The sequence below is a fragment of the Salvelinus fontinalis genome, chromosome 35, assembly GCF_029448725.1.
Source record: "Salvelinus fontinalis isolate EN_2023a chromosome 35, ASM2944872v1, whole genome shotgun sequence".
NCBI classification, from domain to species: Eukaryota; Metazoa; Chordata; class Actinopteri; order Salmoniformes; family Salmonidae; genus Salvelinus; species Salvelinus fontinalis.
In genome coordinates, this window is record NC_074699.1 from 28,639,891 (window position 1) to 28,928,248 (window position 288,358).

The 288,358-nt window shown below is 43.4% G+C and overlaps 1 protein-coding gene across 4 annotated transcripts; it reads right to left on the reverse strand.

The window, feature by feature from the left end:
• Positions 1 to 11,342: 11,342 nt before the first annotated feature.
• LOC129834678 (carbohydrate sulfotransferase 8-like) lies at positions 11,343 to 235,123 on the reverse strand. Of its 4 annotated transcripts, XM_055899889.1 has the most exons (6): positions 233,987 to 234,982; positions 189,861 to 189,920; positions 180,178 to 180,383; positions 16,708 to 16,745; positions 14,589 to 15,023; positions 11,343 to 14,395 (listed from the first exon to the last, which is right to left on the reverse strand). In XM_055899889.1, exons 3-6 carry the CDS (start codon positions 180,350 to 180,352, stop codon positions 13,709 to 13,711), a joined length of 1,335 nt encoding a protein of 444 aa, XP_055755864.1. In that variant the 5' UTR covers positions 180,353 to 180,383; positions 189,861 to 189,920; positions 233,987 to 234,982; the 3' UTR covers positions 11,343 to 13,708. The 4 variants fall into 4 exon arrangements, with proteins under 4 accessions (XP_055755864.1, XP_055755865.1, XP_055755863.1 ...); XM_055899890.1 differs by lacking the exon at positions 189,861 to 189,920 and having other exon boundaries at positions 233,987 to 234,983; XM_055899888.1 differs by lacking the exons at positions 11,343 to 14,395; positions 14,589 to 15,023; positions 16,708 to 16,745; positions 180,178 to 180,383; positions 189,861 to 189,920 and adding exons at positions 212,233 to 221,874; positions 221,939 to 226,874 and having other exon boundaries at positions 233,987 to 235,122.
• Positions 235,124 to 288,358: the final 53,235 nt, after the last annotated feature.

The window sequence follows — 288,358 nt, forward strand, 5'->3', positions numbered from 1 at the left end:
TGCTCATGCAATGAATCTGCTCCTCAAGGACATCATGGCACTGAAAACAATGGATACACTCTACAAGAGAGCCAAGGAAATGGTTAGTTATGTGAAGGGTCATCAAGTTACAGCAGCAATCTTCCTCACCAAGCAAAGTGAGAAGAATAAGAGCACCACATTGAAGCTGCCCAGCAACACCCATTGAGGTGGTGCTGTCATCATGTTTGACACTGTCCTGGAGGGGAAGGAGTCTCGCCAAGAAATGGCCATATCACAGTCTGCCGATATGGACAGCCCCATCAAGAGGATCCTCCTAGATGATATATTTTGGGAGAGAGTGGTAAGCATCTTGAAACTCCTGAAACCTATAGCAGTAGCCATTGCACAGATTGAGGGATACATTGCCATCCTGTCTGATGTTCAGACTCTGCTTGCAGTGTTAAGAGAAAAAATCCGTACTGCCCTGCCCACTTCACTGTTGCTCCAAGCAGAGGTAACTGCAGTTATGAAATACATCAAAAAGCGTGAAGACTTCTGCTTGAAGCCCACACACGCCACAGCGTACATGTTGGACCTGTCTGCATCCTGTCTGGTGTAGAGATCAACAAGGCCTATGGTGTCATCACTACCTTGTCTCGCCACCTTGGCCTGAATGCGGGCAAGGTTCTTGGCAGTCTGGCAAAGTACACTTCCAAGCAAGGGCTTTGGGATGGAGATGCAATATGGCAGTCGTACCAACTTATCTCATCAGCCACCTGGTGGAAGGGACTTTGTGGATCTGAGGCTCTTTCCCCCTGTTGCCTACCATCATCCTCCAAATCCCACCAACATCGGCTGCCTCAGAGCGCAACTGGTCCTTATTTGGGAACAAACACACCAAAGCACGCAACAGGCTGACCAATACAAGGGTTGAAAAATTGGTGGCCATCCGGGCAAATTTGAGGCTTTTTGAGCCTGACAACGAGCCATCCTCAACAAGGTTGGAAAATGACAGTGAAGATGAGTCTGATGATCAAGAGGTGCACATTGAGGAGGTCCAGGGAGAAGACATGGAAGCCTGAGAGGAAGACAACCAAAGCTTTAGTTTCTATACTTTTCACCGATGTATGTATCATTTTACCGATGTATGTTGAAAACGTTTTTGGGAGATTCGATGGATCATTGGGGATCATTCAATATTCCCTTTATTTTGTTTGTCAGTGAAATCATCCCACATGTCACATGAGTTGACGCTGGAGAAACGAAGCAGGCATGGGAAGTCAAACATTTAATAAAGAACGGACATGGAACGAGACAGCAACAGTGTCAGCAAACTCGTAATACAGACAAAAAACAATTAATGCATCAGCAGGGAACAGAGCATGGAAACTGACAAACATAGGAGAGGTAATAAACAAATGATAAGTAAGTCAAGGTGAGTCCAACATCGCTGAAGCGCGTGACGAGGGAAGGCAGGTGTGCGTAATTGATGGCAGGAGTGCGTGATGCAGGGCAGCCTGGCGCCCTCAAGAGCGGGAGCAGACGTGACAGTACCCCCCCCCCCGCGCCATGCGGCGTCCCACCTGGGCGAACCGGCCGAGACATGGGTGCTGGGCAAGCCAACTAACCGGCAGGAGCGTGAGAGCCTGGCGAGCCGGCTGAGGTATGGAAGCCAGACAATCCGACTTTAGGCAAGACGCCTGTCGATCCTGCTGCAGCGAGTGAGCCCGATGATCCGGTGGAGAGTGACGTGGGATGGGAAGCCGCCGAGCCAACCGAGGCAAGGAAACCTCTCGAGCCAGCCAGGTCGTAAAAGCCCGACGGGCTGGCTTAGGCACCCCCGGTTCCATTGGCGGCAGAATCCACCCCGACGTCACCAACAAAACAAAAAACAAACAAAATAAACTCCTGGACCGGCTGGGCGAACGAGAACTGACGATCCGGCTGAGGCCCGACGTGGGATGGGCGCCATCCAAGCCAACCAGGGCAAGGAAACCTCGAGCCAGCTAGGGCATGGAAGCCCAACAAGCTGGCTTGGCACCCGTTCCATCGGTGGCGACCCAGAGCCGATGCCACCATACCAACCGGAACGCCAGTACTCCCCGATGCTTCGTGTGATGGCTGATGCATTCTGTCACATGAGTTGAGGCTGGAGAGACGAAGCAGGTACGGGGAGTCAAACATTTAATAACGAACGGACAAAAACAATTAATGCATCAGCAGGGAACAGAGCAGGGAAACTGACAAACATAGGGGAGGTAAAAAAACAGATGATAAGTGAATCCAGGTGAGTCCAACTGTAACGGCCGTCGTCGGTGGAAGAAGGTGAGGACCAAGGTGCAGCGTGGTAAGTGTTCATGATATTTAATAATAACCAAAACTGAACACTGAATAACAAAACAACAAAGAAACAACCGAAACAGTTCTATCTGGTAGTCTGCAGACACACAAAGACTGAAAATAACCACCCACAAAACCCAACAGAAAACAGGCTACCTAAATATGGTTCCCAATCAGAGACAATGACTAACACCTGTCTCTGATTGAGAACCATATCAGGCCAAACGAGAAAACCAACACAGAAACACAAAACATAGATAACCCACCCAACTCACTCCCTGACCACACTAAAACAAAGAAAATACAAAAGAACTATGGTCAGAATGTGACACCAACATTGCTGAAGCGTGTGACGAGGGAAGGCAGGTGTGTGTAATTGATGGCAGGAGTGCGTAATGCAGGGCAGCCTGGCGCCCTCAAGCCCTAGGGGAGGGAAGAGTGGGAGCAGAAGTGACACCATGTGAAGAGTCAACTCATTTAATTAAAGTTCAATTCGTAACTAAATTGTATTTTTTATTTCTATTAGAAGGTTTTAATAATTTGCAATTATCTACTATGATAAGATAAAAGGTTTATGTTTCTGTCTCCATATGATATGGTAAATATATCCAGTGCAAAAAACATCTAAATTTAAATGGTGTTAATATTAATTTGCATGTATTTCCGTTTATTCCCATATATTCCCGTTAATCCCGTTAATTCCCAAGGAAAGTTTCCACCTCTGAATATTCCCCAAAATGTGCAACCCTAATCTACACACAATACCCCATAAAGACAAAGCAAAAACAGTTAAAAAAAATAAATTTAGGCAAATCTATCAACAAAAAAACAACTATTGCATAAACATACAGTTGAAGTCAGATGTTTACGTACACCTTAGCCAAATACATTTAAACTCAGTTTTTCACAATTTCTGACATTTAATCCTCGTAATAATTCCCTGTTTTAGGTCAGTTAGGATCACCACTTTATTTTAAGAATGTGAAATGTCAGAATAATAGTAGAGAGAATGATTTATTTAGTCTTTTATTTCTTTCATCACATTCTCAGTGGGTCAGAAGTTTACGTACACTCAATTAGTATTTGGTAGCATTGCCTTTAAATTCGTTTAACTTGGGTCAAACATTTTGGGTAGCCTTCCACAAGCTTCCCACAATAAGTTGGGTGAATTATGGCCCATTCCTCCTGACAGAGCTGGTGTACCTGAGTCAGGTTTGTAGGCCTCCTTGCTCGCACACGCCTTTTCAGTTCTGCCCACAAATTTTCTATAGGATTGAGGTCAGGGCTTTGTGATGGCCACTCCAATACCTTGACTTTGTTGTCCTTTAGCCATTATGCCACAGCTTTGGAAGTATGATTTGGGTCATTGTCCATTTGGAAGACCCATTTGCAACCAAGCTTTAAATTCCTGACTGATGTCTTGAGATGTTGCTTCAATATATCCACATAATTTTCCTTCCTCATGATTTCTCTACAGATCCTCTCAAGCTCTGTTAGGTTGGATTGGGAGCGTTTCTGCATAGCTATTTTCAGGTCTCTCCAGAGATGTTCGATTGAGATCAAGTCCGGGCTCTAGCTAAGCCACTCAAAGACATTCAGAGACTTCATTGTGTTGGCTGTGTGCTTAGGGTTGTTGTCCTATTGGAAGGTTAAACTTCGCCCCAGTCTAAGGTCCTGAGCTCTCTGGAGCAGGTTTTCATCAAGAATATCTCTGTACATTGCTCTGTTCATCTTTCCCTCGATCCTGACTAGTCTCCCAGTCCCTGCCGCTGAAAACATCCCCACCGCATTATGCTGCCACCACATGTGCCTTTTACTGAGGAGTGGCTTCCGTCTGGCCACTCTACCATAATGGCCTGATTGGTGGAGTGCTGCAGAGATGGTTGTCCTTCTGGAAGGTTCTCCCATCTCCACAGAGGAACTCTGGAACCCTGTCAGAGTGACCATTGGGTTCTTGGTCACCTCCCTGACCAAGGCCCTTCACCCACGATTGCTCAGTTTGGCTGGGCGGCCAGCTCTAGGAAGAGTCTAGGTTGTTCCGAACTGCTTCCATTTAAGAGTGATAGAGGCCACTGTTTTCTTGGGGACCTTCAGTGCTGCAGAAATGTTTTGGTACCCTTCCCCAGATCTCTGCCTTGACACAATCCTGTCTCGGAGCTCTACAGACAATTTCTTCAACCTCATGGCTTGGTTTCTGCTCTGACATGCACTGTCAACTGTGAGACTTTATATAGACAGGTGTGTGCCTTTCATATCATGTCCAATCAATTGATTTTACCACAGGTGACTCCAATCAAGTTGTAGAAACATCTCAAGGATGATCATTGGAAACAGGATACACCTGAGCTCAATTTTGAGTTTCATATCAAAGGGTCTGAATACTTATGTAAATAAGGTATTTAAAAAGAGAATAAATTCTACATTTGCATAACTTTCAAAAAAAATGTTTTTGCTTAGTCATTATGAGGTACTGTGTGTAGAAAAACAAATATTTAATCCATGTTAGAATAAGGCTGTAATGTAACAAAATGTGAAAAAAGTGAAGGGGTCTGAATACTTTCCGAATGCACTGTATGCTACTACTAATAGAGTAAAAATGTTCTCGTCTTCTAAGAGAACTATTCTCTTCAATTCCTAATTGTGGGACTTGATCAATAATTTTTCAGAAGTTGAAGGGACCAATATAAAACAAATACACTTTCCTTTGTTACTGGCTGGTGTCTACTATTTTATTTACAGTAACAATGTTAAGAGTGATGCTTCCTTTCATGTCTAATATACATCCCATGCAAGGTGCCTGGTTAATGTTGCCTAGGGGGAGAAAACCAGCATTAGGGAGACCCAGAATTGTCATTAGGATGCATGTGTTAAAATGACACCAACCCCCTAACCTCAATTTATGCTTTACATTTATGATAATCCATCACGCCACAGCCATCTTCTGAATATTCACCATGTATGGGATGTGTTTTGAGTTCATACAACAATCAGGGATCCTGTTTCGAACAGGGAATATTATATATTATGTCCCCTTGAGGGCCTTTCTGCTTTCTCTCTGTCTATGGGTGTGTAGTTCTGTTGTTGGGGCTAGTAATGGCCTAGGACTGAAACTTGGAGTCCTTTTATTGAGTGTTCAGCCCCTAAACGCAACCAGGGCCTGGGTTTGATGTGTCTTCTGAAGGCCAGCTGCTTTGTCAACACTCAGGCCTCCCTGACACTGTGGGAGCACAGGGCCCCGGGGCAGTGAGGGGGTCTCCGGGGCCTGGTGTGAGAGAGAGAGAGAGAGAGAGAGAGAGAGAGAGAGAGACAGGAGGGGGGAAGGGTGCGAGTGTGGCCGTTGCCTGAGGCGAGAAGGGAGAGAGCTCTGTGCTGTGCAGCAAGCTGGCTGATAGGGACTAGAGCTGCTAGCTGAGGACATTTGATGGTCACAACATGCAATCCCACCAACTTCACATGGAAAAAACAGTTTTGCACACTGAACGTGCAACAAATCATGTTTTTGTTTTTGTTTCATCCTCATATAGAATATTACATAGTACTACTGTATATCATCATAGTCTTTGAGTTTGCCTTTGTTACAAGGAGCAGGATAAGGCATTTTAGACCCTAAGTCATTAGTGAGTGGTTATTATTAGTCATATATTATCATTAGGAAATCCTCAATATCAATTTTGGTAAACAAAGACAATGGCTGCTCCAAAACAATCAGTAGCATTCCCAACACTACAGTAAACCTCAGTTACAATAGAATATGGTATGTGTTTTCATGAGCCTGTGAGCCTGTGATGTGTCTCCTGTGAGCAGTGAATCACACTGTGAATGTGTTTGCAGTGATACAGACACTTGGCCAGAGGCACTCTTCTCTCTCAGGGCAGCAAGGCAAGCCTCTCCACTGCGCCGCACTGGCCTGATGTCAGGCTGAAAGGAACGCTAGCCGGCCGGGGCGCATTCACTCTCTTCCCCACCCTGTGGTCATAGATTTCTTTCAGTAACACTTTGCGTTAAGTAGCCATTAGTTACGCCGGGTTTCCATTGTGAGCAACCATACAGTGTCTTCGCTTACACATTTTAACGACTCAGTCATGTATGGTCTCCGTGCTGCTATCCACTCTGTTTTATCCCTGACCTCATCCTGTCAGGTCCTAACTCAGAAATACATCAAGTTATTCTACTTCTGTGAGTTCACATTAGACTAGCAGAGGTTTCAGTAGCCAGTGGACTGGACTAGACTTTGATAGTGGGTATTAAAGTGAATATGTTTATCTTCAGTTTCACAGAAACCTAACCACATCATTTTGAGGCACATTTGAAATGTGAATACTTCTATAAGGGTCCTCAGATACCTCAATAAGTTACTTGTGGTGTATCAGTTTACTATCTAAGTTTACAGCCTGTAAAACTACCAACCTTTAATTGCCATTCGTGAATACATCAGAAACATTTAGTTATTCTATATTGTAAAGAGTCTGTATGTAGTGGTCTAAGACTGTACCATCGCGACCAAGAGGACGAGACAAGAGCTCCTATCTCCTGCCCTGGAATGAGTTCCTGTTTCTGTGGTGGTGCACCTGCTCTCTCTCTCCCAGGCAGCCCTGATACACAGAGCCCTAACCCCACAGGCACTCTCTGGTAACTCCTGTCTGATTAGCTCCTCAGGAGGACATTGTTCCAAAAGCAATTCACTAGACTAGACTCCCCAGTATTAATTTAGTCCCACCAGAAAGGCCCATCCATCCTGGGCGGGACGGGCTCTGCTCTGGGCCTATCCCCCGGCCTGCTAATAGAACGCCACCGCCTGCCCTGTCACTATAACTGATAGTCCCATGTAGTTTGTTGCCTCCGCGTGCGATTCTATCCCATCAGGCAGTGCGATGTGGGCCCCTCACTCTTCTTCCTCTCTTTCCCATCCTCTCTCTGTCAGCAGTCATTCACTTGTTCAGGGCCAGGTGTCTCTTTGTCACTCTCATTCCTCATTCTACTTGATGGAGGAGATAGACAGCTAGGAAGGAAGGTGTCAGAGAATGGAAATGATTCACTGAATGCTGTGCTCGGTATGTCTCTCTCTCTCCTTGAAAGGAGCAGTAGAGGAAGGCATAGAGGGAAATAGATGCAGGGCTTTTTAGGTGTGTGAGATAATGATGCTGTGAGCCACGGGCAAGGAAAATAGCCTGAGTGAAACAAAGTATTTCAACCTTGTTAGTGTGCTGTAGGTGTTATTCAGACTGCAGTTTGAGTACTTTAGAACACATAAGACAACTCTGATCTGCGATGATTAAAATCTAGGGAGATTTGTTTTCAATTGGTAACGGAACCCTGCGGATTTCTGCATTGTGCTATAGGATACCTACAGATGTCGGATCTTCATTTTTATCACTGAGAAATTGTTATTGAGAATTTTCTTGCACAAACTTAAAAAGGCTTCTAAAGATTGTAATTTCCACTTAAAAATGTATCAACCCCTACAAATGTTTCAACCCCGCCCAAAAATGTCCCTTAATTAAAATCCACATAATAATTCACATTTCCTGTGGCCGGATTATTTTCCTGCTGTAGCAAACTGGCTCAAATTAAGATTCTATATCTGTACCTGTTTGTTGGCTGTGCCTGGAGGTGAGGAGGTGTCGAATGGAGAACATTATACACCATAAACTAATTCTTTACTGAAGCTAGCCAACCTCTGCACCTGTAGACTAGGGCAATCCTGTCTGAGTAGTTCTATTAATTCGACCCTCATAAGCATCACATGATATTTGAAATAGACATTCAAATACATACATGCATGAAATAGGATTTCGTTTCATGAGACAAAAAGGAGACACCATTTTTTTATCATCAATGTGACAAGCATCACTAAACATGCCTTTATGAACTGAAGGGTTGTTAATGGAATGTATAAATTACAACCAAGGACTAGTGGTTATATGAGCCAATCCTAGTGTATGTCTGTCAGATATATAGAACGAGATACATGTGTCTGCCAACATAAAGGAAACACCAACATAAAGTGTCTTAATAAGGGGTTGGGTCAGCACGAGCCAGAACTGCTTCAATGTACCTTGATATAGATTCTACAAGTGTCTGGAACTCTATTGGAGGGATGCGACACCATTCTTCCACGAGAAATTCCATAATTTGGTGTTTTGTTGATGGTGGTGGAAAACGCTGTCTCAGGCACCGCTCCAGAATCTTCCATAAGTGTTCAATTGTGTTGAGATCTGGTGACTGAAACGACCATGGCATATGGTTTACATCGTTTTTATGCCCATCAAACCAGTCAGTGTCCACTCATGCCCTGTGGATGGGGCATTGTCATCATATGCCTGCTGATCCTACGGGGCCATAGCCATGGCAGCCAACATTATGGCCTGCCCAGAATTTTTATACATGACCCTAAGCATAATTAACTTAATTAACTCACGCCTGTGTGGAAGCACCTGCATTCAATATACTTTGCATCCCTCATTTACTTAAGTGTTTCCTTAATTTTGTCAGTTACCTGTACTAAACTTGTACTAACTGTCTACCAAGTGTCAATATATTATCTTTGTCCTTTCCCTATCTCTCCTCCCCACTCCTCTCCCTCTCTAAACCGTCTCATCAGAAAAGACTTACTCCTGTCCATCCTCATCACTGCACAGATGTTCCACACAGCCTAAATGTACTTCTACATTAAAAACATGTGCATAATGTCTTCATGAGGGGAATACTTCTGTTCCTTAGATAGTAACAGACACACAGGAGTATCTTTTATCACCCAAATGTTGCAGCGATCCAAACAAGCTTTATCGCCTCTGTAGAAGCTATAGCCTGAAGGTTAGAGAACGACTCTATGCCCACCCACCAGCTTGCGTGACCAGCTTAATTATAGATCCTATGTGTATTGATAGAAGTTCATTAAAGCTGTTGCATAATTCATGTCAATGGCAGCATATAGCTTAATTAAAAGTGTTGCAGACGATTTTATGGAAGTTTTCCTTTCAAATCTGAGCTCTGACAACAGCCGTGACAACTTTTGAATTATATGCTGAAACAAGTGGCAATTTTATTATACATGGCATGTGTATGAACTCACACTGTGGTTACATCATGTTCTATTGAAGCACTGGATACTACTGTCCAGTATGCAATATTTCTTTGTTCAATAGAATTATCACATCATGCCATTTGTTTCAGATCATGTGCTGCCACCTTGTGTTCATGTTGGATTTGTCCAATAACAGGGAATAGTGCAATAATGTGGCCGTTGGTGTATGTGCCATAGAAATTAACATAAAATTACACAGATTCATTTCAGAAATGCTTATGTACTTGTCATGAAAGTGTTTATGTATGGTTTTTGAATATGTTATGACGTCCTTCTGTAGGTGCCCTTCAATTAAAGTGTTACCAAAGATTTTAACCGTGGAATAAATATCTATTCAGACATTGGCCAGACACAGCCTTGCCATCCTGCCAAATGCTGAACCAGGCCTGTATCCAGGCTCAACAGCTTGTTGGTGGATGAGCCAGTTAACCAAATGAGATGACGTCTTAAAGCCGAGTGTTTAAGGATATGTCCACAATAATGATGTGTTCTGTGGATTTTCAATAGAAAAAGCTAAACATCTCTTATGTTTCGTTTTGCTTGGAATCAAACAGTTATTAATAGACCCCTAGCAAATCATTTTAATGAGCTTTTCTCCCAAATAGTTCAATGCAGAGGGTGCGTCTTGGGTGTGTTCCAGCACATTGTCAAAATAAACAAGAAATTCATGTGAAAGTGAGAAAATGACTCTGGCATGCATATGAATCAGATGAGCTCACCCACATCATCAACCTTTGATGAAATATTATTTAGATAGATGTCTCTGGAATAAAACCCGCTGAATTGAGAAGTGAAAGCAAAGCAGCAAATTTGTTATGGTAATGAATGGGAGAGTGGGCCAACCCGTTGATCTGATTCAGGTTGTCATGCCATCACAGTGTCAATCATTTATTTGTGTGTGTGTGTGCGTGCGAGCACATTTGTGTGTGTGTGTATGTGTGCGTGCAAAAGTGTTTACGCTCACCAACAGAGAGCTGTGTTATTTCTTCACAGCAGAAGCATTGCCACAATTATCTTCAGCCATGTTAAAGTTTACATCACAGGCAGAATTAGAATGTTTAGCTGTGGGCTTAAATGACTAGTAGAAAATATAATTATTATTGAAATTCAAATCATGATTATTTTTTATATCTAACACAGTACAATGTTTATGAGTTGAGAAGTTGTCTTCTGTTTTCACTTCACTTCACCTTGTTTTCTGTAGCCTGGAGCTGAAAGAACATAGAAGTTCACTCCACTGCATGTCAAGAGATTTCTCCCACTAATGAGGTAGATGGATGGCCTTTGTTTTCTGAATGGATTTAAACAGAATTTTAAACTTCCTGACTGTTCTCATGACTTATACAGAAGCCTGTTGTGGAAATCAGCCTACAGCGTTTATTCAAATTCTCTCTACTCTACATATTGATCAATTTGAGTTGACATATTCATCCACCACTCGGCTCCACTAAAAAACAAAGCTAAATGTGTAGAATTATAGGAAATTAGCTTTAAAACAGAAAAATGATATCTTAGCCTCATGGCAAAATGTGTAGAATAGCTTGAAATTTGCTTTGAAATGGAACATTTTCTCTCAGCCCTATGGCAGAATATGTAAAACTGCTAAAAAAGGAAGTCGATGGCCCAAGGGCCCAAAATGCAGTAGTCCGGCCCTGTTTATATTCACAGGAGCCATATACCTACTCCTTCAAAATAACATTTCTTGTGGACTGGGAAAGAGTATCTTGGCCATCTTTCCTCGCCTATGAATTGAGTATATTTCCAATGGATGTTGGAATAGGTATATTTTGGAAAGACAAAATAAAGAGTATACGTAAACCAGGGGTGCACAACTTTGGTTTGAGTGTGTCTTCTTACCTGAAAAAGTGTCTTATTGACTGTTTCCACATGCGGAATCTGTTGGAGACAATAACACTTTAATGGTTTGTTGAGTGTTAAGCATTAAAAAGAAGCAGCATTGTGAAAATGCCAAAGACAGTTTATTAGTAGACACTCAGCAGACAGAAACCAACCACCTGCAGAATGTCTTCCTGAAATACACCTTTTGATTGGCAGTGTAAAATAAGGCAAAGGGTTCCAGACCATGTACAGGTATTTATACACTTTTGCACCAACGATAAAACAGGTATACATTCACTTGTTACCATAAATAGTTTTGATATATCTGTGTTGTACCCATAGACCCACATACTTACATTTCCAAGAAACCCCATAGAACAGGGTTGGTGAGTGAGGGAGCATTTGTAGGTTAAAGTAATACCTATATTATGCTATTTAGCTTTGGAACAGAGTCTGGCTAACTACATAGAATCAGACCACCATCTTAATAACATATAGATTTTGGAACTGCAAAAGCCAACACACTACATTGACATAATCCTATAATATTTGCCATCATAAATATGTGATCTCTTTCTGTTTCTTCTTAAAAAATATATAAAATCTCAATATAGTGTCTATATATAATTCAAATAATCTGCATTTCTTTGTAATTGGTCACATAGAGAAAGGCATCTCCCCCTGTGCTGTATCCTTTTAGACACCCCCCTGGCTTGTCTGGGGTATTCATTCTGACTAGAGCTGCAGAGTAGAACACAACTGAATATGGGGATCATTCTACTTACTTATTAGAGGCCTATTTAGTTAAAAGCAGCAACCACGATTCAGGGACAAGTCGATAATATGACCTGTATACACTTCACAACACAACAGCATATGCAATTGAGTTTCTTTCTGTTACAGACGGATTTCACAAAGCCACTCAACCCAGCGTTCTAGTAGCCAGGAAAGAGTCATGTTTCTGACTTATCCAGGAAACTGTGTTTGATTGGCCCCAAGTGTGCTTGCCTCTCCCTGCCTTCCCACTGTGCAGAATAGCTGTGGTACTCTACTGTGGAGCTATAAATCAGTGTTGTTCATTGGAGGTAAAAGAGGATATTTTGAAATACTGCTCCAATTGCTGGCTTCTCTGAACACTAGCTTTCTCACACAGATCCTACAACCCATTGCCTGTACAGTTTGTGGGACAGTAGATGATGTGTTATTATGGGTTGTGTAAGTTGTTACCCTGTTGAGAGATCTCATCGTAAAGCTGCCCTCACAGTTGTCTGTCTTGTGTGGGACCTACGGTAGCAGGTCTGAGTGTGTCTGGGCTGTGGGCCAGGGCTTACTCCTCCTCAGAGCCATGAAAAGAGATCATAGCAGCAGCTCCAGTTGTTCTCTCTCACACGTCTCGCTCTCTGTCACGCGCGCGCACACACACAAATACACACACACACACAGACAGAGATGGGTAGGATAAGCTGCTTTGTGACTTTGTCAGTGTCAGTATAAGAGATGGTATCAGTGTTCTGCTCTCTCTAACACTGCTGGGGCTTATTGGGTAATTAGGGAAAGATTGGAGTGGAATTTCTACGTGTCCATGTGTTAACCAGCATGTTTTACAACAGGGGTGTCAAACTCATTCCATGGAGGGTCGACTGTATGCTGTTTTTTGTTATTTCCTTTATATTTGTGTCGAATTAAGACCTAGACAACCAGGTGAGGGGAGTTCCTAACTAATAAATTACCTTCATTGATCAGTCAAGTACAAGGGAGGAGCAAAAACCTGCAGACACTTGGCACTCATGGAATGAGTTTGACACGTGTTTTACAGGGTCTGATGTACAGGGGGACCTAAGAGGCCTAAATATATCCAGATATTCTCTGAACACACTCACCATATAATTACTGAAATAACAATCAGTGATATCAGAAATTAAAATCCCCACAAAGAAGCACTGAATATATCCATTATAGAAATACATAGAAAAATATATATAGTCATCTGAATGCCCTTTGTACAGTTTTTAAATATTAGTGTCAGAAAAAGCCTTGATGACAGTGATGAGGATGTGTATTCTAAAGGGTAGTGGGATGGTGTGGTAAAGTAGTACTTAGGGATACTTAAGGGGGATGCTCCCCTATAAGACCGTCCAGACACACTCTCCAGCAGTAGTCAATACATTTTTGGAGAATTTGAAAGAATTTGCTACACTAAGTGCAAAGAATGATAGGTGGGTACCACTTCACATAACACATTTTAAAGCATTGAACTGTCTTTTCACGTCACTGACTGTGCAGTGATAAATTGTTTGTGAGTTCGATGTTTTGCAGTTAGCCACCGGTATATAGTACAGGACCACATTGACATGCCTGACCGAGACATTGTTTTCATGTGATGATCTTCTAGTACTACGTGTAAAAGGAAGTCATTTTTATGGTGCGCTCCTCCACTTAAAGCCAGGAGAGATTTGAGGACTTAAACAGAGATTAGAGAGTCAATCAATACAAATCTTTAAAAGGTTTGGAGTAGTTAAACATAAGGTAGTCCATGTAATAAAAGTCATAAGCTCTCTGTCTCTCTGAAGTGCTGAGCTGTGCAAAGTAGCGATGGGTTAAATGAGTTGAAGTCCTCTCAGCCTTGGGGTTCCTGTCTTTAAACCTGGGGAAGGTGAGGTTATGCGGGGCACCAGTTCTACGTAGTAAGAAATTAGCCTCCTGCTCCATGGTCTCAAACTTGCCGATGAAGTTGTAGTCCAGCAGACAGGGGCTGCACAGCTGGCTGGTAGGCTCCCAGTGAATGTCCATGCCCACAGGCCTGTGCACATCCAACAGATACTGCATGAACTCCTGGAAGGTCACTCCGCTGCCTGTCCTGAGGGCCACCTTGGAGGCGTTTACCCTGTACTTGGAGATGATGGGCTTCCCGAATACAGGATGATAGTAGGTGTTGGGGTTCTCAAACTTGTCCCTGAATGCGGACACCAGCCTCTCCAGGGGTTCGCGGACAAACAGGACTTTGGTGTAGGTCTCCAGGCGCTGCGTGATGCCCTGGCGGTCGAAGCTGTCCAGCCTCTTGAGGTGGTTGCCGTAGTGGACGGCGTCGTGTTTGATCTCGTGGGTGGACGACGCCAGGCCAGACAGCACCATGAGGATCCTCTTCCAGTTGGAGCATCCCGCCTTGGGCACCTAAAGAAATAAGATTAGATTTAAAAAATACTTTATTAATTGGTTTGTTAAATCATTGCAGCCAGCATCACAGTCACAATGACAAAAATACACCAATAATCAATAAGTTGTAAAAATATAGATAGCAGTATATAACAGCAATATTCAAAAGTCCAATAATCAATATGCAATAATCAGATCATCAATAGGCCACCTCGCAGTACAGCAGCTTGTACTTGTCCTCCACATAGATCCGGGACACGTGGTGAGGTGTGATGGTCCTGGAGATGCTGCTCTTGTACTTGGCACAGACCTCCTTCATCAGCCTCCGCCGAGCTTCCTGGATGTGGGACAGTCTGTGCCACTGCCAGCTCTCCTCAGGAGAGTCCGGGGAACCCGAGGAGGACGAGGAGGAGTTGAGTGAGTTGTTAGAGACCACAGGGCTGGTTTTCAGTAGTTTCCTGTGGCGCTTGGTGACGCGCAGGGAGCCCATGTCCTGTTCCCTAGAGCCAGGGGTGGCTGAATGTCTAGTCCACTGGAAGGCAGGGAACTGCATGGGGGGGATGGTGCTGGTTAGGCCTTCCACAGCCAGTCTCTGGTCCTGGCCTGGGCTGACTCTCACACCCTCACTGTCCTGAGTACATAGCGCCTGATGGACAAAGATAACGCATCGACTTTACAAATGGCGCTGACAGATGTAAAATGTATGCAAGACTTCTACATCTGCATTGCTTGCTCTTTGGTGTTTAAGGCCGGGTTTCTGTAAAAGCACTTAGTGACATCTGCTTATGTAAAAAGGGCTTTATAAATACATTTTATTGATTTGGTGTTGATTATTATTTAAACTTCTCTGGCATTCAAAATAAAATGTGTTTATTCAGTGAAACACTCTTTATAGTGTTCTGTGAACTAATTCACCAACCCTCTTAAAAACCTTTGGTGGAATCTTTAAAAATCTATACGTTCCTGATTTATGTAGTGCTCAGACTCAACACTTAGTGGCGCTGTTTCTCTACATCTTGACCAACTCTCCAACCTTTCCAATTGAAATGACACACACTGTAAATGACTGGGTGAACTACCAATAAACAGAGCTCTAATGTCATATAAATGTCTTATAAACACTTATTGGGAAATCTAAATTTGAATCATCTACAGGCAGATTACCATGGTAAGATGGCCTGAGGCTATCATGCGCTTTGACATTTTATTTCAATTAAAAACCATTATGGCGCCATTAAGGCAATAGATTGCATGTATAATCCTAATTGTACGGATAACGTGATGGGAACACATCATGAATTTGTGCTCATCTCCTATCTGACATCCATTGGATCAGATGCCCAGTACTCCCACCTATATCCCCTGGGAAACCTCCAAAGGAGGAAGCAGTAGTAGGAATGGTTCCCTGACCGTTTCATTTTGGGAAGCAGAGCAGGATCAGCCACAGTGTAGCCAGCCCATATCAGACACCCACATGCAGGACTCACACTAATGGAAGTCTCTCATCTCTATTGAGAGCAGGACACCAGAGCAAACCGAGGTCAGTGGGAGGAAAGAGAGGAACCAGAAGGAGCGTTCCTGACATAGCAACCAGCTGCTCTCTCTCCTGCAGCCTCAAAGCCTCCTAGTCTCACACTGAAGCCCCTCGTCTCCTGGCTGGTATTACAGGAGGTGGTAGTTTAAGCCCTGGATGTGTCCCCTCTCTCTTTCTCTCTCTCTCCTACAGCTACACACTGACACAACCCCCTCATCTCCAGGCTGGTATTACAGTATCTAGTAGTCGGAGCCCTGGCTGTGCCCTCTCTCTCGCTTTCTAACTCGCTCCTGCATTCTCACACCAAGACCTCCACAGAGCCTTTATCCCCTGGCTCTCCCTGGGCTGGACCAACTCAGTGGCATTGTGGTTAGAGTGTCCGCCCTGAGACTGGAAGTTTGGGAGTTCGATCCCTGGTCGAGTCATACCAAAGACTGTAAAAATGCGCCTCAGTCTGTTTGGCACTCAGCATTAATGAGATAGATTGGGGGTAAGGCCCTGCAATAGACTAGCATCCTGTCCCGGGGTTGTACTTGTTCATCAAGCTGCCTCATGCTACAGAAACAGGCTTCTGCTCCTATGAGCCATTCCAGCTCACATAAACCAAGACTACTTTACTCTCCATGGGCTGCAGAGAGCTGGCCCACCCCTGGCACACTGGGGGAAGCCTCAGGTCAGCCTCTCTACACTGATGTTATCAGACACAGACACTGCACTGCCACTCAACACCATATTAGATAAAAAACATATACACTCTCTCTCTGTTTGAAAGGAGGAGGAGTAGAAAACAACGTACCTCTCTGGACTGCCGAGCTGTTCCTCTTAGCTTCACACCTGGGAAGAGAAGAGAAGAGAGAGAGAGAGAGAGAGAGAGAGAGAGAGAGAGAGGGAGGGAGGGAGGGAGGGAGGGAGAGAGCGAGAGTGAGCAAGTAAGTAAACGAGACAACATGTTTAGTTATTGCTTGTTGAGGAGGAGAGGTAGTCCTTTGATGCATCAGACCCAGGTAATGGAGTGAATTCCTCCTGCTGTAATATCAGGTAGAAGGCCTGATGCTGACTCTCCTCTCCTCCCCTCTCCTCCACACCAGCTGTTTTCCACAGAGGGTGACACAGAGACAGGTAGCTATCTAGATCCATTTAAGTAATGAACCTGCAGCACCATGAAACATTGGTAAATGAGTTGTGTTTTGATGGTCCTAGTTGTGGGGTGAGTAAGGAGTCTGTGAACTATTTGCTAGGTTGATTTCTTAGCAGGGTAGCTAGAAAAGATAGATTGGTTCTTTGACACAGAGAGGAATGTCTGAGCTGAGGGACAAACAGACAGACAGGTGGTGACGTGTCTATTGGCAGATGTGACTGAGCCAGTCAACCAGTGGGACAGGACAGACAGGCGTTGTGTTTAGTGTGTGTTCTCCAGCTGGACATCTCCTTTCCCGTGGTCCCCCATCCCCTCCCCCGTCCCCCTCTCTCGTTGATGTGTAATCAGGCTGGATGCTCGGCGGATGGCTGTGCAGCTGCTGATGGGAGAGGGGCTCAGACACTTTTGCCTGAATGGCCTGTCACTTCCAATCTACAGAGGTAAGTAACAGGAACCTGCAGAGTGAGGGGGCCCCAGATGTGGGTCACGGCCCACCACCCCCCTTAACTGGTGAGATTTGCAAGGCCCCTGTCTCCTCAAACACTTAGATACGTCTCAGAGGGGCTGGGAGAAAACCATACAACCATACAGCCAGATACAATGTTGTTTTAGATTAGTATGCACTGCAGAAGGGCTTGGGGGGTTGGTTGTTGTAGTGTCTGGGATTCTGTTTATTCCTCTGTAGCAGGTTTAGGGAGGTGATGGCACACAGTTTGACATTTTCTAATCTTGTTCAGCTGTCGGAGCCTTATTTGATCTCCTAACCCTAATAATGGCTCAGTGCATCTTGTATGTCAGTTGACGTTGTTGAATATAAAACACATGCATATCTAACAGGACACACCACACTATTACCAAGATAAAATGTTCACCACACACAGTACTGCTAGGCTCCAATGGCTCACACACACACACACACACAAACAAACACAAACACACACACACACACACACACACACACACACACACACACACACACACACACACACACACACACACACACACACACACACACACACACACACACACACACACACACACACACACACACACACACACTGTAGCATCTTTCTTAGACTATCTCATCTAGATACATGCCTCACCATTGATCAGGAACCCCATCAGGCCAGTAATTGAAATCTCCTGAGGTCTAATAACGGCTTCCTACTAAGTGCTGTTTTTGTCAGGAGCACTGTGTTGTCACATACTGCTCTGCTCACTAGCCTGGAACCAGATGTGTTTGTACTGTCTGGCCAACTCCTACTGTATAGTAATTGTCACGTTGTATGGGGTTGGCAAGACACCACAAACCGATCTGGGACCAGGCTTTTGTCAGTGATGTTGCTCACTGTCACAACCATAGCTTTATCCATAGAGAAACAATATAATAGTGTTCTATTTAATTATGTGGCTTTAATGTGCTGGATTATAGCCAGCTTTACCCCGTGCTGGATTCTCCTCAAATTAGTACAATCAGTAATTCCAGTGTTCTCCTTGTTGGGTTCAATGCAAGTTCACTTTCTGTCTGTTGAATTGAATGCAGTTGAGTACATTTCTTCTCTTGATTGCAATTCAATTCCTGAATTGCTTTGAATTTAGATGGAATTGACTTTGTGGATAGGTAATTGCATGTGCAATAGATAGCTGTAAAAATCTCAGTCTTTCACTGATTTTTCAATTTAAAAGGAAATGAATCTTTGCCTTTACTAATACATTTTCTCTCTCTTTCCCCTAGTTTATCTGGTTCCCAATGCAGTCTGGGTGCTAGGCAATGCCCTGAATAGCATCATAATGCCTTACTGTAAAAAGCTGTGTGTTTAGTTTCGTCAGCAACATTTATGTCTATACCATGAATTTGGTTGAAACTAATATATGTTGCTGTTTGATTGCAATTTGACCCTTAAAGAAGCTATTCTATTGATTTGCTCCAGGCTGTGAAACAATGATCAATTGTTCAAATTTGCTTCCTTATGAGGTTCAGCAAATTTGCTTCTACAAGTTAGGAATTCACAAACTCTGCTGAAGTGATGCAAGTAAACGTGTGTTCATTTGTCTTTTATTTCTGTCACAAATTGCAGCAATAGTACAAAACCCAGGTGAATCAAATGAGCATGCAAGTCCCCATTGACTTAACATATTCATTGTGATGGATAGCATAGCTGAAATATACTTCCTTTCATTCAATAACAATTTTCTCAGTTCTTTTTATATTCCATTACAGTAGCTGACATTGAGAGCAGATTGAAGGTGGATAATGGATATTAATGCATTGTTATGTGATGTCCTCAGATGCATTGTCTTCCTGCCTAACACCTTCAGAGAACAGTCTACATTCCCACACCCCGAACCTTCAGCTTCCCAAGGTTATCCTTTCAATACGGGCCCTGAATATCCATGCTTCAAGTCATAATTTTTTATTTGTCGTATATACGAGATACGCATGGTATACATCGTCCAACAAAATGCTTACTTGCAGGTTCCTTCTCGAAAATGCAACAACAATAAGAAATAATCAAATATAAAAATAGGAACATCAAGTAAATGGTTCAGTAGAATGGGAAAATTGCAATAAAAAAGGAAAGTGGAGCAGGAACCGGCAAGACGCGTGACCTCCTCAGCGTCGCCATGGTAATCATAATCTTAATCAATGTAGAACCAGGTCGGTGTTATTGTGGGAGTCATGAAAGCAAATGCCATATCATTAGTGGGATCCATTACCGCCTTTCCCTCTGAAAGACCTCTGTCTCTCTACGGCTCTCCTCCGATACCGACACACATCAAACGCTTCCTTCCTTCCCCCGATCGCTGCCACCACAGCCGCTCGCCTCATGCAAACGCAGTCGTGGCGGAGAGGAGCATGAAGGACAAAAACAAGGTGAAATAATGAGCTTGTTAAATGAAGGATCACTGCCATGGACACAGGGAGGAACTTTTTAAATGCCCTATTCTTAACCAGAGGAAACTCAGGAGAGAGCCTGATGGAAGACAGAGAGACTTAGTGTCCAGGCCCCCTCCAGGCCTGTGCCCACGGTGGGTAAAGAGCAGCACAGCCAGCAGCCACTAGCTTTTCATCAGTCATTCAGCTCACAGAGCCTGTAGTGTCTTAGCTCTTATGACTTCAGCAGTATAATAAGGAAGTCTCCGAATACAAGGAACTTGAGCTTCACATTTACTGAAGTAATTAGCAATACAAGATTAACGTGGCGCAGCACTGCGCATGACCCCCATAAATAACACATGGCTTGACTCATATGTCTCAGCTGTAAGAGTACAAGCTAAGCATATTGAACCAAATCAATATTCAGTTGAATACAACTGAAAGCAGTGGAAGCTGAAAGAAAGCTATTTAAAATAAAGTTGGAGATGCCTGCTGCCTCCACATGAACATCTTCAGTATATTGTTTTCAGAGTAGTTGACTTTCATGCTCTGAGATATTACAGCTGTTCTAGCCAAGGCATCAACACACTGCTGCTTATTAGTTTATAACAAGCTCAAGGTAAGGAAATGCAGACAGCCCCTTCATATAGCTGATTCCCATGGAAACTGCGCGTAACAGTGTTATGCTGTATGTAGTCGGATGAGAAGGGGCGGTTGTGTAAATATTACGCAGAGTCGTCAGAGGCATGGTTGGTTGGCAGCTCGTGAAAGCAGAGATGTGTAAACAAATGCTACCTGTCAGCAGCGATCCACGGGTTAAATTAATTATCTGTGCTGAAGCCGCAGCACCAGAAGGCTTTAATTGGCACATATCTTATTAGGATGCTTGAGAAGCTCTTGACCTATCAGCAGAGCACGCATGCCACAGCAGCACACGCCACAGAGCCCCTCCCCTCCCCTATCGATGACAGCTCAGACAGGGTGCTGGAGGTTGTTATAAAAGTTCAGAAGTGGAGTACTTTTTTCACGTAATGTTTTAAAAGTTGGCTGGTTCGCTGCCAGATATTAGGGGAGGGAAGGGAGGAAAGTCTGCAGGGAAAACGGCTGGCTGCTCTCTTGCCTGTGTCTGTGGTGGAGGCAACAGATGGAGAGGAGGACTGAAGAGTGGAAGGTGAAAGAAGAGAGAAAAGCTAGATGGAAGAGAGAGAAACAGATAAGAGGGGGGTATTGCCCTCAGTGTTTCCATGTGGTGTCTGTGTTCAGACTACACATTATCTCTGAGCCACTGGACCCTTTCTCCTCTCTGCCGTAGTTGAGATGCTCTGCTCTCTTCTCCTCCCTTTCCTCCTCTCCTTCTTCTCCTCCTCCCCTCCTCCTCCCTCTTCCTCTCCTTCTCCCCCTCCCTCCCTCCCTCCCTCCCTCCTCCTCTCATCCCTCTCCTCCTCTCCCCTCGTATCTTCATTAACCAGTGGTGATCTACCTGCTGAATTCTATTTGCTGTGAGATAGGTACATTGAATTGGCCCTGTCACTGTTTACCCTGGCCTCTCTTTTAAGTAAGCCCTGCTGTTTTCACTCACTCTGTGTTTTCCTGTCACCGGCCCCACTGATTACAGGCAGGCCTGATGAGGGCGGACATGTGAGTGGAGCTGTGGAACAGTGGGTGGAATGCTAAGTGAAATAGAATGCAGACGGGACAGCCCCGTCCTTGTATCTGTGGATAAGCTTCAATGCTTCTGCACTGACCACAGTTCAAGTCAGTAATCCCAGGAGGATGAGGAGTGGAGTGCCAAGGGTTACTATGGGTTATAAGGGGAAGATTGCTATCTCTCAAAACAGGAGTAACAACCCCGACTTTTGAAGGTGGAGGGGATTAGAGGAGATGCTGAAACAGCCTGATCGTATTGCTCCTTGACACTGACCTACACATGGGCATCGCTCAGATTGATTACCTGTCAACAGCAAACCTTGGAAGCTGTCTGTATGAGTTCAGCAGGAAGACAGGATAATGGCAACAGGAATGGTTGAGCTCGACACTTAGACTGCCTGACTTTTTCTGTGCTGTCGAAACCAAGCAAAACATTCATAACAAGCCCTGTAGACTCCGGGCTGCAACAATCACAACCTCCGCCTCCCCTTCAATAACACTCCAGGCCTCTATGGTAACTCCCCTTTAGCTTTAAGCCTCCCCTATGTTCTGCTATCTACCTTCCCTCCAGTCTCAGCCCTCTCCTATTTTCTCCTAGCTACCCTACAGACCCTTACTTTACCTCTCCATGCTTGTATTCTACCTCTCCCCAGAGTGCCTCATCTCTCAAGTACCCCACCTTTGGCCTCCAGCCTTCAACCTATAATTTCTTCTCGCTTCGTGCTACGTGCCCCTTGACTGCATCCGGTTCAATCCAAAAACAAAACAACAGCAGCAGAAATAACAACAAACAACAACATACAACAACACTAATAGCACCTCTACTACTACCACTACTACTACTATTACTACTACTGCTACTACCTCTACTACCTCCACTACTACTACCTCTACTACCTCTACTACTACTACCTCTACTACTACTACTACCACCTCTACTACCTCCACTACCTCTACTACCTCTACTACTATTACTACTACTACTACTACTACCTCTACTACCTCTACTACTACTCCCTCTACTACCGCTACTACTACTACTACCTCTACTAATACTACCTCTACTACCTCTACTACTACCTCTACTACTACTACTACCTCTACTACTACTACCTCTATTACCTCTACTACCTCTACTACTACTACCTCTACTACTACTACCTCTACTATCTCTACTACCTCTACTACTACCTCTACTACTACTACCTCTACTATCTCTACTACCTCTACTACTACCACTACTACCTCTACTACCTCCACTACTACCTCTACTACTACTACCTCTACTACTACTACTACCACTACTACCTCTACTACCTCCACTACTACTACCTCTACTATTACTACCTCTACTACGTCTACTACTACTACTACCTATATTACTACTACCTCTACTACTACCACTACTACCTCTACTACTACTACCTCTACTACTACCACTACTACCTCTACTACCTCTACTACTACTACCTCTACTACTACCACTACTACCTCTACTACTAATACCTCTACTACTACCACTACTACTACCTCCACTACCTATACTACCTCTACTACTATTACTACTACTACCTCTAGTACTACTACTACTATTACCTCTACTACTACCTCTACTACTATTACTACTACTACTACTACCACTACCTCCACTACCTCTACTACTATTACTACTACTTCTACCTCTAATACTACTACCTCTACTACCTTAACTACTACCTCTACTACTACTACTACCTCTACGACTACTAGCACTACTCCTACTATTACTACTACTACCACTACTACCTCTACTACTATTGCTACTACTACTACTACCTCTACTATTACAACTTCTACTACTACTACCTCTACTACTATTACTACTACCTCTACTACTACTACTACTACTATTACTACCTCTACTACTACCACTACTACCTCTACTACCTTTACTACCTATACTACTACCTCTACTACTACTACCTCTACTACCTCTACTACTACTACCTCTACTACTACTATTGACTCTACTACCTCTACTACTACTACCTCTACTATTACCACTACCACTACTACCTCTACTACTATTACTACTACCTCTACTACTACTACTTCTAATACATCTATTACCTCTACTACTACTACTACTGCTACCTCTACTACTACTACCTCTACTACTATCACCTCTCCTACTTTCTACCTCTACTACCTCTACTACTACTACTACTACTACTACTACCTCTACTACTATTACTACTACCTCTACTACTACTACTACTTCTACTACCTCTACTACTATTACTACTACTACTATTACCTCTCCTATTACTACCTCTACTACCTCCACTACTACCACTACTACCTCTACTACTACCACCACTACTACCACTACTACCTCTACTACTAGTACTACTACCTCTACTACTAGTACTACTACCTCTACTACTACTACCTCTACTACCACTACCTCTACTACTACTACCTCTACTACCACTACCTCTACTATTACTACTACTACTATTACCACTACTACCTCTACTACTATTACTACTACTACTACTACTACTTCTACTACATCTATTACCTCTACTACTACTACTACTACCTCTACTACTACTATCACCTCTACTACTTTCTACCTCTACTACCTCTACTACTACTACTACTATTACTACCTCTACTACTACTACTACCTCTACTACTATTACTACTACCTCTACTACCTCTACTATTACTACTACCTCTATTATCTCTACTACCTCTACTACTACCACCTCTACATCTACTACTATTGCCTCTACTACTACTACCTCCAATACTACTACTACTACCTCCAATACTACTATTACTGCTACTACTACCTATTCTACTACTACTAGTAGTATTACCACTACCACTACCACTACTACTACTACCTCTAATACTATTACTACCACTACCACTACTGCTGCTGCTACTACTACTACTACTACTACTACTACTACTACTACTACTACTACTACTACTACTACAACCTCTACTACTACTACTACTATTTCTACTACAACCTCTACTACTACTACTACTACTACTACTACTTCTACCACCTCTACTACCTCTACTACTACTACTACTACTACTTCTACTACCTCTATTACCTCTACCTCTACTACTACTACTACTACTACTATCACCTCTACTACTTTCTACCTCTACTACTACTACTACTACTACTACTACCTCTACTACTTTCTACCTCTACTACTATTACTACTACTACTACCTCTACTATTACTACTACTACTACTACTGTTACTACTACTATTACTACTACTACTACCTCTACTATTACTACTACCTCTATTATCTCTACTGCCTCTACTACTACTACCTCTACATCTACTACTATTGCCTCTACTACTACTACCTCCACTACTACTATTACTACTACTACTACCTATACTACTACTACTACTAGTATTACCACTACCACTACTACTACTACCTCTACTACTATTACTACCACTACTACCTCTACCACTATTACTACCACTACCACTACTACAGCTTCTACTACTACTACTATTTCTACTACAACCTCTACTACTACTACTACTTCTACTACAACCTCTACTACTACTACTACTACTTTTACTACCTCTACTACTATTATTACTACTACTACTTCTACTACTAAAATGATGATGATAATAATACATACTTTGTGTTTTTCACAAAAGCAGCTCTACCTTCCTGTCTGATATTGATTGAATGGCTATACCGTGTAGTGTTGTGTTGTGCTGTGCTGTGTCTGATACAGGCTGTAAGACAGGCTGGGCTGATCGTCACAGCACAGCAGCTATTTCTCAGCTTCCTCCAGAGCTTTGTACTAATGAGAGCAGGGTGTGTTATGCCGCGCCACTCTGCTCCACATCACGGTGTCTGTCTCTCTGTCTGACTGATGCTCTCAAATGCCTGAAATAACTCTCCCACACGTCAGGTGGCTCGTGCCCCTGGGACTCCAGAGCTGAGGTGTCAATGGGAGATGTGAAACACACACAGCTACTTGTGGATCCTGCTAGGGATGACATAGCCTTGCATACTGACTGCTACTGCCAGCACACCACAGTGCTGATGTACCTATGTAAGAGGAAACAAACCAGACACTAAGGCATATAGTGAGTTATCGTAAATATGAGGGGGAAACAGCCTTGTAGAATCTGTCTGATATGTCTGGGTCTGTCTGATCACTTGATCATTTAAAATGCTCAACCACCTTGTCTGCACACACATCCTGCTTAGCTCCACCCCTCTCCTCTCTCTCTTTGTGTCTCGCGTACCTTTCTGTCTGGAGGTGTGAGAAAGACGGGAGAGAGAGGTGCGGCTCGGCTCCCGGCGCTGGTAATTTGACAGCTAGCGGACTGGACACGCTCTAATTAGAATAACATTTACGTGTCACGTGTGACAGCTGAGGATTTCTCCAATTTCTCCCTCCAACTCCAACAGGTGAGAGAGTCGGTGTGTCAAGCAGTAGTAAGAAAACACAAATGTTAAAGACATGAATAGCGCAGATTTCACTAGATGCCTGGCCAAAGAGAACTGGGTTAATCAGACAAATGAGACATCTGGCCTTTTGTCAGATGTGTTTGTATCTGAGGCGGAGGGGGAATACTCTGTTGGATTGGGCTGCTGCTGCTGATATGACTGGGCCAGATTCTGGTGCTGCTGTGAAGAACATGCACAGTGCTGTTGGTTTCTGTTAGTTTAATGATTTCTGTTTAAAGGCCAGCCTCCGTACTGTAAAAAATGTGCACACCGTCCCCCCTTATTGAATGACTTATAACTCAAAATAATGTTTACAACCACTGAGCTCACTTTGCCTGCCTGTTTCATTACACTACGATCAGAACCGGCTGCAGACAATGATCAGCTAGGGGGAAATCAGATTTTCAACATTTTGATGCTATATTTACAATTCTACAAAATATATGCAATAGATTTTCCACCAACAGGTTTCTGTACCAATGCACCACACAACCAATAAGCAAAGCATACCGACTTTGGGGGCTTCAACATCATGGTTTGCGTTTGAAACACCACAATCAAATATACTATGCAAATCTCAACAGATAGATCCCTCCCTACCTTCTACCCAGTATAGAAGACTTGGCTTGACAATCTCCGAATGTCATTAAACTTGCTGGTGTTTTGTAACAGATGTCTCTTCCCATTCATCAAATGGCGTGGCTGGTGAACAGTTTTGATGCTGGAATGATATTTTAGATGAACGTGTGCAGGTAAAACATTGTGATGTTTTATGTGTTTATGGCACACATAAAAGGTAAAGCATTTGAAAAGTTAAATGACAAATATTTAGGCTATATTGAAGCGTTAGGTTCTAGGTGCGCGAGGAATAGCCGCTCAGATCGGGAGGAGGCAGAGCACAAGTTAAACTTTCCTGAATAACTGGGCCTGCTGGGAGCATATGTGGCCACATTATTATAGGACGACTTCATTTGGGAGAATGATGATCCATAACAGACAGCGCATCTCAGTATCAGAAGTAAAAATACAGCCAGACTGGTACTGTGCCTTTTTAGACCTTATAGACTGTTAAGAGTAGAGCCACAACTGATTCAAATTGAATGAATGGAATTAAACATTCAAATCACGTCATGACTTCCGCCGAGGTCGGTCCCTCTCCTTGTGCTGGCTGCGTTTGGCAATCGACACTGGCACTGGGTTGTCTGAGAATTTATAGCACGACTTCTGATGCGCCTTGGTTGGGGTCTGAGCCGATTATTTGTTGCGATTGCAAACGTAATAAAATGGTGGTCCGATAGTCCAGGGTTATGAGGAAAAACATTAAGATCCACAACATTTATTCCATGGGAAAAAACTAGGCACAGGGGCGGAGCTTTGGTGGCGCTAAGAGAGCATGGCTCCTATCCAGCCTCGGACGTGTCCACCTCCACTCGGGAGAGACAAAGGTCGAGGGCCATGCGTCCTCCGAAACAGAACCCAACTCAACCAAGCCGCACTGCTTCTTAACACAGCGAGTATCCAACCCGGAAGCAAGCCGCACCAATGTGTCGGAGGAAACACCTTACACCTAGCAACCTGGTCAGCATGCACTGCTCCCGGCCCGTCACAGTAGTAGCTAGTGCGCAATGAGACAAGGATATCCCTACCGGCCAAACCCTCCCTAACCGGGACGACGCTAGGCCAATCGACAGAGCCTGGGCTCGAATCCAGACTCTCTGGTGGCACAGCTAGCACTGCAATGCAGTGCCTTAGACCACTGTGCCACCAGGGAGGCTGCTTTTGTTACTTCTAGGTTAGACTACTGCAATGCTCTACTTTCCGGCTACCCGGATAAAGCACTAAATAAACTTCAGTTAGTGCTAAATACGGCTGCTAAAATCCTGACTAGAACCAACATTTTTTATCATATTACTCCAGTGCTAGCCTACCTACACTGGCTTCCTGTTAAGGCAAGGGCTGATTTCAAGGTTTTACTGCTAACCTACAAAGCATTACATGGGCTTGCTCCTACCTATCTTTCTGATTTGGTCCTGCCGTACATACCTACACGTACGCTACGGTCACAAGACGCAGGCCTCCTAATTGTCTCTAGAACTTCTAAGCAAACAGCTGGAGGCAGGGCTTTCTCCTGTAGAGCTCAATTTTTATGGAATGGTCTGCCTACCCATGTGAGAGACGCAGACTCGGTCTCAACCTTTAAGTTTTTACTGAAGACTCATCTCTTCAGTAGGTCACATGATTGAGTGTAGTCTGGCCCAGGAGTGTGAAGGTGAACGGAAAGGCTCTGGAGCAACGAACCGCCCTTGCTGTCTCTGCCTGGCCGGTTCCCCTCTCTCCACTGGGATTCTCTGCCTCTAACCCTATTGCAGGGGCTGATTCACTGGCTTACTGGTTCTCTTCCATGCCGTCCCTAGGAGGGGTGCGTCACTTGAGTGGGTTGAGTCACTGACATGGTCTTCCTGTCTGGGTTGGCACCCCCCTTGGGTTGTGCCGTGGCGGAGATCTTTGTGGGCTATACTCGGCCTTGTCTCAGGATGGTAAGTTGGTGGTTGAAGATATCCCTCTAGTGGTGTGGGGGCTGTGCTTTGGCAAAGTGGGTGGGGTTATATCCTGCCTGTTTGGCCCTGTCCGGGGGTATCATCGGATGGGGCCACAGTGTCTCCTGACCCCTCCTGTCTCAGCCTCCAGTATTTATGCTGCAGTAGTTTATGTGTCGGGGGGCTAGGGTCAGTCTGTTATATCTGGAGTATTTCTCCTGTCTTATCCGGTGTCCTGTGTGAATTTAAGTATGGTCGCTCTAATTCTTTCTTTCTTTCTTTCTTTCTCTCTCTCGGAGGATCTGAGCCCTAGGACCATGCCTCAGGACTACCTGGCATGATGACTCCTTACTGTCCCCAGTCCGCCGTGCTGTTGCTCCAGTTTCAACTGTTCTGCCTGCGGCTATGGAACCCGGACCTGTTCACCGGACGTGCTACTTGCAGACCTGCTGTTTTCAACTCTCTAGAGACAGCAGGAGCGGTAGAGACACTCTCAATGATTGGCTATGAAAAGCCAACTGACCCCTGAGGTGCTGACTTGTTGCACCCTCAACAACTACTGTGATTATTATTCTTTTTACCATGCTAGCCATTTATGAACATTTGAACATCTTGGCCATGTTCTGTTATAATCTCCACCCGGCACAGCCAGAAGAGGACTGGCCACCCCTCATAGCCTGGTTCCTCTCTAGGTTTCTTCCTAGGTTTTGGTCTTTCTAGGGAGTTTTTCCTAGCCACCGTGCTTCTACACCTGCATTGCTTGCTGTTTGGGGTTTTATGCTGGGTTTCTGTACAGCACTTTGACATATCAGCTGATGTAAGAAGGGCTATATAAATACATTTAATTTGATTTTATTTGATTCTTTTCGAAGAAGCTCAGCCCGGCGGAACAAAACTATGATGTGGGGCACCGGGAGTTGTTGGCTGTCGTCAAGGCTTTGAAGGCGTGGAGACATTGGCTTGAGGGGGCTAAACACCCTTTTCTCATCTGGACTGACCACCGCAATCTGGAGTACATCCGGGCGGCGAGGAGACTGAATTCTCACCAGGCAAGGTGGGCCATGTTTTTTACCCGTTTTGTTTTCACCCTATCCTACAGACCAGGTTCCCAGAACGCGAAGGCAGACGCACTGTCCCGGATGTATGACACAGAGGAGCGGCCCATGGATCCCACTCCCATACTCCCGGCCTCTTGCCTGGTGGCACTGGTAGTGTGGGAGCTGGACGCGGATATCGAGCGGGCGTTACGTACAGAGCCCACTCCCCCCCAATGTCCAGCTGGGCGTCTGTACGACCATCCTACTCGGTGTGCACCCAGTGCAAGGCCCCTAGGCACAGGTTACAACCCTTAACCATTCCACAACGGCTGTGGTCGCACCTGTCGGTGGATTTCCTAACAGATCTTCCTCCATCACAGGGTAACACCACGATCCTGGTTGTTGTGGATTGGTTTTCTAAGTCCTGTCGTCTCCTCCCTTTGCCCGGTCTCCCTAAGGCCCTACAGACTGCGGAGGCCCTGTTTACACACGTCTTCCGGCACTACGGGGTGCCTGAGGACATATTATCTGATCGAGGTCCCCAGTTCACGTCAAGGGTCTGGAGGGCATTCATGGAATGTCTGGGGGTCTCGCTCAGCCTTACCTCGGGTTTTCACCCCGAGAGTAACGGGCAGGTGGAGAGAGTGAACCAGGATGTGGGTAGGTTTCTGCGGTCCTATTGCCAGGACCGGCCGGGGGAGTGGGCAGCGTTCGTGCCGTGTGCAGAGATGGCCCAGAACTCGCTCCGCCCTCCACTAACCTCTCCCCCTTCCAGTGCGTACTGGGGTACCAGCCGGTCCTGGCGCCTTGGCATCAGAGCCAGATCGAGGCTCCTGCGGTGGATGACTGGTTTAGGCGCGCTGAGGAGACCTGGGACGCCGCTCATGTGCACCTTCAGTGGGCCGTGAGGCGCCAGAAAACCTGCGCAGATCGCCACCGCAGTGAGGCTGGGCAGGGACCGGGTCTGGCTCTTGACCCGAAACCTGCCCCTCCGCCTGCCCTGCCGGAAGCTGGGCCCGCGGTTTGTGGGGCCATTCAAAGTCCTGAGGAGACTGAACGAGGTATGTTACAGGTTACAGCTTCCCACTGATTATCGAATGAACCCCTCGTTCCATGTGTCTCTCCTCAGGCCGGTGGTGGCTGGCCCGCTCTAGGAGTCTGAGGTGCGGGAGGTTCCTCCGCCCCCTCTGGACATCGAGGGGGCCCCGGCGTATGCAGTTCGATCCATACTGGATTCGAGGCGTCGGGCGAGGGCCTTCAGTACCTCGTGGAGTGGGAGGGGTACGGTCCGGAGGAGAGATGCTGGGTGCTGGTGGAGGACGTGTTTGACCCATCAATGCTGTAGGAGTTCCACCGTCTCCATCCGGATCGCTCTGCGCCTCGCCCTCTGGGTCGGCCCGAGGCCGGTGTTGGCGCGTACTGTCACGACTTCCGCTGAGGTCGGTCCCTCTCCTTGTGCTGGCGGCGTTCGGCGGTCGACGTCACCGGTCTTCTAGCCATCGCTGATCCATCTTTCATTTTCCATTGGTTTCGTCTTTATTTTCTACACACCTGGTTTTCATTATCCAATTACATGTTCATGTATTTAACCCTCTGTTTCCCTCATGTTTGTTGTGCGTGATTATTTCTATGTTTGGTTTATGGCTGTTTTTTTCGACGGGTGCTGTGTTCACCCGTGCGTTATATATACCGTTGGTATTTTGGTCAAGTGTATTTGTTTACCTCCTGCCTTTATCTTTTGAGTAAAGTACGTTGCTCACTCATTTTGCTCTCCTGCGCCTGACTTCATGCACCAGCTACACTCACCTTCTGACATCACAAGGTTTTTGAGCCGTTATTCAAATGGCATTTTCACTGCAGTTTACAGCCTAGAGTAGAATTTTGTACTCGCTTGAAAACAATAATGCAATTCTTCATTGCATGATCTTGTTGTAGGCTAGTCTAGATCATTTGATTGTCCCTAAACAAGATCAATAGGGGAGCTTTTTGATTTGCGTGTCTCATGTCTTCGCTGTTCTTTCATGCGCAATATGCACCTGGCCTCTCCGCTGCCTATCAGCTATGTTCTTGTACATTTCTATTGAAAATTGGTGCAGCTTTGAATGATTTTCTGTGTGGTATGATTGCTAGTTAGCCTATTGCAGATCTGAACCAACGATCCACCTACCACTGTCGTCACTATGAATGGTGGATAGTGGGCAGGATAGACAGTTAAACCGGTAAATGTAAACACACAATGTAAACGCACAACATGGCAGTATCAGTAGGCTACAAAGATCATTGAGTACCAGACCGATAGTCAAGTCACAGGAGATAAAACAAACACATCTGTTTATCAAGCCCTTCCTGTGCTAACCAATACAGTCCAATCTCTCATTGGCAATTTAAGTCCAGATATAGACCCCATATAATGAAGCTGAATAGGGGCTATGAAGTATCAAAAGGAATTCAGTGAGCGGATGGTTATGCACACAGCAGCAGCCTGTCTTTTATTCATGGCGTGGTGATCTGAGCTGTGAGCCCAAAGTGTCTCAGGCCAGTCTCCTGCTGTCTGTCTGTCAGTACTGCCATCCTCCAATAGTGTTCCTTCCATTGAGATCCTATGAATTCTCTATATTTATGAGGATTCTATAGGTAATTATATGTCTCCTTCCTTCCCACCTAGCCAAGGTCCAGCTCAAGTACACAGGTTTTGTGATGTTCAGACCAGTCTATGGTGTAAGTTACAGATACATTAGTGTTCCTTTCTTCCTACACAGCCACGGTCCAGCTCACTCACCTCCTGATGTGTACAAGTGCTTTTGTGTTCACTCACATCAGTCTTGGTGTAATTTACAGATAGATGCATTAGTTTAAACAATTTCACTCAGCCCCCCCCCCCCCCAGTACTCCTGGTTGGGCACCACTGATGCGTATTTGATTAGAGCTCCATCAAAGGCTCCATTACGGGATTTCTATAAAAGGATGGCGTGGCTAGATGACTGGATGTGTGTTGTGCTCTTAGGGCTCTGTGTCTAAAGGCAGAGATAAGGCTAAAGGAGGCAGGAGGCTGAGGCACCTCTTTGCTCCGCTCCACTCCCTCGGGACAGACAGGCAACGGCCCAGAACAGCATCCCCCTCCTCTGCCTAGTTCAGCTACGGTAGGCTCCAGTAAGGTGTGTAGTGCAGGGCAGTCAGAGAGAACAGAGTTGTCCATAGGAAGGAATCATGTCATGCAGGCCCAGCAGACCTCGTGAGCACTTTCAGACCTTCTGTCATCTGTGAATGTTTACCTGAGGGTAAGACACTCTCTGACCATCTGTAGCTCCAGTACACTGCCCTGCCTGGCTATACACTATCTGGAGAATCTGAGGAGGGAACTCCTCTGTGGCACTTATATAAGGCACTTTACCAATGTTATACCGGGCATCCCAGCTCACGCAAGTCAGGTCAAATGCCATTTTAAATTTGATCTAGTTAGTATGTCATGCTTAGGCAGTCATACAGTACAACCTCAACATATGGTGTGTTTTGTGGACCGGTAATTGAATAGCAAAGATAGCCCTATCTTATATATGCAGAGTCTGATAGCAGGAAAACTCTTCAGCTATGCTCCATTAGCTAATTCAGTTTTAATGAAACTAATGATCAGACTTGAGATTATCCTACTGCGCCCAGACTGGGAACACTGTTGTTGTGTTGTTTGTTTATCCGTTTGTTTAAAAAATAAAGATTATGTCACAGATATACTTTTTTTATTGAGAGGGGATTGTTTGTTGCAGAAAGTTCAATTTACCAGGCCAAAGTTAAATTTCCTTTATTTTATTTTTGTACCTGGTGTATTTTTTATTTTATTTTTGTATATTACACACGACACACTCATCTACAGTGCTGTAGTGTTGTAGCTAGAGTTTGCAGTTGCCACAAGCGTCTTTATTCACTGCTACTTTACAACTTTTACCATCGTTTATAATCTATTCTGCCTGGTTTACATTTCCCTTCTGTGGAAGTCGCTATTACTGGCGCTTTACTGGACTTTCTAACTTTTAGATAGCTGTGCAAGCTGTGGCTAGCCTACCATGCTTTTAGCCAGATGGCTACCAATAGCTAACCATTGAATCTCCACTGCAGCCGCTATGAAATGTTCACTGAACGAAAGGACGAGTAGGAAGACTGAATGCACTCGGGGCAGGGATTTGTCTGTAAAAAGCTCCTCCTGTGTGACCAGATGATGGATTTATTTAACCAGCATAGTCAATTAAGAACAAATTCGAATTTACAATGACGGCCTGGCAAGAGGCAAAAGTCCTCCTATGGGGACGGGATAAAAAAAGAGATTTAAGACATAACGGACATCACAGACAGAAGACACTGGCAACAGAACAAATACAACCATTTTTATTTAACCTTTATTTAAGGTACAACAGGTGTTACCTTACAGTGAAATGCTTACTTACCTAAAAAAAGAAATAAAGTAACAAATAGTTAAAGAGCCGCAGTAAACTAACAATGGCGAAGCTATATACAGGGGGTACCGGTACAGAGTGAATGTGCGGGGGCACCGGTTAGTCGAGGAAATTGAGGTAATTTATACATGTGGGTAGAGTTATTAAAGTGACTTATGCATAGATAATAACAGCGAGTAGCAGCAGCGTAAAGGGGGGGGGGGGGCAATGCACATAGTCTGGGTAGCCATTTGATTAGATGTTAAGTAGTCTCATGGCTTGGGGGTAGAAGCTGTTTAGAAGCCTCTTGGACCTAGACTTGACTGCTTGCCGTGCGGTAGCAAAGAGAACAGTTTATGACTAGGGTGGCTGGATGGCAGGAAGCTTGGCCCCAGTGATGTACTGGGCCGTACGCACTACCCTCTGTCGTGCTTTGCGGTCGGAGGCTGAGCAGTTGCCATACCAGGCAGTGATGCAACCAGTCAGGATGCTCTTGATGGTGCAGCTGTAAAACCCATGCCACATCTTTTCAGTCTCCTGAGGGGTTTTGACGTGCCCTCTTCACGACTGTCTTGGTGTGCTTGGACCATGTTAGTTTGTTGGTGATGTGGACACCAAGGAACTTGAAGCTCTCAACCTGCTCCACTGCAGCCCCGTCGATGAGAATGGGGGTGTGCTCGATCCTCCTTTTCCTGTAGTCCACAATCATCACAATCAACAGTTTTAGGTTGACTGGGAGGCAATTCCAACACCAGGGGGCTGAGTAATCAAAGGACCTTTTTCCACGCTCTGTTAAAATGAGCATAAAACAAGATTGAGATCTGAGCTTGTATGTGTTGATGACATCGGGCGGCTTCAGAGAGAAGCTAAAGCAAAGGAGCTAAAGCAAAGGGAGAGCCTCATCAACAAGTTCACCGACGTTGCTATAGCCCAGACTAAGCACATCTCAATTCTAAATTTCTCTCTCACCAATAGGAGTGGTGAGATGGGCAATACGGACCTGTTCCACTCCTCGGAGCAGGTGGCTTGTTTGACTCCGCTACAAAGGACTGGGCCAGTGTTGTTAGGTGAAATGGCCGAAAGGAGCCACGACCTGGACGGCCCCCTCCTACCTTGGAAGATCTGCTATGCCTAACAAATAGCTTCCCACCACTGGAAGTGGACTGTCTGGCCCCAGGAACTAGCTTTGGCCCGGAGGACCCTCTATAAGCCGATACCAGGCCAGCAGTCACAACCTTCAAACAACCAGGTGATAACACCAGTCCCACCCATACACAACCATCTGAATCGCCTCCAGATGGCAGCCAGACAGCCCCCAACGGAGGTCCACCACACCACCGGACTACTGCAGCATCGGTCCACCAAGCCAATGGAGAACCTCATAGCCCCTCTCAACAGCGCCACTCTCCCAGGCAGCGGCCTGTCTCCAAAAGCCCCCCCCCCCCCCCCCCCCCCCCCCCCACACCACACCACCGGGCTACGGAGGCACCGGCACACCGAGCCAACGTAGGCCCTTGTTGCTCCCCGCGACAGCCCCCCTCTCAGGGACGCCACTTGCCACAATGTGCACCCCCCTCATCTGTCATTGTGGGTAGTTCCATGGTAAGACATGTTTCTATTAGTGTTGTCATTATACCAGAATTAGGACTTCGATACCGATACCAGGTTTAATATAAAATACTCTATATCATCATGATACTCAATAACAAAACATTAGCAAAACGATATCACGGAAAAAAGAGAAGGAATATTAGCTCAAGTCACAGAATGGCACTTGACCCAGACAGATAAGCTCAGCTACTTCTCTTCAATCGTTGTACATCTTTTGAGTTCAATGTCATTACATTAGAATGTGGGACTAATTTATGTAGGAGGGAGATTCCTAGATGTGAGAAGTGTGCAGGAGGGCATAAGACAAAGGAATGTGTACTGTAGTATCGCTGGTAAAAATTGTTGTGTGTTAACTGTAGGGTTACACATGGTGCTGGACATTCAGAAGTGTCCGGTGAGAGAAAGGCAGATTGAGGTTGCCAGGATCAGAGTAGTACAGAAAGTGTGGTATGCTGAGGCAGTGAAGAGATCAGTAGAGGAAGATGGGTCCAGTGCGAGGGATCCTAAGAGGCTCCCTGTGACTAGGCCGAGGCCAATAGAGAGAGATAGGAATAGCATGTGCTTCAGTCAGGTTGGTTTCTTAGCGTTCATAGCCATGGTCATCAACTGTACCGTAGAAATGGAAAGTAAATCACAGAAAATACTGTAGATGTTGTGGTGGCAGCTGCAGAGAAGTACTTGGTTGTATGAGATTTTACTGCAGAAGGTGTGTTGAACGGTAGTGTCCCGTCCTCCCAGGCTGCTGGCCTGGTGTAGGATCAGATAGGGCCAAGTAGTGGAATAGTGGGGAGGTTTTAATGGGTGCAAGGTTAGTTGGTAGGAAAATGTTCTTCCCTTTTCACTGTCCTTTTCCCTGCCCTTTTTGTGTGACAAAGTGCAATGAAATCACATTCCAGTACTGTAGGTGGCGATGTATGCACCTTTCAATTGGTTGCGATCTGCCAAAACTAATTTAAAGAAGTAGGAGAAGATAATACACTGCTCAAAAAAATAAAGGGAACACTTAAATAACACAATGTAACTCCAAGTCAATCACACTTCTGTGAAATCAAACTGTCCACTTAGGAAGCAACACTGATTGACAATAAATTTCACATGCTGTTGTGCAAATGGAATAGACAAAAGGTGGAAATTATAGGCAATTAGCAAGACACCCCCCAAAACAGGAGTGATTCTGCAGGTGGTGACCATCAAATCAAATCAAATCAAATCAAATTTATTAGTCACATACACATGGTTAGCAGATGTTAATGCGAGTGTAGCGAAATGCTTGTGCTTCTAGTTCCGACAATGCAGTAATAACAACAAGTAATCTAACCTAACAATTCCGCAACTACTACCTTATACACGCAAGTGTAAAGGGATAAAGAATATGTACATAAAGATATATGAATGAGTGATGGTACAGACGGCATAGGCAAGGTGCAGTAGATGGTATAGAGTACGGTATATACCTATGAGATGAGTACTGTAGGGTATGTAAACATAAAGTGGCATAGTTTAAAGTGGCTAGTGGTACATGTATTACATAAAGATGGCAAGATGCAGTAGATGATATAGAGTACAGTATATACATATACATAAGAGATGTGTAATGTAGGGTATGTAAACATTATATTAGGTGGCATTGTTTAAAGTGGCTGGTGGTACATTTTTACATAATTTCCATCAATTCCCATTTTTAAGGTGGCTGGAGCTGAGTCAGTTTGTTGGCAGCGGCCGCTAAATGTTAGTGGTGGCTGTTTAACAGTCTGATGGCCTTGAGATGGCCTTCCTGTGACATCGGGTGGTGTAGGTGTCCTGGAGGGCAGGTAGTTTGCCCCGGGTGATGCGTTCTGCCGACCTCACTACCCTCTGGAGAGCCTTACGGTTGTGTGCGGAGCAGTTGCCGTACCAGGCGGTGATACAGCCCGACAGGATGCTCTCGATTGTGCATCTGTAGAAGTTTGTGAGTGCTTTTGGTGACAAGCCGAATTTCTTCAGCCTCCTGAGGTTGAAGAGGCGCTGCTGCGCCTTCTTCACAACGCTGTCTGTGTGGGTGGACCAATTCAGTTTGTCCGTGATGTGTACACCGAGGAACTTAAAACTTTCCACCTTCTCCACTACTGACCCGTCGATGTGGATAGGGGGGAGCTCCCTCTGCTGTTTCCTGAAGTCCACAATCATCTCCTTTGTTTTGTTGACGTTGAGTGTGAGGTTATTTTCCTGACACCACACTCCGAGGGCCCTCACCTCCTCCCTGTAGGCCGTCTCGTCGTTGTTGGTAATCAAGCCTACCACTGTAGTGTCGTCCGCAAACTTGATGATTGAGTTGGAGGCGTGCATGGCCACGCAGTCGTGGGTGAACAGGGAGTACAGGAGAGGGCTCAGAACGCACCCTTGTGGGGCCCCAGTGTTGAGGATCAGCGGGGTGGAGATGTTGTTACCTACCCTCACCACCTGGGGGCGGCCCGTCAGGAAGTCCAGGACCCAGTTGCACAGGGCGGGGTCGAGGCCCAGGGTCTCGAGCTTGATGACGAGTTTGGAGGGTACTATGGTGTTAAATGCTGAGCTGTAGTCGATGAACAGCATTCTCACATAGGTATTCCTCTTGTCCAGATGGGTTAGGGCAGTGTGCAGTGTGGTTGCGATTGCGTCGTCTGTGGACCTATTGGGTCGGTAAGCAAATTGGAGTGGGTCTAGGGTGTCCGGTAGGGTGGAGGTGATATGGTCCTTGACTAGTCTCTCAAAGCACTTCATGATGACGAAAGTGAGTGCTACGGGGCGGTAGTCGTTTAGCTCAGTTACCTTAGCTTTCTTGGGAACAGGAACAATGGTGGCCCTCTTGAAGCATGTGGGAACAGCAGACTGGGCTAAGGATTGATTGAATATGTCCGTAAACACACCAGCCAGCTGGTCTGCGCATGCTCAGAGGACGCGGCTGGGAATGCCGTCTGGGCCTGCAGCCTTGCGAGGGTTAACACGTTTAAATGTTTTACTCACCTCGGCTGCAGTGAAGGAGAGCCCGCAGGTTTTGGTAGTGGGCCGTGTCAGTGGCACTGTATTATCCTCAAAGCGGGCAAAAAAGGTATTTAGCCTGTCTGGGAGCAAGACATCCTGATCCGCGACAGGGATGCTTTTCTTTTTGTAATCCGTGATAGACTGTAGACCCTGCCACATACCCCTTGTGTCTGAGCTGTTGAATTGCGATTCAATTTTGTCTCTGTACTGGGACTTAGCCGGTTTGATAGCCTTGCGGAGAGAATAGCTACACTGTGTGTATTCGGTCATGTTTCCGGTCACCTTGCCCTGGTTAAAAGCAGTGGTTCGCGCTTTCAGTTTCACGCGAATGCTGCCGTTAATCCACGGTTTCTGGTTTGGGAATGTTTTAATCGTTGCTCTGGGTACGACATCGTCAATGCACTTCCTAATGAACTCGCTCACCGAATCTGCATATTCATCATTGTTGTTGTTGGACGCCGTGCGGAACATATTCCAATCCGCGTGATCAAAGCAGTCTTGAAGCGTGGATTCAGATTGGTCGGACCAGCGTTGAACAGACCTGAGCGCGGGAGCTTGTAGTTTTAATTTCTGTTTGTAGGCTGGAATCAACAAAATGGAGTCGTGGTCAGCTTTTCCGAAAGGAGGGCGGGGGAGGGCCTTATATGCGTCGCGGAACCACAGACCACTTCTCAGTTCCTATGCTTCCTGGCTGATGTTTTGGTCACTTTTGAATGCTGGCGGTGCTCTCACTCTAGTGGTAGCATGAGACGGAGTCTACAACCCACACAAGTGGCTCAGGTAGTGCAGTTCATCCAGGATGGCACATCAATGTGAACTGTGGCAAAAAGGTTTGCTGTGTCTGTCAGCGTAGTGTCCAGAGCATGCAGGCGCTACCAGGAGACAGGCCAGTACATCAGGAGACGTGGAGGAGGCCGTAGGAGGGCAACAACCCAGCAGCAGGACCGCTACCTCCGCCTTTGTGCAAGGAGGTGCACTGCCAGCGCCCTGCAAAATGACCTCCAGCAGGCCACAAATGTGCATGTGTCTGCTCAAACGGTCAGAAACAGACTCCATGAGGATGGTATGAGGGCCCGACATCCACAGTTGGGGGTTGTTCTTACAGCCCAACACCGTGCAGGACGTTTGGCATTTGCCAGAGAACACCAAGATTGGCAAATTCGCCACTGGCGCCCTGTGCTCTTCACAGATGAAAGCAGGTTCACACTGAGCACATGAGCACATGTGACAGACGTGACAGAGTCTGGAGACGCCGTGGAGAACGTTCTGCTGCCTGCAACATCCTCCAGCATGACCGGTTTGGCGATGGGTCAGTCATGGTGTGGGGTGGCATTTCTCTGTGGGGCCGCACAGCCCTGCATGTGCTCGCCAGAGGTAGCCTGACTGCCATTAGGTACCGAGATGAGAGCCTCAGACCCCTTGTGAGACCATATGCTGACACATGCACATTTGTGGCCTGCTGGAGGTCATTTTGCAGGGCTCTGGCAGTGCACCTCCTTGCACTAAGGCGGAGGTACCGGTCCTGCTGCTGGGTTGTTGCCCTCCTACGGCCTCCTCTACGTCTCCTGATGTACTGGCCTGTCTCCTGGTAGCGCCTCCATGCTCTGGACACTACGCTGACAGACACAGGAAACCTTTTTGCCACAGTTCGCATTGATGTGCCATCCTGGATGAACTGCACTACCTGAGCCACTTGTGTGGGTTTTAGACTCCGTCTCATGCTACCACTAGAGTGAGAGCACCGCCAGCATTCAAAAGTGACCAAAACATCAGCCAGGAAGCATAGGAACTGAGAAGTGGTCTGTGGTCACCACCTGCAGAATCACTCCTGTTTTGGGGGTTGTCTTGCTAATTGCCCATAATTTCCACCTTTTGTCTATTCCATTTGCACAACAGCATGTGAAATTTATTGTCAATCAGTGTTGCTTCCTAAGTGGACAGTTTGATTTCACAGAAGTGTGATTGACTTGGAGTTACATTGCGTTGTTTAAGTGTTCCCTTTATTTTTTTGAGCAGTGTAGGATCATCTTTGGGAGAGATGTGAGAAAGAGACTGAATAAGTGAATGTATAAAGTTTTGTGTCAATCAGCTTTAAAATCAGCATATTTTGTGCTATTGTATCACAAACAAAGTACTAGGGTAGTGAATTGATGTTAGCTTTAGATGTCAGCTAGCAAGGAAAGACTGTTAACTTCTGTGCAGCATGAATGGGGAGCTAACATGATGCAGCTCAGACTCCCAGAGCAGGCTAGCAATGACTAAGTGGAGCAGGCCAAATGCACTATAATAATCAAATCAAATTTTATTTGTCACATACACATGGTTAGCAGATGTTAATGCGAGTGTAGCGAGATGCTTGTGCTTCTAGTTCTGACAATGCAGTAATAACCAACGAGTAATCTAACCTAACAATTCCACAACTACTACCTTATACACACAAGTGTAAAGGGATAAAGAATATGTACATAAAGATATATGAATGAGTGATGGTACAGAACGGCATAGGCAAGATGCAGTAGATGGTATTGAGTACAGTATATACATACGAGATGAGTCATGTAGGGTATGTAAACATAAAAGTGGCATAGTTTAAAGTGGCTAGTGATACATGTATTACATAAAGATGGCAAGATGCAGTAGATGATATAGAGTACAGTATATACATAAACATTATATTAAGTGGCATTGTTTAAAGTGGCTAGTGATACATTTTTGATAAATTCCCTTTAATTTCCATTATTAAAGTGAGCTGGAGTTGAGTCAATATGTTGGCAGCAGCCACTCAATGTTAGTGGTGGCTGTTTAACAGTCTGATGGCCTTGAGATAGAAGCTGTTTTTCAGTCTCTCGGTCCCTGCTTTGATGCACCTGTACTGACCTCGCCTTCTGGATGATAGCGGGGTGAACAGGCAGTGGCTTGGGTGGTTGTTGTCCTTGATGATCTGTATGGCCTTCCTGTGACATCGGGTGGTGTAGGTGTCCTGGACAAGGGGTCGGCTAATAAGGGGTCATCTGCGCTGATAGACAGGCTTGATTCACCCATTTGACAGAAGTACCGATAGTAACAGAAATTCTAATTTCTTTGTATTCTAGTGTCGAAAAAGTACCGAAGTTTCAGTACATCGTGCAACATTAGTTTCTATTGAGAATACCAGAACCCTGTGCTTCCCTGGAGTGAAAATCCATGACATTCTAGTGATGTTTCCCACAATCCAGAAGCAGCTACCTGACTCTCTGGTATTACATGTGGGTTCGAATGACATTAAGCAGGGTAGCTCCGAATGCCTGGAGCAAGACTTCATGGACCTGATATGAGCCTCAAAGTATGCAGGCAAGTGACTACTTACAGTATCCCAGGTCCACTTCTCTCAATAGGCCATGGGTCTGACACTTTCAGAAGACTCTGGCTGAAAACATACTGTAATATGCCACAGTGAAAGTGTCTTTCATTGACAATTTGGACCGGTTTTGGAAGCGGGTGGATGGTTTCAATGAAGATGGAATACACCCAAATGGCCGCGGAGCACACAGACTCTCTTTGAACATAGCACAGTCGCAAACTCAGTGACTCTCCGACAGCCCAAACCCCTAGGTAATTCCCGTTATTACTATTCATTGCTGTGTATGGTCTGCTAGAAATTCTCTCAGTTCTAGGGGTGCTAAAATCTGTAATCTAAATCCTGTTGAGATACTTCCCCAATTAGTACTGTTTTCTCTGCCAGTCTGGCCCCTCAGACTGTACACTCTCACAGACTTTAAAACGAGCCTGGAGATTGGGCTGATGCACATGAATGTATAAAGTATTATCTCCAAGATGGACATGTTGGACATTTGGGTCCGGGATACAAATCCCATAATTGCTCTGGAACATGGTTAAAAAGCTCTGTTGAAGATAATTCCATTGCGCTTCATGATTATAATGTTTATAGATAGGCCAAAGAAGGGTGGCGGTGTAGCTATTTATGTGAAAAACAACTTTAAGGCGAACCAACCTCTCAATGTCTCGCTTCCAAAGAGATTTGAGCTACTAGTTATAAATGTTAATTTCCATGTTAATTTCCATGTTGCAGGGATCTAACCCCCTCCACCACAGTAGGAGCAATCAATACTGTCTCTAAGCTGCTAGCCCAATTCATAGCCTCTGAAAGTGATATTGGGGGATCTGAATCTCGATGGGCTAACTCCATCTGATTGTCTTAAATCAGCATGTATTGATCTAAACTTAGTCTAACTGATTTCTGAGCCCACTTGCTTAAATGTAAAGAATCCTGCTAAATCAACTCTGATTGATCTCATACGTACAAATATTGCTCCTAAATACTTAACTAGTGGTATCTTTGCTATGAACCTCAGTGAACCCCATCTGTGTCAGAAACACAAAGTTGCCTAAAACTAAACCATGCCTTATCACTAAAAGATACTTTTAAACACATCCATGAGCAAGAGTCCTTAATAACCTTTACCATTCAGGTTTACTTAGTGTTAATGACACTCCGGAACTTGCTCATGAACACTTCTCTAGTATGTTTATCTCTGTATCTGACAAACATGCTCCTATAAATAGATTAAGAATTAAATATAGAGTCAACCAATGCTTCACACCTGAACTTGCTGAGTTAATTCAGCTAAGGAATAAAGCTTGGTCTGAAGCCAGCCACACTGGTAGTGTGGCAATAAGTCTCATACAAACTTGGACCCAGGCGCAGAGAAACACAGCAGGCAGAGGTGAGGATAAATGCAGAACATTTACTGAAGATTAAACAGCCAAAACAACAACACACTGGCACATGAATCACTGAACACAACAAGAGACCTGAGCAACGAGCCCAGTCCACAGAGGACCTAAATAGTCATACACCAGGTGAACCCAATAAGCCCAATCAGGCTCACCTGGACGCTAGAAAACATAAGGGTGCCCTCCAGTGGCACCCTCAGGGAGTACACTCAAAGGTGACCTCTGACCTGTGACAGGCAGCTCTACTGACTGGCTCACCTTCAGACAACTTAGAAATACATTTACTGCTTCCATAAAAAGGGCTAAATCACACTATTTCATTAATTCAATTTCTGACCTTCATGGCGATCCAGCTAAGTTTTGGAATGCTATTAAATCATTAAAAAAAAGCAGCCAGACCTCTCTGTCCAATGACGTTCTATTAAACTTCAATACTATAATGGGCAAACTGCCATTAATTTGAAAGGGGAAATAGCAGCAATAAGGACAACTGAAAAGACTGCTCATCTCTGACGCACCCATGTTTAATCACAGACTTGCCTGCTACTGTAAATTGTGACCCACTGTTCTTTCTTCGGCAAGTCACTACTAAGGAAGTTCTGGACGCTCTCTTAGTTATTGATGTAATAAAGTCCACTGGGGCAGACATGTTTGACCCGTGTCTTCTATGGCTTGCTGCACCTCTGATTGTGGAGCTGTTGACACATTTTATCTGTCTATTATCTTGGGTATTATTCCTAAGGTGTGGAAAGCGGCCCTTGTTCTCCTGCTGCACAGAGGTGGTGATCCTTGCGATCTTAATAATTATCGCCCAATTTGAAAACGTTCATGTCTAGTGAAAATGTTTGAACTCTTGGTAAATTCTCAGCTGCGATTCTTTGTAGATAGAAAATGTATTCTGAATGCTCAACAGTCAGACTTTAGGCCAGGACACAGCACCATCTCGGCTGCTTCTCGAATCATAAATTAAATAGTTAATGCACTAGACAGGAAACAGCACCACACTGCTCTTTATATTGATCTGTCGAAAGCATTTGATAAAGTAGATCATGCACTCCTGCTACGGAGGCTATCCGAAATTGCTCTAGACCAAGCGGCCTGCGGCTGGTTCAACAATGACCTGCACGACAGAAGTCAGTGTACATCTGCTGATGGAGTTCAGTCAAATTTTCTTAACATAACCAAAGGACTCCCACAAGGCTCAATACTACTGTAGACCCTTTATGGTTCACTATTTACATAAATAATGTTGGTCTGTCCCTGAATAACAATAACTGGGGCTTACATCTCTATGCGGATGACACAGTTATTTATTCCCACGCCCCCTCAGTGCAGCAGGCCATTCACCACCTTCAGCTTGGCTTTGATTCATTTCATGGCGTTCAAATACCTCTGAAGAAGTGACGTGCGACATACTATATGCAAGCTTTCTGAAACGGGTCATTTATATAGTTCTGGTAGTCAGAGACTTCCAGCCAACAGAAGGGCCCAACATTGGCAATTATTTGTATATAAAGCACATCTCCAGAAACTCCACATACTCACTTCTAAATTGAAAATCTAGTAACTATAAGACTCTCAAGACTGGTTGGTACTAGAGATTCCATGGGTCTCCTCTGACTTAGGGAAGACTGCTTTTAGTTACTATGGTCCTCCGTCCTGGAATGACCTACAGGTCACTCTAAAACTTGATTCTTTGGTCCCAAAAGGTGAATTTAGAGCTCTGATAAAAAATGTGACCAATGAAAACTGCACTTGATTTCATTGATTGTACATATTTGTTTATAATGCCCTTTTTAATGGAACATCATTTATTTGAGATGTTGTAACTGTAATTCTGTACTTAAATATGTTGCTCACTGCTTGAACTGTTATTCTCATGGCACCATTGGAAATGAGATCCTGGTCTTAATGGGTTCCCCTGGTTAAATAAAGGTTTATAAATTGAACCCATTGCAGGACTCTTAAGCAGTGAAAGCGTCTCTTCCCTGTGCTGGCTGACAGGTCTGATGCAGTATGAAAAGCAGGTTCAGTGAAGGCTCCCTAGTAAAGTGCAGCTTGTCGGTCGGTGCGATACAAGGGCACTGTCACAATAGGACACTTGTATTATTGAATGAGATTCCATTTGAAGGCAGGCCTCCTCAGTGGCTGACAATGGACTTCTGACAGTGTTCTGGAACACAAGTCAGAGAGAGGCTCCATGGCGTACACAATATGCTGCCACATCACAGAGAGAGATGGAGAGAAAGAGAAAGCGGTCAAGCTAAGTGTGAATTTAAAAATAAAAGTAAGAAACATACCGGCAGTTACAATAAAGAGGAGGTAGTGTTGACAAACTATTGTTGTAATATTGATTACAGCCTCAGAGGTGGTTGAAAGACCTTTTCAACATAGAAACCTGTGCATAGTAAGAGTCAGCAATGGTGTTACTTTCTGAGACTGCAACAAGGAGCATCTCTCCATGTCACCCCTGTCATTATTCTCTCCTCTTTCTGTCTGCCTGCTGGGAAAATATCTAGGCTACGCACCCTGCCGCCGCACAAAGTAAACAACAGGGAGACATTAAGGTCAGCTCTCAGGTGGAGGTGCTGTCAGTCTGGTGATTGACATGCTTGGTGTCGACTCAGAGAGGCTGCTTTAGATAATGTGGAGGAAGAGACCAATTTCTCTCCAAGAAAGTTGGCCAACTAATGACAGCAGTGGTTCACTAAATGACGCACGTACGGACACATACGCGCATGGACACACGCACACACACGCACACGCACACACACACACACACACACACACACACACACACACACACACACACACACACACACACACACACACACACACACACACACACACACACACACACACACACACACACACACACACACACACACAGCTGTCAGGATTGAGTTATTAATGACAGCCACCTAATGCCTTATAACACCTCCAGCTCATGAGCCCTCTCAGGTTCTCCCCTGCTCAGACACATGGCAGGGCTGCCCTGTATGGCTGAAGTAGTATCACTACATCTATTACCAACTGTGGGAGTTTATTCTTTTGAATGGTAGGTTTTAAATTCATCCACAGAACCTGTTCTTTCCATATGTAACAGTAGCCTATAAGTAAAATACAGGATTTTAGAGCCTCTAAATGAGCTATAAGAGTGAGCTATAAGAGTGTTGGAAATGTTATATAGAGCTATAAGAGTGTTATAGAGCTATAAGAGTGTTCTCTACTCTGATAGAGTAGTCCCACATCCACAGGTAAGCTCCCACAGCCTGTCAGCTTCAGTCAGCTGCAGATAGCTTATCATTAATTTCAGTAATTTAGATAAAAGAGAAAGTAGGACAGATTACTGTGACGATGAAGCTTTCAGGCAGTTAGAAGTAAAGGAGACTTGGGAGAGAAGGAGTGTTGTTGGGTTGCAGTACTTTAGGAGAATGATCCCCCACAGTGTTGTACAATAACTGCCTTGCCTGTCAGCATAAAATTAGGGCCTCCTATTGAGTGTTTTTCATCATGCTGAGCGTTATGGAACACTATCAGCTAAATTGGAACCTTTATTGTCATCTTATCGCCCTAAGGTTTGTCTCCGCTGACATCTGGATTGTCACATGACATTCTGAAATGGTAATGGTTCAAATTAATCAACAACTCACATCACTTGTCAGAGCACTAAGTCCACTTGTCAGAGCACTAAGTCCACTCGTCAGAGCACTAAGTCCACTTGTCAGAGCACTAAGTCCACTTGTCAGAGCACTAAGTCCACTTGTCAGAGCACTAAGTCCACATGTCAGAGCACTAAGACCACTTGTCAGAGCACTAAGTCCACTTGTCAGAGCACTAAGTCCACTTGTCAGAGCACTAAGTCCACTTGTCAGAGCACTAAGTCCGTGTTGATTTTCATAGTTGAACGAAAAGTCAATTCTCAATTAGTTTGTCTCTCAAACAAAGTGGATCAACTTTGTGATTCAGCAGTTCTATCAATGTTAGAATAATGTGATTCATTAGCACACTATGCTAAATAGAATAGTGGTAAAAATCGAACTCAAGGGGAGAACACCCACTCACAACAAAACACACCTAACACACGCACGCACACATTGCGAAGTTACATTTGTAGGTTAGCAATCTACCTGGATAACGATCTATACAACTCATCTTATAATAAATATGTAAAAACCTGTCTGCCGGGCTGTAGCCGAGTAAGTGAATGATAGGGAACATTTGGCCTCGCTAAACAAGGCAAGTCACAAAACATAAGCTAATTACTGCAGCCTCACCATTTGTTCACCCTGAATGTGTGTTCAGTGCTGGTCCATTGGGTGTCCTTCTGTCATACAGAGAAGCCTAATAACTCCACAGCCACACAAGATTAAAGGAGACTGTACATCTGCTAATTAACCTTAATTGCTAATTAAACCTGGGAGGCATCATTCATTCATAGCTGCTTCATCTAGTTCTACACTACTATGGCTCTATTGAAATGTGTAGGGCTGTAACTTTACAGCACTGTAGAGAGTTGGGAGGGCTTCTGATTTGTCCTGCTTTTCACATTTAGTTCCAATTTATTTCCCCTCACCAAAAGTTGTGTTGTGGAAAAAAAATATATGCCTGAAGAAATATTTTGACAGTAAATAGGCACCCAGGAATAAGGTGAGAATGCAAACATTGGGACATGTTGGTTGGCGTAATATACCCAAGTAATCCAGATAAGCAGAAAGATGATGGTTTTCATAATTGCCAATCTCCAACTTTGCATTATCTGCACTCACCTGGATGACTTCGCACCTCAGGGCTAATGAGCTGTTTTATAACGTTATTTGTTCCTGTTCTTTAACCAGAGTTATGCTACTTTATTACTATCGTTTCAGGTGGAATATGTTTCCCTTCCCTGTTTTATAACGTTACTTGTTCCTGTTCTTTAACCAGAGTTATGCTACTTCATTACTATCGTTTCAGGTGGAATATGTTTCCCTTCCCTGCATGAATCCAATGAAATTCCAAGACTGAGTCTCAAGTTTTGTTCAATAGTGCAAACATGGGAGTACCATCACTCCACCCTAGTCCAGGAAGTTAAACATGAGCAGATCCTGTCTGCATCAAAAGAAAAACAGTCTGTTGCTTGTTATTTCTGAAACCTTTTGTCTGGTGAACTGAGACTGATATAGGGGGAAGCATTAACATCACAATGACGGTTTGTGGTTTGTGGTTTAACACGATAGGACTGGTCTTTCACCATAACACAACGAAAAAAATTAAGTAATAAAAATCAATAAAGGAAAAGCTTTTACTGAAGATGCTCAACAGTGCAGCCTTTCAGATCTTATATCCTGCAGCCTTACCACGGGAATAGAAAAGGTCACCTGTGTTTTAAAATGAAGGAGAGGAGAAGACTGGAATGGCAATGAATCAACTTGTGTGGAAACTGTAAACGGCTCCACCACCCAGTCAAGCCAGCCACTTCTGGCCATTTCAAAACTGGATAGCACAACTAGCCACCACAGCCAGCCACTCCACCACAGCCAGCCTTCTTCAGCTACTCCTCCTCAACCAGTCTTCTCCAGTCACTCCACCACAGCCAGCCTTCTTCAGCTACTCCTCCTCAACCAGCCTTCTCCAATCACTCCACCACAGCCAGCCTTCTTCAGCTACTCCTCCTCAACCAGCCTTCTCCAGTCACTCCACCTCTGGTAGCCTTCACCTGCCACTCCACCTCAGCCAGCCTTCTCCAGCCACTCCACCACAGGACAGCCAAGCGAGCCCGTCCTATTCTGGACACTTCACACAAACACCTGAGGAGCTCTCCTCTACTCAGATCATCTACTCTCCACTTGGTCTGACCATCCACTGGCAAATGAACCACAGAGAGTCTAGAGAGTAATCATCACACTCTCCAGGATGGATCTCCTCCCTTAATGGACTCACTTCTAGATCCTTCTATTGAATGCACTCTTGGAACACAGTAATCATCAGCTCTCAGACATAGACCACACACACCAAATACAGATGTTACAGAGCAATAGGTTGACCTTCAAAATTTTTAGTAGGCTCCAGCCATGCTAGTCTGGTCATAGTCTTGTCTCCAGATTTCACGTTTCGTCTCGTACCAATAAAATATGCAGAAAATAATCTGAAATAGGGCAGATGTCAATACAAAATTGTCAATTGCGTAGGTTGACCTTTGCACACGATTTGTAGTCTCACGGCCATGCTAGTCTGCCGTGTTGTGGAGATTTAGGTGTGTTGATGAGAGACCCATAAGGTGTCTCCTGTGACTGGTGACTGTCTGATTTGGTGGGGGTGTAGCGGTGCCTTTGGGTGCCACTGACATTTCGCCACATAGGAGGGTGAATCTTCCGAACAGCAGCTTCCCATCCCAGACTCCTGCTCTAAAGGGCTTCTTGGGAGGGAGTGCAGTACATTGTACATGAGCGGGACAAATGCCACTCTTCACAAAGACACCCGTTTCCTTTCATGTTCAGCTGAAAGGGACCTTCAAATATTCATAACATTTCCATCAATAAAAAAATAACCTTTGGTTAGAATGGCAGACAGAGAGATACATAGAGAGACACACACAGAGAGAGAGAGAGAGAGAGAGAGAGAGAGAGAGAGAGGGTGAGAGAGAGCGAGAGAGAGAGAGAGAGAGGGTGAGAGAGAGAGAGGGCGAGAGAGAGAGAGAGAGAGGGCGAGAGAGAGAGAGAGAGAGGGTGAGAGAGAGAGAGAGAGAGGGAGAGGGTGAGAGAGACAGAGAGAGAGAGAGAGAGAGAGACAGATAGAGAGAGAGAGAGAGAGATAGAGAGAGAGAGAGAGAGAGAGAGAGAGAGAGAGAGAGAGAGAGAGAGAGAGAGAGAGAGAGAGAGACACTCACAAACAAGGTTGAAAGGCAGAAAGGTTGGGGAATGGACGTGGCACTCCCACCGCTCCTCCCCTCCTACACCATTGGAAATGGGGTTCTATAAGTTAGCTAGCTCAGTCATTGATTGTCAATGCCTTTGTGATCTATTCTCAGATGCACTGTGTAAATTGGCTTTGCAAATGCGTTCCAAGGTAGTGTGTTCCTGACTGCCTGTCTGTAGTCCCAGAGGACAGATCCTGTTCACTCTCCAGTCTGTTGGCGTTGGCTGTAAATCAGCGCATTGAGGAAGTGTGATTAATTGATTAAAGGAGAAAGTCAGGACTCTGCCCAATACCCCCCCAATCAATAGTTCTCATGGGTCAACAGAATGAAAGGATTTTCTAGCCATTTCATTTAAGGCCTCACCAGGTGGTGGTGGAGTTGATGTGTGAATGTGGAGGTAATAGCTAGTGAAATATCTTTGAGAGAGAGAATTCAATATTTCATTAGTTGTCAGACAGACACAATTTGTTTCGGGCTAAAGTTAACAGGGGAGAAAGTTGAACAATAAAAAATGTGTTGTGTTATTTGAGATATCATGTCATGTTATGTGAAATTGTAGTGTTTTCATACAAGTGTCCTATGGCTAGATGTTATTGAGCCTTCATGCATGCACTTGTAATTATGCATGAGATAATTGCTGCTCTAAATGTTTTCATTTCGAGGCTAAATATGAATTTGCAAGTGAACATGACTATGATGCAGAAAATTAGACATTAATACAAGGATATTAGAGCGGGATTGAATTTCATAGACAAGTAAAGTTTTATGCTCCGAATTATTTCTGTCAAACATAGTTGAAAAACCATGAAGTTAAAAGCTCCAGTTAAGACGATGTGCCATTACGATTGAAAATGATTGAATTATGCCATAGCACATACTGTATCTCTCCATATTCAATGATGTCATTATATTCCGGGTTAAAAGCAAATCATTAGAGTCTGCTAAATTAAATAAAAAGTGACTTGCTGGATGAAATTGTCGACAAATTTATTCTTTTTGACAGACAAACTGAACACATTCAACATCAGTATGTCAGGTTTACAAAAGGTCTAGCTGTGTGTGAGAGCATGTGTCTGCATATTTGTGTGTGTGTGTGTGTGTGTGTGTGTGTGTGTGTGTGTGTGTGTGTGTGTGTGTGTGTGTGTGTGTGTGTGTGTGTGTGTGTGTGTGTGTGTGTGTGTGTGTGTGTGTGTGTGTGTGTGTGTGTGTCTGTGTGCACACCTGTGTGTGTGTGAAGTCTGTGCTTACAAAGAGAAGACACACAGCAGTAGCCCCATGGAACAGAGGAAGAGAGGGAGGGAACCAAGCCCATGGAACAGAGGAACAGAGGGAGGGAACCAAGCCCATGGAACAGAGGAACAGAGGGAGGGAACCAAGCCCATGGAACAGAGGAACAGAGGGAGGGAACCAAGCCCATGGAACAGAGGAACAGAGGGAGGGAACCAAGCCCATAGAACAGAGGGAGGGAACCAAGCCCATGGAACAGAGGAACAGGGGGAGGGAACCAAGCCCATGGAACAGAGGAACAGAGGGAGGGAACCAAGCCCATAGAACAGAGGGAGGGAACCAAGCCCATGGAACAGAGAAACAGGGGGAGGGAACCAAGCCCATGGAACAGAGGAACAGAGGGAGGGAACCAAGCCCATAGAACAGAGGAACAGAGGGAGGGAACCAAGCCCATAGAACAGAGGAACAGGGGGAGGGAACCAAGCCCATGGAACAGAGGAACAGAGGGAGGGAACCAAGTCCATGGAACAGAGGGAGGGAACCAAGCCCATGGAACAGAGGAACAGAGGGAGGGAACCAAGTCCATGGAACAGAGGGAGGGAACCAAGCCCATGCAAAGCTCTGTCTCATTTATTCACCGTCATGCCCAAGCACAGCCAATCTGATGAAGAAGATATTGTTTTATAATGCCGGGGTTAACCCCATGGCATGCAATTCATTTGATACCGGAGATAATCTCAATGCTCCATCTTATTCCAGCGTGTCAGCTGTTACAGGCGCTACCGTGGTAGCGTCTGTCTGTCATTAACGGAGGCGGTGTGTTAATGCACAATGTGCAACAATAAATCACCTCCCCCACTATGCTGGAGATGGATTATACTACTTTACACCAGGGACAAAATCACCTATATTAGTGAAAAGGCCCCTGTTATTTACCCGGCCAGAGAAAAAGAGAAAGAAAAAGAAAATAGCTTATTCTGGAAGGATTTGAGAGGGAGCTGTGTTGTGTGCTGTGGACATGGGAGCTGTGTTGTGTGCTGTGGACATGGGAGCTGTGTTGTGTGCTGTGGACATGGGAGCTGTGTTGTGTGCTGTGGACATGGGAGCTGTGTTGTGTGCTGTGGACATGGGAGCTGTGTTGTGTGCTGTGGACAGGGGAGCTGTGGTGTGTGTTGTGGACTGTGGACAGGGGAACTGTGTTGTGTACTCTGGACAGGGGAGCTGTGTTGTGTGCTGTGGACAGGGGAGCTGTGGTGTGTGTTGTGTACTCTGGACAGGGGAGCTGTGTTGTGTGCTGTGGACAGGGGAGCTGTGTTGTGTGCTGTCGACAGGGGAGCTGTGTCGTGTGCTGTGGACAGGGGAGCTGTGTTGTGTGCTGTGGACAGGGGAGCTGTGTTGTGTGCTGTGGACAGGGGAGCTGTGTCGTGTGCTGTGGACAGGGGAGCTGTGTCGTGTGCTGTGGACATGGGAGCTGTGTTGTGTGCTGTGGACAGGGGAGCTGTGCTGTGTGCTGTGGACAGGGGAGCTGTGTTGTGTGCTGTGGACAGGGGAGCTGTGTCGTGTGCTGTGGACAGGGGAGCTGTGTTGTGTGTTGTGTACTCTGGACAGGGGAACTGTGTTGTGTGCTCTGCACAAAGGAGCTGTGGTGTGTGTTGTGGACTGTGGACAGGGGAACTGTGCTGTGTACTCTGGACAGGGGAGCTGTGTTGTGTGCTGTGGACAGGGGAGCTGTGTCGTGTGCTGTGGACGGGGGAGCTGTGTTGTGTGCTGTGGACAGGGGAGCTGTGCTGTCTGCTGTGGACAGGGGTGCTGTGCTGTCTGCTGTGGACGGGGGAGCTGTGTTGTGTGCTGTGGACAGGGGAGCTGTGCTGTCTGCTGTGGACAGGGGAGCTGTGTCGTGTGCTGTCGACAGGGGAGCTGTGTCGTGTGCTGTGGACAGGGGAACTGTGTTGTGTACTCTGGACAGGGGAGCTGTGTCGTGTGCTGTCGACAGAGGAGCTGTGTCGTGTGCTGTTTACAGGGGAGCTGTGCCGTGTGCTGTCGACAGAGGAGCTGTGTCGTGTGCTGTGGACAGGGGAGCAGTGTTGTGTGCTGTGGACGGGGGAACTGTGTCGTGTGCTGTGGACGGGGGAGCTGTGTCGTGTGCTGTCGACAGAGGAGCTGTGTCGTGTGCTGTTTACAGGGGAGCTGTGCCGTGTGCTGTCGACAGAGGAGCTGTGTCGTGTGCTGTGGACAGGGGAGCAGTGTTGTGTGCTGTGGACGGGGGAACTGTGTCGTGTGCTGTGGACGGGGGAGCTGTGTCGTGTGCTGTCGACAGAGGAGCTGTGTCGTGTGCTGTTTACAGGGGAGCTGTGACTGCAGGAGTGTGATGTGGGAATGAGCATTGCCATCATTGTGTGTGCCTTCTGAAATGTAAACCCACATTTATTCCCCTGGTCTCAGGCTATATAGGCATTGCTCAATGTATACTTATAACTGCAGGACAGGCAGAGATTGCAACCACCTGCGGCTCAGCTGTAAGAAGAGAGAGACAGCAGGCACGGTACTGAGAGAGAGGAGAGGCTGGCCATGGTGAGAGGTGAGATGAGAGAGAGGGACATAATTACATGGCAGAGCAGAGGCTCATCCCTCCCTCCCCCATCCCCCCCAGCCTCCCACCGTAGACGTCTCACTCGGAGAGAAAACTATCTATCAGTCAAAGGTCAGGCCCTGTACTTAAGAGGCACAAAAGGCTGTAATTGTAAAATTAATACAACAGTAATCTGAATGGTACAACACATCATGGTACAGTAGCTCTAATACTAATGAAAGTTGTCTAGCTAAGGTCAGATACATGTTCGGTAACTCTTTTGCTGTTTGGAGTTGTGACACCCAAAAAACATTGTCAATAATATCAGTAGCTACATGCAAACAGTTTGAATCCCATGAATATGTTAAAAGCTATGCACTGTAGGCCTATGTACAAAAGTGTGATATTTCCAACTATTTTTCACATGTAAATTGGTTGGGTACACTAACTCTCCCACCCTCATAATGAAGAGAAACTCACTTTCCAAATGTCACTTTATAGACATGAGATGCCACAGAAACCAATAAATAATTCTCAAAATGAATGAAACCCAGAGAAAAGATTATGCTGCTTTTATAATGAATGTCCAAAGCAATATTTTATTGATATTCAAATCTTCTGGCTCAAAGACAGTGTGTCATATTCCCCAGAGGAGGTGTTTTAATATCCTTCTAAATGAATATCCACAGCAGGTTTATATCTATCCTCTATCTCACATTCAGTGGCGGTTCAGATGCTTCCATATCTGTGGTGGGGTTGACTTTGATGGGACACTAGTGAATAATGATTTCAAACCACTGCTACTGTACGATGCTGTTTATATTTTGTATCAACAGGGGTTAGGTAATGATTCATATTTTCAGTTCAATTGCTGTTGAAAATTGCATGGGAGATGGAGAGTTGTATATAACAGTTCGAGTTTGCCTGCCGCCTGCATCATTTCTCCTAACAGAGGGAAGGTCAACAACATATTTGACTTAATGGGATTTTAATTCCCTCTCAACAGTATTTATATTTCCGTAACCTCCCCTAGTCGTGTCTGAAAACACCCCTCTTAACTGTAGCCGAGTGCTGTTTTGTGCGTTCAGTAGACAGGCCCTCAGATTCTTAGCTAGCCCATCGGTTGGCTGTAGTGTTTGAGCAGCCCCATGGGTATGTGAGGAGAACTAAGGACGGCAGAAGCTCAAACCCTCTCTGAGCTCTGTTTTGTCTCGTCCGGCTGGTCGGCTCTGCTCACCTCAGTGGCCTGAGACGGTAGATAGCCCCCCAGGGTGTGTGGGGCGTACGTGTGCTGCCGTTTATCTGAATGCAGTCTGACAACAGGCCCTCGGCTACACAGCACATCAATATTAAAGGCAGGCTGAGAGCTGAGAGCAGACACCTTCAGGAGCCCCCTGATGGCCCCTGCCACGTAAACACACGCACAAATGTGTGCACGAACATACGCACACACACACATCTGATGGCCCCCTGCAAGGTCATAGGAGGACACGGTTTTATCAGCTGCTGCTTTGTCTGAATGACAAAACCTAAAACACAGTGCTAAGGAGACACATACAACCCCTCCTCTGTTTTGAAAATATGGTTAACTTGGACAACGTTCATCATTTCCCTGTATAGTTTACATTACAAGTAAGGGGCACAGCACTCCACTCCCCTCCTCCACTAAGCCAATGGGCTTTTGTGCATGAAGAACCCAACATTTCAATGACACTCCATTTCCCTCACTGTGTACTTAAAGACTGCAGCACGCCATGTTGAAGAGATGTTTCGAGAAGGTCTCATCTATTACATTTCAATCACTGACAGGTACTTGACACAACTGAACTAATCGCCAACAACAGGGGGACTCATTGTGAGTGAGAAACCCTCCTCTGCAGCCTTGGAGCCGAGTCCTACTGCAGTACCTGTCTGCTCCATGCAGCCAGCCCTGGGCTGCAGGCACCACTGGTCTCCAGAGCGGATCATTAGGTGCTCAGCTCAGCATTCAGGAAGCGGCCCCTTTCTTCTCTCTCCCTCAGTGACTACATAACTAGGTGTCTCATTAAATCACGCAACAGAGCACTAAACAGGGCTCAGTACACCGTTGGGCCAATAAGGTGCTAAGTGAAGCAGTCTGCGGCGCCTTGCGAGATGCACCGAGCGAGACCACATCCAAAAACAAACATGCAGTCCCCACTCTGTCAGTCCATTAGCAGGAGACAACAACGTGCTTGGTGATTGGCCAGGGTAATGGGGAATGACTTCCTGTTTACTCCTGAGGGCTCTAGTGGGGACAAGTAGCTAGTCTCCAAGCACTAATCCAGTGTCTTTTCATGTTGGGGTGGATGGATAGATGTTGGGGTGTGGTGTGATGGTGTATTCCCTCATCAGGAGCTGCAGTTCGCCTGTAATCTTTCCCACTTGTGTGTGAAGGTGGGGAGATTGGAGGCACAGAGAGGCGGTATTAATTTCCTGCTTTTTGGCAGGGCGCCCCTGGTGGCTCCGCTGGGACTCTAGCTCTAAAGCCTGTATTATGCTGGAGCTGCTACTGCTTCTCACACAGCCCAGCTGCTAATGAAATGAGGAAGTCCTCTGAGCTTCAGCTGCCTAACAGTCCTTGTTGTACGAGGAGGAGGCAGCTCTCATCATGGCCATGCAGGGACAGTGTTCGATATCAGCGCATGTACACTCAGTGTACAAACCATTTAGAGCATGACATAGACTCTTTCTATGTCATAGACTGACCAGGTGATCCCTTATTGATGTCACTTGTTAAATCCACATTTAAATGAGTGTAGATGAAGGGGAGGAGACAGGTTAAAGAATGATTTTTAAGCCTTCAGACTATTGTGAAATGGATTGTGCATGTGTGTCGTTCAGAGGGTGAATGGGCAAAACAAAAGAGTGTGTCAGCAACTGTAACGCTGCTGGGTTGATATTTTTTACCCCTTTTTCTCCCCAATTTCGTGATATCCAATTGGTAGTTACAATCTTGTCCCATCGCCGTAACTCCCCTGCGGACTCGGGAGAGGTGAAGGTCGAGAGCCTTGCTTCCTCCGAAACACGATCCTGCCAAGCAGCACTGTTTCTTGACACACTGCTCACTTAACCCGGAAGCCAGCCGCACCAATGTGTCGGAGGAAACACCATCCAGCTGGCGCCCGGCCCGCCACAAGGAGTTGCTAGAGCGCGATTGGACAAGATAATCCCGGCCGGCTAAACCCTGCCCTAACCCGGACAAAGCTGGGCCAATTGTGCGCTGCCTCATGGGTCTCACGGTCACGGCCAGCTGTGACACAGCCTGGGATCGAACAGCGGTCTGTCGTGACGCCTTAGACCGTTGTGCCACTCGGGAGGCCGCTGCTGGGTTTTCACGCTCAACAGTTTCTCATGGGTATCAAGAATGGACCACCACCCAAAGGACATCCAGCCAACTTGACACAACTGTGGGAAGCGTTGGAGTCAACATGGGCCCTGTGGAATTCTTACAACACCTTGTATAGTCTATACCCCCAACGAATTGAAGCTGTTCTGAGGGCAACTCAATATTAGGAAGGTGTTTCTAAGGTTTTATACACTCAGTGTATACGGAACAAAGAGAACTGGGTGAGATGAAGTTTCACCCTCAAAAGCTTAGGGGGAGTTCTGGGGTTGACCCACGTCCCCTGACTGTCGGCGACGTTCCTCCCATAACAAGCTCTACACTTCACCATAGGGCAGGTAGAGGAGAGAGCTGCAGAAGACCAGGTACATCCAATATGTGATCATATGCAGCATATACCACATGGAAGTGTAGCAGAGTGTGATCAGGGTCAGAGGGGAATCTCCCCGACCCTGAATATTGGTCATTACCTATAGGGTCCATACACAGTCACTTATTATAACCATGTCCTGTCCCTCGTCCTATCCTAAACCTTCCTGAAGATACCTGTCCTCCCCATGAGCATCACTGTGGCAATTCTATTAGTTATTGCATCAAACCCAGCACAGGGAAATCCAAACTGTGATGTGTCAATAAACCTCCATTAGTTTCAATCACAACCTCTCTCTATGAGGGGAATGGGAGTGATACAGAGTAAGGAGAACGCTGTGCACTGAAACATGTCATCTGTCATGCCTGGACGCATGCCACCTCCCCTCACTCACTCTTACATGATGTCCCGGCTGAGCCAGAACTGTCAACACTATACTTCAACATAGCAACATACCATGCTATGGCCATGTGCCTTGTCAATGGTATAATTATTGGCTATCAACACAACAAACAAAAATCAACATGGCCAAATCACAAACACAAACTGCCGCTAACTGTGATCTGTCCTAACACCCTGATTCCACTTCCCTCCCATACTGTGTGCAGTCCTGTGGGATATCACACTCTTTCCCTTCCCCCAGTTAGAGTCCAGCTAGCTTCGGCCAAGAAAGCAGTGCAGCTCCAAGTCCTAGTGTCCACCCAGTCCAGCTGCTCTGTCTGTCTGTCCAGCCTGAGGACTGGCAGCCCCCTCATGGTCTGTGTTTATATAGGAATCCCAATTCGGATATTTTTGGTCTTTTGACCAATCACATAAAGTCTTTTCACATCAGATATTTTTCAGAGCTGATCTGATTGGTCAAAAGACCAATTAGTGAAAATAAATATAAGAATTGGGCTGCCTGTGTAAACGCAGCCATGGTGCCTCGCCTTCTGTTCACAAGTACTCTGTGTTTGCTCTTCATTACAGCACTCTGTGCCGCCAACTGGTCCCTCTCTCTCTCTCTCTCCTCCATCTCTTCCTTCCTTTACCGTGATGGACTGAGGCCAAGTCTTCCAGAACTTAACTAATGTGCAGCCTCCCCCCCTACTTCCATCTCTCCGAGGTAAGAGCAGTCTCCTCACCTGGAGACAGAGGGGTCTGTGTGCAGTCTGTTCATCTCAGCCCCCCCCCCTACTTCCATCTCTCTGACGTAAGAGCAGTCTCCTCACCTGGAGACAGAGGGTCTGTGTGCAGTCTGTTCATCTCAGCCTCTCCCCCCCCCTACTTCCATCTCTCCGAGGTAAGAGCAGTCTCCTCACCTGGAGACAGAGGGTCTGTGTGCAGTCTCCCCACTACTTCCATCTCTCCGAGGTAAGAGAAGTCTCCTCACCTGGAGACAGAGGGGTCTGTGTGCAGTCTCCCCACTACTTCCATCTCTCCGAGGTAAGAGCAGTCTCCTCACCTGGAGACAGAGGGGTCTGTGTGCAGTCTGTTCATCTCAGGCGCCCGCACCAACCCTGTTCTTTTATTTACCAGCATGTGCATTATTCATCACAATTTAGTCGTGCGCAAGTCAATGGAAGAAAATGACAAGCAATATTATAAGCAAGGTTGAGCTCCATCCTCAAAGAAAACATGATGAATAAAACACAGTGAAGGAATTCATCTGCTTAAATAAACATTTGTATGATTCATTGGTACAGCGCTGTGTTGGGCAGATAGATAAACAGGTTGAAGGCAGAACTGTCCTTTGTTTCCGCACAGCTGCTTCTGCTCAGAGGAAAACTGACTGAAAATTGAGAGCAGCACTACTGTCTGTCTGTCGGTCTTTAAGAGGAGAGGCACTTCGGTCTGTCTTTAAGAGGAGAGGCAGTACTGTCTGTCTGTAAGAGGAGAGACTACTGTCGGTCTTTAAGAGGAGAGGCACTTCGGTCTGTCTTTAAGAGGAGAGGCAGTACTGTCTGTCTGTCTTTGAGGAGAGGCAGTACTGTCTGTCTGTAAGAGGAGAGACTACTGTCTGTCTGTAAGAGGAGAGGCAGTACTGTCTGTCTGTAAGAGGAGAGACTACTGTCTGTCTGTAAGAGGAGAGACTACTGTCTGTCTGTAAGAGCAGAGACTACTGTCTGTCTGTAAGAGGAGAGACTACTGTCTGTCTGTAAGAGGAGAGACTACTGTCTGTCTGTAAGAGGAGAGACTACTGTCTGTCTGTAAGAGGAGAGACTACTGTCTGTCTGTAAGAGGAGAGACTACTGTCTGTCTGTAAGAGGAGAGACTACTGTCTGTCTGTAAGAGGAGAGACTACTGTCTGTCTGTAAGAGGAGAGGCAGTTCTGTCTGTAAGAGGAGAGGCAGTTCTGTCTGTAAGAGGAGAGACTACTGTCTGTCTGTAAGAGGAGAGACTACTGTCTGTCTGTAAGAGCAGAGACTACTGTCTGCCTGTAAGAGCAGAGACTCTACTGTCTGTCTGCCTGTAAGAGCAGAGACTCTACTGTCTGTCTGCCTGTAAGAGCAGAGACTCTACTGTCTGTCTGCCTGTAAGAGCAGAGACTCTACTGTCTGTCTGCCTGTAAGAGCAGAGACTCTACTGTCTGTCTGCCTATAAGAGGAGAGGCACTACTGTCTGTCTGTCTGCCTGTAAGAGGAGAGGCACTACTGTCTGTCTGTCTGCCTGTAAGAGGAGAGGCACTACTGTCTGTCTGTCTGCCTGTAAGAGGAGAGGCACTACTGTCTGTCTGTCTGCCTGTAAGAGGAGAGGCACTACTGTCTGTCTGTCTGCCTTTAAGAGGAGAGGCACTACTGTCTGTCTGTCTGCCTTTAAGAGGAGAGGCACTACTGTCTGTCTGTCTGCCTGTAAGAGGAGAGGCACTACTGTCTGTCTGTCTGCCTTTAAGAGGAGAGACTACTGTCTGTCTGTAAGAGGAGAGGCAGTTCTGTCTGTAAGAGGAGAGGCAGTTCTGTCTGTAAGAGGAGAGACTACTGTCTGTCTGTAAGAGGAGAGACTACTGTCTGTCTGTAAGAGCAGAGACTACTGTCTGCCTGTAAGAGCAGAGACTCTACTGTCTGTCTGCCTGTAAGAGCAGAGACTCTACTGTCTGTCTGCCTGTAAGAGCAGAGACTCTACTGTCTGTCTGCCTGTAAGAGCAGAGACTCTACTGTCTGTCTGCCTGTAAGAGCAGAGACTCTACTGTCTGTCTGCCTATAAGAGGAGAGGCACTACTGTCTGTCTGTCTGCCTGTAAGAGGAGAGGCACTACTGTCTGTCTGTCTGCCTGTAAGAGGAGAGGCACTACTGTCTGTCTGTCTGCCTGTAAGAGGAGAGGCACTACTGTCTGTCTGTCTGCCTTTAAGAGGAGAGGCACTACTGTCTGTCTGTCTGCCTTTAAGAGGAGAGGCACTACTGTCTGTCTGTCTGCCTGTAAGAGGAGAGGCACTACTGTCTGTCTGTCTGCCTGTAAGAGGAGAGGCACTACTGTCTGTCTGTCTGCCTTTAAGAGGAGAGGCACTACTGTCTGTCTGTCTGCCTTTAAGAGGAGAGGCACTACTGTCTGTCTGTCTGCCTTTCAGAGGAGAGGCACTACTGTCTGTCTGTCTGCCTTTAAGAGGAGAGGCACTACTGTCTGTCTGTCTGCCTTTAAGAGGAGAGGCACTACTGTCTGTCTGTCTGCCTTTAAGAGGAGAGGCACTACTGTCTGTCTGTCTGCCTTTAAGAGGAGAGGCACTACTGTCTGTCTGTCTGCCTTTAAGAGGAGAGGCACTACTGTCTGTCTGTCTGCCTTTAAGAGGAGAGGCACTACTGTCTGTCTGTCTGCCTTTAAGAGGAGAGGCACTACTGTCTGTCTGTCTGCCTTTAAGAGGAGAGGCACTACTGTCTGCCTTTAAGAGGAGAGGCACTACTGTCTGTCTGTCTGCCTTTAAGAGGAGAGGCACTACTGTCTGTCTGTCTGCCTTTAAGAGGAGAGGCACTACTGTCTGTCTGTCTGCCTTTAAGAGGAGAGGCACTACTGTCTGTCTGTCTGCCTTTAAGAGGAGAGGCACTACTGTCTGTCTGTCTGCCTTTAAGAGGAGAGGCACTACTGTCTGTCTGTCTGCCTTTAAGAGGAGAGGCACTACTGTCTGTCTGTCTGCCTTTAAGAGGAGAGGCACTACTGTCTGCCTTTAAGAGGAGAGGCACTACTGTCTGTCTGTCTGCCTTTAAGAGGAGAGGCACTACTGTCTGTCTGTCTGCCTTTAAGAGGAGAGGCACTACTGTCTGTCTGTCTGCCTTTAAGAGGAGAGGCACTACTGTCTGTCTGTCTGCCTTTAAGAGGAGAGGCACTACTGTCTGTCTGTCTGCCTTTAAGAGGAGAGGCACTACTGTCTGTCTGTCTGCCTTTAAGAGGAGAGGCACTACTGTCTGTCTGTCTGCCTTTAAGAGGAGAGGCACTACTGTCTGCCTTTAAGAGGAGAGGCACTACTGTCTGTCTGTCTGCCTTTAAGAGGAGAGGCACTACTGTCTGTATGTCTGCCTTTAAGAGGAGAGGCACTACTGTCTGTCTGTCTGCCTTTAAGAGGAGAGGCACTACTGTCTGTCTGTCTGCCTTTAAGAGGAGAGGCACTACTGTCTGTCTGTCTGCCTTTAAGAGGAGAGGCACTACTGTCTGTCTGTCTGCCTTTAAGAGGAGAGGCACTACTGTCTGTCTGTCTGCCTTTAAGAGGAGAGGCACTACTGTCTGTCTGCCTTTAAGAGGAGAGGCACTACTGTCTGTCTGCCTTTAAGAGGAGAGGCACTACTGTCTGCCTTTAAGAGGAGAGGCACTACTGTCTGTCTGTCTGTCTGTCTGTCTGTCTGTCTGTCTGTCTGTGTCTGTCTGTCAGAGAAGAGACAGTACTGTCTGTCTGTCTGTCTGTCAGAGAAGAGGCAGTACTGTCTGTCTGTCTGTCTGTCAGAGAAGAGGCAGTACTGTCTGTCTGTCTGTCTGTCAGAGAAGAGGCAGTACTGTCTGTCTGTCTGTCTGTCTGTCAGAGAAGAGGCAGTACTGTCTGATGTCTTCTCAAAGAGAAAGGTAATGTTTCTATTCAACACATAGATGAGAAGGGAGGTGTCAGTTAAAATATGAAAAATAAGACTCCTAATTTTGTATTGAAACGTGTCTCTGTTCATTAAGATTTGTTGTGGATAGCCCCCTGACTAATTAATATGGCGCAAGGTGGTCTTCTTGTACTCGCATTAAAAAGTATTTCTATGCATCATCAGGCTTTTTAATCCTGGCGACGATAGATATGTTAAGGGATCATACAGCACATGTATAATTTAACAGTGTTCTCTTTATTATTGCAGGTGAAAAATGAATTCTTTATCACGTCTCCCCGCTTTGAACCGAAACAGCTCCTCCCCAAACAGTTGAAAGGTAGCTACTGCATGATCCCATCTCTTTAAAACCATGTCTCAGTGGAATCCTAGATAAAAGTCATTCCTCTCCATCTGTCACTCATACCCAACCACAGGGTTGGAAGAGTATTCCTTGTTGGCAATGAATACTATGATGAGTATGTCATCAGCTGCACGTCCCATCTCTCCATCTCTCCCATCCCTCTCCCTCCCTCCATCCCTCTCCCTCCCTCCATCCCTCCCTCTCACCCTGCCCACCATCCAATTTATTGGACGTCTAATTGATTTATTCATTCTTCCGCTCAATGTGAGTGTACCATTCAAATGTGGTATTTTGTGGCGTTATCTCCGTGTGAAAACCTCTTCACTCTATCTGCGTTAGGTGAGATCAGCTGTGACTCATCATCAGGAGGAATCTCATTACAATCTCTTGGATGGAAGGTGTCTTTTCTCTGACCCCTTTTCTTCCACCCAGTACTCTGGTGCAAAGATTTACAACCCCAGTCCCCTGCAGTAAAGAACGGGTGGGCTGGGTCGCTCAGCTCCTGGTTGGCTCAGGTTCTAATCTCTATCTGGAACAAACTGTGAGTCTCAAAGAGACTGTGGGTCAAGGGAAGAGAACGGCAGGTTATGGAATGAACACACGCATGCGAGCACGCAAACATGCTCACGCATACAAACACATATTCTTACACTCAAGCACACACATACTCACACACACACACTCACACACACACACTCACACACACATACTCACACACACACACGAACATGCACATACACATACACTATAAATAGCTAGCTCTACCAACCTCCCAGCTTTGTGGGTCAGTGGCTGCTTGCTATTGATCTTTAGACATTACAGTGAATAAAAACACCTTTGCCCTGACAGCAACTTGGTTGTTTCTGTGCTCGCCCCGCGATGAGGCTGACCTTAAACTAATTCTGTGTGAACGAATGCAGTGGTGTGGAATAGGGCAACGCCGCTCGGCGCCATCCTTCCTGATTTATAACAGCTATCCTCCCTACAGATTGATTTATTCTACAGTTAGAGTATATTTTCCTCAGAGACACACTTTAGCAATCTCCTCTAAGAGGCTCTGGATGGCTACATGAGACTAGGTCTGCATCCTAAATGGCACCCTATCCCTTTATAATGCACTACGTTTGACCAGGGCCCATAGGGCTACATAGGGCTCTGGTCAAAAGTAGTGCACTATAGGGAATAGGGTGCAGTTTGGGACGCAGCTTCGGAGCTCCCAAGGGCGTGCTGATACCAGGGACTTAAGGGCAGGCATGAGAAAACATGTCCAATCAAGGTGTGAGTGTGTAAGGCACCAACACCAACACTACCTGACCTCTGTGGAAGCGTGGTGAATCATATTTCTCCTCTTAGTTGTAAAGTGCTGAGGTAGTGAAAAGCAGGGAGCGTAGGGTACAATGGGCCTTTGTGTCACCGGGTATTCTGGGTAATAGGATTGGTTGAGGAGTTGAATGTATCATGGTAATCTGGTGAACAGGGAAAGAGAAATGTGATTGGTACAATCTTCTTAGGGTCTTTTTTCCCTGGTTCAGTAGAAATGTTCTATTTTTATACTACAGGTCTAGGATGAGAGGTCTAGGATGAAAGGTCTAAGATGAAAGGTCTAGGATAAGAATTCTAGGATTAGTTTTTCTTCCTCATGTTTCTTATATTCATTTCCTCTTGCCACACAGTGAACTGTGTTCCTGTTGAGAATGACATACCCAAAAGCCTTTCATTTTCAGCCGTCTGATAACATGACGTGGTAGAACCAACTTTAGCATATCGTCCTTTGCAATCCTTTTGTCTACAGGACTTCTCTGATGTTTAGACTTCCGATGCTACTGGCCCATTCTGTAAATATTTCCATGGTGTGTCAATGTCATACAATTCTAGCAACTACTGTATGTACCAATAGCAATTGCATTACTGTACCTACTGTATCCTGGATTCAGTATTTCAACAGTATATCTAACATCTGTTCTACCAGTCTTGTTTGGAATCACAACTAATTGGTTGATCTGAAACATATAGTAGTTCTCAACAATTAGATTGTGCATTGTTGACAAACGGTCTTTAAACCGCTTAAGTATCGTACCCTTTTTTAAAAAAATGTTAATCTAAAATGACCCAGATCTAACTGCTTGTAGCTCAGGACCTGAAGCAAGGATATACATATTCTTGATACCATTTGAAAGGAAACACTTTGACGTTTGTGGAAATGTGAAATGAATGTATGAGAATATAACACATTAGATCTGGTTAAAGATAATACGAACAAAAAATTGTGTTTTTTTGTTATTTTTTTCTGCATCATCTTACTTTCTGAAAGGAGTCTAGGTGTAATTGAGATTTTGGCCACAAGATGGCAGCAGTGTGTGTGCAAAGTTTCAGACTGATCCAGTGAAGAATTAAATTACTGCACAATATTTTGTATCAAGTCTGACAGGAGTTTTCCCAAATGTGCCGAATTGGTCAATTGATACATTTTCAAGTACATAACTATAGAGAACACACAAAAATGCTATGGTAATACGAATGTTAAGTTTACACACTCCCAGAAATGTCATACATGATGGATCATTAGCTTATACACTAACTTTCACACATCTAGATGGCCGGGTGGAGTGGGTGTGGAGTCAGAGACAGCAGTGGGGTCAAACTGTAGACCCCAGTTCATACATTTGAACATAAACATTTATTTTATCAAACAAAACTATCCCAAAAAAACTATGCTACATTTTATCTCTGGTGCCCTCAGGATAACAAATCAGAGCAAGATTACTGAATGTAAGTACATTATTTACCTTCAGAGGTGAATGTATCAAACCAGTTGCCGTGATAAGTTTTTGTTCTTGTGCACTCTCCTCAAACAATAGCATGATATTTTTTCACTGTAATAGCTACTGTTAATTAAACACTGTTGTTAGATTAGCAAGAATTTAAGCTTTCTGCCCACATAAGACATGTCTATGTCCCGGAAAGTTGGCTGTTGTATACAACGTCATTCTAGTCACATTAGCGCACGTTAGCAACAACCGTCCCGGTTTAAGGACACCCATCCCGTAGAGGTTAAACTAGCACCCAAACAAGAAGAAGTTATTAGCGTGTCAGTCTGATTATAGTGTTTGTCTCAGTTAGACTGCTGCTATTGGATGTTTCTGTTGGGGTGTTTCTCACCTTCCCATCATGTTTTCTCTCGCCACAGCACACACTGCCGATGTGCACACTATAGAGAGTACGGGGCCATCTGCTTCAAAGCCTTCTCATGTTTCTCCCCTCTCTCCTTTTAGCAGGTATCTTTTATCCTCTTAACTGAATTAATGCAGTGGCTCTTTCTCTCAGTACAGCTGACGGCTGTAACATCTGCTCTACCAAGGCTGCCGGGCCAGTCAGTTCAAGAGGGAGAAGAAGCAGGAAGAAGCCCGAGCCAAAAAAGTTAGATCTGATAACATGGAGGTTTTGGATTTTGTTACTTTGGCCCTGAATTGATAGATTCCTCAAAGTGTTTATCTAAGAAAAGTGTTTACAAACAAAACAAAAAAATCTTCTTCCCTCCTTTGTGTTTTAACTTCTTATCCCTGGGGGCAGTATTGAGTAGCTTGTATGAATTAGGTGCTCAGAGTAAACTGCCTGCTACTCAGTCCCAGAGGCTAAGATATGCATATTATTTGGATAGAAAACACTCTGAAGTTTCTAAAACTGTTTGAATGATGTATGTGAGTATAACAGAACTCATATGGCAGACAAACACCTGAGAAAAAATCCAACCAGGAAATGGGAAATCTGAGGTTTGTAGGTTTGCCTATCCAATATACAGTGTCTATGTGGTCATATTGCACTTCCTAAGGCTTCCACTCGATGTCAACAGTTTAGAACCATGTTTGATGCTTCTACTGTGAAGGAGGGGGGAATATGAACTGATTGAGTCAGGGGTCTGGCAGAGTGCCACGAGCTCACTCAGGCGCACCCCCGTGAGAGTTAGCTGCGTTCCATCGCATTTCTACAGACAAAGGACTTCTCCGGTTGAAACACTATTGAATATTTATGTTAAAAACATCCTAAAGATTGATTCTATACATTGTTTGACATGTTTCTACGAACTGTAATGGAATTTCTTGACTTTTCGTCTGGCCTGCACGTCATCAATTTGGATTTTGGAACTAAACGCGTGAACAAAAAGGAGGTATTTGGACATAAATTATGGACGTTATTGAACAAAACATACATGTATTGTGTAACATGAAGTCCTATGAGTGTCATCTGATGAAGATCATCAAAGGTTAGTGATTCATTTTATCTCTATTTCTGCTTTTTGTGACTCCTCTCTTTGGCTGGAAAAATGTCTGTGTTTTTCTGTGACTAGGTACTGACCTAACATAATCAGATGGTGTGCTTTTGTCGTAAAGCCTTTTTGAAATCGGACACTGTGGTGGGATTAACAACAAGTTTATCTTTAAAATGGTGTAAAATACTTGTATGGTTGAGGATTTTTAATTATGAGATTTCTGTTGTTTGAATTTGGCGCCCTGTACTTTCATTGGCTGTTGTCAAGTCGATCCCGATTAACCATAACAAAAGAAAGACTCCTTTCAGATTACATATTTGGCAGTGATGCCACTGTCAGCTGGGCAATGCCAAAGACGTAATTCTAAAAAGCTATTCAAGAATGAATTCTGGGAATTAATTTCCTCTGTCATCACTAGTATGGATAACTCCTCTGATTTTGGTCTTGTATATCAACTATATGTGCTGTATTATTATGTGCTGTGATGGCTATTCAATGTCAGAGTCACCCAAAGGTCAAGAGCCAATTGTAGTGTGGATTGTTCAGGGCCTGTTTGGGATAAGAGGGTTGAAAGACCTGGAGGTTGAGATGGAGGGCAGGGTCCTCTGAGACTGCTGGTGGTTAGAATGAGAATGAGACAGAACAGGATAACCATTTGAAGAGATATATAAAGTTTCCCTATGCTTACTCTATGTATTCCATATCCATGTACACCACCGGTCAAAAGTTTTAGAACACCTATTCATTCAAGGGTTTTTCTTTATTTTTACTATTTTCTACATTGTAGAATAATAGTGAAGATATCAAAACTATGAAATAACACATAAGGAATCATCTAGTAACCAAGAAAGTGTTAAACAAATCAAAATATATTTTATATTTTGGATTCTTCAAAGTAGCCACCCTTTGATGACAGCTTTGCACACTCTTGGGATTCTCTCAACCAGCTTCACCTGGAATGCTTTTCCAACAGTTGAAGGAGTTCCCACATATGCTGAGCACTTGTTGGCTGCTTTTCCTTCACTCTACGGTCCGACTCATCCCAAACCATCTCAATTTGTTTGAGGTTGGGGAATTGTGGAGGCCAGGTCATCTGATGCAGCACTCCATCACTCTCATTCTTGGTCAAATAGCACTTACTCAGCCTGGAGGTGTGCTGGGTCATTGTCCTGTTTAAAAACACATGACAGTCCCACTAAGCCCAAACCAGAGGGGATGGCGTATCGCTGCAGAATGCTGTGGTAGCCATGCTGGATAAGTGTGCCTTGAATTCTAAATAAATCACAAACAGTGTCACCAGCAAAGCACCCCCACACCCCAACACCTCCTACTCCATGCTTTACGGTGGGAAATGCACATGCAGGGATCATCCGATGTCATAAGGTGAATGCACCAATTTGTAAGTCGCTCTGGATAAGAGCGTCTGCTAAATGACTTAAATGTAAATGTAAATGTAAATCCGTTCACCCACACCGCGTCTCACAAAGACACAGCGGTTGGAACCAAAAATCTCCAATTTGGACTCCAGACCAAAGGACACATTTCCACCGTTTTAAGCAAGTCTCTTCTTATTTTTGGTTTCCTTTAGTAGTGGTTTCTTTGCAGCAATTCGACTATGAAAGCCTGATTCATGCAGTCTCCTCTGAACAGTTGAACAATTTCTGATGCTGGTAACTAATGAACTTATCCTCTGCAGCGGAGGTAACTCTGGGTCTTCCATCCCTGTGGCGGTGCTCATGAGAGCCAGTTTCATCATACCGTGTGGCTCAGTTGGTAGAGCATGGCGCTTGCAACGCCAGGGTTGTGGGTTCAATTCCCACGGGGGGACCAGGATGAATATGTATGAACTTTCCAATTTGTAAGTCGCTCTGGATAAGAGCGTCTGCTAAATGACGTAAATGTAAATAGAGCTTGATGGCTTTTATGACTGCACTTGAAGAAACATTCAAAGTTCTTGAAATGTTCCGTATTGACTGACATTCATGTCTAAAAGTAATGATGGACAATCGTTTTCGCTTTGCTTATTTGAGCTGTTCTTGCAATAATATGGACTTGGTCTTTTACCAAATAGGGATGTCTTCTGTATACCCCCTACCTGTCACAACACAACTGATTGGCTAAAAACGCATTAAGAAGGAAAGAAATTCCACAAATTAACTTTTAACAAGGCACACTTGTTAATTGAAATGCATTCCAGGTGACTACCTCATGAAGCTGGTTGAGAGAATAACAAGAGTGTGCAAAGCTGTCATCAAGGCAATGGGTGGCTACTTTGAAGAATCTCAAATGTAAAATATATTTTGATTTGTTTAACACTTTTTTGATTACTACATGATTCCATGTGTTATTTCATAGTTTTGATGTCTTCACTATTATTCTACAATGTAGACAATAGTAAAATAAAGAAAAACCCTTGAATGAGTAGGTGTTCTCAAACTTTAGTTAGTAGTGTACATATTCCCAAAACTTTAAAAAACCATACCGAACCATCATTACTTTCTCTAGGTTAATTCTCCGGTACAAATTAAATCCCCCAAACTCACAGACACATCATTTTAGAGAGACAGGACCATTGCTTTGTTTCATCAACCATAATGTAGGCATCTGTCACAGATTATTTAAGTAAAGTCTTTCACACTCACTGCCCCCCCCCCCCCCCCCCAAAGCTAACAAAAACTCACAAGAAGGATGTCATCTAAAGTAGAAGAAGTACATTTACCCAGTAGAAAACAGTAGAAACGGCCTATTTCATTCAATACACATACATACTGTACAGTTTTAGGATCTTAAGTTGATCACCCTAATGTAAGGACATTTAAAAAGCCTTCTGAAGATTGTAATTTCCACTTTGACATGTCAGATTTGATTTTCCCTTACAGAAAATATATCAACCCCTACAAAAATGCCCATTAATTATAACCAACATGATAATTAACATTTCCTGTAGCTGTAGCAAACTGGCTCAAATTAAGATCCTACATCTGTAATGTTTCAACCATTTATTCCACATTTCCCACTGCAATATAAGAGGAATGGACAAGAACAAGGTTTAAGATATTAAAGCTGATGGACAAATGAAGTTGATATCCAGTCACTGGAGAGGAGGGTAGACTGTGTAGGAAGCCTCTGAACAGGGCGTCAGATCCAAACTGAAATGCATTCCTAGAATGTGGACTGTGTACTGTGCAGTGTAGAGATACAGGAGAGTGGGGATATCAAAGGACATTATGAAGGTTTCCTTCCTTATCATACTGTGTTTACAAGGGGAAAGGGAGACACAGGGGAGTGGGGATATCAAAGGACATTATGAAGGTTTCCTTCCTTATCATACTGTGTTTACAAGGGGAAAGGGAGACACAGGGGAGTGGGGATATCAAAGGACATTATGAAGGTTGCCTTCCTTATCATACTGTGTTTACAAGGGGAAAGGGAGACACAGGGGAGTGGGGATATCAAAGGACATTATGAAGGTTGCCTTCCTTATCATACTGTGTTTACAAGGGGAAAGGGAGTCTTCCTGTATGCTACAGATTGGCCTTCTCTATCACTGACAACAAGGGACCGGATAGACACAGAAGCATTCTTCTAGTCAGTTGGGCCTTGAGTTACAGTGAAAGAATTGACCATGAGACACTGGGAAGAAATAATAATAGATCTACACAGACAGACACTTCGATACATCTCAAAGCCTCGACTGGAGCAACAGAGTCTGAAAACAGCTATTTTTAGGACTCTATTGTTGAAAATTCTGCTTTGTTCCCAACAAACTAGCCCATTGAAATGTTTTTATTGTGTGTATCATGCATATTAATTGTTATGCTGTTTAATATTGTTATTGTGTTCTGAGAAGAAATCCTTTCAGAGAACCTCTTCCCAGCTGCCCTAATTTCAGTTGAGAGGAGAGTGTTGGCTGCCAGTCAGTCGCCTGCCCGCCAGTCTGCACGGTTTTGTGTCGCTGTATTACGAAAACATTAACAGCATTAGAGAGGCGAGAATTGAAAAGGGCAGCTTCGCCCTCAAGATGCAGCAGCCTGATAACAACACGCACAGATGATATGACATCAGAGAACGTGCTAAAGTGATTCATGGTCCAGATGTCTTGATCTGCCTGTATGACAACATACAGCCTAATACTTTTACACTGAGCATAGGCTATAGGCAATAGGCATTGTTAGCCACAGGCAGGAGTGTGGGATAGTAGAGGAGGAAGTAGATATTTGTAATGGAGTTTAGGGCTCATCATTATATTCACAGTAGGACAGTTATACAGTGCCATGCACTTTAGGAATGAGATGAACCTGGATATCCAAAGTGATTCCTGAGCTGAATATGTAAGAATATGTGGAACTAACTCCCTCCACCTTTGCCACTGCCCTGGATAAGAGTTTATACACATGCTTAAAGATGTAATGAGGTATTATTCACCCTAGTGTCATTATTAATGGTTACGCTCCTCACAGCCGGTAGCCATATTATCATCATAGACAAATGCATATTAGCATTGACAAGCACCAATGACCTTGGCAAAAAATTCAGATTAAGCTATCTCTCTGTTTTATGATTGTATGTTTTTCCTGTATGCAATCTAATGTAAGATTCTCAGGGCCAAACATCTACAGTATAGGCTTACAGCTGACTAGATATTGTTACACAATATAATTGGTTAAACATGTGTCAGAATCGTTCCATGTTAAAAAGAAAATAAACCATTGAAAGGCTATAATCCCACAGTCACAGTACATAAAGAGGCTGCTGTCTATTCTCTAGGATGATGCAAGTAAGCATTGTGCATGGAGGAGGAAGAGGGGGTCGCAGCTAAAGATGTATTATGCAGAGTGAGTTACATTAATAAGAAATTAATAACTAAATCTCATAGAAATGATGGTCCAAGCATCTGAGAAGAGACCGATTGGAATTACAGGTTCATAAGTGATTGGTAAAGTAAAACCATAGAGATATGCCATAGAGATATGCAACAGAGAAAACATTTGAATCCCTTTGTTTGTACAGAATAGTGAGACAATTCCTTACTGTTGAGACCAATCTGGCAGTGCCATACAAGGTATTTGTTAGGGTGACTGGAGGAACCACATAGGCATCTTAAATGTTTCAGTAGCTATTGCTTAGAGTTTTAAACAAAGGCCAAGCACAGAGATGTCTGCTGATTACCCTGCATTTACATAATCATAGAAACGTACCCTGCCAATGTGCTGTGCTGTGACTATTCCTTTGGATATTAAAAACAAAAAACTATGTTTTAAGTGAGAATAGGCATTGGTCTGAAGCCAAAAAAAAGAAAGGAAATTCACATGAGCACCACAATGCCTATCCCATGCTCTACCAAGGGTTTCCAGCACACAGCTTTGACCTACTACAGTAGCTATGTTGGTATTGCACTTTAAACTATGTGTAGGCAGGTTGCTTAGGATTCAAACCTTCTCAAACAGCCTAATTCATGCTCTTAGAGGATGTAGTTCCACAATAATGTGATTTGTACTGCACACAAGGTAAAGTATTGGATTCTTAACATACCACAGTAAAACATTATCACATTAAGCAACCTTTTCATGCTTTTTTTTATTAAATGAAAGCAAACTTTGCTTTTATAATTACAAGACCCTCAGGCTTGATTGAGCTGTTTTGTTTTGTAATAATGTGGTGCATGCATGTATTTCCTTAAACCCAGTGATTTAAAGTACTTATATAAAAATACTTCAAAGTGCTACTTAAGTCGTTTTTTGGGGTATCTGTACTTTACTTTTCTGTTATATTTTTTTTATCAACTTTCACATTTACTTCACTACATTCCTAAAGAAAATAATGTACTTTTTACTCCATACATTTTCCTTGACACCCAAAAGTACTTGTTACATTTTGAATGCTGAGCAGGACAGGAAAATGGTCAAATTCACACACTTATCAAGAGAACATCAATGGTCATCCCTACTGCCTCTGATCTGGCAGATTCACTAAACACACATGCTTTGTTTGTAAATGATGTCTGAGTGTTGGAGTGTGTTTTTATTTTTTTTAAAGTAATACAAGAGGGGCTCTCGAGTGGCGCAGTGGTCTATGGTACTGCATCGCAGTGCTAGGGGCATCACTACAGACCCTGGTTTGTTCCCGGGCTGTATCACAACCGGCCGTGATCGGGAGTGTCATAGGACGGCGTACAATTGGCCCAATATCGTCCAGGTTAGGGGAGGGTTTGGTCATTGCGCTCTAGCAACTTCTTGTGGCGGGCTGGGAGCCTGCAGGCTGACCTCAATCGTCAGGTGAACAGTGTTTCCTCTGACACGTTGGTGCGACTGGCTTCCGGATTAAGCAGGCAGGTGTTAAGAAGCGCGGTTTGGTGGGTCATGTTTTGGAGGATGCATGACTCGACCTTTGCCTCCCGAGCCCGTTGGGGAGTTGCAGCGATGAGGAAAGATCAAAATTGGGAAGAAAAATGGGGTAAAAAAGAAAATATATATATATAACAATACAAGAAAATGGTGCCGTTTGGTTTGCTTAATATAAGCAATTTGAAATGATTTATACTTTTGTATATTTCAGCAATTACATTTACTTTTGATACTTAACTATATTTAAAACCAAATACTTTTAGACTTTTACTCAAGTAGTATTTTACTGGGTGACTTTTCACTTTTTGAGAATTTTTTTTATTTTATGAAGGTATCTTTACCTTTACTCAAGTATGACAATTGGGTAGTTTTTCCACCACTGCTTAAACCTATATTTTAGCAATACATGTCATTGAAAAAAATAACCATAATAACATCCTTTTTTGGTCAACAGGTGAATGTATGTTGGACACAGTAGCCCAGATAGATAGAGCCTGTCTACGTTCCTGATCTCTGTAACTGTTAGCTTACCTGAGTAATATTGACGTAAGTTCAGAAGCACTTGTGTTTCAAACATGGTTGTGTTTTATCAATTGTTGTGCTGATCAATTCACAGTGCATTACCTTTGTCAAAATAATATGCCGCTTAAAGTTATGTTGGTACTTAAATGCATTTTTTCAATAAAGATGGTGACGCAACAATAATACACATTTAGAATAGGCCTATATCTAAAAATACATACAGCCAAATGATATACAGTTGAAGTCCGAAGTTTACATACACCTTAGCCAAATACGTTTAAACTCAGTTTTTCCAAATTCCCGACATTTAATCCTAGAAAAAATGCCCTGTCTTAGGTCAGTTAGGATCACCACTTTATTTTAAGAATGTGAAATGTCAGAACAGTAATAGAGAGAATTATTTTTTTCAGCTTTTATTTATTTCACCACATTCCCAGTGGGTCAGAAGTTTACATACACTCAATTAGTATTTGGTAGCATTGCCTTTAAATTGTTTAACTTGGGTCAAACATTTTGGGTAGCCTTCCACAAGCTTCCCACAATAAGTTGGGTGAAATTTGGCCCATTCCTCCTGACAGAGCTGGTGCAACTGAGTCAGGTTTTTAGGCCTCCTTGTTCGCAAATGCCTTTTCAGTTCTGCCCACAAATTGTCTATAGGATTGAGGTTAGGGCTTTGTGATTGCCACTCCAATACCTTGACTTTGTTGTCCTTAAGCCATTTTGCCACAACTTTGGAACTATGCTTGGGGTCATTGTCCATTTGGAAGACCCATTTGCAACCAAGCTTTAACTTCCTGACTGATGTCTTGAGATGTTGCTTCAAGATATCCACATCATTTTCCTGCCTCATGATGCCATCGATTTTGTGAAGTGCACCAGTCCCTCCTGCAGCAAAGCACCCCCACAACATGATGCTGCCACCCCCGTGCTTCACATTTGGGATGGTGTTCTTTGGCTTGCAAGTGTACCCCTTTTTCCTCTAAACATAATGATGGTCATTATGGCCAAACAGTTCTATTTTTGTTTCATCAGACCAGAGGACATTTTTTCAAAAAGTACAATCTTTGTCCCCATGTGCAGTTGCAAACCGTAGTCTGGGATTTTTATGGCGGTTTTGGAGCAGTGGCTTCTTCCTTGCTGAACGGCCTTTCAGGTTATGTCGATATAGGACTTGTTTTACTGTGGATAAAGATCATTTTGTATCCGTTTCTTCCAGCATCTTCACAAGGTCATTTGCTGTTGTTCTGGGATTGATTTGCACTTTTCACACCAAAGTACGTTCATCTCTAGGAGACAGAATGCGTCTCCTTCCTGAGTGGTATGACGGCTGCGTGGTCCCATGGTGTTTATACTTGCATACTATTGTTTGTACAGATGAACGTGGTACCTTCAGGCGTTTGGAAATTGCTCCCAAGGATGAACCCGACTTGTGGAGGTCTACAAATGTTTTTCTGAGGTCTTTGCTGATTTCTTTTGATTTTCCCATGATGTCAAGCAAAGAAGCGCTGAGTTTGAAGGTAGGCCTTGAAATACATCCACAGGTATACCTCCAATTGACTCAAATTATGTCAATTAGCTTAACAGAAGCTTCTAAAGCAATTACATAATTTCTGGAATTTTCCAAGTGTAACGGATGTGAAATGGCTAGCTAGTTAGCGGGTATGCGCTAATAGCGTTTCAATCAGTTACGTCACTTGCTCTGAAACCTAGAAGTAGTGTTTCCCCTTGCTCTGCAAGGGCCGCGGCTTTTGTGGAGCGATGGGTAACGATGCTTCGTGGGTGACTGTTGTTGAGTGCAGAGGGTCCCTGGTTCGCGCCCGAGGTCGGGGCGCGGGGACGTACTAAAGTTATACTGTTACACAAGTTGTTTGAAGGCACAGTCAACTTAGTGTATGACCCACTGGAATTGTGATACAGTGAATTATAAGTGAAATAATCTATCTGTTAACAATTGTTGGAAAAATTACTTGTGTCATGCACAAAGTAAACGTCCTAACCGACTTGCCAAAACTATAGTTTGTTAACAAGAAATTTGTGGAGTGGTTGAAAAAAGAGTTTTAATGACACCAACCTAAGTGTATGTAAACTTCCGACTTCAACTATACCTACTGTAGTATGTCAAAGCTATGTGCTGGAAAACCTTGGTAGAGTATGGGTGGCATGTAGCCTAGCAGTTAAGAGCATTAGCTCAGTTACTGAAAGGTCGCTGGTTAGAATTCCCAAGTCAACTAGGTGAAAAATGTGTTGATAATCCTTTCTTTTTCAGACCAATGCCTATTCTCACTTAAAACGTTTTCGTTTTTAATTTCCATGTTTTTTACACAGGTGATTATGCAACAATATTGTACAACATTATAATTAAGTAATAAGGGGGTGTGGTATATGCCCAATATACCACAGCTAAGGGCTGTTCTTATACACGACGCAATGCAGAGTATAGCCCTTAGCCGTGGATACAGCCCTTAGACTTGGTATATTGGCCATCTACCACAAACCCCAAAGGTCCCTTATTGCTATTATGAACTGGTTACCAACATAAATAGAACAGTAAAAATAAATGTTTTGTCATACTTGTGGTATACGGTCTGATATTTTCCAGAGGGAAGCGAAAAACCAGAAACCCATTTAAGCCAATATGGAGTAAACTGGAATTTTATCCCCTGATCTCTCTTAAGACAATTGAACAAGCTCCTGGAAAATACACAAAATATCAACATGTACCCATGAACTATTTACATGAAAATGTACCTTAAAGTTTACAGAAGGAATCCCTAGTACTACATTACCTGTATAAAAAGGTGAGTTATCACTAAATGTAAAATGTACAACCAAATGTACACTGACCAAAAATATAAACACAACATGTAAAGTGTTGGTGCCATGAGCTGAGAAAAAGTCCCAGAAAGGTTCCATATGCACAAAAAGCGTAATTCTCTAATTTGCACAAATTTGTTTACATCCCTGTTAGTGAGCATTTCTCATTTGCCAAGATAATCCATCCACCTGACAGGTGGCATATCAAGAAGCTAATTAAACAGCAGTATCATTACACAGGTGCACCTTGTGCTGGGAAAAATAAAAGGCCACATCAAAATATGTTGTTTTGTCACACAACACAATGCCACAGATGTCTCAAGCTTTGAGGGATTGTGCAATTGACATGCTGACTGCAGGAATGTCCACCACCAGAGCACCACCAGAGCTCTTGCCAAATAATTGAATGTTAATTTCTCTACCATAAGTTGCCTCCAACGTCGTTTTAGAGAATTTGGCCATACGACCAATCGGCCTCACAACCATAGACCACGTGTAACTACGCCAGGACAGGACCTCCACATCTGGCTTCTTCACCTGCGGGATTGTCTGAGAGGGGGTGGGGGGTGTGCTGAGGAGTATTTCTGTCTATACATTTTTGTTCATGCCCAGTTCTACCACTCCTGATTCTACTATCCATGGTCTCGACAAACAGCTAAGTAGTAGAATGAGGTGTGGTAGCACTGGGCTTGAACAAAAAAGCCTGCATAACCCTGTGGAACTCCTGATACAAACACTGTAACAAATGCTGACAAACTGCTGAAAAACACCTGCAAAATACAAAGTAATTAGAAAAGTACAAAACTCTCAAGAGAAATGATAGACATATTTACAAATATTAAATTGGATAGATGCTCTAAACCCTTGAATACAAAACTTCAGCCACAAATTTCGTTAAGTATTGCTGTGCACAGCTTTCCAACTCCAGTAAAAGAGCACATGTCCTCATTTATAAATGGCAGTATACATGTGAAAACAAGTGGGAGAACTCACAGTTTTGGAACAGAACATACTGTAATGACCTGACTAGATCATAAATGAACAATCGTCCAGACAGAGGATTGAGTTTGTGAATTGACGGTTTATTGAACCAACTTTACACAGGCTACTGTTTGGCCGTAGCCCCCGCCAAATAAATGACAGATAACCCACATGCCAATCGTGACCTTCTCTTGTGAAGGCCAGACGTAAGAGAGAGAACAATAGCTAAACCTGGTCTTAACTTCCAATGCTCCGTCTCCCTGCCCAACCCCCCTCCACGCCACTCCGCCAACCACCAGGATGCCCGGCATCAGAACATTCCAGGCATTCCCGTGATTGGCAGATAGCAGGTTGATTGACATGTCGGACCCCGCGAACACTGGGTACTGGTCAGTACAACACAACCACCTACTAGCTTAACACATAACAGATGTCTGTGCGGGTCGCTACAATACATTTTAAGTATTGATCGTGTACGAAGTACCATGTTTATGTATCCTCCAGGAGGCAAACCCACAATATTCAGATACACCGGCGGGACCTTTAACCATTACTACAAACGCTGTACTTAAAGCACTGATTTTGACAGACCATTTAAATGGACAGTCTTGAAGCGTTCATAAAAAATGAGTGTTCGTTTATTTGTCTTAATTTGTTAAAATACAATAGTCTAAAACAGTTGATTTGTTGAAAACAGACGAATTTAATCACGTAACTAACCAAGTTTGCAAACATGTCATCTTTTGACTGTACACAGCATGGCGCACAATTTAAGCAAGCAGAGAGGGGGCTCGATTAATCTGGCCCGAGTATGGCCCGTCACATCAGGCGAAATTGGGGAGGGAAGGCAGATAAAGCATTTTATCAAAAGCAATCACTTGCATGTGAAAACACAGAATCCTACTCATTACTGCACATGCTTATTTAAGTCACTTTTGTTTTGAGCCGACTTCGCCGTCGAACAGAGCGGGCACCTGGCTCACATCCGAGAGGTAGCCCGGTTCCAAATCGAATGCGATCAACACCTACACGGGCACTCGGGCGAGATTAATCTAATCCCCCCAATGATCCTGATGTTGTTTAACCTGGGTGCACCGTGTGCAGAATCCCCACACCCTGACTACTTTTTGCTTGCTGATGGCAACTTCAGTTTTTCTGGGAACACACTGAAAAGTAACTTGACACTGTTAATCAGTCAGCACAAATATGGATTATAATAATGGCAAGGCAGGTTGGAGCTGGAATGTGTTCTATATGTTTGAAACAGCGATGCTATCCATCGAGGATGGTAAATCTGATGCTAGCATGCATTTTCACGCTTGCAGTGCACAACTGAACTGAGGCTCTGTTTACATGTACGCTTGGGGTTCAACCATTCAACTATATGCGGTTCATAACTAGCTTACTGTCTTTACAAAGCAATTTGTTTCTCGGCTATGGTTTGTGTTGTGGTCTTGGTTGTTCTTAGTTGAGGAAAAGTAGCATAGCTAACTTAAGTGTTTTTCCTGTCTGAAATCTAGCTACCTTATTTTACCGTAGCTTGGTCTGTGCAATGCAAATGAACATGAGCAGCGTGGCAGTTTCCCAAAGTTTGGTTTTAAACTTAACGTAACTAACGTTAACTAGCTATGTTTTGTGTAAGAAAGTATGATATATTGTGGTGCATGAACTAGCCATACAAGTTGACTAACGTTACCTAGCTAGTTAACGTTAACTGGCTATCATAGCAGCCAGGGATGCTCTGTATATTTGTGCATGTTTGTGTTCCGATTACACGCAAGTGTCTAGATCAGCAATTTACACATGATGACTTCAGCCTTATATCAGAAACCTTACTTGGCAAGATATAGTTAGCTAGCTTTTATTATTTGTTGGTTAGCTACCTAGCCAATGTTAGTTCTCCTCTGACTGGTATAACATTACATTAGCTATAACATTACATTAGCTAACTAGTTTATTGGCTAGCTACCTTTATTTGCCTGTTAGCTAGCTACAAAGGCTAACTGCTTGACTTTGTACAGCAAGGTAACGTTAGCTACCTAGCTAATATAAATATCTGCTTGCATTTATTGATTAACCTCAGCTTGAATACCACCATATAGCTAGCTATATACAGTAGCCTAGATATATTTGCATATACTTATGACTGGCAACACTGTGCAAGCAGCTGTGTTGTTGCCGAGCAACCGACCCAGTGTTAGAACTGAGATTCGGTTGAAAAGATGTTAGCATTGTCCGAAATGCTACAAAAAGGTACAAATCTAGTATGTGGTTCTCGGTAACAGACGAACGGCTCATGACAAGAGGCGGAGTTTATTGTGTACCTCCAATCAAGTTGATTAGCGAATCGAGATTAGTGTCATATTGACTTAGATATGATGGTAGGGACATTTTAATTTAATACTGAGCTTCAACCAATGCCTATAATAGACGTGACTATAATAAATGGGCCACAGTCAAAAATCCTCAGATCAGATCCTGAATAGTGGTATTTATGCCAGCCAGACAGACCCCAATTCAGAACCTCTGCAGTGTTATGGAGAATACACCCACACTTTATTTTTACTGGGAGCTGAAGCAGAGAGCTGACATGAACACATCCTTTTAAGTTACTCGTAAGTAAACTAGGGCTGAGGAGACAAAGCATGGTGCTCTATGAATATGAATACAAATCCATGCCATGGGAGAGGTTCAGCGCCACATGTGTCTCGCCTCACAGAAAATAATAAATACAGGATATGTTTTGCTCCATGCACTCTTCAGAAGCTGTCTGTTGCTCAGATGTTTGATTGCACACACAGTATTTGTTATAAATTGAATGGACATCTGAGGGCAAACTAAGAGGGGTAGCAAGTGGGATTTTCAATTAGTGGCCTGTGCATCTCCCCAAGGAGACCTGAATGAAGGGAGAATGTCCACAGTAAAGTGGACTTTTATTTCCATTTCAATCTCTGTTCAACTCACTGCTCTCTCCTCATGTCTCTGCAGACACGTGGCCTGGTAATAATTGGCCATAAGATGTAAGGGAAAATTTATACACATGTTCTGCTCTGCAGAGATCAATTATGAAATGCTACAACAAAGCTCTGTGAAATAGGGGTTCCTACGGTTGTTGCCCCTACTCTTCACACTGAGCAGAGACGAGATCTACAGAGTCTTGTGTACCCTCACTAATATGAACCCAAATCAGAGATGTATCGGTGCACCTATTGCTGCTCTCTTGTTGCATGTTCTTAGATAGGACAATATTAACCCTTCTGTAGCCTCTGGTATACTGGTTATAGGGAAGGGCACGCAATGTTGCTTGTTCGTTGGTTAGGCTATTAGCTGGCCAAAAGTAGGCTATATTAAAAGTGCAATACATTTAATAAAAACCAAGTGTTAGGTTTTTCAGGGAATTTATGTAAATCACAAAGCTCATCTGCTTTTCTCAGCAACAAAAGAGTGATCAAATTAAGATCTTGCATCTGTAGTTGTGTCTTGGCTTGCGCTTCTCGAGACTGACTGTGAGAGGGTATGTTAAAACACGCTGTTTCACAGAGTACAATACCTGGGCTATGGATAGACAAATATTGTCAACTGCCCAAATGTAAATCGTGAGACTGTAGGACTGTCGTGAGACTCTAGGACTGCATTATCTCATTTGTTTGTTCATTTTCCATTTGATTCACCTATGAATACAGTTGTTAATCATCTCACCTACACTGCAAAACAGGAGGGACTACATTTTTCAATGTGATAATAAAAAATGACACGTAATGCTGATTTGACTATTACAACAAATCTTGCTCTGCTTCCAAACTAATTAAAAGCTTAGAGGCTAAAGACCCAGTGCAGTCAAAAACATGATTTCACTGTGTTTTATATATATTTCCACACTATGAGGTTGGAATAATACTGTGAAATTGTGAAAATGATGATAATGCCCTTTAGTTTAAGAGCTTTTTGAATAAATACCTGAAATTTCAGCCTGTTTTGGTGGGATGGAGTTTTAGCCTTCCTGATGACATCACCAGGCAGTAAATTAATTAATAGACTAATAAAAAAGAGAGTATTCCCCTCCTTACTCAGACTTTTCACAGAAAGCCCTATCAAAATTATTGCTTGAAAAATGTATCTTTGCTAAGAAGCTATTTTTGACCATTTTAATTGAGAACAATCACAGTAAGGTCCTTAACTGTTACCCAGAAATGATTTGATATTGAAAAACGGCTACATTGGACCTTTAATTCAAAGTCAAGAAAGTGTTCCAAGTATTTGCTTTCTGTGGGCTACTTTGTGAGTTGTTTAAAATATTGTTTTAGCTAAAGTTACAGACGGTAATCGCCATATTGAATGTCAGTGTGTTTGCCCTCCATCTGTACTGTGATGCAGTGCTGAGTCATGTGGTGTGAATTGGGAGACTATTTCAGCTGCTGCTTGATGAGATCTAGCACTGAAATGTGTTGCGTTTCTACCTCATTAGTATGCTGTACTGGGAAAGAAGCATTTAAAACAGCAGGAGGTCAGGACTGAGGGCTTTGCTGGTGGAAGGAGTGTAGGCTGCAAGGCACTGTTTACATTTTCTTGGTTTAGAGTTTAGACAGCAAAAATCTGAAATGTTTTACCAGAGGCACTAACATGATCTAGGCACTAAGCAAGGCAAGCCTCATCCTTTCCCCAATGGCTAAATATTGACTATGTTGGATAACGGCAGATGGCTTGGACCTGAGCAGAGTGTTGGTTGGATGTGAGCTGTGCTGTGATGGTGGAGGGAGTGAGTGTGAGTGTTGGAGCGACAGACATCTGGTCCCTGTGCCCAGCGGACATGGTTCCTACATCAACCTGCCTCATTAGGACAAGCCAGGGCATTAGGAACCATTCTGCTGTTGAAGCCACTGCTGCTCCAATGGTCCCGGTTCAAATCGTTTGTTTTTAACTCAGACAGGACCCTCACTGCCACGTCTGTTGTGCCTGCAAGTTCCACATCTGAGACTAATTTCTCTCTATTCTGCAAGGCTGGTACACCTGCCTCAAGGGTCCTACCTAGAGCACGTCCAGCTCAAGTATTCCGTTATTGTTTAACTGAGACAGGACCATAAAGACCATAGAGACACATTTTGTAGCTGTTGTGTCTGCAAGTTCCGCTTCTGAGACTAACTCTATATTCTGCCACGGTGGTACACCTGTCTCACGGCTAAAATATCTCATTTTCAACTGAGACGGACAGGACCCTTGTGTCAGCCACACTTTGTTGTTGTGTCTGCAAGTTCCATGACCATATCTGAGACTATCTTCTGCCAGAGTTGTACACCTGTCTCGAGGGTGATTATTTGTCCTAACGAAAACACGTCCCTCATCCTCCTCTCTGTCTGCAATAGAAGAATTACGACTGTCAGTTGTGGAAACGTCTCTGCATACAGAATCAACACACAGCTGAAAATCAGTAACCTTTGTTTTACCAAGGGGGGGAAGTAAGCCGTTAAGTAGAGGTGGTATGCTGTGGAGGTAAAACGTGAGCCTATCACAATAATGATCTCAAAATGGCATGAAAACTATCTGCTATTACACCATTATTTAACATTACCGCCAGTGGTGTAGTGGAGGGTAAACACAGTTTACCAACCTTTGTTTTTTTGCTGGACAGTTTACCTACTATTTGCAGAAAAATTCATTGAACGTATAGGGAGCGTTACTTTTTTCACCGCGACCGGCGAGTTTACCCACCAATTTTTTTGTCACTGATTACAGCATGTCAGCCGCATGAAAAATGTGTGAATTGACTCGAAACCGGGTGCTATATGCTCTAAATTGCATTGTGGTTCGATGAGAACACTTACATTTTGCCAAGGCGGAGATGAGTGGCGGAGACTGAGATGCGCGCAGACAGCAGTGGATGCATCAATTCAGGCTACAAGTGTAGGATTTATGACAATTGCAGAATGTCATTACAATACATGTAGGTGTTTTGTAACAGATGTCTCTTTTCATTCATCAAATTGCAGGTGCACAGTGCACTGTATGCATGCTGAAATTATTTTGTGAGTGGACGAACGTTCGCGGGAAGCCTACAGGAGCGCCTTTTTGAAGTGAAAACATCATGACTGGCTGTATTTATGCCACTTTAAAAGGTAATGCATGTTAGAAGTGATGTGACACATGTTTTACTAGGCCTTGGCTTCTAGGCCCACAGCGATCATATGAAATTAAAATGGATTCTAAACTGAGTATACCAAACATTAGGAACACCTTCATAATATTGACTTGCATCCCCCCTTTGCACTCAGAACAGACTCAATTCGTCAGGGCATGAAGTCTACAAGATGTCGAAATTGTTCCACAGGGACGCTGGCCCATGTTGACTCCAATGCTTCCCACAGTTGTTTCAAGTTGGCTGGATGTCCTTTGGGTGGTGGATAATTCTTGATACACACGGGGAACCGTTGAGTGTGAAAAACCCAGCAGCGTTGCAGTTTTTGACACGAACCAGTGCGCCTGGCACCTACTACCATTCCTTGCTTAAAGGCACTTAAATATTTTGTCTTGCCCATTCACCCTCTGAATGGTACACATACACAATCCATGTCTGAATTGTCTCAAGTCTTAAAAATCCTTATTTAACCTGTCTCTTCCCCTGTACCTACACTGATTGAAGTGAATTTAACAAGTGACATCAATAAGGGATCATAGCTTTCACCTGGATTCATCTGGTCAGTCTATGTCATGGAAAGAGCAGGTGTTCTTAATGTTTTGTATACTCAGTGTATATGTAATTCTATGACTACACCTAGGCTATTTAAAAAAAATGTCCGCGCTCTTGAGTATCCCTTACCGGTAATAACATCTACTTTCACCCCTGGTTTTACCAGTGAGATCTGGTCTGTATGACCATAGCATCAAACAAGAGAAGGATATACAGTAACTGGCACTATTTTCCCTATCTTAGACTGAAGTGTGCTGTCTGGTGAATCTTCAAGAGAAAATACACAGCACCTCCAAACCACAGTGCCCAGTGTTTCAAGGTTAGCAGTGAAACAAACAGGAAGCTGATTCTCTGATAGTCTTGAAGAGCCCTCTGGTGTTACAGTCGCCTGCCTCAACTACCGGTAGAGAGTTTACTCTCTGGTTCCAAGGCACAACTCCCATCTCTTCAGGGTCGCAATCATCTGAGGAACCCTTATGTACCATGGAGAGCCATTTGGATTACCACACCAGAGCTAATGGCAATCTGCCCATATAATGAATATCATAATCCACATCTCAAGATGGGATGAAACACCTCACCATAGTGGGTTCACCTCTGCCTCATGCCAGCCACACCGCTTCCTCCCATCTCCACATAATAAAGCTCTAAGGTATCTGAGAAAAACCATGCACATCACAAGCTGGGATGAAATGTTCTACATCACTCCATAGTGGCTTCTACCCAGCCTCATAACAACTGGTGCCACCCCCTTTTGTTCAAACTCCTCCATCTTGACATACTAAATCTCTAGGACCGGATTGTAGGCCTGTGAGTTAAAGGCATGCACATTATACTGTAGTGTAATACAATCCATTCTAAAATGCCATGCCCATTATACTGTAGTGTAATACAATCCATTCTAAAACGCCATGCACATTGTGCTGTAGTTTAGTACTAACCACCCTGTATTCTTACAGGCTGATGTGGATTCTGTCTACTGGCCTATAAAGAGCAGTGCTGATTTGCATTCTTTTACAGTGAGTAACATTCTTCCCTGTCAGTGCAAATGAATCAGCTTCTATGGGGGAGAAAAATCTATAACAATCAGCGGAGGTTTGTTTTATTTATTTGAACGATAAATACGGGTTTACACTGCTGTCACAGGAAAAAGATTCATGTTCTCATTCAATATCTTCCTTCCATTACTTCAGACTGAATTATTATTGTTGTGCTGCTGTTTTCTTGGTTCTTGACCTTTAAACTCAATAAGGGCTGTAGGTACAGTCTGCTGAAGGACAAGTTTGTATAATGAGCTCAGTGTCTGCTATAATCAATTTCCTTTTGTGGATAAACCCTCTGGTGGGTCATCGTAGAAAAATAAAATGTTTTTCTTGGAGAGCGACCAAATTATTAATAACAATTGTTAACTTAATTCCCTTTCATACAACAGCAATGAAAACAGCAATATAATTTCCTCCATCTCAGTCACTTTAGAGATGAATGCACGTGAACAGCCTCGCTTCTATAACCAAGAGGCAAGGCTCTTTCAAATGTGACAGAATCTCTATAGGAGAGGACACAGCGAATCCTCATACAAAATTATGAGAATAGAATGTAATCCATCACATAGTGCATTTCAATGTCCTTAACTTATGAAGATAACTCCTAATACGAATTACTTTATTAATTTTAAGGTATATGCCATTACATTAAAGATGGAATTCAGATTGAAACTTTGCACAATCTCTATGCATATAAAAATAACTTTGCTATCTTGCAGACCTTGATGGTTGTTGAGTAGGCCTAGACAACTTAAATGTACTGTATGTAATGTAAATTAACTTCTTGAGAATACAGGGGGTGCTGTTTTCGCATTAGCATAATTGCCTCTACAGATAAAACTGCCTCTTATTCAATTATTGCTGTTACTATATGCATATAACCATATACCATTGGATAGAAAACAAGCTATGGTTTCTAAAACCGTTCCAATTTTGTCTCTGAGTGAAACACAGGTCATTTCACAGCACTTTCCCTGAGCAGGAAGAAGATTGCAAGATGTGTATGCTCGCTTCAACGCTCTGCCTATATATGGTCACGCCACCTATGACCCGAAACACACTTCATTCGGCTTCCTCTGGGTGTCAGGAAGACGTCAGAGGAGAAATTTTTTGTTTATCTTGTACTGACGTGAAATAAGACCTATTTCTTTAGCGTGACCGACAACTTCCGGTTTTCTGAAACGCGCGTTTTAGAGGTGCAATTGTCGTTTGTTATGCTGACGTTACGGATGAAAACTATCTCCGTCTCGAAGTTTGTTTGATACATGTGACCATATCATCGTAATGTATGTTTTTTCAATATAGTTTAATCAGATTATTTGAATTTTTTCGGGAGTTTTGCCGTGTTCCGTTCTGTGAGTTTTTTAACTTTGGACAGGGACCGTGCCAGTCGACCAGTACCCAGGCTAAATGAAAAGGGAAAGTTGCCATTGTGAATGGATTGAACGACTCATCAGGACTAAGGACACCTTGATCAACATTCTGATGAAAGATCAGCAATAGTAAGACCCAATTTACGATGTTATTTCATATATCTGTCGTGCATGTGAACTGGTCGGGCGCGCCCAGCTGGTTCTGGCTGGCGTGGCTATGCTAATTTAGCGCTACATTTTGTTTTCGCTATAAAACATTTAATAAATCTGAAATATTGTTTGGATTCACCAGATGTTGGGCTTTCAATGTCTGTACGCTGTGTATTTTTTCTGAAATGTTTTAAGACAAGTAATTAGTTATATAACGTTGGTCTCTGTAATTGTTCTAGCTGCATCAGCACTATATCAGATTGCAGCTGCAATGTAGAACTGTGATTTATACCTGAAAAATGCACATTTAAAAAAAAAAACTATGCTATACCATAAATATGTTATCAGACTGTCATCTTATGAATTTGTTTGTTGGTTAGTGGCTATCAATATCTTAGTTTAGCCGAATTGGTGATAGCACCTGATGGAGTAAGAAACTGTTGGAGTAAGAAAATGGTATCTTTTGCTAACGTGTTTAGCTAATAGATTTACATATTGTGTCTTCCCTGTAAAACATTTAAAAAATCTGAAATGGTGGTTTTATTCACAAGATCTGTGTCTTTCATTGGGTGTCTTGGACTTGTGATTTAATGATATTTAGATGCTACTATTTAATTGTGACGCTATGCTAGCGATGCTAATCAGCGTGGGGGGGGTGGGGGGTGCTCCCGGATCCGGGTTAGGTACTCTGTAGAGGTTTTAACAGGAGAAACCTACTGTGATGGAATATTGATAAAATGCTTTTTTGTTTGGTGCACATTGCTCAAAGAGTTGATGGCTCGCTGCTCTAAATCATAAAGCACACTTGGGCGTACTTCTGAGTCAATAACCAGTCCTCTCTCTTCTATTCTGAGAAACATCTCCTGAGCACTTCCAGGTGACACAGTACTGTTCCTAGTTACCAACACATGATCTAGAGAGACAATGTACATTTTTAAGGACTTCTACTGGGCTTGTCGATGCTCTTTAAAATGCATTTTATGACTGCATGATCTGTCTAGTATAAGGTCCTAATGACAGTGCACAGGAGACCTACACGAGTCCCTCTTGTGCATATTCATCTTTTCAATAGGACACAAATACATGACATAATCATAAATCTGTACATTGTGTAGAAAGAAACTAGTGATCGGAAGTAATCCCAGGCAGAGACTTTGTTCAGTACAGATACTGAAGACAATGCCAATGTCTCTGAGAGCTGGTGACATGTCTTCAGTATGAATGAGATGTTTTCCCCTGCTACAGTAGTACAGTGCAGGATGTTAGCTGCAGCAGCAGCCTGTGTATCATAGAGACGGAGGTTACAAGCAGCTGCAGCTAGACAGTCATTCAGGCAGAGAGGCAGGCTGCCGGGGGAGGAGAGGATGCAGCCAAGTACTGTTGTATCATCCTTTTACCATGAATTATAGAACAGGGCATGAAATGTTAACTGCACGGTTTCCAACTGATTTAGACATCACCTTAGTGAGTCATACTGTATTGGTCACACTGATTTCAGCGGACACTGTTTCTTTCACAGGGATGTCTTCATTCGGGAAGTCATTTGGTACGATGCAGTGATATGATAAGGATCCTGGGGAAAGCCATGTAATCTTGATACTTAGTCTATACAGTAGCAGACAGTCTGTTCTTCATATTGCATTTGGCAAAACAAATTATTAGACACAGATTATATAAACCTTTGATATGTAACCAAAACAATAAAGTTATATTGCTTTTTATCTCAATATAGCTAGATGGAAAAACATTCTGGCTTTGTTACTAAAAACTTAAACAACAATTGTGAACAGCGCCATCTTTTAAAAATCCACATACAATAATATCCAATCCAATTATATGACTGTTTGAGTTTTTAACAGTAGCTACAATAATATATTACAGTTACTTATCATAATTCCTGTCATTATTACGTGAAGTTCTTTAGGTCATTAGATTAGAGATAATCATCATAGTCCCAAATCAAATACTTGTGTATCACACTACACTTCAACCAAATGCAGCATCAGATCGGTGTCAAGTGTTTGGCTGTGCACTGATTGCCTGCCTGGAAGCAGACACAGCATCTCAGGAGAGAGAGAGATGTGTTTATTTATAGAGAATAATGAGCCTAATTGGTAAATTGGTCCGATGATTGATCCAGTATTGAGTGTGGTGCTCGTCTGTCTGGGCTCCACAGTGAAGGATGCCATTAAATAGAAGAGACGACTAGCAGGAGGAACATGGATCTGTTATACTGCTGGTCCCAGGGAGCAGATATGTTTAATACTGTAGCTCTTAAAACTACTCTCTTCTCTTCAGAAGATTTCTTCCTGAAAACTCAGCTCACCCACAGTAGCCAATTAGCTAGGCACAAAACAATAGAGTGGAACTGTCACTGGGCTTAATACATTCCTATTTATGGAGTTTTATTTATGTTTCTTTTCTGTGTACAGTACAACTATAAATGCAGCTCACTGAGAAGTTTTTTTCTTCTTCTTTTTTTCTTCCTACAGCCCTGTGTCCTCCATCGACGCCCAGGGGTTGAAATGATAAAGGACTCTGACCCAGTCAGCGCTGCCTCTACACTGTAACACACATCGACAGAAATAACGGCACAAATAGCAGCTATTTACACCCAATCATCATAAATGCATGCGGGTATTAATAGCCCTGGGCTGGGCTCTGACGATCGCATTCTGTGTCGGAGGTGCAAACTAATCTGATATTTCAAAGCACCAACACCACTGTTCCATCGCTCTGGAAACTGAGCCCCCCCCCCCCTCTGTCTCTCTCTCATTCTCTCTCCTCTTTCCCTCTCCTCCCTCGCTCTCTCTCCTCCCACTCGCTCTCTCTCCTCCCACTCGCTCTCTCTCTCCTCCCACTCTCTCTCTCCTCCCGCTCTCTCTCTCTCCTCCCACTCTCTCTCTCTCCTCCCACTCTCTCTCTCTCCTCCCACTCTCTCTCCTCCCACTCTCTCTCCTCCCACTCTCTCTCTCTCCTCCCACTCTCTCATCCCTCTCTCTCCCTCTCCTCTCTCTCTCGCTCCCCCTCTCTCTCTCTCTTTCGGATTCTCTCCTAGCTAGTGCCATTAAATGTGTTTCCTCTATCCCCTTAACCTTTCAATCAGTAGCAGCCCCGGTGACGAGCTAAATATAGACCTTAATTCAATAATTGTTATTTATCCGTCAATCTATCCTCTACATATTATTTCCAATGTGGCAGTGTGTAGTTACAACAAATGAGCGTTACAGTTCTCCATGGTACAAAGCTCTCATTACCACTGCTTGAGAGGCGCCATAGATCAATTATTACTCAGTACATAACAATATTCCACCTTGCACAGAAGACTTAGCTCAGGGACCTATCCCTTCCTGGCTCCAGGTTTAAAATAAAATTACCCCGTTGCCCTGGGTTGCTGCTTGCTGGAAGCAAATCATGGATCTGAGGTAACATTTAATGGATTTGAAATATAATTTGGTTCTGGGTTGGATCCTAAGAGACAGGCCACCATTACCCCTAACCACATTACAGGTAATCAAAGATTCTCCTGAATTCGTTACCTAGACAGTAGACACAGAACATCATGCACTTTGAACATCTATGTGACTTCCATTTATTTTCCATTTAAAAGGCACAGAAGGGCAGATTATGAGAAAATATGGAACAATTCCATAAAAAAGACACCCTTGATTAGATATAATATCTTCTAGTTATATTATATTTCCCTAAATTGTATATCTAATCAAAATGTAGCTTATGTAGTGTAATAAGCAGACAATCTGTCATAGTTTAGAATCTTGAAGGTAGTTTGGGATCTTAGTTTGATGTGGTTTTTAGGTCTGAAATAGGAAAATATATTCTGTATTTGTTCAAACACAAACAGCCTACTATATGAAATGCTAAGCAAAGCCTATATTTATGTGAAATGCTCAACACAGCCTAGCGCTATGCCAGAATAGATCTATAAACCATGCGACCAAGCTGTATTTATGTGAAATGCTCAACACAGCCTAGCGCTATGCCACAATAGATCTATAAACCATGCGACCAAGCTGAGGTGACATAGTGAACATGCTACAGGCCAAGGTCTCAGACAGTCCTTTTTCATCTAATTGCAGATTTGAGGTTATTGCTTGCCCTGTCCTGTCCTCACAAGAAGCTGTGTGTGGTTTTCTGGGCTGGGAGGTGAGTCTACTTCCCCTTCCTTTAGACACCTGTTATTCATTCTCTCCTGTTTAATCAGAAAAACCTGGGAGGTATCAGCCAGGCTTCCGGCTGGGATGGGAGGATGACAAATGAATTGCCAGGTTAGAAAAATTTACTCAAATTCATTCTCTCCCAGAATTCTTGTTTCACATCCATGAGATGCATTGTTCCTCTCTTCCTCTCTCTGAATGGATGGTGCAGCGCATAGAAGCACAGTGCAGAATGTCAATAAATAGTTCATGATCTGAAAAGTCACCTTTTAGCTAGGCCTAGCTATCGCTGCAGCTCTGTGGCTCTGTACTCTTGGTATATGAGTAATTTACCTTGCAGCGAGGATACTTACGAAGGAAAAAGTCAAATGGGGGGAAAAAAGACTCCGGAAAAACAAACTTTTAGGTAAAACATTAGTTTGTGCTGCTTCTCATCTGAGAATAGATTAATAAAGAGGGGAGAACACAGAGGGAAACAGAAGCTCATTTATATAACTGACATGGTGCTCTTTTAAGGCCATTTAAAGCCCTCCTTTGCATATAAAGTGGTTTCATTATAATCAGTTTTTAAATCCTTTCGCCTTGCTGTCTATCCTCTGACGGTGAAGCTAGCTACCTGCAAATGTCGCTGATGCTGGTTCACATACAAATACAATCCTTTTGCCATTCCTTTGCTATGCATCAGAGTTCACAACGGAGGAGACTCGTTTTGAAATGTGTCCACAGAAAGAACACACATTGTAATAAAATCATTGTTTGGTCATTGGATATAACATGGAATTTCAGTTTGTCACTCTTGCTATGTTTCTCTGTAGCAATACAAATGAACAAAAGCTGTGGCTAGTTTGGATGGTTGAATCTATCTATTCTGTGGATGGGTGTTTCGCTAGTAGTCTGTACCATGCTGTAAATTCATGCATATTGCCATGCTTCACTGCCTTATACCCATTTGCTTGATAATACACACTATATTGCTTATTAACGTCACGGCAGATGGATGAATTCTCAGGGCTCCGTTAATAGTGAGGTGAAATACATTTTCAAAAAAAGAGAACAGTTCCAAAAGTATTTACCGAGAGTTGCATCACTTGCATCGCTAAAAAAGTCTGCTATATCTTTGAATGGTTTCTCTTTCAAGTATTTGAGAGAGGAATGGATGTTTTCTTGTCAACTGACATTTGATATAGAGCAGAAAGCAGGTCACGCTGGCCTGTCAGTCTGTTTTTCAGACGGTCTGACTGTGGTGTTTTTAGTGGTAGTCCATCTAGGGTTGTAGCTCTAGACAGGCGTTGGACAGTGGTGTTGGCTATATGGCATAAAACAGGGTTATATTCATTTTTCTTGTGACGAGATGTAAGCTTGCAGGTGGCTGTTTCTGTTGAAGATCACTGCATCATCTGTTTCTGTTGAGGATCACTGCATCATCTGTTTCTGTTGAGGATCACTGCATCATCTGTTTCTGTTGAGGATCACTGCATCATCTGTTTCTGTTGAGGATCACTGCATCATCTGTTTCTGTTGAGGATCACTGCATCATCTGTTTCTGTTGAGGATCACTGCAACATCTGTTTCTGTTGAGGATCACTGCATCATCTGTTTCTGTTGAGGATCACTGCAACATCTGTTTCTGTTGAGGATCACTGCAACATCTGTTTCTGTTGAGGATCACTGCAACATCTGTTTCTGTTGAGGATCACTGCAACATCTGTTTCTGTTGAGGATCACTGCAACATCTGTTTCTGTTGAGGATCACTGCATCATCTGTTTCTGTTGAGGATCACTGCAACATCTGTTTCTGTTGAGGATCACTGCAACATCTGTTTCTGTTGAGGATCACTGCAACATCTGTTTCTGTTGAGGATCACTGCAACATCTGTTTCTGTTGAGGATCACTGCAACATCTGTTTCTGTTGAGGATCACTGCATCATCTGTTTCTGTTGAGGATCACTGCATCATCTGTTTCTGTTGAGGATCACTGCATCATCTGTTTCTGTTGAGGATCACTGCATCATCTGTTTCTGTTGAGAATCACTGCATCATCTGTTTCTGTTGAGGATCACTGCATCATCTGTTTCTGTTGAGGATCACTGCATCATCTGTTTCTGTTGAGGATCACTGCATCATCTGTTTCTGTTGAAATTCACATTACAGTTGGATGATGATCTGTGACTATTATGGACAATCAATTGCACAATGACATAATTTAAAAAATATATTTTTTTGTACGTTTATTTTATGTTTATTTTGTACGTTTAATTAACGTTTATTTAGCAAGTCAGTTAAGAACAACTTCTTATTTACAATGACGGCCTACCCCGGCCAAACCCTAACCCGGACGACGCTGGGCCAACTGTGCTCCGCTCTATGGGATTCCCAGTCACGGGCTGTTGTTTTACAGCTTGGAATCGAACCAGGCTCTTTAGTGACACCTCTAGCACTGAGACGCAGTACCTTAGACCGCTGCACCACTCGGGAGCCCAAATGGGTAATTTACCAGAATAATTGAATTGATATAAAATGTATTATCATGCTTCAAAGGATATAGTAATAACCTGGTTTTGAAAAAAAATTCTCACAATGTGTGTGTGTGTGTGTGTGTAAGTGTTTGTGTTTTTAGGAAGTAGATCAGCTTTAATGATAGCAGATAAGATTGTAGTTTCCATTAATGTAGTTGTCTGCATCACTTCCAATCCCCCATATTTGCAAATATATATATATACATACATATACAGTATATACACATACACACATACATACAGTACATACACATACATATAAATACATACATATACACATCTTTAAAAATATATATATATTTCCTTTATTACCCTCCAACCCTATCACTCCTCCCCCAAGTGGAGCAAACTAGTGAACAACAACACTTAGGCCTGTATTTCCAGTTTATATATACTATATACATTTTATGGACACAGTCTATTTTACAATAGTTTTATTTTGTTTGTTTTTAACTCTTGTCCTTCCTCTGTAAGTGTTTGTTTATTAGTGAACAGATCTCCACATGTAACCATGAATAAAATAATGGCCATTTAAATGGATGAAACCAGGGACAATGTGTTCCAAATTCCACCCAGATTCTGCTGTCTTAATATGAAGACTCCTGTTCCCCAGGGAAACATTCCATTCTGTTTCATCTGACAGCTCACTAATGCACTGTCTTCTTATCTCCACACTATCTGATCAAATAATGCCAATATTATAGTAATGCCAATATTTCTGCTAAATACTCACTGAAATGTAATTTTTTATTTTAATGTTGTGTAACTTTGAATATATACGTTTTAAAGACATTGTTCGAGACAAAGACAGCAACCCACTATTTCAGTTCTTATGATGTACAGAACAAGCAATACAATCCTGAAAGTTGGTCTATTCCAAAAAAAGGCAATAGAAAAGGTATTGGTAGCATTGTCACTGACACTATTTTATCTCTTTGGAACATTGACCCTACAGTTATAATATGGTGATTTAGAAAGGTTTAGAAAGTAAAATAGTGATAGTCTCCAGCTGCTCTCAATTGAATTCAGAAAGAATCTGAACACTTTTTGTTGTCTTTGAAGTGACGTTCTGAAGCTATGAGAGCTAGTCAACTGATGAGAGAATGGACAGACATTCTCTGATCCTGAGAATCCAAACATCTCTACTGGCTACAACAGAAGTATTTTCATTGTGTATATGAATGTGTAGTTTCATGTATTTTGATGTGAATTGTGGTGCTATACAAGGCTCATCTGGAAAAGAGACCTTGGTCTGACTCCCTGTCAAAATAAAGGTTAAATAAATATAACACATGTGTAGCTCTGTGCTGCATAAATCCATTTTGCATTCCCTCATTGCAGACAACTAATACCATCATCTGAGTTCCTGAAGCTGAAGGAAAAATGAGGGGAATTAATTGAATTTTTTGAATGAGCCCACACGTTAAGTCACTTTGAAAGTCTGGCTCAAACAAGATAACATTCCATAATAGAAAGGAGTTTAACTTCCTTCTAAATGAGAGTAAAGGTCTAGAAACCTAATTTAACGGTGCTATATACAAGGGCAAATATTTGATCGAATGAGGGGGATGGCAAAAATGGAAACACAAATAGAATGCAGCCAGGATGCTTCTGCTGCAGTATAGCGTGGGCTTTTGGAGACAACTTGAAGACATCTTCAAAGCCAACGGGTGGCTGGCTGGCTGTATCAGGAACAGTCCATGTTCTACAGAACAAGCCCCCGGTCCAAAGTCCCGCCGAAGATAATCACGACGGAGAAAGAAAAACAAACCGTACAACAGGCTATAAGCTGCTAGTGTTGCTGGGCTGGCTGAGTAAGACCTTTGTAGTTCCCTGAAGCTACATACATATCTCTCACCACCGTGGGAGGAGAGCACTGAGGAAGAGCATGAAGAATAATCAATGTCATAAAAACTAGAAAAAGATAATTATATACTGTAAATGAAAAGCAGCCTTGAACTTTACTTCCCATTCCCCATGTAGGCGGTTAAATGCAATATCTTGATAAAAGAAGGAAGGGGGTGCTATCCAAGGACTCAGCGCTGGCACATACTGTACTATAAGGCTTTGTGATGGTACAGCAACCCTTCCTGTAGTCAGATACCATAGAGAAAGCGTTGACAGGAACTTAGATATACAGATTGTGTAGGTGACTTAAACGAAGGCGGCCGGGAGTGTACTTAAAGGGTATCTGTGTGTGTAGAGGGCGAGGTTGTTGATCAGTTCCTCTCTGCCTTAATGCATTTTGTGGTTTACAAAAAGGTTATCTTCTCCATGTAATTGACAAGCTGATGAAAGCATGTGGGGCGAAACCCTACTGAGTGACACATTAGAGATGCGGTAGCTTCTAATCCACTGAGCCTGCAAATGGAACATGGCCTTATGGAGTCTTTGGTTCAGGAGATGCTATATCTCCCTTTGAAGAATGACTGGAGGCTGCCTAAGAGCCTGAAACCTTTAATACAGTTTTAGAGGTCTGGCAGATTGAAGCAATTTTCCCCAGACGTTGTATTGTTTTATGAGGTCACGGTCAGCTCTTGGCTCCAGAATCCCTTGCCCTGGGTTTTGTTGAAGCATCACAGCGGCAAATAGCCACAAACGACACATCACATGGTCATGGCTGGAAATTACAAATGTTTTGAAAAATAAAAAATTCTCAAAACTATATTGAATATCTATGACTTAAAGGTTTATTTCACTATAGTGATGCTGAAGAGCTTTACATTTTTCCTTCTGAACAAATTTGCACTAAACTATGAGTTTGAATATGACTCTAGAATCCCTCCTCCAAAATCAATCTTGTTAAAAAATGTGTCAATGACTAAAATATGGCACAAAAAGATGTTATCATGACAGCACATTAATGTTTCATGATATATCTTATTGTGTTTCCTCATCAAAATCTATTAGCAGCCCTCTTGACTGCAGATGTGTCGATTTTAAAAGATTTCCTTTCATTTAAAACCTTATATGAAGATGCTGCTATCTCTGGCACCAGCCATTAATCCATTCCTGAATACAAAGAGGGAGACAGAGCACTGGCACTCTAGACTATGTGCCTCTCAACAACCCTAAACCCTTCAGTGTGTCCGCCGATCCCCCCGCCCTCCGCCCTCCAGCTCCCGCCCGTGGAGGTGAATGTCTCCGCCCGCCAATGAGTGCAGGATTATGTGAAGGTCTGGCTGGTTCTTCCTCCAAGCTGTGGGAGTCTGACCCTGATACATCTCCCCCGGCTGTGAGGCAGCACGACCACGTTTTGTAGCGACAAGCTCATGGTATGGGTCCCAATTAATGGAGGAGAAGCTTCTCTAGCTGCTGCTCTGGAAGTTTGAGACGGGGCAGAGCCAAGCAAGCGGAACAGAACAACGCAGAAATCCAGCTTGTCTTCTAAGAGGGGAGCAACAAACTAGCTTCTTCACTCTGACAGAAACTTTTACCTCTTAACAATACTCAACAAGAATGTGTACGGCGGAAGCACTCATTGCGAATACAATAAACAAGCTATTGGGTTGTGGGTAGTGTAATGGCCTAGAGAATGCAGGGAAGGAGTCACTGTGGTGGAGCACAGAGATGAGAGAGAGTGGGAGGGTCTGGTTCACAGCTTGCTGTATTAGGGTCATCCACCTACTTTAGTGTGTGGGTGATGTACAGTATGAAGACGGCATCAGTGGTATGAAAATCATATGGTACAATACCCAATAAACCTCTCTCTGTCGGTCTCTCTTTTTCTCTCTCTCTGTCAGTCTGTCTCTGTCTCTCTCTCTGTCTTGCTCTCTCTCTCTGTCTCGCTCTCTGTCAGTCTCTCTCTCATCTGTGAAGTTGAGTTGTACACCTTCAAACTGACAGTTTGTTTCGCAACTCAAGTCTTTGAAATGATGTCAGCTTTATTCACAAGGGTTACTTTTATCTTGGGGCTCATAAATGGATGCATTTCTACATCTTGAAGAAAACCCCACCTAAAATAGAATACAAGTACTGTCCTCCTAAGTATTTCTCTAGGGGACAAACAGTAATTGCCTTGATGTATTCAAACGAATGTAAGAATGCATCTTGCCTGATACATTTCTGCTACACTGTGTTGTGCACAGGGATGCATTTAGCATATGTATTATGCATTATTTCTGGTTTGTCTCTTTGGGAATCAACAGTCAAGCTTTGTGCTGTCTTTAACTGTGGACTCACTGTCAAATATTTACAAGCAACAAAAAACAAACATAATATTTGATGATTCAAGTCATGTTGCTACTTCAATAATAGCAAAGTGTTATTTACTATTTTCACTAACGACACCATTTCCTTATGAATGTGCATGCCAACATTGTAGCCTCTTTCACCCACTGCATGTACTGTATGTCTTATGACGGTGTGTCTGGTAAGCTTTTAAAGAAATAACCATGAAGCCCCCAAGCAATAACATGCACTTAAACATTTTTTGACTGACAGGCATCTAAACAACAAGACATTCCCAATGATGTATAGTTTTCTCTTAGGTGTGAATACAAATCACATTGCCCCAGGTTGAATTGACACCTCTGGAGCCCCACCACCCCTGTATGTGGTTGTGTGAATTGTCTTTAAAGCGACTGACACTGAGTGGGTTAACAGTTACTGTGGCTCCCTTTGGCGCTTTAGACCTTCTACCTTTTTTTAGACAGAGCGAATTATAGAAACCCGATTTCTTTGCCCCAAATACACCAATTGAAAGGAATGCTAATGTCATTATGTTTCCTGTGCCTTTCAGCAGCCTTGAAAAATAACCAAGGCTCCCTTAGAGGTTTTGTGTCATTGAAGGATGTTCAGGTGAGCTACAGCAATGATTAGTGGAGAGGTTTCTTTCTTTAGAGAAAGGAGACGGGGGTGTTCATCTTTTCTCTACGCTACCCTTTGTTCTCCCACATTGATATGGGGAACTAAATGGTCTGGGATAAGAAAAATGTAAGTTACATGTTGGATGCACACACAAAGAGAAGCATGAATGGCCACAGAGAGAGACAGAGAGAGAGAGAGAGAGAGAGAGAGAGAGAGACACTATGGGCTCTATTCAATCAGCTTTAGCCAACATCCGCTGTGTCTGGGGTGGAAATGCATTACAGCTGTCAAATCCACAAGTCTCTCCTGGCATTATACCTAAAGCAGACATTGCCATTGGCTGCACGGAGTCTCATTATGAGGAAATCCCATGCAGCATTGTTTACAAGTTGGAACACTGGAATGTGAGAAGTAATCTACACCTCGATTAGGCTGATAGAAATCCTCATTATTTCGTTGAATCATTTTAAATTTGATCACAATTATTTCCATATATCCTACACTTTCTCGTTCTAAACTTCTAACGTGAGTGGGACCGGTGGGGCTTCGTGACAATGATCAAGAGAAGCTGCTCACCGATTTGACAGCTCCAACGCAGTTACACCTCCTCCGACTTCGCCAAAACACTGTATCAGCTGTGTGGTTGTCGGTTGATCTGATTGAAGGCAGGTCTATATTAGTAAACACTTTCAACATTTTCACAGAACTATTTTACAGAACAGATGGTTGAGGTTCTCAATCAGCAACAACTGTGCAGGTGTGTGTGGTGCCAAGCTAATGTTGTTTCCACACGCAACTTACATTTATAGCACCATGCACTTTTCCACCATGCATTTTTCATACAGATCACATATTAGTCTAGAGACACTTTCATAGTGTGCGTGTTCCATTCCATTTCCACTCTTCTCATGGACACATCTGTCTGAGTAACTGAGCTATTCCTCATCATACGGCTAGAACTGAGAAGTCTTCTGAGTGCATTCAGGACAGAGAACTATCCCTGCAGACTTTCCTCCCTAAAAGCCATTTCCCCCCACAAGCTCTAATTAATGCAACACTGCTGCCCTCCAGCATCCATGCACCTCACTTCTCCTGCTCCCTCTCTACCTCTGCCTCGCCCACAGCCATCAGCCCCAGGGGGTGTGTGTGTGTGTGTGTGTGTGTGTGTGTGTGTGTGTGTGTGTGTGTGTGTGTGTGTGTGTGTGTGTGTGTGTGTGTGTGTGTGTGTGTGTGTGTGTGTGTGTGTGTGTGTGTGTGTGTGTGTGTGTGTGTGTGTGTGTGTGTGTGTACGTGTACGTGTGTGTGTACGTGTGTGTGTACGTGTGTGTGTACGTGCACACATATTTGTTGCTGGCCCTTTGCCTCCTCCTCATCATCCTCCTCCACCAAGGCAATCCAGCAACCAAGGCCTCGCCCACGGCAAACTACCCGTAAATCAATAAATGACCAGTGATGTTGACGTGTGTTTTGGAATTACCAGCAAAGTAGAGAGAAGATATGAATGGTTTAGTAGATCTTTGGTAGCAATTTATACCTTGTACGCGTATACGGGTTGAAAATGGCAGATTTGGGCACTAATAAGCACCTAGAACATAGTGGCTGTACTGTAACATTATAATAAATACCGCTTTGATGTCATTCAAGCATGCCAAACACCCGCGAGTCCAATTGTGCACTTCACATTTCCAAATCATATAATTCATGTCATACTGTGTCAATGTTTTTCCCATTATGTATACTCACCTTTGGTCTAATCATTTCCCCATTATCTCCAAACTGTTGCTGTTGCCTTTCAATTGCCACCATGGTCATGCAAATGATTTTCAATTTAGCCCTACACGTATAGGCCAATTCCCAATAGTGTAAAGGGTTCATATCTGAGATATCTTACTGTACAGTGATGGAACTTAAGGATTTTGGGCACTGGCCAGAATCTGCTACGCGATAATGGAAAAGACATTTTCACCCACATTTTCTACTTGACCTGTCTGAAAAGTACCATCCTCGGGTTAGCGGGCTAGCTTAATTTCCATGTTACTGTATCTTACCGTAAGCACATCAAGATTTAGCTGGAATATATGCACGTGTCATAACAGATGAATTCTAAAACTAAACTAAGTCAGTCATTTAGACAACTAAGACATTACTTTCTATCTATTTTGTCATACGGTATGTGACTGCAGACCTCTACTCAACATTCCCAGGAGCCTGGCAATGACATCATGCCATTAAACAGAGAAACCAGTTCTAGTCTCATAGCACCACACCCATCTAATTATCTCAAACCTCTGCTATATTAATACTGCGCTGTTACAGTCATTATGCATTAATAATGAATGAAACAGTATTTATGCAATTAATCCTTGATATTGACTGTGTATACCTTAAAAACAATGAAAGAAGAGGATAAAGTCTGAGGTAATGACTTTTTGTGTTTAAACACTAATAAAACCTATAGTCCTGTCAGTTTAGTGGCCAATAGTGGCATGTAATCTACAGTATCTACATCTAAGTCTGCGTTCCAAATGGAATCCTGTTCCCTATATAGTTTACTACTTTGACCAGGGCCCATAGGACTTGGCCATTGGTCAAAAGCAGTGCACTAAATACAGAGTAGGCTGCCATTTGAGACCAGCCCAGACCTCTATCTCTCTTTTATTATATCTGATGATAATGGCTACCTCTATTATTGGCAGACATGATTATCTTCCTGATCTGATAATCACACTGATAATCTATCCATCTTATTTCTCTAAGATAATAGAGACATATCATCTAGATGAATCATAGTTTCATATTAATGAAACATTACCTATGCATAGCGGTGCCTTCCTGCTATCCGGCCTGGAAGTAGATAGATAACTGGATCAGATTAGCCTCCTGTCAGATTAATGGTCCTTATAAGATCTGTGTTTAGCCAGCGATCACAGCATAACTACCTAGGCTATACTGTGTAAAACATTGCTGTTTGAACAAAGAAAGACACTCTGTAGTACAACATCACACAGAATCGCAGGTCTATGGAAGATGTCCACAATAAATAGGTTATTTCACTCAGCGCTAAGCCCCTGAGGTTGCTAACTAACAAGTCATTGTAGCATCAAAGACAAAGGATCGAAAGCTAGAAAATTGTTTGCTGATGCAGGGACTAAATAACCGTGACAAGCCATCTTGGATTGTTGGATTGTTGGATGGGAGAAAAAGAGAAAGATATGTACCAACTACAGGTGAATAACATCCTCATATTTACACTTCTCCTACAGTTCACAGCTTCCACAAGGCCACCAACCATCATTCAACTGAATTAAAACAGAACTGCAGATGTTGAACCATCAATCAAACGTATTTCAAAAGTATTTTTTACCTCCACACTCCCAAAGTGCTTCACAGAAACCCAACCTTGACCCCAAAGAGCAAGCAATAGCACATATATATCCTGTTTATATGTCACTCTTTTCTTTGTACCTCTTCATAGAGCGATGTGACATTCTCATAACCTTAACTCCCAAACTAAGCAATTAAAATAATGATTCAGATTTTCTATTAGACAGCATTGTGTGCCGGAGAAAAGGGACAGTCCTTTGAAAATGTTCCCCAGACAGACGTAGCAGCTCATTATGTGGACATTCTCCGAATCCCAGATCACCAGCATCGGCACGGCAACAGCTAGAATAATTAGGTGTCATATTACTGAGTGACATATCTTATAAGACATCGGAGCAAACTGATTGTCATCGGTTGCTTTAGTTTTAGTGTAGGAAGGGTAGAAGTAATGAACAGAAATATGCTTTTTGGTGCTTTTTTAAATGGAACTCACGTAGCATGACAGAATGACCTTAGTGTGCTCTCATGCAGAACCCCTCGCCAATTACCAGAAACCAAAGCCAGTTGTTTTTACTGTACCTCCTGTAATGGAAGACTGAATAATGTCCGCTGCGTCTTGTTTAGCATCATTGCACATCACTTATTCAACATTTCCACATTTAATGTCATGTCCATTAAAACATAAACAGGTCTGTGATGATGATCTCTCTCCCACCAGCACAAATTGCCACATAACAGTGGCTGGAGGCCCTGTGTGGTTCAATTGGGAGAGCATGGCGCTTGCAACGCCAGGTTTGTGGGTTTGATTTCCACGGGGGACCAGTGCTAAATGACTAAATTGTAAAATGTAAATGTGAGGCTATAATAAAAAGCTGGAGGGAGAGAGGATGGAAAGCATTGAGCATAATATGTTATCAGTCTGTTGTGATGCCCTGGTGATCATAGGCCTCCAGAAATACAACATGGAGAAATTGTAACTGCTCATGTCCTAATTGATTAAAGCAAGCCTGATTCCAACATCACAGTTTTATCAAGGCATATCATCCACACAGCATTTGATGCAGTCTTATCTGAAACAAGCAATAGCATGCATTTGCCGCTCTATCTTCTTCTGGTCTCTCTCTCCCCTATTTCTTTCTCTCTCTCTCCCCCCTCTTTCTCTCTCTCTCTCTCTCTCTTTCTCTCTCCCCTCTTTTCTCTCTCTCTCCCCTCTGTCTATTTCTCTCTTTCTCCAGACAAATGGTAAATCACTCTGGGCAGGTGTCCCAGCCTTCACTCACACAGCACTGCTACTGAGTGAAGAGAAGAGCAAAGAGGGTTCATACTATAGAGCTTTTCTTTCTCTCTCTCTCTCTCTCTCTCTCTCTCTCTCTCTCTCTCTCTCTCTCTCTCTCTCTCTCTCTCTCTCTCTCTCTCTCTCTCTCTCTCTCTCTCTCTCTCTCTCTCTCTCTCTCTCTCTCTCTCTCTCTCTCTCTCTCTCTCTCTCTCTCTCTCTCTCTCTCTCTCTCTCTCTCTCTCTCTCTCTCTCTCTCTCTCTCTCTCTCCCCTTTGCTCCAAGGGCCTCTAATTTTGCTTTAGTGCCATAAACACTTCCTATTTTCTATTGCCATGGTTATGAGCTGGTATCAAACAGCCTTTTAACACTAACACAAGGCTGCCAGAGTGAGCCTTTAACCCTCCTCCCACTAACTCAGATGGGCAGCAAGCTGAAAACATGTCAGGAACATGTTGATTTCTGAATATACTGAGGGTTCACTATTATCTCAGTATCCCGCCAAGCCCAGAGTTTGATGTGTATTGAATTAAAAGTCAGAGTGTAATTAATTAACTTTTCAATGGCTGAGTAATATCCATAACCATCTTATTTTAAATACATTGAATTCAATAGCATGATTCATTGGGAATATTAAAATAACTTGGGTTGAAATACACAATCTCACTACGCACAGTAAATCCAGCTAATGCATTTCAATGTGCTGTAGCTAAGTCCCCAAGTACTTTAGCTACTGAATGCCTAAATAAATAATTATTTTATTTTATTGCGGACAATACAGCATTTTCTCAACAGGGTAATTGTGGTTTAAAGTTCAGTATTGAATGACTAATATTGTAGGATACTTCTTGCAAACTAAGTCTTGTCTTATTTAGTGCTATTTTTTTCTGGGTTTAGAAACATAAAGCTTTGTGCAGTGCAATTCACTGTCACAGAGGAGATGGGCTGTTGAATGCCTTTTGTCACTCAAAGAATAGTTTCACGTCCAACCTATTTCCCTCTGAGAGGTTATTTCTTCATTATATGATGCCCTGTATCAGGTGTGAACAGCCACACTATAAAGCCTGACAGTTTGATGCCGGGAGGAAGAGAGGAAGATGTTTAGATGCCAGTGGATGAGTGTGTCAAGACCTCTCTTCTCCATGGCCTGTCCCACTGCAGTGTTCTCCAGACAAATGGTAAATCACTCTGGGCAGGTGTCCCAGCCTTCACTCACACAGCACTGCTACTGAGACAGAGTGATGAGAAGAGCAAAGAGGGTTCATACTATAGAGCTTTGTAGAGGTGGATGGCCAAAAGAGGATGAAGATAAGAAACCTACAGATTAGATTACTCACAAGGACCAGGACATGTTCGCTCAGGTCAGTCGGTTGTCTATGTTTACTATTGTTTGGTTTCTTCAAGGTGAACATACAGTACTGACCTGGACACAGTAAAGCACTGCTATGGCACAGGATGTGACGCAGAGAGAGGTTGACGGTTGTCCCAGGAGTTAAAACACAACCTTCACAACAGGTAATGAGGTGCTTTCACCTCTCTGTTGTTGTCTTGTACGATTCTGTTTCCTGTTCCAAGCTGATAGCTGAGGTCTCACCTCAGTGCCTTTAGATTAATTGGACTGTAGCATCAACTTCATCCACCCCCATCTGAGACTGACAGATATTCTCTTCACATCTGTGGTTCGCAGGTTTTGAGATGCCACCATCAGAAGCTTCAGCAGCAGTCAGATGCAACTAGTATAGCCACTATCGTGCTACAATCTGACAGATTCTGTTCCCATATGGGGTTTTGAGATGCCACCATTAGTAAATTCAGCGGCAACCAGATGCTCCCGAGTGGCGCAGCGGTCTAAGGCACTGCATCTCAGTGCTAGAGGCGTCACTACAGACCCTGGTTCGTTTCCAGGCTGTATCACAACCGGCCTTGATTGGGAGTCCCATAGGGCGGTGCACAATTGGCCCAGGGTCGTCCGGGTTAGGGTTTGGCCGGGGTAGGCCGTCATTGTAAATAAGAATTTGTTCTGACTTGCCGAGATAAAGAAAGGTTAAATAAAAAATATATATATTGCATAGCCTCGAGTTAGTGTAACATGTGAATGTAAAGGAGCAGCCTCCACACATGTCTGTTTGGTGTGAAGATGGTGTGATGGTGACATACGAGGGATCACATTGCTGATCGTGGTGAAATCCTCCACAGCAGACAAGGAAAACATCTCACAGCAGCGTAGCAAAATTAATGGTGTTGCACACGTTGTATATTATTTAATGTTGTCATAAAAATCAACATGGTCTTCTGGGCTGTATCTCATAAACCACCCCCACAGTGACTGCAGGCTTTTGACAGAAATGCCCAATCAAGGCGGTGAGGGGTCAGCCTCTATAAGACGCTGGAGGGGCGTGAGTTATGGCTCGGCTCAGAGTGTTATTTTAATGGGGCTCCAAGCTGCCGCTGTAAAACGCTGGCTGCTCTTTGGCACTGGTAATAGGCACCATAACAGGCAACAGGCACCATTCATGTGTGTATTTTTTCCACATGATATAAACCCCTACAGTATATGAGGTCTGTGGTTGTTAGGGGGATCTCAGCAGTACTGTATACTGACCAACCAAAGAGACGGATCTTCAATGCTACTGAAGCTAGCTAATGGCCTACTGCTAAGACAAGGTTGACGGAGGAGTCAATTGATTCCAAACAATTTGATTTTTAATGTGGCCTGTACCTTCTATGCTTCTGTGTAGGAATCATTAAGTCATTATGACGGTCTCATTGACATTAGATATACTTTGGTTAAATCTGTTTAAAGTGAGACAAATTATTCTATAGAACTTCAAGGCAGAGAGAGATCCAGAGAGATCCAAAGCAAGGTGTACAGCAAAACTATCATCTTGTCTTGTGTTTAGTAAGAGGAAGGTACTGACATATGGTTAGAATGAATTGTTATTCTATGGTTACTTTAGAGTTGATGGTCCGTTCCCCCTCCTCATCCCACACCCACCATATGTTCATATGAATTATGCTTGACACTTTTCCTTTCCATAGAATGCCTCTCCAGATGGCACATTGCCTGTTATTTTGCAAGCAAACCAAAAGACACCTGGCACATACATTTTACTTTTCAGCAAGCTGAGTGGAGTGGAACTGAATAGTTAACTTTTTGTATTATGAGTTATTGAAGTGAAATCCAGCAACTCTTGGACAGTGGAAGTTAACAACATGCTTCTTTATTGTTTAAGCCTGAAGGACATACAGAGTTATTGTAATGACTGTATGAGGAGTTATTGCAATGGCCTTATTGTAACTCATACAGTAGCTGTTTTTGTTTCAGACAGGTCAGGCTGTTTCTGTTTCAGACAGGTCAGGCTGTTTCTGTTTCAGACAGGTCAGGCTGAATCAGGCTGTTTCTGTTTCAGACAGGTCAGGCTGAATCAGGCTGTTTCTGTTACAGACAGGTCAGGCTGAATCAGGCTGTTTCTGTTACAGACAGGTCAGGCTGAATCAGGCTGTTTCTGTTTCAGACAGGTCAGGCTGAATCAGGCTGTTTCTGTTGCAGACAGGTCAGGCTGTTTCTGTTACAGACAGGTCAGGCTGTTTCTGTTACAGACAGGTCAGGCTGAATCAGGCTGTTTCTGTTTCAGACAGGTCAGGCTGAATCAGGCTGATTCGGCTCACAATGCCTCCTCTAGTTCTGGATGTACAGCTTTGTCACCAGGCTGTATTCACAACTACATTTCAGGAAGCACGTATCCATATTCATGGGAAGTAACAGTGTTGACTTCATCAGGAAACAATGTGCTCTATGTGTATTCTTCCCTGCACTAAATCCAGTTTGGAAATTAATCTGTCATTGTGGACGGTTCACATTGATTCTTCTGTGGACATCTCGTTCCATTATCCCATAGCTTGGGGTGAATCTCTGCTACTAGGTAAACACAACTCACTAGCCACACTACAGCCAGGATTACAGATGATACACACACATGCATGGATGCATGCCCACATACACACGTGCACACAAACATACACCATTCATTCATTTAGGTATAAGAGTTTAACATAAAAAATTGTTGTAGCCAATTTTTCATCTCCTTTCACCTTTTCAGTAATGATACATGTCTATCCTTTCACCTTCTCAGTAATGATACATGTCTATCCTTTCACCTTTTCAGTAATGATACATGTCTATCCTTTCACCTTCTCAGTAATGATACATGTCTATCCTTTCACCTTTTCAGTAATGATACATGTCTATCCTTTCACCTTTTCAGTAATGATACATGTCTATCCTTTCACCTTTTCAGTAATGATACATGTCTATCCTTTCACCTTTTCAGTAATGATACACGTCTATCCTTTCACCTTTTCAGTAATGATACACGTCTATCCTTTCACCTTCTCAGTAATGATACATGTCTATCCTTTCACCTTCTCAGTAATGATACACGTCTATCCTTTCACCTTTTCAGTAATGATACACGTCTATCCTTTCACCTTCTCAGTAATGATACATGTCTATCCTTTCACCTTTTCAGTAATGATACACGTCTATCCTTTCACCTTTTCAGTAATGGTACACGTCTATCCTTTCACCTTTTCAGTAATGGTACACGTCTATCCTTTCACCTTTACAGTAATGATACATGTCTATCCTTTGTTAATCTCATTTTCTTCACCCATGAGATCATTTTATATTTTGGATGGACTTCTCTGATTTGCCATTTCAATATTGTCTAAAAAAACAGTTCACAATACATACGGGGTTGTAGACATCAGTGAGGGTGGAGGGAGGGAGTGAATGGCATGGCTCAGTGCTCTGGCTGCTACAGTAATAGATGACGACCAAGAGAACCAGCTCCCTAGTCATTTTACATGCAAATTGATTAATAGCCAGCAATGAGGAAATCACCAGGGATCAGACGTCCCAGTTTTCACTCAGTCTGTAATAAGACAAAAAACCCTGAACGCAAACTCCTATTAGTCCTAAAGCTGGCTTGTAATCTAAAGTCATTTCCCACATGTAACAGCCTGTTGTATTTCCTAAATCAAGAAAATAAATCGGATGAATTGACGTCATGGGCTGTGTTCTGTCTGGAGACCCCATGTTCCCCACACCATAAGAGATGTGTGACTACTGTACATTACTGTTGGGCTCTTACAGGGCTTTACCCACCCCCCATCTCTCTTTCTTTCTCTGTGTGTCTCTCTCTCTCGCTCGCTCGCTCGCTCTCTGGCTCTCTCCCTATCTCTCTCTCTCCCCCTCGCTAATTCCCCTCCCTCTCTCTCTCTCTCTCTCGCTCACTCTCTCTTGATCTCTCGCGCTCTCTCTCTCTCTCTCAATCTCTCGCGCTCTCTCTCACTCTCTCCCTTTCCCTCTCTCTGTGGGGCTTTTCTCTGTTCTGTCTCAGTAAGGCCTCACAAGGGAGCTCCTTTCCTGCCTGGCCAACTTCAAACAGCAGAGCAGATAAAGTATGAGACAGCAGGATAAAACGCAGCACACTATTTAAGACATGGCTACAGGATTCATTGAAGCCCTGGATCATCAGATAAGACTGTTTTACACTGAGCTGGATGATATGGCACTCTGGTGTCATAGCCACTCTCACCTACAGTATCTATTCACACTGTATACATCTGACCAGCTGGGTTTACTGAAATACCATGTAATACATTTAAGTGAACCATGCATTATTGGACAGCAAACAGACAGTGTTTTTTCCACTGTCTTTTTTAGTGCACATTGAATAAGTACAGTGCCTTCAGAAAGTATTCATAACCCTTGATTAATTCCACATTTCTTTGAGTTACAGCCTGAATTAAAAAATTGATTAAATAAAATAAAAATGCTCACCCATCTACACACAATACACCATAATGACAAAGTGAAAATATGTTTTTAGAAATGTTGGCAAATGTATTGAAAGTGAAATACAGAACTATCTAATTTACATAAGTATTCAATCCCCTGAGTCAATACTTTGTAGAAGCACCTTTGGTGGCAATTACAACTGTAAGTCTTTTTGGGTAAGTCTCACACCTGGATTGAACTATATTTGCCCATTATTCTTAAGAAAAATCTTCAAGCTCTGTCAAGTTGATTATATATAGATCATTGCTAGACAGCCATTTTCAAGCTGATTTAAGCCAAAACTGTAACTAGGCCACCGAAGAACATTCAATGACATCTTGGTAAGCAACTCCAGTGTAACGTCCTGACCAGAGTTCGTATGTGTTTTGCTTGTTTAGTGTTGGTCAGGACGTGAGCTGGGTGGGAATTCTATGTTGTGTGTCTAGTTTGTCTGTTTCTATGTTGGGTTAAATGTGTTGCCTGATATGGTTCTCAATTAGAGGCAGGTGTTTGACGTTTCCTCTGCTTGAGAATCATATTAAGGTAGGCTGTTCTCACTGTTTGTTTGTGGGTGATTGTTCCTGTGTCAGTATTGGTGCTACACGGGACTGTGACGGTTAGTGTGTTTTGTCAGTTTGTATAGTGTCTTGTTTTGTTTAATTAAATTCATTATGTCTAATTACCACGCTGCACATTGGTCCTCTGATCCTTCTCGCCTCTCCTCGTCCGAGGAGGAGGAAGAGCTAGACTGCCGTTACAGAATCACCCACCAAACAAGGATCAAGCAGCGTGGCAACGGGCAGCAGCGACAGCAGCAGCGGTACCAGGAGGAATGGTCATGGGAGCAAATATTGAACGGAGAAGGACCCTGGGCTAAGGTTGGAGAATATCGCCGCTCTCGGGAAGAGATGGAGGCAGCTAAAGCCCAGGAGCGGTGAATTGAGGAGGCAGCACGGAAGCGTGGCTGGAAGCCCGTGAAGAAACCCCAAAAATGTATTGGGGGGGGGGGGGGGGGGGGGGGGGGGCTAAAGGGTAGTGTGGCGAAGGTAGGTAGGAAACCTGCGCCCACTTCCCATGCTTACCGTGGAGAGCGGGAGTACGGGCAGACACCGTGTTATGCGGAAGAGCGCACGGTGTCTCCTGTACGGGTGCATAGCCCGGTGCGGGTTATTCCACCTCCCCGCACTGGACGGGCTACGGGGAGCATGCAACCAGGTAAGGTTGGGCAGGCTCAGTGCTCAAGGGAGCCAGTACGCCTGCACGGTCCGGTATATCCGGCGCCACCTTCCCGCCCCAGCCCAGTACCACCAGTGCCAACACCACGCACCAGGCTTCCTGTGCGTCTCCAGAGCCCTGTTCCTCCTCCAAGCACTAGCCCTATGGTGCGTGTCTCCAGCCCGGTACCACCAGTTCCGGCACCACGCACCAAGCCTCCTGTGCGTCTCCAGAGCCCTGTACGCACTGTTCCTTCTCTCGCACTCGCCCTGAGGTGCGTGCCCTCAGCCCGGTACCACCAGTGCCGGTACCACGCACCAGGCCTATAGTGCGCTTTGAGAGTCCAGTGTGCCCTGTTCCTGCTCCCCGCACTAGCCTTGAGGTGCGTGTCTCCAGTCCGGTACCACCAGATCCGGCACCACGCACCAGGCCTACTGTGCGCCTCAGCAGGTCAGAGTCGGCCGTCTGCCCAAAGCCGCCTGCACTGCTCGTCTGTCCTGCGCCGTCTGAGCTGCCTGCCTGCCCAGCGCCGTCTGAACTCCCTGCACTGCTTGTCTGCTCAACGCTGCCTGCACTGCTCGTCTGCCCAGCGCCGTCTGAGCTGCCTGCCTGCCCAGCGCCGTCTGAGCTGCCTGCCTGCCCAGCGCCGTCTGAGCTGCCTGCCTGCCCAGCGCCATCTGAGCTGCCTGCCTGCCCAGCGCCGTCTGAGCAATCCGTCTGCCCAGCGCCGTCTGAGCCATCCGTCTGCCCAGCGCCGTCTGAGCCATCCATCTGCCCAGCGCCGTCTGAGCCATCCGTCTGCCCAGCGCCGTCTGAGCCATCCGTCTGCCCAGCGCCGTCTGAGCCATTCGTCTGCCCAGCGCCGTCTGAGCCATCCGTCTGCCCAGCGCCGTCTGAGCCATCCGTCTGCCCAGCGCCGTCTGAGCCATCCGTCTGCCCAGCGCCGTCTGAGCCATCCGTCTGCCCAGCGCCGTCTGAGCCATTCGTCTGCCCAGCGCCGTCTGAGCCATCCGTCTGCCCAGCGCCATCTGAGCCATCCGTCTGCCCAGCGCCATCTGAGCCATCCGTCTGCCCAGCGCCATCTGAGCCATCCGTCTGCCCAGCGCCATCTGAGCCATCCGTCTGCCCAGCGCCATCTGAGCCATCCGTCTGTCCCGAGCCATTAGAGCCGTCTGCCAGTCAGGAGCTGCCAGAGCCGCCAGCCAGTCAGGAGCTGCCAGAGCCGCCAGCCAGTCAGGAGCTGCCAGAGCCGCCAACCAGTCAGGAGCTGCCAGAGCCGCCAGCCAGTCAGGAGCTGCCAGAGCCGCCAGACAGTCATGAGCCGCCAGACAGTCATGAGCTGCCCTCCAGTCATGAGCTGCCCTCCAGTCATGAGCTGCACTCCAGTCATGAGCTGCCCTACAGTCATGAGCTGCCCTACAGTCATGAGCTGCCCCTCAGTCCGGAGCTGCCACTCAGTCCGGAGCTGCCACTCAGTCCGGAGCTGCCACTCAGTCCTGAGCTACCTCTCTGTCCTGAGCTACCTCTCTGTCCTGAGCTACCTCTCTGTCCTGAGCTACCTCTCTGTCCTGAGCTACCTCCTAAATCATGTGGGGGCCTTGGGGAGGATTCTTAGGCCAAGGTCGTGGGCGAGGGTCGCCACTCAAAGGACGCTAAGGAGGGGGACAAAGACAGTGGTGGAGTGGTGTCCTCGTCCACCGCCGGAGCCACCACCGCAGACAGATGCCCACCCAGACCCTCCCTTGAGTTTTAGGGGTGCGTTCGGAGTCCACACCTCAGGGGGGGGGGGGGGGGGGGGGGGGGGTACTGTAACGTCCTGACCAGAGTTCGTATGTGTTGTGCTTGTTTAGTGTTGGTCAGGACGTGAGCTGGGTGGGAATTCTATGTTTTGTGTCTAGTTTGTCTGTTTCTATGTTGGGTTAAATGTGTTGCCTGATATGGTTCTCAATTAGAGGCAGGTGTTTGACGTTTCCTCTGATTGAGAACCATATTAAGGTAGGCTGTTCTCACTGTTTGTTTGTGGGTGAATGTTCCTGTGTCAGTGTTGGTGTTACACGGGACTGTGACGGTTAGTGTGTTTTGTCAGTTTGTATAGTGTCTTGTTTTGTTTTATTAAATTCATTATGTCTAATTACCACGCTGCACATTGGTCCTCTGATCCTTCTCGCCTCTCCTCGTCCGAGGAGGAGGAAGAGCTAGACTGCCGTTACATCCAGTGTAGATTTGGCCTTGTCTTTTTGTCCTGCTGAAGGTGAATTTGTCTCCTAGCGTCTGTTGGAAAGCAGACTGAACCAGGTTTTCCTATATGATTTTACCTGTGCATATAGGGGCTCCCGAGAGGGCGCAGCAGTCTAAGGCACTGCATCTCAGTGCTTCAGGCGTCACTACAGCAACCCCTGGCTGTATCACAACCAGCCCTGATTGGGAGTCCCATAGGGCGCACACAATTGGCACAATACCGTCCGGCTTTGGCCGGTGTAGGCCGTCATTGTAAATAAGAATTTGTTCTTAACTGGCTTGCCTAGTTAAATAGAAATAAACAAATAAAATATTCTATTCTTCTAGATAGTATTGTGGAGTAACTACAATGTTGTTGATCCATCCTCAGTTTTCTCATATCACAACCACTAACTGTTTTAAAATCATCATGGTGAAATCCCTGAGCGGTTTCCTTCGTCTCCGGCAACTGAATTAGGAAGGATGCCTGTATCTTTGTAGTGACTTGATACACCATCCAAAGTGTAATTAATAACTAATCACCATGCTCAAAGGGATATTCAGTGCCTACCTTTCATTTTTTTTTTTACATATCTACCAATCGGTGCCCTCCTTTGCAAGGCATTGAAAACCTCCCTGGTCTTTGTGGTTGAATCTGTGTTTGAAATTCACTGCTCGACTGAGGGACCTTACAGATAATTGTATGTGTGGGGTACTGAGATAAGGTAGTCATTCAAAAATCATGTTAAACACTATTATTGAACATGGAATGAGTTCATGCAACTTATTATGTGATTTATTAAGCACATTTTTACTCCTGAACTAAACATTTTTTTTAATTTTACAAACAAAATTCCACTTTCACATAATGGGGTATTTTGTGAAAATCATTTTAATCAAGTTTAAATTCAGGCTGTAAGACAACAAAATGTGGGAAAAGTCAAGGGTGTGAATACTTTCTGAAGGCACTGTATGTATGTAAAGCTCTTTTCAGGCAATCGGTAATCATGCCCCCCACCACAGTCATGCTGTTAAGGTTTATTTGTACCATGCTTAGTCGGTTGTTTAGAAAATAATGTATTTGCTCATTTAAAATTACATTCTAATGTAATTGGAGTGACTGTGAACATATGATTGAATAAATAATGTACAGTACAGTACAGTTGGAGTCGGAAGTTTACATACACTTAGGTTGGAGACATTAAAACAAATTTTTCAACCACTCCACACATTTCTTGTTAACAAACTATAGTTTTGGCAAGTCGGTCAGGATATCTACCTTGTGCATGACACAAGTAATTTTTCCAACAATTGTTTAAAGACAGATTATTTAACGTATAATTCACTGTAACACAATTCCAGTGGGTCAGAAGTTTACATACACTAAGCTGACTGTGCCTTTAAACAGGTTGGAAAATTCCAGAAGATGATGTCATGGATTTGGAAGCTTCTGATAGACTAATTGACATCATTTGAGTCAATTGGAGGTGTACCTATGGATGTATTTCTAGGCCTACCTTCAAACTCAGTACCTATTTGATTGACATCATGGGAAAATCAAAAGTAATCAGGCAAGACCTGTAGACCTCCACAAGTCTGGTTCATCCTTGGGAGCAATTTCCAAACGCCTGCAGGTACCACGTTCGTCTGTACAAACAATAGTACGCTATTATAAACACCATGGGACCACGCAGCCGCTATACCGCTCAGGAAGGAGACGTATTCTGTCTCCTAGAGATTAACGTACTTTGGTGCGAAAAGTGCAAATCAATCCCAGAACAACAGGAAAGGACCTTGTGAAGATGCTGGAGGAAACAGGTACAAAAGTATCTATATCCACAGTAAAATGTGTCCCATATCGACATAACTGTCACGCCCTGGCCTTAGTATTCTTTGTTTTCTTTATTATTTTAGTTAGGTCAGGGTGTGACATGGGGAATGTTTATGTTTTGTTGGTTTTGGGTGTTTATGGTAAAGGGGTTGTGTATAGTATATGGGTTTGTGTGGAGTACATGTTTCTAGTGTTGTCTATGTATGTTTAGTTGTCTAGGAGAGTCTATGGTTGCCTGAATGAGTTCCCAATTAGAGACAGCTGATTTCGGTTGTCTCTGATTGGGAGCCTTATTTAGGGTAGCCATAGGCTCTCATTGGTTGTGGGTAATTGTCTATGTAGAACGTTTGTAGCCTGTATGTATGTGCACAACGTTTGTAGCTTCACGGTCGTTTTGTTGTTTTGTTAGTTTGTATAGAGTTTTGTGTCGTGTTCATCTTCGTGTTGTTAAATAAAAGAAGATGGCTTATTTTCCAACTGCTGCATTTTGGTCCGTCAATCCGCCACACGATCGTGACAGAATTACCCACCATAGGACCAAGCGGCATGGAAGGCGGCAACAGGACCTACCTACACAGGATTTCTGGAGATGGGAGGAAATTCTAGACGGGAGAGGACCCTGGTCACAGCCAGGGGAATATCACTGCCCCAAGGCAGAGATAGAGGCAGCACGGCGACACGGGAGGAAGCCCAAGAGACAGCACAACATTTTTTTGGGAGGGGGGCACTTGGAGCAGTCGGCGAAGTTGAGGGGTGAGTCTGAGTGTGTCGAGGAGTTATTGGACAGATTGGAGGAGAGTGAACGAAGGGGAGATTATGAGACATTCGAAGAGTTGTTGACGAAATTGGAGGAGAGGGAAGAGAGAGAGCTGTTGGTTTGGCAGAGTATGCAATGCATTCTTCCTGAGGAGCGTATTAGCTGTCCGATGCCACCTGTGTCAGTTCCTCGTACTCAGCCTGAAACTCGTGTTAAAGTTCCGGAAGATTTGATGCCGGCTATACACACCAGGTCTCCAGTACACCTTCACAACCCGGTGTGTCCTGTTCCTACTTTTTGCACTCATCCTGAGATGCATGTCCCCAGCCCTGTACCACTAGTTCCGGCACCAAGCACTAGGTCTAAGGTGCGTCTCCAGAGCCCTTTACGCACTGTTCCTGCTCCCCGCACTAGCTTTGAGGTGCGTGTTTCCAGCCCATTACCACCAGTGCCTACACCACGCATCAAGCTTCCTGGGTGTCTCCAGAGCCCTGTTGTTCCTCCACGTACTAGCCCTGTGGTGCGTGTCTACAGCACATTACCACCAGTGCCTACACCACGCACCAAGCCCTCTGTGTGTTTCCAGAGTCCTGTACGCACTGTTCCTTCTCCCCGTACTCGCCCTGATGTGCGGGTCCTCAGCCCGGTACCACCAGTACCGGTACCACGCACAAGGCCTATAGTACGCCTTGAGAGTCCAGTGTGCCCTGTTGCTGCTCCCCGCATTAGCCCTGAGATGCGTGTCCCCAGTCCGGTACCACCAGTTCCGGCCCCACGCACTAGGCCTAATGTGCGTCCCCAGGGTCCAGTATGCCCTGTTCCTGCTCCCCGCACTAGCCCTGAGATGCGTGTCCCCAGCCCGGTACCACCAGTTCCGGCACCACGCACTAGGCCTAATGTGCGCTCCCAGGGTCCAGTATGCCCTGTTCCTTCTCCCCGCACTAGCCCTGAGATGCGTGTTCCCAGCCCGGTGCCACCAGTCCCGGCACCACGCACCAGGCCTACAGTGCGCCTCAGCCGGCAGGAGTCTGCCGTCTGCACAGCGATGACTGAACTGCCCGTCTCCCCAGCGCCATCTGAGCCATCCGTCTCCCCAGCGCCATCTGAGCCATCCGTCTCCCCAGCGCCATCTGAGCCATCCGTCTCCCCAGCGCCATCTGAGCCATCCGTCTCCCCAGCGCCATCTGAGCCATCCGTCTGCCATGAGCCTGCAAAGCCGCCCGTCTGCCATGAGCCTGCAAAGCCGCCCGTCTGCCATGAGCCTACTGAGCCGTCCGCCAGACAGGAGCCGCTAGAGCCGCCAGCCAGACAGGAGCCGCTAGAGCCGTCCGTCAGACAGGATCTGCCAGAGCCGCCAACCAGACAGGATCTGCCAGAGCCGCCAACCAGACAGGATCTGCCAGAGCCGCCAACCAGACAGGATCTGCCAGAGCCGCCAACCAGACAGGAGCAGCCAGATCAGTCAGCTAGCCATGAGCAGCCAGATCCGTCAGCCAGCCATGAGCAGCCAGATCCGTCAGCTAGCCATGAGCAGCCAGATCCGTCAGCCAGCCATGAGCAGCCAGATCCGTCAGCTAGCCATGAGCAGCCAGATCCGTCAGCTAGCCATGAGCAGCCAGATCCGTCAGCTAGCCATGAGCAGCCAGATCCGTCAGCCAGCCATGAGCAGCCAGATCCGTTAGCCAGCCATGAGCAGCCAGATCCGTCAGCTAGCCATGAGCAGCCAGATCCGTCAGCTAGCCATGAGCAGCCAGATCCGTCAGCTAGCCATGAGCAGCCAGATCCGTCAGCCAGCCATGAGCAGCCAGATCCGTCAGCTAGCCATGAGCAGCCAGATCCGTCAGCTAGCCATGAGCAGCCAGATCCGTCAGCTAGCCATGAGCAGCCAGATCCGTCAGCTAGCCATGAGCAGCCAGATCCGTCAGCTAGCCATGAGCAGCCAGATCCGTCAGCTAGCCATGAGCAGCCAGATCCGTCAGCCAGCCATGGGCCATCCCTCAGTCCGGAGCTGCAGTCCCTCAGTCCGGAGCTGCAGTCCCTCAGTCCGGAGCTGCCATTCTTCAGTCCGGAGCTGCCCCTTATCCTGGTGCTGCCCCTTATCCTGGTGCTGCCCCTTACCCTGGTGCTGCCCCTTACCCTGGTACTGCCCCTGACCCTGGTACTGCCCCTTACCCTGGTACTGCCCCTTACCCTGGTACTGCCCCTTAGTCCGGAGCTGCCCCTTAGTCCAGAACTGCCCCTTAATGCAATGGGGTTAATGTGGAGAGGGGTCATTTTGAAGAAGCTAAGGAGGTGGTTAGGGACTGTGGTGAAGTGGGGACCACGACCAGAGCCGGAGCCGCCACCGTGGAGGGAAGCCCACCCAGACCCTCCCCTAGACTGTGTAAGGTGCGCCCGGAGTTCGCGCCTCAAGGGGGGGGTTATGTCACGCCCTGGCCTTAGTATTCTTTGTTTTCTTTATTATTTTAGTTAGGTCAGGGTGTGACATGGGGAATGTTTATGTTTTGTTGGTTTTGGGTGTTTATGGTAAAGGGGTTGTGTATAGTATATGGGTTTGTGTGGAGTACATGTTTCTAGTGTTGTCTATGTATGTTTAGTTGTCTAGGAGAGTCTATGGTTGCCTGAATGAGTTCCCAATTAGAGACAGCTGATTTCGGTTGTCTCTGATTGGGAGCCTTATTTAGGGTAGCCATAGGCTCTCATTGGTTGTGGGTAATTGTCTATGTAGAACGTTTGTAGCCTGTATGTATGTGCACAACGTTTGTAGCTTCACGGTCGTTTTGTTGTTTTGTTAGTTTGTATAGAGTTTTGTGTCGTGTTCATCTTCGTGTTGTTAAATAAAAGAAGATGGCTTATTTTCCAACTGCTGCATTTTGGTCCGTCAATCCGCCACACGATCGTGACAATAACCTGAAAGGCTGCTCAGCAAGGAAGAAGCCACTGCTCCAAAACCGCCATAAAAAAGCCAGACTACAGTTTGCAACTGCACATGGGGACAAAGATCGTACTTTTTGGAGAAATGTCCTCTGGTCTGTTGAAACAAAATAGATCTGCTTGGCCAAAATGACCATTGTTATGTTTGGAGGAAAAAGGGGGACGCTTGCAAGCCGAAGAACACCATCCCAACCGTGAAGAACGGGGGGTGGCAGCATCATGTTGTCAGGGTGCTTTGCTGCAGGAGGGACTGGTGCACTTCACAAAATAGATGGCATCATGATGCAGGAGGATTATGTGGAAATATTGATGCAACATCTCAAGACATCAGTCAGGATGTTGAAGCTTGGTCACAAATGGGTCTTCCAAATGGACAATGACCCCAAGCATACTTCCAAAGTTGTGGCAAAATGGCTTAAGGACAACAAAGTCAAGGTATTTGAGTGGCCATCACAAAGCCCTGACCTCAATCCCATAGGAAATTTGTGGGAAGAACTGAAAAAGCATGTGCGAGCAAGGAGGCCTACAAACCTGACTCAGTTGTTCCAGCTCTGTCAGGAGGAATGGGCCAAAATTCACCCAACTTATTGTGGCAAGCTTGTGGAAGGCTACCCGGAATGTTTGACCCAAGTTAAACAATTTAAAGGCAATGCTACCAAATACTAATTGAGTGTATGTAAACTTCTGATCCACTGGGAATGTGATGAAAGAAATAAAAGCTGAAATAAATCACTCTCTCTACTATTATTCTGACATTTCACATTCTTAAAATAAAGTGGTGATTCTAAGGGAATTAAAGGATTAAATGTCAGGAATTGCGAAAAACTGAGTTTAAACGTATTTGGCTAAGGTGTATGTAAACTTCTGACTTCAACTGTACATGTGGAGAGTTGTTCACAACATGTGCTGCATAAGAAGTGATCAAAGACTCAAGGGATTGAAATAATCAGGAGGGAATAATTGTGGTATAAACTGTCTGATCAATTTATTTAAAGCAGCCTCGCAAGTATTCACCCTGAGGTTACTGTATATCTGATGAGGCTCAGTCAATTCTCTGTGTACTGATTTGTAAATAGAAAACTGAAATAATTTAGTTGGATTCTCCAGTAATTAGATTAATGACCACCTCCCTGCTCCCATGATGCATGGCTGTCATCTCTCTGTGTGTGTGTGTGTGTGTGTGTGTGTGTGTGTGTGTGTGTGTGTGTGTGTGTGTGTGTGTGTGTGTGTGTGTGTGTGCGCGGTCTCTGGATGTTTAAAGAATGTGGGTGGCTGAGTGAAGGACTGATATTGACATTAGCCTACTAGAAAGGAACACTTACAGTGCCTATCTTATTCCCTCCCCCCACACATGTGGACAGTGGATGGCTCAGGCTGGGGCTGCCTGACACATGCGTTGCTGGTGAAGCCCAGAGATAATGAGCATAATGAATCTGTTCCACACATGGCACAGTTATAAAGGCATGTCGTGTCATTAATCAGGAGCATGGGGAAATGGGACAGTCTAAGGTGAGTGGTTTGATTGACAGGCTAATTTATTGCCAGGAACAGCAGCTTTTCATGGGATGAATATGAGCTTTGGCTAGCTTCGCCTAATTAAAGGTAGGTATAGAGAAGGGCCCAGGGAGATTCTGCATGGGGTCAGTGAGGCTGCCAGGTGTGTGGGCCACTGCATTCCCTCAGGAGAGGCTGGCTCTCTACTGTATGTCTCTCTAAGCAGCTCAGATAGATACTGGGTGACATTTAACATTTACATTTAAGTCATTTAGCAGACGCTCTTATCCAGAGCGACTTACAAATTGGTGCATTCACCTTAAGATATCCAGTTGAACAGCCACTTTACAATAGTGCATCTAAATCATGGGTGACTGGTTCTGGGTGGGGTTGTAAACTACGCATTGCATCTTCCAACATCAAACATACAAGTACGGGTAGGGGTTTGCAGGGGGGTGAGCTATGCACTCTATAATGATGCGACTCAGAGATGGTTGGGTTGGGTCTCTATGTCTCTGACATTTCTCAGTCATACTGGGTTGCTGCTGCTGGGTGATGGTGTTGACATATGCCTGTGCATCTGTAAACATCAAACATATTTTTTTATTTATTTATTTTACTGTTATTTTACCAGGTAAGTTGACTGAGAACACGTTCTCATTTGCAGCAACGACCTGGGGAATAGTTACAGGGGAGAGGAGGGGGATGAATGAGCCAATTGTAAACTGGGGATTATTAGGTGACCATGATGGTTTGAGGGCCAGATTGGGAATTTAGCCAGGACACCGGGGTTAACACCCCTACTCTTACGATAAGTGCCATGGGATCTTTAATGACCTCAGAGAGTCAGGACACCCGTTTAACGTCCCATCCGAAAGACGGCACCCTACACAGGGCAGTGTCCCCAATCACTGCCCTGGGGCATTGGGATATTTTTTTTTAGACTAGAGGAAAGAGTGCCTCCTACTGGCCCTCCAACACCACTTCCAGCAGCATCTGGTCTCCCATCCAGGGACTGACCAGGACCAAGCCTGCTTAGCTTCAGAAGCAAGCCAGCAGTGGTATGCAGGGTATAAACAAGGGTAGGGGTTTATAAGTAAAGCTACTTGCTACTCGGAGATGTGACTATCTTCCATGGGTGTGCCTGTGCCTTCTACAAGGTTCTGTGGTTCTGACTCCCTCTGAGGTTCTGATTCCCTCTGAGGTTCTGAGGTTCTGACTCCCTCTGATGGCAGTAGAGTTAGTACAAGTTCCATATAGGGAGAGACTATATACAGTGGGGCAAAAAAGTATTTAGTCAGCCACCAATTGTGCAAGTTCTCCCACTTAAAAAGATGAGAGAGGCTTGTCATTTTCATCATAGGTACACTTCAACTATGACAGACAAAATTATATTTTTTTCTCTCCAGAAAATCACATTGTAGGATTTTTTATGAATTTATTTGCAAATTATGGTGGAAAATAAGTATTTGGTCAATAACAAAAGTTTATCTCAATACTTTGTTATATACCCTTTGTTGGCAATGACAGAGCTCAAACGTATTCTGTAAGTCTTCACAAGTTTTTCACACACTGTTGCTGGTATTTTGGCCCATTCCTCCATGCAGATCTCCTCTAGAGCAGTGATGTTTTGGGAATGTTGCTGGGCAACACGGACTTTCAACTCCCTCCAAAGATTTTCTATGGGGTTGAGATCTGGAGACTAGCTAGGCCACTCCAGGACCTTGAAATGCTTCTTACGAAGCCACTCCTTCGTTGCCCGGGCGGGTGTGTTTGGGATCATTGTCATGCTGAAAGACCCAGCCACGTTTCATCTTCAATGCCCTTGCTGATGGTAGGCTTTGTTACTTTGGTCCCAGCTCTCTGCAGGTCATTCACTAGGTCCCCCCGTGTGGTTCTGAGATTTTTGCTCACCGTTCTTGTGATCATTTTGACCCCACGGGGTGAGATCTTGCATGGAGCCCCAGATCGAGGGAGATTATCAGTGGTCTTGTATGTCTTCCATTTCCTAATAATTGCTCCCACAGTTGATTTCTTCAAACCAAGCTGCTTACCTATTGCAGATTCAGTCTTCCCAGCCTGGTACAGGTCTACAATTTTGTTTCTGGTGTCCTTTGACAGCTCTTTGGTCTTGGCCATAGTGGAGTTTGGAGTGTGACTGTTTGAGGTTGTGGACAGGTGTCTTTTAAACTGATAACAAGTTCAAACAGGTGCCATTAATACATGTAACGAGTGGAGGACAGAGGAGCCTCTTAAAGAAGAAGTTACAGGTCTGTGAGAGCCAGAAATCTTGCTTGTTTGTAGGTGACCAAATACTTATTTTCCACCATAATTTGCAAATAAATTCATAAAAAATCCTACAATGTGATTTTCTGGATTTTTTTTCCTCATTTTGTCTGTCATAGTTGAAGTGTACCTATGATGAAAATTACAGGCCTCTCTCATCTTTTTAAGTGGGAGAACTTGCACAATTGGTGGCTGACTAAATACTTTTTTGCCCCACGGTATATACTGTATATATAGAGAGAGACTATATAGCTCTGATTAGAACAGCCACTGGATATTAAGCTTTGTTTTCGATATCAAAATATGTGTTATCCCCCCTCTGAATTTCTTCTGAAATTAGCATCTCATCTGGCCTTACACATTGAATTAGCTCACATTACAGTTGTGTGCCAAGCCCTGCTTCTGCTCCAATTGCAGAATAATCAAATCAGAGGAAGTATGCTCCATGCGGTCTCAAAACATCTAACCTCTATTGAAGACAGCATCTTAGTCATTTTTATTCTATTTTTTAAAAAGGGGATTCTGCTTCTATGTGTACATTGTGTATTATTTTCAATTTATATTGAGATATAAGATGATTTCAATGTTAAATAATTGCTTTTGAGATAACATTGTTGGAATAGCAATCTATCACCAAGCTAGACGTTAATTTGGGCGAGGGATGCTTTAATGATAGATCATTATACATGCTTTGCGATAGCCTAAGAAGATCGGCAAGGCTGCATCACATTGCACTGAAAAATATAAACGTTAGCTATATACTGTATGCTGCAGGCTGGAAATGAGTAATGAGCATCAACTCCAGGTAATGTTCACATACAGGTACTGTAGTCTGCTGTGCAGGGAAAATACATCTCCTTGGAAGAAGAGAGAGAGAGTATAGTAGAACATCACGGGGGGCTGTTGTTTGGGACCAGCATCGTGCAACCATACAATGGTACAGGTCATGCAGTTAAGCGGTGGGTGTCTCAGGTCTTTAAATCACATTATGCTTATGAAAATCCATGTGACTAATCCCAGTGACAACAGAATCCCAAAGAGATTTACTTTTGACTGGCTGGCTGGCGGTCAGGAAGGAACTTTCTCTGCACGCAAGAAGCAAACAACAACAACAACTAGACATGGGTTCAAATAGTATTTGATTTATCTCCATTACATTAGCTGTGCTTGATTGTAACCAATGGAGTGTCCTACAACAGCCAACCCTGCAATCTGGCACTTCCAGACAGGCTCAATCAAAACCTCAAAGTAGTTGAAAGAAAACAAATGCTATTTGAACCCAGGTTTGAAGAAGGACTAGAGAGATGTGGAGTTGCTGGGTTAATGACCCAGCCTCAACCCCCACAGAACTCCCAGGTCTAGCCTCAGTAACCTGTCATCTCCAACACAAGACTCACCAGCGAGGAGGAAATAGGAGAAAGAAAATCAAAGGCTAGCAGCGGCGATGCAGAGAGAGAGATGCGAGAAGGGAGTGGGAGATATTCTCAGCAGGCATCGTCACTAACATGTAGGAAGCCTTCCTCAAAACCATGATAGTGTCAGCAGCAGCCTCTTTCAAGGGCTTTTATTTATTTTACTGTAGGAAACGTAATGTGGAAGGCTGAATCTTTCATTAAATGAGAGGTTATTTCATTATTTAGAAGGTCTTATTTTCCACCTCAGTTCACATGCAACGTGAGACGCCAACTGGCGACTTGAAAACCTATTTAAATGAATCTGATTCTGGTCCCATCTGAGTTTGTGTCTCTGTCTCTGTCTCTGTCTCTGTCTCTGTCTCTGTCTCTGTCTCTCTCTCTCTCTCTCTCTCTCTCTCTCTCTCTCTCTCTCTCTCTCTCTCTCTCTCTCTCTCTCTCTCTCTCTCTCTCTCTCTCTCTCTCCTCTCTCCTCTCTTCTTTTCTCTCTCTTTCTCTCCTCTTAGAGCGGGTGTGCAGACTTGCTAATTCAATCAGCTCCATCAAGGCAGGATAGCTTCTCTCTGCCATGTCGTCTGGTCTGCCATGCCTCTCACTGTGCCGCTCACCTGTCCTCTAGCCATGACCTCATCAGGGAGGATAAAGAGCCACAGGTATCTTTCATATGCTCAGATCAGTCTGGCAGCTCTTACACACAAACACGCATGCACACACCACTAGCCAGGAGTTTGACTGACTGACTGGCATACTGCTTCCTTTCTGTGCCCTGCCATGTGGCCCTTATCAATGGTCTGGCTGGGACTAGGTACTGTAGAGGGGGTCGACAGCCTCAGTGCGGCATCTATTTAAAGGATTTCCTGGCTTAAAAGTGACTGTTTGATAAGCCATGCTGACAGACAGCCGGGTATATCTAGTCGATAGTTCTCTCTAAAATGACATGGGAACATGCATAATCATGTCATGTACAGTATTTTAGTATTTTTGCTCCTCTGTGAATGAAACAAATGGGTGTTGTGCTCACTGGGGTCTGACAGGGTACTGTATAGAGCAGGGGTGTCAAACTAATTTGCTCCACGGAACGCATTCGATCTTCACCGAGGTCCGGAAGCCCACACTTAAAATGTATTATATTTCCTCACCATCAAAATTTTCTTAAAATATTCCTCTATTCATCGCTTTTGGAATTTTTGATGCTCCATGAATGTCTAGCTTTCGTTTAGATTACCGTTAGCAAGCTGGACAGTGAAAAGACTATACATGTAGGTCCATTATCATTTCTATACAGTTTCAATTTGGTTCTAGTAATTTCAAAGTCGTTTTCCCTGGAAAAAATGTATTCTTAAAATAAATGTTATTTACTCAAACCTCCTGCGGGCCAGAACGAATGGGCTGGTTGCAGGACGTTTGTTTGACACCCCTGGTATAGACTATCAGATGACATGCTTGTAGCACTTCCCTCTGGTAAGATATAGATCGCTATTCTTTTGCAGTATGTCCTTCATTACTGGCAACATACTCTGTTGGCATTATTAGCTAAAGAATTCATCATGAGAATGCTGCAGTATGGAGACTCATGTCTAATGACGTGTAACTGGCATAATGTTTTATGTCGTCTCAATGGAGGAAGACATTTTCTGCTGCGCCGTTAGAGGGAACTGAAATCCTCTCTCCATAGGAACCATCCTTCAGCGTCTAAGCCAACACTATGAACAGGCTTTTTTTCTTTTCCTTAATTTTACAAATTAATCTCTGGAAACTAACAGAGCTGTGCATTCCACGTTATTTATTAGTGGATTTGTGTTGTACACATCAGAGTATGCAGAAAAGCCAAATGAAATGAAATAGTCAGCACAAGCCATAACAACTAAACTTCTGTTGACAACATCAGCAATAAGCAAAATATAGCCATAGATATGCATTTTCAATTTGAGTTGTTTCATTGTTCTTGATTTGCTCCATTTGATGAGCTCCAGAGCTGTTTTAAAGCTCTATGAAACATTGCTGAGTTAATTAGATGATTTGGCTGCTTCCACTGCTGTGTCCCCAGTGAACGATGTGCTCTCTTGTTACACTGATGCACAATATAATCTCCATACTTTGGCAGATGTCCTGTCAACTTCTAGTGTAAGTCTAATTATTCTGTACCAATACAATGCTGGGTAGCCCATTGCACATCTTCAGTCATACTACATAGGCCTAACACATACAAATGATATGATACATTATATGATACTAATATGATAATACCGTAAAAACTCAGAGCTGTTAAAACATTCTAGGCAGATCTTTGGAAGAAGTCATTTTTGGAAGAAATAAAGGAACTTTCCCCCTTAAATGAAGATATCTACCATCGATTTCATCTGAAAAGTTAGATGTGAAGTCAAAAGAAGACAAATTGCGTTGAGCATTCAAATCAGATCCTTGGTTTTAGAGAGAGAGCGAGAGAGCGAGACTTAAGAACAGACACATCTATGACCTCATTTTCTTTTAAATGTTTCTGTCACATCAGCAGAGACAATTCACTGCTCTTGGAAATGTTCAAGCTCTCTCTGCACTTACAACTCTCTGGGATGTTTAGTGACACACATAAAAGTACGACTTGGTCTCAAAGCCTCATTTCTAAATCTTATGTATACAGTTTGTATCCCACTGGCTCTTTCACAGGAAGTAATCAGAAACATAGTTAAGCAGATATAATAGAAGTGTAATGAGCAGTAATTAAGGAACCACAGGCCAAGCTGGGCTTGGGATGCTGCTGTCTAATACGAAACACAATCCCTGGGTGGTAATTACATGTATACACTACACCAAGCTGGGGATTACTTACTCATGTATACACTACACCAAGCTGGGGATTACTTACTCATGTATACACTACACCAAGCTGGGGATTACTTACTCATGTATACACTACACCAAGCTGGGGATTACTTACTCATGGATACACTACACCAAGCTGGGGATTACTTACTCATGTATACACTACACCAAGCTGGGGATTACTTACTCATGTATACACTACACCAAGCTGGGGATTACTTACTCATGTATACACTACACCAAGATGGGGATTACTTACTCATGTATACACTACACCAAGCTGGGGATTACTTACTCATGTATACACTACACTGGGGATTACTTACTCATGTATACACTACACCAAGCTGGGGATTACTTACTCATGTATACACTACACCAAGCTGGGGATTACTTACTCATGTATACACTACACCAAGCTGGGGATTACTTACTCATGTATACACTACACCAAGCTGGGGATTACTTACTCATGTATACACTACACCAAGCTGGGGATTACTTACTCATGTTTACACTACACCAAGCTGGGGATTACTTACTCATGTATACACTACACCAAGATGGGGATTACTTACTCATGTATACACTACACCAAGCTGGGGATTATTTACTCATGTATACACTACACCAAGCTGGGGATTACTTACTCATGTATACACTACACCAAGCTGGGGATTACTTACTCATGTATACACTACACCAAGCTGGGGATTACTTACTCATGTATACACTACACCAAGCTGGGGATTACTTACTCATGTATACACTACACCAAGCTGGGGATTACTTACTCATGTATACACTACACCAAGCTGGGGATTACTTACTCAGTCTATTACGTTTAGCTATTGTTGGAGATCCACTGTTTAGAAGTTGATCAAAGAGCAACGATAACCTATTTTTAATAAGGCAAAGGGATGATTAACGTGCTGGAGTTTTTTACTTGAACAATATGCCTTACCTAAAAGGTGAATAACTATGGTGATGAACAAAGTCACTATAACATGTACTCTTGTTGTTCAGTATTTATCCGTGTATGTAATGTATGTACAGTTGAAGTCAGAAGTTTACATACACTTAGGTTGGAGTCATTAAGACTTTTTTGAACCACTCCACAAATTTCTTGTTAACAAACTATAGTTTTGGCAAGTCGGGTAGAACATCTACTTTGTGCATGACACAAGTAATTTTTCCAACAATTGTTTACAGACATTTTATTTCACTTATAATTCACTGTATCACAATTCCAGTGGTTCAGAAGTTTTACATACACTAAGTTGACTGTGCCTTTAAACAGCTTGGAAAATTCCAGAAAATTATGTCATGGCTTTAGAGGCTTCTGATAGGCTAATTGCCATCACTTGAGTCAATTGGAGGTGTACCTGTGGATGTATTTCAAGGCCTACCTTCAAACTCAGTGCCTCTTTGCTTGACATTATGGGAAAATCAAAAGAAATCAGCCGAGACCTCCACAAGTCTGGTTCATCCTTGGGAGCAATTTCCAAATGCATGAAGGTACCACGTTTATCTGTTGTCACGGTTTTCTTCCTGGGGGACAACGATTGACAGCTGCCTCTGATTGAGAACCATATTAGGCTGGACACAGAAACAGACAAACTAGACACACAACATAGAATTCCCACCCAGCTCACGTCCTGACCAACGCTAAACAAGCAAAACACATAAGAACTCTGGTCAGGACATTACATCTGTACAAACAATAGTACACGAGTATAAATACCATGGGACCAGCAAAGAAGAAGCCAGTGCTCCAAAACTGCCATAAAAAAAGCTTGGTTATGGTTTGCAACTGCACATGGGGACAAAGATCGTACTTTTTGGAGAAATGTCCTTTGGTTTGATGAAACAAAAATAGAACTGTTTGGCCATAATGACCATCGTTATGTTTGGAGGAAAAAGGGGGAGGCTTGCAAGCCGAAGAACACCATCCCAACCGTGAAGCACGGGGGTGGCAGCATCATGTTGTGGGGGTGCTTTGCTGCAGGTGGGACTGGTGAACTTCACAAAATAGATGGCATCATGAGAAAATAAGACTATGTGGATATATTCAAGCAACATTTCAAGACATCAGCCAGCTTGGTCGCAAATGGGTCTTCCAAATGGACAATGACCCCAAGCATACTTCCAAAGATGTGGCAAAATGGTTTAAGGACAACAACGTCAAGATATTGGAGTGACCATCACAAAGCCCTGACCTCAATCCCATAGAAAATTTGTGGGCAGAATTGAAAAAGCGGGTGCGAGCAAGGAGGCCTACAAACCTGACTCAGTTACACTAGCTCTGTGTCACGTTCCTGACCTATTGTTCCTTTTTCTTTTATTTATTTAGTTGGTCAGGGCGTGAGTTGGGGTGGGTTGTCTTTGTGTGTTTTGTCTAGTTTAGGGTGTGTGTATTGTTTAAGGGGTTTTTAGTATGTATGGGGTTGTGTTCAGTGTAGGTGTTTAGGAAAGTCTATGGTTGCCTGATTTGGTTCTCAATCAGAGACAGCTGTTTATTGTTGTCTCTGATTGGGAGCCATATTTAAGGCAGCCATAGGCTTTAGGTGTTTGTGGGTAATTGTCTATGTTCTATGTTGCATGTGTGCACTTAGTTCTGTTTAGCTTCACGATCGTTTGTTTTGTTCATTTTGTAAGTTTTGTTTTTTCCTTCATTAAAGAAGATGTATTTTTCACGCGCTGCGCCTTGGTCCTCTCTTTATCAAGAAGACGATCGTGACACTCTGTCAGGAGGAATGGGCCAAAATTCATCCAACTTATTGTGGGAAGCTTGTGGAAGGCTACAAGAAACGTTTGACCCAAGTTAAACAATTTAAAGGCAATGCTACCAAATACCAAAGGAGTGTATGTAAACTTCTGACCCACTGGGAATGTGATGAAAGAAATAAAAGCTGAAATAAATCACTCTCTCTACTATTATTCTGACATTTCACATTATTAAAATAAAGTGGTGATCCTAACTGACCTAAAACAGGGAATTTTTACTAGGATTAAATGTCAGGAATTGTGAAAAACTGAGTTTAAATGTATTTGGCTAAGGTGTATGTAAACTTCCGACTTCAACTGTATGTAGGCTGATCAGCAACAAAAGCCATGAAGGCCATTGCTATTGTCTTGAATGAGATTACACTTCACTCTTCTCTTTTTCAGACAAGGGGGAGAGAGACTAACCATTTACTGTAATTCTAGTGATAGTAAAAGGTAACCATGTGCATCCCTGTCACATCACCTCAGCCAGTACTCCCCTCACTGTTAGGTTCATCTTGGTGGCAGCCAGGCTTATAGTACAGTAGAATAGTAGTGAGGCTGCCTCAGCCTACCTTCTGACCTGCCTGTGAACAGCTCCAATGAGGAAAGTAGTACTACTGTAGGTCCATATACGTATAGCGTGAGAGACCTGGCAGGACACATATACGTTTCCTAATATTTTCTCAGTCTTTGCACTGTGGTACTGTAGGTCTGTGCTTGTATACCTAAAGTGTCTCAGAATAGGGTTGTTGATCCAGGATCAGTTTAACTTTTTAGATTATAATGAATGGACAGGGGTTACCTGATCCTAGATCAGCACTCCTACTCTGAGATGCTTTGTGAATCAATCAATCAATCAATCAATTTTATTTTATATAGCCCTTCGTACATCAGATAATATCTCGAAGTGCTGTACAGAAACCCAGCCTAAAACCCCAAACAGCTAGAATGCAGGTGTAGAAGCACGGTGGCTAGGAAAAACTCCCTAGAAAGGCCAAAACCTAGGAAGAAACCTAGAGAGGAACCAGGCTATGAGGGGTGGCCAGTCCTCCAGTCCTCTTTGAATATGGTGCCTGGTCAGGGATAGGGCTGTGGAGGTCATTACATTTTGTCAGCCGGTTATTGTCATGCAAATTACTGCTGGTCGCACTGTAATTGACCATTCATTAACATAAACATGTTTAGCGTCTCTAGACCTCCATACATACAAGCTGCTGATGCACGCCTGAGATATTCTGTAGCTAAAGGTAATGTGTCAGTTGATTAATTATGAAAAGAAAGCCCTATAACTAGGCTATTCCAAATAAAATACAAATTCACTACAATTGTAGGCTAACTCTGTAAGCTGCCCTGCACAATCAATGAAGCAACAGCATTGCCTAGGCCTAGACGTTCTCTCCCAGACTCATGGATAGAAAGCTGCGAAGCATAAGGTAACCAGTCTATCCAATATGAATTATAATACAGTCCACACTCAAAGGTGATTACTAGAATTTGTTTAATTTTGGAGTATAGGCTAGACCAATTTTATACCAAAGACATCTTATCTATGTTTTTTGGAAATGTTTTTCTGCCATGCGTAATATGAGGTAGGCTTTGTATTGTATAACAGCAAAATCTTTATTTTAATTCAGTTTTTGGGGGGGTCTTGGGCTCATATATAGGCATATGTATATTTATGCCTAATATGCATATGAGTATCCTAAATGCAACATTTTGAATTAATCATCACCTTAGAAAGCGCTGTCCATTTCATTCTGTTTGGCTTTGAAACAACATCCACAACAACCATGTTTTCCACTCACTTTCAACCTGTTGTTGAACTTCTTTCTTCAAATTGATCATCACAGTGTGGTAAAAAAATGTAGCCTAACAGAGTTTTAAAAGCGTGATACTGTTTTGATGATAAGCGTTTGATGTGATGTTTGATTGCATTTGCATTGATTTCAGTGTGGTTGGAGGGACATTATAAACTGGGTGTTTCGAGCCCTGAATGCTGATTGGCTGACAGCAGTGGTATATCAGACAGTATACCACGGGTATGACAAAACATTTATTTTTACTGCTCTAATTTCGTTGTTAAATGGCAATAAGGCACCTCAATGGTTTGTAGTATATGGCCAATATACCATGGCTAAGGGCTGTATCCAGGCACTATATAAGAACAGCCCTTAGCCGTGGTATATTGGCCATATATCACACCTCCTCTGGCTTTATTGCTTAAATAGAGCACATAGTAGATCAGGGCATTACTGAGTTGGGTACTACCAATGCATGTCCAGAGTGCATAAGAGGAGATTACCGTGACTCAACGGTCACGTGGAATTTGACTACGGTCATGACTCATGATTGCCTTTGTGGCGGTAATACAGATACACAAAACTAACATGCCTTATTAGCTTTCAACATAATTTACCTTCTCTTCAGCCAGCCAGGGCTCCCTCATTGTGACCCATATATTATTTCCATAAAGGGAAATTATATATGGGTCCATTAAAATGGCTTTCTTTGCACTGCAAGTCAAACCAGCGGCATGAAACATCAAATTTAAGTGCAGCTTTCACAAAGTAAATGTCAGTTATGGTTGATGTGAAATATTGCAAATGGTTCCAGCGTCTTTTATTTTACTGTGATGGCTTTAAAAAGAGATAACAAGCCTGTTTTAACTTATATAGTACACTTTATATTGAAAGTGCTAGCTGACAAATGTGAAACTTGTACAGAGTTATGAAAAATAAAATGTTCCACAACATTTGTACGCCAACAATTTTTCAGTGTAAACCAGCCTGATTTGACTACCTGTCTCTTTCTGTCTAAACTCACATAGATGTCTGACTACTGCATATGAGTAGGCCTATTCATATACTCTACAGTAGTCCTATTACACTAGTATTTTCATCTGATAAGGCACAAGTGGGGGAATTACAGATTTATTGGTGTCCACACTCCACAAGATCACTCCACAAGATCACTCCACAAGGTAATGGCACACTATTAACTGAGGTATGCACTAGAGTTGGGCAATATGAACAAAAATATACAGTTAAAGTCGGAAGTTTACATACACCTTAGCCAAATAAATTTAAACTCAGTTTTTCACAATTCCTGACATTTAATCCTAGTAAAAATTCCCTGTTTTAGGTCATTTAGGATCACCCCTTTATTTTAAGAATGTGAAATGTCAAAATAATAGTAGAGAAAAAAATAATAATTCAGCTTTTATTTCTTTCATCACATTCCCAGTAGGTCAGAAGTTTACATACACTCAATTATAATTTGGTAGCATTGCCTTTAAATTGTTTAACTAGGGTCAAACGTTTCGGGTAGCCTTCCACAAGCTTCCCACAATAAGTTGGGTGAATTTTGGCCCATTCCTCCTGACAGAGCTGGTGTAACTGAGACAGGTTTGTAGGCCTCCTTGCTTGCACCCACTTATTTCAGTTCTGCCCACAAATTTTCTATGGGATTGAGGTCAGGGCTTTGTGGTGGCCACTCCAATACCTTGACTTTGTTGTCCTTAAGCCAATTTGCAACATCTTTGGAAGTATGCTTGGGGTCATTGTACTTTTGGAAGACCCATTTGCGACCAAGCTTCAACTTCCTGACCGATGTCTTGAGATGTTGCTTCAATATATCCACATAATTGTCCTACCTCATGATGCCATCTATTTTGTGAGGTTCACCAGTCCCTCCTGCAGCAAAGCACCCCCGAAACACGATGCTGCCACCCACGTGCTTCACGGTTGAGATGGTGTTCTTCAGCTTGCAAGCGTCCCCCTTTTTCCTCCAAACATAACGATGGTCATTTTGGCCAAACAGTTCTATTTGTGTTTCATCAGACCAGAGGATATTTCTCCAAAAAGTACGATCTTTTTTCCAATGTGCAGTTGCAAACTGTAGTCTGGCTTTTTTTATGGCGGTTTTGGAGCACTGGCTTCTTCCTTGCTGAGCGGCCTTTCAGGTTATGTCGATATAGGACACATTTTACTGTGGATATAGATACTTTTGTACCTGTTTCCTCCAGCATCTTCACAAGGTCCTTTGCTATTGTTCTGGGATTGATTTGCACTTTTCGCACCAAAGTACGTTAATCTCTAGGAGACAGAGCCCGTCTCCTTCCTGAGCGGTATGATGGCTGCGTGGTCCCATGGTGTTTATACTTGCGTACTATTATTTGTACAGATGAACATGGTACCTTCAGGTGTTTGGAAATTGCTCCCAAGGATGAACCAGACTTGTGGAAGTCGACAATTTTTTTCTGAGGTCTTGGCTGATTTCTTTTAATTTTCCCATGATGTCAAGCAGAGGCATTGAGTTTGAAGGTAGGCCTTGACATACAACCACAGGTACATCTCCAATTGACTCAAATTATGTCAATTAGCCTATCAGAAGCCTCTAAAGCCATGACATAATTTTCTGGAATTTTCCAAGCTGTTTAAAGACACAGTCAACTTAGTGTATGTAAACTTCTGATCCACTGGAATTGTGATACAGTGAATTATAAGTGAAATAATCTGTCTTTAAACAATTGTTGGAAAAATTACTTGTGTCATGCACAAAGTAGGTGTCCTTGCCAAAACTATAGTTTGTTAACAAGACATTTGTGGAATGGTATGTAAACTTCTGACTTCAACTTATACTGAAATAATGTGATAATGCTAAATAAAAAATAATGATACGTTTTTTTTACCAAAGTAAACTACTACTAGTTTAATTATTCTAGCCATCAATTGTCCCATTAACCTGTTGAGGCTAGGGGGTGCTGTTGTCACTATTTATGGAAATCATGTAATTTTTGAAACGGCTTCCTACTAAATTCTTGATCGTACAATATGCATATTATTATTATTATTGGATAGAAAACAGTCTCTAGTTTCTATAGCCGTTGAAATTTTGTCTCTGAGTGGAACAGAACTCATTCTACAGCAATTTCCCTGACATGGAGTCAGATTTCACACATTTTGGCCCCTGATCTGGAGTCAGTTAAAAGCCCACTGTTATTGCTATGAGTATACAGACACTGCTTACGTCTTCCCCTGGATGCCTTTACGTGATGACGATTTGAATGGTATCGATTGCGCAATCACAGCCCCTATAAAACAAAAACACGTGTAGGTAGGCACTCCTTTCCTGCTGCGTCGGACACACGGTGTACACCGACACGTTCTTTTTCCAAGCATTAGTGTAGCCAGTTATATTTCTCCGGTCATGTTTCCACTCGTTATAGGAGTTAAAAACATCATAAGGTAGTTAATTTAAAGCGTTTTATAGCAATTTATATCCGTTTATGTGGGATTTTGGGACATTTATTTCTGAGACACTGTGAATCTCTGGGCACGGTTCCAATTCATGCCGAACGCAATGGGCATTTCTACATGGCAAGAGGACAGCTTTCGACCAAAAGACGATTAGACCCAAGAAAGGATTCTTTGCCCAAGATTCTGATGGAAGAACAGCTCAAAGTAGGAACAATTTATTATGATACATCGTGTTTCTGTCGAGAAATGTTAATCGCTTATGACGCCATCTTGCTAGACGTAGCTTCGCTTGGCGCAAACTGTATTGAAAAGTAAGGATAATTAAAAAAATGTAAATCAGCGATTGTATTAAGAATTAAATTGTCTATCAATCGCTGTCCACCCTATATTTTTTAGTCACGTTTATGAGTATTTATGTATACGACTAGATCACTGTCTAATATGGCGCACGACATTGTCTGACCAGCTGGTCAACTTTTGTCATTGTCTAACCATGATTTTGGTGGCTAAATATGCACATTTTCGAACAAACTGTATATGTATGTTGTAATGTGATGTTACAGGAGTGTCATCTGAAGAATTCTGAGAAGGTTAGTGAAAAAATTAATATATTTTGGCGATGTTTACATTATCGCTCTCTTTGGCTAGAATCAATGCTCTGGTAACGTTTGCATATGTGGTATGCTAATATAACGATTTATTGTGTTTTCGCTGTAAGACACTTAGAAAATCTGAAATATTGTCTGTATTCACAGGATCTGTGTCTTTCGATTAGTGTATGCTGTGTATTTTTACGAAATGTTTGATGATTAGTAATTAGGTAAACACGTTGCTCTATATATTTATTCTAGTCCATTTGTGACGGTGGGTGCAATTGTAAACTATGACATCTACCTGAAATATGCACATTTTTCTAACAAAACCTATCCTATACCATAAATATGTTATCAGACTGTCATCTGATGAGTTTTTTTCTTGGTTAGTGGCTATCAATATCTTAGTTTAGCCGAATTGGTGATAGCTACTGGTGTTGGTGGACAAATAAAAGATGGTGTCTTATGCTAATGAGTTTAGCTAATAGATTTATATCTTTACATATTGTGTCTTGTAAATGAAATATGTCAGCTAATATTATTAGCAAACTTATTTCATTGAAAACTTCACATTTCTCTTGTATGGGCTACTTATCAAAATGAATGATATCAGCAAAATGCTTGCAATAAGTGGCCGTTATGGTTGGTGTCAATAATTTTCAGTTTATCATCTCGCTCTAGTATGTACTATGCTTGTGGATTTCTCATAATGATCTCTTCTTAGGATGATTACATGAATCAATGTCTCCCTGTTATTTGACAGTGAGTACTCAGAAAGACAGAAAGATCAAATACAAATACAGTGCGGAGAAGAAGTATTTGATACACTGCCGATTTTGCAGTTTTTCCTACTTACAAAGCATGTAGAGGTCTGAAATTTTATCATAGGTACACTTCAACTGTGAGAGACGGAATCTAAAACAAAAATCCAGAAAATCACATTGTATGATTTTTAAGTAATTAATTTGCATTTTATTGCATGACATAAGTATTTGATACATCAGAAAAGTAAAACTTGGTACAGAAACCTTTGTTTGCAATTACAGAGATCATACGTTTCCTGTAGTTCTTTTTATCCCCTTTTCTCCCCAATTTTTCGTGGTATCCAATCGCTAGTAATTACTATCTTGTCTCATCGCTACAACTCCCGTAAGGGCTCGGGAGAGATGAAGGTCGAAAGCCATGCGTCCTCCGAAGCACAACCCAACCAAGCCGCACTGCTTCTTTAACACAGCGCGCCTCCAACCCGGAAGCCAGCCGCACCAATGTGTCGGAGGAAACACCGTGCACTTGGCCCCCTTGGTTAGCAGCACTGCGCCCGGCCCGCCACGGGAGTCGCTGGAGCGCGATGAGACAAGGATATCCCTACCGGCCAAACCCTCCCTAACCCGGACGACGCTAGCCCAATTGTGCGTCGCCCCACGGACCTCCCGGTCGCGGCCGGCTGCGACAGAGCCTGGGCGCGAACCCAGACTCTGGTGGCGCAGTTAGCACTGCGATGCAGTGCCCTAGACCACTGCGCCACCCGGGAGGCCCCGTTTCCTGTAGTTCTTGACCAGGTTTGCACACACTGCAGCAGGGATTTTGGCCCACTCCTCCATACAGACCTTCTCCAGATCCTTTAGGTTTCGGGGCTGTCGCTGGGCAATACGGACTTTCAGCTCCCTCCAAAGATTTTCTATTGGGTTCAGGTCTGGAGACTGGCTAGGCCACTCCAGGACCTTGAGATGTTTCTTACGGAGCCACTCCTTAGTTGCCCTGGCTGTGTGTTTCGGGTCGTTGTCATGCTGGAAGACCCAGCCACGACCCATTTTCAATGCTCTTACTGAGGGAAGGAGGTTGTTGGCCAAGATCTCGCGATACATGGCCCCATCCATCCTCCCCTCAATACGGTGCAGCCGTCCTGTCCCCTTTTCAGAAAAGCATCCCCAAAGAATGATGTTTCCACCTCCACGCTTCATGGTTGGGATGGTGTTCTTGGGGTTGTACTCATCCTTCTTCTTCCTCCAAACACGGCGAGTGGAGTTTAGACCAAAAAGCTATATTTTTGTCTCATCAGACCACATGACCTTCTACCATTCCTCCTCTGGATCATCCAGATGGTCATTGGCAAACTTCAGACGGGCTTGGACATGTGCTGGCTTGAGCAGGGGGACCTTGCGTGCGCTGCATTATTTTAATCCATGGCGGCGTAGTGTGTTACTAATGGTTTTCTTTGAGACTGTGTTCCCAGCTCTCTTCAGGTCATTGACCAGGTCCTGCCGTGTAGTTCTGGGCTGATCACTCACCTTCCTCATGATCACTGATGCCCCACGAGGTGAGATCTTCCATGGAGCCCCAGACCGAGGGTGATTGACCGTCATCTTGAACTTCTTCCATTTTCTAATAATTGCGCCAACAGTTGTTGCCTTCTCACCAAGCTGCTTGCCTATTGTCCTGTAGCCCATCCCAGCCTTGTGCAGGTCTACAATTTTATCCCTGATGTCTTTACACAGCTCTCTGGTCTTGGCCATTGTGGAGAGGTTGGAGTCTGTTTGATTGAGTCTGTGGACAGGTGTCTTTTATACAGGTAACGAGTTCAAACAGGTGCAGTTAATACAGGTAATGAGTGGAGAACAGGAGGGCTTCTTAAAGACAAACTAACAGGTCTGTGAGAGCCGGAATTCTTACTGGTTGGTAGGTGATCAAATACTTATGTCATGCAATAAAATGCAAATTAATTACTTAAAAATCATACAATGTGATTTTCTGGATTTTTGTTTTAGATTCCGTCTCTCACAGTTGAAGTGTACCTATGATAAAAATTACAGACCTCTACATGCTCTGTAAGTAGGAAAACCGGGAAAATCTGCAGTGTATCAAATACTTGTTCTCCCCACTGTAGATGTGAATGTGATGCTAAAAAAAATATTGGTTGCCTGCCCAGGCAGGGTCCTGTCCATTGTGCTCCTCCTCAGAAAGTGAATATTTAGCTGTTTCAAGGTCAATGTCTTTGGTGCTGAAGTTCACAGAGTTTGTTTACATAACCCAGCATGCTCTTTGTCCTTTGTCCTTTGTGCCTCCAATTACTAGAAGGCATTACCAAGTGCAGTATAATGGACTAAGTAATGGCTATCGCAATCAAACTCAATCAAACTGAAGATTTGGTGCTTCTTTGAGTATAATGAGTTCTTATGGCTACACCATGTGTAATAGCAAAATTCCCATGTACTTTGTTCTTTAAACTTTACCTCAAGAAATCAAATTAATTCACACTGAAATACCATCACTCTCAATTTTGTTGTATACGGAGAAGACTCACAATAGCTAGCGTATTGACGACTATACACACACAGAGATAGTATCAATATATTTGCATTCTGACAGGTTCCTCATCTCCTGCGTAATTAATCATTTACATTCTCGGGAGTGTCACCTGATAGGTCATCCTGCTGCGCTCGTCTTTGGCCTGGTCATTAATATGCTAATCTATACCGCTGACCCATCCTGTCAGAGAGGAAGTCTCCTCATTATGAGCATCTCCGGTGGCCAATGAACCGCTCTCCAAGGAGACCCCTGCCCTTTCCCCTCTAGACACAAGTAACTGTACTGTTAACTGTAGGAGCCAGGAGACGCTAGAGGTTGAAGAATGGTGGGAAAAGATCTTGGATCTCACATAAAACAGAGATATTTAAACTAGATTTACTCAAACTGTGCGCCCACGAAGGTACTGAGGGAGTGAAGGCCTCATTAACCAAATGTGATTTATTTAAACAGCTCTTTTCCACAAGTACTTTATCCTTTTAGTCTATACAGTGTGTGTAGTTTCCAATGGCTGATGCCATGACCTTATCAAAGGTACAGTGCATTCAGAAAGTATTCCGACCCCTTGACTTTTTCCACATTTTGTTACGTTACAGCCTTATTCTAAAATTGATTAAATAGTTTTTTCCTCAATCTACACACAATACCCCATAATGACAAAGCAAAAAAGGTTTTTAGAATTTTTGCAAATTCATATAAAAAAACAACAACTGAAACATAACATTTACATAAGTTTTCAGACCCTTTACTCAGTACTTTGTTGAAGCACCTTTGGAAGCAATTACAGCATTGAGTCTTCTTGGGTATGGGGAGTTTCTCCCATTCCTCTCTGTAGATCCTCTCAATCTCTGTCAGGTTGGATGGGGAGCGTCGCTGTACAGCTATTTTCAGGTCTCTCCAGAGATGTTAGATCAGGTTCAAGTCCGGGCTCTGGCTGGGCCACTCAAGGACATTCAGAGAATTGTCCCGAAGCCACACCTGCGTTGTCTTGGTTGTGTGCTTAGGGTCGTTGTCCTGTTGGAAGGTTAACCTTCACCCCAGTCTGAGGTCCTGCGCGCTCTGGAGGAGGTTTTCATCAAGGTCTGTCATGGTTCCACCTATCACCAGAGGGCGGCAGAGACCATCCTAGAGACATTAACGACACTCAGGTGTGTCCTATTTACTCATTATGATTTCCCTGTTAAAAGAGATATGTTTTCTGTTGTCCTTTGCTGAAGCTTGAATTATGTGCCATGTGGGTTTGTCTCCTAAGTGATTTTTCAAGAGTTTGTTGTTTTCCAACTGTTACTGTGATCCTTCCGTTACCATTTCTCAGTAAAGTGTTATGCTTATCATTAACCGCTGATTCCTCATCTGGTCTCTTCTCTGCACCTGGGTCCAACCTCACTATGTCACAGGATCTCTCTGTACTTTGTTCCGTTCATCTTTCCCTAGATCCTGACTAGTCTCTCAGTCTCTACCCCTGCAAAAAAAAAAACACAGAATGATGCTGCCACCACCATGCTTCACTGTAGGGATGGTGCCAGGTTTCCTCCAGACGTGATGCTTGGCATTTAGGCGAAAGAGTTCAATCTTGGTTTCATCAGACCAGAGGATCATGTGGTCTGAGAGTCTTTAGGTGCCTTTTGGCAAACTCCAAGCGGGCTGTCATGTGCCTTTTACTGAGGGGTGGCTTCCATCTGGCCACTCTACCATAAAGGCCTGATTGGTGGAGTGCTGCAGAACTGGTTGTCCTTCTGAAAGATTCTCCCATCTCCACAGAGGAACTCTGGAGCTCTGTCAGAGAGACCATCAGGTTCTTGGTCACATCCCTGACCAAGGCTCTTCTCCCTCGATTGCAGCCTGCTCTAGGAAGAGTCTTGGTGGTTCCAAATTTCTTCCATTCAATAATGATGGAGGTCGCTGTGTTCTTGGGGACCTTCAATACTACAGACATTTTTTGTTACCCTTCCCCAGATCTGTGCCTCGACATAATCCTGTCTCTGGGCTCCACACACAATTCCTTCGACCTGGAGGCTTGGTTTTTGCTCTGAATTGCACTGTCAACTGTGTGACCTTATATACAGGTGTGTTTTTTTCCAAATCATGTCCAAACAATTGCATTTCCCACAGATTGACTCCAATTAAGTCGTAGAAACATCTCAAGGATGATCAATGGAAACAGGATGCACCTAAGCTCAATTTCGAGTCTCATAGCAAAGGGTCTGAATACTTATGTAGTAAGGTATTTATGTTTTTCTTTTTAGTAAATCTGCAAAAATTTCAAAAATTGTTTTTTCTTTATCATTATGGGGTATTTGTGTAGATTGATGAGAAAATATAAATGATGTAATCCATTTTAGAATAAGGCTGTAACGTAACAAAATGTGGAAAAAGTCAAAGGGTCTGAATACTTTCCGAATGCACTGTATAAAACTAAACTCATCTGTCAGTCACAGTGAGATGCTATAAGCTGCATGGCCGTCAGGTCCCATAGGTGTTAGAGCTGGTCTAATGTCTGGGAAGAAGCGTATTAATTGCGAGGCATTCACAACACGGTGATACCCCATCCTCAAAACACTGACGACCTATCTGTTAAACATGTAGCCATCAATTAGAAACATGACCCTGGGATGATTTGTTTACACTAGAGAGGGTTCCTGCTGTTTCTTACAGGTCTTCAAAGTAAGTGCTATTCAATAGCCAGTCAGAATTTTCCTCCACACATTTCAGTCCAGCTCAGCACTTGTTAAGTTACATTCACCCAGGCAGCAGCTACACTCAACGAGGTCTCCAACTGTGTTAACCCCACTGGGCATAGTTTGACCTGCAGACACATATGGTACAGACAAAATGTCCACTAGCTAGCAGCTAACATTATTTGTGTGTGCCATGTTTAAATGTCAGACTGTACACAGTAAAAGCAGGCTCTCTCTTCTCCCCCCGACGGGTGTGAATAAACGGCTGTGTAAAGTGGTGTGGTGGTTTGACTCAGCTCCCCCTGGTAAGCAGGGCATGTAAGCATGCACATGAATGGACAGCTGCACAGCTAACCATGCATGCCAGCATCACAGACTTGGCCAGCCCAGGCGAAGTCATCACACCACACCGCCTGGTGTGGCCATGGCTACTGCTTACCATCTACTGCTTACCATCACCATGGCAGGTGGGAAGTAGCCTTTAGTTTAGAGTGGGCCGGGAAATAGATTTGTTTCCATCTTGATTAGCAGCTCTCACTCCCCCTCCTCAGACTAACTCACACGCCCATGTCCACATGCACGCACGCACGCACACACACCCCTCCCCCCCTCTGTTGGCGGTCTGTTAGAGGCAGCAGCAGTGCTGTAGTCTATAGCCCGTCAGGGATCACAGATGATGACTGTTTTCTGTCTGGTTACTGAAGAAAACACTGGCAGCATGACAGTAATTACCAGTGAGTTCCCTCCAATTCACGTCTCATTGATATAGCTGCTGAAAAAACATGCAGAGTTGCACAAAACAAGACACAGAAACAAAATATTCCGTCAATAACAAAATAACAAAATCACTTTGAACAAAGACAGGGCAGGGCATAGCATTGTAAACTCAACCCAGTCGTAAGCTATCATTGAGCTAAGGGATGAGGCAACAGTATAAATATATTTTAAATTATTTTTATTTTTTTAACCTTTATTTAAGAATGTGAAATGTCAGAATAATAGTAGAGAGAATAATTTATTTCAGCTTTTATTTCTTTCATCACATGCCCAGTGGGTCAGAAGTTTACATACACTCAATGAGTACTTGGTAGCATTGCCTTTAAATTGTTTAACTTGGGTCAAACATTTGTGTCAAACTTGGGTCATTGTCCATTTGGAAGACCCATTTGCGACCAAGCTTTAACTTCCTGACTGATGTCTTGAGATGTTGCTTCAATATATCCACATTATTTTCCTACCTCATGATGCCATCTATGTTGTGAAGTGCACCAGTCCCTCCTGCAGCAAAGCATCCCCACAACATGATGCTGCCACCCCCGTGCTTCACGGTTGGGATGGTGTTCTTCGGCTTGCAAGCGTCCCCCTTTTTCCTCCAAACATAACGATGGTCATTATGGCCAAACAGTTCTATTTGTGTTTCATCAGACCAGAGGACATTTCTCCAAAAAGTACGATCTTTGTCCCCATGTGCAGTTGCAAACTGTAGTCTGGCTTTTTTATGGCGGTTTTGGAGCAGTGGCTTCTTCCTTCCTGAGCGGCCTTTCAGGTTATGTCGATATTGGACTAGTTTTATTGTGGATATAGATACTTTTGTACCTGTTTCCTCCAGCATCTTTACAAGGTCCATTGCTGTTGTTCTGGGATTGATTTGCACTTTTCTCACCAAAGCACATTAATCTCTAGGAGACAGAATGTGTCTCCTTCCTGAGCGGTATAACGGCTGCGTAGTCCCATGGTGTTTATAATAGCGTACTATTGTTTGTACAGAAGAACGTGGTACCTTCAGGCGTTTGGAAATTGCTCCCAAGGATGAACCAGGCTTGTGGAGGTCTACAAATTTTTTCTGAGGTCTTGGCTGATTTCTTTTGATTTTCCCATGATGTCAAGCAAAGAGGCACTGAGTTTGAAAGTAGGCCTTGAAATACATCCACAGGTACACCTCCAATTGACTCAAATGATGTCAATTAGCCTATCAGACGCTTCTAAAGCCATGACATCATCTTCTGGAATTTTCCAACCTGTTTAAAGGCACAGTCAACTTAATGTATGTAAACTTCTGGCTCACTGGAATTGCGATACAGTGAATTATAAGTTTTTAAAAATTACTTGTGTCATGCACAAAATAGATGTCCTGACCGACTTGCCAAAACTATAGTTTAACAAGAAATTTGTGGAGTGGTTGAAAAACGAGTTTTAATGACTCCAACCTAAGTGTATGTAAACTTCTGACTTCAACTGTAGCTACTGAGAAATTACTATAAAACTCATTAAATATTCATGTTAAAAGTCCTCTATGATCCACACAAAGCAGATGCTTTCAATTTATTTGTGCGAAGGAGAAAGCTCTTGCTTTGGCAGGGGTTTAAAAATAGACTTGCATTAATACTGTCTATGACAATATTAATCACGTGAAACCGCCAACGGAGCAGACTGGAGAGGATTTCAGCATTGCTCGCATTCAACAAACCGACTCCACCACATGTCCTCACGTCTTGAGGGACACCGTAGCAAACAAATGGCTGCCATAACTGAACACCTCAAACAGAATGAATGCTTTCTAAAGCAAAGGATGGGATAGATGGGACAAACTGGGCAGAAGTGATCTGTCACTGCATTAGATGGCACTACTGTACGTCATGTCTTTAAAGTGGATCAGGGTTTTTTATTTGGATAGTGTTGGCAGTTAAAAGGGTCTATGCTTTTCAAATGCTCTTATGTCACCATATCGTTTGGTAACATGACCTGGAAGAGGACTAAAATCAACCAAGAAATCATGAGGTCCACAACCAATTAAATACAATTCAGAGAATCTGTTGATGGTAATGACGCAAAAGCCCCAAAAAAGAACCACATTTGGGAGTGTAGCTAGCTACACGACCAGCGATAAAGAAATAATCAATAATCCAAATGTCAAGATTGGACTCAGTAGATCAGAAAATCCCCTGCTGCCTCCGAGTGTCTCCAGCTAGAAGGATGACTGGGGCTGTATTTATCATTGTCTTAGTGGCACCTTACTTATCGCCTACTTAACTTGGGTAGGAGTGATAATACAGCCATGATGTATCTGTGGTCAACAGCAAGGCTACTGATCCCTGAATACTCTCCATGCATTATTCAAGCCTTCTCTAATCAGTCTGGAAGGGATTGGAGAGGAGAAGTGCTTATGTTTTACTTTTCTGTAGAGACCAATAAGAGAGAAAAGAGAGTTCTTTCAATAGTTATTTGGCTGGCTTTAAACGTCAGGCACCTAAATCAGGTAAGTGGAAAATCGCTATTCCTTATGATACTACTGATGTACCTGAGGTAGAGTGGAACTACTGAAAATACCGACATTGTTTAACTTTTTGGATCTAAAATATATTGTTTGAAATTTTAACAAGAGGATATGACTGTACGCAACCCAAATAGATACGGCTGCTGTACATTATCAACAAACTGCACTGCTAGTGAGTTGCACATTCACTATAGAGGCTTAACCAGGAGACAGTAATGTGAGAGAAGTGTGTTATGGTTGAACCAGAAGACAGTAAGAGTGTGCAGTGTGGAGTGTGTTAATGAGGTAAGTAATTAAAGAAGGGGATATTGAGCCTGTTGACCCCTCTGGCCCTTCTGAGGACGGGACTATAGGAGAGCCGTGTGGGTGAGCAAGGGGCCAAATTACAATGAGAGGATTCATTAGTTGAGCTGGGTTACACAGAGGTTCCTAAAACAGTTAATGTTCCTCATATGCTGTAGGTACCCTGTACCCTCACTGTTCCTACTGAGACGTGTTGAAACGAGGTACCCTGTACCCTCACTGTTACTACTAAGACATGTTGAAACGAGGTACCCTGTACCCTCACTGTTCCTACTGAGACGTGTTGAAATGAGGTACCCTGTACCCTCACTGTTACTACTAAGACATGTTGAAACGAGGTACCCTGTACCCTCACTGTTACTACTGAGACATGTTGAAACGAGGTACCCTGTACACTCACTGTTACTACTGAGACATGTTGAAACGAGGTACCCTGTACCCTCACTGTTCCTACTGAGACATGTTGAAACGAGGTACCCTGTACCCTCACTGTCCCTACTGAGACATGTTGAAACGAGGTACCCTGTACCCTCACTGTTCCTATTGAGACATGTTGAAACGAGGGACCCTGTACCCTCACTGTTACTACTGAGACATGTTGAAATGAGGTACCCTGTACCCTCACTGTTCCCACTGAGACATGTTGAAATGAGGTACCCTGTACCCTCCCTGTTCCTACTGAGACATGTTGAAACAAGGTACCCTGTACCCTCACTGTTACTACTGAGACATGTTGAAACGAGGTACCCTGTACCCTCACTGTTCCTACTGAGACATGTTGAAACGAGGTACCCTGTACCCTCACTGTTACTACTGAGACGTGTTGAAATGAGGTTCCCTGTACCCTCACTGTTCCTACTGAGACGTGTTGAAGCGAGGTACCCTGTACCCTCACTGTTCCTACTGAGGCGTGTTGAAACGAGGTACCCTGTACCCTCACTGTTCCTACTGAGACATGTTGAAACGAGGTACCCTGTACCCTCACTGTTCCTACTGAGACATGTTGAAACAAGGTACCCTGTACCCTCACTGTTACTACTGAGACGTGTTGAAACAAGGTACCCTGTACCCTCACTGTTACTACTGAGACGTGTTGAAACAAGGTACCCTGTACCCTCACTGTTCCTACTGAGACATGTTGAAACGAGGTACCCTGTACCCTCACTGTTACTACTGAGACGTGTTGAAGCGAGGTACCCTGTACCCTCACTGTTCCCACTGAGACATGTTGAAACAAAGTACCCTGTACCCTCACTGTTACTACTGAGACGTGTTGAAACAAGGTACCCTGTACCCTCACTGTTATTACTGAGACGTGTTGAAGCGAGGTACCCTGTACCCTCACTGTTCCTACTGAGGCGTGTTGAAACGAGGTACCCTGTACCCTCACTGTTCCTACTGAGACATGTTGAAACGAGGTACCCTGTACCCTCACTGTTCCTACTGAGACATGTTGAAACGAGGTACCCTGTACCCTCAGTGTTCCTACTGAGACATGTTGAAACAAGGTACCCTGTACCCTCACGGTTACTACTGAGACGTGTTGAAACAAGGTACCCTGTACCCTCACTGTTACTACTGAGACGTGTTGAAACAAGGTACCCTGTACCCTCACTGTTCCTACTGAGACGTGTTGAAACGAGGTACCCTGTACCCTCACTGTTACTACTGAGACGTGTTGAAGCGAGGTACCCTGTACCCTCACTGTTACTACTGAGACATGTTGAAACAAAGTACCCTGTACCCTCACTGTTACTACTGAGACGTGTTGAAACAAGGTACCCTGTACCCTCACTGTTACTACTGAGACGTGTTGAAGCGAGGTACCCTGTACCCTCACTGTTCCTACTGAGACATGTTGAAACGAGGTACCCTGTACCCTCACTGTTCCTACTGAGACGTGTTGAAACGAGGTACCCTGTACTCTGTGCCTTCAATGCTCCTACTGAGACGTGTTGAAACGAGGTACCCTGTACCCTCACTGTTCCTACTGAGACGTGTTGAAATTAGGTACCCTGTACCCTCACTGTTACTACTGAGACGTGTTGAAATTAGGTACCCTGTACCCTCCCTGCTCCTACTGAGACGTGTTGAAACGAGGTACCCTGTACCCTCACTGTTCCTACTGAGACGTGTTGAAATTAGGTACCCTGTACCCTCACTGTTCCTACTGAGACGTGTTGAAATTAGGTACCCTGTACCCTCCCTGCTCCTACTGAGACGTGTTGAAACGAGGTACCCTGTACTCACACTGTTCCTGCTGAGACGTGTTGAAATGAAAGATCTAACTTTGTTTTTGGATACAGACCGGAAGAGAAAGGCCAAAGAACTGATTGATTCACTGACTGTTCATCTCACCTGGAAGGCTTTGTCTCTGTCCTCTGTCAGGATGGGGATCAACTGTTGGAGTGCATAATAATAATAATGACACTGAATGAGACGTGTTGAAATGATAATGACACTGGTTTGACCGTGATCTTGCAGAGTTACTCTACCTCAAGAATTGCATTTGGCGAAAGGCTCAGCAGACGCATACTCAGGCTGACTGGCTCTCGTTCAGGCAAATGAGAAATAAGTCCACTCAGGCTATCCGGAATGCCAAAGTTAGTTACTTTAAGAAGCAGTTCTCTCTCTTTGGGTCTAACCCCAAGAAGTTCTGGAAAACGATTAAAGACCTGGAGAATAAACGCTCCTCCTCACATCTGCCCATGTCCCTTAAAGTTGATGATGTGGTTGTTACTGACAAGAAGCACATGGCTGAGCTCCTTAATCATCACTTCATTAAGTCAGGATTCCTATTTGACTGAGCCATGCCTCCTTGCCCGTCCAACATTTCCTCATCTCCCACCCCTTCTAATGCGACTATCCCCAATGCTTCTCCCTCTTTTTCCCCTGTCCCGCTCCAAAGTTTCTCCCTCGGGCAGTCACTGAGTTCGAGGTGCTAGAGGAGCTCCTGAAACTTGAACCCAAAAAAACATCTGGGTCAGATGGTTTAGACCCTTTCTTCTTTAAGGTTGCTGCCCCTATCATCGCCAAGCCTATCTCCAAACTTTTTAACCTGTCTCTCCTTTCTGGGGAGGTTCCCATTGTTTGGAAGGTAGCCACGGTTTGTCCTTTATTTAAAGGGGGAGATCAAGCTGATCCTAACTGTTATAGGCCTATTTCTATTTTGCCCTGTCAAAAGTGTTGGAAAAACGTGTCAATAATCAACTGACTGGCTTTCTTGATGTCGATAGTATTCTCTCTGGTATGCAATCTGGTTTTTGCTCAGGTTATGGATGTGTCACTGCAACCTTAAAGGTCCTCAATGATGTCACCATTGCCCTTGACTCTAAGCAATGTTGTGCTGCTATTTTTATTGACTTGCCCAAAGCTTTTGATACGGTAGACCATTCCATTCTTGTGGGCCGGCTAAGGAATATTGGTGTCTCTGAGGGGTCTTTGGCCTGGTTTGCTAACTACCTCTTTCAAAGAGTGCAGTGTATAAAGTCAGAAAATCTGCTGTCTCAGCCACTGCCTGTCACCAAGGAAGTACCCCAAGGCTCAATCCTAGGCCCCACGCTCTTCTCAATTTACATCAACAACATAGCTCAGGCAGTAGGAAGCTCCCTCATCCATTTATATGCAGATGATACAATCTTATACTCAGCTGGCCCCTCCCTGGATTTTGTGTTAAATGCTCTAAAACAAAGTTTTCTTAGTGTCCAACAAGCTTCCTCTACTCTTAACCTTGTTCTGAACACCTCCAAACAAAGGTTGTGTGATTTGGTAAGAAGAATTCCCCTCTCCCCACAGGTGTGATTACTACCTCTCAGGGTTTAGAGCTTGAGGTAGTCACATCATACAAGTACTTGGGAGTATGGCTAGACGGTACTCTGTCCTTCTCTCAGCACATATCAAAGCTGCAGGCTAAAGTTAAATCGAGTTTCCTTTATCGTAATCGCTCCTCTTTCACTCCAGCTGCCAAACTAACCCTGATTCAGATGACCATCCTACCCATGCTAGATTACGGAGACATAATTTATAGATCAGCAGGTAAGGGACTCTCGAGCGGCTAGATGTTCTTCACCATTCGGCCATCAGATTTGCCACCAATGCTCCTTATAGGACACATCACTGCACTCTATACTCCTCTGTAAACTGGTCATCTCTGTATACCCGTCGCAAGACCCACTGGTTGATGCTTATTTATAAAACCCTCTTAGGCCTCACTCCCCCCTATCTGAGATATCTACTGCAGCCCATCCTCCACATACAACACCCGTTCTGCCAGTCACATTCTGTTAAAGGTCCCCAAAGCACACACATCCCTGGGTCGCTTGTCTTTTCAGTTCGCTGCAGCTAGCGACTGGAACGAGCTGCAGCAAACACTCAAACTGGACAGTTTTATCTCAATCTCATTCGAAGAATCAATCATGGACACTCTTACTGACAGTTGTGGCTGCTTTGAGTGATGTATTGCTGTCTCTACCTTCTTCCCTTTGTGCTGTTGTATGTGCCCAATAATGTTTGTACCATGTTGTTGTCATGTTGTGTGGCTACCATGCTGTGTTGTCATGTGTTGCTACCTTGCTTTGTTGTTGTCTTAGGTCTCTCTCTATGTAGTGTTGTGTTGTCTCTCTTGTCATGATGTGTTTTGTCCTATATTTATATGTTATTTATTTTTTGATCCCAGCCCCCTTCCCCGCAGGAGGTCTTTTGCCTTTTGGTAGGCCGTCATTGAAAATAAGAATCTATTCTTAACTGACTTGCCTAGTTAAATAAAGGTTTAATTAAACAATAAAATAATACTAGAACGAATACAAGAGACTGAATTCTGTTCCTGAAGTGACAACAGAGTGCATTGTGGGATTTAGAAGGCCTAATTGACCCAGTTCAGTTTATTCTAATGGGTCATTTTTACCAAGCCAGTTCTATGGTCAAGGCGGGTATGGACGGTTTTCTAATACAAGTACGTTCTTAACAGTAGAATCACTTATTTTGTTACATTCGGATTTGAATGAAAAAGAGACGCATTTACAGTTAGAAACAGACTGGGACAAAGATGAAGGGATAATTCAGAAAAATACTGGATTTATTTTAAAGACAAATCAGGCATGATGGGGATGCTGTAGAAAGTGCATCCATGAATGTGCTTTAATTGATGTGAAGGCTGGAAGGGAAAGTCATGGAGATCTAGCTATCTCTGCTCACAGTGTCGTACTGTGTGTACACAGTATTCTTCCGTCAGCAGACACAGTGGTGACCCTACCCATTAAGGAATGCTACCTCACTTCCCTATCCATTAAGGTGCAAACAGTGATGCCCAGCTAATCGACTGTTTAAATTTAGACATTCTAATCTCCTCACTGATGTGGTAATACATTGGTAATCCTTGTGGATATCCAAGCCATGTCAAACAAGACATGTCCACAAAGCAGCTGGGTAGGTACATCACTCTGCTTGAGGCCCATGCTAATTCATGGTGATACCGGACATAACGTTACAGTTTTTACTGTATACAAATTAGAGGATCTATATTGGTAGTTTGCACAACAATATGAGCTCTTCACAATGAACCGAGAAATGACGACCCTGAGAATCACAACAGCACAATGATTGGTTGCTTTTACCTTGAAACCAGGTAATTAGGAATTAATTTTCAGTCCCTGCTGAATACATTAGTGAAACCAGTCTGTGAATAACAATGTCTTGTCTGAATTCTTCTATTCTTCAGTTACCAACAAAATACATTAGCACCTCTGTGCTGACAATATGTAGAAATAAATACATACTGTATATGTTTTCTCTCCCCAAACTGTGATGTTTTTGCTTTCTATACGCAGACGTCAATAGAAAATGGGCAGAGTTCGAGTGAATGACCAAAATATCTAAATCAATTGGTCCAATTTTGTATTAACACAACAATACCCAAGGCTATATCTCGATGGTTAGGGCTGTGATATTTCCACAGACAATGGAGTGCATGTGTCATCCTCCCTCTCTACACACAGCATCGTGATGAGCCTGCTGTGCCACTCCCAGGGTGTTGTCGTGGAGACGGCAGAGAGCAAGCGCAGAGCGAGCAGAGCGCTGGGTTTCCAGATGGAGCAGCTGTCGGGTTTCTCCTGTGGAGTGGATCTGTTGCTGCTAGAGCTTGGAACTTTACACAGTCAACATGTCTTCTTCCTTTCCTAAAATGTCTCTTTTCCCTTCTCCCCTGTAACCCTGGCTCAGACAAATCTAACGGTGTCACTCCATCACGCCCCCCCCCCACACACACACACACACACGGGGAGGCGAGCTCAACCCTCCCTCTCACCCCCATCTCCATAGATCATGAGGCCTATGTGTTCACATCTGCAGAAGCAGCTCCATGGGGTCCCTCTCTGCAAACACGACACGCTCGTCGTCTCCAGGAGAGCGTGGCCCAAAACTGACACTCACACCCTGCGCCTCATTAATCTTCATACTATAAAAGAGTCAAGAGTTTCTCCTCATATTGTCTGTGTACAAGGTATCTCTGTGCCATTTTCCTCTTCCTAAGAACCGAATTCTGATAGGTAGAGGCCACGATAAGAACCTAGGGGTGCATCAAATATTCAAATTTGTTTTATTATTGTTACTTGCACGTATTTCATAGCACCTATTTTCATATGAACAGAATCCACCACCTTGAAGGATGAAGGCATGTTGCCACACTAAAAAGACTAGTGCATGGTGGGAATATAGATGAAAGGCAAATGCGTCCGGTATTTGACCTTTAAATGCCTTATGGTATTTACGGAATTAACGTCTTAAGCAGCTTGTGTAATCTTCTGTCTTTTATTGCCAATACCTGCATGACCCTGCATACGGCGGGAAAGCGCAGTGTATGTCTGCATTCTCTATGTCCGCAATTGTGTGGGAGCCAATGTATGAATTTATACATGCACACGTTTGATATATCAAGCCTTTCTCTTGTCAATAGCTTGATATCAAACACACAGTCATAATAACGAGCATGTATATTTGTGTTATCTCCTTGCAGTGAGATGTACCCTTGTTCCAAGGATATGAAGATATGAAGGACACTGAAAAGGTAGATGGGTATAATGGAGTTGGTGCCCCAATTCTGTCAGCTTGATCTCTCTGTGAGTCTTATCTCTCGTGTCTCTGTCTCTATGTAGTGCTCTGTCACCTGGCTTGGTTGTGTGAATCAATCAGTTCTTTATACACCTGGTTTAGGATGGCCCCTGCCCTTCTAGCTTCATTGACGTTCCTGATGCATCACAGAGGAAGAGAGAGGGTTCTCATCCAGTCCTGTTCCTTAATATGAAACTGACATACGACAAAAAAAATGAAATAAATTGGGATAATACTGATTGTCACTCAACAAGCCCTACACACCAGGTAATGTCAGTAAAACCTAACCCTAATAGGGTATCTATGTCCATCATCAGTAAAATCTTAAATTCCTGATATTTACAACTGTCTACTATTAAGACATCTCATTTACAGGACAGTGTTCACTGACACAGCCAAACAAACCACTGATGTAATGCACAGATGCACTAACAAAGAATTTCTATGACAGGGTTCCCCAACTGGCGGCCCGCGGGCATGGTTTTATTTGCCCCCCCAAGTTTTCTGATATTTATAAATATTTGTTTTCTTTGTTGGACATAAAAGATTGTACCAGGAAATCAGCTCCAAGTGATTTTAATTTTGGACATCTGTTCCCAAGTATTCCCACGCATAATAGAGAGACACGTGTGATCATATACAAATGTAAGCAAGGTTTGAAATTATTATGTTTCAGTTAAATATTATATCTGTTTGGGCTTCTTCCAGTCAATTTGCAGTTTACAAATTATTAGTAATTATGTTCCGGCCCCACGACCATCCGCTCAAGAAACACTTGTTGATGATCCCTGGTCTATGACATGATGTGGGCTGTAGCTGTCAGGTCTGTGATGTAAGGTTGTGAGATAATAAGACCCAGTCAAAATTAAGTTTTCACATTTACATTCTCACACCCTGGGTCAGGTATGTGTTACCACAGGAACAATTCAATGCCCCTGAAGCTGATCAACTGATTGTTCCCAAATGATGGGAAAATTTCCAATGGTGACACACACCACTCTGTGGCTTGCGAACCCCACGGACCACGCAGTCTGAAGGCAAATCACCATTAGTCCCAGACAGGCAGCATGAGCTGAATTTATATCGTCAGCTAAGGGTCAAGAGCTGTGACCTGACTCCTATCCGGGTGGCAGACCCAAACGTCTCCAGCAGGCAAAATGACAAAGATTAACTGTCGCTCTGAGCTCAACGTCTCATAATGAATGCTACCTCACTTCCCTGGGTGCCTCCGCTGGCAGGGGGATTGACACACAAATTGATAGATTTGCCATTTAGGGGTCAGCCATTTGACGATGGGACAAGACAGCCCAGCCACTGCTTCACACATAGCTACTGTAAGTCAGCTCTAAATCCACATTGATCTGTTGTTACCATTATATTATAATGTGCTCCTCTGAAAAAAAGAATAGTACATCTTAGGGAATCAATTATATTACATTCCTCATATGTAAGAAATACATTTTTATCTTTTTCTGGAACCAAGTGAATATGTGGAGTAAAGTGATGAAGAGACTAGCAATGGCTTTTCATGGGAATCAACCATATGGAACGAAACCCTCACATACAAGAACCTCAGTCAGAGGAGATAGTGAGAGATAAATACAACCTATATTTCTGTTTATTTATTTTCCATTTTGTACTTTAACCATTTGCACATCGTTACAACACCGTATATATAATACATAATATGACATTTGTCATTTCTTTATTCTTCTGGAACTTCTGTGAGTGTAATGTTTACTGTTCATTTCTTAATTTTTTCACTTGCTTTGGCAATGTTAACATATGTTTCCCATGCCAATAAAGACGCTTGAATTGAATTGAATACTGATAGAGAAGATAACCTACAGTATACTCCTTTGAGGAGGGGAAGAGATTTCCCCAAAAAAATTGTATGGGCGGCTGAATGCTGCAGGGATTGGGAAAAATACTTAAGAACCTCCCCACAAGCACGCACAAACACACACGCACGCACGTAAGCAAGCACATACGCACGCACGCACGCACGCACGCACGCACGCACGCACGCACACACACACACACACACACACACACACACACACACACACACACACACACACACTATTTAGAGCTGAAGGAGAATGTGTTGGTCGTGGGCTGAAGAAAACATGCTGAGTGGTTGGAGCCAGTCACAGTACTGTACAGTACACCACAGCCTTTGAATGGATGGGCTGAGGGAGGCTTTGAAAGGAAAAGGCTCCCTCCTCCCACCTCTGAGTGGGCTCTACAAATCCCTCCATTGAAGTGAGCTTATTTTGAAACGGTACTCTCTACCGTTCCTTATGGATCCTCCACAATCCTCTTTGCACATAAAACGTCCACAATGAAGTTCTCAAAAAATAAGTTCAGTCATTAAATATAGTATTTTGACTCATAATCAATAGACTGAGACAATATTTATATTCAGGGCTTAAAGGAGAACCTGCAGATAAACGTAAAAATATAGCCACAAATATCAAAAACACAATGTGGGTGTATTGAATATGCCACTATGACATAACTGCTGTCTGTCAGTAACTGCCTGGGAACATAGAACCAGACGTTCTTATACATGTCTATAAGTCCCTTAGCCTCAGCTCCTCTCATTGAATCCCCATGAAATACTAGCATTACAATTTTCTGTGGCATAGAGGCTGACAAAATGCCTCACAGACAGGCAGACACTTATCCACATATCACAAAGTTGTATTAAGGGGGATATGCTTTTCTATTCTGACTCATACCATCATCAGAGAAAATGTCAAATTGGTAGAAAACTACTCCATTTGTCTTCATGTAATTTAATGGTCTATATTCTCATATGGACTCACTTCGTCTAATTCGGTAAAAACCCCACTTGTAAAAAAAATGCCTTTGATTCATTACCGAGGATGTGTTTTTAGACAGCTGTTTGAAAGCTTTCCAGTGTACCCTGGAAGTGGTGTTAAAAGGGACAGGATATATACGCCTTTAAAACAACCACTCAGACACCACAGGCAAACGGCCCTATTCAAGCTCAAGGATGTCAGGCAGCCAGCGAAATACGTCCTGATAACAATGTCAATGGCAGATAGGATACAGAGTCGGAAATGAGGATTAAAATGGTTAGTAGCAGCCTCAGAGATGACATTAATGGCTTCTGGTGAAAAGCCCCTCAATCTCATCAGCCCAGAGTGAATATCCTTTGAAAACTGAGGCATTGTGGGAGGACAGGAGGCAGGAAGGAGTCCATATTGCTGGGGCTGGGATGGAGGAAGGGGAAGTACCCCCCTGTGTGTACTGTATGTGTGTGGGGAAAATAATTGATGTAAAACATGTGCTTGCTAATTGTGCAGTTGCACCTGAGTGAATTCATGGCAGACACCCCATACAATGTCTCTGTACCTCCTCCTTTTCAGAGAGAACGGACGAGAGGGGGATGGGGAGAGAGAGAAAGAAAGAAAGAAAGAAACTGAGAGACAAAGAGAGAGAGAGAAGAAGAGGGAGACTGGGTATGGAGTGTTTAGAAGTGATGGAAACAGAAGGAGAGAGGATGGAGAGAGGAGAGAGAAGAAGAGGGAGACGGGGTATGGAGTGTTTAGACGTGATGGAAACAGAGGGAGAGAGGAGAGAGAAGGAGAGAGAAGAAGAGAGAGATGGGGTATGGAGTGTTTAGACGTGATGGAAACAGAGGGAGAGAGGATGGAGAGAGAAGGAGAGAGAAGAAGAGAGAGACGGGGTATGGAGTGTTTAGACGTGATGGAAACAGAGGGAGAGAGGAGAGAGGAGAGAGAAGGAGAGAGAAGAAGAGAGAGACGGGGTATGGAGTGTTTAGACGTGATGGAAACAGAGGGAGAGAGGAGAGAGGAGAGAGAAGGAGAGAGAAGAAGAGAGAGACGGGGTATGGAGTGTTTAGACGTGATGGAAACAGAGGGAGAGAGGATGGAGAGAGAAGGAGAGAGAAGAAGAGGGAGACGGGGTACGGAGTGTTTAGACGTGATGGAAACAGAGGGAGAGAAGATGGAGAGAGAAGGAGAGAGAAGAAGAGAGAGATGGGGTATGGAGTGTTTAGACGTGATGGAAACAGAGGGAGAGAGGAGAGAGGAGAGAGAAGGAGAGAGAAGAAGAGAGAGGCGGGGTACGGAGTGTTTAGACGTGATGGAAACAGAGGGAGAGAGGAGAGAGGAGAGAGAAGGAGAGAGAAGAGGAGAGAGAAGGAGAGAGTAGAAGAGAGAGGCGGGGTACGGAGTGTTTAGACGTGATGGAAACAGAGGGAGAGAGGATGGAGAGAGAAGGAGAGAGAAGAAGAGAGAGATGGGGTATGGAGTGTTTAGAAATGATGGAAACAGAGGGAAAGAGGATGGAGAGAGCAAGAGGAGAGGATGGCTCCAAATCCGACACGGGCAATATCTAATTTCCACTCTTAACTATGGAGTCGTGCCTTATGGGGTGATGAGATTCATTTGATGTTCGGCCGCTGTTAGCCACGAGCCAGAGTGCTGGAACAACGACAGCAGCAGCAGCAGCAGCAGCTTCACTCTGCCTCAGTCACTCCAGTCAGAAACAGCCAGAGACCCACTCTGTGTCCTGTTAGCTTCACATGTAGTTCACACTCTGGGGCTCACAGTTAACACAGTACCTGATCAGAAACTGATCACTGCTACATCCCTGATGAGTTAACCTCCAGGGGGTATGACCATGTTATTCATCCCAATCAACCAATTAGAATGAGAGCAAGGTACAACAGAAGTCAATGCATGTCTGTACTGTCTTAAAACACCTCACACAACATCACTCTGCCGAACACTCACAAAATACCTTAACTACGGCATACCATCATTCAGCAAACAAGCTCGCTGCAAATCACACTACAAACATCTATTACTGTACCAAGCTAAGACATCCCAGCTCAACTCATTACAGTACAATCAATCACCAGCTCACTGTCACGCCCTGAACATAGTAAGCTGTTTTTCTCTGTGTTGGTTGTGGCGTGATGGTGACTTGGGTGGGTTATCTAGGTGTATTTGTATGTGTATGGTGGCCTGATATGGTTCCCAATCAGAGGCAGCTGTTTATCGTTATCTCTGATTGGGGATCATATTTAGGCAGCCATTTCCCTTTTGTGTTTGTGGGATCTTGTCTATGTTTAGTTGCCTGTCAGCACTAGTTGTATAGCTTCACGTTTCGTTCGTTGATTTTGTTGTTTTGTTCAGTGTTTCATTCATTAAAAGAGAATGTACGTATACCACGCTGTGCCTTGGTCTCACTCATACGACGATCGTGACACTCACACACTTTGTTGTACACAGGGTTGTCTTATTGGACTATACTATCACTCCACACTGTTTGGGCTCCATCCATTCAGGCCACTACACACCTGTCTGTCCTGTGTGTTCTCTGTGTGTGTTCTCTGTGTGTGTTCTCTGTGTGTGTTCTCTGTGTGTGTTCTCTGTGTGTGTTCTCTGTGTGTGTTCTCTGTGTTCTCTGTGTGTTCTCTCTCTCTGGCCTCTAGAACAACAACATGAACTAGTCATGACTCTTACACTGGGGCAGGGCGGAGAATGGCTAAACGTATCCATTTCATACCATATGACTGCTACTTATGGATCGATACTCCCCACTCCTCCAGAGAGAAGCCCTGGCTCCAGTCTGAAATAAAATTGTAAACACCACAGCCCCAAATGTTGCTCTCTATGACTAATTCATTCTCTGTGCCTCTCTCTCGCTGCCTCTGAGACCATAAGTGGCTTTTTTTGTGAGGGCCAAGAACATTGGATTTTTATCCAATTAGAGACATAAAGTAACTCCACCCACCACACACACACACACCCTACAGATTCAAAAAATGGCTTGTAGATGTTAATAGCTAAAACGATCAAATATGTCTCTGTACATTTTACTAGCTGGCTGACAGCTGCTTCACAGGGACAGGTCTTTCCCAAGCAATTGTATTATATTTAAGTTTATAATTTCAAAGAAACAAAAGGGACATGAGGTCAGTTGCTTGGAAAAGAGAGGTTGGACCAATTAACTGCATGACAATCCCTTTGTTAAAGTCCTGGCTAATTCCCATAGTAGATTGATTTACTAGATTCCACAGGTTCCTGACAATTCTCCAAATCACAGCTCTCTCTCTCTCCCCCCACATGAATAAATACTACAATTTACTATAGAATACTACAATACTATACACTGTAGTAGTCACGTGTATTACTTTCTATATAATGTTGTAGAATACTGTAGAATACTATAGTAAACACTATAGTATTATCCGTGGGGAAAAACACTGTAGTAAATACTACAGTAATGTCCGCAAAAACACTACAGTCTGCAAAAACACTTTTTTTACTATAGTAAATGCTACAGTATTTCATTTGAATATACCCTTCCCATTCCCCTCCCCATATCCCAATTTGTACCACCCATAAGTGAGAAACCTACATGCCAAATATAGATTATATTGTGTTCCACACTGGTTATAGAAAAGAGAAGAAGCGCTGAACTACCTACAGGTTATGGAAATGTTGTCCTTTTAGTATTTCTCCAGTAGGTTTACTCAAGGAAAAAGCCTCCACCTCTAAGTCAAAGGTAATACAATACTATAGTAAATACTACAGTAATGTCTGCAAAAACACTACAGTAAATATTACATCTCTCTCTCTCTCGCTCTGCCTGGCCATTGTGCATTAGGACCGCAACTTTGATTGGGCAGCAATATGACTTTTAGATGTCACAATCTGCAATCCTAATTCCAAGATGGAATTTGCTGAGAGCTGAGAGTCGACGCAGCAGTTTCGTTTAATAAAACTGAGAATCTCATCACTTGTCTGTATCGTCAAAGAGTAATGCCTATTATCCTCTGTCTATTGGCATATTTTCTTTCATTTATTATCAGATAGGTTTATCATCCTCCATTTGTAATCTGGCTCATCATAGGGCAGGGTGGTTTCAATAGATATGTGTGTGTTTTAAAAAGAGGGGAATGATGGATCCCTCTGCTTTGACTTAGCCTTTGTTGGATTCACTGGCTGGTTATTTCTGAGTATCTGGCAGGGCCGGTGCTGCCTCTCCTCTTTCTCTCCTCTCTCTCTCCTCTCTCTCCTCTCTCTTTCCTCTCTCTCTCTCCATCACGGCATGCCAGTTAGGAGATAAGCATCAGGCGGCCCACTCCAATGACACCGCCACTTCCTCCCAGAGTCAGCAGATTACATTTTAGAAGTTGACAGCCTGTTATCACTCTGGATGGCAGGAGGGCTTAATCTTTGGTCCTTCCAGGAGGGAAGAAAGGCTGAGGAGGAGTCGGAGGAGTAGGATGAGCTCGGAGGCTCAGGCCAGGGGGACTACTCCACTCCTTGTGGTCTGAGGAGTGACAGACATCTCCTGCGCCACATGGGGTGCTAAATCTCTGGAACACTTTTATTCTACTCACAGAAACCCTTGCCTTCCCTTCGGCAAATCAGACCTCGACTCTAGCCTCCTGCTTCCTGTTTACAAACAAAAGCTCAAACAGGAAGTACCAGTGACACGCTACAAGACTTTCATTCCCACAGTGACCATACACACGTATCCAAACCAAAAACCATGGATTACAGGCTGGGCTAAAGGCTAGAGCTACCACTTTACAAGGAACAGGACACAGACATGGATGCATACAAGAAATCCCACTACGAACCTCCGACTAACCATCAAACATGAAAAAGGACAATATAGGAGGAAGATGGAATCCTATTACACCGGCTCTGATGCTCGTCGGATGTGGCAGGGCTTGTAGACAATAATGGATTACAAAGGGAAATCCAGCTGTGATTTTCCCAGTGACGCAAAATTCCCAAATGAGCTAAATGCCTTTTATGCTCGCTTCAAGGAAAACAACATTGAGTCATTCATGAGAGCCCCAGCTGTTACGGACGACTGTGTGATCATGCTTTCCGTGGGTGATGTGATACGATTTTTTTAAAGGTTACCACTCGCAAGGCCGCCAGGCCAGACGGAATAACAGGGCACATTCTCAGAGCATGTATAGACCAGCTGGCAAGTGTCTTCACAGACATTTTAAATCTTACCTACTCCCAGTCTGTAATCCCAACATGTTTCAAGGTGAGCATCATTGTCCCTGTTCCCAAGAACTCCAAGGTAACCTGCCTAAATGACTATTGTCCCGTAGCACTCACATCTGTACCCACAGAAACGCATATAAGGCCCTACCCTGCCTTCCCTTCGGCAAATCAGACCACGACTCTAGCCTCCTGCTTCCTGTCTCGAACAGGAAGTACCAGTGACACGCTCAGTACAGAAGTGGTACGATGAAGCAGATGCGAGGTTACAAGGCTGTTTTGCTAGTACAGACTAGGATATGTTCCGGGATTCATCAGATACCATTGAGGACTTTACCACATTAGTCACCGACTTCATCAATAAGTGCATCGACGACGTCATACCCACAGTGACCATAAAAACGTATCCAAACCAAAAGTCATGCATGAGAGCGCCTGCTGTTACAAAACTGTGTGATCTTGCTTTCCGTGGCTGATGTGAGTAACAAGGGTCAGGTTTAACAGGTAGGCCTACATTATATTCAAAGTCCTTGATCCGTGGTTGGCTGAGTGCCAGTGGAACTTTTTTTCTGGGACATCCAAATCATCAATATGTTGCTAACTAGCAACACGATAGCCTAATGTTTAGACTTCAGAGTTTGTGATCTAGCTAATGATTATCCCAATGGGGTAAATGCTGATGGGCAACCCTGAGCCTATTTATTTATAGCCACTATGCTGCATCAGGTGAGCTTCATCAGGTGACAATGCTTATTGCTAAATAGCACACCTGCCTGATAATACGGACCAATATGTTATTGGGCTCGTTTTTGAAGGGAGAAATTATATTTTAGATGTCAACATAATTTTATTTTTATTCATTTTGGAGTAGAATGTCCTTTTAAAAAGCCACCAGAACTGACCTTCTCACAGTCAATCTATACCCCAAAATGATACGTCCCACCGCGACCTGTAGTATGCTGTGATATGTGCCTTTGTCAGTGTTATATTGTTTAGGCTAGTATGTTATATGGTACTGGTACTTCCTGTATATAACTTCATTATTGTGCATTTATACCTCTTGTGTTATTCTTTTTCTCTTTCTTATTTTTAACTCTGCAACATTGGGAAGGGGTTGTAAGTAAGCATTTCACGGTAAAGTCTACACCTGTTGTATTCGGCGCATGTGTCAAATATAATTTGATTTGATTTGACAGAAAGACAGATGGTAAATACCTATGTTCCTCTCCCACAGCCAGACTTCAACTTCCTCTTACTTTAAGAGAGACAAGGTGTTTGTGCGGAGGAATTACATTGACGGAACAGTGATATCCATGTTCTACATGTCCGCCCTCCTCCCAGCCCAACATTTTTTGGGTGATCGCAGAGGAAGACATATAGTGCCTTCAGAAAGTATTCACACCCGTTTACTTTTTCCACATGAATATACAATTGATGCAATTTAGATTTGTTTTCAGGGGCCTACACATAATACCCCATAATGTCAATGTGGAATTATGTTTTTAGAAATGTTTACATCCTAAATAAGTTCAAGAGTAGAAATGTGCAAATCACATAACAAGTTGCATGGACTCACTTGTGTGCAATAGTGTTTAACATGATTTTTGAATGACTATCTCATCTCTGTACCCCACACATACAACTATCTTTAAGGTCCCTCAACCGAGCAGTGAATTTCAAACACAGATTCAACCACAAACACCAGGGAGATTTTCCAATGCCTCGCAAAGGTCACCTATTGGTAGATGGGTAAAAAAAAGCAGACAATGAATATCCCTTTGACCATGGTGAAGTTATTAATTACACTTTAGATGGTGTGTCAATACACCCAGTCACTACAAAGATACAGGCGTCTTTCCTAACTCAGTTGCCGGAGAGGAAGGAAACCACTCAGGGATTTCACCATGAGGCCAATAGTGACTTTAAAACAGTTACAGAGTTTAATGGCTGTGATAGGAGAAAACTGAAGATGGATCAACAACATTGTAGTTACTTAACAATACTAACTTAATTGGCAGCGTGAAAAGAAGGAAGCCTGTCTAGAAAAAATATATACCAAAACACGCTTCCTGTTTGCAACAATGCACTAAAGTAATACTGTAAAAAATGTGGCAAAGCAATTAACATTTTGTCCTGACTACAAATTGTTATGTTTGGGGCAAATCCAATACAACACATTACTGAGTACCACTCTCCATATTTTCAAGTATAGTGGTGGCTGCATCATGTTATGGGTATGCTTGTAATCGTTAATGACTGGGGAGTTTTTCAGGATAAAACATTTATGGAATGGAGCTAAGCACAGGCAAAATCTGGTTCAGTTTTCTTTCCAACAGACACTGGGAGATGAATTCAGCTTTCAGCAGGACAATAACCTAAAACACAAGGCCAAATCTACACGGGAGTTGCTTACCTGAGTAACCGAGTTACAGTCTTTACTTACATCTGCTTGAAAATCTATGGCAAGACTTGGAAATTGTTGTCTAGCAATGATCAACAACCAATTTGACAGAGCTTTAATTTTTTTTAAAGAATAATGGGCATATATTTTACAATCCAGGTAGGCAAAGCTCTTAGAGACTTACCCAGAAAGACTCACAGCTGTAATCACTGCAAAAGGTGATTCTAACATGTATTTAGTCAGGGATGTGAACACTTATGTAAATTATATATTTCCGTTTTCTTTTCAAGAAATGTGCTATAAGGCCTGGGTGTCGGAGTGTGGAGTCAACACACAGGAAACAGCAGGTGCCAAATCCAAAATGTTCTTTAATGAACACGGACCATCTAGTCCACCCTATTAACACACTGGGTGTACTATATAACCAACCCCAGACACGGGGAAAAGGAACACAGTCCAGAAAACACGTAGCACACAATCAACACCACTACTTACAAGCAAACAATCCCGCACAAAGAAACGGCCGGCTGACTAATAAGCCCAACTAATTAACCCTAATACACCACAGGTGAACCCAATAACCACATAGGGAGGGGGAGAAAAAGATCAGTGGCAGCTAATAGGCCGGTGACGACGACCGCCGAACGCCACCCGCACGGGAAGGAGAGCCTGCCTCGGTCGAAGTCGTGACAGTACCCCCCCTCTGACGCGCGGCTCCCGCAGCGCACCGACACCGGCCTCGAGGTCGACCCGGAGGACGAGGTGCAGGGCGATCCGGATGGAGGCGATGGAAATCCCTCAGCATCGACGGATCCAAAATGTCCCCCACCGGTACCCAGCACCTCTCCTCCGGACCGTACCCCTCCCAGTCCACGAGGTACTGAAGGCCCCTCACCCGGCGTCTCGAGTCCAGAATGGCCCGTATCGTGTACGGCGGGGACCCCCCGATGTCCAGAGGGGGAGGAGGGACCTCCAGCACCTCACCGTGCTGTAGGGGACCAGCTACCACCGGCCTGAGGAGAGACACATGAAACGAGGGGTTAATACGATAATAGGAAGGGAGTTGTAATCGATAACACACCTCGTTTATTCTCCTCAGGACTTTGAAGGGCCCTACACACTGCGGACCCAGCTTCCGGCAGGGCAAGCGGAGGGGCAGGTTTCGGGTCGAGAGCCAGACCCTGTCCCCCGGTACAAACACGGGGGCCTCACTGCGGTGGCGGTCAGCGCTCCTCTTCTGCCGTCCACTGGCTTGTTGGAGAGATTCCTGGACGGCCCTCCATGTCTCCTTGGAACGCTGCACCCATTCCTCCACCGCAGGAGCCTCGGTCTGGCTCGGATGCCATGGTGCCAGGACCGGCTGGTACCCCAATACACACTGAAAGGGGGACACGTTAGTAGAGGAGTGGCGTAGTGAGTTCTGGGCCATTTCAGCCCAGGGAATGTATCTCGCCCACTCCCCTGGCCGGTCCTGGCAATACGACCGCAGAAACCTACCCACCTCCTGGTTCACTCTCTCCACCTGCCCATTACTCTCAGGGTGATACCCGGAGGTCAGGCTGACCGAGACCCCCAAATGCTCCATGAACGCCCTCCATACTCGGGACGTGAATTGGGGGCCCCGATCAGAAACGATGTCCTCCGGCACCCCGTAGTGCCGGAAGACGTGGGTGAATAATGCCTCCGCAGTCTGTAGGGCTGTAGGGATACCGGGCAACGGGAGGAGACGACAGGACTTAGAAAACCGATCCACAATCACCAGTACCGTAGTTTTCCCCTGAGACGGGGGAAGATCGGTCAGAAAATCTACGGACAGGTGCGACCAAGGCCGTTGTGGAATGGGGAGGGGTTGTAACTTCCCTCTAGGAAGGTGCCTATGAGCCTTACTCTGGGCGCATACCGAACAGGAGGAAACATAAACCCTAACGTCTCTCGCCAAGGTAGGCTACCAATACCTCCCCCGAAGACTCCCCACCGTCCTCTTCACCCCAGGGTGACCCGAGGAGGGTAGAACGTGAGCCCACCGAATCAATTTGTCCCGAACACCAAGCGGCACGTACTTCCGCCCCACCGGACACTGAGGAGGAGCGGGTTCCGCCCGTAACGCCCGCTCGATGTCCACTTCCCACACCACTGGTGCTATCAGCCTTGAGGCGGGAAGGATGGGAGTGGGTTCGGTGGGCCGATCGTCCGAGTCGTAAAAACGGGACAGTGCATCCGCCTTTACGTTCTGAGAGCCCGGTCTATATGTTAACGTAAACTGAAATCGGGTAAAGAACATGGCCCACCTTGCTTGACGTGGGTTCAGTCTCCTAGCTGCCCGAATATACTCCAGATTCTGGTGGTCGGTCCAGATGAGAAAAGGGTGCTTAGCCCCCTCAAGCCAGTGTGTCCACACCTTCAGGGCACTGACCACTGCTAACAACTCCCGGTCCACCACATCATAGTTACGCTCCGCTGAACTGAGCTTCTTCGAGAAGAAAGCACAGGGGTGGAGTTTTGGTGGCGTACCAGAGCGCTGTGATAGCACGGCACCTACCCCAGCCTCGGACGCGTCCACCTCCACTATGAATGCTAGAGAGGGATCCGGATGCGCCAACACGGGCGCATCCGTGAACAGCGCCTTCAACCTGTTGAAAGCTCCGTCCGCTTTTGCTGACCACTTCAGCCGCACCGGACCCCCCTTCAGCAGTGAGGTAATGGGAGCTGCTACCTGACCAAAACCCCGGATAAACCTCTGGTAGTAGTTGGCAAAACCCAAAAACCGCTGCACCTCTTTTACCGTGGTCGGAGTCGGCCAATTACGCACGGCCTTAATGCGGTCACTCCCTACCACCACGCCTGAGGTGGAAATGCGATAACCCAGAAAAGAGACGGCTCGTTTGGAGAAGACACACTTCTCAGCCTTGACATAAAGGTCATGCTCCAGCAGTCTACCAAGCACCTTGCGCACCAGAGACACATGTGCGGCGTGAGTGGCTGAATAGATCAGAATGTCATCGATATAAACAACCACTCCCTGCCCGTGCAGGTCCCTGAGAATATCGTCTACAAAGGATTGGAAAACGGCTGGAGCATTCTTTAACCCATATGGCATGACGCAGTACTCATAATGGCCCGATGTGGTACTAAATGCGGTTTTCCACTCGTCTCCTTTCCGAATACACACCAGACTATACGTGCTCCTGAGATCCAATTTTGTGAAGAACTGCGCTCCGTGAAATGATTCCATTGCCGTAGCAATGAGAGGTAGTGGGTAACTAAACCCTACGGTGATGGCATTTAGACCTCTATAATCAATACACGGACGCAAACCTCCCTCCTTTTTCTTCACAAAAAAGAAACTCGAGGAGGCGGGTGAGATGGAGGACCGAATGTACCCCTGAATGTACCCCTGTCCCAGAGACGTACCCGCACGGGAAGGAGAGCCTGCCTCGGTCGAAGTCGTGACATGTGCAAACATTTCTAAAAACATGTTTTCACTTTAACATTATGAGGTATTGTGTGTAGGTGCATAAGAAACCAAATCAATTTAATCCTTTTTGAATTCAGGCTGTAACATAACAAAATGTGGTATACGTCAAGCAGTATGAATACTTTCTGAAGGCACTGTACATCGACGTTCTCAAGAACTTTTCAAACGTCCAACCAGTCCAGGCCGACTCACGGGCACAAGTTCAAGACTGAATCCCCATCTGATTCTCCTGGATAACAGTGCTGTGAGAAGGATACAGTTCCCTAAACTGCCTCAGAGCTTTTGATACTGGAACAATCAACTGAACACACGTCTGAAGTCTTCACTGAAAATATCTCCCAAGAAGATAACAGAATTGTGAACACATCACCTTTGTAGCTGGTGCAGATATTGTCGGGAGTGTTCCTTTCACACTCTGGTCAGGGTAACTTCTGCCAATAGAAAATATGGTGGTATTTTTGTGGAGCCCACAATGTAATGGCATATTGTGCTGTATATGATTTATCAACTGTAAGTGTTTACCCTTACATGAAATGTAACGTGAAATCATGTGAAAAAGTGTTTTTGGAATACTTCACATGGTAAACATGTTTTCACGTGTAGTTTCATGTTATCACATGTTGCTTTACTTGTTGTCACGTTATCACATTAACTTCACCAAAGATCACTTGATCACACGAAAACGTGTTTTTGGAACACTTCACATGTGATCATGTGAAATTAATGTATTTTCAGTAAGGATAAACTGGCACTTGTCATTTGCAAGTATCATACCAAGTACATATGTACAGTACCAGTCAAAAGTTTGGACAAACCAACTCATTCCAAGGTTTTTCTTTATTTTTTATATTTTCTTACATTGCAGAATAATAGTGAAGACATCAAAACTATAAAATAACACATATGGAATCATGTAGTAACCAAAACAAGTGTTAAACAAATCAAAATATATTTTATATTTGAGATTCTTCAAAGTAGCCACTCTTTCACTGGATGACAGCTTTGCACACTCTTGACATTCTCTCAACCAGCTTCATAAGGTAGTCACCTGGAACGCATTTCAATTAACAGGTGTGCCTTGTTAAAAGTTAATTTGTGGAATTTCTTTCCTTCTTAACACTTTCTAGCAAATCAGTTGGGTTGTGACAAGGTAGGGGTGCTATACAGAAGATAGCCCTATTTGGTATAAGAACAGCTCAAATAAGCAAAGAGAAACAACAGTCCATCATTACTTTAAGACATAAAGTTCAGTCAATACGGAAAATTTCAAGAACTTTGAAAGTTTCTTCAAGTGCAATCGCAAAAACCATCAAGCCCTATGATGAAGCTTAAAAACCATAAAGAGCTATGATCAAACTGGCTCTCATGAGGACTGCCACAGGAAATGATGACACAGAGTTACCTCTGATGCAGAGGATACATTCATTAGAGTTACGAGCCTCAGATTGCAGCCCATATAAATGCTTCACAGTGTTCAAGTAACAGACACATCTCAACATCAACTGTTCCGAGGAGTGAATCAGGCCTTTGTGATCGAATTGCTGCAAAGAAACCACAAATAAGAAAACACCACATAATAAGAAGAGACTTGCTTGGGCCAAGAAACACAAGCAATGGACATTAGACTGGTGGTAATTTGTCCTTTGGTCTGATGAGTCCAAATTTGAGATTTTTGGTTCCAACCGTTATGTCTTTGTGAGACGCATAGTATGTGAACGGATTATCTCTGCATGTGTGGTTCCCACCGTGAAGCATTTTTTATTTATTTATTTTATTTATTTAACCTTTATTTAACCAGGTAGGCAAATTGAGAACACGTTCTCATTTACAATTGCGACCTGGCCAAGATAAAGCAAAGCAGTTCGACACATACAACAACACATAGTTACACATGGAGTAAAAACAAACATATAGTCAATAATACAGTGAAAAAAAATAAGTCTATATACAATGTGAGCAAGTGAGGTGAGATAAGGGAGGTGAAGGCAAACAGATATATGTATAAATAAATAAAATATAAAAAGGCCATGGAGGCGAAGTGAGTACAACACAGCAAGTAAAATAAAAACTAAAAAACACTGGAATGGTTGGTTTGCATTGGAAGAAAGTGCAAAGTAGAGACAGAAATAATGGGGTGCAAAGGAGCAAAATAAATTAATAAATAAATACAGTAGGTAAAGAGGTAGTTGTTTGGGCTAAATTGTAGATGGGTTATGTACAGGTGCAGTAATCTATGAGCTGCTCTGACAGCATGGAGGAGGAGGTGTCATGGTGTTGGGCTAATTTGCTGGTGACACTGTCAGTGATATATTTAGAATTCAAGGGACACTTAACCAGCATTCTACAGTGATACCCCATCCCATCTGGTTTGCCCTTAGTGGGACTATCATTTGTTTTTCAACAGGACAATGACCTAACACACCTCCAGGCAATTGAGATGGCTTGGGATGAGTTGGACCGCAGAGTGAAGGAAAAGCAGCCAACAAGTGCTCAGCATATGTGTGAACTCCTTCAAGACTGTTGGAAAAGCATTCCAGGTGAAGCTGGTTGAGAGAATGCCAAGAGTATGCAAAGATGTCATCAAGGCAAACGGTAGCTACTTTGAAGAATCCAAAAAATAAAATATGTTTTGATTTGTTTAACTCTTTTTTGGTTACACCATGATACCCTATGTGTTATTTCATAGTTTTGATGTCTTCACTATTATTCTACAATGTATTCTATTCTATAGTTATTCGATCTCTAATTCAAGATGGCGTAGCAGTCATGCGTCTTTTTCTTTGTCTTGTCTTGTCCCGCGTATATATATTTTTATATATTTTTTCTTTGCATATATTTAAAAACATTTTTTTTCTTAACCTCAACTTCAACATACTCTCCTGCAACCCGCCTCACCCAATGTGGTATGGATCTTCTATTTTCTTTACTTTAGAACTGGAACCCCATACAGAAGCTAGCCAGCTAACTAGCTACTAGCTAGTAGTCAGCTAACCTTTAGCCCGGACAACTCCTGACAGTCTGCACAGCGCGATTCAATCCAGAGCATATCGGACTTTTTCTTCTCCATATTCCTACCGCAAGCGCTGAACCTTTTCAGCTGGATCATCGCAGCTAGCTAGCTGCTACCCGAGTGGCTACTCCTGGCTAACGTCTCTGTTCAGAAGCAAACATCAATTAGCCTGGAGCTAGCCTATGCTAGGCCCATCTCCCGGCTAGCTGAAGAGGTCCATCAGCCACTCCTTGGGCAACAATACCTATTTTGCCAATTGGCCTGGACCCCTTTTACTGCCGATACGGAGCCCCGCCGATTCATCATGACTGGACTACCGACGTAATCCGTTGATGATGTCTGTCTGAATCGCCGTGTTTCCAGCCCGCCTAGCTACTCACTGGACCCTATGATCACGTGGCTACGCATGCCTCTCCCTAATGTCAATATGCTTGTCCATTGCTGTTTTGGTTAGTGATTATTGTCTTATTTCACTGTAGAGCATCCAGCCCTGCTCAATATGACTTAGCTAACCCTTTTGCTCCACCCTGACCTCATCTGATTTTAATGGTCTCTAGAGACAATACCTCTCTCATCATCACTCAATGCCTAGGTTTACCTCCACTGTATTCACATCCTACCATACCTTTGTCTGTGCATTATGCCTTGAATCTATTCCTACCGCGCCCAGAAACCTGCACCTTTTACTCTCTGTTGCGAACGTACTAGATGACCAGTTCTTATTGCCTTTAGCCGTACCCTTATCCTACTCCTCCTCTGTTCCTCTGGTGGTGTAGAGGTTAATCCAGGCCCTGCAGTGCCTAGCTCCACTCCCATTCCCCAGGCGCTCTCATTTGCTGACTTCTGTAACCATAAAAGCCTTGGTTTCATGCATGTTAACATTAGAAGTCTCCTACCTAAATTTGTTTTATTCAATGCTTTAGTACACTCTGCCAACCCGGATGTTCTAGCCGTGTCTGAATCCTGGCTTAGGAAGGCCAATAAAAACCCTGAAATTTCCATCCCTAACTATAACATTTCCCAACAAGATAGAACTGCCAAAGGGGGCGGAGTTGCAGTCTGTCTTTACTATCCAGATCTGTGCACAAACAATTTGAGCTTCTACTTTTAAAAATCCACCTTTCCAGAAACAAGTCTCTCACCGTTGCCGCTTGCTATAGACCACCTTCTGCCCCCAGCTGTGTATTGATTGCCCCCATCTATCTTCAGAGCTCGTGCTGTTAGGTGACCTAAACCGGGACATGCTTAACACCCCGGCCATCCTACAATCTAAGCTTGATGCCCTCAATCTCACACAAATTATCAATGAACCTACTAGGTACAACCCCAAATCCATAAACATGGGCACCCTCATAGTTACCATCCTAACAAACCTGCCCTCCAAATACATCTCTGCTGTCTTCAAAAAGGATCTCAGCAATCACTGCCTCATTGCCTGCGTCCGTAATGGGTCTGCGGTCAAACGACGACCCCTCATCACTGTCAAACACTTCAGCGAGCAGGCCTTTTTAATCGACCTGGCCCGGGTATCCTGGAAGGATATTGACCTCATTCCGTCAGTAGAGAATGCCTGGTTATCCTTTAAAAGTGCTTTCCTCACAATCTTAAATAAGCATGACCCATTCAAAAATATAGAACCAGGAACAGATATAGCCCTTGGTTCACTCCAGACCTGACTGCCCTTGATCGGCACAGAAACATCCTGTGGCGTACTGCATTAGCATCGAATAGCCCCTGCGATATGCAACTTTTCAGGGAAGTTAGGAACCAATATACACAGGCAGTTAGGAAAGCAGCATTTGCATTCTGTATCACAAACTCAAAAAAGTTCTGAGACACTGTAAAGACCATGGAGAATAAGAGCACCTCCTCCCAGCTGCCCACTGCACTGAGGCTAGGAAACACTGTCATCACCGATAAATAATAAAAAATAATTGAGAATTTCAATAAGAATTTTTCTACGGCTGGCCATGCTTTCCACCTGGCTACCCCTACCCCGGTCAACAGCCCTGCACCCCCCACAGCAACTTGCCCAAGCCTCCCCCATTTCTCCCATTTCTTCACCAAAATCCAGATAGCTAATGTTCTGAAAGAGCTGCAAAATCTCTACAAATCAGCCGGGCTAGACAATCTGGACCCTCTCTTTCTAAAATGATCCGCCGGAATTGTTGCAACCCCTATTACTAGCCTGTTCAAACTCTCTTTCGTATGGTTTGAGATCCCCAAAGATCGGAAAGCTGCCGCGGACACTCTAGACCAAAACTGTCTGGACACTGTGTTAACTAACCTCCAGACGAGCTTCAATGCCATACAACTCTCCTTCCGTGGCCTCCTACTGCTCTTAAATGCAAGTAAAACTAAACACATGCTCTTCAACCGATGGCTGCCCGCACCTGCCCGTCCGTCCAGCATCACTACTCTGGACGGTTCTGACTTAGATTATGTGGACAACACAAATACCTAGGTGTCTGGTGGGACTGTAAACTCTCCTTCCAGACTCACATTAAGCATCTCCAATCCAAAATTAAATCTAGAATCGGCTTCCTATTTCGCAACAAAGCATCCTTCACTCACTCTGCCAAACATACCCTCGTAAAACTGACTATCCTGCCGATCCTTGACCTCTGCGATGTAATTTACAAAATAGCCTCCAACACTCTACTCAGCAAATTGGATGCAGTCTATCACAGTGCCATCCGTTTTGTCACCAAAGCCCCATATACTACCCTCCACTGAGGCCTGTATGCTCTTGTTGGCTGGCCCTCGCTTCATATTCGTCGCCAAACCCACTGGCTCCAGGTCATCTATAAGTCTTTGCTAGGTAAAGCCCCACCTTATCTCAGCTCACTGGTCACCATATCAGCACCCACCCATAGCAGGCGCTCCAGCAGGTATATCTCACTGGTCACCCCCAAAGCCAATTCCTCCTTTGGAGACCCCGGACTGGGGACCGTCGCTGGAGACCCCGGACCGGAGACCGTCTCTGGAGACCCCGGACTGGGGACCGTTGCTGGAGGCCCCGGACTGGGACCATCGTTGGAGGCTCCGGACTGGGGATCGTCGCTGGAAGCTCCGGACTGGAGATCGCCGCTGGAGGCTCCGGACTGTGGACCGCCGCTGGAGGCTCCGGACTGTGGACCGTATTTGGAGGCTCCGGACTGGGGATCGCCGCTGGAGGCTCCGGACTGTGGACCATCGTTGGAGGCTCCGGACTGTGGACCGTAGTTGGAGGCTCTGGATTGGAGACCGCCGCTGGAGGCTCCGGACTGGGGACCGTCGTTGGAGGCTCCGGACTGGGGACCGTCGTTGGAGGCTCCGGACTGTGGACCGTCGTTGGAGGCTCTGGACTGGGGACCGTCGTTGGAGGCTCCGGACTGGGGACCGTCGTTGGAGGCTCCGGACTGGGGACCGTCATTGGAGGCTCCGGACTGTGAAACGTCGCCGGAAGCTCCGGACTGGGTACTGTCGCCGGAAGCTCCGGACTGGGTACTGTCGCCGGAAGCTCCGGACTGGGTACTGTCGCCGGAAGCTCCGGACTGGGTACTGTCGCCGGAAGCTCCGGACTGGGTACTGTCGCCGGAAGCTCCGGACTGGGTACTGTCGCCGGAAGCTCCGGACTGGGTACTGTCGCCGGAAGCTCCGGACTGGGTACTGTCGCCGGAAGCTCCGGACTGGGTACTGTCGCCGGAAGCTCCGGACTGGGTACTGTCGCCGGAAGCTCCGGACTGGGAACTGTCGCCGGAAGCTCTGGACTGGGAACTGTTGCCGGGAAGCTCTGGACTGTGGAAGCGCACTGGAAGCCTGATGCGTGGTGCCAGAACTGGTGGTACCGGGCAGAGGACACGCACCTCAGGGCGAGTGTGGGGAAGAGGCACAGGCCGTACTGGACTGTGGAAGCGCACTGGTAGCCTGATGCGTGGTGCCGGAACTGGTGGTACCAGGCTGAGGACACGCATCTCAGGGCGAATGCGGAGAGGAGGCACAGGACGTACTGGACTGTGGAGGCGCACTGGAGATCTGGAGCGTATAGCTGGCACACTGCGTCCTGGCTGGATGCTCACTTGAGCCCGGCAAGTGCGAAGAGCTGGAATAGAGCGTACCGGGCTATGAATGCGAACTGGAGACACCGTGCGCATCGCTGCGTAACACATGTCTGACCAGTCACACGCTCCCCAGCACGCCCGCTCTGCAGCGCTCTCAATGCTAGCACCTCTCTCCGGAATCTTGCGTCAAACTCCTCATCCGACTCCCTGACTGGCTCTGGTTCGCTCCTTGGCTCCACCGACTGCTCCATGTGCCCCCCCCCCCCCCACAATTTTTTTTTTTATTGGGGCTGCCTCTCGTGCTTGCCTCGTTTGTATTTCTCCTTGTAATATCGCCGTTCCGCTTTCGCTGCCTCTATTTCTTCCTTCGGAAGGCAATACTCCCCCGCCTACGTCCAGGGTCCTGCTCCATCAAGAATCTCTTCCCATGTCCATTCCTCCCGAACACGCTGCTTGGTCTTTTTGTGGTGGGTTCTTCTGTCACAGCCGTTGTAAGGAGGAGACCAAGGTGCAGCGTGGTATGCTTACATTCTTCTTTATTTAAGAATGAACACTGAACAAACGAACAAAATAACAAAACGAACCGTGAAGCTAATATGAGTAGTGCAGACAGGCAACTAAACATAGAACAAGAACCCACAAACACCAAAGGGAAAATGGCTCCCTAAATATGATCCCCAATCAGAGACAGCGATAAACAGCTGCCTCTGATTGGAAACCATATCAGGCCACCCTAGACATACAAAAAACCCTAGACAATACAAAAACTAACGACCCACCCTAGTCACACCCTGACCTAACAAAAATATAAAGAAACCAGAGATATCTCAGGTCAGGGCGTGACAGTGACAGGTCAGGGCGTGACTGCTTTGCTTTATCTTGGCCAGGTCGCAGTTGTAAATGAGAACTTGTTCTCAACTAGCCTACCTGGTTAAATGAAGGTGAAATAAAATAATAAATAAATAAAATAAATGAATATGGAAACTAGGCTTCAAGGTCATTTTAATGCTCCTCATGCATGTTTTGATAATATCGAACAAGATCTTCTTCATTTTAAAAACAGTAGGTTAGTATCAGTGTGGAAACATTTACACAACAAAAGCTTTTGTTTGCAAAGTGCAATATATGGGTCACATTTAGCAGCTACTTTTTTATGGTCCTCACTAACAACATGTTATTTAGTTCATGATTTCCCCTGTTCAGCAGAGAAAATAGGATATTCTAGGCAATGGTGTAGAGACCTTGAACACTGGAATTATTCATGTTTTCCATATACAGCTCTACTTTGCTTTCCCATGATGTCTCCTTGGTGAAAGCAGTGTCTATTATAAGGTCTATTCCTCTCCTCTCCTCCCTCTCTCTCCCTCTCTCTCTCGCTTTATGTGTCTGTCTGTCTGTGACTGGTTTTCACAGCCTGTCTCCAACCTGCTGGGAGATGCTAGCTGCAGAGAGCTCCTCTCACACGCTTTTGACTAGGAGGAACTCTGGAGACTATGCAGTGGTAAAGACAAGTGTTCTCACTGTGAGCTTTCTGAAGTGCGTGTTACGGTAAAGACAAGCTTTCTGACAGCAATTAAACTTTGAGGAGAACAACAGCCTCATAAGAAGAAGACAGTCCCGTCTGAGGAAAAATCAGGGTTGCTACGCAACTCAGGCCCTCCCTTCCAGTACTTATTAAATCTGCTCTGTGTGGTGCCTTCCTTGTGGCTGTCAGAACCTACTGCTTCCCAGTCCTACTTTACCTGCTGTTCTACCTTTGATTACTTTTTAATCAAACTCTCATGCAAAAAAACAAAACAAAACATAAGGGAAATTGTACTGAAAAAAATAAGTATTCTTTTTGAAATCGTTCTTGTATTCTGCTGTTGGTTTGGTGATGGGGAAAAAGGGATGTTCTTCAGTTGGTTAGGGAGAGGGAGTGCTGGGAATGGATGGCTGTTTTGGCTCGATATTAGACATGTATATTCATGTTGCTTCTCATTACCAGGCCTTTGATAACCAATCCCATCCTGATTATTTGGTGCTCCCATGACGAGAGGAGAGAGACTGCCTCTTTCCCGAGACGGAGAGCAGAGGAGAGGAAATGGAGGATTGGTGTCGGACAGATAAGGGAATGACTAGGGACACTGATGGCCAGGGCCTTGTCATATTGAATAAGTGGCAGAGTGCCGTCTTTAATCAGCGACTGCGGCGTCTAGACTCTGTATGTCTGTCTGTCGGTCTGTCGTCTGTGGCTCAGCCAACTCACCTGTTAATTCTAATTACCCCAAAAACATGATCTCATTATTATTTTTGTGCTGCAGTGGAGATGCCAAATATCTCCTTCTCTCCCTCCCAAAAAGCTCTGCATTGAATTTGCACTGCAGTGGATGAAGGTAGATCAATTGTGAGAGACTGTATTTTAATCGAGTACAAACTCTGAATTATATAATATTGACTTCTGTCCAAGGCCTCCACAACTGCAATGACAAGTTTGTAAACAGGAAATGCACCAGGATGCTCTGAAAAGAGTTCTAGAACAATTGGTGTTGTTAAGGGAGCTTTGTGAGGTGGACAGGCAAAGGATGGAGAGGAAATAATAAGGTCATATAATATACATTTTTTCCACAAACATCAATTGGAGTGGATTTGCATGGAAATATTGTTGCTCAGCCCCTCCCTCCACGCTAGGTCATCAGCACAATTTAATTACATTAAGAGACGGCTAAATTAGACTATGCAAACATAACGGCTTAAAGGATTACTGGACCTCTGGTGGGGAGAGATCAAATTCTAACTTCCAGCTTGAAACAATATGCACTGTTCCTTGCGGTCCCCATGTGAAGAGGGATTGATGGAGAGATGGAGGGAGGGATGGAGGGAGGGAGGGAGGGTTGTTGTGGTCCAGATGAGAGGATAGTTGTACATACATCCACAGTCAGTCCACCGGTACAGTGCCTTGCAAAATATTCATCCCCCTTGGCGTTTTTCCTATTTTTTTGCATTACAACCTGTAATTTAAATATATTTTTATTTGGATTTCATGTAATGGACATGCCCAAAATAGTCCAAATAGGTGAAGTGAAATGACAAAAATGACTTATTATAAAAAATAAAAAACAGAAAAGTGGTGCGTACATATGTATTCACCCCCTTTGCTATGAAGCCCCTAAACACTCCCAAACATATGGAAGAAGGTACTCTGGTCAGATGAGACTAAAATGTAGCTTTTTGGCCATCAAGGAAAACAATATGTATGTTGCAAACCCAACACCTCTCATCACCCCGAGAACACCATCCCCACAGTGAAGCATGCTGGTGGCAGCATCATGCTGTGGCGATGTTTTTCATTTTTTCAAATTCTTGAGGGAAACCTGTTTCAGTCTCCCAGAGATTTGATACTGGGATGGAGGTTCACCTTCCAGCAGGACAATGACCCTAAGCATACTGCTAAAGCAACACTCAAGTGGTTTAAGGGGAAACATTTAAATGTCTTGGAATGGCCTAGTCAAATCCCAGACCTCAATTCACTTGAGAATCTGTAGTATGACTTAAAGATTGCTGTACACCAGCGGAACCCATCCAACTTGGAGCTGGAGCAGTTTTGACTTGAAGAGTGGGCAAAAATCCCAGTGGCTAGATGTGCCAAGATGATAGAGACATACCCCAAGAGACTTGCAGCTGTAATTTCTGCAAAAGGTGGCTCTACAAAATATTGACTTTGGAGGGTTGAATAGTAATGCACCCTCAAGTTCTGTTTTTTTCCCTGTTTGTTACACAATAAAAAATATTTTGCATCTTCAAAGTGGTAGGCATGTTGTGTAAATCAAATGATACAAACCCCCCAAAAATCTATTTTAATTCCAGGTTGTAAGTCAACAAAATAGGAAAAATGCCAAGGGGGTGAATGCTTTCGTAAGCCACTGTAGATCATAGAGCAGTGGTATTCAAACTTTTTTAAAGGGGGACCCCATTTTCTCTAAAAATAATTTCTGGGCACCCCATTTTTGTTGCAAGAATTTATTGTGACCCCAACCCACCACATATTTAATGAAACTACCTTAAAATCTGTAAAATGTGATTTACATCAACAAATAACCTTAAATTCATTACATTTTCATCTCTTACCAAAATGAAAAGAAAACATACATTTTCAAATTGTCATTCTCAAAAAAACGTGTATATTGTTCCATCTGTACTCTTATTTTTTTGTTCCCCCCAAAAATACAATCTACACTACTGTTCAAAATTTTGGTGTCACTTAGAAATGTCCTTGTTTTTGAAAGAAAAGCAAATGTTTTGTCCATTAAAATAACATAAAATTGATCAGAAATACAGTGTAGACATTGTTAATGTTGTAAATTGCTATTGTTGCTGGAAACGGCTGATTTTTTATGAAATATCTACATAGGTGTACAGAGGCCCATTATCAGCAACCATCACTCCTGTGTTCCAATGGCACGTTGTGTTAGCTAATCAAAGTTTATCATTTTAAAAGGCTAATTGATCATTAGAAAACCCTTTTGTAATTATATTAGCACAGCTGAAAACTGTGTTCTGATTAAAGAAGCAATACGACTGGCCTTCTTTAGACTAGTTGAGTATCTGGAGCATCAGCATTTGTGGGTTCAATTACAGGCTCAAAATGGTCATAAAATAGTACCCACAAAACACCAGTCTCAACGTCAACAGTGAAGAGGCGACTCCGGGATGATGGCCTTCTAGGCAGAGTTGCAAAGAAAAAGCCATATCTCTGTCCAGTGTCTGTGTTCTTTTGCCCATCTTAATCTTTTCTTTTTATTGGCCAGTCTGAGATATGGCTTTTTCTTTGCAACTCTGCCTAGAAGGCCAGTATCCCGGACTCGCCTCTTCACTGTTGACGTTGAGACTGGTGTTTTGCGGGTACTATTTAATGAAGCTGCCAGTTGAAGACTTGTGAGGCGTCTGTTAGAGCCATGACTAAACCAGACTCAAAAAACAGATAAAAGAACACCAGCCATGAAGAAACACACAGACATTTTATGAAATTTGTATTGTATTTTGCATTGTATTATGTATGTGATACGTGGTTGGGGTATGACTGTAATATGTGGTTGTCTCGCCTGGCTATCTTAAGATGAATGCACTAGCTGTACGTTGCTCTGGATGGGAGCTTCTGCTGAATGGCTAAATTGTAATGTAAATGTAGTGCTGTGTATATGTATGTATATTATGTATTTTATTTGTGATGTTGTTTCCTGTTTGGACCACAGGAAGAGTAGCCCTGCCTCGGAAGCAGCTAACTGGGAATCCTAACAAATACTAAGTACTAAATATACTCTATATATACAGTATAAATCTTGGGCGACCTAACTACCGTTCCCCGACCCCAACTTTGAATACCACTGATATAGAGAAAGGTTTTATATTTCACCAACGAGACTAGGCTACATCTAAGGAAAAACACACACACACACACACACACACACACACACACACGCACACGCACACACGCACACAGGCTCTCGTACCTTAGTACATATTTTTCGTTCTCCATGTCATCACATCAGTGATGTGTGAAGTGTTCTTTGACTGCTTGGCGACATGCTGCATATAAAAGAGACAGTGACACTATCGTCTTCACCCCAAGCAGATGGCTTTTCAACCACGACTCCTCACTGTGGATGCCAAGCCATGGATCATTAAAGATGTCAAGGACGTTGGGTAGGATTTTCTTTGCATGGTAAGAGTGCAATTAGACTTTGCTTTGCCATAGGGTTTGTTCCAATGAGATGGCAATAATGTGTTATTGGTGTTTGAGTGAAGACACATGCCTTTACTGGAACATCACCATACATCTAGACCTTCCTCTCAGCCGTTGGCCCACACTGTGACAGCAAGGCTTTAAGTGCTGGAAAAACGCTCACTGGTCAAAATGTGTTTTAGCAATTTATCTCAGCTAGCTGCTAGGACTTTGAGCCATGTCTTTTCCCCAGGAGAATGGTAGCTAGTGGGTTTCCCCTCGATTGTCCCTTAAACAGTTATTGTGGTGATCAGGAGAGACTGTTGCCCAGCCTGTTAAACTGCTGGTTCCTGTTCGGCTATTGTGAGTGTTATCTTAACCATGGGGGACCAAAGCACTCCACTGACTATGACTACACTCCACAGCCAGACAAAGACGATGAGCAGTGGAGAGAGGAAGATAGATAGAAGCTGACATCCAATGTATTAAAACTCAACACTATTAGAGATGAGCTTCTGGCGAAGTGAGGCATCATAGCTTAAGGCATAGATACAGTTCAGCATTATCTTTCCAGCGGTGTAAGCTATACTGAAGTCACTGAATGTTCATTGTAACACTTCATGTGTCATACATCATTTGTGAAATTTGCATTGTTTGTTTCTAACTAAATCAGTGCCTGGATAGTGCTTGCATGCTTGCTTTTGCTGTGAAAATGGATACTCGTACAATACAATTACAGTACAGTATGTTAGCAGTTTAATTATTTCAAATTCATTAAGTACTTATCATAATAATATAATATATGCCATTTAGCAGACACTTTTATCCAAAGCAAATTACAGTCATGCGTGCATAAATGTAATGTATGGGTGGACCTGGGAATTGAACCCACTACTCTAGGTTACAAGCGCCATGCTCTACCAACTGAGCTACAAAGGACCACCCCACATAGACACAAATCCTCAATAAAAAAAGGCCATGCCACACACATTAAACTTGGCATGGTGCTCCTTCTGAATAAACAAGCCAAAACACCTTGCCATTTCTACAATGTGTGTGGCCCACTAGCACTGCAGTTTCCAGGTTAGACACACTCAACACTGTGTGTGTGTGTGTGTGTGTGTGTGTGTGTGTGTGTGTGTGTGTGTGTGTGTGTGTGTGTGTGTGTGTGTGTGTGTGTGTGTGTGTGTGTGTGTGTGTGTGTGTGTGTGTGTGTGTGATATTACCCGCACGAGCATCTAACAGTGGAATATTAGAGCCAGGAGAGTTCTCACTCTCTGTAAGTACCTCTTATTGATAGAGAGGCTGACACAGTACTCATCCTGTCTGATACTGATGATGACACACAGCACGGGTGACACATGATAGACCCACACACAGCGGTGCATAGAGCCTCCCCCATCTCTCCATCTCTCTTTGTGTAGTCTCTCTCTCTCTCCCTCCCTCTCTCCCTCTCCCTCCCTCTTATCTACATCCTAGCCCTCTCGCTCTCCCAGCTCTCTCCCCATCTCCCTCCATATCTCTCTATCTCTCAGTGTGTGACTCAGTCCTGTGGTGCTGTAGCAGGTGTTCACCACTGGTGCCCTCACAGTGCACCACCAAGGACATTGCCCTCATTTACGGTTGACATCCTGGCATTGTCTCATGATAACTCATAACCAGTTGCTTCACCTTTTCAGTATGCAAACTTGGTACGGTTCTTATGAAACTTTAATCCAATAGAGGAGCAGGTTGACAATAACAGTATGTATAGTACATGTGTACATGCATGTGAACAGATGTATATGGGTTTATTTGTATGTGTGTCACTCTTCTTTCACAACATACAGTACTGATGATAGTATCAACCCATTCCAGCTTCAGGTCAGTAGAAACTGACTGTAGAATAGGGTAGAATCTCCCACTGACCTGGAGCCTGTTGCTGGACCATCTCTGAGAGGTCCTGGAGGTGTATGAAGAGGACGAGGCCTCCGGCCCCGAACAGCAGAAGGAACCAGAAGGAGCAGGGCAGCTTGACGGCCGTGGCCCTCATCCGTCTTCTCCCACGCAGGGCGTCCACTATCCTACACTCCACCCACAGCATCCTGCTATCCTGCCTCAGCTCAGACTGCTGCCTGCGGAGAGAGAACAGGGACAGAGTCAACGCAGATAGGACAGGACATAAGATATAGGAGCACAATATAGGACATAGCATGACATAGGATTAAATAGGTTATAATGACATTAATATAGGTAGGCTAATCATGGTTCTTCAACAGTTTGTGTTCACCTTACTGAGCGACAACTATAGAAACAAACCATAAAAAGGAAAAAACCAAGGAGGCGGGATGCAAATATATACTTTATGTAATCAGTGCTCGAAATAATCCAAAAAGGTGAAAGTGCAAAGTGCTAAACATAAAAATGAGCATACGTTTCAGTTGCTATGCCTTCATCAGTGCTGTACAAACAAATTAAGTGGAGACACGCACGTAAGAAGATGACACCTGTGTGTAACAGGTGTAACAGGTAACAAGTTAACTAGATACTGGTGAATAGGGGGTCATCATCGGCGTCTATAAATATACAGAATGAGACTAGAAAAATATAAATAATGAACACATATAATTGAAAATAAGAAACAATTCATGAGCCCGTATGAGTTAATTGATGTCATAACTGTAATGGCTTTCCTCTTCCTCTTCATCAGAAGAGGAGGAGCAGGGATTGAACCAATATGCAGCGGAGTTTGAAGACATATTTTATTAAAGAAAACACGAACTCGACTATACACTAACAAAACAACAAACGACGTAGACGCACCTGAACATAAGAACTTACATATAACGAAGAACGCATGAAACAGGAAGACTACATAAACCGAAAAAACAAACAAACCGAAAACAGTCCCGTGTGGCGCAACGACATACACAGACACAGGAGACAACCACCCACAACGAACACTGTGAAAACACCTACCTAAATATGACTCTTAATTAGAGGAACGCCAAACACCTTCCTCTAATTAAGAGCCATACCAGGCAACCCATAAACCAACATAGAAACAGAAAACATAGAATGCCCACCCAAACTCACGTCCTGACCAACTAACACATACAACAAACTAACAGAAATAGGTCAGGAACGTGACATAACCCCCCCCATAAGGTGCGAACTCCGGGCGCACCAGCACAAAGTCTAGGGGAGGGTCTGGGTGGGCATCTGACCACGGTGGTGGCTCAGGCTCCGGGCGAGGTCCCCACCCCACCATAGTCAATCCCAGCTTCCATCTCCCCCTATGAATGCCCACCCTCATCTTACCCCCACTAAATCCTTTTGGTAACATCGACACCAGGGGCAGCACCGGGACAGAGGGATAGCTCAGGACAGAGGGATAGATCAGGATAGAGAGGTAGCTCAGGATAGAGAGGTAGCTCAGGATAGAGAGGTAGCTCAGGATAGAGGGGCAACTCCGGACTGAAAGGCAGCTCCGGACAGAGAGACAGCTCTGGACTGGGGGCAGTTCTGGGTAAATAGCCGCTCTGGGCTAAGGGACAGCTCATGACTGGCTGACGGCTCTGGACGCTCATGGCTGGCTGACGGCTCTCGACGCTCATGGCTGGCTGACGGCTCTCGACGCTCATGGCTGGCTGACGGCTCTGGCCGCTCATGGCTCGCTGACGGCTCAGGCAGATCCTGTCTGGTTGGCGGCTCTGGCAGATCCTGTCTGGTTGGCGGCTCTGGCAGATCCTGTCTGGTTGGCGGCTCTGGCAGATCCTGTCTGGTTGGCGGCTCTGGCAGATCCTGACTGGTTGGCGGCTCTGGCAGATCCTGACTGACGACTGGCTCTAGCGGCTCCTGGCTGACTCTCGGCTCTGACGGCTCGGGACAGACGGGCGGCTCTAATGGCTCGGGACAGACGGATGGCTCAGACGGCGCTGGGGAGACGGATGGCTCAGACGGCGCTGGGGAGACGGATGGCTCAGACGGCGCTGGGGAGACGGATGGCTCAGACGGCGCTGGGGAGACGGATGGCTCAGACGGCGCTGGGGAGACGGATGGCTCAGATGGCGTTGCGGAGACGGATGGCTCAGACTGCTCCTGTCTGGCGGAAGGCTCTGGCTGCTCCTGTCTGGCGGAAGGCTCTGTAGGCTCATGGCAGACGGGCAGCTTTGCAGGCTCATGGCAGACAGGCAGTTCATGCGCCGTTGGGCAGACGGCAGACTCTGGCCGGCTGAGACGCACTGTAGGCTTGGTGCGTGGTGCCGGAACTGGAGGCACCTGACTGAGGACACGCACTTCAAGCCTAGTGCGGGGAGCAGGGACAGGACACACTGACCTCTCGAAGCGCACTATATGCCTGGTGCGTGGTACCGGACTGAGGGCACGCACCTCAGGACCAGTGCGGGGAGAAACAACAGTGTGCACAGGACTTAGGAGACGCACAGGTGGCTTAGTGCGCGGTGCCGGAACTGGAGGCACCGGGCTGGAGACACGCACCATAGAGAGAGTGCGTGGAGGAGGAACAGGGCTCTGGAAACGCACTGGAAGCCTGGTGTGTAGTGTAGGCACTGGGGTTACTGGGCTGGGGCGGGAAGGTAGTGCCGGAAATACCGGACCGTGAAGGCGTACTGGCTCCACTGAGCACCGAGCCTGCCCAACCTTACCTGGTTGAATGGTCCCCGTCGCCAGACCAGTGCGGGAAGGTGGAATAACCCGCACCGGGCTATGTAGGCGAACCGGGAACACCATGCGTAAGGCTGGTGCCATGTAAGCCGGCCCGAGGAGACGCACTGGAGACCAGATGCGTTGAGCCGGCCTCATGACACCTGGCTCAATGCCCAATCTAGCTCTACCAGTGCGGGGAGGTGGAATAACCTGCACTGGGCTATGCACTCGTACAGGAGACACCGTGCGCTCTACTGCGTAACACGGCGCCTGCCCATACTCCCGCTCTCCACGGTAAGCCTGGGAAGTGGGTGCAGGTCTCCTACCTGCCCTCGGCCCACTACCTCTTAACCCCCCCCCCCCAAGAAATTTTTGGGGTCTCCTCTCGGACTTCCAGCCACGTCTCCTTGCTGCCTCCTCATACCACCGCTCTTGGGCTCTCGCTGCCTCCATCTCCTCACGAGCGCGGCGACATTCCCCAATGTGAGCCCAGTGTCCTTTACCTTCCAATACTTCCTCCCAAGTCCATGATTCCTGTGTAGTATCCTGCTCGACTTCGCGCCGCTTGGTTCTGGATCGGTGGGTGGTTCTGTAATGGCTTTCCTCTTCCTCTTCATCAGAAGAGGAGGAGCAGGGATTGAACCAATATGCAGCGGAGTTTGAAGACATATTTTATTAAAGAAAACACGAACTCGACTATACACTAACAAAACAACAAACGACGTAGACGCACCTGAACATAAGAACTTACATATAACGAAGAACGCATGAAACAGGAACAGACTACATAAACCGAAAAAACAAACAAACCGAAAACAGTCCCGTGTGGCGCAACGACATACACAGACACAGGAGACAACCACCCACAACGAACACTGTGAAAACACCTACCTAAATATGACTCTTAATTAGAGGAACGCCAAACACCTGCCTCTAATTAAGAGCCATACCAGGCAACCCATAAACCAACATAGAAACAGAAAACATAGAATGCTCACCCAAACTCACGTCCTGACCAACTAACACATACAACAAACTAACAGAAATAGGTCAGGAACGTGACAATAACCTTGGAGACCAATAGCAGTCAATCAGATATCAAACCACCTTGGCTGGCCTTCAGTCATGGATAAATCAGCCAGTACAATCAGATATCAAACCACTTTGGCTGGCCTTCAGTCATGGATAAATCAGCCAGTACAATCAGATATCAAACCACTTTGGCTGGCCTTCAGTCATGGATAAATCAGCCAGTACAATCAGATATCAAACCACTTTGGCTGGCCTTCAGTCATGGATAAATCAGCCAGTACAATCAGATATCAAACCACTTTGGCTGGCCTTCAGTCATGGATAAATCAGCCAGTACAATCAGATATCAAACCACTTTAGCTGGCCTTCAGTCATGGATAAATCAGACAGTACAATCAGATATCAGACCACTTTGGCTGGCCTTCAGTCATGGATAAATCAGCCAGTACAATCAGATATCAAACCACTTTAGCTGGCCTACAGTCATGGATAAATCAGCCAGTACAATCAGATATCAAACCACTTTAGCTGGCCTTCAGTCATGGATAAATCAGCCAGTACAATCAGATATCAAACCACTTTGGCTGGCCTTCAGTCATGGATAAATCAGCCAGTACAATCAGATATCAAACCACTTTGGCTGGCCTTCAGTCATGGATAAATCAGCCAGTACAATCAGATATCAAACCACTTTGGCTGGCCTTCAGTCATGGATAAATCAGCCAGTACAATCAGATATCAGACCACTTTGGCTGGCCTTCAGTCATGGATAAATCAGCCAGTACAATCAGATATCAAACCACTTTAGCTGGCCTTCAGTCATGGATAAATCGGCCAGTACAATCAGATATCAAACCACTTTGGCTGGCCTTCAGTCATGGATAAATCAGCCAGTACATTCAGATATCAAACCACTTTAGCTGGCCTTCAGTCATGGATAAATCAGCCAGTACAATCAGATATCAGACCACTTTGGCTGGCCTTCAGTCATGGATAAATCAGCCAGTACAATCAGATATCAAACCACTTTGGCTGGCCTTCAGTCATGGATAAATCAGCCAGTACAATCAGATATCAGACCACTTTGGCTGGCCTTCAGTCATGGATAAATCAGCCAGTACAATCAGATATCAGACCACTTTAGCTGGCCTTCAGTCATGGACAAATCAGCCAGTACAATCAGATATCAGACCACTTTAGCTGACCTTCAGTCATGGATAAATCAGTCAGTACAATCAGATATCAGACCACTTTGGCTGGCCTTCAGTCATGGATAAATCAGCCAGTACAATCAGATATCAGACCACTTTAGCTGGCCTTCAGTCATGGATAAATCAGCCAGTACAATCAGATATCAGACCACTTTAGCTGGCCTTCAGTCATGGATAAATCAGCCAGTACAATCAGCCAGGCATATCTCATTCTTATATGCATCTATTGTTTTGCTGGGAACACACAACCTCTGATCAACTGGATCAAACGCAGGGAAGTGTATGTATCCCTCTGCTGAATTCATTAAGCAAACACATAAGGATGTTTGTAAAATGTATTCTGATAATGTTTCATGTTTTTACCATATTCCCAATTCCCATTTATGGGATATAGCTATTAGTATTTAGTATGCACTGTGGTCTTTTAAAGTATGATTACAGGAAAAACACACAAAAACTGTATGTGGACTGAATGTAGCACAGCTTGCAATGACAAACGTGTATTCTGTTCTGTTCTGTATAACTTACTGCATATCTAACTTCCCTTGGCAATAATGAAACAGGTGGCCCAGAAACGATTTATGGTCAGAATGAAATGATTATCACCATAACAAAAGGACAAAGAAAGATTCAGTTGGTGGCCCTATTCCATTCACTATTCAATTACTACCTGAGCCCAGGGTTTGACAGGGGTAAAATGGGAGGCAAAATCCTGTTCACCGCAGAGCTAATTATTAGCTTATTTATGGCAGCTGGCTGATCTGTGGTCAGGAGTAATCCGTTCTGCTGCTGTGATGGAGATGACCCATCAGTAAATGAGATGAGCCACCAAACTGACTGCTATTCTGTTATGTAGAAAAGACCAGGGTTCAGATGGTATTTGTTTCTTTCAAATAATCTGAGCAACTGACTGAGGCTGCCTGATGCTGCCAGGTAGGAAATATTTGCACTTTTGGGACTATTATGTTGTTTCCATTGTGCTCGGCAAGTTCAATCAAGCACAGCTGAAGTATAGGTCTGTTTCTGCACTCCTTTGTTACGGTTATCCAATTGGCTACAGTTTTGATAGTGGCAATGTCTCGCTCTCTTTCTGTTCATATCGCTGACATACGTAACATCCCACACTTCCCCCATCTAGCATACAGTCAGCCCCACACCTCAGCCGGCAGCGGCCCCCAGCCACCTCACACATTCCCCTGCTCCCTGTGACAGTGACCTGGCTGCCCATGGCTGGCTCTGCAGGGGACACGTACACCCAGACACACTCAGACAAAGGGCTGATGACGGCTCAGACGCAAACAGACATGCTCAAACACCCTCACACATAACACCCAAACACCTTTAGAGTAGCTATTCTCTCTATGGTGCATAACAGCAAATGCTACAGATGAAGTCACAGGTAGGCTATTAACATACAGACAGCCCCTGCAGTAGTGTTCCCATGTTCAGGTGTAAAAAGACAGAATATATTACACAGCATGGCTGAGAGTGCCAATGTCCTAGCTACACTGCTATATGAAGCTTTGGACTTTGTGAATGCTTTTTAAACATCCTTAATTCAATAAATGAAAAGCCATAGTGTTATTGTGTCCAATCACTGGACTATTGTCAATGCTGTTACATATAATTACAAGTTCGGACCAGAGAGCTTCATATTCGGCTTCATAATAATGACTTGCCCATTTGACTTCCTGACCTCAACCTGCAGAACATCTACAGTGGGCTACATGCAAAAATGACACACACACAATATCTCGTTAAGACAATGGTAAAAAAAAATCTTAATCTGGGTTTACATACAGTATCGATATTGTGCAAAATGCACAATTATATTTAATGAGCACGTTTGAGTAATATTCCAGCTATAGCAGCCTGAAACCCAGCAGACCAGCTACTGGGAGCTCATTAAAGAGTACCACAGCATGAGGCTAGAGAGGGCAAAGGAGTTGCAGCTGGTATTGTGAAAGTCTCCAATGAAAGACATTCATAGAATTATTATGGGGATGCAGTGAAGAATAGTGAAGAGGGAAGTTTGTTGAGGAAACAGTTTCTCAGTACAGTATGTGTGTGTCCCAAATGGCATTCTATCCCCTATATAGTGCACTACTTTTAACCCTAGCCCTGTGGTCCCTGGTCAAAAGCAGGGTTCTTTCTGCATACAATAGTTTTGGGCGGGTCGCCCTAGTGTTTTTTCAGATGCTGTTTGAAAAAAAGTCTGAATACAAGTAAATAAGTACAGTATAAAACACTGAATAGTACCACAGTCGTGAACAGGGTGTATCAGTCACCCAAGTCTATGGAAGCCACAGAATTTAGATTTTGTAAAAACTATTATTATTACAACATTAACAACATCTACACTGTATTTCTGATCAATTTTATGTTATTTTAATGGACAAAAAATATGCTTTTTTTTCAAAAACAAGGACATTTCTAAGTGACCCCAAACTTTTGAACAGTAGTGTAATGTACCTGTTGATGTGTTGAGCGTGATGTCACTGAGGGAGGTGGTTACCAAGTAATTGTCCAGTGTTGGTCCTTAAAACTATAATAGCCAGGGCCTCCCGGGTGGCGCAGTGGTCTAAGGCACTGCATCGCAGTGCTAGCAGTGCCATCAGAGACTCTGTGTTCGAGCCCAGGATCTGTCGCAGCCGGCCGTGACCGGGAGGTCCATGGGGCGACGCACAATTGGCCTAGCGACGTTAGGGAGGGTTTGGCTGATAGGGATATCCTTGTCTCATCGCTCACTAGCCACTCCTGTGGCGGACTGGGCGCAGTGCACGCTGACCAGGTCGCTAGGTGTACGGTGTTTCCTCCGACACATTGGTGCGGCTGGCTTCCGGGTTGGATGCGCGCTGTGTTAAAGAAGCAGCAGCTTGGTTGGGTTATGTTTCGGAGGACGCATGGCTCTCGACCTTCATCTCTCCCGAGCCCGTACGGGAGTTGTATATATATATATATTTTTTTAAACTACACTGCTCAAAAAAATAAAGGGAACACTTAAACAACACAATGTAACTCCAAGTCAATCACACTTCTGTGAAATCAAACTGTCCACTTAGGAAGCAACACTGATTGACAATAAATGTCACATGCTGTTGTGCAAATGGAATAGACAAAAGGTGGAAATTATAGGCAATTAGCAAGACACCCCCCAAAACAGGAGTGATTCTGCAGGTGGTGACCACAGACCACTTCTCAGTTCCTATGCTTCCTGGCTGATGTTTTGGTCACTTTTGAATGCTGGCGGTGTTCTCACTCTAGTGGTAGCATGAGACGGAGTCTACAACCCAGACAAGTGGCTCAGGTAGTGCAGTTCATCCAGGATGGCACATCAATGCGAACTGTGGCAAAAAGGTTTGCTGTGTCTGTCAGCGTAGTGTCCAGAGCATGCAGGCGCTACCAGGAGACAGGCCAGTACATCAGGAGACGTGGAGGAGGCCGTAGGAGGGCAACAACCCAGCAGCAGGACCGCTACCTCCGCCTTAGTGCAAGGAGGTGCACTGCCAGAGCCCTGCAAAATGACCTCCAGCAGGCCACAAATGTGCATGTGTCAGCATATGGTCTCACAAGGGGTCTGAGGATCTCATCTCGGTACCTAATGGCAGTCAGGCTACCTCTGGCGAGCACATGCAGGGCTGTGCGGCCCCACAAAGAAATGCCACCCCACACCATGACTGACCCATCGCCAAACCGGTCATGCTGGAGGATGTTGCAGGCAGCAGAACGTTCTCCACGGCGTCTCCAGACTCTGTCACATGTGCTCATGTGCTCAGAGTGAACCTGCTTTCATCTGTGAAGAGCACAGGGCGCCAGTGGCGAATTTGCCAATCTTGGTGTTCTCTGGCAAATGCCAAACGTCCTGCACGGTGTTGGGCTGTAAGCACAACCCCCACCTGTGGACGTCGGGCCCTCATACCACCCTCATGGAGTCTGTTTCTGACCGTTTGAGCAGACACATGCACATTTGTGGCCTGCTGGAGGTCATTTTGCAGGGCGCTGGCAGTGCACCTCCTTGCACAAAGGCGGAGGTAGCGGTCCTGCTGCTGGGTTGTTGCCCTCCTACGGCCTCCTCCACGTCTCCTGATGTACTGGCCTGTCTCCTGGTAGCGCCTGCATGCTCTGGACACTACGCTGACAGACACAGCAAACCTTTTTGCCACAGTTCGCATTGATGTGCCATCCTGGATGAACTGCACTACCTGAGCCACTTGTGTGGGTTGTAGACTCCGCCTCATGCTACCACTAGAGTGAGAGCACCGCCAGCATTCAAAAGTGACCAAAACATCAGCCAGGAAGCATAGGAACTGAGAAGTGGTCTGTAGTCACCACCTGCAGAATCACTCCTGTTTTGGGGGGTGTCTTGCTAATTGCCTATAATTTCCACCTTTTGTCTATTCCATTTGCACAACAGCATGTGACATTTATTGTCAATCAGTGTTGCTTCCTAAGTGGACAGTTTGATTTCACAGAAGTGTGATTGACTTGGAGTTACATTGTGTTGTTTAAGTGTTCCCTTTATTTTTTTGAGCAGTGTATAATAGCCATCTGTTCTTTAGCAAACAGTTGTCTTTCAGTCATGATAACTGTTCGTGTGTAGAATCTACACTGTAGATGACGAGTTAATGATACTAGTATTAAATTGCATCATACCATACACATTGACAATGAGTTAATTTGACATTCAAACTTCAACTGTACCTGAAACCGTTGTTCCTGGTCTTCCTGGGTCCAATGTATACTCCCACAAAGTCTGTTTTCCTGCATGGGTAAACACACATACTGATCAATAGAGATGAGTCTGTACTGACCTCCCGTCCCTCCCCTTTAATCAATGCTTAATGTTTTACAGACAGACAAGGCAGGAACCATTTTAAATCCTTGAAAAATAAAGTTAGTTAAACCTAAACCAGGAAGTTGAATGGAGATCCAAGGGCAACATGGAAGTGTCTAAAATGTTGTTTAAGTATTAGGCTCTGGCAAATTTTTATGAAGGTATCAATAGGATCAAATTCATTCATTCACTGTCTGTGCTTTTAGAATGCATGAGATGGATAGGCCTACCACTGTTCTATTACTCAGATTTGAGATGTGGGTCTAAGGATTGTTTCTTTCCACTCTAACAAATTAGGTCTGACATAACATAGAATAACTAATTAACAACATAACAGAAGCTGCTTTAGCCATATTGTCCGTATTGTCTCTGCTCACTCAAGATACTAATTCAAATACAAAAGGTTAGGTTCATAGAGAGAGAGAGAAAGAGAGAGAGAAAGAAAGAAAGAAAGAGGAAGAGAGAGAGAGAGAGAGAAGAAAGAGAAAAAGAGAGGTATAACTCTATCACCTACCTGAAACCTAATGCAGAGGAGTCATCTAAGCTGTGCTCTTTTGTACTGTCCTTTACTGAATTACGCTCTTCACATTCAATCAAATAATTGCAGCGCCAAACACAATAATGCTAATTACAGTTTAATTAAACACTGCTTTTCCTTCACAGTTGTATTCAATCAGCAACCCATATTAAAGTGTATACATAATGCTATAATATGAAGCCACATCAGAATAGATCGTAGAAACTCATATTGCACTAAAGTCTGACTAAGACCTTGGAAGCTGTGCATGCATATATTACACAAAATATGTGTCTTTCATTAGCTGTGAAGGGGCTATATCTAAACCTCATTAATAAGCAAGGCCAAAAACAGGAAGTCCTGAGAGATACTAGCACTTTGTTTGATGTTGCATCAAATTTTGTTGGTTTGTCGGTTTGAATGAATTACATCAGCGTAATATGAGCGTAATATACAGAGTGGGCCAAAATTCCTCCACTGCGATATGAGAGACTGATCAACAACTACAGGAAGCATTTGGTTGCAATCATCACAGCTAAAGGTGGAAAACCAGGGGGCAATTACTTTTCACATAGGGGTATTGGGTGTTGCATAACTTTGTTAATTAAATAAATCAAATAAGTGTACATTTTTTGTTGTTATTTATTCACTCAGGTTCCCTTTATCTAATATTAGGTTTTGGTTGAAGATCTGATAACATTCAGTATCAAAAATACGCAAAAATCTGAAAGGGGGAAAAAAAGAATTCACGGCACTACATACTGGAGACACATTACATTGTAGCTCCAATATACCCAAAGTAACTAAACACAGTACAGATCTGTCTATCACGTTCGTCGTAAAGAGGAGACCAAGGCGCAGCGTGAGTAGAGTTCCACATCATTTTAATAAATCGAAACTCACCAAAAACAAAACAAATAAAGAACAAAAGAAACGTGAAGCTACTGGTATGCACTCAGGCAACAAAAAATAGTCTGCCATACACATGCTGCCAACCATGCTGGCAAAAAGATGCCTCCACAAGTTGAAATCCATGTGGGTGGATTTAGCAAATTTCGATGCAATTATATGAAATATGAAGAGGAGAATTACATGTTGTGTTGATACAGTTGGACAGTTGGAGAAGGACACAGGAAAAGACTAGTCCATTCCAGTTTCAGTGCTACATCTCAAGTCAGGTTATTTATCTGTACTTTTATATTTCAGCTTGCTTGGTACAGAGCTAGAATAGTAGTCAACAAGTCAAAAGCAACACTTTGAAAGTAAAACACTAGAATGCTTTTATTTTCCAGCCTCCAATTGGCAGAGAAAGATTGGTTGCAGAGAGGCAGACATGTTATTAGTTCGATGTGTGGCTTCTTGCTGGACACTCTGCACAATTTGAAAGGTGTATGTTAACAGGGTGAGTCAATATAATTCTGAGTGCACACAACTAGTCACGCAAACGCCAATGCCCACTGGGAGACACATCTCGTCAAGTCCTCTCCAACACCTGAGTGCATAGAGTGTAACTTACAAGTGCTCTTTAACAAGAAGATATTGTATATTTCTAATACTTAATGTTACCACGGACCCATTAATTAACTTCTTAAGGCTAGGGAGCAGTATTCGGAAGTTCGGATGACTGACGTGCCCAAAGTAAACTGCCTGTTACTCAGGCCCAGAAGCTAGGATATGCATATAATTGGTAGCATTGAATAGAACACACTCTGAGGTTTCCACAACTGTTACAATAATGTATATGAGTATAATAGAACTGATATGGCAGGCAAAAACCCGAGGAGAATCCATCCAGAAATGTTTTTGTTGTTGAGGTCACCACCCATTCAAATGCTTGTTTATGGGATATTCAAAGGAATTCCTCCCATATTGCAGTTCCTACGGCTTCCACTAGATGTCAACAGTCTTTATGAAACCGTCAGAGGTCACCAAGCGCAACATAGCTTCAGCGTGTAAATCAGCTAGAAAGATGTGTCGGCATCGAGTAATTGTCTCTGGCCCCCTCCCAGTTAGGGGGAGTGATGAGCTCTACAGCAGAGTCTCACTACTCAATCCCTGGTTGAAAACTGTTTTCTGCCCCTCCCAAAAGATAGAATTTGTAGATAATTGGCCCTCTTTCTGGGACTCACCCACAAACAGGGCCAAGCCTGGCCTGTTGAGGAGTGACGGACTCCATCCTAGCTGGAGGGGTGCTCTCATCTTATCTACGAACATAGACTAACTCCCCTAGCTCCACAATGAAATAGGGTTAGCCAGCATGTCAGCTTAGTGGAGTCTGCCACTAGCACAGTCAGTGTAGTCAGCTCAGCTATCCCCATTGAGACCATGTCTGTGCCTCGAGCTAGGTTGGGCAAAACTAAACATGGCGGTGTTCGCCTTAGCAATCTCACTAGAATAAAGACCTCCTCCATTCCTGCCATTATTGAAAGAGATCGTGATACCTCACATCTCAAAATAGGGTAGGTGGGTAGGCAGAGGGAGTCTGGAAGGGCATCAAGGAATCTTTGGGTTGTCTGAGGATTTATAGCACGACTTTTGATGCTCCTTGGTTGGGGTCTGAGCAGATTTATTTGTTGCGATTGCAAACGTAATAAAATGATGGTCCGATAGTCCAGGATTTTGAGGAAAAATATATTAAGATCCACAACATTTATTCCATGGGACAAAACTAGTTCCAGAGTCTGACTGTGGTAGTGAGTAGATCCGGAGACATGTTGGACAAAACCCACTGAGTCGATGATGGCTCCAAAAGCCTTTTGGAGTGGGTCTGTGGACTTTTCCATGTGAATATTAAAGTCACCAAAAATGTGAATATTATCTGCTATGACTACAACGTCCGATAGGAATTCAGGGAACTCAGTCAGGAACGCTGTATATGGCCCAGGAGGCCTGTAAACAGTAGCTATAAAAAGTGATTGAGTAGGCTGCATAGATTTCTCAAAAGACAAAAACGTTGGGGATTTTTTTGTAAACTGAAATTTGCTATTGTAAATGTTAGCAACCTCCGCCTTTGGGGATGCGCGGGGGAGATGGTCACTAGTGTAACCAGGAGGTGAGGCCTCATTTAACACAGTAAATTCATCAGGCTTAACTTCTCTGCGCTACGGATCCCTTTTAGGGGATCATTTTCCTAAACAACCGCTGAATTGCAGGGCGCAAAATATTACTAAAAATATTTATAATCATGCAATCACAAGTGAAATATACCAAAACACAGCTTAGCTTGTTATTAATCCACCTATCGTGTCAGATTTTGAAAATATGCTTTACAGCGAAAGAAATCCAAGCTTTTGTGAGTGTATCAATCAATGCTTGAACAGTTAGCCCCAAATTAGCATGGTCACGAAAGTCAGAAAAGCAATAAAATTAATCGCTTACCTTTGATAATCTTCGGATGTTTTCACTCACGAGACTCCCAGTTACGCAATACATTTTCTTTTTGTTTGATAAATATTACTTTTATAACAAAAAAACGCCATTTGGGTTGCGCGTTATGTTCAGAAAACTACAGCCTCGTTCCGGTCCTGAAAGGCAGAAGAAAATTCCCAAACGTCTCAGATTCAAAAATATGACTAAAAATATTTATAATCATGCAATCACAAGTGAAATATACCAAAACACAGTTTAGCTTGTTGTTAATCCACCTATCGTGTCAGATTGTGAAAATATGCTTTGCAGCGAAAGCAATCCAAGCTTTTGTGAGTGTATCATTGAATGCTAGAACAGTTAGCCTTATATAAGCTTCGTTAGCTTGGTCACGAAAGTCAGAAAAGCAATAAAATGAATCGCTTACCTTTGATAATCTTCGGATGTTTGCACTCACAAGACTCCCAGTTACACAACAAATGTTATTTTTGTTCGATAAATATTACTTAGATAACAAAAAAACGCCATTTGGGTTGCGCGTTATGTTCAGAAAACCAAAGCCTCGTTCCGTTTGACAAAAATTCCAAAAAGTATACGTAATGGTCGTAGAAACATGTCAAATGTTTTTTATAATCAATCCTCAGGTTGTTTTTAACAAACATAATCGATAATATTTCCACCGGACCGTAACCTATTCAATAAGAGAGAAAAAGAAAATGGAGCGCTACCTTTCGCACGCAGGAACTAATCAGAGGACACCTGACTAGTTTTGAAAAATCTCGCTAATTTTCAAAATAAAAGCCTGAAACTATGTCTAAAGCCTGGTCACAGCCTGAGGAAGCCATTGGAAAAGGAATCTGGTTGATACCCTTTTAAATGGAAGAAAGACGGGCCAGGAAACACAGATTTAAAAAATAAAAAATCCCTTCCGGGTTAGATTTTCTCAGGTTTTTGCCTGCAGAATCAGTTTTGTTATACTCACAGACAATATTCAAGAGGTTAATTCTTACGGATGAATTCCCGTTAACGGGATCGATTTGACAACAGCCAGTGAAAGTGCAGGGCGCCAAATTCAAACAACAGAAATCTCATAATTAAAATTCCTCAAACATACAAGTATTATACACCATTTTAAAGGTAATCTTGTTGTTAATCCCACCACAGTGTCCGATTTCAAAAAAGCTTTAAGACAAATGCATACCATGCGATTATGTTAGGTCAGCACCTAGTCACAGAAAAACACCGCCATTTTTCCAGCCAAAGAGAGGAGTCACAAAAAGCAGAAAAAGAGATAAAATGAATCACTAACCTTTGATGATCTTCATCAGATGATACTCATAGGACTTTATGTTACATAATACATGTATGTTTTGTTCAATAAAGTTCATATTTATATCCAAAAATCTCAGTTAACATTATCGAAGAGCCCTCACTGCTGCTCGATCATCCTATTTTTCGAACCTAATTGAGGAAAATAAGAACAATCCGAAATGTATTTTTGATACTGTCGCAAAGCTAACTAAGAAGCAGCATTCCCCAATAGAGGATGGCTTTCACTTCAGCAGTAATAAATTCATGAACTTCTTTGAGGAAAATATCATGATCATTAGAAAGCAAATTATGGACTCCTCTTTAAATCTGCTTATTCCTCCAAAGCTCAGTTGTCCTGAGTCTGCACAACTCTGCCAGGACCTAGGATCAAGGGAGACACTCAAGTGTTTTAGTACTATATCTCTTGACACAATGATGAAAATAATCATGGCCTCTAAACTTTCAAGCTGCATACTGGACCCTATTCCAACTAATCTACTGAAAGAGCTGCTTCCTGTGCTTGGCCCTCCTATGTTGAACATAATAAACGGCACTCTATCCACCGGATGTGTATCAAACTCACTAAAAGTGGCAGTAATAAAGCCTCTCTTGAAAAAGCCAAACCTTGACCCAGACAATATAAAAAAAACTATCAGCCTATATCGAATATCCCATTACTCACAAACTTTTTAGAAAAAGCTGTTGCGCAGCAACTCACTGCCTTCCTGAAGACAAACAATGTATACGAAATGCTTCAGTCTGGTTTTAGACCCCATCATAGCACTGAGACTGCACTTGTGAAAGTGGTAAATTACCTTTTAATGGTGTCAGACCGAGGCTCTGCATCTGTCCTCGTGCTCCTAGACCTTAGTGCTGCTTTTGATACCATCGATCACCACATTCTTTTGGAGAGATTGGAAACCCAAATTGGTCTTCACAGACAAGTTCTGGCCTGGTTTAGATCTTATCTGTCGGAAAGATATCAGTTTGTCTCTGTGAATGGTGTGTTCTCTGACAAATCAACTGTAAATGTCGGTGTTCTTCAAGGTTCCGTTTTAGGACCACTATTGTTTTCACTATATATTTTACCTCTTGGGGATGTCATTCGAAAACATAATGTTAATTTTCACTGCTATGCGGATGACACACAGCTGTACCTTTCAATGAAACATGGTGAAGCCCCAAAATTGCCCTCGCTGGAAGCCTGTGTTTCAGACATAAGGAAATGGATGGCTGCAAACTTTCTACTTCCAAACTCGGACAAAACAGAGATGCTTGTTCTAGGTCCCAAGAAACAAATCTGACAATTAATTTTGATGGTTGTTCAGTCGTCTCAAATAAAACTGTGAAGGACCTCGGCGTTACTCTGGACCCTGCTCTCTCTTTTGACAAACATATCAAGATTGTTTCAAGGACAGCTTTTTTTCCATCTGCGTAACATTGCAAAGATCAGAAATTTTCTGTCCAAAACTGATGCAGAAAAATTTCTCTATGCTTTTGTTACTTCTAGGTTAGACTACTGCAATGCTCTACTTTCCGGCTACCCGGATAGAGCACTAAGAAACTTCAGTTAGTGCTAAATACGGCTGCTAGAATCCTAACTAGAACCAAAAAATGTGATCATATTACTCCAGTGCTAGCCTTCCTACACTTGGCTTCCTGTTAAGGCAAGGGCTGATTTCAAGGTTTTACTAATAACCTACAAAGCATTACATGGGCTTGCTCCTACCTATCTTTCTGATTTGGTCCTGCCGTACATACCTACACGTACGCTACGGTCACAATACGCAGGCCTCCTAATTGTCCCTAGAATTTCTAAGCAAACAGCTGGAGGCAGGGCTTTCTCCTATAGAGCTCAATTTTTATGGAATGGTCTGCCTACCCATGTGAGCGACGCAGACTCGGTCTCAACCTTTAAGTCTTTATTGAAGACTCATCTCTTCAGTAGGTCATATCACTGAGTGTAGTCTGGCCCAGGAGTGTGAAGGTGAACGGAAAGGCACTGGAGCAACGAACCGCCCTTGCTGTCTCTGCCTAGCCGGTTCCCCTCTCTCCACTGGGATTCTCTGCCTCTAACCCTATTACAGTGGCCGAGTCACTGGCTTACTGGTGCTCTTCCAAGCCGTCCCTAGGAGGGGTGTGTCACTTGAGTGGGTTGAGTCACTGACGTGGTCTTCCTGTCTGGGTTGGCGCCCTCCCTTGGGTTGTGCCGTGGCAGAGATCTTTGTGGGCTATACTCGGCCTTGTCTCAGGATGGTAAGTTGGTGGTTGAAGATATCCCTCTAGTGGTGTGGGGGTTGTGCTTTGGCAAAGTGGGTGGGGTTATATCCTGCCTGTTTGGCCCTGTCCGGGGGTATCATCGGATGGGGCCACAGTGTCTCTTGACACCTCCTGTCTCAGCCTCCAGTATTTATGCTGCAGTAGTGTATATGTCGGGGGGCTAGGGTCAGTCATTTATATCTGGAGTATTTCTCCAGTGTCCTGTGTGAATTTAAGTATAATCTCTCTAATTCTTTATTTCTCTCTTTTTTTCTTTCTCTCTCTCAGGGGACCTGAGCCCGAGGACCATGCCTCAGGACTACCTGGCATGATGACTCCTTGCTGTCCCCAGTCCACCTGCCCGTGCTGCTGCTCCAGTTTCAACTGTTCTGCCTGCGGCTATGGAACCCTGACCTGTTCACCGGACGTGCTACCTGTCCCAGACCTGCTGTTTTCAACTCTCTAGAGACAGCAGGAGCGGTAGAGGTACTCTCAATGATCGGCTATGAAAAGCCAACTGACATTTAGTCCTGAGGTGCTGACCTGTTGCACCCTCGGCAACTGCTGTGATTATTATTATTTGAACATGCTGGTCATTTATCAACATTTGAACATCTTGGCCATGTTCTGTTATAATCTCCAACCGGCACAGCCAAAAGAGGACTGGCCACCCCTCATAGCCTGGTTCCTCTCTAGGTTTCTTCCTGGGTTTTTGCCTTTCTAGGGAGTTTTTCCTAGCCACTGTGCTTCTACACCTAAATTGCTTGCTGTTTGGGGTTTTAGGCTGGGTTTCTGTACAGCACTTTGAGATATCAGCTGATGTAAGAAGGGCTATATAAATACATTTGATTTGATTTTGATTTTGATTTGATCTTTAGAAAGAGTTTCAGGCTTGTTTTTTGAAAAATTTGTTAGTAATTGTAGTTTTTCAAGGTGGCTCTCATTTTTGACTGAAGTCTTGTGGTGCTTGTGGATGAGGGCGTGCACTTCGTTATTTATCTCCGGTATTGAACATACTATATTCCGTCTTAACTTCTTATGGCTGCAATTCCAGGAAATGGGATCGATATGACAACAGCCAGTGAAAGTGCAGGGCGCCAAATTCAAACAAAAGAAATCTCATAATTAAAATTCCTCAAACATACATGTGTCTTATACCATTTTAAAGGTAATCTTGTTGTTAATCCCACCAAAGTGTCCAATTTCAAATAGGCTTTTCAGCGAAAGCACCACAAACGATTATGTTAGGTCACCACTAACTCACAGAAGAATTCAGCCATTTTTCCAGCCAAAGAGAGGAGTCACAAAAAACACAAAGAGATAAAATTAATCACTAACCTTTGATGATCTTCATCAGATGACACTCATAGGACTTCATATTACACAATACATATATGTCTTGTTCGATTAAGATCATATTTATATCAAAAAACCTCCGTTTACATTGGCGCTATGTTCAGAAATGCTTCCAAAATATCCGGAGAAATTTCAGAGAGCCACGTCAAATAACAGAAATACTCATCAACTTTGATGAAAGATACATGTCTTACATAGAATTAAAGATACACTTGTTCTTAATGCAACCGCTGTGTCAAATTTCAAAAAGCTTTACAGCAAAACACAATATTCAATAATCTGAAAACAGCGTTCAGCCACAAAAGCAAGCCATACAGTTACCCGCCCAAATTGTGCAGTCAACAAAACTCATAAAAAGCATTATAAATCTTCACTTACCTTTGCTGATCTTTGTTGGAATGCACTCCCAGGACTCCCACAAGAAATGTTCGTTTTTTTCGGTAATGTCCATCATTTATGTCCAAATAGCTATTTTTGTTAGGTGTTTGGTATACAAATCCAACGTCACCGAAGCACGTTCACTAAAACCTGACAAAATGTAAAAAAGTTCCGTAACAGTCCGTAGAAACATGTCAAATGATGTATTGAATCAATCTTTAGAATGTTTTTAACAAAAATCTTGAATAACGTTCCAACCGGAGAATTACAGTGACTTCAGATGAGCGATGGAACGGAGTTCCCCCTCATGTGAACGCGCATGGTCAAAGAATGGTCACCTCGTGGCAGACCTGACTAATTCTCCTCTCATCCGCCACCCCTTCACAGTAGAGTCATCAGACACAGTTCTACAGACTGTTGACATCTAGTGGAAGCCATAGGAAGTGAAAACTCATCCATATCTCGCTGTGATTTGAATAGGAGCTTGGTTGAACTTCTACCAGCCTCAGAGTTTCCACTTCCTGTTTGGATTTTTTCTCAGGTTTTTGCCTGCCATATGAGTTCTGTTATACTCACAGACATAATTCAAACAGGTTTAGAAACTTCAGAGTGTTTTCTATCCAATACTAATAATAATATGCATATATTAGGAACTATGACTGAGGAGCAGGCCGTTTACTCTGGGCACCTCTGTGCACCTTTCATCCAAGCTACTCAATACTGCCCCTGCAGCCAGAAGAAGTTAAATTGTATTATTTATTTACATATTAGGGTACCTGAGGGTGATTAGAAACGTTGTTTGACTTGTTTGGACAAAGTTTATTGGTAACTTTTGGGATTCCTTTATATGCTGAATGTTGAATGAGTGGAACGGGTGGATTACTGAATCAAACGCGCCAACTAAACTGACGTTTTTGGGATATAATGAAGGACCTTATCGAACAAAACAACCATTTGTTGTGTAGCTGGGACCCTTGGGATTGCAAACAGAGGAAGATCTTCAAAGATACGTGATTTATTTTATCGCTATTTCTTACTTTTATGACGCCTCTGCTGGTTTGGAAAATGTTTTTAATGCTTTTGTATGCGGGGCGCTGTCCTTAGATAATCGCATGGTATGCTTTCGCCGTAAAGCCTTTTTGAAATCTGACAAAGGGGTTGGATTAACAAGAAGTTAAGCTTTTAAATGATGTATGACGCTTGTATTTTCATGAATGTTTAATATTACGATTTTTGTATTTTGTATTTCGTGCTCTGCAATTTCACTGGATATTGTCGAGGTGGGTCACTAGCGCCCCACCTAGCCCAAAGAGGACCATGGGAATTAGCTGGTAGTACTGTATCACCCCATAAGTGATATTGTTCCAATAAAGACGCACCTCTTATTCAGCCTTCCGAAAAGTTACACATCATGAAAGTAAAATCAACATACACATTAACAGTGTGGCGGCAGCAGCCACTGCAATGGGAGATATTTGTAAAGCTCTGGATTCCATGGCCATCCCCTTAAACAGTATGATTTACAGTCTTAAATAAAGCAGAGGCGACCTTTCATCAGATTTAGCTAGACAATATTTTGCTTGGGTGTCCAGCATTAATGTGGATTAGCATGACAGATGGGAGACATGCTGCAAAATCAATACCTCTGTCAACTCAACAAAGTCCCTCTCCAACAGAGAGGAAAAACAAACAAACAATGGCTGAACTGATTCTGACTGGTGGGCTAAAATATATGTCTCCCCGAACTGAGTCTGACTGGTGGGCTAAAATGCAGTAGATGACTCTCTCTCGTCTCTCGTGTCAATCAAAAGTAGTCAGCAGTCTGAAAACAACAATTATTGGTATCAAACCTGGCAGACAGAGTATTGAAAACCGTATGTTTCAAGTTCAACTGCAATATTCTGAATCACAAAAAAAGATCAATCAATTGTAATGAAAGTTATGTAAAAAGGGTGATGTACTTTCTCTGTTAAGCAGAATGCCTGTGCTCTGCTCAGCTCTGCTTTGTTAGCAGTGAGAGCTGTCAGTATGAGAAGTATAGCGCTACACCACACAAGCTCTATATTTAACTAATTTCAATGGCTAGAACACCAGACTAGCTTTGCCAGTAGTTGGAGTTGTCAGTCTATGAAATACTGGACATACAGGTACGACACAAGATCTGTATTTGACTTAATTAATTCTGTAAAACACAGACAAGCCAGATTACCTCTGTGTTATTTAGTATTAGCTCAATTGTTGATTTAAAGGTCTGGAACAGACAGAAACGCAATGTGGAAGAGAACCGGGGAACTGGACATATATTTTTTAAATTTTTATTTAACTAGGCAAATTCTTATTTACAATGACGGCCTACCCCAGCCAAACCCTAACCTGGACGACGCTGGGCCAATTGTGCACCGCCCTATGGGACTCCCAATCACGGCCAGTTGTGATACAGCTTGGAATTGAACCAGGGTCTGTAGTGACACCTCTAGCACTGAGTTTTATATATTTTTATTTTATAATTTTTTAAAACCTTTATTGCAGTACCTTATACCGCTGCGTAACTCAGGAGCCCAAATAGAGCTAGCACGGTGTGGTGTTTAACCAGACAGAATCCAGGGGGAATGCAGACGTTTGGAAATGTCAAGTTGCTGACATCAATAACAATGCAATGCACAGATTCGCCTGAACCTTATGCAACAGAGACGTGATGCCATTTTCATTCATGGTTTTCTGGAGCAATCTCCTACGCAGACTGTTTAGGCAAACAGACACTAAGGTGTATTATAGAGCACTGAGACAACAGTAGGAACCTGCAACCCTCAGGATAACTGTGGTGGATTGGGTGTCCTTAACCTGTTTGTCTGACAATGAGACCCTATCTGAGTCTGACTTTGTTCCACTGATTGTTTTTCCCTACAAATTGACTCCTTTACAAGTACAGTATGGCACTCTCGGGAATGTGACGGGTTTTCTCCGAAAATCTACCTAACAGGTATTGATGACACTGTGTATACCTAAACACCACAAACAATTACTCATTATGCACCTGTGTTACTGTCGTTATTTCCATAATCATTAGTGCTACTTTGGGGAATTAAACAATGGCCTTTATTACTAAACTAATGATTGGTTTAATCATGCCACGATTTACAGACTCAAGTTTATGTATCTAACTCATTATGTGTGAATGAAAAGGTCAGTGGAATTCAGTGTCACCTACAGATATAGGATCTTAATTTGAATTATATTGTCACAGCAAAATAATTCTGCAGAAACAGGATTTTTATGTTTAGTCCATAATCTTGCTTGAGTGAAGGTTAAGCCATTGCCTGGCTAAAAGTAGGCTACATGAAAAGTGCAATACTGTTAATATAAGTGTGTTAGTATGGATTTTCAGTGAATTTATGTAAATCACTAAGCTCATCTGCATTTCCTGTGGTACAGGAAAACCATCAGCAACAAAAGAGTGATCAAATTAAGATCCTACATCTGTACTACAACATGGCATCTAAGATAAGAACATTCCAACCAAGATTTTAACCATAGGTTTCCCACATGGTGGCGGTATGAACGTTTTGACAGAAAGCTCTGCTGTCTCTTCTGCCCCTGAGAAGGTAATTATCATCCTACAGAAGCTCCTATGCATCCATTTGACTTAAATTCACATGAAAGCCAGGTGAGACGGAAGGGACAGACTACTGAAAATTTGGTGAGGCCTGTGTGACCCAGATACAAAGGAACTCAGACAGACACAGTAATGTTCTTTCAGGACTTCATCAGAAAACCTCACAGTTAACTCTACTGAGAACCAGGACACAAATGTTGAGATGCACACATACAGTTGAAGTCGGAAGTTTACATACACCTTAGCCAAATACATTTAAACTCAGTTTTTCACAATTCCTGACATTTAATCCCAGTAAAAATTCCCTGTCTTAGGTCAGTTAGGATCACCACTTTATTTTAAGAATGTGAAATGTCAGAATAATAGTAGAGAGAATTATTTATTTCAGCTTTAATTTCTTTCATCACATTGCCAGTGGGTCAGAAGGTTACATGCACTCAATTAGTATTTGGTAGCATTGCCTTTAAATTGATTAACTTGGGTCAAACATTGTGGGTAGCTTTCCACAAGCTTCCCACAATAAGTTGGGTGAATTTTGGCCCATTTCTCCTTACAGAGCTCGTGTAACTGAGTCAGGTTTGTAGGCCTCCTTGCTTGTACACGCTTTTTCAATTCTGCCCACACATTTTCTAAGGGATTGAGGTCAGGGCTTTGTGATGGCCACTCCAATACCTCGACTTTGTTGTACTTTAGCCTTTTTGCCACAACTTTGAAAGTATGCTTGGGGTCATTGCTCATTTAGAATAGCCATTTGCTACTAAGTTTTAACTTCCTGACTGATGTCTTGATGTTGCTTCAATATATCCACATAATTGTCCTTCCTCATGATGCCATCTATTTTGTGAAGTACACCAGTCCCAGCAAAGCAACGCACCCCCACAACATGATGCTGCCGCCCCCGTGTTTCACGGTTGGGATGGTGTTATTTGGCATGCAAGCCTCCCCCTTTATCCTCCAAACATAACGCTGGTCATTATGGCCAAACAGTTATATTTTTGTTTCATCGGACCAGAGGACGTTTCTCCAAAAAGTACCATATTTGTCCCCATGTGCAGTTACAAACCGTAGTCTGGCTTTTTTATGGCGGTTTTGGAGCAGTGGCTTCTTCCTTGCTGAGCGGCCTTTCAGGTTATGTTGATATAGGATTCGTTCCACCGTGGATATAGATACTTTTGTACCTGTTTCCTCCAGTATCTTCACAAGGTCCTTTCTGTTGTTCTGGGATTGATTTGCACTTTTCGCACCAAAGTACGTTCATCTCTAGGAGACAGAACGCGTCTCCTTCCTGAGCGGTATGATGGCTGCGTGGTCCCATGGTGTTTAAACTTGCGTACTATTGTTTGTACAGGTGAACGTGGTACCTTCAGGCATTTGGAAATTGCTTCCAAGGATGAACCGGATTTGTGGAGGTCTATAATTTTTTTCTGAGGTCTTGGCTGATTTCTTTAGATTTTTTTCAAGCAAAGAGGCACTGAGTTTGAAGGTAGGCCTTGAAATACATCCACAGGTACACCTCCAATTGACTCAAATCATGCCAATTAGCCTATCAGAAGCTTCTAAAGCCATGACATCATTTTCTGGAGTTTTCCAAGCTGTTTAAAGGCACAGTCAACTTAGTGTATGTAAACGTCTGACCCACTGAAATTGTGATACAGTGAATTATAAGTGAAATAATCTGTCTGTAAACAATTGTTGGAATAATGACTTGTGTTATGCACAAAGTAGATGTCCTAACACGAATTGCCAAAACTTTAGTTTGTTTACAAGAAATTTGTGGAGCGGTTGAAAACGAGTTTTAATGATTCCAACCTAAGTGTATGTAAACTTCCAACTTCAACTGTACATACAGCAGGCCAAACCTTAATAATACTGTAAAAATACTGGTGAAAAGGGTTTACGGTTATCTTATGACGTTACCCTTTCAGTGGACAATTGGCTCTGTCCGTCTTCTCACAGACACATGCATTGTCTTTATGAATCCATTGTGTATTGTTTTGAGTCAAACCAAGTCTTCACCAACAATATGCAACACCTTGAATAATTCCCACAAAATATGTGCACGTTTTAGACTGGGCACGGCATACCTCAACTGACTGGCAAGTTGACGAACACAGTTTCATGACTAATTTTACATTTGAAATAACATTTTGTTTGCCGACAGACATTCTGGTGATGCATTACAGACAAACTGCGTCAGCTACCTTTTCTGACAACCAACCAAAGGGACAACAATAAGTCTAAGACCAGTAGGGTAAAGTACTTAAGTAAAAATACTTGAAAGTACTACTAAAGTCATTTTTGGGGGTATCTGTACAGTACTTAACTTTACTATTTATGTTTTTGACTACTTTTACTTTTACCTCACTACATTCCTAAAGAAAATACTTTACTTCTTAATCCATACATTTTCCCTGACACCCAAAAGTACTCGTTACATTTTGAATGCTTAGCAGGACAGGAAAATGATCCAATTCATGCACTTATCATGTCACGCCCTGGCCTTAGTATTATTTGTTTTCTTTATTATTTTAGTTAGGTCAGGGTGTGACATGGGGTATGTGTGTGTTTGGGGGTATTTATATGGTAGAGGGGGTGTTGGTGGTAGTGTATGGGTTTGTGTTGAGTGTATGTATCTAGCTGTGTCTATGGGTGTGTAGTTTTCTAGGAAAGTCTATGGTTGCCTGAATGGGTTCTCAATTAGAGACAGCTGGTTTCGGTTGTCTCTAATTGGGAACCATATTTAAGGCTGCCATAGGCTTTAGCTGTTTGTGGGTCATTGTATATGTATATGTCGACGTAAGTAGTTTGTGTGTGCACTTGCGTTTGAAGTTTCGTTAGTTTGAATAAGTGTTTCGTGTTCATCTTCGTAGTTGTAAATAAAGATGTATTCATATCGTGTTGCGCCTTGGTCCTCTCATTCATGTCAACACGATCGTGACATATCAAGAGAAAATCCCTGGTCATCCCTACTGCCTCTGATCTGACGGACTCGCTAAACACGTGCTTCATTTGTAAATGATGTCTGAGTGTTGGAGCATGCCCCTGGCTATCCGTAAAATAAAAAATACAAGAAAATGGTGCCGCCTGGTTTGTTTAATATAAGGAATTTGAAATGATTTATACTTTTACATTTGATACTTAAGTATATTTAAAACCAAATACTTTTATTCAAGTAGTACTTTTCTGGTTGACTTTCATTTTTACTTGAGTCATTTTCTATTAAGGTACTTTTTTCACCACTGTCCAAATGACAGAGATGAACCAATCCATCCTGATCAGCAAGGGGAATAATCTAGACTTGGACCTTGATGTTATCCAACACCCTGTTTATTGGCACATTCTCTCCCTGTAATGATATCAGGGAAGGAAGAGCTGATTTAAAACTAATTGCTCCTACTTCTATTCCATTTCACAGCCTGAATCTTTCCTCTAAGTTCTCCCCCCGAGGACTGGCAGATAAAATAGAGCATGTTGATGGTGATGGGAACCGGATTTGATGTTGCCCTTGATATACTAAACAGTTCTTTGTGCTTAGCATAATTGGGCCGCTTGGTTCTCAAACCAAACTTTGGAATTCCCACCTTACAAGGGTAAGTGAAACTCTTTTTACTCCATTCTACCATGCATTGGCGTTTTGATGAAGCATGTCCAACGGGTGTGTTATGCTGTGAATTGAGTTTTCACGGAGTAACTGGTGTCATTTGAAATAATGAGAGAGAGAGAGAGACAGACAGACAGAGATTTCCATAGCCAGGTGACAGGTCTCAAATTTGAGATTAATTAAACACTTGGGAATGAGAGATTTCCATTCAGCATTTGTATTTATTATGGACCTTCCTGGGGTCAGCAAAATTAAGGCAGTTTATACAATTTTAAAAACATTACAATATTTTCACAGATTTCACAACACACTGTGTACCTTCAGGCCCCTACTCCACCACTACCACATATCTACAGTAGTAAAACTGTGTGTGTGTGTGTGTGTGTGTGTGTGTGTGTGTGTGTGTGTATGTGTGTGTGCGTGTGCCAATGTTTGTGTTGCTTCACAGTCCCCGCTGTTCCATAAGGTGTTTTTTTATCTACGTGTTTGAGAGTGTGTTGGAAGCAGACGATACACCCATAGTCTGTTCTGGACATGGGGACTGTGAAGAGACCTCGTGGCATGTCTTGTGGGGTATGCATGGGTGTCCGAGCTGTGTGCCAGTAGTTTAAACAGACAGCTCGGTGCATTCAACATGTCAATACCTCTCAGAAATAAAAGTAGTGATGAAGTCAATCTCTCCTCCACTTTCAGCCAGGAGAGATTGACATGCATATTATTAATATTAGCTCTCTGCGTACATCCAAGGGCCAGCCATACCACCCTGTTCTGAGCCAAGTATTGAGCCGTGATGTATTGAAAAATATATTTGAGGAAAAATGCTTTTAAAAGCAATCTGAATCCTGGAAAAATGATCCCTGATACCTAAAATTCTCCTCCTAAATCTAAACACAACAATTGCCAAGGTATGGCTGCTATAATTCGGCGACCGGACCGAATTCAATTGAAATATGAGTTATAGATTTGTCATTCTCATTGAAAGCAAGTCTAAGAAGCGGTAGATATTTTCTATGTGCTCTATTTCTATGCTTCCCGTTAAGTTTAGTCTTTGCGTCTTTTACTTTCGGTTCTGTACACCAGCTTCAAACAGCAAAAAAATACAATATTTTTGGTTATGGAAAATACATTTCACAGGGGTTTAGATAGTACAATGATTCTCTACACAATGACTGCTTGTTGTCACAAACAGAAATTAGGCGTACTATTAGAACTTTAGCATACAGAAAATGGTGGATGGTTTTCTGCATATTGCACCGTTAAGAAAAAATATACAGATGTCAGACCTTAACTTGATCAGTCTTTTGTCGGGGAGAATTTTCCAGATTTTTTATTCTTTCCTTTTTCCATTATTATGCAGAAATACAGCCTACACTTCTTCTAAATTATATAATTTCTAGACAGACAGACATACACTATTTCCCAGGATGGGAGATCTCAAATGGCTAGTGGTACAATCTGCCAGCTGAGAGAATGATCCTTTGAAAAGGACAAACATCACAATATGACAATCTTGGATGAACATTAGAAGGTACTGTGTTATTTGGTATTTACCCTAGAGAGTCTTAGGAGGCTTAATCAGCCAATAATGAAGAAACCCATGCCACATATATTTAGATCCATCCCACAGATAGCAATGCAGCTGTTGATATTAAATGGAGAGAGAGGAAACATGAAATGAGGTACACATCAAAAATATTGAGACCATGTTACAGTAAAACACTTTGAATGAATCTTGTATTCTTCCATTCCATTCTCCCAGTGGAGCCTCGAAAAGGAACCTCATAGAAATGGAAATACAAAACTATGACAACCAACCATGGCATTCTGTATGAATCACGTGAATCATATAAATTCATATATATTTATGGCAGTCTAAATGTGCCAGATAGATTGCGCCAGTTTGGCACAACATTCATTTAAATTACTGGCAGCGTAAAGGAGCCAGTGATATTGTGCAGGTCTGGCACGGCAGCTCAATAGCTTTCCCTGGCTGATACTGTATAAATGACCAGTGGTAATGTAATGAGTGTCAAGGACTTAAGTTCAGTGATGGCACCCAGAAAGGGGGACCTCGAAATTAGAAATCACTGGACTGCAGCCAATCTTATCACAATATCTATTTAGACTCCCATTGCTCTGAGCAGAGTAGGAAAACACTGTTGCTCCTTTAGGACCGAATTTGAATAGCATCTATTAAAGAAACAGTTTCTCAGACTGGTTTGCCAGATTGGGTTGGTGCTTGTCTTTAAAAGAGAGAGAGACAGAAAGAAAGAGAAAGAGAGAGTGCGAGAGAAAAAAGAGAGCGAGAAATAGAGTGAGAGAGCACTCCATACCAAAAATGATGAAATCTCACTCAAATGCATAACAGCAGGAGAATGTCCCCAGCCTCAGACAATGATAACAGAATAATGCATTATGCAATGAAACCAATGGTCAAATAAAGCTGTAAGTAACCCAGTGGTCGTGCCTTTGGTTTTCGTTAAATCATAGGATAAACCAAACTGATGTCACATCTCTGATTGAAACCAGTCACAATAATCATGTTAGTACTATAACACCATGCAACAGACGGTATGCCTTTGTCAAATCATATTGAATTGGTTTGACATACACTAGTTGTTATTCATGTGAATTAACTCTCTTGGTGCTGATGTCATTACAACAGGATGTTGCCATGTGCAACCTCAGGGGAGTATGATACCTGTTGGGATTGTTTTTTTCTTCAGACTGTAACACTTTCTAATTACATTTCAGGCATGGAGATGAGAAACCTACAATATGTGAATATCCTGGTATAGTGTTAATAACATGTGTATTAGGCTCTCTGGATGGTGTGGAGTATATGACAACACAACAAGGAGAATGTAGAAGAGAACATAGAAAGGAGACTTCTCCTCTGCTCCAGGTGCTTTATGTGGAAATTAGAAACAAGCTATACAGTAGATATGCCAATCATGACAAAGTGGCTGAATACAACATTGGTAGTTTCCACACCTTTTAAAGAAAGATACTCATTTATTTGTGGAATTTCCGACATGTGAAGAGATCTGCAGAACATCTGTCATTCTTGTAAAAGTACAATTCACAATTTTAGTTAGCGTGACGCAACAACAGAAATCTCTGAGGCGTCATGCGAATCCAAATAAGTGAAGGTGCTCAACAAAAATAACTGGTGTGACAATCCTGAAGTACCAGCCCACTGCAAGCCTTGTTCTATTCCATGCTTTGGTATGTGAGATGTCACTGAAAAACACAGCCAGGTTATTTTTGACCGCAATCCGTCTTTACATTTCTGAATACATCAGGTATAAAATATACTTGACATCCCATTTCTTGGTGTCTGAAAATACTTACAGTAGCATTAAGAATGCAGTGTTTAGATACGCTAATTAAACATTACGTCTGATTTATCATACATATAATGCTTGTTTCAAATTAAAAAGCAACGCTGAGATGCTGACTAATGAGTGATGGGTGGGTTGTTCTCCGTTTGTCTGAAATGAGCCTGACTTCCCCTCAGCTAAATGGTGTTCAGCATTACCAAGCAGGTCCCAGCCAGCACTGAGCTGTTTGCTTTGATGGTGCCAGGACCAGCTGATTAAAACAGAGAGTAGGTTGGTAATTGCTGAAATTAGTGAGAGTGAAGCCCCACGTGGTGCAGCAGTCCCCCCCCCCCCACCACCACCTGCATTGTCCCTGCCCTTTGTTCCCAGTTGATTTATCCTTCAAACTGTCCACTGTAGGGTCAGATGAAAGGTGGTCCGATGTTGAGCTTCGGTGGGAAGACGGAGTCGTTTTCATCTTTTGCATTGCTTTGACAGCATTGTTAACCATCCTTCCCTATCACAGCTATTTTACAGTGGAAGCTACTGTACGGTACACTCTGTCCCCCTTACATTATCTCTCTAACAAAGGTGCCATTATTAGCACATGTCAAAGGAGAGATAAAATTGAAATATAATTGAATTTGGTCCAGACTCCTGTGAGGATTATGATTATTAGCAAAGCCATTCTGTAGCAGAGAAGGAATAGTACTGTCATACAGCACAAAGTATTTGCTCTCTAGTTCCACATGTTAGGTGTTCCAATCTGATTAGATCCAAATGAGCGAAATATTGAATATGTACACAGATAATGTATCAAAAGGATCTGAAAAAAAGATGCAGCAGCTTGATCATCAAATATTTTTTTATTTTTTTAATTGCTGCTCTACAAAAATGAAATATTCCCTAGAAAATATCAACTAGATCCACAGTAAACACTTGACCATCCATTATTTAACCTCACAGACTGTTTACAGCAACAATCTGAGAAATTAGACAAGGTCAACGTTTCTCGTACATTACCTAGAGAACCCAGGCTCCACACCAAATTCAATCCCCTGAGGTGTATTCACTAAATGGGAGAAACATCAACAATGTTTTAACTTCTTATGGCTGCAGGGGCAGTATTGAGTAGCTTGGATGAAAGGTGCACAGAGGTGCCCAGAGTAAACAGCCTGCTCCTCAGTCATAGTTGCTAATATATGCATATTATTATTAGTATTGGATAGAAAACACTCTGGAGTTTCTAAAACTGTTTGAATTATGTCTGTGAGTATAACAGAACTCATATGGCAGGCAAAAACCTGAGAACAAATCCAATCAGGAAGTGGAAATTCTGAGGCTGGTCGATTTTCAACCAAGATCCTATTGAAATCACAGCGAGATATGGATGAGTTTTCACTTCCTACGGCTTCCACTAGATGTCAACAGTCTGTAGAACCTTGTCTGATGCCTCTACTGTGAAGGAGGGCCGAATGAGAGGGGAATTAGTCAGGTCTGCCATGACCTGACCATGCTTTCACCATGCGCGTTCACATGAGAGGGAGCTCTGTTCCATCGCTCATCTGAAGTCAATGTAATTCTCGTTATTCAAGATTTATGTTAAAAACATTCTAAAGATTGATTCAATATGACATGTTTCTACGGACTGTTACGGAACTTTTGGACATTTCGTCAGCTTTTAGTGAACGCGCTTCCTGATGTTGGATTTGTTTACCAAACACGCTAACGAAAATAGCTATTTGGACATAAATGATGGACATTACCGAACCAAACTAACATTTCTTGTGGAAGTGGGAGTCCTGGGAGTGCATTCCGACGAAGATCAGCAAAGGTAAGTGAAGATTTATAATGCTTTTTATGAGTTTTGTTGACTGCATAATATGGCTTGCTTTTGTGGCTGAACGCTGTTTTCAGATGATTGAATATTGTGTTTTCCTGTAAAGCTTTTTGAAATCTGACACAGCGGTTGCATTAAGAACAAGTGTATCTTTAATTCTATGTAAAACATGTATCTTTCATCAAAGTTTATGATGAGTATTTCTGTTATTTGACGTGGCTCTCTGAAATTTCTCTGGATATTTTGGGGGCATTTCTGAACATGGCGCCAATGTAAACGGAGGTTTTTGGATATAAATATGAACTTAATCGAACAAGACATATATGTATTGTGTAACATGAAGTCCTATGAGTGTCATCTGATGAAGATCATCAAAGGTTAGTGATTCATTTTATCTCTATTTGTGATTTTTGTGACTCCTCTCTTTGGCTGGAAAAATGACAGAATTTTTCTGTGAGTTGGTGGTGACCTAACATAATCGTTTGTGGTGCTTTCGCTGAAAAGCCTATTTGAAATCGGACACTTTGGTGGGATTAACAACAAGATTACCTTTAAAATGGTATAAAATACATGTATGTTTGAGGAATTTTAATTATGAGATTTCTGTTGTTTGAATTTGGCGCCCTGCACTTTCACTGGCTGTTGTCATATCGATCCCGTTAACGGGATTGCAGCCATATGTAACGGGTGACGCTCTCCTCATCCTCGGAAGAGGTGAGGAGAGAAGGATCTTCAGACCAAAACGCAGGCTCAGGGAAATAAGCCATCTTTATTATAAATTACGATGGCACACGAAACAAAACACTTTCCAAACTACAAAATAAGAAAACGACGTTGACGCAACCTGAACATAAACTTACATAACTAAACATAAACTTACGTACAGGAAAACAGACGACATCGAAACGAAACGAAACAAACAAACGCTACAGTCCCATGTGGTACGAACAGACATACGGACACAGGAGACAATCACCCACAAACAAACAGTGAGAATGCCCTACCTAAATATGACTCTTAATTAGAGGCAAACGCAAACCACCTGCCTCTAATCAAGAGCCATACCAGGCAAACCAAAACCAACATAGAAACAGATAACATAGAATGCCCACCCAACCTCACGTCCTGACCAACTAACACACAAAACTAACATAAATAGGTCAGGAACGTGACAGTACCCCCCCCACAAGGTGCGAACTCCGGACGCACCAGCACAAAGTCTAGGGGAGGGTCTGGGTGGGCATCTAACCACGGTGGTGGCTCAGGCTCCGGGCGCGGTTCCCACCCCACCATAATCCATCCTAACTTCCTCCCTCCAAGAATGTCCACCCTCTTTTGACCCCCACAAAATCCCCTTAACAACATATCTAATAAGGACAACACCGGGACAGAGAGATAAATCAAGACAGAGGGATAGATAAGAATATAGAAGTAGATAAAGATAGAGAGGGAGATCAGGATAGAGGGGCAACTCCGGACTGAAAGGCAGCTCCGGACAGAGAGACAGCTCTGGACTGATGGGCAGTTCTGGGTATCTAGCCTTTTCAGGCTGAAGGTCAGCTCATGGCTGACTGACGAATCTCGACGCTCATGGCTGGCTGACGGCTCTCGACGCTCATGGCAGGCTGACGGCTCTCGACGCTCATGGCAGGCTGACGGCTCTCGACGCTCATGGCAGGCTGACGGCTCTCGACGCTCATGGCAGGCTGACGGCTCTCGACGCTCATGGCGCTCTGACGGCTCTGGCTGCTCATGGCGCTCTGACGGCTCTGGCTGCTCATGGCGCTCTGACGGCTCTGGCTGCTCATGGCTCGCTGGCGGCTCTGGCTGCTCATGGCTCGCTGGCGGCTCTGGCAGATCCTGTCTGGTTGGCGACTCTGGCAGATCCTGTCTGGTTGGCGACTCTGGCAGATCCTGTCTGGTTGGCGACTCTGGCAGATCCTGTCTGGTTGGCGACTCTGGCAGATCCTGTCTGGTTGACGGCTCTAGCGGCTCCTGTCTGGCCGATGGCTCTAGCGGCTCCTGTCTGGCTGACGGCTCTGTAGGCTCATGGCAGACGGGCGGCTTTGCAGGCTCATGGCAGACGGGCGGCTTTGCAGGCTCCTGGCAGACGGATGGCTCAGACGGCGCTGGGGAGACGGATGGCTCAGATGGCGCTGGGGAGACGGATGGCTCAGATGGCGCTGGGGAGACGGATGGCTCAGATGGCGCTGGGGAGACGGATGGCTCAGATGGCGCTGGTGAGACGGATGGCTCTGGCCGGATATGGCGCACTGTAGACCTGGTGCGTGGTGCCGGAACTGGAGGCACCGTGCTAATGATAAGCACCTTCCTACTAGTGCGGGGAGCAGGGACAGGGCACACTGTATTCTCAAAGCCTACTCTATCCCTGATGCGTGGTACCGGCACTGTTGACACCGGGCTGAGGACAAGCACATCAGGATTAGTAGGGGGAGAAGATACAGTGGGTTCAGGGCTCTGGAGACGCACAGGTAACTTAGTGCGTGGGCCCGGAACTGGAGGCACCGGGCTAGATACACGCACTACAGGGAGAGTGCGTGGAGGAGGAACAGGGCTCAGGATACGCACTGGTAGCCTAGTGCGTAGTGTAGACACTGTAGGTACTAGGCTGGGGCGGGGAGGTGGTGCCGGAAATACCGGACCGTGGAGGCGTACTGGCACTCTTGAGCATTGAGCTTGCCCAACCTTACCTGGTTGAATACTCCCGGTTGCCCGACCAGTGCGGGGAGGTGGAATAACCCACACCGGGCTATGTAGGCGAACCGGGGAAACCATGCGTAAGGCAGGTGCCATGTATGCCGGCCCGAGGAGACGCACTGGAGACCAGACGCGTTGAGCCGGCCTCATGACACCTGGCTCAATACTCAATCTAGCCCTACCAGTGCGGGGAGGTGGAATAACCCGCACTGGGCTATGCACTCGTACAGGAGACACCGTGCGCTCTACTGCGTAACACGGCGCCTGCCCGTACTCCCGCTCTCCACGGTAAGCCTGGGAAGTGGGCGCAGGTCTCCTACCTGCCCTTGGCCCACCACCTCCTAGCCCCCCCCCAAGAAATTTTTGGGAATTACTTACGGGCTTTTTCGGCTTCCGTGCCAGACGCGTTCCCTCATAGCTCCGGTTCCTCTCTCCGGTAGCCTCCGCTCTCCTCAGTGCCTCCAGCTGTTCCCATGGGAGGCGATCTCTACCAGCTAGGATCTCCTCCCAAGTGTAGCAACCCTTTCCATCCAAAACCTCGTCCCATGTCCATTGCTCCTTTCTCTCCTGTCCCTTACTCCGTTTCGTTTTCCCTTGCCGCTTGGTCTTAGCGTGGTGGGTGATTCTGTAACGGGTGACGCTCTCCTCATCCTCGGAAGAGGTGAGGAGAGAAGGATCTTCAAACCAAAACGCAGGCTCAGGGAAATAAGCCATCTTTATTATAAATTACGATGGCACACGAAACGAAACAAAACACTTTCCAAACTACAAAATAAGAAAACGACGTTGACGCAACCTGAACATAAACTTACATAACTAAACATAAACTTACGTACAGGAAAACAGACGACATCGAAACGAAACGAAACAAACAAACGCTACAGTCCCATGTGGTACGAACAGACATACGGACACAGGAGACAATCACCCACAAACAAACAGTGAGAATGCCCTACCTAAATATGACTCTTAATTAGAGGCAAACGCAAACCACCTGCCTCTAATCAAGAGCCATACCAGGCAAACCAAAACCAACATAGAAACAGATAACATAGAATGCCCACCCAACCTCACGTCCTGACCAACTAACACACAAAACTAACATAAATAGGTCAGGAACGTGACACCATAAGAAGTTTTAAAGATGATTATTATTACACAGTTTAGGTAACAGGCTGTGAATTAGTAACTTGGTTGACATTAAACTCTCATGGCCAGCTGGGATTACTTCATGGTTGATTAATGACATTAATATTCTTATTGGGAAAAAACAGCAGATATATCTGCCTCATCATGATTATGTATCGGCACATATTTTATGTTGTGGGATTAGATATACATTATTGAGATTTCTACTCTCCTTTCCTGGTTAACTGAGCCGTTGATAGGCCATTGCTGAAACACAGTGTGTAACGGGTGTCGTCGTCGGATGAGGAGGAATCGGACCAAAGCGTAGCGTGGTGAGTGTTCATGACTTTTATTGAAACTGAACACTTAAACAAAAATAACAAAGAGAATACACAAAACCGAAACAGTCCTGTCAGGTGCAGAAACACAAAACAGAAAATAACTACCCACAAAGCATCGGTGGGGAAAAGCTACCTAAGTATGGTTCCCACTCAGAGACAACGATAGTCAGCTGTCCCTGATTGAGAACCATACCCGGCCAAAACAAAGAAATACAAAACATAGAAAAAAGAACATAGAATGCCCACCCAAATCACACCCTGACCAAACCAAAATAGAGACATAAAAAGCTCTCTAAGGTCAGGGCGTGGCACAGTGTCAAGGTCAATATGCTAACAGCACCGGCATGAACTATGAACTATTGAGAATGGTGCTGAAGGTCAGGTGGGACAATGGGTTGGAAGTAGGTTTTAGCCAATAAGGTTTTCGCATGTTCATTGTTGACAATTAACTTCCTCTGTTTAAGCAAGATTCCATTGGAATTTCAGTTATTTAGATTTCTTTGGGAGTTGGGGGACTCATTCAAAATGTATGCTCTTCTATTTTCATTGACAATATATACAGTAGATGCAGGTACATCTATTGTATAAATAGCTATAATATTCATACTCCAAATAGAAAATGTGCTGCAATGGCACTGTGCCCAGTCATGAGCAGAGATGCTGGACTTAAATGACCATACATCACAGTCTAGGTAAATGCCACTGGCTGAGCAATATTCATACTACAAAGGTCAAGAGGAATAAAAGGGAAACTGTAGGTGATGCTAGAAGGTACAGAGCACAACCAATTACTTTCCTGTGATGGTCTTCAACACTTTCAAGACTAGACAGAGCAATAGCTTTCACAAAAGCCCCAACCCCCTTTTAGAAGGTGGTAATAGGTCCAGGTATAGGACAAACCTACCACAGCAGAGGCTATCTGTATTACAAGTTAACTTTCATAGACAAGAGTCCATTTGAACGGAATGAATGAAAATGTACATGGGAGCATTTTTCAGAAAGCAATTTCCTCTTGGTTGTTTGTAGAGAGTTTCTGTGGGACATATTCAACACAATATTGTCTGATAAAACATGTATTTAAAAATAACCTACTTCCTTCCTATCCCCAGTTCTGGAGAACAAAGGCAGCAACAGGTGACAATCAGTGGAACTGGTATCAGTACCAGCAGCACAAATGAATAACGATACTGCACCATATTTATGTTAAGTAGCACATTGTAGAACAATGTGGGACATACTATAAGAGAGTGCATTCACCTTGGTTACAAAACATGTTTGACTGCTCTTCATTCATTTGTCAGTGTTTTGGACTGTACTGTAATGTACTGTACTGTTATGGACTGTACTGTAATGTACTGTAATGTACTGTACTGTACTGTACTGTAAATTGGCTCTTGGATCATCACATTGTCGTCAGTCACTAATGTAAAGTAGACATTGTATAATCTGTGTTAATACTGAAGATGAAGATTTACTACATAGTAATAGGCAATCTGCTCTTCTGGAAGCCTAATCCTAATGGCAGATGTCAAGTCTTTGTATCTTTACCTGTTGTAGTCGCTCTTTGTCTCCAGAAACACTTCTACTAATAAAGACCCCATTTTTCTATCCATCGCTCATGCTTTCCAGGCCTGCCACTAATGGTGACTACTCACTCTGAACAAAACAGGCTCCATTTGAAAGCTGTCCGTTAGTATACGAAGTTGACCGGCTGTAGGTAGCTGAGAGCAAGTAACCTCGTAGAGCAGCGGAACCGAGTGCAGACTACCAAATCTTTCATTTACCAGCATTGTAGAAAAGAAAGGGGCTGACTAGGAGTCACTATTAAATATCTATATTCCCTGATACAAGTGAAGCTCCCAGATCTCATTCGATGTTGCAATGAATTATTTGTTGTAACATCGAGGTCTGTTCCTGCATGTTTTACAGATCGCACCAGCAACAACTACTATAGCTACATCCTTTGAATGCTGTATCTACCCAATGTATATGACCATGTATGGTAATGCTGGATGTGCTACTGTGTGATGGCGAGGTCAATGCTTCATTAACAAATGATGAGCTAAGCTGTGACTCAGAGTTGAGTGTAGGTGATACACATTAATAGAAAAATAAAATGCTGAACCCCAGTTTATATGAGTATAGAGTATGTCTTTCAACAGGTCCATCAATAAACATACCCGTTCAAGGGAACAAGGAAAATAAAGATAGATTTAGCATCTTAACTGAATATATTGATTTACAGCCTTAATAACATAGTCATTCATAGTCTTCCCTTGGTCATGAGCTTTACTGTATGTACTCATGGACCTGTTATCATTGATTTAGAAAATCTAAAGATTTCTGAACTTACACATTGTCAGTGAGACACTGTGCTATCTTTGAAATAGTTTCAAATATGTATACACAGGTGAAAATAAATGTGTAATTCTGTTTTTATTGAAGACCCAGTGAGATCTCTGAGTAAATGCAAAGGCTCTGGAGCAACGAACCGCCCTTGCTGTCTCTCCAGGGCCGGTTCCCCTCTCTCCACTGGGATTCTCTGCCTCTAACCCTGTTACTGGGGCTGAGTCACTGGCTTGCTGGTGCTCTTTCATGCCGTCCCTAGGAGGGGTGCGTCACTTGAGTGGGTTGAGTTACTGACGTGAACTTCCTGTCTGGGTTGGCGCCCCCCCTTGGTTGTGCTGTGGTGGAGACCTTTGTGGGCTATACTCGGCCTTGTCTCAGGATTGTAAGTTGGTGGTTGAGGATATCCCTCTAGTGGTGTGGGGGCTGTGCTTTGGCAGAGTGGGTGGGGTTATATCCTTCCTGTTTGGCCCTGTCCGGGGGTTTCTTCGGATGGGGCCACAGTGTCTCCTGACCGCTCCTGTCTCAGCCTCCAGTATTTATGCTGCAGTAGTTTATGTGTCGGGGGGCTAGGGTCAGTTGGTTATACCTGGAGTACTTCTCCTGTCTTATCCAGTGTCCTGTGTGAATTTAAGTATGCTCTCTCTAATTCTCTCGTTCTCTCTTTCTCTCTGAGAACCTGAGCCCTAGGACCATACGTCAGGACTACCGGGCATGCTGACACCTTGCTGTCCCCAGTCCGCCCGGCCTTGCTGCTATTCCAGTTTCAACTCTTCTGCCTGCGGTTATGGAACCCCTACCTGTCCCAGACCTGCTGTTTTCAACTCTTAATGATCGGCTATGAAAAGCCAACTGAGATTTATTCCTGATTATTATTTGACCATGCTTGTCATTTATGAACATTTTGAAAATCTTGGCTCTCTCTAATTTTCTCCTTCTCTCTTTCTTTCTCTCGGAGGACCTGAGCCCTAGGACCATACGTCGGGACTACCGGCCGTGGTGACTCCTTGCTGCCCTCAGTCCGCCTGGCCTTGCTGCTATTCCAGTTTCAACTCTTCTGCCTGCGGTTATGGAACCCCTACCTGTCCCAGACCTGCTGTTTTCAACTCTTAATGATCGGCTATGAAAAGCCAACTGAGATTTATTCCTGATTATTATTTGACCATGCTTGTCATTTATGAACATTTTGAAAATCTTGGCTCTCTCTAATTTTCTCCTTCTCTCTTTCTTTCTCTCGGAGGACCTGGGCCCTAGGACCATGCGTCGGGACTGCCGCCCGTGGTGACTCCTTGCTGTCCCCAGTCCGCCTGGCCTTGCTGCTATTCCAGTTTCAGCTGTTCTGCCTGCGGTTATGGAACCGCCACCTGTCCCAGACCTGTTGTTTTTCAACTCTTAATGATCAGCTATGAAAAGCCAACTGAAAATTATTCATGATTATTATTTGACCATGCTTGTCACTTATGAACATTTTTGAACATCTTGGCATAGTTCTGTTATAATCTCCACCCGGCACAGCCAGAAGAGGGCTGGCCACCCCTCATAGCCTGGTTCCTCTCTATGTTTCTTCCTAGGTTTTGGCCTTTCTAGGGAGTTTTTCCTAGCCACCGTGCTTCTACACCTGCATTCTAGCTGTTTGGGGTTTTAGGCTGGGTTTCTGTACAGCACTTCGAGATATTATCTGATGTACGAAGGGCTATATAAAATAAAATTGATTGATTGATTGATTAAATGTAGAATGGCATTGAGTTAAATTGTCAGAGGAAGCTGTATTTCAAGATGTTTTAACTTTAGACCTCTAACTCACAATAAAGTGTCAGTGGGCCAGATAGACAGACCATGGCACAAGTTAGGAGGCACGTGCCATGTCCACTTCAGTAGATGCAGTATTTAAGCCAATGGTTAAATGAATCCTCGACTGGGATAAAATGTTGTAGCTCAAATAGACATCACTGACTGTTACATATTCTGTCACCTGCAGTCAACCACTGCTGTTGGTATGAGAGGCAGATCTGTAAGGGGACAGTGAAGTGGAACTGTTCTAGCATAGCTACTGTTTCAGTTGTTCAGGTCACCCAACAATCCCTACACATACAGTCACAACTGCTTAAGTACAGTACGTGGTGGCCATTTTCAAGCACTAGGCTAACCCATGTTAGTCAAGTCAGATTAGCAACTGTTTTACACTGATTACACAATAATGTAATGAATGTTTAATAACGGCTCAAAAAAGGGATCATGGTGCAAATGGAATTGTGTGGGCTTTTTCAGACTGCAGCAACTCTGAAAGGCATCAACCTAAAGCTTGCTGTTGAACACTACTGCTTAATCTTAATGACAGTCCTTCATTAAATATGAATACAAGGCACCTATGCTTTGGGAATAATAGGTCCTGAGCATAATTAGTTTAACTGTGGTGGAGCCCTATCATAACCAGACACTCAGAGACAAGCTTTAACGGCTACTATAAAGCAGTGGTTCTCAACTGGTTTTGCCTCGGGACCCAAATTGAACCAGGTGTTTGTCTCAGTCGCGACCCAATATACGCACTGCGAAAAATAATCGCCAAAATACAATCTGGAAAACAATGCTATATTGATAGTAAATGTAGCAATTATAGGACAAGGGCACAACATTCCCACCACTTTCATTGTCAATAATATCATTTTGCCCATATTCTTGATGAAGAATGTTAATAAACTAAATTATGTAACTTTGTAAGTTCATTAGAATTTTACACATTTTCTACCTGGTTTAATATGTTCAAGTTCTGACTGGATAATTTTTTTCATTGTGTTTTTATTTATTTTAAAAAGTATTACTCAGACACCCACACTGGTAGGAAATGAACAATGTAAGGTAATAGACTGCTTCTTGGAAATGTTTTTCCCATTCCCAGTGTGTGGGAAAGGGCAGGGGAAAGCGCATTCATCAGTCATATCAGACCTCCTGCAGGGCCAAAGAGGGCAGTGATTGGTTGGTAATTAAACTATCTGGTAAATGAAATACTGATTGAATTAGCAGAGTGATCCCTTCACTGCCTCAAATTCTTGTTTATTAATTTAATAGTGCAGAAACGCTGGAGAATTTTGTAATTAATTCACAAGGTGTGTTTTTCTAATTCAGGCGTGCAGTAAATATTGATAATTTAATATATCTGTCCCATGTATTTGGTCTTTCCTAAGGCTTGGAATTAATGAATTTATGGGAAAACTACCCTCATAACCTCATAAAAATGTACCTTAGCCTTTTATTACTTGTTATTGATCAATGCACAGTATTATACAGAGCCATGATCACATTGAACTCCCTTCCAACTCAAGCAAACAGCAAAAGTACCTTTAAAAAACGTATTAAACAACATCTCCTGGAACAGCGAGGACTGTGAGGGGACACACACACACAAACACAAGCACACACAGACACACTTTAACACACATTTTGTAGTTGTATTATTTGTATATCATTGTATTTAAAATGTGTGTGACTGTCCTTGTCTATCAGTTTATCAGTGTTTTTGTCACGCCCTAATCTGTTTCACCTGTCTTTGTGATTGTCTCCACCCCCCTCCAGGTGTCACCCATCTTTCCCATTATTCCCTGTGTATTTATACTGGTGTTCTGTTTGTCTGTTGCCAGTTTGTTTAAGTCAACCAACCAAACCTCTCTTTTCTCGCCTTCCTGGTTTTGACCCTCGCCTGTCCTGACTCCGAGCCCGCCTGCCTGACCACTCCGCCTGCCCGAGCCTTCCTGCCGATCTGTAATTTGCCCCTCTCTGGATTACCGACCTCTGCCTTACCCTGAGCCTGAGCCTGCCGCCCAGTACCTTTGCCGCTACTCTGGATTATCGACCCCTGCCTACCTTGACCTGTTGTTTGCCTTCCCCTGTTGTTGCAATAAACATTGTTACTTCAACACAGTCTGCACTTGGGTCTTACCTGAAACCTGATAGTTTTATTACTTGTTATATTGTGTTTTTTGTGGACCCCAGAAAGAGCAGCTGATACTTCTGCTAAAGCAAAAATAATAATAAATAAATAATATCCAGTGAACCTCCCACCATCTGTAGAAAGAGGTTTGTATGGGCAGTAAGATGTTCTTTTAATCTAGCTTTCAGAGACAGACACGTTTACAACACAATATGTCAAATGTAGTATTCAAATGGAAAGCCAATCTATGCAGCAGCATTGTTAATGCATTTGAATAAAACCACAACTGTTAACCACCTGCCACACCTACACTTCCGCATGAACCTGGTCTTTTGTGTCACAATTCAACTGAATAACCTGTGACTACATTTTAATGTTTGCTGTTAAAGTAACATTTACTCTATTTTCACTCTGTTTTATAACACAGCTGATAGCTCTTTCAGAGAAAAAGTTCACTCAGGCTGCCCCGGCTACAGTGTACCGGTGTCTGTGTCTATCACAGAATGGCTGAAATTGCTTGAATACCGCTACACTGCCAGCTAATAACTTGACAGGCTTTAGTGCAGAATACATTTATGTAATTACCTTGGGCTGAAAAACAGTTGCCTAATTGATCAACACCCTGGTACCTGGGCGTTGGGTTCCACAGGAGTTAAGCAATGCTTTCAGAGCCCCTCAGAGGAGGGGTGGAGGGAGAGTCCCGAGTGGAGGGCAGGCTGAGCTCTGGCTCCCTGGCTCTGTTTTCTAGTCAGTACCATCCATCCACAAACTAACTCAGAGCACCTGGCCCTTGCCTGCTGCCTTTATCCTCCCTCGGCCCTCAGCCTCCGAACGGTGACCTTGTCTGCCTGGAGGAAGATGTTCATCCCTCTAAGCAGCAATATAGCAATACACATCCCTGGCTCCCTAGCTATACAGAGACACGCAGATCAAATCCGCTCCCCAGTTCATCCTCACCTTTATTTCAAGGCCAAGACAAACGAGCGTTGTCACTGGGTACCGTACAGCAACGTCAAACTCTGGGAATAAGGACATTATCTTCCTGAGAAATACTGACCGGCACAAAATCCACAATGATTTCTCAGAGCGTCCCCAGCAGTGAACCAAAATAATGTTTTAATTTCTCAATTGATCAGTTACATAACTAATACCTTACCTGGCAGCTAAAACTAATGAAACGTGTACAGGTACAGTACACTCTTAGAAAAAAGGGTTCCAAAAGTGTTCTTCAGCTGTCCCCATAGGATAACCCTTTTTGGTTCCATGTAGAACCCTCTGTGGAAAGGGTTCTACATGGCACCCAAAATGGTTACACTTGGAACTAAAATGGTTCTACCTGGAACCTAAAATGGTTCTTCAAAGGGTTATCCTATGAGGAAAGCCAAAGAACCCTTTTAGGTTCAAGATAGCATCTTTTTTTCAAAGAGTTTAGGTACTGTTCTTACGGAAGGTTCTTCAGATGAAGCCTAGTGCAAAGGCAAGAAAGCAATTACTGGTATTTTCATTAAAAAGTATTGTTTTAAAGCTCTGCATTACTCTGCAGGCAAGCACAAACAATCCACAGTTTGTGTCGGGTTGGTTTTCAATCTTACCTCAGTTCTAGCCAGTGCTTGACTTGGGCAGGGGCTCACCTCAAATGTTCTACTGCTTGAGCTCCTGTTCCTCTAGAATGAGCTCAAAAGTATTGTGGAGCTCTTGCACATAAATATAAACATTACCGGCAACCAAAATGAGTACCGGCACCTATTTCATTCCAAGTCAAGTACTGGTTCTAGCAGAAATTACATTAATAAGATGTGTTCTCTTGGTTGACAGACTGAGCTGAAGTATCCAGTAATGTAGCCATAAAAACTCATCCCTCATAAAGTACATTATTAATTATAGAAATGTATTGATCATTTGGTGTTCAATTAGGGCAACAAGGAGTAAAGAGATTTCCTGTGTCCCGGAAACTCACTGCTATGAACATTTTATTATTCCAATTACTAGATTGCCTTCCTATTAAATTTGATCTTAAAAATCCCCTGAGTATACCTTCCTAATATTGAGTTGCAACCCCCTTTTTGCACTCAGAACAGCCACAATTCGTCGGGGCATGGACTCTAGAAGGTGTCGAAAGCGTTCCACAGGGATAATGACCCATATTGACTCCAATGCTTCCCACAGTTGTGTCAAGTTAGCTGGATGTCCTTTGGGTGGTGGACCATTCTTGATACACACAGGAAACTGTTGAGTGAAACTGCAGCATTGCAGTTCTTGACACAAACCGGCACAAAACTACCATACCCCATTCAAAGGCATTTAAATGTTTTGTCTTGCCCATTCACTCGCTGAATGGCACACATACACAATGCATGTCTCAATTGTCTCAAGGCTGAAAAATCCTTCTTAAACCTGTCTCCTCCCCTTTCTCTACACTGATTGAAGTGGATTAAACAAGTGACATCAATAAGGGATCATAGCTTTCACCAGGATTCAACTGGTCAGTCTGTCATGGAAAGTGCAGCTGTTCTTAATGTTTTGTATACTCAGTGTAGGCATGTCTAATTTCCCAAATCAATGTGCTTCCACTGCCTCCATTCTGCAGCCTGAGAGTCTGTCACGCTGGTATAAAGGATTTGAAGACAGGCGCAGGAATACTTCATCTGGGTTTTTAATACACCCAAAACAAGCACGTATAAAAAACACAGGGATGTCCCCAAACAAAAGAGCGAGGGTAAACCTCGTAGAACGACACGGGACGAGACCCGTAATACTATAAAGGCACAAGGCGAGACCGACGCAGACACAAGAGGCAGATGGTTAGAGTCTTACAATGTTTATTAATCCAAAAGGGTAGGCAAGAGAATGGTCGTGGACAGGCAAAAAGGTCAAAACCAGATCAGAGTCCAGGAGGTACAGAGTGGTAGACAGGCTCGTGGTCAGGCAGGCGGGTACAGAAACAGGCAAGAGTCAAAACCGGGAGTACTAGAAAAACACGCTTGTTGACTTGACTAATCATACAAGACAAACTGGCACAGAGAGAAAGGAAACACAGGGAAAAATACACTGGGAAAAATAAGCGACACCTGGAGAGGGTGGAGACAATCACAGAAACAGATCAGGGCGTGACAAATACACAATGCACAAAACACGCAGCACAGGCTGAGACAACGCATAGGTACTCACAAGACCAACGGACATGGGAACAATAATCGACAGCCCAATGGGGAAACAAAGAGCACATTTATACAAACACAATCAGTGAGGAATTGGAACCAGGTGTGCGTAATGACACAGTTCAGTGCAGCCTTGAAGGCCGGTGACGTCGACCTCCAGAGCTGGTGAACAGAATGAGCAGCAGTACCGGGGGGATCCGTGACAGAGTCACGTATCTCTACATGTGCATCTCTGCATGTTCAGAGAACAGTCTGGAGGTGGTCTCTCTCTCTCTCTCTCCGTCTCCCTCTGTCATTCTCTCTCTCTTTTGCTCTCTTTCTCATTTCTCTGTGCCTCTCTTTTTCGCTCTCTATCTGCCTCTCTCTCCACCACCACCCCCCTCTCTCCCTGTTGCTCTCTCTCTGCTTCTCTTCTCTCTCTCTCTCTCTCATGCCCAACAAAGAGCACATTTGCAGACTCTCCCCCACACTCGTCTGAATCCTCTCTGCTTCCTCCCAGCTATTCTTCCCACGGTAGCGACTCACATTACACCATTCTTCACTTTAATATCTCCTTTTGCTCCTTGAGCTGCAATATACACCCCTTACATCTTAAAAAAGCTGCTTAAAAGCAATTGACAAGGGTAGTCTACCACAACAGATAGGGGGAGTGGGAAGACAACCATAATGATTCAGCTGTTTTAATGCATTATCGTTCTCCCCCTGCATGGAGCACTCTGTAAACAGGCACTAGAATATGTAGAAAAACAACACGAGTCAGATGTCACCTTCTAAGCCATCCCAAGTTTCACCAGAAGTGACAGTGAAGGTCGGGTCGGTCTAAAATGACAGGGGGCTCTAGCATAAAGATAAGGCTCTACTATAAAACATCCAAACCAACGAGTGTGGGTGCCTCTGGTTTTGGAGGAGGAAAGAGAATCCTCCCTCTGCATTATTCAATGGATCTCCTCCTCTAAATAACAGCGGCTGAGGATTGTTTGACATCCCAAATGAATAATTAAGGGATGACCTTTTGTTCCCATTAGAGGTGATGGACCAATATCACATTCATCCACTTCCTGTTTAAGGCTCAGGCTGCCATCAAATGGCACTCTATTCCCTTTATAGTGCACTTCTTTTGACAAGGGCTTTTGCATCCCAATATTACACTTTATATACATCACAGAAGACTGAAATATAACAAAACCATTTGTCATAGAAACACCAGATTTCTGCCTTAAAAATTATAATAATGTTTATTAATTATGAAATTATGAAAAATATGAATAACATTCCACCCATGAGGCCACTAGAGGGCGCTTTGGTCATTCGACTGCAGGAACTACCCAGTAAACTTAACTGGTGTCTCTGATTCTCCAGCTCCAAACCAGTCGACATGGCCATGGGTGTTGCCTGGTGATGCTGCGCTGTATGGAGTGTGAAGATTCCTGGCATTGAAAGAGGCTCAGTGTTCAAGGGAGCACATATTTATAGCCGGGTGAGGAATAATTCATTGTAATCAGAGTGCAGATCATGCTCTTATTCCTTCACGGAACAGATGTGTCGGAATGACAAGAGCAGGCTTCTTTTCTCTCTCTCTCCCGCTCTGCTCTCTAGCGGCCTGCCAACTGGAAACGGCGAAGGAAGGTTAGCTCTTTGAAGCCACTGTGTGTGTTTGTCGTCATGCGCTCCTGCTCCGCCTTGGGATCTCAGGTGGTTCTTCTTTAAAAAGAGAGAGATCTTGTAATGTTGCACAAGCCACTGCCTACGCACTGAATCACTGTCCTTAATCAGACTCAAGAGTGATCCAAACCCCCCTCCCCCAGTCCAGGGTCACCTAGCTACACAGTACCATGGGTTCAATACATCCCCATGGTAGTAACTAATAATCTAATAAGGATCTACTGTATATTATTCTAAATCCTATAGTAACAAAAACTGCAGATTCAGCTTGGAAACCAGAAGGTAAAGTAAGTGAATTACAGAAAAATTTCATGATTTCACATATATTGTTTATGTGAAATCATGTGAAAACATATGTTTTTGGAAAACTTCACATGTGATCACATGGTAACACATGTAGTTTCATGTAATGACATGTTGCTTTACATGATGTCACATGTTATCACATTAACTTCACATAAGATCACATGTGATCACATGGGGTAAAAAAGTGGAACACTTCACTTGTTCACATGTGAAATTCATATGTTTTTTCCGTAAGGGACTAACAGGTGTGATGAGTAATTGCTCTGACAAACACACACACATGCCCACACACGCACACACTCTCTCTTTCTATAACACACTCAAGCAGGGTGGATGGGCCTTGGATATCCATAGACGGGCACCTCCTGTGTGTGCACGCGCTTGTGCGTTCACCATTTTTTTATGGGTGTTATAGTAAAGCCCATAGGCAGCTCTTGAGTTTCAAGTTTGGGGATGCTTGCAATTTATCCTACTATTTCTATCCATCTTCGTGACAGTTATGATCCTTTTTATATGCGCATTTTCAAGAAACAGTTTCACTTCAATAATAACGTTTCAGTTTTTCAAAATCATTTTCACATGGTTAATCATCATTCTAAAATTCTAAGAGTAATAATGTAACTAAGGCGAGAGCATCAGCCTCTGCCATTTCACTCTGAGGCTTGGTGATTATCGAGGCCGGGAGTGTTGGAAAGATTTTTTTAAATACTGAGGAACTATCATTCGCAATGGATGTTAATAAAAAACAGACTTCTTTGACAATGTGTGAGGTGAAAACAATCACTGAGAAGCTCAGCGTATTACTGGTGGAAGTGGTGAGTTAAGACAATCAGACATTGCCTAATGGGCACTTTCTTATATTTACACGCAGCAGGTTAGGTAGGCCTATTTCTATGCGTGCTCAGGCGCTCCTGAGAAACCAGACTCATGCTCATTGCTCATGGAGCATTTCAAACAAAAGACAATGAAAAGATTGACAAACTTGTGATGGTTATGAAATAAACCAAAACGTGTTTATCACTAGTGTAGCAGGTTGTGAACTCTGCAAACAACGTTTCCACTCCGAGAATGAGACGGTAAATGACTGTAATTAATACATGCATTAACAGAAATTAATGTAACCAAATTAACGGTACATTTACTAGGCCTACTGGTGACAGATGTAATGGGGAATTAATTAAAAAAATAAGCAATTAAAGGGGAAACAATTCACAGAATGAAACAATGAATGCGCAAGAATTGATGAGAGACAGCTGAGTGCATTCTGGAGAGCTGAGTGTGTGCATTCTGAAGATAGACACAACAAATCTTCGCTGCACACCCCTCCCCTTCTTCTTTTGGCAACATATTAAATTATACTCAAGACACATTATCTTCACGCATATTTGAGATGTTTTTCACTGACAGCCGCAACTCAATCAGGTAGACATTATTGCAACACGCGCTGCCCAAATTGTGGGCTTCCCAAATAGGCATAGGGTTACACAGCTATGTTTTTAAAGAAACTAATGATCCTCTGTGGCTAAGTCATGCTATCTGGTGAAGTATTTTAAATGTTTTTATTTAGACAGGAGTAATTATATAATTTTGACAAAACATCAATTTACTTTAAGGGAAGCCAGTATCCTAACAGTGCAATGTGGACCCGCCAACTTGCCTTTTCAATTCACATGAGGCTGAAACCAGAGACCTGTATATTTTTTTTATTTTATTTCACCTTCATTTAACCAGGATGGCAAGTTGAGAACAAGTTCTCATTTACAATTGCGACCTGGCCAAGATAAAGCAAAGCAGTTCGACACATACAACAACACAGAGTTACACATGGAGTAAAACAAACATACAGTCAATAATATTGTAGAAAAATAAGTCTATATACAATGTGAGCAAATGAGGTGAGAAGGGAGGTAAAGGCAAAAAAAGGCCATGGTGGCGAAGTAAATACAATATAGCAAGTAAAACACTGGAATGGTAGATTTGCAGTGGAATAATGTGCAAAGTAGAAAAATAGAAATAATGGGGTGCAAAGGAGCAAAAATAAATAAATACAGTAGAGGAAGAGGTAGTTGTTTGGGCTAAATTATAGATGGGCTATGTACAGGTGCAGTAATCTGTAAACTGCTCTGACAGCTGGTGCTTAAAGCTAGTGAGGGAGATAAGTGTTTCCAGTTTCAGAGATTTTTGTAGTTCATTCCAGTCATTGGCAGCAGAAAACTGTAAGGAAAGGGGGCCGAAGGAGGAATTGGCTTTGGGGGTGACCAGAGAGATATACCTGCTGGAGCGCGTGCTACAGGTGGGTGCTGCTATGGTAACCAGCGAGCTGAGATAAGGAGGGACTTTACCTAGCAGGGTCTTGTAGATGACCTGGAGCCAGTGGGTTTGGCGACGAGTATGAAGCGAGGGCCAGCCAACGAGAGCGTACAGGTCGCAGTGGTGGGTAGTATATGGAGCTTTGGTGACAAAACGGATGGCACTGTGATAGACTGCATCCAATTTAATGAGTAGGGTATTGGAAGCTATTTTGTAGATGACATCGCCGAAGTCAAGAATCGGTAGGATGGTCAGTTTTACGAGGGTATGTTTGGCAGCATGAGTGAAGGATGCTTTGTTGTGAAATAGGAAGCCAATTCTATATTTAACTTTGGATTGGAGATGTTTGATGTGAGTCTGGAAGGAGAGTTTACAGTCTAACCAGACACCTAGGTATTTGTAGTTGTTCACATATTCTAAGTCAGAACCGTCCAGAGTAGTGATGCTGGACGGGCAGGCAGGTGCAGGCAGCGATCGGTTGAAAAGCGTGCATTTAGTTTTACTTGTATTTAAGAGCAGTTGGATCCCACAGAAGGAGAGTTGTATGGCATTGAAGCTCGTCTGGAGGGTTGTTAACACAGTGTCCAAAGAAAGGCCAGAAGTATACAGAATGGTGTCGTCTGCATAGAGGTGGATCAGAGAATCACCAGCAGCAAGAGCAACATCATTGATGTATACAGAGAAGAGAGTCGGCCCAAGAATTGAACCCTGTGGCACCCCCATAGAGACTGCCAGAGGCCCGGACAACAGGCCCTTCGATTTGACACACTGAACTCTATCAGAGAAATAGTTGGTGAACCAGGCGAGGCAATCATTTGAAAAACCAAGGCTATTAAGTCTGCCGATGAGGATGTGGTGATTGACAGAGTCGAAAGCCTTGGCCAGGTCAATGAATACAGCTGCACAGTATTGTTTCTTATCGATGGCGGTTAAGATATCGTTTAGGACCTTGAGCGTGGCTGAAGTGCACCCATGACCAGCTCTGAAACCAGATTGCATAGCGGAGGAGGTGCGGTGAGATTCGAAATGGTCGGTAATCTGTTTGTTGACTTGGCTTTCGAAGACCTTAGAAAGGCAGGGTAGGATTGATATAGGTCTGTTGGGAATCTCAGACGACACGAAAGAGAGGTTGAACAGGCTAGTAATAGGGGTTGCAATAATTTCGGCAGATAATTTTAGAAAGAAAGGGTCCAGATTGTCTAGCCCGGCTGATTTGTAGGGGTCCAAATTTTGCAGCTCTTTCAGAACATCAGCTGACTGGATTTGGGAGAAGGAGAAATGTCATTATCGTATATAATGACCCGATGCTCATCTCTCATCTCTCATGCCCTAACAACGGGAGTCATTGTCCCAAAGGCAGGAAGGCAGGCGACAAGCTTAGGTCTGCATATTATGCCCATAGAAATGCATTAAGCCTATTCTGGACAGATTTTGGAGAGTGTGAGCCCTCTCGCTTCGCCTCTCTGCTGAAACTCTCTGACCGAAGAAAGCATCTGAATGAGCAAAACAGCGCCCCTCTGTCTTACTATACTCAGCCCATATATCTGATGCTGTCTGGACAGAAATGGTATGACATTCCATACTCTTTTGGTCCAGACAGGATCAGATAATGTACATGGTCTACACATATTGAGACAGGGGGGCTCTGTTTCGCTCACTCAGATGCTTTATCTGAGATTGATGCATCTTTCTGTCAGTGTGTCTCGGTCAAATAAATCAATAAATATTTTATTTGGATGGGCAAGGAGATATGGTAGGGGGCCAGCCCATAACGCTGGCCATGCACACAAGTACACTCACTCACTCACACCCGCAGTAAGGCATCCCTAGCTTCCAGCTGGGCTTGGACTGCGCTCTTCCCTCCGTTCCGAGGAGCCGTTGGTCACTGCAGAGCCATCTGTGCTATGTCCCAGCTTCACTGGACCTCTGCCAGCCTCAGTATGAGCACAGCATCTTCAAGCACATTTTGTACATGTCAAAGCTCTGCTGTGTCCAATGACCCTGGCCGCTGACAGAAGCCATTGCATTCAGTCACATGGACACCACCTCAAAGGGGGCCTTATTCTCTAGTTGGACAGCACCTGCATTCTCTGGCACCAAGTGAAAAGGGGTTGGCGGCCATTTTAACATGATTGACATACTAATTTCCTGTTACAAAAAAACGAATTACACAATACTGCACAAATATACCACATAATGTCTCTATAATCAGCAAATGTACAAAGTGGCTTCACAGAGGCCTAAATCTTGATGCCCAATAGGACCCCAATGACGGCAGAAAGCTGAGGTCCTCAAAAAGCCATTGAATACACTGCATCTATCAGGGATCAGTAAGAGCTGGAGTAGTCTAACAGATCATTATAATAATTTAAAATGACATCTTCCACAATGTGTCATACCCATGCTTATAGACTGGGTCACTTTTTCAGAGCTAGTAAACACAGCAATCGTGTGTGTTCTTTTCCCCAAGATGTTTCTATTGTGTTCAGCAGAGCACCTAGCAGTAAAGTCATAGATTTGTAGGAGAAAAACATGAACTGGCCAAAGAACGGATCACTGACCTTCGTCATCAATTACCAAGAGCTTATTTTTTTGGTACAAAACGTAACATGTTTTTGGAAGCAAGGAGGGGAGAACAAATGGAACCCGGTATGCTGAACTCACTCACTCTTTGTCATAAAGTATAAAGTGATGTAGGCCTATTTAAGGGTTTGCAGTTTGCACTGCAGTTAATACTGACACCTGATCCTTGCGACCATCACCTTTATAATCCGACACACCCTCTGGGCCAGCTCCATAGGGCATCTCTGAGCCACATATACTGTAGGTCAGATACAAACTGCAATAGTAAATGAAGCCTACACAAAACGTTCTATAAGTCATCCACGTCTGTTATCCACACAGGCACTTTAACCTACACAAATCCACAATATGAAGCTGATCCTCTCAACTCTATTGTCCCTTGGATCCTGTAACGCAGGCCCATAACCACACCTTGCTGTCACTCACATTCTTGCCTTTACCATGCATGCAGCAGGTGCTGTTGGAGACTGGCTCATGTTTGTTATTAATGACAGTTTTTAGTTATGTTTAAAATGGTGGGGAGTGTATTTATTCTCAGATTTCTGTCTGCCTCAGTGCATCTGGTAATAATGAGAAATTGAACAGAATCATGGTTCATTTGAAAGTGGAGTTAAACACAGACATCAATGTAATATATGCCATTTCCCATCTCACAAAACAAGGTAAAAATAATATTCCAAACCAAATATGAATGCTCTGTCATTCATCACAGAAAATATTTGCAGTCAGTCTACCTAGTCCGCTCTAACCTGAGACTTGAAAAATGACAGAGCATTCTTGAATCACAGTATGAATAATGGGATACTTTCCCCATGTACTCAGTGTATAATTAGGATGAACACAATTTGAGTTCATTCACTGACCACTTAAATTGAATAATGCATGCTTGATATGGCAGTCTGCAAGGAGCAACTAGGCATGACTCCAAATGAGGGAAAGACAGTGGCAGCATTCATTATGTTCAAACTTTGGGAGAGGAGAACCGGGGCAAAGAGGAGCAGAAGAATACTATCTGCTTGACTAATGCCAATAATGGCAAGGTACAATATCAATATATGGTGCTATATGATGGATACCAGAGGAGAGAGCATGATCATTTCTTCAACAAACATATATCCACTGTAACTAGGCTATAGGTCTTATGGCACCTCTAAAATGTGCTGATGAAACCTATAGGTCATTGCAATCCACTGTTTGATTCCTATGAGCAAAGGCAACACCATAGAAATGTGTAGGAAAACGTTTCTCGCACAAAAGTAGGCTAGGAGATAGGTCTACTGTAGAGGCACAAAAACAATTGTATTAACAATATATATATATATATATATATATATATATATATATATATATATATATATATATATATATATATATATATATATACAGTATATATATATATACAGTATATATATACACAGTTGCCCAATTGTCACCTGTAGAGACGGTCATCACTAGTTAACATAGCCACAAGTCCTAACCCCCCATTTCTGCACTGTATCTTCTTAAAGTCTGATTTTAAACCTAACCCCAACCTTCACCACACTGCTAACCTTATGTCTAACATTAACCTTAAATTAAGAGCAAAAAGCACATTTTGGTTTTCATGAATTTTTATGATATTGCCAATTTTGACTTTATGGCTGTGGTATCTAGTGGAAACGGTATGAGACAGTGAGACAATAAACAAATCAATAAAAAACATGTGCTAATGAAGTTGTTATATTTCAATAATAACTAAATACGCTACATGTATCAATGTAGCCTATCAATATGATGTGTAACGAGGTTCTGTAACATTTTCAACATGAACAAGTACACAAAAACTTGACTGACTGAATACAGGTGAGATGTCAACCCAGACTATAGGATTGAAGACAGTTGGCCTAGTTATGTTTTATGACGTAACTCACATGACAAAAATATTATCTAGATACGTATGGGAATAAACGTACCTTAGCGAAAGCACCTGTTATCATAAAGCTGACAAGACCGGGCAGAAAAGTGTGGGTTCGTGTACTGATTCTCCTCACTCGTAGATCAGCCAAGTCCTCCTATCTTCAGCACCACCGAAAGGGCGTCCGCCTATTTCTTAAATAATAGGCTTTTCCGACTAAACAAACCCGAGACAAATGTTAGCCTACTGTCTCTACAAGTTAGATGTCTCGTGGTCGAGTCCTGGTTGCAATAGACCTGGTTAGAGCTTCGTCGGGTAATGTGAAAAGATGAAGCGATGGACGGTTCGCCAATCAGACAGCAGCAGTATTGCACTCCACTCTTGTGTCTTGCGCTTGAGTTTTGCATCCCGGGAAGTCTCCAAGGAGAGGTACCTCTTCTTTCCTCCAGGCAACCGCTACAATAACAGTAATGTCTGGTGATCCGTTGAAAAACTGATGAATAAACTACATTTCATATTTTGGATTTGAAGTGAGACAAAATATGAACATGACGACAGTAGCATACAGTAGCATAGTCACCGAACCAGTGCGCGCCCTTATTATAGTATTAGCTCAGTAACTGGGAGCGGTTGTTTCCTGCTTACCTGAACACGAGTCGATGCCGCAAATGCCAGGGAATCACCGTTTATAATACATTTGTATCTGTCTAGCCTAGCGCGAAGCGGCTATACTGTAACTGTCTGAGATCAAGGTGTCCGCCCGTGCTGTGAAATAAGTGAAATAAAACCGGCTACCACGCGACAGAGACAGGTGCGTCTGCTTGTCGTGCAATAAAGACAGAATAGTTAGAACGTTTAAAAAAATAAAAATGTATATGGTGTTTGCACTACATGTTTACGACCACGCACTGTGATAGTTTTTAAAATAACAACGTATACTTAATTAGAGTAAAAAACCCAAGTGACATATTTCCATTCCCAAGATAATTTGACAATCTACATAATTGTAGAAGGGAAATCAGTCCGGAATGGATAGAGACATGCAGCCTTCTACTGTAGCGTAACTCACATATAGTCCAATAGAAAAAGTGGTAATACAAGCCATAAGGGAAGTTGTATGGTTCTGAATGGAGACTTTGGTCCCACACCAAAAAGTGTATCAGCCCAGCCAGCTTTGCTGAAAATGTGATTATGTTGTCCCTAGGTGTCCATCATAGCCCTCATCCCGGGCAGGCACAAGACAGATGGTTCCAGCTACCAGGGGGATAGATGAGCTGACGTTTATTGATACATTGCCCTCCATGAATGATGTGATTTGAGAAGGGCACACTTTATTCAATAATGACCTCAAGACAATAACATTTTCTCTTATAATGTCCTGTGCATCAATGGCTGGCTTCTTGCCTGCTATGTTCAGAGAAAGAGGATACTTTTTAAAGAAATATTACAAATGCTGTATGACACGGAATGCGTATACTGTATATACTGCACAGTAACCTTGCTGACCTTAACTCATGCATATACAATAACTTACTCTGTATTCAGCAGCATGCCTGGGATGGATTCAAGACTCAAGGGCCCCCATGTATGGTCCTGTCAGTGGGGTGCGATCAAAGTGTAGGCCTTCATCTGTAACCCCCACCATGGAGCCCATGTAGAACAACTGAGTACCCACATCCATATCCACACATGCAGTCAGAGCCGGCACTAGCCCTTTGGGGGCCCTGAGCTAGATTTTGTTGCATGGCCCATGAGCTAGGAGAGCTAGTAGAACTTGCACAGTACTGTATGCAGAGCATGCTCTCCATTCTCAAACCAAAGACATTTGTACCTTCATTCTCTCAAAGGAACACACTGACAGAGAAAAAAAGGTTTAATCAAAAAATGGAAAGGAAAGCCCTGCAGGGTGAAAATCAAAAGCCACTAGATCTACATAATTCAATTCCAGGCTACTTCATGAAGCTCGGCTGGCAGAAAGGGGTTTTCTACCTGTTTTTAGTGCAGCTTCCAGAATGTAAACAATCCTGATAGTGTGGGCACTAGCTAAAGGGGGAAACCATCCTTATTAATAGGACTTCACAGGCAGTATGGTTTGCAGTGTTGCCTGCCAAAAGAAACAGGCACCTGATTAAACATTCATCCGCACACTAGAGAAACATTTACATTTTCTGGGTTTTGCTGTCATCGAGGAGAAACAGTATGTTGTGAATTTACAACAAAGTATCACAATATCTGTCATCTAGTATAGCTAAATACATCTAGTATGACTATTGTGTGTCACTGAATCAGATGAAATCCAATCAAAACAATTTTCCTTGAATGAGCCAGGAAGTGAGAATGAGTAAAATAAACAACACTTTATAATTTCATTGTTCATGTATCCAGTACGTTGCCTAAAGGAAACTATATCAAGGCTGAATCTCAGGATGTGGTAGAAACCATAGAGATTGTCAATAGAGCCGAGATCTTTATCCTTACAAGAGCAGCACACCCCCCTCTGCTGGTTCAAGACAGCATGCAAGACAGCACAGCTTCGTTGGCTGATTCCACAGTTTATTATGCCTAAGAAATGTGATCCAAAGCCATTATTTTGGCCAAACTAACAGTCTACTCTAAACCATGCCATCTAATTCACTGTACCACAAGCACATTGCAGTGTGTGTGTGTGTATGGAGACTACAGATCGAGACTACGGATCGCTTACTGGGGATATCAGCAGCACACTAATGATAATACCAATAATGCCCCTTTTTCACAATCAATGGGTCAGATAAGAGAAATATATTGATGAGGAGATCGGATCTGTGCTCTACATTTTTATGGCCGGGTATTTTGAAAAGATGAATGACATTCAAATGATACGATAGCCTAGCAGGTTTAGACTTATTTTTACTAGAAAATGACACTAACGAGTCCCATGTAAATTTAGCCAGCATTTGGTAATTTGCTGAAGTTGATGCACAGATTTACAGAAATTTTACAAAAGCCTAGTTGTTGAACAAAATAGATAATTTGTACCACATAGACTAATTTCAATATTTGCAGCTGAGTTGTAATTAGTATTGAAACTTACAAGAAGCTTCTCTCAATATCTTATCTCGAAGTCCATAGGATCATTGCACAGCACCTCAGCGGAGAGTCCTTGTCTGCTATAGCGCGTGTTAATGAACATGCAGTCTGCTGGTCAACTTGATTCTGATGGATGCTGGCATTTACTGTAGGAGCCTTGACACAATCCCCTGACCAAGAGACAGATAAGACCTTTATGGTGCGTTTATCAATACGCTCCTCTCTGCTCATCACTCCTCCTACTGAGGCATCTGGTATCAGTCAAAATCAATACTGTTAGGTCTGGGAGGAGGTGGGGGGTGGGGCTTTTAAATGATGACTGCCACTGCCAATACAATACAGTTACAATAACATGGCTGCTGCAAATATTATACATTTTCCTAACCTTGAACTTTTAAGATAAGTGTTCAAATAGTTGTTGTAATTTGAGGAGAGATACTTTACATAAGTTACATGACTATAGCAGGTCAGGGGTTGTGGGTTGGTCATAGTGTGCTCTACTATACTGTATACTGTACTGTACTCTATGTCTATGCGGTAACACAAATGTGACATTGTAGTGAAGACAAATACAAGTATCCCTCAGAGATTGTCCACATGAAACTACTGTATATAAAACGTATTGACTCATTAAACTTATTTTTAAAATGATGACTGCCACTATACTCTACTGTATACTGTACTGTAGCTTATACTGTACTCTACTGCACTGTACTGTACTGTAGTCTACCCTACTGTATACTGTACTCTACTCCACTTTACTCTACTGTACTATACTGTACTCTACTCCACTTTACTCTACTGTACTGTGTTCTACTCTACTCTACTGTACACTACTGTACTGTACTCTACTTTACTCTATCGTACTGTACTCTACTTTACTATACCGTACTGTAGTCTACTTTACTCTACCGTACTGTACTGTATTCTACTCTACTGTACTGTACTCTACTTTACTCTACCGTACTGTACTGTAGTCTACTTTACTCTACCGTACTGTACTGTAGTCTACTTTACTGTATTGTACTGTACTGTACTCTATGTCTATGCGGTGACACAAAAGTCACATTGTAGTGAAGACATAACCTCTGACAAAAACAATTGTCCACATGCAACTACTTTACATAAAAACTTATTTTCAGGATTCAAGCTGTGATTTCACTTATCCAGACAGAATTAACCTGTTGACCAATCATTGTACAAGTTCAGTATGGATCTATTCTAATGAATGATTAATTAAACTGACAGAACCTCTGGCCCTGGCTCAGGATCTAATATCACCTTACATAATCCTGCTCTAACTTATTACTGACTCAGCTACAGCATAACTCTTAGCTGTAAATTACCTCCGCTGGCCCAGCCGTCCTCCAATTGATTATGATAAATTGGGATGAGCAACAGTTTAATGAATAACACCGGCAAGAGTAAATCCAACATTTTCCATCTGAGCGGTCTGACACACTATATAATTCTGGGCTATTGACATCTACACCAGACACATTAGAAACAGGGGTGCTTGCATCTTCAATGTCACCTGGGGTCACAGCCCTCAGCTTGCTGCCCTGAGTGGTTTGAATCTGTAACAACGTCACAGCTCAGGGCGGTAAAATTAGAATTATGGGTAAGTGTATCCTGTGGAGCTGAAGCACCCTGGAAATAGGCCTACAGCAGAGATGACTCAAACCTAAATATGTAGCTAGCTACAGTACAGTGCTTCAAGGCCTCGTTTTTCATACAGGATATTTTGAATAATTTAGTTCATTATCAAAACTGTTTTATCTGCTCAGTTCTTTAATGATATACAGGAATTCTGACTCGCCATCATGTTGCTACAAATTATAATGGCCTAACCTTACGCCAAATCCTGACTCTGCCATCAGCATGACGCAACAGGAACTGGGATTCCACTCTTTAATTGTCCAGTGTTTGTGATCGCGTGCCCACTGAAACCGCTTCTTCTTGTTTTTAGCTGATAGGAGTGGAACCCGGTGTGGTCGTCTGCTGCAATAGCCCATCTGTGACAAGGATTGACGAGTTGTGCGTTCCGAGATGCCATTCTGCACACAACTGTTGTACTGCGCTGTTATTTGTCTCTTTGTGGCCCGCCTGTTAGCTTGCACCATTCTTGCCATTCTCCTTCGACCTCTCATCAACTTAATTTGAGTTTGCTCACAGGACTACCACTGACTGGATGTTTTTTGTTTGTTGCACCATTCTCAGTGAACCCTAGACACTGTCGTGCATGAAAAGCCCAGGAGGTCGGCCATTTCTGAGGTACTGGAGCCACACTCAAAGTTGATCAGGTCACTCGTTTTGCCCATTCTAACGTTCAATCGAGCAGTAACTGAATGCCTTGATGCCTGTCTGCCTGCTTTATGCCTGTCTGCCTGCTTTATATAGCAGGCCACGGTCACTGCTGACTTGCCACTGAGTGTATATTTAAGCAATAAGGCACAAGGGGATGTGATATATGGCCAATATACCATGGATAAGGGCTGTATCCAGGCACCCTGCGTTGATTTGTGCCTAAGAACAGCCCTTAGCTGCGGTATATTGGCCATATACTACAAATCCATGAGGTGCCTTATTGCTATTATAAACTGGTTATCAATGTAATTAGAGCAGTAAAAAAAAAAAATGTGTCATACCCGTGCTATACAGTCTGATGTACCACGGCTGTCAGCCAAGCAGCATTCAGGGCTCAAACCACCCTGTTTATAATAATGCAATTTGTGTGATATTGCTCCAGTCTGTGAAGTACTGTAGATAGGGGCAACTACAACAACTGAATCTACTGATTTCTCTGTATTACAAGGCTTCTCCTGAACCATCCAAATATGCTGCTGCACTCTGATGAAGATGAATGTATCTGTGTAGCGGCTCATTTGAGATTTCCAGTGAGGGCACACCACACAGTGCTACTAGCGGTGCAGGAGTCAGGTCCTGATCAATAGATGTGGGGGCAGACATGGCAGAGCCGAGCAGAGTGTGGGCTAACCAATCCCCTGGCTGAGTGCTCCAGTGCTCTGCAGTCTGGAGAACAGAGCAGTAAGGCGATAGTGAGAGCTGAGGGCATGTGGAGGCTGGGGAAGAATTAGATACACCTGACTGACTCACAATATTGGGTGGACAACCTCTAGCTAGGGTATCATCACTAGCAGCTATGCCAGGGGAATAGAAGGACAAATTCAATTACGTTTAATTAACTGAACTTCATGTGACGACGTTAGAGTGAAAATGTATATTTCCTGTGTCAACTGTAATATACTTGTTTTTGTTAGTCTTCTTGGTCTGGTTTCCCAGACCCAGAGTACACGTAGTCCTGGACTAAGATGTATTTTCAATGTCAAGTCTCCATTGAGAATGAATATTAGTCCAGGACTAGTCTTATTCTTGGGAAGTCTGAGAAACCAAAATGTATTTAATGTTTTGCAACGGCCTCTAAAAGAATGAAAAGTAGCAACAGTTGTTGTGGCGATTGGTATCTGGTTCAGATATTGCACCTTGCTTAAGAGTAGGCAGTCTGGTCTGCTTTAGATGGCTTAATTTGGCTCAGGAGGATTCATGTTTGTGTCAGGGCCATAGAATGATCTGTCTCTCCAGCTGAGAGGGAAAAGCATAAAGTGATGAGTTGTGACTTCACTTGTCCTCCAGCCATATATTTAGCTCCAATATCTGGCTGGGTCGGCAACCAATTTTCTATAGTTCCGAATCAGGACACACAGTGAAAATGAACATTAAATATTGATTTCAGGTTACATCACTTGCTGAAATACCCTTCCAGTTATGTACTGTATCTTTGGTCACGACTTCAGATACAAGTCAGAGTTGTTAAAAGTTAAGACACTACTTCTTAAGACTACTGTCATAGTATTGTACTTTTTGACTACAATGGGGGTCTGGTTGTACCATAACATTGGCCATTGATAGAAGTTAGGTCTATGCAGTCAGAAATGAACAGGGTGTTCGTTATTGCCGTTTCCTACAAAGTCTGGTGTTTGAAGTCAGGAAAGATAGTTTGATGAGAGATTCTTCCATTGAAGAGGTGGAATGGTGCAGTTCACTGCCTTAATCAGACCTAATGATGATGACTGTTAATACTAATGTACAATTTCCACTGAGGGTGGATTGAAATTAGTGGATTAAATCTTCAGGTTTTCAATCTATTTCCCATCTTATTTCATACACTGATGCACATCGTAATAATGTAACATTGTATAATTGCCTAAAATGAACCGTGGAGATTTTGATTCAAATCCTCCCAACAGAACATCAAACATCAAATTGTGAAGCACCCAGCAGTGTTTCCAATGATGTTAAAAATCCCTCAAGATCCAACCATAATTCATTATCCACGGCAGAAATAACTGCAAAAGTTAAGTAGGCATGTGTAGCAAATAGTTAATAACTGTCACGCCCTGATCTTAGAGTTCCTTATTATTTTCTATGTTTGGTTAGGTCAGCGTGTGACTCGGGTGGGAAAGTCTATGTTTTCTATTTCTTTGTTTTTGGCCGTGTGTGGTTCCCAATCAGAGGCAGCTGTCTATCATTGTCTCTGATTGGGGATCATACATAAGTTGTCATTTTCCTTTTGGGTTTTGTGGGATCTTGTTTTCTGTTTCGTGTTTTCTGCCTGACAGAACTGTGTACTTTCACGTTTGGGTGTTTTTGAAATAAAAATAATCATGAACACTTTCCACGCTGCGCTTTGGTCCACTCTTCCTACCACCAACGAGAGCCGTAACAATAACAGACTTCATACCACAAAACAACAACACACAACAGGGTCTCATCAAATTATGTGGAAATACCACAGTGAATGAGAAACAGCTGAAAGACTCTGCGTTGAGTGGAATTTTTAAATCCCAGCGTAGTTTAGGATTTTTAGAGGGACAGAGGATTATTATTATTATTTTTAGCAAAGACAAGGACTCTATTCTATTCATACATGATGGGGTGTACAGCCTACAACCAGAACTCTGCCTTGATTTGAAATACATTATCAACACTTCAGAAATAAATCAATTCCAACTGAAATTGAATGTTTGAACAGTATCAAAGTATCAAAGGAGTCCTGGAGACGTTTCTAGGCTAGGCCCATCTCTGGTGGGTGTGTATCTGTGTGGAGGCGGCTGGTGGAGCAACACGTGTATGGCGCCAAAGGGAAGACCTTCATACCGCACTGCAGCAGCTGCCGCCAGTGCTGATTCTCCCTGCCTGCCTGCTACAGATCTGGGCATCTGCATAATATCACCTTATATCACATTCCCTCTGATCAGGGGAAACTAACCCCCTGGGGAGGGATGGCGTGGGATTTAAAGGGGTGCACAGAGTTTACATAACAGAGCTTTGAGAGTTTAGAAAGTGTTAATCAGTTTAACTGTGTTTGATTTGTTTTTGTAAGCCTAATATGTGGTATATGAATGCAGTAGGGGAGAGTGGGGTAAGTTGAGCCATTTTTACATTCAGCATCCCTCCTTAATTGGAAATATAGTATTCTTTCAACAAAGATGTCTACATACACAACATCCTGAAATGTATCACTGGAAATAATCAGAATTAATGTAAACATTACAGTTTTGAAAACATAGCTTGTGTCACGTTCCTGACCTATTTATGTTAGTTGTTATGTGTGTTAGTTGGTCAGGACGTGAGGTTGGGTGGGCATTCTATGTTTTCTGTTTCTGTGTTGGTTTTGGGTTGCCTGGTATGGCTCTTAATTAGAGGCAGGTGTTTGGCGTTCCTCTAATTAAGAGTCATATTTAGGTAGGCGTTGTCACAGTGTTCGTTGTGGGTGATTGTCTTCCGTGTTTGTGTTATGTTTGCACCATACGGAACTGTATACGGTTTGTTCGGTTTATGTAGTCTGTTTCCTATTCGTGCGTTCTTCGTGTCTATGTAAGTTCTCATGTTTAGGTCAGTCTACGTCGTTTGTTATTTTGTATCATTTCAAGTGTAGTTCGTGTTCGTTTTTCGTCTTGTCATTAAATCCATTATGTATTCACAACCTGCTGCGCCTTGGCTCCCTCAATACACCTCCTCTTCTTATGAAGAGAGAGAGGACCGCCGTTACAGAATCACCCACCACTCCAGAGCCAAGCAGCGGAGGCAAGGGAAAGCTCGACAGGGCAACAAGGATTTCTGGACTTGGGAGGAAATATTGGACGGGAGAGGTCCATGGGCACAGCAGGGAGAATATCGCCGTCCCAAAGCTGAGCTGGAGGCACGGAGGAGAGCAGAGGCTACCGGAGAGAGGAACCGGAGCTATGAGGGAACGCGTCTGGCACGGAAGCCAAAAAAGCCCGTAAGTAATTCCCAAAAATTTCTTGGGGGGAGGCTAAGAGGTAGTGGGCCAAGGGCAGGTAGGAGACCTGCGCCCACTTCCCAGGCTTACCGTGGAGAGCGGGAGTACGGGCAGGCGCCGTGTTACGCAGTAGAGCGCACGGTGTCTCCTGTACGAGTGCATAGCCCAGTGCGGGTTATTCCACCTCCCCGCACTGGTAGGGCTAGATTGAGTATTGAGCCAGGTGTCATGAGGCCGGCTCAACGCGTCTGGTCTCCAGTGCGTCTCCTCGGGCCGGCATACATGGCACCGGCCTTACGCATGGTTTCCCCGGTTCGCCTACATAGGCCGGTGCGGGTTATTCCACCTCCCCGCACTGGTCGGGCGACCGGGAGCATTCAACCAGGTAAGGTTGGGCGGGTTCAATGCTCAAGAGTGCCAGTACGCCTCCACGGTCCGGTATTTCCGGCACCACCTCCCCGCCCCAGCCTAGTACCTACAGTGTCTACACTACGCACTAGGCTACCAGTGCGTATCCTGAGCCCTGTTCCTCCTCCACGCACTCTCCCTGTAGTGCGTGTATCTAGCCCGGTGCCTCCAGTTCCGGCACCACGCACTAAGCCACCTGTGCGTCTCCAGAGCCCTGAACACACTGTATCTTCTCCCCCTACTAATCCTGATGTGCTTGTCCTCAGCCCGGCGTCACCAGTGCCGGTACCACGCATCAGTTATAGAGTGGGCTTTGAGAATACAGTGTGCCCTGTCCCTGCTCCCCGCACTAGTAGGAAGGTGCTTATCATTAGCACGGTGCCTCCAGTTCCGGCACCACGCACCAGGTCTACAGTGCACCGTATCCGGCCAGAGCCATCCGTCTCCCCAGCGCCATCTGAGCCATCCGTCTCCCCAGCGCCATCTGAGCCATCCGTCTCCCCAGCGCCATCTGAGCCATCCGTCTCCCCAGCGCCGTCTGAGCCATCCGTCTGCCAGGAGCCTGCAAAGCCGCCCGTATGCCATGAGCCTGCAAAGCCGCCCGTCTGCCATGAGCCGCTAGAGCCGTCAGCCAGACAGGAGCCGCTAGAGCCGTCAGCCAGACAGGAGCCGCTAGAGCCGTCAGCCAGACAGGATCTGCCAGAGCCGCCAACCAGACAGGATCTGCCAGAGCCGCCAACCAGACAGGATCTGCCAGAGCCGCCAACCAGACAGGATCTGCCAGAGCCGCCAGCGAGCCATGAGTAGCCAGAGCCGTCAGAGAGCCATGAGCAGCCAGAGCCGTCAGAGAGCCATGAGCAGCCAGAGCCGTCAGCCTGCCATGAGCGTCGAGAGCCGTCAGCCTGCCATGAGCGTCGAGAGCCGTCAGCCTGCCATGAGCGTCGAGAGCCGTCAGCCTGCCATGAGCGTCGAGAGCCGTCAGCCTGCCATGAGCGTCGAGAGCCGTCAGCCTGCCATGAGCGTCGAGAGCCGTCAGCCTGCCATGAGCGTCGAGAGCCGTCAGCCTGCCATGAGCGTCGAGAGCCGTCAGCCAGCCATGAGCGTCGAGATTCGTCAGTCAGCCATGAGCTGCCCTTTAGCCTGAAACGGCTATATACCCAGAACTGCCCATCAGTCCAGAGCTGTCTCTCTGTCCGGAGCTGCCTTTCAGTCCGGAGTTGCCCCTCTATCCTGATCCCCCTCTCTATCTTGATCTACCTCTATATTCTTATCTATCCCTCTGTCTTGATTTATCTCTCTGTCCCGGTGCTGTCCTTATTAGTGAGGTTATTAAGAGGATTTTGTGGGGGTAAAAAGAGGGTGGACATTCTTAGAGGGAGGAAGCTAGGATGGATTATGGTGGGGTGGGGACCTCGCCCGGAGCCTGAGCCACCACCGTGGTTAGATGCCCACCCAGACCCTCCCCTAGACTTTGTGCTGGTGCGTCCGGAGTTCGCACCTTGTGGGGGGGGTAATGTCACGTTCCTGACCTATTTATGTTAGTTGTTATGTGTGTTAGTTGGTCAGGACGTGAGGTTGGGTGGGCATTCTATGTTTTCTGTTTCTGTGTTGGTTTTGGGTTGCCTGGTATGGCTCTTAATTAGAGGCAGGTGTTTGGCGTTCCTCTAATTAAGAGTCATATTTAGGTAGGCGTTGTCACAGTGTTCGTTGTGGTTGATTGTCTTCCGTGTTTGTGTTATGTTTGCACCATACGGAACTGTATACGGTTTGTTCGGTTTATGTAGTCTGTTTCCTATTCGTGCGTTCTTCGTGTCTATGTAAGTTCTCATGTTTAGGTCAGTCTACGTCGTTTGTTATTTTGTATCATTTCAAGTGTAGTTCGTGTTCGTTTTTCGTCTTGTCATTAAATCCATTATGTATTCACAACCTGCTGCGCCTTGGCTCCCTCAATACACCTCCTCTTCTTATGAAGAGAGAGAGGACCGCCGTTACAGCTTGTCCAAAAAAAGTGGACAGAGTAAGATAAGCCACCTATACATTTCTGTACTGAATGAAATATTACCACTACCTTTTTAAAACCATATTTCCCAAACACAATTACAATAATTTCTTTGTCTTTTGATAATTTTAAGCATATTTTAACCAGGCCCCAGTGTTCGGTCTGGAGCGTGAAATGACTAGCTCTGCTGGCAGCTCCTGCTAGCAACCTAGCGGTGCCAAAGCCCTTGTCTGCTCTAGAAAGCCTATGTAAATTATGATTTCCAGAACAGCAAAACAAAACATTTTAGACGGACGTTTTGGGCTCTAAAATTAGTTTATTATGATCAAGTTCGATTGAGTTATTTTAATGTTCGCTACAAATTGAGATATTTTCATTAAATAGTGATCCCTTCTTACTACTACATTTGTCATCAAACAGGACCACGTGCTGACACAGACCAATCACAGGCTGACAGGCTATGAGGAGGCTCCGTTTGACTCGCTCAGGCAGGACAAAAACGACTACATCGACCGTGATCCTTTGCTAGTTGCAGCCACTTCCACCATGATCTTTAGTGATTTTGGTGCCATTCAGCCCCATTCAGCAATATGGCACACTTTAAATAAAAAAGATCTGGCTTCATGCGCCGTCTGCAGTTTTTAATAGGAATAGGTGGATGACGTAAGCGCTATCACTATCTACTGGTTTTAATGTCTATGATTTTGACACAGGCTTAACACCTCACAAACACTTTGTACTGTTTTAAACATTTTTAACATAGGTCAGTCCCTGTTGTTATTGGATTGTACCCTGATGAAGACAGCTTGCCTGTCGAAACGTTGGTAATTAAATATTTTTGCATCTGAGCTCCTAGAGTGTGCGGCTCTCCTTTATTTTCTAGTTTTCTACTCCGCTAGCCAGCACCTCGCCTACATAGGTGTGCGTTTCTTTTTTCTTCTAGACAGTCCCTGTTGTTACCTCATATCCCAGCAATACTGCTTTGGATTACGCCTGGGAAGAAAACACTTCAATTTGCTCAACTTGCCATTGGCTCAACCATTGGCTCAATTTACCCCATGGCCATTGGCTCAATTTACCTCAAGGCAAACATTTTGACAATATTAGCCAAGACAGCTACAAGGATGCACTTTCATGCTAGGTTTAGGACCTCATATCTGAGTTCATAGAGAACCAGCTGACGTATAGAACAATCTTAAAAGTATCTACTTTGGTTTGGATACATGTATCATGAAACCTCTAACACAATAAATTAATTTGACTTGGTGGAAATCAGGTTTTTTTGGACCTAACTTGCTTACCACCTTACCACTTTTTCCATATGGTTTCTTTCTTCACAGACTCCATGAAAGACTCCAGACTCCTCTTCCTAAATATTTGGTCAAATGATGTAGCGTTTCCTAGAAACAAGGGTGGCTCAATTTCCAACACTGACTCTTTGTTATTATGCATGCCTGCATCCTGGGAGTAGGGGAGTGTGTACGTTTTGCCCTGCGTGCTCGTGCTCAAATCATTTTGATGTACTATGAGAGGTAGGCACGCTGTTTCTGTCGTTTTCAAAAAAGTTTGATTATTTTAAGCATAAAGTCATACACACAGTGTTTTGTTCATGAATAATGTTTTATGTTTAGAGGTTACTCATACGTGGATGGTATTGTAAAGATGCACTTGTAATTGTACTTTTTAGGATGATATTAACATTCTGAATTCAACATGTGGTTAATATCTAGCTACGGTATTAGCAGGCTATTGTATGTGTGAACGATGGCTAGCTCCTCGAATGATCCCAGTCCCTTGTATTGTGCATCTGTTGTAGAAAGAGGCGACGATTCGCAGAACGTATGTGCTCTACAAATGTTTTATTTTCTTTTGGATGCAGGTATGTGGCGTTATCTATGTAAAATAAATGTTATGTGTTGATGCATAATAAGGAGAGGCTGTACTCATTTTTGTACTTTAAAAAATCATTTTGATGCACTATGAGAGAGAGAGGCGAAAATTCACAGAACATAGGTGCTCTACAAATGTTTTATTTTCTTTTGGATGCAGAGTGGGAATTCTGATTAATTAAAACATCCTGATCTCCAAAGTCGACGTCTATAGTCTCAATCAACCACACACAACGAGTTACTGCGGTGCAGTACAGCACCGGTTACATGAATACATCTGGTCCTCTCTCCACCACCTCTATTAGTTTTTCCAGCATGCCACATCAGAAAGTACTCTGAAAGATGCTATGAATGAAGCTCTCCCTATAGTACCTAAGTTATGCTATGGTTAGGCTTTCATACCAACTAGCTTTCATAGTCTCACTTCAGAATTAGACGTTCATCCATGTTTCTCAAACGTCACATTTTGAAGTTGTTGCTTTTGTCAAATTTCAAAGTGTTTAATGTTAAGTTTAGGCATTAACTACACAATATTAAGGTTAGGCACTAACTCCGAATGGTTAAGGGTTACGGTTTGGGAAAGGCTTAAAACAAACTTACCCCAAGTTTGTGTTTTTTTTTTACCCATCTACACACAATACCCCATTATTGTGCTGTGGCGGAGATCTTTGTGGGCTATGCTCGGCCTTGTCTCAGGATGGTAAGTTGCTGGTTGAAGATATCACCCTAGTGGTGTGGGGGCTGTGCTTTGTGAAAGTGGATGGGGTTATAGCCTGCCTGTTTGGCCCTGTCCGGGGGTATCGTCGGACGGGGCCACAGTGTTTCCCGACCCCTCCTGTCTCAGCCTCCAGTATTTATGCTGCAGTGGTTTATGTGTCGGGGGGCTAGGGTCAGTCTGTTATATCTGGAGTATTTCCCCTGTCTTATCCGGTGTCCTGTGTGAATTTAAGTATGCTCTCTCTAATTCTTTCTTTCTCTCTCGGAGGACCTGAGCCCTAGGACCATGCCTCAGGACTACCTGGCATGATGACTCCTTGCTGTCCCCAGTCCACCTGGCCGTGCTGCTGCTCCAGTTTCAACTGTTTCGCCTGCGGCTATGGAACCCTGACCTGTTCACCGGACGTGCTACCTGTCCCATACCTGCTGTTTTCAACTCTCTAGAGACAGCAGGAGCGGTAGAGATACTCTGAATGATCGGCTATGAAAAGCCAGCTGACATTTACTCCTGAAGTGCTGACCTGTTGCACCCTCGACAACCACTGTGATTATTATTATTTGACCCTACTGGTCATCTATGAACATTTGAACATCTTGGCCATGTTCTGTTATAATCTCCACCTGGCACAGCCAGAAGAGGACTGGCCACCCCTCATAGGCTGGTTCCTCTCTAGGTTTCTTCCTAGGTTCTGGCCTTTCTAGGGAGTTTTTCCTAGCCACCGTGCTTCTACACCTGCATTGCTTGCTGTTTGTTTGGGGTTTTAGGCTGGGTTTCTGTACAGCACTTTGAGATATCAGCTGATGTAAGAAGGGCTTTATAAATAAATTTGATTTGATATAACAAAGTGAATGTATTTTTGTGCAAATTTTTGCTGAAATATCTCAGAATATCTTACATAAGTATTCACACCACTAAGTCAATAATTTGTAGAAGCACCTTTGGCAGCGATTACAGCTGTAAGTCTTTCTGGCTAAGTCTTTAAGAATTTTCCACACCTGGATTGGGCAACTTTTGCACATTTTTCTTTTGAAAATTCGTCAAGCTCTGTCAAATTGATTGTTGATCATTGCTGGACAACCATTTTCAGGTCTTGCCATAGATTTTCAATTAGATTTTAGTCAAAACTGTAACTTGGCCACTCAGGAACATTCACTGTCTTCTTGGTAAGCAGTTCCAGTGAAGATTTGGCCTTGTGCTTTAGGTTATTGTCCTGCTGAAAGGTGAATTAAACTCCCAGTGTCTGGAGAAAAGCACAATGAACCAGGTTTCCTCTAGGATTTTGCCTGTACTTAGCTCCATTCTGTTTATTTTTATCCCGAAAAACTCCCTGTCCTTAACGATTACAAGCATACCCATAACATGATGCAGCCACCACTATGCTTGAAAATATGGAGAGTGGTACTCAGTAATGTGTTCTATTGGATTTGCCCCAAACATAACACTTTGAATTCAGGACAAAAAGTGAATTGCCTTGCCACATTTTTTGCAGTATTACTTTAGTGTCTTGTTACAAACAGGATGCATGATTTTGAATATTTCTATTATGTACAGGCTTCCTTCTTTTCACTCTGTCAATCAGGTTGTTATGGTGGAGTAACTACAATGTTGTTGATCCATCCTCAGTTTTCTGCTATCACAGCCATTAAACTCTGTAACTGTTTTAAAGTCACCATTGGCTTCATGGTGAAATCCCTGAGTGGTTTCCTTCCTCTCCGGCAACTTAGTTAGGAAGGACACCTATATCTTTGTAGTGAATGGGTGTATTGATACACCATCCAAAGTGTATTTAATAACTTTACCATGCTCAAATGGATATTTAATGTCTACTTTTTATTTGTATATCAATAGGTGCTTGCAATGTATTATGTGACTGCCATAACAAAGGGTTTGAATACTTATTGACTAAAGACAATTCAGATATTCATTTTTTATCAATTTGTAAAATACAATTTAAAAACATAATTCCACTTTGACATTATTGGGTATTGTGTGTAGGCCAGAAACAAAGAATATCAATTTATTCCATTTTAAATTCAGGCTGTAATACAACTAAATGTGGAATAATTCAAGGGTTGTGAGTACTTTCTGAAGGCACTGTATGATGAGCTTGGTTAGTTGCAGGGTACAGAGGGCCTGCTTGTCAAAATTTAGAAATGAGATTAGCAGAATAGTTATCACCGGTGCATTGAATGGATCAGGGAAGTGGTGTAAAATGGAATTAAATGTATGAACATGGTTTTAAGTACACATTAAGCCATTTAGTTGCACTTAACAGTAGATTCATGCCACCTTCATCTTCAATTTTGGTTGGCTGAGTTAATTACCTGATTAAACCTCTCTGCCATATAAAGTAATAAGGCACTAACTGTACACTATACTAATACTGTAGCTACACCACAGCTCAATTACACATTTCAGTTGTGATACTGAACACAAGTTTTATTATATCTGTAAAAAAAAAAAATCATAGGCATCAAACATGTATTTGCTTAGCCATTATATAGAATGACAATATGGCTCTGGAAATAAGTCAGGTCAGTGTAAACTTTAAACTCACATGTTTATGCCAACTCCACACATCCACAATCTTGAGTAGGATAACAGTTTTCACAAGATGGCTTCCTGGTAGGAGTAAGTCTGTGAATTGTATCTGCTTTTGTCTAGAAACTGAGTTATTTCTGTTTTGTTTTAACCCTAATTTTTTGGTAGTCGAAGGTTTGTTAATAGTTTGAGCATCTAGAGTGTCTGTAGGGAACAATCAAAAAAAGTGGTGCCAATGTCTTTCCCATCCATGTCCAAGTTATGCACATTTAGAGAAACACAATGTCAAGAACAACACTTTTAGTCTGCTAAATATTGCAACAGAGAAATAGTTCCCCAATAAGGCAGGGGTCCCCAACTGGCGGCCCGCGAGTGATTTTATTTGGTTTTCTGAGCATAAAAATATTTACAAAGTTGTATTTTATTATTTTTATTGTTGGACATAAAAGACTTTAAAAACACCCGCAAATCAGCTCCAAGTGATTTTAATTTAGGAAATTTGTTCAAAAGTATTCCTTGGGATAATAAGAGAGAAAGATTTTTGAGCCTTGAGACAACTGAGACATGGATTGTGTATGTGTTCTATTCAGAGGGTGAATTGGCAAGACAAAATATTTAAGTATCTTTAAACGGGGTATGCTAGTTGGTGCCAGTGCACCAGTTTGAGTGTGTCAAGAACTGCAATGCTGCTGGGGTTTTCATGCTCATCAGTTTCCTGTGTGTATCAAGAATGGTCCACCACCTAAAGGACATCCGGCCAACTTGACACAACTGTGAGAAGCATTGGAGTCAACGTGGGCCAGCATCCCTGTGGAACGCTTGACACTAGTCCATGCCACGACGAATTGAGGCTGTTCTGAGGGAAAAAGGGGGGTTCAACTCAATATTAGGATGGTGTTTCTAATGTTTTGTACACTCAGTGTATGTGATCGTATACAAATGTAAGCAAGGTTTGAAATTATTATGTTTTAGTCAAATATTATATCTGTTTGGGATTCTTGCGGTCAATTTGCAGTTTACAAATGATTTGCTAATTATGTTCCGGATCCCTGACCATCCGCTCAAGAAAAATTGTCCCGCGGCTGAATCTAGTTCATGATCCCTGCTCTAAGGCAATATCTTCTCCCCCTTGATAACTAATCTGTCATGAGATATTCAACTGATTCAGATAAATCTAAACATTGCTGAGTTTGAGGGTTCCTGCCTGGCCTGCTGATAAGGGGAGGATTAAATACTTTTTGTACTAGCAGGCATTCTGTTGCGTTCACTCTGCACCACCAGCCTACTTGCCACCATTCTATTAGTTACCCTCCCTATAGGCAGAGTGGAATGACCATCTTCCAATCATCCATCTACGTGTCCTCTAGGTGTGGGTGGCTGAGTGCAGGAAAACGCTATGGGCAGGGATCCTATTGCCTCCAGTAGTGAGGTAAAGTAGAGCTTTAAGGGGAACTGCACCCACTGATTTGGCATAGTTTTTTGGCTTGCTCCCCAAGAAATGCTGGCGGCCATGACAGAACCCAAACATGAGTTGCCTAGGGAGTGTGGTTTGATGTGGGTGTTTCTTGGGTGTCCTTGCCAGCACCAACACACCCATCGGTCAGAACCTTGCCCGGAGCTGTTTCCCCCAATCAATCACAACAAACAACCCTTCTGCAGGTAATATGAGAAGAATGCAATTGCTGAATTTATGTAGATTTTCTAAACTAAGTGTTTCGATAACATTCAAATGTAGTAACAGGTCCATATAGAATATACTACCCTTTACATAATACCGTTCAAGCAGTGTTTCGCTAATATAACAATGTGCACCTTTCATCTTTCATTGTCATTCCCAGCCGATGCAGATTCTGTTCCTATCAGCAGTTTGTCTGGTGGTAATGGGGCCACCTTGGCAAACATGTCATGGTGGTCAAACCTTCCTGTGTGGTGTCCCAGGTAGTGGGAGGTAGCCTAGTGGTTAGAGCGTTGGGCTAGTAGCCAAAAGGTTGCAAGATCAAATCCACGAAATGACAAGGTAAAAATCTGTCATTCTGCCCCTGAACAAGGCAGTTAATCACCTGTCATTGTAAATAGGAATTTTTCTTAACTGACTTGCCTAGTTAAAAAAAATACAACAGGAGTTCACTGATCCTGGTGCAGAATACACAGGGTTTCTCCCTCCCCATATTGACTGATATACTTTTTTTTTTAAGGCAGTAAAAGTTGTGTCTCGTAACATTTTAATGCCGAGTGCCAGGTCATTCAGAGACACTTTTTTTTAAATGTATTTTTATTTAACCAGGTAGGCTAGTTGAGAACAAGTTCTCATTTACAACTGCGACCTGGCCAAGATAAAGCAAAGCAGTCCGACACAAACAACACAGTTACACATGGTATAAACAAGCGTACAGTCAATAACACAATAGAAAAAAAGAAAAAGAAAGTCTATATACAGTGTGTGCAAATGGCGAATAGGCCATAGTAGCGAAGTAATTACAATTTAGCAAATCAGCACTGGAGTGATAGATGTGCAAGTAGAAATACTGGTGTGCAAAAGTAAATAGCAGAAAAGTAAATAAAAACAATATCGGGATGAGGTAAGTAGATTGGATGAGCTATTTACAGATAGGCTATATACAGCTGCAGCGATCGGTTAGCTGCTCAGATAGCTGATGTTTAAAGTTAGTGAGGGATAACAAGTTTCCAGTATCTATTACAATTTCTTACAAATCACCACTTTATTTTAAGAATGTGAAATGTCAGAATAATAGTAGAGAGAATGATTCAATCAATCAATCAATTTTATTTTATATAGCCCTTCGTACATCAGATAATATCTCGAAGTGCTGTACAGAAACCCAGCCTAAAACCCCAAACAGCTAGAATGCAGGTGTAGAAGCACGGTGGCTAGGAAAAACTCCCTAGAAAGGCCAAAACCTAGGAAGAAACCTAGAGAGGAACCAGGCTATGAGGGGTGGCCAGTCCTCTTCTGGCTGTGCCGGGTGGAGATTATAACAGAACTATGCCAAGATGTTCAAAAATGTTCATAAGTGACAAGCATGGTCAAATAATAATCATGAATAATTTTCAGTTGGCTTTTCATAGCTGATCATTAAGAGTTGAAAAACAACAGGTCTGGGACAGGTGGCGGTTCCATAACCGCAGGCAGAACAGCTGAAACTGGAATAGCAGCAAGGCCAGGCGGACTGGGGACAGCAAGGAGTCACCACGGGCGGCAGTCCCGACGCATGGTCCTAGGGCCCAGGTCCTCCGAGAGAAAGAAAGAGAGAAGGAGAAAATTAGAGAGAGCCAAGATTTTCAAAATGTTCATAAATGACAAGCATGGTCAAATAATAATCAGGAATAAATCTCAGTTGGCTTTTCATAGCCGATCATTAAGAGTTGAAAACAGCAGGTCTGGGACAGGTAGGGGTTCCATAACCGCAGGCAGAAGAGTTGAAACTGGAATAGCAGCAAGGCCAGGCGGACTGGGGGCAGCAAGGAGTCACCACGGCCGGTAGTCCCGACGTATGGTCCTAGGGCTCAGGTCCTCCGAGAGAAAGAGAGAAGGAGAAAATTAGAGAGAGCCAAGATTTTCAAAATGTTCATAAATGACAAGCACGGTCAAATAATAATCAGGAATAAATCTCAGTTGGCTTTTCATAGCCGATCATTAAGAGTTGAAAACAGCAGGTCTGGGACAGGTAGGGGTTTCGTAACCGCAGGCAGAAACAGTTGAAACTGGAATAGCAGCAAGGCCGGGCGGACTGGGGACAGCAAGGTGTCAGCATGCCCGGTAGTCCTGACGTATGGTCCTAGGGCTCAGGTTCTCAGAGAGAAAGAGAGAACGAGAGAATTAGAGAGAGCATACTTAAATTCACACAGGACACTGGATAAGACAGGAGAAGTACTCCAGGTATAACCAACTGACCCTAGCCCCCCGACACATAAACTACTGCAGCATAAATACTGGAGGCTGAGACAGGAGCGGTCAGGAGACACTGTGGCCCCATCCGAAGAAACCCCCGGACAGGGCCAAACAGGAAGGGTATAACCCCACCCACTCTGCCAAAGCACAGCCCCCACACCACTAGAGGGATATCCTCAACCACCAACTTACAATCCTGAGACAAGGCCGAGTATAGCCCACAAAGGTCTCCACCACAGCACAACCAAGGTTGATTGATTTCAACTTTTATTTCTTTCATCACATTAGTCATTAGTCTTCCACAAGCTTCCCATAATAAATTGGGTGAATTTTGGCCCATTCCTCCTGACAGAGCTGGTGTAACTGAGTCAGGTTTGTAGGCCTACTTGCTCGCACACGCTTTTTCAGTTCTGCCCACAAACTTTCTATAGAATTGAGGTCCAGGCTTTGTGATGGCCACTCCAATACCTTGACTTTGTTGTCCTTATGCCATTTTGCCACAACTTTGTAATTATGCTTGGGGTCATTGTCCAATTGGAAGACCAATTTGCGACCAAGCTTTAACTTCCTGACTGATGTCTTGAGATGTTGCTTCAATATATCCACATAAATTTCCATCCTCATGATGCCATCTATTTTGTGAAGTGCACCAGTCCCTCCTGCAGCAACGCACCCCCACAACATGATGCTGCCACACCCGTGCTTCACGGTTGGGATGCTGTTCTTCGACTTGCAAGCATCCCACTTTTTCCTCCAAACATAACGATGGTCATTATGACCAAACAGTTCTATTTTTGTTTCATCAAACCAGAGGACATTTCTCCAAAAAGTACAATCTTTGTCCCGATGTGCAGTTGCAATCCATAGTCTGGCTTTTTTTAATGCCGGATTTGGAGCAGTAGCTTCTTCCTTACTGAGCGGCCTTTCAGGTTATGTCGATATAGGACTCGTTTTACTGTGGATATAGATACTTTTGTACCTGTTTCCTCCAGCATCTTCGCAAGGTCCTTTGCTGTTGTTCTGGGATTGATTTGCACTTTTCGCACCAAAGTACATTCATCTCTAGGAGACAGAAAGCGTCTCCTTCCTAAGCGATATGACGGCTGCCACCATTTTAAATGCCTTTCTATGGGGAAATCAATGGAATACCTCCCAGACTGCAGTTCCTCGGGCTTCCAGCAGATGTCAACAGTCTTTAGAAAGAGTTTCAGGCTTGTTTTTTGAAAAATGAGCTAGAATGTGTAGTTTTTCTAGGTGGCTCCCATTTTGGCTGTAGTATTGTGGCGCATGTCGGTGAGGGCGCGCACTTCGTTATTTATATCTGGTAATGAACATACTATTCTCCGTCTTAAATTTTATAGTTTATTTACATATTAGGGTACCTGAGGATTGATTAGAAACGTTGTTTGACTTGTTTGGATGAAGTTTATTGGTAACTTTTGGGATTCATTTGTATGCATTTTGATTGAGGGAAACCAGTGGATTACTGAGTCAAGTGTGCAAACTAGACTGACTTTTTTGGCATATAAAGAAGGACTTTATCGAACAAAAGGACCATTTGTTATGTAGCTGGGACCCTTGTGATTGCAAACAGAGGAAGATCTTCAAAGGTAAGTGATTTATTTTATCGCTATTTCTGACTTTCGTGACGCCTCTGCTTGTTTGGAAAATGTTTGTAATGCTTTTGTACATGGGGCGCTCTCCTCTGATAATCACATGGTGTGCTTTTGCCGAACTGATCCCGTTTTAACTGACTTGCCTAGTTAAATAAATAAGTATCCCAAGGTTGAAAGGGTAGATTGAAACTTAAACACTCCCCTTTCTTACCCCGTCCCTCTGTCCTCATTTGCTTATACCTGCCAAAGAAACCGGTGTGTGCATCTTAAAAGACCATTGGGTAAACGTCAGAACCACTGCATGCATACTTAATCTTAATGTGCCATATGCCTCAGTGACAGCTAGCATCAAGCTAATGACCATGCTGGTCTGCAGGAATAAAGAGTGTTTCCACAGTGTGAGCTCAAATCATTCTGAGCTTTACCATCTCCTCATACTGGCTAGCTGTTTTGTATGAGGAGAGAGGCAATAGTGTGTAACGCTTTGAAGAATGATCCCTTGTGGGAAAAATTACAGTTACTTGTCATAACAAAAGTCTTGACCCCTACATGCAAAGGACATTTGCTCCACTAGGACCTATAGGAAATAAGTCAAGTTCAGTCAAGTCGTGCAAAGGGCATGGGAGTTAATGACAGAGCGTACATAGAAGATTCCAATGGCCTGCTATAGCATGGGTGGTAAGTAGCCTGGAGGTTAGCGTTTTGGGCCAGTAACCCGAAATGTTGCTAGTTTGAATCCCCAAGCTGACAAGGTAAGAAATCTGTCGATATGACCTTGAGTGAGGCAATTAATTCTAATTGATCCAGGGTCACTGTTGATAATGGAAGACCCTGGTCATGACCCCACTCCCAGAAGATGTCTCAGGGAGAGAAAGATATGCAAGAAACACATTTCCAATTCCCACAATTGAAATAGGACACATGAGCACCCACCAAATTATTATGTTTTGTATCACACCATGAATGAATGAACCATCATTGTTTTTTCTTTACCTCTGCCCACGGATTCAGTTTCCAGTATGAAGCTCTGCACCCTGACCAGGCTTTCAACCTAAATACCATAAGATGCCTCTTCTGCGTTGTTACTCAAAAAACAGACTTAAAAAGAACACTAACTTGCATCACAGGTGTATTGCACCTCATCGACGGAGTATTTCTCCTTGAAGCATTCTCAGGGATGGATCCTGTCAACAGACACAAACACAATCTGTTTTAATGACTAGGCCTTAAGAAGCAGGATAACACACACACACACACACACACACACACACACACACACACACACACACACACACACACACACACACACACACACACACACACACACACACACACACACACACACAGTGCAGTACAAGAATACAGGATTCTTAGTGTCTTGAGTCCATATTGCTGAAAGTGGTGGGCTGTCTCCCGAGGCTGATCATATTCACATAGAATCTGAGTCACAGTGACAATGATGCCAAGGTCACCCAAATGAGTCAGATGCATCACTAACTTAGATACAACAAATAATTACTTTCCTCCACCTATCAGGTTCTGACAAAGGTTGGTTGAGTGAGGTGACAGGTGTTCACCCATCTGCCACCCCTGGTTTCATAACTGTCTAAAACATATACACATGGCACATGATTAAGAATAAAGTACAGTATTGTACAGCAAGTTGTTTTTTGTTAAATCCCCATATTTTACACTGTCAAAATATTAGCCACAGTGTGCTAATGGCAATGTTGTAAACACTCGATTTAACTGTCTAAAACATATACACATGGCACATGATTAAGAATAAAGTACAGTATTGTACAGCAAGTTGTTTTTTGTTAAATCCCCATATTTTACACTGTCAAAATATTAGCCACAGTGTGCTAATGGCAATGTTGTAAACACTCGATTTAAGAACAAATAAAGTGTTGAGAGAGAGAGAGAGACTAATTAGTCCGAGGCAAGGCTAGGAGCTGAATAAATACACATACATGTAAGTCAACAGTAAAGAAATATGGCAATCTAATATTCCATCCATTGTGTTTCAGAGACTTCAAACTGAAACAGTCTGCAGAAGCACTATTGTCTGAGAAGAGGGCCTTTAGATAAACTGAATGCATCTACTGAATTCGCTGATTAAAGCAATACTCCTGACTCTGTCTGCTGAGCTCGAGAGATAAAGGTATGTAGTCTACGGAATCCATTTAAAAATAATATCTTCTTTCGAGAAACAAAAGAGCGAGATATGCAATAAAAGGCAGCCAAACACATTCATTTTGAAAATGAGCTCATTTATAAATAAACCCTCTCTCTCCTCTTCGCTCTCTCCCTCTCTCTCCTGTGACTCTGCTGAAAGGCGTTGCCAGTGACGCAATCTCCCATCCAGGTTGCATAGCTCTCAGGCAGCTTTGGGACAAAGAGGATGGCTTTTCCTGTGTCCACATCGATGACTCCTAGCAGTCAGATTCAGTCACTCCAAAAGCCCAATGGAAAAAGGACTCCTACAGAACAGAACCACATGAGTAAAAAGAGTCAACCAGGGTCCTCAGTCACATCTCCATCCATCTCTGTAATTGACTTTTCATGTTCAGCCTCTGAACTGAAATGCACATTCTGGAGCCATTTCCCAGGTGCAGTATGGGACAGCCTCTCAACGATGCATTGAAGCAATATGGATTTATGCAAACCACAATCTCTCTCAACATGTGTGTAGGAATAAATGGGTGGTAAAAGTGAAACCGCAAACAGACACAAACAGTTTGATCAATAAAAGTATGATACTATCAGAAGGTGTAAACAGCATTTTCTAAGATGGCAGCGACAAAAAAGACAACATGACAGGAGTGAGGCAACTCTTTCAATGAGAGGGTCTGTTTTCTGTGGCTAGGCCTTCACAGACCACAGATCATTATTATAGATTTATTATAGATTATAGATCTGGAAATTTGATAAAGAAGGATTGCCATGTTTCCTGAAGTGGATCCTCTGTTCGGACCACCACCCAGGACAATGGATCTAATCCCAGTAGCCGACCCAAAACAATGGCGCCGCAGAAGGGGCAGACGGAGCGGCCTCTAGGTCAGGCTCCGTAGACGTGCACATCGCTCACCGCTCCCGAGTATACTACTAGCCAATGTCCAGTCTCTTGACAACAAGGTAGACGAAATTTGAGCAAGGGTTGCCTTCCAGAGAGACATCAGAGATTGTAACATTCTCTGTTTCACGGAAACATGGCTTTCTCAAAATATGTTGTCGGAATCGGTTCAGCCACGGGCTTCTCCATGCATCTCGCCAACAGAGATAAACACCTCTCTGGGAAGAGTAAGGGTGGGGGTGTATGCTTTATGATTAACGACTCATGGTGTAATCATACTGGAACAACATACAGCAACTCAAGTCCTTCTGCTCACCCGACCTAGAATTCCTTACAATCAAATGCCGGCCATTTTACCTACCAAGAGAATTCTCGTCAGTTACAGTCACAGCTGTGTACATTCCCCTTCAAGCGAACATCAAGACGGCCCTCAAGGAACTTCACTGGACTCTATGTAAACTGGAAACTATATATCCGGAGGCTGCATTTATTGTAGCTGGGGATTTTAACAAAGCAAATTTGAGAACAAGGCTACCTAAATTCTATCAGCATATTGATTGCACAACACGCAGGGCTAGTACTCTCGACCACTTCTACTCTTAACTTCCACGATGCATACAAAGTCCTCTCCCACCATCCCTTTGGCAAATCCAACCACGACGCCATCTTGCTTGTACCGTCTTATAGGTAGAAACTCAAACAGGATGTACCAGTGATGAGAACCATTCAACGCTGGTCTGACCAATTGGAAGCCATGCTTCAAGATTGTTTTGATCACGCAGACTGGAATATGTTCCGGTCAGCCTCAGAGAACAACATTGATCTATACGCTGACTCGGTGAGTGCGTTTATAAAGAAGTGCATTGGTGATGTTGTACCCACTGTGACTATTAAAACCTACCCTAACCAGAAACCGTGGATGGATGGTGGCATTTGCGCAAAACTGAAAGCGCGATACACTGCATTTAACCATGGAAAGAGGTTAAAGTTTTCTGTTCCTGGGCGTACACATCAAAGACAAACTGAAATGGTCCACCCACACAGACAGTGTGGTGAAGAAGACAAAACAGTGCCTCTTCAACCTCAGGAGGCTGAAGAAATTTGGCTTGTCACCCAAAACCCTGACAAACTTTTACAGATGCACAATCGAGAGCATCCTGTCGGGCTGTATCACAGCAACTGCACCACCCTCAACCGCAAGGCTCTCCAGAGGGTGGTGCGGTCTGCACAACGCATCACCGGAGGAAAACTACCTGCCCTCCATGACACCTACAGCACCCGATGTCACAGGAAGGCCAAAAATATCATCAAGGACAACAAACACCCGAGACACTGCATGTTCACACCGCTATCATCTAGAAGGCGAGGTCGGTACAGGTGCATCAAAGCTGGGACCAAGAGATTGAAAAATAGCTTCTATCTCAGACTGCTAAACAGTCATCACTAACTCAGATAGGCTGCTGCCTACAATGAGACCCAATCACTGGACACTTTAATAAATGGATCACTAGTCACTTTAAACAATGCCACTTTAAATAATGCCACTTTAATAATGTTTACATATCTTAAATTACTCATATCACATGTATATACTGTATTTTATACCCTCTATTGCATCTAGCCTATGCCGCTCGGCCATCGCTCATCCATATACTTATATGTACATATTCTCATCCACCCCTTTAGATTTGTGTGTATTAGGTAGTTGTTGGGGAATTGTTAGATATTACTGCACTGTCAGAACTAGAAGCACAAGCATTTCGCTACACTCCTATTAACACCTGCTAACCATCTGTATGTGACCAATCAAATTTGATTTGATTTGAGAAGCCCCATCTACTGTACTTTGAAGAATGAATCCCATATGTCATGGTGTACTCCCGTGCACATCTTTGAAGATGGAATTTGAATGTGTTTCATAGACTACTACCATATTAATCACCTCATAACATTGTACACATGATTTGATTTTCAAACCATTATTCCTTGTAGGTAGAAAATTACTTATCTTGTTTGGAGGATTGAGACAAATGCATGCTGATCCTGCACGGTTCATCATGTGTGAGGGTGACATACTGTCAGACTGACTGTCAGGATTATGGATGAGAGTGCTGCTGGCAGGGAAGGTGACTGACCAGCCCTGCCCAAGTGTAAACCCATTTCACTGTGTACTGTACCCTTGGACATCTGACGTACAGTAGAGTTGAGTAAGGGGTATTGGAAATTTGAATACAGAGTAGGCTGGTTGAGAACATAGAACCTTGAGGTAGCCTTAGTTTGTTAATATGCTGTTTTGATGTCTTTTAAAATCTACATTTAAATTAGAAATCGTATTTAAAATGCATGCCATTTGAATTTTAATCTCAATCATGATTCTTTTTCCAAAGGTCCTTCACCATAGATGTTGCTTGACATCATGTCTCTAAGTATGTAGACTCAGTGCTTCATGGCTACACACTGTGTCACGACTTCCGCCGAAGTCGGTCCCTCTACTTGTTCGGGCAGCGTTCGGCGGTCGACGTCACAGGCTTTCTAGCCACCACTGATCCACTTTTAATTTTCCATTTGTTCTGTCTTTGTCTTATCACACCTGGCTTCACTCACCATCTTGTATTTGTGAGTGATTGTTATTTGTTACGTGGATAATTGTCAAGCGTTGCACTTTTGTTTTGGACCGTGTTTTTGGCACATGTATGTGTTATGTGCTGTCATTTGGTAATCGGTATTAAAGTGCGCCTATTTATTATACTCCGCTCTCCTGCACTTGACTTCACCTCCCATATACACGCATTACATACTGGGCAAAAACTGGTTGAATCAACGTTGTTTCGACGTCATTTCAACCCCCAAAGATCTATGTGATGCCGTTGAATTAACTTGGAAAACTAATTGGATTTGCAAAAAGTCATCAAAGTAAGGGCATTTCATATTTTTTTCACCCAACAAATGTTTTGTTGATGTCACGTTGAATTCACGTTAGTTGACAACTCAACCAAATGTAAATCAAAACTAGACGTTGAACTGACATCTGTGCCCAGTGGGTACTGTTGTCCCTAAGGTGCAAAGTCCAGTAAACAAAAAGAGAGTGGGCGGCCCATCATGTCTAGGCATCAATAACAACGTTTAAATGAGATTGAGGTGAGGGAGGATCACTTGCTTCAATTCAAGCTTCCAGGAAGTGCAAACACATGTCTCTGGAAGCTGCTTTTAGCACTTCTCAAACAAATCATTTGAAGGAGCAAATAGTGAGGAAAAACATCAACAAGCTTGAGCTGGGTAGTCTTAAGAAACAACATAAATTGGAGAGTAAACACTGAAATATAATCCATTCTGCTAACAAGCTGATGTGATTTGGATTTTCCCCCTGCCCTCCAATATCAATAAAGCCTTGATAATTGTAGGTTCCAATCTCCGGCACCCCTCTCTCTCACTCACTCACTCACTCACTCACTCACTCACTCACTCACTCACTCACTCACACACACACTGCTTTCAGAAAGCATTTGCCAGTAGTCAAGGTGTAGTGCTGCGGTGCAAAGGGAATAGCTGTCATTACATAAACAGAAACAACCACAACAAACCAAAAGACAGAACATTCTGGTGGAATAGTTGGTAGACTGCAGGGAGATTGGATGTGACTGAGACCTCATTTGGAGAGTGGGATCCCTGACTGTTTGGTGCCCCTCTATCCCAATGTAATGCCACAGTGTTTATTTATTAGGCAGCCCCTTACATCCCATCCCCTTGGTCTGTCATTAAGGGGCCTTGTTTGAGTTCCTCCACATCCATTACATATATAGTGTGTCCTAAATCACACCCTATGTCCTATATAGTGCACCACCATATGGTCTGGTCAAAAGTAGTGCACTATATAGGGAATAGGATGCCATTTGGGGCGCATATTAATCACTATGGAAAGGCCCCTTGTGCCCAACTCGGTAATCAAATCGAATCATATTGTATTGGTCGCATACAAATCTTTTGCAGATGTTATTGCCGGTGTAGTGAAATGCTTGTAATTAAAGCTGCTTGACTTCCCCGCAATATGCAAACAAGCCAATCCTGATCGCCATAATGATCATAATTCCCTACTTTCCGAAAATTGTCATTGGCTCTGGATCCAATCACAAATTATAGATTACAGACTCGTCGCTAAATAGTGTGTTCTTATCATTGAAATCTGCTTACTGTAAATTGATCCAGGAAAATCTAACAAGACAAAGCCATATTCATCAGGGATGTTTGACATAGTAAACTCTCCATTCAACTCTGCAGTAAACAAAATATCTTGTTTGGAGAATTATACTGTTTGGAAAAAACACTGGGGTTGTATTCTCACATTAAACAATTGAACAAAATGTACAATTTGAACAGTCCCATTCCGGCTGCACAGCACTTTTGTGCTGGATATGAGAGTGGTCATGATGAGATGATGGGTTATGCTGGGCTTCCTCTGAGTTCTTTAATATTAATTAAATTATCATCAGTGCCCCCACACATCAGCTTAATAACACAGAATATTTTTTCAGCCAGTCGCTCAACATATTCACTCAACATAGTCTCTCAGCTTCATATTTGCACCTTTATCATTGCCAGTGAAATATTACACTGGCTACTTTTGTCAGTGTCTGTATTCATTATAGTATCGCAGCTGTTTTTCACATGAAACCGTGCGTGACCATATTATGTGCGAGCTTTTCCAGCTACTCGTCATGTGAATGTTAGCAGCAACACACTGCTCTGACACATTCTGTTTCTGCCCTCGGTCCTCGGTCTCAGTCTCCTAATGGGGCTGTTTTGAACAAGATCCGATCTATCTTGACCTTTTAGGCTCGCCATGACACTGTCTCTCTCTGTACATTGGGAGAGATAGAGACTTGTTATCATCTCCTATATCTTGTCAGATTGCCTGATAACAGTGATTGATCTTGATTCAGTGTGCATTCTGCTCAACCTTTTGCTTGTACTGTATATGTAACCTCAGAGAGCTTCCCATTCCTCAACCTGTTTCATAGCCATGCTGCAGCATGTATCACATCCAAGACCAGTTTTTACTCAAAATCTGACTTTCCTCTCTAGTGGTTTGCCAATGGGCACACACTGGTTGAATCAATATTGTTTCAAATGTAATTTGTCAACAGGTTGTTACATCAATGTAGTTTCAACATAATCATCAGAACTATGTGTACATTAAATTGTGTAGAATATTCCACATAGAAATGTAAAAAAATCTTTCCATGACATAAACTGACCAGGTGAATCCAGGTGAAAGCTATGATCCCTTATTGATATCCACTTCAATCAGTGTAGATGAAGGGGAGGAGACAGGTTAAAGAAGCCTTGAGATAATGGAGACATGGGTTGTGTAAGTGTGTCATTCAGAAGGATGAATGGGCAAGACAAAATATGTAAATGCCTTTGAATGGAGTATGGTAGTAGGTGCCAGGCGAACCAGTTTGTGTCAAGAACAGCAAAGCTGCTGGGTTTATCATGCTCAAGAATGATCCACCACCCAAAGGACATCCAACACATTGGTGTGGCTTGCTTCCGGGTTAAGTGAGCAGTGTGTCTAGAAGCAGTGCTGCTTGGCAGGGTTGTGTTTCGGAGAACGCATGGTTCTCGATCTTTCCCTCTCCCGAGTCCGTACAATAGTTGCAACGATGGGACAAGACTGTAACTACCAATTGGATTTTTAAAAACTCCCTAGTTGATGAGAAGCATACCCATAACACGATGCAACCTCCACCATGCTTGAAAATATGAAGTGTGGTACATAGTGATGTTTTGTGTTGGATTTAATCCCAAACATAATGCTATCTATTCAGGACGTAAAGTTAATTTCTCTGCAAAATTCTCTGCCAAATTAAATATTGGTTTCATCAGACCAGAGAATTGTGTTTCTCATGTTCTGAGGGTCTTTAGTTGTGCCTCCAAGCAGGCTGTGCTTTTTACTGAGGAGTGGCTTCCATCTGGTCGCTCTACCATAAAGGCCTGATTGGTGGAGTGCTGCAGAGATGGTTGTTCTTCTGGAAAGTTCTCCCATCTCCACGGAGGGAGAAGGACCTTGGTCACCTCCCTGAACAAGGCCCTTCTCCCCAGATTGCTCAGTTTGGCTGGGCGGCCAGCTCTAGGAAGAGTCTTTGTGGTTCCAAACTTCTTCCATTTAAAAATGATGGAGGCCATTGTGTTCTTGGGGACCTTCAATGCTACAGACATTTTTTGGTACGCCTCCCCAGATCTGTGCCTCGACAGCTCTACGGAGCTCTACAGACAATTCCTTCGACTTCGTGGCTTGGTTTCTGCTCTGACATGCACTGTCAACTGTGGAACCTTATATAGACAGGCGTGTGCCTTTCCAAATCATGTCCAATCAATTTAATTTACCACAGGTGGACTACAATCAAGTTGTAGAAACATCTCAATGTATATATTGTTCTGATGATTAGGTTGAAAGTAGATTGACGTAACAATCTGTTAGTTAGTTTAAGTCAACGTCTGTAAGTTGAAGTTTTACCCTAATTTCAATGTTTACAACAACGCTGGTTGAAATTAGATGAAAACAGTACTGGTTGATGACTTTTTTGAAATCCAATGTATTTTCCACGTTGATTCCATGTCACAATACGTTGAGAAATTATGTTGAAACAGCAACTGATTCAACCAGTGTGTGCCCATGTCTATGTCTTGGTCCCCAGGGAATCATTGATGTATGGAATAACAGTGCCCTCAGGGAGTTTGAGTCAACATGGTCTCATTAGACTTGATCAAAATGCTGACACATGGACATCTGTTTGAGTAGGGGTCAGGGTGAGATGTTTTTCCATAGTGAGCCTTGCAAACATTAAAGTAGTTCTCTCTAATCCATCATCCCTTAAAATTAGGGTTAAAGTTGTATGGTTTTTATATTGCTCACAGCATGTTTATAATTTGTTGGATGCGGAACATCATTCTCTGATTTTGTATCATTAATCAGAGTCTTCTTTCTGGGCTCATTAATTCCAAATATAAAGTTATGCTACATGTTTTTCTGCTGTATTTGCTACGGGTGTGTAGCATGATAAAGTAAATCCTTCAACTAAACTCAATAAACACTTCCCTCACTTACTGCTTGATTTCAGCTGTCACATCACTCAGATATACAGTATGGACATATGTATATTTACTAAACAAGCTTTTATAATATTTCGTTGGGTGGTAGATAAAAAAATACTCACTTACCCAGCTGGTAGCTTTGTTAAATGTTTTACTTTATCGCTTTACTTTATCACAGTATAGTGTCAGAGACATTACTGATGTTAAAACTAATAGTTCTCCAACTCAGTGGCTGCTTGTTATGTTTTCTTATGCTGTTGTGTATCCTCTGTGAAAATCAATGGTAGTTCTCTACATTTATTAATGTTCTCTATAAACATTATCAAGTCAGGGCCATGTTGCCTGGCATTTAAGCTGTTTGCAGAGGAGTAATACACTGTGTTAAGCTCGTTTGAGCTTTGCCATTTAATGTGTTTAGTACCAGGGGAGCCATAGTACCACATCACTGCTTATGAGAGAGACCTTCCTGTCAGCAGTTCATGATAATAAGAAAACATGAGCTTTTGTTTCTCCCAATTAGATGGTTGATCATCACAGTGATCCTTCATCAATGCTCCTCATATAGATTGCTGATAATATATGCCATTTAGATGCTTTTATCCAAAGTGACTTACAATAATGCATGCTTATATATTTTTTTTAAGTATGGGTGGTACCAGGAATCAAACCATCTATACAGTTATTGCAAGAGCCATGTTCTACCAACTGAGCTACAGAGGACCTTTGATGCCGTTTCCAAAATAAAGCTGGGAGTTCTACTAACTTTGGTAACACTCAATGCAACACTTGATACTTCACTTCTGTTGACACTGTGTTAGATATGTAAGGCGGCGATGCATAGCAGTAGTTAAATGATATGATTTTGGTTATTATACACACAGTCATTGTCATCATTTGCAACATAATATTATGCCTTGGTATGCCTCCACCATCAACTAATCGCTTTGTAGCATGTAGATGCTGTGAATTCAATCAATGTGGGTCTGTTAGATCAGAAACAGACACAGAGTTAACTGTCATCATGCTGTATCTCTTACCAACGTGCTGCACATGTTCACTTTTCAATATACTGGGTGTGTCATTCAGTATTAACATACAAATTGCTTTGTCTTAATGAACTGCAGGTCCAACATGTAAGACCCATATTTTGTTGTTTAAACACTTGTTCTCTACAATCTGCATCAATGTTGTTCTATTGGCGTTTCTCTCTAAGCTTGTTGTCATGATTTGGGATGAGTTCATTTTCCTTTTAGACCCAGACAGACAGTAATCGTTTACACAGTGTTCTACTTCTGCAATAGATTGAGACGTGAAAGTGGGCCTGATAAGTATATCATGTTTCTTCCAGCGTGGACAGAACACAGATAGTGGGAGTACCTGCCGCGAAGCCTCCTTTGAAGGAATCAGCCAGTACGTTTAATTGGCATCAATTATTCATTAGTGTAATTGTACATTGTTCAGCGAGGTCGACAGAGTTATATTACTGGCATGCAGTGAATGCTCCTGCATACAGATTGGTTGGTGATTAATTTAATTCTGGAACTAATTCGGTTGACACTGAGATCTTGCTCCTTGCTTGTGAGTTATTAATTCATGGCAGCAACATTCTTTTCTGTTCTGTTGGCCTTAATTTATTTCTTCTGTTCTTTTCATATTTGCAAAATGTCCTCTGTCTGTATATGCACACACACTTTTATCCACAACATAACCAATACACTCTTGACATCTTCATTAATGGAAGCCAAATAGAAGTGTGGCGCTTGAGTCAACTGTTAATGCTGTCAGCACAGTTGTGATAATATCTGCAAGTTTGGATAGAAGCCTCATTTTAGTGTAAGAGGCCTTTGGTGTTAACGTCTACATCCAAGAGGATTTTAAATACTCTAACTTTTACCCTTAAGCTATACATTCTTAAGATAATCTATATAATGCACAGTGAGCTATGTGAGCTTGGAAGCATATTCCTGCATGTCTCGAAATCTGTCTTAAAAACTTCAAAGGCATTTCTGTGGTATTTCTAATTGTAGTATCTTGGTTGTGTACCTTGATCAACAGCACAACCTTGCGTCTGATATTTCAGACCCCCGAGTGAACTACATTCTTCTGCATCCAGTCATTGTGGAATGGTAAGTTGCAACTTGTTTCTGTTTGCTGCACTTTCACTCTCTGAGATTCTGCAGTGTTAACTGTGATTGTTTTTTTTGCCAAATTGAAGATTGAAACACTTCTGAAATGACAGACATGCTCATTATCTCTGATCAATCAATTAAGGTCTGATTGTTTGACAAAAATTGAATTAAAAAATGGTCCATCAAACTCGAAACTAAGTAAAATCAAAATATTGCTTTCATGAAATACTGAAATGCTGCTTTGATAAAAGATTAAATGAACAATAATGAATTCTTGTTAATTGAAACTTCATAGAGAAGTTGAATCTCTTTGGACCCTCTGTGTAATTCTGGAAAGAGTGGGAGGTTCTGTAGTCTGATGTAATAAAGTATAATAGAGTAACTGCATCATTCAACTCTCTTTCAGCTTATATGTTACCTTTCTCACTGATTTGACATAATAATGTTTTGCAGAAGGTCGTTTTCCATCAGAACACATCCATCCTGTTATAGATCATATTTTATATTGGCTACCACTATTTAAAAAGTTTTCCTTGAAAAAAGTATTTGTGAAAGACATTCAAGACCTATTTCTGAACTGTTGGGGATCTATTGAAAAGCTTTCATCTCTCAGACTTCCAGATTCCAGACAATCAGGAGGAGCAGCTACATTTTAGAGACGGTTAGATTTTTTTTTGCTAAATTTGATCAGTAAAGTAGTTTGAATCTGCAGGCGCCCAGCACCCTTTCATGTTTATTTTCATGGCGTGTTAGATATAGTAGGTTGTGTGTGATCAAAGACCAGGCAAATTATAAGGAAGAGTTAATGGTCAAGCTATGAAACATCTCCATCCTCAATTTTCCTCTTAAGCCTCACTGCCATTTCAAATGACTTTCTACATCCCATTTGGTGCATATTCTTTTATTCCATATACTATAGAAAGATCTCAGTCCATACGCCTCTTGATTGCACCCCTTGAACTGTAAAAATGGGTTCCGGTCATTTGTGTTGGTGCTCCTTTTATGAATTTAGATGGCCCAAAACTGAAGCTCTGATTTTAAAGTGTCAGACTTTCTCCCCATTCCCTCTAAAACATGTTATTTGTTAAAACATGTTAAATGTTATCAATGCTTTGATATCTATGCATAGTCACTTTTACCCCTACCTACATGTACAAATTACCTCGACTAACCTGCACCCCTGTACATTGACTCGTTATTGTTATGTAATTTTATTGTGTTACTTTTAACTGAATGTTTTACTTTAGTTTATTTAGTAAGTCTTTTTTAAACTCTATTTCTTGAACTACTTCTTTGGTTAAGAGCTTGTAAGTACACATTTCACGGTAAGGTCTACACCTGTTGTGTTCGGCGCTGTCCCGACCCCCGCCGAACTTAGCTCCCCCGCCTGTCCGGGCGGTGCTCGGCGGTCATCGTCACCGGCCTACTAGCCGCCACCGATCCCACTAGCCGCCACTGATCCCTTTTCCCTTTTCTGTTAGTTTTGTCTTATTAGTTGCACCTGTTCTGATTTGTGTTTTTCTTGATTTGCTTCCCTATGTAAGCGTGTGGAACCCGCCCTTTGTTGTGCAGGATTATTGTTGTGTTCACGTTTGTGTCGTAGGTGTTGTTGTGCTCCGGACCGTGTTTACCCTGTGTTTGGGTTGGTCAGTGTTTTGCGGCCTGTGTTTTGGGCATTACCATTTTCGGTGTCGGAATAAAGTGCATTTTTCCCCTGGAACTCTCTGCTCTCTGCACCTGATTCCTACCAACACACCTAGTCAGCCGTGACAGGCGCATTTGACAAATACAATTTCATTTGATTTGGCAGTTTTACCAAAATGTCTCTCTGTTGTACAGGAAATTAACCGAAATGACATTTAAATGTCACCTTTTTTATAACCACTATAGTTTAAGTCAATAAAAACATAGTGTTAGTTCTAGAGCATCTTTGCTCTCAGACCCACCAGTGAGACAGCAGCTATTGCAGCATCAGCCTCCTGAGGTAATTGTGTTTATGCTGTCAGAAGCAGTGCTTTTCCCTGTGCTGTTTTTGGCCTCCCAGGCATAGCCCTAAGCCAGTTTTCTCAGCTGTAATAGTCTTCGTGCTTGTCTGGCTGCCCCTGGCATTAGGCTCAGACCTTTACCTCTATAAGAAGACGGTTCATTATGGCTACACTCCTCTCTGCTGCAAACTTTCCATTTCTTTCTCTCCTTGCTTATTACCAAAGATTTACCAAAGAGAGTTCAAGGGCCTTAACGTCCTGATTGCCTGACATTTTCTCAAATTAGCTAAATCACCATTCAGGCACGTCTCCTAGTGGGGAATGATAGAAATCATATTTTTAGGCATGAGAGTTTTGTAACCAGGCCTTTTTGAGGTAATGTATATTTACCAGTATGATGTGTGTTAGTTTGAGGGGTTGATTGAGGACATGAAATGTAACACCCCATTAGAATAGTTCTGTCACAGTGCTCTGTAGAATAACCACCCGTAACCATTGGTTACTACTTATTTTCTTATTTGGAACTATTTTTGTAAAATCTTATTAGTCTACTGTGGCTGTTTCACTCTGAGTCATCTGAGGTGGTGACTGCATCTATAATGTGAAGAGAATCATTAAGACATAAATGGTGGTAGAAACCATGACCAAGAATAGAATCAGAAAAACACCTCACTAACAAGATGGTAAGAAGCTGATTTCCCTGTGCGCATGTTTGTGTGTGTGTGTGTGTGTGTGTGTGTGTGTGTGTGTGTGTGTGTGTGTGTGTGTGTGTGTGTGTGTGTGTGTGTGTGTGTGTGTGTGTGTGTGTGTGTGTGTGTGTGTGTATCAGCAGTGAGGAAAGGATGAGTAATGTGAGTGTTAGCTGAATTCATTATACACCTGTTTATTGAAGTTTCACCTCAACATCGACATAGATTTACTTCCAATGATGTGAACAGATGGGCTTTCGTATCACTTTTTCTATCACATCCCCTCACTCTAACACACACACACACACACACACACACACACACACACACACACACACACACACACACACACACACACACACACACACACACACACACACACACACACACACACACACACACACACACACACACACACACACACACAGCTTTGGCTTTCTTGGTGGTACTGTTGCCTCTGGCTGGGTGCTATACTGTAAACCTAGATAATGTGTGTTTGTGCATGATAAAATATAGTAATCTACACCTGGCATGCTAACGTTACGCAGTTGATCTAATCTAATGAAGATAGAGAAGAGGCCCTTGACTCCTTGTTCCTTCTCTTCCTGCAGCCGGCTGACTAAGACTGACATGGAGCTGGAGGTCCTGCGATACACTAACCGGATTTCCAGTGAAGCCCATAAAGAGGTAAAATCCTGCAGGACAGACAGACATACCTGCCACAGGGGGAGAAGGAGCTCCAGATTCTGTCTGATCTCATTTTCAAAGGGAGGTGATCTGTGCATTTTGGAAATGGGATGTCAGGATCTTCTGAGGTGCAGCATTCAGCCTATGAATATGTTCTAAATGCAGAAGAAAGTTTACAGCCTGCTAGCAGTAAACAGACATGAACCCACTATTACATCTTGATGCTACTCTATACAGATTACATTTATTCTATGTACTAGGACTGTAAACACAAATCAAATCAAATGTATTTATATAGCCCTTCTTACATCAGCTGATATCTCAAAGTGCTGTACAGAAACCCAGCCTAAAACAAAGTACTGTAAACTACAAAGATAGCCTACATAGCTACAGATCTTAGGCATCAATTCCCACCTTGCAACTACTGGCAACACCAACCACCAGGCACTATAGTGTGGACCTAAAAGGCTTAGCAATCCCTTATCCATGCAACATGGCAGGATCATGGTATTATCTTCCATTCTGCACAGGCTCGTAGTGATAAAAGCAAACACTACGATGGGGACGATTCATACAGTCCCTCCTAACAGTCAAGCTGGGCAAACCCTGGTCCCATTAAGAAAAAGGAGCCTAGAATGGTTGGGGTTCAAAGCTCTACCCTCCATAAACTCTCTCGTGTTATCCAGGAGAGAGTGTATTCTCAGTTTTCTCAGAGAAGTGCAGGGCAGTCAAGGAGCAGAAGTGAAATGTGCCTTTGGAAGCTTTAGAGTAATTGACTAATCCAGGTTGATGGTCACATACTGTAATGGAAAGAAAATAATTGCTAGCAATGAATTAAAATATGAAAGGGGTTTCTTCTAGGAAATGCAGAATTAATGCAATTGCTGGCTTTTTATTGGCAAAATAAATGACGAATGTGATGACAAATAGATATTGAGTTGGGTTGTCATCTTGGGTCCAAAATAACAAATACAAATTCAGCCTGACGACTCCTCTTGATCAATGGAAAACAATTTGATGTTCAAATCTCTAGGTAGTATTTCCCACAATGGATGAAATACTTGAAGAATATTTCATTAATTATCTCAATTATATCAGAATACAATATCCATAGTATATTCTAAAAATAATAACAAGGGGGAAAAATTCCATATTTAGACAGTTAAAGTAACATTTTCTTCCAGTCTCCATGTCCTAATACGTGCTGGATATACCCCAAAAGTATTCCCCTGCACTGCAGGAAATGTTTCCACTGCCCCATCACGTGTAGGGGTGTCCTTGACAGACAAGGCCAATCGCTGCTCCAGGTTTGCCCGACCTTGAGCAGCCTGAGGCGCTGAACCTGCTTGTGGTCTCATTTTCTGCAATAAAGCCGTTGATGTACGTATATTAACCGACATTGGTCTTCATAAGTGCCAGTATCACGAAGGACTTATAAAGACAAATACCTCTGCTTTTCTGCAGGCCACTGTTCTCTCCTTTATTGCTGCATATCCTCTGAGAGAGGTACAGGAATCTGGAGGCAACAATGAAGTTAAAACAAATGGATCCTGAATGCAGAAATTAATTTAAAAATCCAATAGTGTTATGGGTTCAATACAGGGGCACGGCATACCGAGTGTCGGTGATATTAGGTTTGTATAATTTCAGCAGAACTGGTCATGCAAGAAAACTGCTCTAGAGAATTAGCACTAAATCCAGCAGGGGAAATCTGAGTGAAACTAAAAACCTGACAGAGCTTTGTTAAGATGTAGCATGCCGATGGGTAAAGGCCAGGTCTTAGGTATTAATTCATGCAGTCATATTAAGTCATTAACATCATACCTATTGGTCTCTCTCATTGCATCTTACTTACGTCTTACTTACATACATACTTGCATCTTACATACATACCGTTGAAGTCGGAAGTTTACATACACCTTAGAAAAATACATTTAAACTCAGTTTTTCACAATTCCTGACATTTAATCCTAGTAAAAATCCCCTGTCTTAGGTCAGTTAGGATCACCACTTTATTTTAAGAATGTGAAATGTCAGAATAATAGTAGAGAGAATGATTTATTTCAGCTTTTATTTCTTTCATCACATTCCCAGTGGGTCAGAAGTTAACGTACACTCAATCAGTATTTGGTAGCTTTGCCTTTAAATTGTTTAACTTGGGTCAAAGTTTTTGGGTATCTTCCACAAGCTTCTCACAATAAGTTAGGCCATTCCTCCTGATAGAGCTAGTGTAACTGAGTCAGGTTTGTAGGCCTCCTTACTCACACACGCTTTTTCAGTTCTGCCCACACATTTTCTATAGGATTGAGGTCAGGGCTTTGTGATGGCCACTCCAATACCTTGACTTTGTTGTCCTTATGCCATTTTGCCACAACTTTGGAAGTATGCTTGGGGTCATTGTCCATTTGGAAGACCCATTTGCGACCAAGCTTTAACTTCCTGACTGATGTCTTGAGATGTTGCTTCAATATATCCACATAATTGTCCTTCCTCATGATGCCATCTATTTTGTGAAGCGCACCAGTCCCTTTTGTGAAGTGCACCAGTCCCAGCAAAGCACCCCCACAACATGATGCTGCCCACCCCCGTGCTTCACGGTTGGGATGGTGTTCTTCGGCTTGCAAGCCTCCCACTTTTTCCTCCAAACATAATGATGGTCATTGTGACCAAACAGTTCTATTTTTGTTTCATCAGACCAGAGGACATTTCCATCGTACCAGAGTACGATCTTTGTCCCCATGTGCAGTTGCAAACCGTAGTCTGGCTTTTTTATGGCGGTTTTGGAGCAGTGGCTTCTTCCTTGCTGAGCGGCCCTTCAGGTTATGTCGATATAGGACTCGTTGTACTGTGGATATAGATACTTTTGTACCTGTTTCCTCCAGCATCTTCACAAGGTCATTTGCTGTTGTTCTGGGATTGATTTGCACTTTTCGCACCAAAGTACGTTCATCTCTAGGAGACAGAAAGCGTCTCCTTCCTGAGCGGTATGACGGCATCGTGGTCCCATGGTGTTTAAACTTGCGTACTATTGTTTGCACAGATGAACGTGGTACCTTCAGGTGTTTGGAAATTGCTCCCAAGGATGAACCAGACTTATGGAGGTCTACAATTTTATTCTGAGGTCTTGGCTGATTTCTTTTGATTTTCCAATGATGTCTAGCAAAGAGGCACTGAGTTTGAAGGTAGGCCTTGAAATACATCCACAGGTACACCTCCAATTGACTCAAGTAATGGAAATGAGCCAATCAGAAGCTTCTAAAGCCATGACATAATTTTCTGGAATTGTCCAAGCTGTTTAAAGGCACAGTCAACTTAGTGTATGTAAACTTCTGACCCACTGGAATTGTGATACAGTGAATTATAAGTGAAATAATCTGTCTGTAAACAATTGTTGGAAAAATTACTTGTGTCATGCACAAAGTAGATGTCCTAACCATCTTGCCAAAACAATAGTTTGTTAACAAGACATTTGTGGAGTGGTTGAAAAATGAGTTTTAATCACTCCAACCTAAGTGTATGTAAACTTCCGACTTGAACTGTATATATAAACACTTTTTTAAGAATATACCTTCATTATTCCCCGCAAACCCTACCTCCCTTCCCCCAATTGGAGTAAACTAATAAACAATAACACTTAGGCTTCTACCTTCAGTTTATACATATTATACACATTTTACAGACACAATCTATTTTACAATAGTTATATTTTGTTTGTTTTTAGTCCTTCCTCTATTTCTGATGTCCATCCAGTTTGATTTCTATTTGCAACTGTGCTATTTCTCAACATTTCTGAACCTACGGTATTACATTTTACAGACCCTGTATGTTTTACATTGGTTATCTTGTTGTTATTAGTCCCACCCTTCAGCTCCATTCAACCCCTCCCATCTATCTTTTAACATCATCCCTTTTGGATTTCTATTTGCCATATATTTTTCAACTGTGCTGTCATGTTTCACAAAAGTACTGAACCTTTATATTATCATAGTTTCTACAGATATTAAATTAAAGATAAACATTTTTGCTAAAATAATTACTATATTATTGATTGATTGACTATGGCTTATCAAATCACCTAGTATTGCTATCTGTAGCGTTAGTTCTAGGTAAATGTTGCAGTTCTTCAGCCATTCCTGGACCTGTGACCAAAAACAAGCTACATATGGACAGTACCAAAATAAATGATCCAATGACTCTGCCTCCTCACAGCAGAATCTGCAGAGCTGGGAAGATTGTATCCCCCATATATATAACATTCTATTGGTTGCAAGAATTTTGTATAATAATTTAAATTGAAAAATGTGAAGTTTTGAATCCGGCATTGTTTTGCGTATCAATTCAATTCAATTCAAAAAATCTTTTCCCAACTATTTTGCAATTTGTATGGCACAGCTGTCAATTGTTTGGTCCTTAAATTAAATTGGTAGATGTTTTTATTCATCACAATTTTCTTTAACCATTTATGTTCTTTAATATAGGGCCGACATACAAGTTCCTTACTTTTTCCCCCTTCTACTTGTCTCTTCCATTTTTGTGGTAATGCTGCAATTAGTTGGTTGTAATTCTGGATAGAGAAGACATTTCCATATGTCTGTGTTAGCTGCATGTGTGACATAATTCCACCAGTCCTACTAATCAACTAATCGAAAAATATGTTTTTTTTAATCAATTAGTATATTTGAGTTTAACCACAATATTTGTTAAGTGTGAGTGTGTATCTCTGTGCAGTCAGACCTTTGATTTTGTGCCACCAGGGCCACAATAATATGCCCCCTCTCTGAATTGGTCTCTCTTGTTGCATCTTACTTAATTAAATAACCATATTAGAAATGTGTAATATTTCCACTTAATTACTTAGTTAGCCTAAATCTGCCTGTCTGTTTAATTGAACATTAAGTTTCACAGAGAACAAACGCGATTGAGCATTCTGGGTGAACAACTAAATTTAACTAACTCGAAGCAGTTAATCAGCTTCCTTGCCCCTATACTGTAATATTAATTATACAGTTATAGTCTTGGAATGCAATGTGAATTATTGTATACTACTCTTCTAGTCATGAATGTTAAAACAATGTGTAACAGGGCAATATAATTTTTTTAAAGAAGGAACGGCACAGGTCTTCTTTTAATATTCACATGACATACAGCATTTGGACATTCAGTGTGTCTACCATGCAGGTTATTCAGGTGAAACCAAGATACAACTGTTGAAATTGAATAATGTAACAAAATGCACTGATATCCCAACTATTGGCCAACAGGGAGGATGTTTTACTCTGGAGACCCTATATTCTGTCTCCAGCTGAGGGATGAAGATGTGCGCTCTGTCACGAGGCCTCCCCAGTCTTATCAATCTGACTAGAGGAGGGCTGTGCAGCCGTTTGATCCTTGGTCCTGCTTGATGAGAAGGCGGTGTGCAGAAAGATGTTAAAGGCTCTGGGCTGGGGAATACTGACACTGTATTAACTTGATGTAGTGTATTATAACAGGATCCAGATGTGATGTCGTCCCACTTCCACTTGGAGCTCTTGCACTAAGTCAATATGGATGGAGCTAGGAGGATTCGGTGACATGTTTGGCTGCAGTGCCCTTCACTGTTGTTTTCCCATTCCACTGCTCGCTCTGATGATGTAATTTGTCATCATAGAAGAAGCTACTACAGCTCAATGATAAGAGCGCTGCCGCATGTCAACATCATTTTTAAAAATAAAGTTATAGTTTTCTTTGTGTAATCTTCCCTGTCTTTTATCCTTTTGGACACCTGAAGGCAGCCAAAATGTTTGTGCATAATTAAGCAATAAACTTCTTTCCTTTACTGGCATAACTGTTTAATGAGGCAAATTATTTACTGGGATGAAAATGTCAAAGTGTGAGTAGGGTGGAAGAATGTACTAGTATGCTGCTCTGCTCTGCCTGCTCTGCCAAGGTGACTGGCTTCAGTTGGACTTGACAGGGTCAGCCTTCCTGAGCACTGTCTTCCTCCTGGGACGTCATTAAATTTCTGTTCCCAGCACCTGAGCCTCTTTGACGCCTCCGGTCACGTCCCTCCCTGACTCCCTGTTCTATGATGTGATGTCTTCGTTCCGTGGCCCCGGCTCAAATTGAAATCAAAAGTTTCTCCAGAGGCTGGTCCGTCAGTGTTGTGGAGTCTATGGAGAGATCTGGCTGGCTGTGTCAGACGGCCAAATAAAACTGGCCCTTTCCAGATCATTGCAGTGCTTGCCCTAGATTATTATAGTACCGTATCACAGATAGGTTGTGTTCAGCACGACATGGAAGAAAACAGAGTGAAGCAGAGAGGTACTATCTGAAAATGTCCACTAAGAAACATATTGTAATGACCTGGCTAGATCATAAAGGAACAATTGTCCAGACAGAGGATTGAGTTTGTGAATTCATGGTTTATTAACCCAACTTCACACAGGCTACTGTTCGGCCGTAGCCCACGCCAAATAAATGAAGGATACCCCTATAAAACAACCATGACCTTCTCTTGTGAAGACCAGACGTAAAAGAGAGAGAACAATGGCTAAACATGGCATTCTGTGGTTGGCAGATAGCAGGTTGACTGGCATGTCGGACCCCGCGAACACTGGGTACTGGTAAGTACAACACAACCAACGAACAGCATAACACATAACACACAGCTGTCTGTGCGGATCGCTACAATGTGTTATAGTTTTCCAAAGCATAACCCTGAGTACGTGGACTGCAGATTTGTTCTCTTGTTCTGTGCATGTGCATGGCAAGTGTTTCTTTCTGCTACCCGACTGAGGCATTTAGTGAAACGTGTTTCTATTGAACTGAAACACTGTAACCTTTAAGCTGTGTTACACTGCAGACTATGTCAGAGGGGACAACACAACATTTCCAACTTTCAAATGAAACAAAACAATTGAGCTGATATTGAATTTCGTGTCTACTGAGACTACAAGTACACATCGGTAATTTGTGTTTGTCTTCATTCCTCATGATGTCTTGAGGGCTTGAGTTAGAGTGGCACACATAGTATTGGTCTTGACAGTCTCTACGGTACAGGCTTGTAGCATTTTGTCTAGTCCCTGGCAAATAGAGTATATGGAGTCACATTTATTTCTCCCATTTGGAAGGTAAAATGCCTGAGAACTAACTATACCAGTTGTACAGCAGTACACATTGCACTGCCACATCATACCAAGTGTTATCTTGACCCACAGTTCCTATTATAACTTGCTATTATCTTGGCTAAGATGCTTACTCCATGAGTTTGAATAAGTGGCTCTGAACTGTTCAAATCGCCTTCAATTGTGAATAATCCCCCTTGTCCCTGAAGCATAATTTTCCTTTCTGTCAGACAGTGAGTTTGTTTGGACTTGAGTAGATGACACTTATCTTATCACAAGGACTCAATAGCATGTCATTTGCAGGCTATTGCACCTCATTTTCCAATCCAGAATGAAACACTCCCACAACCACCCTCACCTCTCACAGTGTAGGATGGATGAATTACAACAGTGAATCCAAAATGTGCACGATTAGCCTTAAACCACAGCAGCAATTACTTTAAAGAGAACAACAAGTACAAGTGCTGTTGTAATTTCTCTTCAGATAATGAAGCATGTGAGACATGGACAGAAAGAATATGAAATGAAGAGGTGAGAATACATGTTGTCTGTATATGTCACTGTGTGTACAGTACCATGTACTGTGAAATACAATACTTGAAACACATCTTAGTGTGACAATACACTGTTAAGAAATTCTATTGTTTGACCAGAGGGTTTGGCCTTTGCACTGTACTGTACTGTCTGCCCTTAAAAGTGATGGTAAACCAGTATGTTCCTGATCTACCAAGGTGTGTTCCTCTGGCTGAATTACATTCACAGCACTGCTGATAAGACATCCTACTTCCCTCCCTACTGCCCATCCCTACACCAGTTCACTGAAATCTATTTGGCCCCTAAAAGCAAACTGAGATAAGCCGTGGTGCTTTGTGATCCATCTTGATGGGATTCTTCAGACTCTGGATGCTGTCAACGGAAAAGAGATAGAAATGCCAGGTCTGTGTCCAAAATGGCACCCTATTCCCTATATAGTGCTATGTACCCGTGTCAAATGTAGTACACTATATAAGGAACAATGTACCATTTTGGACGCAACCCTGGGCTGAGTTTGAGCTGCTGCAGAACACAAATTGGAATTTATAGTACATCGTTGTTTGTATAAGTATCCTGTCTGACTGCACTGCTGACCAGACCACTCAGTCTCATCTCACTGCTGTGAGACTGACCTGCTTTTCTTTCTGACATTATTCTTGGAGATTCCAGTCAGTCTGGGGAAAGGAAAGCTTGGGCAGTGTGTGTGGGTGTGTGTGCTGGAGTATGTAAAAATATGATTGTTCCTGTGACCAAATCACTTTCCTAGCACTATGCCCATCTACCTGTCCACTGTTTTGTCTGGCTGGGGACAGCAACAGCTTCTCCTGAGTACTTTGGCTTGAGGGTCTGTGATGTTTATATGAGACACTGGCTCTGCTGACGGTACTCCTAGCATCCTAGTCCTCTCATCAGTCTCACTCTCAGCCTCCATGACATCATCATATTCACTTTAGATGGGGGATGCTTCTCTAATGTCTGTGCACTAATCAGTACGGAGAGAGGATCTGACAGAACAGGTGCAGGTAGTGGAGAAGGAGGAGGTATTGTGTCTGAACACATTAAGGCAAGGCTGCTTTGGCTGCAGGGCTGGCAGAGAGGTCACGCAAGGCTCTATCACTGAGGAATGCTCAGTGACAGAGGGAAAGAGCCAGTGACCCAACACTCACAGAGTGTCCACACACCATCACCCACTCTCACATACCTCCTCCCCCACCCCATCTGGCCTCCACCTTCTACACAAAAACCTCTGGAGTTATTGCAGAGTCCACCGCTGCATTCACAGGCTACTGCAACAGAAGTAGCCTTTAGAATCCTCCACAAGGATAATGATTGCAATATTTCTGCATCATCGACAAACAAAGAGCATTCTCTGCAATTTTGAAAACCTTTTTATAGAGGCCTAGATACTGTAATTAATTCATTAACAAGATAATAAAGTATTCATTGTAAGTAATGAATGAATATGTTTTAATATAGTTTTTGCATGGTGGGGAGTGGCGGGAGGTGTATTATCCATTGGGATTTAATCTGTCAGGATTACTGAGCAATTTTATTAATTGAGTTTTGTTGCAGTGAGTGATCACAGCCAGAGGCTCTTAACAGCCAACAACACTGCAAATGTAATTGTTTTGAAAGTAATTATTTATTTCAGTACTGTTATGAAGGATGGTTTTGAATAACTATTACCCCTAAATTAGATTCCCCCTGTGCAGACAGTGCTGGTGTCCTTGCCTGAAGTTTGAGTTTGATTCGTGACATTTTATCCATCTTCAAATCAAACCCGCCTTCCAGTATCTATGCAGTGGCATTGTAATGGCTGGAATGGAATAAATGGAACGGTATAAAACACATCAAACATATGGAAAGCACATGTTTGACTCTGTTCCATTTATTCTATCCATTACAATGAGTTTGTACTCCTATTGTACTCCCACCAGCCTCCTCTGGTGTATTTATCTCTCCACAGAACAGTGATTTCGGAAGAGGTGAATGGCGTGCAGGGGACACAGTAATAGAGAACAGCTCCTCTGTGGTGTGTGTGGTGGCAGTAGGGTGATGATGCGTGTCAGGGTCTGGCTCAGGGAGGGATGTCATGAGGTTGGTGATCACGGTCAGGAGGCAGCCCGGGGGCGTAGGAAGAGATGCATGATGGGAGGTGAAGGGCAGAAGAGCTGGAGCTGAAAGACAATGAAGATAGGATAAGAGTTGAGCGCTCTCATTGCAGTACAAACTACGGGGAAGATTCTGTTGCTTTTTGTCAGCTAGCTAAGCAGTTTAGTTTTTACAAAGGATTAGTTAGTGATGTTGTCAGAAACTTTTTAATTGTGAGGTTGATTAACTTTTAAGATTACTTTATCTACTTTTTACATTTAATGAATTGTGTCATTCACTTTTTGTCAGGTACTCACAGTGCTAGCAGATGGTATGCAAAGCCAATAAGACGACTTGATTTACTGAATGTTGTCCATCAGAATATTTTCAAACTAAGAAAAGTTTCAGTTATATGTTTTGTATCATAGAACTATACTAACCTAAATACTGGTATACAGACACATATCTGGGTTTTAAGCTTAGAGTTGAAAAAACTAATATTTCAGGGTATTGATTCTCTCAGGGGAAAACAACCCTGCTATTCTGGGCTTTTATTACTAAAATCTACACTTAATAGATTTTGGTTTTGCTTTCACTGAGAAGCTAAACTGCAGCATAAGTATCCCTGTGCTTATTCATAGCAGTGATAAATACTTCTAGAATGAAAGAAAAAGGGGAGAATGAGGCAGAGCTTAAGTAGAATAGGTCTCTCTCTCATACTGCTGCTGTTAGACCACTTCTGTCTCAAAGAAAGGACAGGTGTCAGATCTCCAGTTAGGGAGGCAGCATGAGCCTGGAGGTAGAGAGAGAGAGAGAGAGAGGCTGACCTACCATAGAGCAATCCTCTCACCTTTCTCCATGCCTAAAGGTAGAGGCTAACCCACCATAGAGCTATCCTCTCTCCTTTCTCCATTCCTATGGGTAGAGAGGCTAACCCACCATAGAGCTATCCTCCCTCCTTTCTCCATTCCTACGGGTAGAGAGGCTAACCCACCATAGAGCTATCCTCTCTCCTTTCTCCATGCCTAAAGGTAGAGGCTAACTCACCATAGAGCTATCCTCTCTCCTTTCTCCATTCCTACGGGTAGAGAGGCTAACCCACCATAGAGCTATCCTCTCTCATTTCTCCATGCATAAGGGTAGAGAGGCTAACCCACCATAGAGCTATCCTCTCTCATTTCTCCATGCATAAGGGTAGAGAGGCTAACCCACCATAGAGCTATCCTCTCTCATTTCTCCATGCATAAGGGTAGAGAGGCTAACCCACCATAGAGCTATCCTCTCTCCTTTCTCCATGCCTAAAGGTAGAGGCTAACCCACCATAGAGCTATCCTCCCCCCTTTCTCCATTCCTAAGGGTAGAGAGGCTAACCCACCATAGAGCTATCCTCCCTCCTTTCTCCATTCCTAAGGGTAGAGAGGCTAACCCACCATAGAGCTATCCTCCCTCCTTTCTCCATTCCTAAGGGTAGAGAGACTAACCCACCATAGAGCTATCCTCCCTCCTTTCTCCATTCCTAAGGGTAGAGAGGCTAACCCACCATAGAGCTATCCTCTCTCCTCTTCCCCTCAGCTGGACAGCCCAGGTGGCCTTGAAGGGATTTTTGCTCTTATTAAATAAAGGCCTTGTGAATTTAGTGAAAGTTGTCCACTGCTGTTTAGATCACCAGGGAGATGGAAGGACAAAGCGTGTGTACGTTAATGAATAACTCACATTGGTCTCTCCTTCCCAGGCAATAGCTTTAGGAAATGCACAATACAAATAAATATTCATTTGACATTGCATGCTAGTTCATTATTAAGGAGGAAGACAGGATGTTTGGACACAAGACTCTGTAAGAGTACTTTTGAAATAGTCACACAACCTTGGAAAGCCATTGAAAGGGATTGGAAAGTTATTTTCAGGACATCATCCTCATGTCCTTCACTCTCAATGGACCATTATGCTCTACCATGTCTTTCTACTAAGCACTCGTATGTGACTCATCTCGTCATAATCTTTTAAGGCGCTCCAAATTGCATTTTAACAAGGTCAAGAGAAAATTAATAAATAATAGGATTCTGATAATCATTTTTAATCCCGCTCTGTTGTAACACAAAACAAATATATACTGTATTTGTTAATTTAGTTCTGATCAATCTCATTGGCTGGAGAATAAATTGTTTTGGTCCCTAAACTCCCCACAGAAGGATTATCACTCCTTCTGTGTTATCAGATCAAATATCAGATCAGAACCGTTGGAATGAGTTGGAATGAGGCTGTGTGACCATCTCTTGTGAAGACCAGACGTAAGAGAGAGAATAATGGCTAAACATGGCCTTAAACTTGCGATGCTTCACCCCCATGCCCCCCCCCCTCCTTTTTTTTTGACAGCACCCCATTCAATTTGAACAAAACCTTACATACATATTTGTCCATTGTAGAAATGCTCAGAAAGGGACTTTTTGGACCTGAATGCCAACACATTCAAAAGACAAAGGTGCTCAGTGTTGACCTATTCTGCATACTTCACCATACACTGAGACATCCATGTCTTCAATACTGGAACATATTAATGGTTGAGATTTATATAATTTAAAGCTTACAAACAGGGTTGTCAAACTATTTTAGAATTTCTTGAAATAAATGTTTTTTTTGTCAAAATTGAAGTGTTTTAACCTCAAACGTCAATTATCTAAAAACGTGTACTCAGATTATTTTCATATTCTCATATGTTATAGCTTAGACCCTGTTCTTCTGAGGTTTTTGTGTTTTGCCCACCATCGGTTGAGACACAACATGCTCTTGAACATTACGTATAAAGGTGTTTTTTATTTTGTTGTAATCTGTCCATGCAAACTACAAGGTTTAGATATCTAGTTAACTTACACATGTAGGATCTTAATTTGAGGCAGTTTGCTACAGAAGGAAAATAATCCTGGTGCAACAGGAAATGTGAATTATTATGTGGATAATAACTCATTGACATTTTTGTAGGCGTTGATACGTTCAAGTCTGAAATTTCAAAGTGGAAATTGCAAACTTCAGAAGCCTTTTTAAATATCAAATACACTACAAGTTTTACATTGATCAAATTAAGATCCTACATCTGTACTTACGTACCTAGCTAAAAAACGTTGGCTGACATACTAGGATAGTTGATCTACAGGAAATTGAATGAATGGTTATTAATAGCTCAAACTAAGGTACAGTATTTCAGTGGCTGACATAAGAAGAGTAAAACTGCACATGCACTACAAATGTAAAAATTTCAAATTGTGCATTCTACTATTATTTTCCCATCCACCCTATAGCCCTATCGTTTTATTCATCGTGCAGAATAAAAACCGTTCTACCGAAGGTTTGTACACGTGATTTCAGCCTCTTGATAACAAATATTACAATCTTCGAATCCTGCTAAGAGTTTATCTTGTATAAACGCTCTGTAAACATGTAACAAGGTGAGCTTGTTCCCCCCGGAACAAAAGACACATAGTGACAGGAATTCTCTCAGATTAACCAAGGAATACAGCAGTTGTTATGGTTACAAGTTATAAATAGAGTGGCTGGGAAACGGTGCAGGTGACAGGGGAACAGAGAGTTTCGGGATGAAAGGCTCTGCTCAGTTCCATCCCAGAATTCATTGCTGTAACTCATCAAACTTGATGGGAAGCATTCAGTCAGCCGTGGTTCTGACATCAGGCAAGTAAAATCACTCTCTTGCGTTAATTAGACAGACTACTGTGTGTATAGTGGCCCACCTAGCAGCAGTCATGAATATTAACTTGAATGGTCTGAAAAGCAATTTATGTAATCCAACCTTCAAGAATCTCCATGAGCTCTATAGCTATGAGATGCCAATTTTTCTAATGAAGGTTCATCATGCACTAAAGATGATCTTGTGAATTTGATTGAAATGTAGCACGTTCTATATCTTCTGTGGTCACTGGTCGGTGTGCCCATCTTCATGGTGTTTGGCAATTGTGTCATGCACATTGTTCTCTACCCAGCCAGGCGCTTCCATCACACTGAGTAATTAGAAGCAGCTCGAGGATTTAATGAAGAGGCACTCGCTTGATGGCAGCAGCGCTTGAGACATTGCCAGTGGCTCCGACTTCAAAGCGCAGGGAGATATGGCTCCAACAGCAAAGGCCGGAAAAAGCTGCAAGAAGATAACAAGTCGTGGCTTTTCTTTTGATTTGTGGCCTGCCACGGCACTTACTGATACAGATGTAGGACCTTTATTTGACCTAGGTATATATATATATATATATATATATATATATATATATATATATATATATATATATATATATATATGATACCCAGGATTATATATATATAATATATATAATCCTGCAGCAACATGATTTTAAGGTTTAGTCCATAATATAGTTTGATCGGTGGTTAGGCTATTATTAGCTAGCCAAATGTTGGCTACATAAAAAGTGCAATACTGTTATTTTTAACTGTGTTAGTGCAGGTTTTCAGTGAATTTATGTAAATCACGAAGCAACTAAAGTGATCAAATTAAGATCCTGCATCTGGAGGTCCGCAGGAAAGTAAAATCATGCCAGCCAGCAAGGGCATTCAAAAGGCTGATCAGTGTGGCATTGCGTTGCGCCCTTGGGTGGTGGGTGTCATCAGAAATGGAGCCTCTGTAATGATGGTGAGGGTGGGTGGTGAGATAAGACGGGCCACATGATTTCCCAATCAGAAGCCATACTACTCCCCTCACCCCTTCCTCCCCCGTTCTCTCGCTTTAAGTCTGCACTGCAGCCTTCGAGAAACAGGCTTGTTTGTGATCAGTGTGTTTCAAAGTGTTTTAGAAGTGTTTAAGTCATGTATTAGATTGCTGTAAACCTGAAAACATGTTTTTACAGGATAAGTTATGCACTCCATATGCACCCATGCATGGAAGTCACATTTTACTTTTTTGTAGGTTACAATGTTCTTCCTTACATGCAGGTGTGGACCATCACTAGAGTTGTTGGTTCATAGAAGTACTTGTTTTGTGGGGTCACATGGAGGGGTCCCTAACCCTAACCCTAACCCATAGCGAGCTAAAATCAGTGTGCCAGGCTTTGCCCAGAGGTTATATGCTCCTTTGAGATGGCAAGCTATAGTGTGTGCCTATGTGATGGTAGTGGAAATGTACCGTAAGCTCACGCCACAGCTAGCTTGAAATGTCGCGGATGGAGCCATCCAGTTGGTACCTTTTGGGTGGCTCAGCACGTTGGAACGTTGTCAAGGAAGGAGGTCAAATATGTTGCGAAGCAGAGGATCACTGGTTCCAGCCTAGTATGGGGCAGTCGGACAGTGGAGGAAGATTAGCTGTTAGCAGCACACTGATCTCGTTACACCTATACACTGAATACCTGTCATGCAGAGTCACATATGTGATAGGCTTCACTAAGAAGTTATCCTTTGAGAACTTGTCGTATGGGGCCTTATACTGTATTAGATAGCGAGCTGAACTGAGTGTGTTGGGCTTTGATGATTAATGGGAATGTCTGAGGGTTTCTGTTCTGTTCTGTGCTAGGCTGTAGTACTGAAGGGGTTCCGCCCCCACACTCATTCCACATTAACTACATCTATATTCCTCTGGCTTTACCCCTGAGAGAAGATTCTCCCTCTCTTCTGTTCACTTTGAGTTGCCCTCAAATTGTATTTAGCTGATTTATAATTAGTTGTATTACATAAGTTGTATAATAAGATCTCCTATCCGTGCTTGGGCTTTACTTTATGCAATACTGCAGAATGGAAATGGTTATGTAGAAATATTGAGCTCATAAAACTGCATTTTTTTAAACAATATTTGGAAGACAATACTTTTTTTTTTAGCTCTGTGTAAATGATCTATGAAACTGATAAGCCTTGTTTCTTAATCTGTAATTGAAAAGCAGAAAGAAATGACATAGTTTCGTGTTCTCCTCTGAAGTATAGCTCAAGGAGTCCTGGAGATGCACTTTCAAGTTTCAAGTGATTCTTTTTCTCATACCCATATAACTGGTGACTAAAATGAACATTTTGTGTTTTCCACAAACTTTGAAGTATTTAGTTGTGTGAAATAGATTATACGTTCTGAAAAATCTAATCTGCCTCGCAATATCTCCTAATAGGATTAGTTGAGGGATGTGAGGGATTCTCTCTCTCTCTCTCTCTCTCTGTGTTCTGTCCTGTTGCCTCATCATAGATTTTCCTTGGGTTTTATGATATCTACAAGAAGTGTAATTATTGTATTGTTACAATTCTGACCTTTTCAAAGCGAATCACCTGTCAAATGACAAAACCTTCATCCATTCTCATCCTGACATTCAGAAGCACCCCACTGAACCTGTATAGAAAAAGTAGATGACATGGTACTACCCAGTGGGCAAAGCTGATGTCATAACAACCAGTTTAATACCGTTCTAATCTGATTGTAATTACATAATTTCCACCAGTCTTGTCCACTGGGTAGCTACATGTGTTCCATGTGGCTTTTCCTAGTGATGTCACATTGATGTAATTACAATTCTGACTGTAGAAATAAGAGGCCCATAGAAAAGCGACAGTCTCAAACATCAGAGCCTGTGAATGGGTAATGAACGGGTTGTTAGCATCATAGG

What these genes read in the sequence shown, in the direction of transcription:
- LOC129834678 (XM_055899887.1), bottom strand. Translation starts at nt 214,989, where the DNA reads ATGGCTTATTTCCCTGAGCCTGCGTTTTGGTTTGAAGATCCTTCTCTC.